A 288,358-nucleotide genomic window follows, 5' to 3' on the forward strand; every position below is an offset into this window, starting at 1 on the left:
AAAGGAGCCAAACAGTACCGACATTTTGAAGAGCAACATGTTGGATACATATTATCCAAATCGAAGCAGTCACCTCGAGAATGTTTGTCTGTATGAGGTTCTGCAAAATTACATATTCAAGAGGAACATCAAAGAAGATACTGAGAAAGGAGTGTATGCTGTAATAGGAAGTGAGGGATGTCTGGTCAAGCAAAGAAAATGCCACTTGATAAACCATCGAAAATTGAGTGGCGAATCTCCTGAAAAAAAGGAGTTTTTCTATTTAGCACTTTTGCAACTTTTTAAGCCTTGGCGTGCAGAAGAGGAACTGCTTGGAGATTTCCTTTGTTACGAAGACTCATTCAATGCTGCCAAGGAGACCATAGAATGTCCTGCTTTTCCCAAATATGTAGAAATGTTGAATGTGGAAATTGAGCAGGAAGCAACGATTGCAGCCGAGATTGCCAGAGACAGTTCTCAGGACAGTCAGAGTTCTGCTTCATTGAGTCAGGATCCACTAGGAGGACCTCTTATCGAAAATGAAGCTGCCACTGCTATGAATGAAGTGGAAAGAGCCATGGCACATGCTCAGGAGGATGCGGTTAACTTACAAGAGTTGGAAAGACAACTCAATGTTGAGCAGAGGAAAATATATGACGAACTTACCATGCAAATTGATCATGGATTAAGTCATGACAAGAAAGAGTGCTCATGTACGTCGTTGAAGCCTGTCCGACTGTACGTGAGTGGAGAAGCGGGAACTGGAAAAAGTTTCCTTATTAAAGCAATTTCATGTTATTTGCAGGAAAGGACAGAGTCATCGCTGTCTTGTGTTGTCACCGCTCCAACTGGACTGGCAGCACATAACATTAAAGGGATTACTTTACATCGTTTACTGATGCTGCCAGTGGAGCATGACAACAAATTAGAATATCACAAGCTATCTGGAGATGCTTGTTTTGAAGTTTCAAGAGTCTTGAGGAAAATGAAACTTCTTATCATTGACGAAGTAAGCATGGTTTCCAATGTCATGCTTGCCTTTGTGCATTTGAGAATGCAAGAAGTTCTCAAAACAGAGTATGATGTGTTATTTGGTGGCAAACACATCATTGTTTTCGGAGATCTTCTGCAGCTGACACCAGTGAAAGGGCAACCTGTGTTCAAAATGCTCACGCATGAAGATACCAGGAAGTGCTTAGGGAGTATTGGCAACGTCAATATATGGTTAAACTTCAATTATGCTGAACTGCATGAAAATATGCGTCAGGCAAAGGATGAAGTTTACAAGACTATTCTACAAGATGTTAGAATTGGAAAAGTGACCGAGCATGGGAAAGAAGCTTTACATGCACGATTACTGACAAATTTATATCCAGACGAAGATGTTGTGCCTGAGAATATTTTTCAGAAAGTTACTGAGAAAAAATCTGGAATATGTTTGATGCCAACTCTTGCAGAATGTGCCAAATTCAACAACAAAATGTTGCATTTAGAAAAGCAAGAGATTGTGAAATTGGAAGCTATTGACAGAGTAGAGCATATGGGATCAACAATTATTTTGTCTGAGAATCTGAAAACAAAATTGGATTCATTAGAGAAGAGTATATCTAAAACTGCGGGTTTTGAAAAGACTCTGAATGTGTGCTTGAACTGCCGTATAATTTTAAGAAGGAATTTACATGTTGAAAGAGGTCTGGTAAATGGATCAATGGGTAATGTTGTTGATTTTGTGAAATACAGAAATAGAGATGGAATTGAATTTTTAAAAATTAAATTTGATGGCATTGAGGAAGTACAGCTAATTGCTCGCTGTTCTGCTAGATTTTTGCTTGTAAAAGACTTATATGTTCGTCGTAAGCAGTTTCCTGTTTGCTTGGCATATGCGGTGACAATCCATAAATCGCAAGGTTTAAGTGTAGACTGTGCATTGGTGAATATTGGCAGTTCTGTGTTCAAGGAGGGTATGGCATATGTGGCATTGTCACGAGTTAGGACTTTATCGGGATTGTACTTGATTGAGTGTGATGTCACAAACATTTGTGCGGATCTAGATTGTGTTAAGGAATACAATAGGTTGAGAAGAGAGTATGCGCCACATTTGCCTCAGTATCCTTTGTTTGAGAAACGTGTGGTAGGCCGGAAACGAAGAAATGTGACCAATACTGGGGAGGTTGTAGCAAAAAGACGAAAAGTCGATGAACCTGAAATTATAAGCAGAAACAAAAAGGATTCTGTTGAAGATGTTGTTGGTTTTCAATTTGAAAACAGTTCTGGTGTCAACTGCTATGCTAATGTAGTGGTTAATGTTTTGTTTTCTCTAGAAAATGTAAAAGAAGAGATTGTGGTCAATTCTGATCAAAGATTTTGCAGTTTGTTAAATTCTGTGTTAGAGAAATGTAGCACTGATAGAACAAACATAGAAAGTGTGTCTGAAATTCGAAATCTGTTAGACAGATGTTCAGGCCAAACACAATTCTCTCAAAATAGTCAGCAAGATTGTCAGGAGTTTTTAATGTATATGCTTGATGTATTGCATGATGAAGGTGTAGATGTAGATCACCTGTTTGGGCTTTCTTATCAATGGCAGCATGACTGCGAGAACTGTAGGGTATCAAGTACTACTAGTGTAGACTCAGAAAGATTTATATATTTAACTTTGCCAGACAGTAAATCAGTCTCTTTTAATAAGCTAGTAAAAGCAGCTGATCACAATATGGAGTGTAGGCAATGTAAATCTGAAATGATGTCCACATTATTTATACGAACATATGGCCAGTATGTCATTTTAATGTTCCAACGATGTAGGCCTGATGGAACAAAATTGACAACTTTAATTAAAAATTTTGTGGCTTCACAGTTGTCAATATCAGGAAGGACTTTTGTAACTGTAGCAATTATATATCATGATGGTCCTTCAATAACATCAGGACATTATACAGCTTATTTAAAGTGTAGAAATGGCTGGTCATTCTGCAATGATTCTGTTTTAATTTTCAAAAAAAAATTGCCATACGACCTTAAAAACTCTTACCTGGTGTTTTTAAAACCAAAATTTTAGGGAAAGAATCTCGGGATGTGCTCTGAGGAATTTCAAGAAGTTCTCATGGCTCCTACACTATTTGGCCTTGAGGATAAGTGTAGTACAGAGACATAACTTTTTACCATAACACTGGACGTCATTGAGAAATACGTGCACTTTGAATGAGTTCAGAAAAACTATTTCTTTTTATAAGCTAATTGAAGCAGCCAATCAAAACATGGAGTAGAGGGAATGTAAGTCTGCAATGCTGTCTACTGTTTTACATTGCTTTGTGATTAAAAGTGATGTAGAGAATTAAATAATTGTACTAGTCATAAAGGTAGTGTAAGTCTGCTTCATAGTAAGCAGTATCAGTGTGATAGGAAATGTAGAACATGATTGAGCAAGAAGGGGAAGATATTACTAGTCCAGGATTGTGTAAATGATCTTCAACATTTTAATTCTGAAAGTTGCGGAAATGCGAAAAGACGGGATTGGCTTACAAGAAATCCAAGAGTTATAAATGGCTTTGACAAGATTTGGCCTTGTGGAAACTTGTGGTAGAGAGCAAGAAGTCATTTATTGTATGTAACATGTTTTTGAAAACGATGGAGGTTTTCTTTCAGAAAGTGGCGGGTTGAAAGTAATAACAGCACAACAGAGTGTAAGCTGTTCATAGGACATCTTTGGCCGTCATGGAAAGTAAGTTAACTTTAAGGAGTTCTGAATTCTGATTTGTTATGTTGTATGGGTTTTTTAAACACAATCATTTTGATTGTGTTTTTTTTTCCCCGCTGTTATATGATGAATACCTTCAAGTCACTGTTTTTAGTGAAATTTGATACATTCTGAGAACAGCAAAAATAAACCATTTAACATGTATAATTAATTCTGTTCTGTTTGCATTTATGATGTACATGTAGAACTGTGTAGGAGGCATGGAGAAGGTGAGGCTTCTGTAAGTGTCAAAGTTGTTGCATACAGTGAACACATTCACACATCGGTCCACTCTTCCTTGGATGTGGTGGAGGTGGTGGGGAAGCACCAGCTGAAGCTACTAAAGAAGCCATTGCTCACTGGTAACAAAGGGTCTTTCTCTCACAATGATGAAAGTCAGAGTGAGGAAAGAAAGAGGGATTTTCATCATTTGGGAAAAACAATAGTTCTCAACCAATGAAAAGTGTTCATTTTAGATTATATGACCTAGTCTTACATCATTAGGAAACCAAAAGTGAAATGAACCAATGAAAAGTGTTATTACCAAATCACATGACCTGCTGTGTTTATGTTACACGCTTTGCAGGGCCTTCCGGTTTGCTTCCAGAAACCTGTGCTTTGCGACTCGGTAAGCGTACCAGTTCGCTAACGTAGTACGTCATATGACGTATCACGCGACAACGCGAAACGTCATGCGGACGGGAGGCGTCACGATGTTGTTTTCTAACACGGCAGTTGCGGTAAAGAAACGTTTACTGGCTCGCGGTCTATTTCGCGGCATCAAGGTCAGCTAACGGGAAGCTTCCCGATTCGCGAAGTGGGAACGAAGAAAAAAAAAAAAAAAAAAAAAGTTATTAATAAACATATAAAATATATTTTGGGATTTAAAGAAGAATACATTTTACAGCTACAGATATTTGCTATTAAAAAACCATTGAAATTCACTGAAAAAACCATAGGTTATAGACCATATATAGTTAGGAATTAGCATTTAAAAAACCTTATTTTACTCACACAAAACCATTGAAATTCCATATATAGTTAGTTGCACTAACTATATATCGCGCACCCGCAATCCACTGCTGATGATGTCACATATTACATCATTCATGACATGGTCAGTGACATCACTGATGACATCACTGATGACATCTCAAATGACATCACTGATGACAACATCCAGTGATTATGTGTTTCTGTAAAGTTTAAATATGTTTTACATATTGAAGAATGAGTGGATGTATAAGTGTCTGAATGAAGGTTTTAGTAGGTGCGTGATTGACTGTATGAGTGAGTGATTAAATGCGTCTTACTAAATGCACGGGTTAGTGACTAAACTGTCTGAAAGTGTGCATCAGTATGTCTGTTGTTGTGCAAGCTGCTGCATGTGTTGATCAGTAGCTATATAAGTAGCTATATGGGTTATTGATTGGTTGCACAAGTATTTGTATGGGAGACTGAGTGTGTGTATGGCTGGCTGGGAGGTGTGTGACTCTGTGCAGATCAATGTGTACTTGTATCAGTGATTCTATAAGAGAGTAAGTATGTGTTAGTATATGTTTGAAAATGTAAGGTACTCTATGTTTAACTGTGTAGATTAGAAAATGGAAGTGTGATTGATTGTTTACAGGACTGACTAGGTGTGTGAGTAACTCCATGGATGAGTGGCAGAGTGTGAGTGTCTGTATAGGTGTATGAGTGCATATGATAGTGTTGTAAAGATGAGTGATTGTATGTATGAATGATTGTATGGGTGAATGAGTGAATGTGTGTGTAGACGTAGGAATCAGTGAGTGCGTATGTAGTAACTAGTATTGGTGTGTCAATGGTTTCAAAAATTATACTCTGTATTTAACACTGGGTTGTAACAGAGGTTATATTAAAGTGTGAGGAGATGCATTGTATTGTCACATTAATGATATCATCATTGATGTGACCATTGATGTCAAATGAGATGTCATCAGTGATGTCATCAGTGATGTCATTTGAGATGTCATCAGTGATGTCATCAGTGATGTCACTGACCATGTCATGAATGATGTAATATGTGACATCATCAGCAGTGGATTGCGGGTGCGCGATATATAGTTAGTGCAACTAACTATATATGGAATTTCAATGGTTTTGTGTGAGTAAAATAAGGTTTTTTAAATGCTAATTCCTAACTATATATGGTCTATAACCTATGGTTTTTTCAGTGAATATATATATATATATACATATATATATATATATATATATATATGCATGCAGTTAGCCGGCTCGACACCGGTATATATATATGTGTGATGCGCATGGCATTAGAACAACAAAACAAAAAGACCCAACCAAAAAGAGGTGCTAGGAGAGGCCGCGGAAGAGGACTACCAAGAGGAAAACAATGAGAGGCCAGAGAGGCCAGAGAGTCAAGGGAGGAACAATAGAAGGTGGATACATGGTCGAAGGATCGTTTGAGGCAACCCAGGAAATAGAACCTGAAGAGGTGTTTTTAATGCAACAGGATTTAAATGTAATCAATATTTCACAGAAAATCCTGATAACAGAGGAGAGTGAGGGCCTTAAAAAAGGGCTACATTTCTGTCCGACATCCCATCTCGATATTGCACAAGCGAGAATTGACCTATACAAATATACAAGAAAATTAAAATTGGCAAAGATCCACGCAGAAAAAGGAAACAAAGTGGTACAAAACACAACTAGACCAAAAATGAGTTCCCTCCAGGTTGAAGACGCCAGAGGCCTTGAAACTTTAATGACAATGGGCACGGTAACAGAAACCCAAGAAATGGCAGCACTCATGGAAGAAGAAGAATATCAGAGGAGAAAAGTTGCAGGAGAAAGTGGTCTAAAATTGAAATCCAAATATTATCCAAATTTACCATCTGGTAATAAAATCGATATATTTCATGGGGCGATAACGGAAGAACTATATAAAATGAAACAAACGAAAGGAAAGAACAATTTATCTACAAGATGATAAAACAATCGAAATAAAATCTGCAGATAAATGCGGTAATATCGTCATCATCGATAAGCAGGATTATATTTTGGAAGCAAAGAAACAGCTAATGGACCCAGAATTCTACCAATGTCTGAATAAAGACCTAACAAAAGAGATACAAGAAAAACTGGAAAAATCTCTCACAAAATGGGCCCATGATGGGCTAATAAATGAAGATAAATGCAGATACATGAATAATAAACATCCCACAATGGCGACTTTTTATTGTCTACCCAAGATTCATAACAGCAAGGTCAATCCACAGGGAAGACCTATAGTATCTGCAAACAACTCTTTATTGGAACCAGTTTCAGACTATGTCGATCAATTCTTGGCACCCTCGGTTAAAGATCTAAGTTCGTATCTCAAACCAGACAGTCAATACACAAACAGGCCCAGGCACACAGAAGGGTCAGACAAGAGAACAGTGCTGTTCTCAAACACAGGATTTAAAAACAACCTTTCCTAAAAGATGTGTTATTAAATTCTGATTTCAGGGATACTAGATACTTATGTCCTATCTTGTTCCTATGGGAAGAAATGCTGTTAACCACTGTAGCCACTGTAGCCAGCGTCCCCCATGTTAATCTATGGAGCAAGATAGCCTTACAATAGTGAAAAACGAAAATGGCTGTAATTCACTACCAGAACATGTTACCTGCACCAGTACATGCTCTACCTTTCACATACACTGCACCCTGCCCAGGGGGGTACCTTGGGCCTTCCCTAGGGGTGGCTGATGTGCACGGAAAGGGAAGGGTTAGGCCTGGTCAGTGGGGACACTGACCAGGAGGCCATGGCAGTTCTAAACTGCCCATAGGCACTGCAGTGGCAGGCCTGAGACACCATTTTAGAGCTACTCCTGTGGGTGGCACAATCAGTGCTGCAGGCTCACTAGTAGCATTTGTCATCACCAGCCCTGGCACACAAAGTGCACTTTACTAGGGACTTCATGGTGATACAAATATGCCAAACATGTATATCCAATCAGAATAACAATTTACACAGAGAGCATATGCACTTTAGCACTGATCAGCAGTGGTAAAGTGCGCAGAGTCCTATTGCCAACAGCCACGGGTCACGAAAAATAAGGGAGCAAGAAGCAAAAAGTTTGAGGATGACCCTGCAAGAAGGGCCAGTTCCAACAGTTCATGAACCAAAACAGTAACAATTGCAAGTCATATAGGATCGTTTGTTACTGGAAAGTATATATGTATTGCACATTGGAAAGTACTCACCTCTGCTGTATCGCTGAAAGTAGCGCGAAGAAAAGTCATAAAAAAAGTGTGCCTTTAACTGGATGAAATGGACTGCAGTCCCTTTTCACTGTCCTTACAAGTTACGTTATTTAAAACCCTAACGAACCCACAGAGATGGCAGCTAATGGCATATGAGGAAGAGTTGTCCTAACTCGAAACGCGTCATGCCTATAATTTTTCTGAATTGAAAGAACATTTTTCAAGCACTGCTGGTGTGGCCTGTATAGCGTGATGAATGATGCACGTTTCTTTTGCTGGATTAAAAGAGATGTCTGACACATCTCAAAACGGACCCCGACCCGCGAGGAAGAGGCACCTTAACCTGTCAGAGCTATGGAACCTGAAGCGGGACGCTTCCTTGAAAAGGTGCCCTCCAGCTGCTAAGAACGACACAAACAGAGTTTGAATTGGAAGGGCCTCCAGGAGGGGCCCGCCCGAACTTGGTGAATGGACATTTGGCGCAGCTAGGGTTTGCCGAGGATTCTCCCTCAGCACAACAGACTTGAGGCTACAATTTGGGGTAAAGAAGAAAAGCTGCATGAAAATCTCCTGGTAGTAAAATTTAATTGGTGCAATGTGACTGAGGTACGGAACTTTTTCCATTTAAATGCATGTTTTGCACTCGGGGCGCATTGTACTTGCATTGTACTTATCTGGATTTTACCAAAATCGGCAGTGGAAACCAGCGTAGAATCGAAGGGCAGTTATGGAGCATTATGGGTAATGCAGTTCTCGAAAAACTAACAGGATGTTTTGAAGAACCAACAACAGAGGGAACTGTTATATTGGCACCACTAGGGGGTTACTTGTTAACCTTGCACATTGGAAAGTACTCACCTCTGCTGTATCACTGAAAGTAGCGCGAAGAAAAGTCATAAATAACTGTGCCTTTAACTGGATGAAATGGACTGCAGTCCCTTTTCACTGTCCTTACAAGTTACGTTATTTAAAACCCTAACGAACCCACGGAGATGGCAGCTAATGGCATATGAGGAAGAGTTGTCCTAACTTGAAACGCGTCATGCCTGTAATTTTTCTGAATTAAAAGAACATTTTTCAAGCACTGCTGGTGTGGCCTGTATAGCATGATGAATGATGCACGTTTCTTTTGTTGGATATATATATAGGTGCGCTCCTTGCTCGATTTGTATACACACGGCTGCCCCTGGCCGTGCAGCAGAGCACCATCCCTGGCTGGAACGAATGGGACATACAGCACAGAGAGGCCTGAGCGCTGCACTTAGCTTCGCTACAAAAGGTTTGACGCTCCGATGAAAATGTCTGTTCCTGAATCCCTACACTCTCCCCCTACTCAAGGGAGAAAAAGACTTTTGAAATTTGCTTCAAATCAGGGAACCCACCTAAGGGTCTGTTGACACTCGCACCTTGGACTACAATAACCATCTTTCCTGGTGGTCTAACATCCTTTAGCCACGCCCACTTAGGGCGGACGTTTCCAAACGAAATAAAGTTGGATTTCAAAGGTGCAAGCGCAGCCTGGTTTTTTGCTTCAGCCCCATGAAGAAGAGGCGTTGGCCTCGAAATGCGTCGGGCGCATGATGGATGTACAATTGTAAGGAGATACAGGGATTCCAGGGCACGAGGTAAACAAAGCTGGAAGGCACGGCGCGTTAAGTGTGCCTGCTGAAGCGCAGGTGCACTCCTTGCTCGATATATATATATATATATATATATATATATATATATATATATATATATATATATATATATATATATATATATATTTATATATATATATATATATATTTATATATATATATATATATATATATATATAGGTAGTTAGGACCTATTATGCATAGGAAAACCGCAACATTCAAACTTTTGACCAGCTCAGTTCCGCTCCTTCCCTGAAAGTTTGGGGGTGATTGGTCAAGTGGGGGTCGAGAAAAGGGGGGTCTCAAAACGTGCTTTCCCCCAGGACCTTTAGCCACAGCTACAGCCCGAACGGCTGAATGGAATTACACCTAATTTGGCAGAGAGGTAGTTCTCAGTTCCGACTTGCGCCTTTTGCTTATATGGTGGTAATCTGTTCAGTAGTTCCTGAGAAAATTACGGTTAAAGTCATTTATATGTCAATGGGCACGGTGGATCCGCGGATTGTGCGAGGATTGGCATTGTAGCATAAGCGCACCGTCCCGATCACGCGCTGAAAACCAGGAACTGTTGGCAGCCATTTTATTCCTCGGTATAAATGAGGCTGAAGAAGTCTGTGAAATATGTGTGCAAAACGTGAAAAGAGGGCAGGGTAGACACGCCCTGACCCCCAAGGCCTGCTCAGGGGGACACAGAAGGACTCCAAGGGCAAAAAAATATATATATTTTTTTCAAATCGCGGTATGTGCGTAGGATCCGCGTATTTCGCCGCTGAAAAAAATTAAGCATATATTTTTGAGATATACATCAAACTTATGTGTTTAGATCTTGGTTAGCTCTAAAAAGAGCCTTTGTGTTTATTGAGAGATTTTAGTACCTACAAGTAAGTACCGATGCAGAGTCTAAAGTTCATGAGGAAGACTCTGTTCCATTCATCTGTAAAATGTACACCATCTCTCCTATAGATTTTACAACAGAGTTGTCAATAATTTACTGAAACACACAAAGAAATATAGAAAGAGAACAGAATTTTATGAAAAGATGAAGCATATCGAATCCATTGTTGAAAAGGCTTTTGAAGTAAAGAGGAAACTCTTCACTTTAGTATTGAAGAGAATTAGATCACTAGATAAACCAATCCATTTAATGAATCCCAAAAGTAAGAGGAAAAGAGTAATTAACAGAAGTAATTTTGGTGATTTTGTTTAGGGCAATGGAAACACAGGTAAAGTTCAGAGCCTTTTTTTAATGAAGAGAGTTATTTACAGAGCAATGATTTGTTGCATGCTGTTGACACCAGTGGTCGAGCTTATGAGGTTAAAAAGGATGTCCAATTGAGAAAGAGCAAATGGTTCCTAGAAATGCAGAAGAAGTGATAGCTGATGAAGTTCTAGGCAGACGTCCTAAAGCCCCTTTGTACACTTGGGATTGTAGTAGTATTTGTAGTGTACGACAAGAATCTATTGATAAATTATGTAATCTCTTACAAGCATATTGTAAAAAAAGTGTTAAACAAAAGATGAAGGTGTTGCAAGGACTAGAACCTTGCAGAGAGAGAAAACGGATGTATGACGTTACAACAGGAACTTTTACATCGCATACCATTACAACGCAAATTTTACAACGCAGGATCATTTACAACGACTACCTTTACAACGCATGTCATTACATAGCAGATGCTATTACAACGCATGCAATTACAACGTAAGTATAGGTAAGTATATCATTTTTAAATATATAATAAGTAATAATAATTTAATTTATTTAATTTTATTAATTTAAGTAATTTTTTTTAAGTTATTTTTTTAAAAATGAACCCTTAAAATACCCCGTACCCCAAAACCCAAACCTAGCCCTGAACCCTTAAAATACCCCTGTACCCCAAAACCCATACCTAACCCTGAAACCTAAAAATACCCCGTACCCCAAAACCCAAACCTAGCCCTGAACCCTTAAAATACCCCTGTAGCCCAAAACCCAAACCTAGCCCTGAAACCTAAAAATACCCTTGTACCCCAAAACCCAAACCTAGCCCTGAACCCTAAAAATACCCCTGTACCCCAAAACCCATACCTAGCCCTGAAACCTAAAAATACCCCTGTACCCCAAAACCCAAACCTAGTCCTGAAAGTTAAAAATACCCCTGTACCCCAAAACCCAAACCTAGCCCTGAAACCTAAAAATACCCCTGTACCCCAAAACCCAAACCTAGCCCTGAAAACCTAAAAATACCCCTGTACCCCAAAACCCATACCTAGCCCTGAAACCTAAAAATTCCCCTGTACCCCAAAACCCATACCTAGCCCTGAAACCTAAAAATACCCCTGTACCCCAAAACCCATACCTAGCCCTGAAACCTAAAAATACCCCTCTACCCCAAAACCCAAACCTAGCCCTGAAACCTAAAAATACCCCTGTACCCCAAAACCCAAACCTAGCCCTGAAACCTAAAAATACTCCTGTACCCCAAAACCCAAACCTAGCCCTGAAACCTAAAAATACCCCTGTACCCCAAAACCCATACCTAGCCCTGAAACCTAAAAATACCCCTGTACCCCAAAACCCATACCTAGCCCTGAAACCTAAAAATACCCCTGTACCCCAAAACCCATACCTAGCCCTGAAACCTAAAAATACCCCTGTACCCCAAAACCCATACCTAGCCCTGAAACCTAAAAATACCCCTGTACCCCAAAGCCCAAACCTAGCCCTGAAACCTAAAAATACCCCTGTACCCCAAAACCCATACCTAGCCCTGAAACCTAAAAATACCCCTGTACCCCAAAACCCATACCTAGCCCTGAAACCTAAAAATACCCCTGTACCCCAAAACCCATACCTAGTCCTGAAACCTAAAAATACCCCTGTACCCCAAAACCCATACCTAGCCCTGAAACCTAAAAATACCCCTGTACCCCATATCCTAAACCTAGCCCTGAACCCTTAAAATACCCCTGTACCCCATATCCTAAACCTAGCCCTGAACCCTTAAAATACCCCTATCCCCCTAAACCCAAATTAAATAAATTATTTAAAAAAGATAAACTTACCTATACTTACGTTGTAATGTCATGCGTTGTAATAGCATCTGCTATGTAATGCCATGCGTTGTAAAGGCAGTCGTAAAAGATCCTGCGTTGTAATAGTAGCGTTGTAAAAGTAGTCTGTTGTAAATGTTGCGTTGTAACTGTTGTTTCCCGAGAAAACACACTGGTTTGCAAGGTCATTCTCTGATTTGTCTTCCTAGGGAAGTATGTCAAAGGGTTTTTCACCATTTCAGGATGTTGTCAGTACATCATACTCAAATGCTGAAGTTAGTGAGAAGATTGTATTATTGCAAAAAGTCTAGCAGTAAAGTTAAATGAGTTGAACAGTGCTCTTTTGCGATGGTCAGTATCAGATGTGAAAAAGGTTTGTGATGATATTGAGTTTTGTTACTTTGGTCCTGAAGAAGAGAGTGAAGAAACTCATACATTAATAGAAGAAAATGTTGTAGAGAATGTTGAACATAGTTGTACAAAATATTTTGAAAATGAAATTACAAAGTTTAAGGTGATTTCAGGTGAAAGGCCACATTTTTCTTGTATTTGTTGTTGCCGAACTCACTACAAAAATCAAACTGGGAGTGTTGATCTGTATTTAAAAAGTGAAAAATAAATAAATGATACGTGGAAGGAATTTGCAACTTATTTATTGGTAGAGAATTGTTTTGATTTGGGTTCTGATCAGCGTATTTGTAAATATTGTTATAACAAATTAGAGAATAGAATGGCTGCTAGTGCTGTCCATAATAACTTAGAGTTAGTTGCTATTCCTCCAGAACTGGCAGATCTCAATACCTAAGAGTCTTTCTCATTCAATGCGTGCACCCGTTTCAGGCTATTGTTCATATGGAGCCTAAAACAGGTAAATTGCCTCCTTCAGGTTTACAAAGAGGATTAAAAGGAAGAGTTGTGTATTTCCGTTAGATTTAAAGAAAAATATTGAAACTATTGATGTAGACAGTGTAGAAAGTGAACCACTAGTTATTCTTGTTAATGGTGTGCCAATGTAGAATAAGAAAATCTGGCAGCAGTTAGTGGATGTTAGGAAAGTGCAAAAGGCAACATTGTATTTGATGAAAAACAATACATACTATAAGAATGTTTATATAGGGGAAGAAGAAATAGTTTTAGCATAAGATACTGAAATGACAAGTGGACAAATTGAAAAAGTGGATATGTTAAGATGTGAAGAAATCGATGAACATTACGGTGTGCATCCACTTCATTCAAAAGAAGTGATGGGAAACACTATTGATTTGTTCCAAATGAAAAAAGCAAAAGGAAGTCCCATGAGTGTATGGAAAGAGAGCTTGGAAGCTCGTTGTTTTCCACAGTTGTTTCCAACTGGAAAAGGAGGATGATATGATGCACGCCCTGTGCAGATTCCTGCATCTGAATATGGGACAACAAGATTATATGCAGAAGATCCAAGATTTCGACAATGTATCCCTTATATATTTCATCTTTTGTTTGACTTGTATGGACTTTCATATGCAGTCAACCATATTCTAAAATCTGGAATACATCTGCAAAATGTATCGGCAAAAGATTTTATGGATAAAGTGCACCAGAGAGATGATCATCTAGAATCTCAGCTCATTAATTTGATGGCATGTCAGCATGGGACTAATGAATATTGGTACCGTCGTCATGGAGAACTGAAATGTATGCTACGGAACGTAGGAGCTCCAACATGGTTCCTTACCCTGAGCTGTGCTGAGTACGCTTGGGATGATTTACTAGAATTTCTTCGAGAGGCAAATTCAAATATAAAAAACATTGAATACAAGACACCTGGAGAATTGTGCTCTTTGGATCCTGTTAATGTATGCAGATATTTCAATCATAGATTTGAGGCTATGATGTCTTTTGTCTGTAATAAAAAAAATCCTCCTTTTGGAGAAGTTGTAGATTTCTTTTGGAGAAAGGATTATCAAGCATGAGGTGCTCCTCATATGCATATGCTGTTATGGATTAAGGACGCTCCCAAATTTGGAACAGATGCGGATGATACTGTTTTGAGTTTTATTCAACAATATGCAACATGTGCTGTACCTAAAAGCACAGAAGAAAACTACCTAAGAGCACAAGTGTTACGATTCCAAAGCCACCGATGTGGAAAATACTGTCGACGAAAGTACAAATCTAAGGACAAGTTCTACACCAAATGTCGTTTTGGAATTCCACGTCCTGTAATATCGAAAGGAAGAGTGAACAGTTTTATGTCATCTTTGCAACATACTATCACAAGAAAGTCTCCAAAAAATACCTACAACTTAAGAAGAAATGAAGAGTCAAAATACATAAATGACTACAACCCAGTTATTTTGTCCTTGTGGAATGCTAACATGGATATTCAATATGTTGCGGACAATTCCATTGCTGTTGCTTGATCTGTAACATCTTATATTACAAAATCAGAAAAGACAGAATTGAAAGAAATGTGGGAAGAGATTTCTCACGAGAAGTCTCCTAGTAAGAAATTATACAGTTTCAGTTTGAAGATGTTATCACTTCAAGAAATCGGAGCATAAGAATGCTCATATCGGTTATCATCTGTAAGTCTATACTCCTAATCTACAAGAATAATTTATATGACTCTAGGTCTTGCAACAATGCGAAATCGAGTACTGAAATCTGTACAAGAAATCGAATGTTTAGCAGCAAAAGATCCAGAAAGTACAGATATTTTGAAAACGAATATGTTGGATACATATTACCCAAACAAAAGTCATCATCTTGAGAACATGTGTCTCTATGAAGTGCTGCAAAACAACAGGTTTAAACAGAATAATACAGAGAACCTCAATGATGGAAAATATGGAGTAATTGGTCCCAAAGGATGTTTGGTGAAACAAATGAAAGGACATTTGATTAATCACAAGAAGCTGAGTTCTGACACTGCTGATAAAGGGAATTTTACTATTTAGCTCTTTTACAACTATTCAAACCATGGCGTTCAGAACTGGAATTACTTGGAGATTTCCAGAGCTAAGAAGATTCCTTTAATGCTTGTAAAGATAGCATACAATGCAGTGCTTTTGCAAATTATGCGAAAATGTTGAACTATGAAATTGATCAAGAAGCTACAATTGCAGCTGAGATTGCTAGAGACAGTTCTCAAGACAGTCAAAGTTCTGTTTTTTTTAAAACAGGGGAAAGAAAGAGAAGTGGGAAAAGAGAACTAAAAACTGGGAGGAGAGGAGAAAAGATATCTAACAATGGTGGTGGTCAACAGCTCAACACACCAGATCCACTGACTGCTCTCCTTATGCTATCAGCCGTCCACATTTTACACAGCTCATTCTAAGTTTCCCAAATTGGGGACGAATATCAGGGTGTGCGGTAGAGGTTGATGGTGTTGCTCCACTCGTACTCGGGCCTTGTGAGGAAGCAGGTGGAGCCTCCCTCAAACTCCTTAACTCCTCCCTTGCAAAGTTGTCCGGATGCTTAGATTGCAAGTTCTTCCGCATACTTCCAGTTCCGCAGGAGAACTTTTTGTTGTTGTCTCCCCTTGAAAGTACTTCCTTGCATATGCGGCAAGTAACTTTTGTTGCATTCAACTTTTTTAAGTCTGGTGGGAAGGTGAAAAATTTCCAGACAATGCTGGTATATTTTTCCTTTGGGGAGATTCAGGAACAAATTCTTGCTCTGATGAGTTCTCTGAATCAAAGGATGATGGTGGATTAGCAGCCATGCTATGTTTAAATTAATCTCTTCTCCTAAAAAGAAAAAAACAGCAGATCTTTTCAGGAGGTCATTCTCTAAGAAAAGTTCTAAGAAGAGTGATTGAAATGGGTGGGGTCCTTCAATAGTTTCAATAGGAAGTGTAAAGAACAAATCAAATCTCTGTTTTTGGAGTCACATGGGGTGCGCGTAGGATGCGCGTAGGATGCGCACACTCAGCACGCACCATGCTCGCACCATGCTCGCGCCCAGCATGACTTCGCAAAATTGCATTAAAAATTGATCTACTTTTTAAGAAAGTTAAAGAAAATTATTTTTATAATAAACTCAGAGAAACTCTTGTCTTAATATTTATATTAAATATATATAAATACGTTTTTCAACATAAAAAACTCACGGAAATCGCGCACCCACCGCGTACGATATGCATATGACGTCATGCGCTACCGCGCGTCCGTCACGCCGCATTATACATACATCTCGTGTATGCGCCAGCCATCGCGCATAAGTCGCATAGCAACCGCGTTGGAATAGTCGTACCCGTCGCACACCGTATGCGGATCCTAGACAGCGACCCTAAAATGGCGGACACGTTTCACGAAATAAACGAGCAGGGTGTTCGGAGGGTGCACAACTCCAACAAAAAAGAAAAAAAATAATAAAAATAATTTAAATATATTATAAACAATATAAAATAATGAAAAAATATATTTTTATGTAAAAATAATAATAAAAAAGTGTAATTTTATGTAAAAAATAACATCTAAAAATAAAAAGATTAAAAAAATGTAGTTAAAAATATTTAAAAAAATATATATTTAAAAATTAGCATTTAAAAACCCTTTGAAATTCACTACAAAAACATAGGTTATGCATATGTTATAGTTAGGAATTAGCATTTAAAATACCTTAGAAATTCACTGGAAAAACCATAGGTTTCACACACGTTATAGTTAGCAATTAGCATTTAAAAAACCTTAGAAATTCACTGAAAAAACCATAGGTTTTAGGGGTGTTATAGTTAGCTACACATTTCACTCGTATAAAACCATTGAAATTCCCCCGTTATAGTTAGTTGTACTAACTATAACTCGCGCGCCCGCAATCCACTGCTGATGATGTCACATATTACATCATTCAGGACATGGTCAGTGACATCACTGATGACATCTCAAATGACCTCACTGATGACATCACTGATCATAACCCACAACACTGAAGAAAGTGCCATAAGATCAGCCATAAACAAACACTGGGGTATTGTAAGATCTGACCCAACACTGGGACCAATAGTGGCGAACCAACCTGACATCACCTACCGGAGGGCCTTTTCAATGCGAGATGCGTTAGTCAGGAACAGTCCTGAAATCACAACCACCCAGAACTGGTTGGCAGATAGGAAAGGTTTTGTAAAATGCAACAGTTGCAGGGCGTGCAAGTTTGGCAAAAATATCACGCAGTGTGACTTCGCTTTCAGGCATGCACCACTTCTAATCAAGTACAGGCTAACATGTAGAACGATATTTGCTGTGTACATCCTTGAATTTAAATGTGGGTTACGCTACATCGGGAGTACTATGTTACAAATATGCATGCGAATCTTCCAGCACCTTAGGGCGGTTGTCAACAGTGACCCAGCGTACCCTGTAGCCAGACATTTCAAGGAGGTGCACAATAACAACTTAGATCACCTCCAATATTCAGTCATAGACTGCGTACCAGCACTCAGGTGTGGTAGTAATAGGTAGAGGCTATTGCAGCAACTTGAGAGTAAATACATCTTACAGTTTAATACCAATACGCCCGCTGGCCTCAACACTAGTGAGGATCTGCACCATTTCTTTTGAGCAGAACCCATGCCTGTAAACAGACATATCATGCCATACAGTTCCATTGGGGAGCTTGGCTTCTATCCTCACTGTACATAGTTTGAGCAGACCACAACCCGGCAGCTACATTACACACATGAGGAGCATTCGAATTAATCATGTCGAGTTATACACACAATCAGTGCAATGAATTATTGTGATCTGGAGTATTTGTACTTTTTGTTTATTTGTAACTTTTTTGATGAAATCACTTGTATGAGCTGTGTTTGCATCATGTCGTGGTTTCAGTTTTGTATATGTATATATCCCTTGCATACGCATGAACTGAGATAGGATTGATCCCATCAATAATGCTTATATTGGCATAATAAGTTTCGATAGACTTTGAGTATACATAATACTAATTTGGTAGCCAGCATGTATTTTCCACAAAATCTATATTGCACTGAATGTCACTTTTTCCACGCCCTTGTGGAGGCAACATCACTGCACAGACACCCACTGTATATTTGTGCACTATGCACGCACGCCTGCCTCAAGTTGTATATAACACCATTTTTATGCTTCACTCACATCCATTTTGGTAATCGATTCAGTGGTGGTTTCATGCATTTTCATTTCATGTGTCATCCAGGCTCTATAATAGTATTACGCGCACAGATCGGCTTCACATGATTTATACTGATACCTCCTGAAAACCCGGTAACTTATGGGAATGTCTGGTGGTCAACACATAGCTGATCCTTACACATATCAAATATGTGATTGCATTTCTACGTCTTTTAAACACACCCTTCACGCAAGCGTAAAGGCATGGCCGTGTCACAGACTAAGACATTGAGCGGAGGTCAATTTACTTGCTTATATATGCGGGCATCTTTTTAGTGTGACTTCCATGACACACGCGATCTGTTTCTAACATTTTACTTTTTCACATATACTGCCACATTGCACATGCAGAAATTCACACGCAGCCAATTACCTTGCAAATCACTCAGTATGAACTAAGTCAGCTCACCATGCTAATGCATATTGAAGTAGCTGTGATGTAATTTTGCCTGTCAGCCGTAAAGCAACGTTTTACCAATAGTTACTACATGTAGTAAAATACCTAGTCACTTTGAGAAACATGCAAAAAACACTGCCACATGTATATAATGCACCATTTCCTATCAGCGCTCTATGTGAACAAGGCCGCATGTCTGGCTGCTGAAACGCGTCATTTGGACCTTTGATGTGTGAATAAACAACACGTATCTTGAACATTGCCCACGGAGTCTGTATCCTGGTGTTGGGCCGTTCCTTTGGATGGTCAAGCTTTGGGATTTCGTTGTGAATATATATATCAGCGAAAATCTTCAAAACCTCCTTCACGGCGAAATGAAGAGACGGACCCCACGGCTTCAGGCAAGGCAATGTTTTTATTCTTTCAACCTTTCAAGGATGACGCGTTTCAAGCATCAAAGTGCTCTTGATCACACACCAAGCACCGCGTCAGCTCTGCTTTTTAAACTTTTCAAAGGCCACCTCCTTTCGTGAGTCACATGACCACTTCCATAGACATTGAGAAAATACTATCAACTGCATTTTCAGGGGCATTTTAATTCTATAGTAATGTTTGTAAAATTTTACAAAATTACATTACATTATGCAAAACAAAGGTCTTATTGCTTGGTCTTAAAATAGCACGACAACAATTAATTATCCACCGCTTGAATGCTGAAGCCCGTATACACAAATTGCATTGAAATATTGCAATGAAATAGCTAGCTTACCCGTCGCGCGTTGCTGCGATCTCCGAAGAAAGGAAATTCAAGGAAACTCGTCATGATAACATTCAATTTACATTGTGTAATTTTTATTGAAACTTATTCATTTTAATATGGAAAACATTTCAAAGTGTCGTTTTAATTCTATTTATCTATTTGAGTGATTGTGAATACACGATTTTTTGTTTTTCTGTCTGGTGCGTACATCAGTATTTGAAAGATTATGAGGGCCCTGGGGGGGCCGATATTTAAAAAAGATTTATGGCAGAAACCTTCGCGGGAGTGTACTCAACAACTTCCCAAAAGTTTCCTGGTGATCGGATGAATGGTGTTTTAATTCTATTTATTTATTCGAGTGCTTGTGGATACACGATTTGTTGTTTTTCCGTCTTGTGCGTACATCGGTATTCGAAAACTTATGAGGGCCCTGGGGGGGGGCCGATATTTAAAAAAATTTTATGGCAGAAACCTTTGCGGGAGTGTACTTAACAACTTCCCAAAGTTTCATGGCGATCGGATGAATGGTGTAGTAATGCATATGCCGCGGGCCAACCTCGACCCTTGTTCACAGGCTATGGCAGGAATCGAGTAAAGCTTCAAAATCACTACAACACTAGCATCCATTTACATTTATGCCCCTCGGTGATCTCTCGCAGGTGAGTCCGTTTTACTAACAGCATGCTGGGATATGTAGTGTAGAAGTGTGTACTTGATTTCCTAGCGATTTAAAGAATTAATTTCAGTGGAAATTCTTGATGCAATGCCCTCCAGTGGCCACCAGACATAATTAGCAAGCTCCTTCCCTGTTGTTGCTGCGGCGGGGCGGTGAGCAGTTCGGTGCCCCTGCAGCTCCATTCAAAAAGTTGATCTGGCGGCTGCGTTCCTCGCGGCGGGACAGCCGTAAAAATACCTCCAAGTTTTCTCCAAAGAATTGAGGATGCGTTCAACAGTAGGCAGCTTGGACAAAAGCTCTTTATTAACGCGTAAATCTTGCCGTCATGTCCGGATTAGTTGCGATGCCTGACGCGTTTTGGGCCAAAACCTACAAGAAGGGCGTCACCCACCAGAGGGCATAACTCACCTGAGAGGTTTAAATGAGCAACTTGTTTCCTGTCTAAACACCTCCAAGCAGACATCCAAGGAGCCCGTGATCAAGGCGCAAGCCGCGCTGAAACGCTTAGGGCATGACATTTCTTCTAAGCACCATGATGTTCGGATTAAAGAAATAAAAGAATCCTGTTGCAATTACAGAATTCCTCTTCCTGCTGGATATGTGCATTCTCACAGGGGGACACCCACTTGTTATATATATATATATATAGTTGTGAGCAAGGCAGTTTTGCCGCCGAAACGCGTCAGACCATCCAAATGGAATAAAGAAAACTTTTCCTTGAGGTTGTGAGCAAGGCGGTTTTGCCGCCGAAATGCGTCAAACTATCCTAATGGAATAAAGAAAACTTTTCCTTGAGAAAGTGATCCCACGGTGTCAGCGCCTGTTTTTGCATGTTTGGATCCAGGATTGGAAACTATATATATATATATATATATATATATATATATATATATATATATATATATATACATACATATATATTACCTACTGGCGGTCGCCAGTAGGTAGTTATAGTTAGGACCTTGTTACATAGGAAATCCGCAACATTCTATTGGGAATAACTTTGGCGCCAGTTGAGGAATTTGCTTGTAACTTTCCAAAATTTTGGCTAGCTCCGCTGCGCTCCTTCCCTGAAAGTCTCGGGTAGATTCATCAAGCGGGGGCTGAGAAAAAAGGGGGGTCCGAAAATGTGTTTTCCCCATGTTAATTTCCATAGGACCTTTAGACACGGCTACAGCCCGAACCGCTGAACGGAATTACACCAAACTTGGCAAAATGGTAGAGTCTGGTACGCAGATCACGCTTTTGGTTAAATAGTGTAAATCCCTCCAGTAGTTCCTGAGAAAATTAAAATTGAAATCAATTATATACCTATAAGCGCGCACCGTGCGCGCACCTTGCCGTGCACGAGCTTCATGCTGCTTGGCTGCCACTGTCTGTCAACACTCCAAAACAGAAATGGATGGCAGCCATCCTGTGCCTCAGTAGACTGAGGCACAAGAAAGCAGAAAATAAAAGTGTAGCATTCAAAAAGGGGGCAGGGTAGAAGCACCCTGACCCCCTAGGCCTGCTCAGGGGGTCCCACAGGGACCCCCAAGGCGAAAAAAATATGAAAAAAAATCGAAAAATCGCGGGGTGCGAGCACGGTGCGCGCACCCCATGATTTCCCCCACCCCAAAATTTTTTTTTTGCCTTGGGGGTCCTTGTGGGAACCCCTGAGCAGGCCAAGGGGGTCAGGGTGCTTCTACCCTGCCCCCTTTTTGAGTTCTAAAACTTCTCGAGCACAAGCTGCATGCTCATTGGCTTTCAACACTTCAAACCAGGAAGTGTTGGCAGCCATCTTGTGCTCGGTAGACCGAGGAAAGCAAAAAAATAAACGTGTAGAACACAAGAAGGGGGCAGGGTAGAAGCACCCTGACCCCCTAGGCCTGCTCATGGGGTCCCACAAGGACCCCCAAGGCCAAAAATGTTTTTTTTAAAAACCCTGGTATGTTTATTTAAAAATTACCCCCCAGGGGGACCAAATTGTGGGGGCATAGTGATAAAGAAGTGTGGGTGGTGCCCAATCCCCCCCACACTGCCCCGGGGACCACCGCCCTCTGGGGCAAAGCAACACAGCCCCCTGGCGCATACTGGAGGCTCCTGGTGGGCTAGTTGCCACCCAGGGAATTAGTTCCCCCTCTGCAAACGCGCCCGTGGGCTGCGCTGTAGAGAGGCGTAAAAAAGGGTGTGGCCTCATTACACCTCTCTGCAATGCAGCCCCCTGGGAAATACTGGAGGTTCCTGGTGGGCTAGTTGGCCCCCAGGGACCCCCAGTATGCAAGGGGAATTAGTTCCTCCTCTGCAAATGTGCCAGGGGGCTGCGTTGGTCACTTTTGTGACACAGCGGCGGTGCAAAAGATGCACCATGGTGCATGTTATTTACAACGTGACGCATCTTGGAGATGCGTCACGTTGTAAAGCCCTGTGCTTTAAGGAGGCATTATGGTGCAGGGGGGGCGTTCCTGCGCAGGAACGCCTGCTAAAAGTGGCTAAGTGAAATCTACAAGATTTCACTCAGTCACTTTTGGACCAATGCTATGTCAAAACCCTGCGTCTGATTGAAGCAGGCGTAAGGCTTGACACAGCAATAGTTGAATGGGCCCCCCAGGGGCATTGCAGGAGCTGCATCGCGCATGCGACGCAACTCTAGCAATGCGACATCTTTACGGTACAGATGCGTCACACATCTGTGCCGTTTTTGTCCCATGGTGTGCCACATTATAAATGTGGAACATCAGTAGTGGCGCTTGGGTGGTTTTGCTTGTCGTAGGTTACTTGGCGCATCGCTGCTGATTTGCAAAGATGCACCATGTAACGTACATCTCCCTCATTGATTCAGTCATTCTTTACTTCACTTTCTTCAGTCACTATACTTCCTTTACCTCACTCATTTGCTCAGTCCCTTAATCCATTTTTGGCATTCATTTCAGCTAGCCATTTATACACTACACATTCATTCAAAAGAAAGATGACACAGTGCATAAGAAATAGAGCTCTTTTTTGAAAAATGAGTTAGTTCTGAAAAGAACTTTTTTTTTTGGTTTTCTTATTTTGTATTTTTTTTATTTTTTTAACAAAGTTTTATTTTTTGGGGGGGGTTTTGAAAGCAAACTGAAATCCTGAACTTCAAAAATGTTCAACAGGAACAACAAAAAACTGAATTTAAAAAAAATTATCTCTTTCTTGTGCACACATGCTCATTGATGCGCTTTTTTACAAGCACAAGACTTTGTTCAGAATATACAAGAATTTCGTTGCACTTGTTGCACCTCTTGTGCACCTTCTTCAAAAAAGGCCTCAGGTCCAGTTCAGCAGTTGAAGGAGATGGAGGTGGTGCCGATGAAGTGCTGGCCACAGCTGGTGGCAGTTGTGTGGCCAGGGCTCTAGTGGATGCCTTCGCAAACTGCGCAGGGTGCACTTGCCTCACATGTCTCATCATTGTGTGAATTGAAAATGAATATTTTTTTGAAGGGTTTCCCCTAGAAAGGACAGTGTCACAAATTGTGCACGTGACTTTAGGTGCATTTACCTTCTTAGTCCTACAGGATATTTAAAAAATTGCCAGATAAAAGATTCTTTTACTTGCCGTTGAGGAGGTCGATACTGTCCATCAGAATCAGATGACGGTGATTCCTGTCTGGCTGCCATTTCAATAATTTCTCTGAGAAGCTAGAGAGGGTCCTTCTTCCATGAGAATGAAACAGATAAAGAGGGAAATGGGTGGGGTTTTTGAAGATTCTAGAACTAAAACTACTATGAACCAATGAAAAGTGTTGTTTTTGAGTCACATGACTTGACGTGCGTGACCGGGTGCGCGCACATGGTGCGCACACCCGGTCGCGCACGTCGCTTTAAAATGGCGTTCTGCCCAATTTTCATAAAAGTTTCAAAACGTAAAAAGGAGGCAAGGTAGAGACACCCTGGCCTCCTAGACCTTCTCAAGGGGTCCCAGAAGAATCTCGACGGGTCAAAAAAACATTTTTTTTGTTGATAAATAGCAGGGTGCACGCACCCGGTCGCGCACCCCGTCTCAAAATGGCGTTCAACTCGATTTACATAAAAGTTTCAAAACATAAGAAGAAGGCATGGTAAACACTCCCTGACCCCCTAGGTATTCTCAGGGGGTCCATTAAGGACCCCCAAGCCCCAAAAAATCTTTAAATATTTTTTCAAAAAAGTTGCGAGGTGCGCGCACCTGGTCGCGCACGTCGGGCGGGGTGCGCGCACCCGGTCGCGCACCTCACAATTGAATAAAAAAAAAAAAGTCAAGTCATGTGACTCAAAAACAACATTTTTCATTGGTTAATATTAGTTACAGATCTAGAATCTTCAAAACCCCCACCCATTTCCCTCACTATTTGCTTTATTCTCTTGGAAGAAGCACCCTTTGTGGAGCTGGAGACAGAAAAAAGAACAGGATGGCAGAAAGACAAGAAACATCATCTTCTTCTTCTGACTCCCACATGGAATATCGTCAGCCAGCTAAGAAAGGGAAATCTTCATTTATTTGGAAGTTTTTTTACTTTTCCTGAGCATCAAAAAAAGGTAAATGCTCCTCAAGTAACGTGTACCCTTTGTGGTACTGTTCTTTCAAGGGGAAACCCTCTTAAAAAATACTCTTTTTCTATACATACGATGTTAAGACATGTGAAAAATGTGCACCCTGTGCAATATGCCCAAGCAGCCACAAGAGCTGTGGCCCAGCAGATTCCACCAGCTGTGGCCACCACATCTACAGCTCCACCTCCATCGCCAGCAACAGCAGAAATGGATGTTAGGCCATATTTGGGACATGTGCAAATGTGGTGCATCAAATGTTTTGATATTATTGTTCATGGAGAACAGAGCCTGAATATATTTGAACGCGTGATTCAGAGTCATAAATTTTCTGAAAGGAGATAATTTTTTTTTTCATTTATTTTGTTCCAGTTGAACAGTTTCCTTGTTACAGTTCTTGAATTTTCTTTAAAAAAAAATCTCAAAATTTAAAAAAAGAAAAAAATATATAAAACAACAAAATAAAAAATACAGTTCTTTTCAGAACTCATTCAATTTTCCAAAAAAGAGTTATATTCTTAAACACTGTGTCGTTCATTTTTTTGAATGAAACTGTAGTACATAAATGAGTGATTGAAATGACTAGGGAAAGGAAGGGACTGAGTATGGTGAGTGACAAAAGAGGAGTTGAAGAGTAACTGAAAAAAGGGGACTAAGAGTAGGGGAGTGAGTTAAAGGATCTAAAGAACTAAGGGAAGGCAATAAAGAAAGGAGTAAAAAACTACTTTCAGTGTTTTGATGTATTTAAATTCATAATGAAAAATAAAGAATTTTACACATATTTTATTTAGGGGTTAGCATTTAAAAAACTTTGCAAAATTAACAAAAAAAACATAGCTTTTACACATGTTATAGTTAGGAATTAGCATTTAAAAAACCTTTGAAATTCACTAAAAAACCATAGGTTTTACACACGTTATAGTTAGGAATTAGCATAAAAAAACCTTGCAAATTCACTGAAAAACCCATAGGTTTTACAAACATTATAGTTAGGAATTAGCATTTAAAAAACCTAGCAAATTCATTGAAAAACTATAGGTTTTATATCAGTTATAGTTAGCTGGACAATTTACTCATACAAAACCATTGAAATTCCCACGTTATAGTTAGTTGTACTCACTATAACTGGCGCGCCCGCAAAGCACTGCTAATGACGTCACATATTACATCACTCATGACATAGTCAGTGACATCACTCATGACATCACTGATGACATCTCAAATGACATCACTGATGACATCATCCTTGTGAAAAAATGTCAGACTCTCTCTCAGTGTAATAAGTTTTGATACACACATTGAAAAATAGAATCAAATAATTACAAAACAATGGACAAACTAATTCCACTTACAACAATCTATTCAGAATTTGCAAAATCTACATACACATTCACTCATTCACCGACATATCTATATAATTACTCATACACATACTCAATCATCATAAATACTCATTCATCTATTCATTTTGTTACACAATGACACTCATCCTTAGAGTTACTCACACACATACTCACACAAGCAAATAAATGATAAAACAACCATACACTTACTTATACAGTTATACATACACCAATACTCTTACTTCTACAGAAACGTAAACATATTTTTTTACTAAAACTATCTCTTATAGGAACAAAAAAGTATTTATACAGAAACTCTTACAATTTCCCTCTCTTACACATACTTACCTCTATGCATCAATTCTTACTTATACTAATTTAAAACATATGTAGTTACTCATAAAGAAATGATTCAGACAGTTATTCACTCACTAACACACCCATACACACACTCATCCATCCATACAGTCGTGCACACATGCTGTCTTCAAAACATATGCAAACAGTAAGGCACTCATTCATTCATATATGCACAAAGTAATACCTCCCACCAAACTTAACAGACACTCATACTGATAGTCAAAAAACTAACTAATAACCCATATAGACAATCATGTAGCTACTCACCAACCTAAGCATCCGTGTATAGATAAAGAGACACAGTGATACAGATATTTACAACTTTAAACAATAATTAGTAATATATATATTTAGTAACATACACTTAATAAGTTAGTTATACAATCAATTAAAAAAAAACATCCATTTAAACTCTAATTTAATCGTTTGTTCTTCCATCGATGTTTAGGTACACATGTATAAAATATATTTTTTTTTTATCAGAAAGATACACATTCACTGAATGATGTCATCAGTGAGGTCATTTGAGATGTCATCAGTGATGTCATGAGTGATGTCACTGACTTTGTCATGAGTGATGTAATATGTGATGTCATTAGCAGTACTTTGCGGGCGCGCCAGTTATAGTGAGTACAACTAACTAACGTGGGAATTTCAATGGTTTTGTATGAGTAAATTGTCCAGCTAACTATAACTGATATAAAACCTATGGTTTTTTCAATGAATTTGCTAGGTTTTTTAAATGCTAATTCCTAACTATAACGTTTGTAAAACCTATGGTTTTTTCAGTGAATTTGCAAGGTTTTTTAAATGCTAATTCCTAACTATAACGTGTGTAAAACCTATTTTTTTTTAGTGAATATATGTATATGTATATATTACCTTCTGGCGGTCACCAGTAGGTAGTTATAGTTAGGACGTGTTAACCATAGGAAATTGGTAACATTCTTTTACTAATAACTTTGGTGCGGTTGACAAATCTTCACGAACTTTTCAAAACTCGTGGGCCCTCCGGTCCGCTCCTATCCTGAAAGTTTAAGGGTGATTTGGCAAGAGGGGGCAGAGAAAAAAGGGGGGCCCAAAACTTGTTTCTCCATGTTAATTTCCATAGGAAATTTTAGACACGGCTACAGCCCGAACTGCTGAACGGAATTACACCAAATTTGGCAAAAAGGTAGCCATTGGTTCAGAAAGAACTCTTTTTGTTAAATGGTGTAAATCTGTTCACTAGTTGCTGAGAAAATCAAAAACATATTGATATATAGAGGCGCGCTGGATCCACGCACCCTAAAGATCACGAACTGCATGCTAAGTGGCTGTCAACACTTCAAACCAGGAAGTATTGGCAGCCATCTTGTGCCTCGGTAGAACCGAGGCACAAGAAAAGAGAAAAAAATACTTGCAAAATACAAAAAGGGGGCAGGGTGGAAACACCCTGACCCCCTAGGCCTGCTCAAGGGGTCCCAAAAAGCATTTTTTTTTAAATCAGCAAAATCCGCGGAGGATCCGTCCCGAACAAATACAAAAAACAAAGTGCGGGCTCCGCGCTTCGTTAAAATTTAGCCCCCGGGTGGGCCAGGTCCTGGGGCAGTCAAAAAAAGAAGTGTGGGGGGTCCCAATCCAATAATGTTACTTTAACCTTTCTTTTTTTAAGTGCATTTTTAGTTTTTGCTTAAAAGTGAAATAATTAATTTTGTTAGTGTTTGTATGGTAGAATGACTGTATAATGTATCCTGTGTGCACACAATATTTTGAAAAGGAATTTTTCTTTTATGTGAATATAACAGGATACAGTTCACAGTTTGCAAAATGTTTCTAAAAATGTGTGAGTATTAAACTGATTAATATAGCAATATTTTGTTGGAGATTGTGTATTTTTGAATTTCTTGTAACTCATATTGAGAAATGTTACCAGCAATCTATTTTTGTTAATACAATTTGCTAAAGCCTTGCGAGAAGCTTGCAGGACACTCGTAAGTTCGTAGTGTTCTAAATTTGATTGTAATCTATTGTATGCAGTTTTTTATCATGGCTCAGCTATTATTTAACGCTACTGTATAATAAAATAGTTGATTGTTTTTAAGTGACTTTTTTTAAAGCGATTGGATCGTGTGAGCTGGATGCATAATCCTCTACATAGAGTCCAAGGGGGCTGTGCTTCCTGTTCAGTTCTCGCTAAGTACCCATGAGATCGTAAATTCAGAGTTAAGTCAATAACAGGGATTTGTTGTAATTCTAAAGAAAGGAAAACATTAGAGTTGTTGATTAAGTCCAGCTCGAAAACAAGCATCCTGAGACCGGTTTCAGGGCATCACCATTCAATAACCAGGCTAGCTTGAATCCAGTGTTGTAGTGAGCACGGGACCAACGTCTGGGCATACCTTTCCCACTTAGGGCGACACATGCAAAAAAAAAAATGATGGACGGAATGTGGACAATACAAACATTCCCCCCCAATCACAAGGATCTGGGTTTAATCCATCATTGTATTGCTCACCACACCACACCAGTTTGGACCCAACCAGAAGCAAATCAGTCTTGACCCTGTTCCTTATGGGAAAAGTCCAGCCCAAACTGCCAAGCCAGGTCCTCCCAGGACCGGAAACAAGCATCCTGGGACCAGTTTCAGGGCATCACTTTTCATCAGCCAGGCTACCTTGAATAAAGTGGTGTCGTGAGCATGGGACCCACATCTGGGCATACCCTTCCCACTTAGGGTACATATGCAAAAAAACAATTGATGGACGGAATGTGGATAATGCAAACATTCACCCCAGTCACAAGGATCTGGGTTTAATCCATCATTGTTTGCTCACCTCACCAATCCAGTTTGGACCCAGCCAGAAGTAAATCAGTCTCTTCCCTGTTCCTTATGGGAAAAGTCCAGTCCAAACTGCCAAGCCAGGTCCTCCCTGGATCGGAAACAAGCATCCTGGGACTGGTTTCGGGGCATCACCCTTCATCAGCTAGGCTAGTTTGAATCCAGTGGTGTAGTGAGCATGAGACCCACGTCTGGGCATACCCGCCCCACTTAGGGCGACATATGCAACAAAACAATTGATGGACGGTATGTGGATAATGCAAACATTCACCCCAGTCACAAGGATATGGGTTTAATCGATCATTGTTTTTTAAATGATTTTTTTTTAAGTGATTGGTTCACGTGAGCAGGATGCATAATCCTCTACATGGAGTCCGAAGGGGCTGTGCTTCCTGTTCAGTTCTCGCTAAGTTCCCATGAGATCGTATTTTCAGAGTTCAGTCAATAACAGGGACTTGTTGTAATTCTAAAGAAAGGAAGACATTAGAGTTGTTAAGTCCAGCCCGAACTGCTAAGCCAGGTCCTCCCTGGACCAGAAACAAGCATCCTGGGACCGGTTTCGGGGCATTGGATCGAAGCAAATCAGTCTTGACCCTGTTCCTTATGGGAAAAGTCCAGTCCGAACTGCCAAGCAAGGTCCTCCCTGGACTGGAAACAAGCATCCTTGGACCGGTTTCAGGGCATCACTCTCTATCAGCTAGGCTAGTTTGAATCCAGTGGGGTAGTGAGCACGAGACCCACATCTGGGCATACCCTTCCCACTTAGGGCGACATATGCAAAAGAAATAATTGATGGACGGAATGCTGGACAAAGAATGATGGATTAAAACCAGATCTTTGTGACTGGGGTGAATGTTTGCATTGTCCAGCATTCCGTCCATCAATTATTTCTTTTGCAGCTTTCTTAAAGGGGCATTTTCAGAACAGTAACTTAAAACCAATATCACCAATAAAGAGATGTTATTTTCAATTCATTTGAGTGTAAACAGAGTATCTCTATCTGCTCCCAATCTGAGGGTAGCACCTATCAAATGTAATAAGGAAAGCCTGTGTTTGTCTATGGCAGAGACTGATTTACAAGAGTCAAAAACTATACTACAGTATTCAGTGGCAGACCAGCGATATATTTTAAAAGGCTACTTTAGTGGGTGGCACAACGAATGATATAACCCACTACTAGCATTACATTTACAGGCCCTGGGTACACAGAGTACCATTTACTAGGGATTTAAAAGTAAATGAAATGTTCTAATTAGGTGTGATTGAACTTTACTATGCTTAGAAGGGACAGCACAAGCACTTTAACACTGGTTACCAGGGAAAAAGTGCATAGAATCCTACAAACGAGTTCAGCTAAGGAAGGAAACAATCTGCTTTGACCCTGCAGAAAGGGCCAAGTCCAACAATTCTACTACTCTAAATCAATTATGCTATGCAGCTTATATTCTCGATTGTGTATACTCATTCTCCCCACTGAAGTGTTTTTCTGACTTAGGGACTGATTAAGAGTTTGCTGTATTACAAGTACATTACAGCCTATGGCACTTGTATATGGCAGAGGGGATATGTGTGACGTTTGTGATGGAGTAAACAGCCCGCCGAAATCTAAATCAGGCACTTTGTCTTATGCCTTTCGTAGTCTCTCTTCCTGTTTCTGTTTTAAACATCTATTACATCAGACTTTTCTGATAATTTGAATTTGAAATTGTTAGACCCTTGGGTGTTGAAGTACTTGTATTATATACCATACTGTTTACAAAATTGACTTTAGTTTCAGAATGTCTTTGCAAAGGGTGCTGAGTGCTGTGACTGCGCCCAGTAGAAGCAAACTCTAAATAAATCATGTCTAATCGCAGAATGAGTTAGGGAATACGATATCTAGTGCTAGAATTGTGTGTTTGTAACATGTTTGCTCAGAATCCTTTATTATTATCTAGGTAGTTATGCTAGTTGCAATTAGGGCAGACAGTCAGTCAAACACAGAAATATTGCGTAGTAATACATGAGAACTGGGTTGCTATAAAGTCGTTTTGCGGCTGTATGTCTGTTTTTAAGGCAAATAATGTTTGCCAATGTAATGGCTGTGTTCCATGATGTTTATGAGAATCAATAAAAACAAAATAGGGGTGGAGTTTAAGAGGCACTGTGAGTGGATCGAAAATGTCAACCAAATTAAATCGCCTAAGAATAGCCTGAAGGTTCCCATAGCGTGCTTGCAAAGTTTCTGGCCTCTATTTTCAGGGTTTGGCACTGAGACCTGACGGCACGCGCTTGCCATGATCTGATTTAGCATTTCCCTTAATTGCAGCTGCTGTACTGAGAAAGCACTATCTGGCATTTTTGCAATTTGGCATTAGTGGTAGATTGCATTAAATTATTTACGTAATACAAAAAAAAGTTTTTGTTTTCCGTTTCTCTATTTTGCTGCACAGGGAAGGCTGGTAAAACTTACTCCATGTTGTTGTTTTTATTAATATATTTATGTGTTGGCACACCATAACGCTCGTAGTATCAATAAACAAAAATATTAAACCTACATGTAATGTACTGCCAAGTGCAAAACATGGTTTTGCATCTGGTACAGAAAATGCGTTGGTTGGCAGATAAAGTAAGAAGAGATCTTTTCACATCAATGCGAAAAGTAAGCAACTCTGAGACTTATGGTGACTGATTCCGATTGTAACAATTTTCTTGGGCACTAGAGACTAGACATACAAATGTATATATTTGTTTTTCTATTTCTACACTAGAATAAAACATGAGTTTATTTTCTTCATTAGTTTCATTGTAACTCATGCTGCTTTGTGCGCAGTTTTCAGTGTCTTCCTAATGTTTGATTTCACGAAGATAAAAAAGGACATGGGTAAAGATCCCAGAAAGGTATAGGAGGCACAGACAACTGACAGCTTGAGGAGAACAGAGCAGTGAAAGCAGGACACCAGCAGCAGATGAGCTGTAGGATTTAAACCCCTCCATATACCAAATCCTGTAGTGAAGCTGAAAAGTCAAACTACAGGAAGGGATATCTGGAAAGCTATATTTTAAACTATCTTAGTTCCCAGAAGCGCAGAGAGCTGTTCATTGTGGCCTAGACTGGAGAGAGTATGCAGACATTAATAATTCATAGAATTCCTTTAGAATCTATGTAAATTTGCTGGGATCGTGTAGTCTCCAACAATCTCTTTGGCAGGAGGAAAGCTGAGGTGATTTAAACAAAAAATTAGCATTTAGTACCAAAAGCAAGGCGGTGAGGACACAAATGTGTGCACTATAGTCACTGGTCAGTACTTTTCTTCAAAGTTTCCAAAGAAGACGCTCAACTCTCCGTAGCCCACCGCTCCTGGCCACAATCCTCAAACATAAATCAGAAAAATGGAAAGGAACGTCTTATAGTAATGTCCATAACAACAATGTATTATTGTATTTCTTCAGCAAACAGGCCAAGTTCAAATAAAATATTCCAATTTGTATTCAAAAATTGTTGCAGATGAATCAATATATTACATATTCATGCCTATGCATTTCGTCCTATACAGGACGTCATCAAGGCTCTTTATTTAAATATTACAACCAGTATTGATAGATTTCAGTCGGTTTCTTCTTGTACTCCATTCAATTAAGTCTAAATTATGAACAATTCTAATCATATATATTAATGTTTAATTATTTGGTCAACCCCTTCTGGCACTCCAGACAATTCTAGCCAGAATAATATTACATTCTTATGAATAGCTGCATTAGCTTTTACTCTATTCCAGCATCCTTGGTTTTCAAGTCCAAAGACCCTTAATATATACACATACATTTTCGGTCTTCGTAAGTGGTTTCCCACAGTATCTACTGCTCCACAGTATCTATTCGTTCCTCGTTTTGCATTATCAGCTAATGCTGCGATAAGCCTCCTCCATGAACAGCCGGTCCGATAATTCCTGCTGACCTACAGCTAACAGGGATAACTTGAGTGTCATGGTGCTCATTTCATAGTCAGGCAATGCCAGTGTTTCAGGAGCATCTCTCAATGCATATGAGTTTTCATAGTAAGCCCTGAATGTTGCAATACTTTTGGCTGGACTATAAACCAAATCTCCTTTATCATTTCAGATCGACTGAATTGGGGAACCTCTTTTTTCTGACTTAGCTTTCCATGTGAGCAATCTCCCAGCCTTGTCCCTTTCATCATATGCTTTATAGAGATATCTAAAAAAATCATACCTTTTGAAGAGATCAATCATAGATATCAAGGTTTCTTTCGCTGCTCTTAGCCTGTGGTTAACAGCTGGGTCACTCAGAGCCTCCCTCTCGAGCTTATTCAAACACTTTTCTTGTTTATGGATCTCATCATTGAGATGTGCCTGAATACCAGCCATAGTGGGAATGCAGCGCCCCTATCTACAGTTTTGAATGCGTCCCGTTCATCCAATTATGAAGATGCAGTACCTTTATTTACAGAAATGTAATTATTATTATTTTCCCCAAACTCAGCCTTGAAGAAAGGTTTTCAAGTACCTCCACATTAAGTTTTCAATTTGGGATAGCAATGGGGAATGGTCTACATGAGTTTTAGTGTGATACTCTGCCTGCATCACCCTTGCTTGCATTTGACTATTACCCAAAACTTTATCCAACATCTAACATATAGGGCATGCATGCAGGAATAGTATGAGCATTCCCTGCTATCTGGGATGTGAGCTCCCCGGGAATTAATCAACTCCTTTTGCTGCATCCAATGCCGAAAGTCTTAGCCGTTTTACATATTATGAATGTAGGCAAGGAAGAGAGAGATCTGTCCCAGGTAACATTCTGTAAACAATAAATATTTTTCCTGATTTCGATTGGGTAAAGTAACAGGGCTGTGATGTGTGGGTCCACCCTGTCTAGGAATTTATGTTGGTCTACATTTAGAGTGTGTATGTTTATAAGAACAAATTCCTTCCTCTCCATCCTGACCCTGACCATGGATTTGAAGGACATGCCTGGGGTTATACAGATCAAAACCCCACAGGCAAACGCTATGTATGAGATGTAATACACGATTCCCTGCCACGTTTTTTGCAGAGGTTGCCCCTCTCCCTTTCTGAGGTTGTGTTTCCTGTAGGAAAGATACCTGTACCCACTGTCTTTTAATGTATCCTTGTACGTTGTATATCTTGTTCAGGGAATTAAGACCTCTCACATGGCATGAGAGCATCTGAATGTGGTTGCTGATAGCACTCCTATGACTGATTATCTGGCCTCCCAATCAACACCCCCAACTCATACCCACTGACTTACACACTTCCTCAGTTGCACTGCCAACCCTCAAATATAGAATATTTATATAAAAGAAACTAGTAGCAAACATCATGAACTCCCGAGCTACCCCTTTGAGAACTGGCTAGCCAAAGCACCTTGTTTAAAATGTGGGTGACCCCAAACTCAAACAAAAGAGAGGGGCCATGTCCATTAGTGCTGTTGGGGAGGAAACTTGGGGCCCGATGTAGGTCGGTCGGTAACGGCCGAACATCGGTATTTTCGGCCGTTACCGACCGGTATTTTAGAAATGGTATGTAGGGCCACATATTCTACAGAATCGGTAAACTTACCGATCGGTAAATTTACCGATTCTGTAAAATACCGAATCGTTATTTCTACCGATTAGGTAAATTTGATATGTAGGTGGGACTCTTCTGAGTCCCACAAGCCTTACCGAATCGGTATTTTAGCATCAAATTCAATTTGATGTTAAAATACCGATTCCGGTGTGCATGCACATGTGTGCATGCACACCTATGCCATATGACAGGCAGACCTGCCCTTAGGGCAGGTATGCCTGCCACATGGCACCCAAGCCTCTTTTGGGGGTGCCAGAGGGTGTCAAAGTGACACCCCCTGCACCCTTGTGTAATTCTGTATTTACCGATTCGGTAAATACCGAATCGGTAATGCCCATTCATTCCTATGGGCTTCAAAGCCCATAGGAATGAATGGGCATTACCGGTCGGTATTTACTGAATCGGTAAATACAGAAATTTTACCGATTCGGTAATAGGAACATCTGGATGCTCCTACATGTCCCCCCTTCTTATTTACAGATTCTTAATTACCGAATCGGTAAAATGCGGTAATTAAGATTCGGTTAACAAGTCCTACCTACATCGGGCCCTCGGAGTGTAAAAAAAAAGAGTAAGAATTAAGGGCCAGATGTAGGTCGGTCGGTAACGGCCAAAAATCTGTATTTTCGGCCGTTACCGACCGGTAAATTTACAGAATCTGTAAAATACCGAATCGGTATTTTTACCGATTCGGTAATTATGAGATGTAGGTGGGACTCTTCAGAGTCCCACAAGCCTAACAGAATCGGTATTTTACCATCAATTCTATTTGATGGTAAAATACCAATTCCGGTGTGCATGCACATGTGTGCATGCACACCTGTGCCATATGACAGGCAGACCTGCCCTTAGGGCAGGTATGCCTGCCACAAGGCACCCGAACATGTTTTGGGGGTGCTAGAGGGTGTCAAAGTGACACCCCCTGCACCCTTGTGGAATTCGGTATTTACCGATTCGGTAAATACCGAATCGGTAATGCCCATTCTTTCCTATGGGCTTCAAAGCCCATAGGAATGAATGGCCATTACCGGTCGGTATTTACCGAATCGGTAAATACAGATTTTTACCGATTCGGTAAAAAAAAAATCTGGATGGACCTACATGTCCACCCTTCATATTTACCGATTCTTAATTACCGAATCGGTAAAATTCGGTAATTAAAAATCGGTAAATGATTCCTACCTACATCTGGCCCCAAGTGGGGGACTTGCAGCCGAACACCCACCATCAGTTGGTACGACATTTTATGCAAAGTATATTAATACACCAGGGTCATAGCCTTATGGATCATAGTTCGTATAATTTTGTCCAACCTGGCAGGGGTTATGTATTTCAATGTGTCACTATTATCCAATACCTCAGCACTGTCTTCTCTGTTGCCAGAGCCTTCATTCTCAGTAGCATTGGTGAAGATATTGCATCTCGCCAATGCTGAAATCACTGCCTTTTCTCTTTAATCTCTAGCTTGCGGAATCATAGGATGAGCTCCTCCTGCCTGCCTTATTATAAGTTGTTTCTGTTGAGTGGTTAAAGAGAGGTTTTCCACAGTAGGTGGTCCCCCTCCTATGTCATATTTTTCCAACCACTACAAACTTTCAAGGGAAATATTAAAGAAATTAAATGATCTGTCCATTTACATTTGATAGTTGGCTAGACTCTCGCATCCTCTTCTTCATCTCTGGGTATAAGGCCCTCTGGTTTAGCACTGCTGCTGCATAATCCAGATATAATGGTATCTTCATATTTTATACAATGAAGGTGCTCATAGAGCTTGTTTCCTGCAGAATAAACTGAGAATGCACTGTCTTCGTAATGTAGGAGGCTGGCCGCCACTGGTTGTTTGGGGCCTTCCAGTTCTGTATGGGCTTGAAGGAGCCCTGTGTTCCGTTTCAAATATGTAGAATTTGGATAAACCTTTTGACCATATCTTGTATACAGTCCTCCAGGAAGAAGATCATGTAGGTGCCTCAATGTTCCTGGGAACGCCAATCGCTCTCAGTCTATTTCATGTGGCCCACAGTACCTGATCCTCGGCTCTGGTTCCAACACATGTATCTGCTCATTTGCTGCAACACATAATTTTTTAAAGGTCTTTAATAGCTGGGGCCAAGTCGGATATAGCTATCGTAACTTTAAGCACTCTCTCTCACATTCTCCAATGATCAGCTTGTAGCAGTCCTAGGTCCACGGCTAAAGTATCTATTTTGTTTCCAACAGGTCCTTTGTTGCTCTGATTGCTGATGGTACGGGGTCTAGTTTGTCCCCTGAGGCAGTGCTCTGCATAAAGCTCGATGTCCAGGCTCCCTAAGTAATTTTCCCCTTCTTTGCTGTGGCCTCACCTACAGTTTCCTCCTCATATTTTTGGCTCCTGCTTATCATATTTATTAAACAACAGAAGAGTGCTGCCTGACAAGAGAAGAGCCTGCAAGAGAAACCACTCTTAAATGTAAAAAGAACCCTCACTCACCAACCTAGTTGGTGACATGCTTCATCATTGAGTTCCCACCAGAGGGGCCGAGTGCCTCTCTGATGTGCTATGACGCCTGTTTACAGCTAAGCGGTTTTTTTTTGTGAATGTGAGTGAAAAAGTGGTTTTAAAAATGCCTCAGGTTTCTCCCAAAAAAAAGGTTTTATTAGTTTGAAAACCTGGCACAACTAAAAGCAAGTGTAGCGGATATTTTCAAACTGGTTCAATTGACCAGAGAAATCCTAGTCTGTAGTGGGTCAACATGTTTCTGCCTTCTATTGCTGTTGGCGAGGCTTTCTTCAGGACCAAGACACCTCAGCGGTTTGCACCCTAACCAACACAAAATTAACTCATGGTTATGACTGTGTCTCCAGGATTTCTGAAAGACATGTAAATCTGAAAAAGACATACAAAAAGACAGAGGAACATGGAGCCTTATTTATGAAGGCCTTGCGCCGCCGGTGCGTCACTTTTTCCCATTTTAAAAGTGGCGCATCGGCGGCGCAAGGCCTTCATAAATAAGGCCATGATCTCTTAAGTGCTTGAATTTGTCTTGAAGTGAAAGTGGTGATAAAGATCATGCCAAAGTTAAGTGCTCTTCATCATGCAGTCATACGCTAATTATTCATAGACTTAGGGTGAATAGGAGTCAATACATAAGCACCAATACTTTAGTGCTTATCAGTGAAACTGGCAAATTTACCAGGCAATCAATAGCATCGTTAAGATTATTCAAAAGAATTTGTTTTTTAGAAAAACATGCATTTTCTTCACTTACCAAATCAAAAATAGTGAGTAAATTAGTGAACATGACTAGAAGTTACAAGGGTATGAGGCAGATGTCAAGCTCCTAATACCCTTAAAAGAATGGCAGACTTAGTATATGTGTAGTAATTGAGACGTAGGCAGTGTATAAATACAACACGTATTAACCTGCATGGTCATGGAGCCAAGGAAAGCAGCTCCACCAGGTTCAGCAGGTAGACCCAACTGTTACAATACAGGTATCTTAGTAACCAAACATCCCAAAGGTGACATCATGGATAAAACAATTCATACATTAACATGAAGGGTATAATAAAGGTATATTAGTAAACTACTATACATTACTACAATATGAAGCAAAAAGGAGCTTAATTCGAAACAGTTGTAAATTCACAACATGGGTCCTGGTGGTGGGCGGAGGCTTATAGTCACAGTCTGCAATACCGAAAAAAAAAATTTCGGACCCATTACATTGTCTGCATAATTGCTATTGTATTATAGGTGCTTATCTGGAATATGTTAGAGCAAAAGGGCATCTACTTACTTCGTCAAAGCGCAGCGCCCCTATGGCACCCACATACACCCATCCAGAGGACCCCGACGATAATGTGGCGTCCGATCCAGGAGTTTAAGAAGGAAGCCAAAACCCAGGAAACTGTCATGCGCGATGACGTATGGGTGTGCACGACTGGCTCGGCTGCCCCGGCGTAGCTTAGCAAGCTAAAACGCTAACTTCAAAACCACTCTGCTTGTCAAAGTCACTGAGACAATCTTTTGTGTTCCTTGTTGCTTTCCAATGAACCCATGGGCTAATATCCCATATCTCTCTGTTGTTACACAAGGTGAGCTTTTCACTTTAAGTGCTCCATGCAATCAACACAATTCAGTCATTGTATGGGCAAGGCACCACCATATGATATGCAACTGTAGGCCATTATGTGCAATGTACTGTGCCTTGTTGATATCAGTAGGCAGCCTGCCTGTGAGCCCACACTTCACAATTTGTATTTCATAATAAAAAAATCTTGATGTATCCCTTCAAGTGGCGGGGGGACAACATGTAGCCTTTAGAGCACCTTATTGCTATATGCTCTCACCACATCTTCTGCATCAGTTATTCCCAGCACCCACTGGCCCTCTGCTACCCAGGGCTTGTCGGATCCGTCCTGTGCCAGAGCTCACAGTCTTCCAGATACTTTTTATTGGGCTTGATGTCCACCAAGAGTGCCTCCCACAGGTTGGGAGGAGACTGGGTCCTTCACACTTAGTGTTAGTGGGGCCCCCCAGCAGTCTGTGGCTACAATTAACCACTGATCAACAGCAATGAAAATACCATGGAATATTCTACAAGTGTCAAACCTTAATTGCCCATAGGGCAAATACTAAAATATATATCATAGAAACCCATCTAGCAGATTGGGACGAAATCTGCACCTTCACAATAGAGATGGGGAGTCATGGAAAGGTGCCCTCCTCTAGGCCCCCTGGAAACGAAGCAAACGTTGTCAACAAACTTACAGAGACTATAGCACCAGATGTTCTGGCCTCTGGCAACTTTCTTCTACTAGGGGACTTTAACAATCACGCTGAAATACTATGAGACCCCCACACAAATGATTTTATCACCAGCATTAACACAATAGGCCTACAGCAGCTAGTGACAGGCCCCACTCACATCGCTGGTCACTCCTTAGATCTCCTATTCACAAATTCGCCTAATGTAGAGATCGACCAGCTACTCCCAATCCTATGGTCAGACCACCATGTAATCAGGTTTCACATCCACGTGAACCCAACTCAACCCCAATCCAGGAAAGAACTGAAACTGAGCAGACCCTGGAACAAGATAAGCTTAGATTCATTTTCTACTCATTGTAACCCCCCCCATTACTGAGTTCACTGAGCCCAACAAGGAATCAATCGATCTGGACCTCGCAATTACCACATCCTTAGATACCATTGCCCCTAGAAAGCTGACTAGATGTCCTAACAAACACTCTCCCTGGTTCACTCCAGACTTAAAAACGACCAAACTCGCTGTCAGGACAGCCGAACGCCAATGGCGACGGACAAAAAATGTAATAGACAGACAACAATGCAAAACATCAAACCGGCTCTATATGGATGCCATTGCTTTAACCAAAAAAGTCTATCTGGCGAACAGAATAAACCAGGCAGGAAATTCACACAGTGAACTACACAAAATAGTTAAGGAATTTATGAATCCCCCAGGATGCCAGCCTCCACTCACCGGGACCCAGAATAGGTCAACTCCCTCTCATTTTTTTTTACCAACAAAATTAACGACATCCATAAACTATTCCCCCAATCAACGGGACACAACCCTAACTGACACACTACCCGAGCAGACAGTCAACGAGTCTTATCCCAGGCACACTGCTGTTCTTAAGGAATTAAACACATTTACAGGGGAAAAAGTAGCCCTTACGATAAACAGAATTAAATCTGGATCCCCAGCCGACCCGGCCCCCTCTCAAACTCTATCCAAAATTGTGCCGGCTCTCCTCCCCAACCTGACCAAAATCCTTAACCTTTCATTATCCCACTCTACCGTACCCTCTCATTGAAAAGAGGCCATAATCAGACCGATCCTAAAAAATAGACACTGCCGGCCCAAAACAGCTTCTCAACTATCGCCCAATCTCCCTCCTGCCACTGACCGGAAAGATCATGGAATCCTTGATAAATAACCCACTATACAAACATCTAGAAAATAACAAGCTGTTAGATCCATCCCAATCGGGACTCAGAGCATTTCACAGCACCGAAACAGCCTTACTTGAGATCGTGGACAATATAAGGCTGGCACTTGATTCAAGACAATCCGCCATCCTGATTTTACTTGACTAGTCGGCTGCCTTCGACACCATCTCACACAGCATTCTCTTAGAACGCCTAGCTGAGGCTGGTGTCAAGGGCTCAGACCTACTTTGGATCAAGAGCTACCTGACTGGACGGCTCTCCAAAGGTCCTAATAGGAACATTCTCTTCAAAAAAACAGGAAATCATCATGGGAGTCTCCCAGGGATCCATACTAAGCCCTACACTCTTCAATTTATATGTGTCCCCGCTAGCAAAGGTAATCAGAGCACATGTTTTTGAAACTGTGTCTTAGGCAGAGGACACACAGCTGCTAATTACCCTAGGATCTAACTACACTTACACCAAATTTAGGTTCCAACAATGTATGCTTGCAATAAAGGATTGGATGACTAACAACTATTTGTTACTCAATGCCGGCAAAACAGAGATACTGCTCTTTGGCAATGCACACAAACACTGGACAGACGAATGGTGGCCGCCGGCCTTAGGTACCTGCCCCCCACCTAAGTCTACAGCCCCGAACCTGGGGATAACATTAGACAACAAACTCTCTACCATATTAACAATGTAGTGCTCACCAGTTTTGGGCTAATGCGCAATCTTAGGAAAATCTTCAAATGGATCCCCCTCCCATCCTGCATGCCCCTAGTACAGGAACTAATAATAAGCCATCTGGACTACGACAATGAATTACTCACCTCCATAAACGAGGGCCTTCTGACAAAACTTCAGGTCCTGCAAAACACTGCAGCCACGATGGTTCTTAACCTCCCTCCCGCACTCCCTCTGCGCCCAGTCTTAGGACATTACATTGGCTTCCCATAAAAAAACGCATCAAGTTCAAACTATGTTGTCTAGTCCACAAGAACCTTAACGGTCAGGGGCCAAAATACCTAGCAAAAAAGCTGATGGACTATCGCCTGGCTAGAACCATCGCGCTCAACCAGCAAGCATCTCCTAACTGTTCCTAAAGTCCGCAAAGTCAGGAATGGCGACTGATCCTTCTCTAAAATAGCCCCAGAAACCTGGAACACTCTGCCTCTATACATCAGGCTGGAACCAAATCACCAGAAGTTCCAAAGAAACATAAAAACCTGGCTTTTCTAGCTCTGCCTGGCCACTCGTCTGTCTCCCCTGAGTATCTGTTGGTGCTATGAGACCCACAGGTGATTTACACTCCTTACAAATACGAAATACATACATACATACATTAATCATAGTCATCACCATGAGATGTAAGTGTAGACAGGGAATTGAGAGTAGCGACCATTTGATACAGTTGGATTTGTGCCTTCAACTATTTGTGATCAATTTCTTGAAAACGAACAAATCAAACACAAAGTAAACAAAAAACACTGCTCGTCTGTCATTATTTATTATTCTGTTGCTGGAGCATTGTTATTAAAATAGCAGTAAAGTGGAGCCTGAATCCAACAGTCATTTCTGTTAGTTTATTGAAATAATGCATATTCAGTGGTTCAAATGCATAAAGAAGTATGGTAACTATGATTCTGAGTGCAATGGGAGCAGCGTCAGAGAGTGTGTGGACAAGGTCATGGATGTGGCTAAAAAGAACAGACATTCTGTAAATATTTTGTTGGTTGTTCACCTTTAGGTACGTGCTTATAAAACAACATATGAAGCTTAAATGATAAATAAATGCAAGTTAAAAGAATCATTTTGAAATGTACTCTTAAGACTGGCTCACGCAAAATGTACAGAAAGTGCTTTAAAATATATGTTTCGGTAATATGCAATCAAACTTACCTAATGCAGATAATTTTATAAGGGTCAATTAAACTAATGCACTCCAGAACTCAGCCGTAACACTCCTTCATTACCACTCAAAAATATTCACATTTTTCATGATGAAGCTTCAAGTGACTCCTTCAATTAAAGCTTTTATTGGCTCTTAATCAGCCTTTATAATTGCTGATCAAACAACTATGGACATTTACATTTCTTTCATGTAACAAGCAGCCTGGTCAGGTGGTGTTGTTTTTTCTTAGCTCTAGCTCTCTCTCCCTCGGCTCTGCAGCACAGTAAACTCCCCTCCATCCCTTCAGGGGTGGTTGTTTTGTTTAACAAAGAAAAGGAACTGTTTTTGTTAAAAATAAATGGGTCTATTATTCCCCATAGATCTCGCCCACTTCAGCCTTTGCACATATTGTAAGAAAACCGGTAATTATTAGTCCAACACACAAGTTCAATAAAAACACCTCGGTTCAATCCCTGAAAAAGCGGACAGGATTAATTTAAGGAAAGTGTTTAAATATTTAGCAGTTGAACTAATAATTATTCACAAGAGTAACATCTCCATCACGCCAATTACCTCTTATTTTTTTTATTTTTTTATTTATAAAGTTTTATATAATGCGCGAACAAGATCCCGAAGGATATCAGAGCGCTTTACAATAAGTTGGTAAAGAGGACAAAATGAAATGGGTGCGGCTGTCTACCAACACTACATCTGTTAATTGACCCTGTGATTGATTCCACTGACGTGCTTAACATTCCTGTAGAGGACGCATGTGTAATCTTGCATGAGGCACTATCGCAGTGTATGAAGCCATCATCCCTATTAGCTGCATAAAAGTCCTGACTGTTAGGTATTGGTTGGTTTGTAATACATGTATTTGCTGTCTTCCAAGATGAGCTACTACTTCTGCTAGACATTTTGTGAACACTCTGGGTGCAGTAGCAACTCCGATTGGGAGTATTTTGAACAGGTAGTGATTTCCTGCTATCACAAATCTAAGATATTTGCGATGTGCCGGATGAACAGGAAGGTGGAAGTATGCGTCCTTTAAGTCTAGAATGAACATAAAGTTGCCTTGTAGAAGTGGAAGCACTTGCTGAAGCATAACCCTATGGAAAGGTTCCGACAGTATGTATAGGTTTAACATTCTGAGGTCTAATATTGGTCTTAGGGACTCAACCTTTTTTGGGATTAGGAAGTACAGTGAGTAAACCCCTGACCCTTGGTGTTGTAATGGAACTGGTTCTGTAATTTTTTGTTAAAAGAGCTTGTACTTCCTGTTTGAGGAGCTATGGTGCTGTAACGAAAGTTTGTGTACGGAGGAATATTGAGAGGATTGCTTTTAAGGTCCAGGCAATAACCATGTTGGATAATGTCTAATACCCATTTGTCTGATGTTATTGATTGCCAAATGTGAAAAAATTGTGAAGTCTTCCCTCGACAGGTATAACACGATTGGTGGGAATTGTAGGCAAGTCACTGCTTATTGGGAGATGGAGAGGTACGTGTTGGTGTGCCTTAACCTCTGCCCTTGAAATTGTTTCCTCTCTACCCGCCTTTATAGCAGCCTCTAAATGTAGAGGGTTGTGTGTTAGATTTATATTAGGACACATTAGAATCTGAGGAATTACCTTTGGATCCTCCTCTATAAAATGAGTGGCGAAAGGAGCCTCTGTTAGATGGGGGACTAAAGTGAACCCATCGATTTTGCCGCCTCTGTCTTTTTTCATTTTTCGAGTGCCTCATCTACTTGAGGTCCAAAAAGGTGTTGTCAAAAGGAGTGTTGAGAATAGATTGCTGAACCTCTGGTTTAAACCCAGAAATTCAGAGCCATGCATTCGTTTAAGGAGAATGCTGGTGTTAATTAAAAGTGTAGGCGCAAAATCCGTTCCGCTCACGGAATTTTCAGATTTTCGGCAATTTTGCGATCCGCGAATCTCGCGAAATTGCCGAAAAATCCGCAAATCCGCTCGCCGGTGGATTTACATTCTGGCAGGATGCTCCTGCAGAGTTAAGGCAGGTAATGGCGCAGGCAAGGTGCCAGAGTTGAAGTTGCTTACTTGCAACTATTCTTCGACCCTGTCCTGACCCTACACAGCCGGGTGCCGGAGGCAGGGTCAGAGAATAGTTACAACTAAGCAGGTGCCCAAGTTGAAGCTCAAATTCAGTAACGCATTCATCAGCCCAAAAACAATCGTGAGCTTTGTCGAGGCTGGGCAGGTGTGCTTTCTCCCCATATCTACCGTCGAAAATTAGCTGTGATGCTGGATAGAGGCCTCTGCACCCTTCACTTTCACGAGCGCAATCCCGGTGCAGTTCCTGTGTCCAGGAGCTTCTTTCTCCTCATCTGCTGCTCTGATCGGTCTCTGATCTTTTTTACACACAAAAGGCATGTGAACTCGCATAGAAGCCCCACTCTTTGGCCCCGCGCACACACTAGTGGTGTGAACCGTTTTCCTGCCCTGACCCACTATGATGGACAGCTCACTCATGGGACCCCGGCGCTGGGCAGGTGTACTTTCTCCCCATATCTACCGTCGAAAATTAGCTGTGATGCTGGATAGAGGCCTCTGCATCCTTCACTTTCACGAGCGCAATCCCCGTGCAATTCCTGTAACCAGGAGCTTCTTTCTCCTCATCTGCTGCTCTGATCAGTCTCTGACATTTTATACACACAAGAGGCATGTGAACTCGCATAGAAGGCCCGCTCTTTGGCCCTGCCCACACACTAGTGGTGTGCACCGTTTTCCCGCCCTGACCCACTATGATGGACAGCTCACTCAAGGGACCCCGGCGCTGGGCAGGTGTGCTTTCTCCCCGTATCTACCGTTGAAAAGTAGCTGTGATGCCTGATGGAGGCCTCTGCATCCTTAACTTTCACGAGTGCAATCCCCGTGCAATTCCTGTAACCAGGAGCTTCTTTCTCCTCATCTGCTGCTCTGATCAGTCTCTGACCTTTTATACACACAAGAGGCATGTGAACTCGCATAGAAGGCCCGCTCTTTTGCCCCGCCCAAACACTAGTGGTGTGCACCGTTTTCCCGCCCTGATGCACTATGATGGACAGCTCACTCAAGGGACCCCGGCGCTGGGCAGGTGTGCTTTCCCCCCGTATCTACAGTTGAAAAGTAGCCGTGATGCCTGATGGAGGCCTCTGCATCCTTGACTTTCATAAGTGCAATCCCGAGCAGTTCCTGTGACCAGGGGCTTCTTTCTCCTCATCTGCTGCTCTGATTGGTCTCTGACCTTTTATACACACAAGAGGCATGTGAACTCGCATAGAAGGCTCGTTCTTTGGCCCTCCCACACACTAGTGGTGTGCACTGTTTTACCGCCATGACCCACTATGATGGACAGCTCATGAAAGGGACCCCGAGTCTGGACAGGTGTGCTGTGCTTCTTCCCCGTATCTATCGTTGAAAAGTAGCTGTGATGCCTGATGGAGGCCACTGCATCCTTGACTTTCACAAGTGCAATCCCAGTGCAGTTCCTGTAACCAGGAGCTTCTTTCTCCTCATCTGCTGCACTGATCGGTCTCTGACCTTTTTATCACACAAGAGGCATGAGAACTCGCATAGAAGGCCCGCCCTTTTGACCCCGCCCACACACTAGCGGTGTGCACCGTCTTCCCGCCATTTACCCATTATGATGGACAGCTCACTCAAGGGACCCCTGCGCCCTTCGGCGCAATGGCATAGTAATACACACATGGTCACTGGAGACAACTCTTCTGGCACTTTACGCAGCGGTAGTGTAGGAAAAGAACTATACATTTACCCAACGAGGTAGCACTTACTGATTAGCCAGTAGAAAGTACTTCAGTAATATATTTCTAAAAATCCGCAAGTTCGTTGATTTTTCTGCGAACTTGCAGATTTTTTTGCGATTTCGCGCGAATTCGCTGACCACAAATCCGCAAAATTCACCCATACATCTAATGGAGGAATTCAATATTAATATCCCTTCTTGCACTAGCTCTTGTGCTCTTTTCGTATGTTCCTCTGGGAGGTATTGGAGTAGGTCCTCCATTTCATACCGGTGGGCCCTATCTTATCTGGCTAATAGAACTTGTGTGTTGGCAATGTGCCATTGGTTAGAGGATTGAGCAGCTATTCTTTTGCCTGATGCATCTATTAATTTAGCTCCTTGTCTGGAAGAGGTGCATCTGCTGAAGTCTGTGAGTTTGCTCTTTTGTAAGCATTAGATACTTTTAAAGAATCTAAAGGCAACTGACCCTTAATAAAAATGGGGTCAGACAGTGAGGGTTTGTATTTTTCATCAACCCTAGGTGTTAATAGACGGGCATGTACAGGGTCTTTCAATGTAATCGGCATGCCTAATCATGCCTTTTAACATAGGCAAACTTTGATTTGTTCTACGTGTAGAACCTAGTGTCTTGAACAAAAATTCTTCTAATGATTCCGTGTATAATGTAACACCATGGTATGATGTTGCCCTGTAATTGTAATTCTGAAGCTTATAAAGCGCATGGTTACACTTACCAGTGTGTCCCCGCGCTGAATAAACCGCTGAGTAACCCGTCCTGGCCTGTTCCTGTGAGGTGCCCAACTCCTGGGCACCCCCCTGGTGAAGCCAGGCATCCTTAGCGATTAGGGCCGGTGTGGAGACTAAGCAAGATATTGCCCAGAGTTGCAGCGTGGGACCCCATGATTAGAGTAGGCACCGTGCCGAGAATTATCGGGTCCGCGGACATTTGAGCTCAAGACCCTGCCACGACGGGAATTGAACCCTGGTCCCAGGCCAGACCTCTGCATCAGGGTCTGCCTCTCTAATCAGTGAGCCACACTCCTCCACATGCTACGTTGTCATCAGGGGGTAATGGTTTTGCAGGATATAAATCAGGGTCATTATCCATTGGTGATCAATATTATAGTCATCCCATGGGTTTGTTGGTAGTGGGCTATTGTCATCCTCATCCCCTATATCAAGCTGTGTGTGTGGAGAACCCTGACGTGTTATGTGCAAAGCTTTGAGCGTGGTAGTGGTAGTGGTAGAAGAGATTGAGGATTAGGGTAGATAGGACTTATAGCGATGTCCTCCTGTTTTAGAGGAATTTTGTAGCTAGTGTTCTCTGAGATAATTTGTCTTTTGGAAGGTGTCACACCTTTAGCTAATATATTTCCAGTATCTGGATCAATGTACACGTTCTTCTGCTCAGGGTCCAGTTTCTACTTCATAATGTCCAGGATAGGTTTCAGGGGCTTTCGAAGGGTATCTTTTGATTTTTGAGCCAAAGGTTTTGGTTCCGAAGAGGTCTTTTCTCGACTCTGTCCCGAACCAGAAGGCTTGACTGCCTGTTTTGGTGCGGAGCCCGAGGACCAGAGCGTTGGAAGCAGTGTCTTAGTGCCGACCCTGGCCAGAAGGCAGTGGTGGCCTGAAGCCTTTTGTTTAATCGAAGAGAGCTTGAGGGGCAAAGGGGCTTTGTTTCTCACAGCACCCTGTCACGCTGGAACATTTTTGGACTCTAACTCGATTTTCAGCTCTGAATCGGATTCTTGGATAGAGATGGCCTCCACCTCTTCTGCCGCCGTCTCCCTTTCTTCATGTTCGGTATCTTCCCCGACGATATCAGGAGTGTGTTCAATGTTTTGTTGCTGCATGTCCCTACGTCAAGCCCGATGATCCTGCAAAGTCTTTATTCAATCGGAACGATTGGCATACGTCAAAATCTTCTTTCCTGTGCTCCGGTGAGAGGCACAAGTTGCAGACTTTATGCAGGTCTGTGCCTGGATACTTGGAGTGTCGCCGAGGACAAAATTGAAACAGAGTTCGTTCCATCGGCAGAAGACTGGCTAATACGGAACGGAAGTCAACCGACACGGCTAGGCACAAAGGCTGCCAACGAAGTCTTCTCGACCGAAGATAGTTCGACACGCGGAGAATATTGAAATGCGTACGAAACAATACCGACAGGATTACAGTGGGTTGCTCATCGAGGAGATCCCGAAGGACGGTTTCAAACCGGAGCGCCGCAAACCACGACTGTAACCAATGGCGGAAAGATAAAATCTAGCAATGGAGTCGATGCGCATTATTACTGAAAGGAGGAGTCACCTTACTGTGGAACTGGAAAAGACTTCTTCAAAGAGAAACAATTTGCAAACATCTATACTAGATAGCAGGAGTATGCAAAGCATGTGTATCTACAGCACAAATGCCTCGAACATAAAGTTTTGCCTGTATAGCTCCTTTGAGTGTCTCTTAGTCAACATCAAAACATGTGCTAACAGACCATTACTCTGTCATCTCCTATACCACCCTCCAGGCAACTCTAACTAATTCGGGGAACACCTCTCTGACCTGATTGTCCACTGCACACTCGGCAACTCTAACAACATAATTCTCGGCGACCTCAATCTAAGATGGAATGAAACAAAAAATCTGCACATTCAAACTCTAAATAGCCTCCTTCCAGAATATAATCTGACCCAACATTGCTCAGAAGAAACTCACCATAGAGGAGCAATCCTTGGCGCAATCATTACCGATAGCAACGCAATCACCGTAGACTGGTCAGACCACCACATCATTCTCTTCCACATCAACCAACCAGTCCAAACTCAACCCCCAAACAGGACCCCCACGAATGGGTCAGGAACACAGCTCAGATCCCCGGGGCTGACCTAGAAGAATGAATAAGCTTGCTCCTCTCTAGCACTACAGATCACCTCTCAACTACTGAACTTACCTCTCTCTACAACTCCAATCTGATACTCACCCTGGACCACCTTGCCCCCCTGAAATTAAAAAAATATAAGATCATCCCTTCCAGATCATGGTTCACCACTGACATTAATGATGAAAGAAGACATCTTAGAGCCTCAGAAAGAATCTGGATGAACAATCCTTCTACCCTACATCCTGATGAACTCAATGCAGCCCGCAGGAATTGCTAAAGGCACATTAAGAATAAAAAGACAGTTTTCCTCTGTTCGCCTCTAAACACCGCAAAAAAACAACCCAAAGAACTCTTCAATATCATCAGGAATCAAACGGCTAAGCCTACAACATCCTCAATATTGGCATCCAAAAAACAATGTGAGAACTTCGCCGTCTTTTTCAACAACAAAATCGCCAAGATCGATCTCTCTCTTGGGCCAAATCTCTCCCCCTCCACGAGATCAAAGCATCTGAAACTAAGCATAGCGCTTCCGTGAACCCCCCAGAGCTCTGGAATCATACCAGACTGCCTCAAAGTAGGCCAAGTCACGCCACTACTGAAAAAAACAGGGCTAGACACTGAGGATATGAACAACTTTAGACCTGTATCAAACTTACCCCTTCTGTCCAAAATCCTGGAAAGATGTGTACTCTCTCAGCTGACCCAACACCTGGATAACATCAATCTCCTAGACCCCCATCAATCGGGCTTCAGAAAAGGCAGCAGCACCGAAACCGCAATCCTCAATGTCTTAGACGATCTACTCAAGTCACTGGACTCGGATCAATGCTACCTTCTCATCATCCTAGACTTATCGACCGCATTTGAAAGGGCTGGTCTTGATGAGACGGTCCTCCAGTGGTTCTCTTCCTTTCTCCACAACCGCTCACATAGAATACAAATTAAAAACTTTGAGTCCGACCACCACCCAGACAATAGAGATGTCCCACAAGGGTCAGTGCTCCCCCTTCAGCTTTTCAATATTTACCTGGAACCCCTTACCACACTACTCAGGAATTCTAACATCCCTTTCCACTTATATGCGGATGATACGCAGCTATATCTGGAAACCACCTCCATTGACGACATCCAGAGACTAAATGTCACGCTTAAAGAGGTTCAATACTGGCTCACAATCAACCACCTAAAATTCAATCCAGAGAAAACGGAAGTACTCCTCATCTCCAACAGAGACGAAAACCTCCAAATTGAAGAATGGCTCAAAGCCATTGACGCCCTCAATGGTACCCTCAACCCGGCGGACTCGGTAAAATCTCTAGGTATCACCCTAGACCCGAAACTGGACTTGAAAAAACACGTTACAAGATCTGCCAAAAGTGCTTTTCTCAACTTGAAACTACTGTACAAAATAAAACCCTTCCTTCCCCTTAAGGATCTTCAACAAGTCATACAAGCACTGGTGCTCTCCAGAATTGACTGGGATCGCAGCCCTGACCGGGACAGCAAAATCTCACCTAGTCCCCTTGAAAACAACCTTCAATGCTGCAGCAAGAATGGTCACAGGAACTAAGAAATGTAACCACATCTCTCCTGCACTCAGGGAACTTAAATGGCTCCCAATTGAATTGCGAGCCAACTTTAGAACAGCCTGCCTCACGCATAAAGCCCTGCACACAGGCAAACCGGAATACTTAGCCGCCAAACTCAAAAGGGCTGGCCAGTCCAGGAACCTCAGGAGCTCCAACACTCTACTACTCATCCTACTGAAAACTTATAAGCCAAAAACTGCAGCTAAATCTTTCACTGGAAACACCCCAAAAATCCAGAACTCCAACCCCCCACATCAGAACGAACCCCTCAGTCCCAAAATTCAAGAACCTGCTCAAAGTCCTCTTCCTAGACCGTTCTCGAGCGAAACGATAAGAGCCAAGGAAGCACCTTAGATGGCTCTCCATCTTACTGTAATCTTATGACTGTGGACGCTGACTCGGACCCTGAAAACCTCTTGATCTCCCGTCCTGTTTAAGCAAAGAATCCTATTGGACGCTCGTCTTGAATGATCAACCCCCAACCCGCTCCTTGCTCATTCGCTCCTGTGTCTGATCTATATCCGGCTCGAACCTGCATGTTCTATCATAATATTTCTATTATATATTTGCACATAACTGTACATGCTGTGAAGCGCTCTCATACCCTCGGGTCCAGCTAGCGCTATATAAAACTTCTAAATATTACTAACACAATAAAAACATCAAAATAAAACATAAAAGGGGCATAGATGTGAACTCAGGTCAAGGGTGATGGAGCAGAGATCGGGTACACCATGTGAGTAGTCCTGGTCAAAGCTTTTTTAAGTTGTGACTTTTATATGAAATATTTTTGGATTATCCTCTAGCGGGACAAGGTTGTAGGCTGTGTCCGGCAAAATCCTCAAGTTGGACAGCAATTGTACGAGATGCGGCTGAAGAGTTTGGCTTTGGCACAAAAACTTCAGAGTGAAAAATTCAAATTTTGTTGCCACTGAAGTCCTCTCCTTGGTTGAATGTTTTTCACGCCTCTGCCTAGTCAAAACTTCTACTTTGAACTTTTCTCTCTTTTTGGAGCTCCAAATCTTGCAGCAGGGCAAGCTGGAAGCTGTGTCCAACAGAGTCCTAAAATTAGACACCTTTCCTGCGCGGTCCTGCTGAATTTCCAAAGGTTTTGGATTCCTCAAAACAATTCCAACTTTTCAGACTTTCGTAAGTCATCCATCTTGTTTATTCTGAGGCTTCTAAGTCCTCACTCACAACACTGGGCTAAAACCCACTCAAGCACAAGCAACCAGCAGGGTCCAATCATCAGCTGGTCAAAACAGGAAAACTCTCAAAGCTTGTTGAGTCGCTATAGCCACACAGAAGGGCAGCTGACTGACCCTTGCAGGCCACTTCTTAGTCCTGAGTACATGTGGCAGAAACTCCAGAGGTCCAGCCTCTCAGGAATCTATACGAGTCACAACCAGGAGGTGCAGTCCTCTTCTGTTCTTCTTTAGGTCCAGAAAGTGCACTGATGAGCTGGGAGTGAGAAGCTACTTTTGCAGGATTCACAAGTCGGTAGGCAGGTGTGACTCCTGTACACCCCCTAATAAGTGAGCAAAGATGTCTCAAGGGGAAACCTTCCCTCTATTGTAGGATATCCCCCAGTGCACCATTCATTGTCTAGGTAAAAAGAGCAGCCCCTCTTTCTCAATCACACTGAACTTGTAGTGGAACCAGTTTCCCCTCTCACATTGTTTGTGGCAAGTTTGTTACAGTTGGTCCAGGGACCATGGGCTTCAATTCCACTGGTCTTCCTTTACATTTAACTATGAATGATAGAGCTAACACTGGTCCTGGTCAAGTTAATAAAGTTCCTGACACCTCCCCAGCTGCCCATCCTGGGCTGAGAGGAGCCATAAACCTTACACTTAGTCTTCCCACAAAAATACCCGAACCATTGTTTATGCTAACAAAGCAGTTTTCACACCTCATTAAAGGGAAGCAACACCAGAGGCCAGTGGTATTAGTCTACTGGAGTTTCAGACAAACAGAATCTACACTTATAAAAGTTATAGTTTCTAAAAAGTTATTAAAAAATTCCACTTTACTGTTGAATCATTTCAGTAGCTTAGCCCAAACCGTTGTTACTAAAACTAGTACTGGAGTGGGGTTGTCCTTATGGGATCAGTTGCAGCCCTATACAGTGAAAATTGCTTTGAGGGATAGACGCTGTAGGAACAAGTCAACACTTTTAAACAATAGGCACCCTACCTTGTGGGCTACAAGGCTTACTTAGGGGTAACTCATTTCATTTTTTTAAATTGAGTCTTTTAATGTCAAAAGGGGTTATTTTGACAGCTTGCGCTGCAGGTTTAAAAGCTCTACTAGTCAGGTACATTTGTAGGCACAAAACCTTGCTTTTCTTTGTGGGCCTATTAGATGGCATAATAAGTGCTGCAGGTTACAGGTCACGTTTAGCTCTCCATGCCTTTGGTGTATTTTCCTGTAAAATACGCATTGGACTTACTGGAAAGTAAACTATGAAAATTTGAACATAATTTAGAGGCAGAAACATATACACTGGGGAATGGACAGTGGTGCAACAATCTACTGATTAATGAAACAATACTTAGCAGAAAATGGGGTGAGCATGCAAAAAAGAGGGATTTTCTCACACATGTCTAAACTGGAGGAGAGGTAGAGCACTTTACAGAGAACATTTCACTTTTACTGCAACAGGAAAACCTCACACAAGAGAATATCCTTACAGAGAACTAAGATATGTTTGAGTGTTTGGTCCATTTCAATCAATATTATAGAACCAGGCTCTGATAGGGTGTGGGAGCATGCACGTGCGACTATTTAAAAAATACTTTATTAAATTAGGTCATATTATTTACCATGAGTCAAAATAAAAAGAATGATTTAAAATCTTGAAAATACAGATCATGTCATAATTGTTAGTCATAGAGGGGGAAAGAAGACATATCCATTCATATGTTTTGATGCCGTATGCCTTCGAAACATTGGAACCAAAATAATATTATGATTCTGGTGGACCAATCATTATAAAAGTAAATCATTCTACATTTTTATTAACAAGTGTTCGAATTACTTTGTTTTTTTCTTGTAAAATGAATTGCATAATTTAAATGAACTTACAAATTCCTAAAATTCATCTGTCATAAGAACACTAAAAGTATATTCATCCAATTTCTACAATGAGTCGATTTGTCCTTCTAAAAACACATAAAGGATAGTCTCCCCCAAAAACTAAATAACCAATAAAATTAATAAATAAATGTTGCCCCAACTAAGAATATACATTATATGCAATATAATATAAAAGGATTCAAGAAATCACCAATGATTATCGCACCAATTAGAGGTTATATATATATGTGTGAATTGGGATATCAGCATTTTTTCAAAATCTAGTTTTGTTATAAATGTATCAAAATGTATCAAGATGTACAATACTAAATGGTAAATACATCAACAATCTAAATTCTACATTAGAAAAATAGAAAAGTCCAGCATGCGTGTTCAAATGATATAATGTTCATGATATTAAATTCAGTTTGAGTAGCTCTCTTTGTGCCAGTCCACTTCTTAGGTAATCCAAAGTAAAAGAGACAATGACTTCTCAATGAAATTGGTAATGTCCTATCACTTACTGGTACTCTTCATTACTCCTGTGGTCCTCGTCCCATTAATAACTAATGGAGATCGAATGTCTGACAAAATATCAACGGATAGAAAATCAACCTACAAAAATATCGACACAAAAATTTCGAAGAAAAAAATATCGCAGTCCAATCTACATAAAGGTAAGTACAAAACTATGATGTTCAAAATATCGTTTTTTTAATGTTTTAATGATAATGTAAAATTAAGTAAATAATACATATAGTTAAAAGTATTAAAACATATTAAAAAATAATTACTAATACAGATAATGTTCAAATTAAACATATACATATAAATTAATATATGTATACTTACTCCACATATTGCAACATTAGGGAAATCGTTGGATAGCGTCAGGGTAAAAATTAATATTCCCACTCCAGAGAGTGTAACAGTAGGGAAAGCGCAGGATAGCGTAGGGGTAATAATTACTATTCCCACTCCAGTGAGTGCAACAGTAGGGAAAGCGCTCAATAGCATAGGGATAAAAATTACTATTCCCACTCCAGTTAGTGCAACAGTAGGGAAAGTGCTGGATAGCGTAGGGGTATAATTTACTATTCCTAGTCCAGTGAGTGCAACAGTAGAGAAAATGTTGGATAGCATAGGGGTAAAATGTACTATTCCCACTCCAGTGAGTGCAACAGTAGGGAAAGGGGTGGTTAGCGTAGCAGTTAAAATTACTATTCCCACTCCAATGAGTGCAACAGTAGGGCAAGTGTTGGATAGCGTAGGGGTAAAAATTACTATTCCCACTCCAGTGAGTGCAACAGTAGGGAAAGTGTTGGATAGCAAAGGGGTAAAAATTACCAATCCCACTCCAGTGAATGCAACAGTAGGGAAAGAGTTTGATAGCAAAGGGGGAAACATTACTATTCCCACTCCAGTGAGTGCAACAGTAGGGAAAGTGTTGGATAGCGAAAGGGTTAAAATTACTATTCCAACTTCAGTCAGTGTAACAGTGTAGAAAATGTAGGATAGTGTAGAGGGTAATTAATATACTTATCAATTATTATTTTTTAAAATAAATAACATATTAATAATTAATAAACAAAAACATTATTCATAAATACCAATAAAATGTAATAATTCATAGCTACTTAAATAACATTAAATTACTCCTACACTATTCCCCCTTTGACACACAACACACCACACATAAAAAACGCAATTAATGTAATTATCAGTTAAAAAAATAATAATACGTTTATTATAATTAATAGAATGATAAATTATCCAATTTATACAAATTGTTTACCGATTAAAAATGAATTACCAATTAATTACTAATCAATAACAATAAATAAAAACATAACTAATGAATTATAAGTAAATTACTTCCCATCCTATTCCCCTATAAACTCACAACCCGCTCCGATACTAAAACACAAAAATTACTTTAACAAAATTACTAATTTCTAAACATGTATTTATAAATTTATGAAAATACATGAAATAAATGTTAAACATATATATAAAATACATAATAAAATACATAACACTCATTTTTTTCTCGATATTATTGGCAACGATATTTGTGCAAACTATATTACTTACTTTGATAATACTTACTTCGATATTTTAAAAAACGATAGCTCTTACCTTAAGGTCGATATTCTGATCAACGATATTCTTGACTTCAACATTCTGTCCCTATGATAATAAAAACTCAATATGAAGGTAGGTTGATATTTAAAAATCGATATTTTGACTGTGCACCATGGAGATCTAGTATCTCCATGGTGGACTCCTAACTTCTGTGAATACCGAAATGAGTAAGTGCCTTCTGTGAATACCAAAATGGTAGTAAGTTTAGGATTTTGTCTTAAGGTAGTTCTGTGAATCGGGCCCAGGGTTACTAGATATGTTGCAGGGAAGAATCTAGGGCAATTGTTTCATAGTTGACTCAGACCTCTGAAAGCAAATCCTCATTTTCATTCAGCTGAGAAGATGACTGTCCAACCAAGAAAACACTGAATAATGTATATTTTATTTGGCTCTTTAACAAAGATTTATTTTATAAACATGTTTTAATGTTTTTCTGGTGATAAAGATCCCATAAACATCAATGGCAGGAAGCATAGTAGGGTCAGTGCGGTACTAGACTGCAGATGTTCCTTAAGGACAGCATTTTATATCCAGTTGAGTTTTACATTCCCAAGTCATAATAAGCCCACCACTAGCCCCAAATCTTGATGTGCTTCTGGGGGCACCTGCTGTCAGTTTAAATTGGATCTTTGCGCATACTATTCTAGGCCAGTGTGTCACGTGGTCAGTAAGAGTGGGTCTCTGTGTTCTCCACACAGGGCAATGTCTCTCTTTGCAACCAATGTGGATATGCCCAGGAGGATACCGTCACCCTGGGTCCCAACTGTATCACCCAAGATTCTCGACATGGCCATTTTAGAGGTCAGGTCTAGTTGGACTCCCAGAATCTGGCTTGGACTCTGCCCAATCTGGTTCCAGTAGCTGGCAATTGCGAGGCATTGCCAGCATATGTAGAAGGAATCCTATCCACAGCAATTGCAGCAGAAGCAAGATTGGTCAAGAGCCCATCAACGGGACCCACAAATCCCTCCCATTTCCATTGGAGGGCTTCTATTCTGTCTAAGGCATTGATAACCAAGGTTTGATATATTTCGGAAATGCCCCTTACCTAGATGTTCCCTCAGGATTTGAGCTTCAAGTGGATTCAATACTGGCCAAATAGCCAAGTCAGCCCTAAGACTGCAGAGGGTGTGATGTACTTATAGTTATCTTTGGTACCTGAAAGTTGGTAGTGAGTCTGCACATCTTGGACTGTAAGGAGGCTGCCCCCGTTGTAGCCGTCCCTCAAAGTAGACAAGCCATATTGTCCCATCTGGCACAGCCCTGGAGTGGTGTGGTGTGATTAAGATAGCTTTTGTGCCAGAGGGGAGTTTGCAGTGTTCCATCCCATAAAGTGTAGGGCTAAACGCCAGTTTGTAGTGACGATCCTAGTGACCTCTGGGAGTGTCTGGGGGACCGGGTTGGCATACAGCAGGCCCAAGACCTTCTCTAATCCAAGGAATGAAAGCTTTACCCGATAAATAGGGTCGCTCCATCTCCCATACAGCTATTAATTGACCACCAGTGCCTGAGCTGCACGATAATAAAGTTGCGAGTTCGCTATGCCAATGCATCTGTCATAGAGTGATTGGGAACACTTGCCGGAAGCAAATAAAGGGGACAGCGTCCGGATATGAAGAAGCGACTCATGGATGCCTTGGTGGTAAACAAATACTGTGTATCTGTGGTGGGAAGTTTTGAAGGACAGACAGGAATCATGGGAGTACCATCATATTGAATAGGTGTTCACATTACTTTTTGCCTCGTCTACAAGACGGGAGAGATTTAGGCTCCTGGAAAGAGTGGTTTTGAGTGCCACATGCTCCTCAGATATTGAAAACTGAGCGGGCTTATAGGAATGGCTGTCTGCCAGGAGTTAGTTTCACTGTCTCCATGGAAAGGAATTAAAAATTATTTGCTTGCATTAACTTTGAGGCCTGAGGCCTCCTCAAAGAGAGCGAGGAGTCGCAGATAATGAAGCCCAGATTGAAGTGGGTTGGGTAGGAACAGGACATTATCATTTGCATAGAGTTCTGTTTTTGATGCCCCTCCTTTCTAGCCGTAAACTTGAGCATCAGACCTCACCAATATAGCAAGGGGTTCAATAAACAGGAGTTCCAAAGGTGGGCAACCCTGTCAGGTGCTTCGTTGTATGGGGAAGTAGTAAGATCGCACTCCATTCAGCAGCACACGTGCAATGGTTTAGAGTAATGAAGTCCCACAAGTCTACAGCCCCATGCATTCCAGAACATTCAGAGAAAGGTCCAGTCAACGGAATCAGACATTTTCGTAAAATCAATGGGAAGGAGGGTGCAGGGGTCGGTTTGTACCTGACAGTGGGCCAGGGCCATGTGGTGTGTTAGATGCAGAGTCGGGTTTCTGGGCCAGGCTTGGCCACCCTTGGTTCTCTGTTGCTACATTAACAACATTGGTCCAGGTGGACCAGGGTGGAAATGGCTTATTGAGCTGACTGGCTAGGATTTTGGTGAATATTTTGTCTTCAGTTTTAATGAGGGTAATTGGTCAGTATGCAGTAAATAGGGAGGCTGGAGGGATTGGACTTGGGGAGCACTACAATTGTAGCCATGTCCAGCTCTTGAGGGAAGCCTCTTTTTTCGTCCATTTCCATTTAGAGTGCAAGCAAGAAGGAAATCAATATGTTTTGAAATTTGTGATACTATTCAAGGGGGGCCCTTTTCGGCCAGCGGTCTTCCCTGAGTGCATCCCACGCATTGCCTCCTCCATTACCTCAATAGAATTGGGAGAGTTGAGAAAGGACTTGGTGGCCTCTGAGAGCGATGATAGAGATATATCAGACAGGTTGGATTTTTGTTGCTATAGCAGTAAGTGTGGCATTGAGTTGTCAATAATAATCTGCAAAGACCATCACAATCTCTACCGGGTGGGGCACCATTTGCGCTAAGAGCTTTGGTTCCCAGAGATAATAATAGAAGTGATGACCCTAGTGGCCAGCCAATGTAGTAGTTCCTGGTTTTGTCCCCATCTTCAGAGACATTCTGGTTTGGTGCTCCCAGTATTAAAGTGCCTCTTCAAAGCTGGTTTGATGCAGAGAGAACTTAGTGATGGTCATTTATGTCTACAATTGATAGTCTTTGCTCTACAAGTAGAATACTCAAAGAAAAAAAGGTTTGTTCGAATATTATTTAAATGTTTAGAAAAATAGTTTTAAGCGGCTGTATATCGCATAGAGTTGTGCACGCTTGAGTCCAGCAGGCAGGTTGGCAGGCTGGCCCCCCATATATGTGTCACTCCTTACGCCTACTCCAAGCAGGCGTACAGTTTTGACGCAGTGGCGTCCTAGAAGTGACGCTGTAAAATCATGTAGACTTCACTACGTCACTTCCACAAGGCTTTCCTGCGTGCGAACACCCACCTGGCATACATTATACCTGACGCAGTTATAATGTGGTGCAGGGCTTTACAACGTGACACATCTCCCTAGAAGCGTCATGTTGTAAATGGGTTGCAACGTGGTGCATTGTTTACGCTGGCACAGCATCACAAAACGTGATGCAACTGCAGTGCATAAGTGATGCAAGGGTCTTGTAAATCTGCCCCAAAGAGTCCTGCAGTGAGTATAACAGCCAGGGCTAAAAGTTTTATGGGCATGCAAAGCTAGTGTGAGTGCATTCCACTGCCAGAGAACAGATACCTATTTTAGCTTTAAAGAACTTAAGGATTTTGATCAGGTGAGCATGGTAGGATCTCAAATCCATGCTGACTGTACCTGGCAAGAAATGATGCCATATAGGAGAGCTGGCCATGATTATATAAAGTGAATTATGACACAGACACCTGTTCAGCAATGGAGCCAGTGCCATTACACCAGTTCTTTAGAAATGGACATAAATTACAAAAGATTCCAAACCAGTCCAGCTGTGGCCTTTTGTAGCAGCTGCAATCTATGCAGAAGATATTGTAGGAAACCCACATATAGCAAGTTTAAATATTCCATTCTAGATAGGATCAGACCCTGACTGGGTCCTTTTTGTATGACATCATAATAAAAGGAAGGTGCATCCTTTTAACAGCATAAGGGCCTGATTACGAGTTTGGAGGTCCATCGGACCTCTGAACCCGTGGTGGAGGTGCAGGGGAAGTCAGGTATTATGAGTACAGCAGTCAGACTGTTTTGGGACGGTTGCAACTGCCAGGGATCTGTGATCCCTGGTGGTGGCATGGAGGTGTGAGTCCACTGCGGCACCACCAACCATATTATGACTTTCCTCTCTGTGACCCTTTCCTTGGCAGTGTGCCTGCCATGGAAAGGGTGGCAGTGAAGTAACTCAGGGGGCCCTTGCAAGGTCCCCTTGAGCCGCTGTGCAGGTGGGTGGGTGCGGGGGGTGCACATGTTTTGCCTCCCTGTATATCTGCATTCCCAGTTCCTGTATGGAACGAAATGCACAACATTGTGCATTTCTGTCAGTGTAGGAACGAGCTTTGGCGCTCTTATTGCGTTGCCTTTTTTAAGGCACCGCCATGGGAATGCCAAAGGACCTCCTGCCCGACCATGAGGAAACTCGCAATCCGGCGAGCGGCTAATGCCCTGTGTGGGAGCAGGGCAGTGTCATGGCAGCCAGCTCACACCGCCAAACTCGTAATCAGTCCCTAAATCCTGGTGTGCAGCTGAATTTAACATGCTCCCTGAAAGAGAAATCCGAGTCCACTCGGATTCCCAAGTTGCATACCTGATTAGATGGAGTTGGCATAGCTCCAAATGACTCCAGTCACCATTCTTGTGACTAGGATGCTTCTGACCTGAAAGCACTATCTATGTTTTTACTCTGTTTGGCATCAGAAAATTTGCATTCATGAAATCCCCAACTTCTTGAAGAAAATTCCTAAAATTATTGTTTAGGAGAATTCCAGATAGACACAACTAAGGGAACCAGGACCAGGGTATGAAGCCTTTATGGTGCATGACCTTTACTACACAGTCTTTACCAAGCAGACAACCAGGTAAGCATAGATTATAGGTTCTTACCTTTACCACACATCCTTTACCACGCGGTACTTTACCACAAAGATACTTATTTTTAAATAACATCATTTAATGTTATTTAAAAAAGGGTTTAGCTACAGGTATATATAAAGGGAGGAATGAGTGATTTTAGGGTTAAGGGGTGGGTAGAAATATTGGTTGAAAGGGTGATTTTAATGGTTGGGGGTGGGAAGGGGTAAGGTTAGGTTAGGGCACGGGTACTCATAGTACGGCCCGCGGGCTGTCAGCGGCCCGGCAAGCCTTCCCTGGCGGCCCGCGGACCTTGCAGACATGTACCCGTGTTTAAAGGCTGCAGGGGGCTAAGAGGTGACAAAGCCTCATTAACATACAAATGGTCTTTTGAAGACCTGTGAAGTGCTCCAGTGAGGCTGTATGTGTGTGTGTGCCCTGAAGCTGTCTCAGCCCGGGCACACACAGGCAAGGTGGAGGGAGGGAGACAGGGAGGGAGGGAGAGAGACAGGGAGGGAGAGGGAGAGGGAGGGAGAGGGAAAGGGAGAGGGAGGGAAAGGGAGGGAGAGGGAGGGTGAGTGAGGGTAAGTGAGAGTGAGGGAAGGAGAGTGAGGGAGAGGGAGGGTGAGGGAGAGTGAGGGCAGGAGAGTGAGGGCAGGAGAGTGAGGACAGGAGAGTGAGGGAAGGAGAGTGAGGGCAGGTGAGTGAGGGTGAGGGAGAGTGAGGGCGAGGGAGAGTGAGGGCAGGAGAGTGAGGGTGAGGGAGAGTGAGGGCGAGGGAGAGTGAGGGCAAGGGAGAGTGAGGGAGAGTGAGGGCAGGAGAGTGAGGGCAGGAGAGTGAGGGCAGGAGAGTGAGGGCAGTAGAGTGAGGGCAGGAGAGTGAGGGCAGGAGAGTGAGGGCAGGAGAGTGAGGGCGAGGGAGAGTGAGGGCAGGAGAGTGAGGGCGAGGGAGAGTGAGGGCAGGAGAGTGAGGGCGAGGGAGAGTGAGGGCGAGGGAGAGTGTGGGTGAGGGAAAATGAGGGCGAGGGAGGGCGAGGGAGAGAGAGTGAGAGCGAGGGAGAGTGAGGGCGAGGGAGAGCGAGGGAGAGTGAGGGCGAGGGAGGGAGAGGGAGAGAGAGTGAGAGCGAGGTAGAGTGAGGGCGAGGGAGAGTGAGGGAGAGGGAGAGAGAGTGAGAGCGAGGGAGAGTGAGGGCGGGGAAGAGTGAGGGAGAGGGAGAGCGACGGAGGGGAGAGCATGGGCGAGGGAGAGTGAGGGCGAGGGATAGTGAGGGCGAGGGCGAGGGAAGGTGAGGGAGGGTGAGGGAGAGTGAGGGCGAGGGCGAGGGAGAGAGGGAAGGAGAGTGAGGGAGGGCATGGGAGAGTGAGTGAGGGTGAGTGAGGGTAAGTGAGAGTGAGGGCAGGAGAGTGAGGGCAGGTGAGTGAGGGCAGGAGAGTGAGGGCGAGGGAGAGTGAGGGCAAGGGAGAGTGAGGGCAGGAGAGTGAGGGCAGGAGAGTGAGGGCAGGAGAGTGAGGGCAAGGGAGAGTGAGGGCAGGAGAGTGAGGGCAGGAGAGTGAGGGCAGGAGAGTGAGGGCAGGAGAGTGAAGGCAGGAGAGTGAGGGCGAGGGAGAGTGAGGGCAGGAGAGTGAAGGTGAGGGAGAGTGAGGGCGAGGGAGAGTGAGTGCAGGAGAGTGAGGGCAGGAGAGTGAAGGTGAGGGAGAGTGAGGGCAGGAGAGTGAGGACGAGGGAGAGTGAGGGCAAGGGAGAGTGAGGGCGAGGGAAGGTGAGGGCAAAGGAAAGTGAGGGCGAGGGAAAGTGATGGAGAGTGAGGCGAGGGAGAGAGAGTGAGAGTGAGGGAGAGGGAGAGCGAGGGAGGGGAGAGCGAGGATGAGGGTGAGTGAGGGTGAGGGAGGGCGAGGGAAGGCGAGGGAGAGGGAGGGTGAGGGAGAGTGAGGGTGAGGGAGAGAGGGGAGGAGAGTGAGGGAGGGAGAGTGAGGGAGAGTGAGGGAAGGAGAGTGAGTGAGGGAAGGAGAGTGAATGAGGGAGGGAGACAGAGTGAGGGAGAGAGAGGGAGACAGAGGGAAGGAGGGAGAGGGAAGCAGAGAGAGAGACAGAGGGAAGGAGAGAGGGAGACAGAGGGAAGGAGGGAGAGGGAAACAGAGTGAGGGAGAGGGAAACATAGTGAGAGAGAGGGAAACTGAGGGAGAGGGAAACAGAGTGAGGGAGAGGGAAACTGAGGGAGAGGGAAACAGAGTGAGGGAGAGGGAAACTGAGGGAGAGGGAAATAGGGTGAGGGAGAGGGAAACTGAAGTAGAGGGAAACAGAGTGAGGGAGAGGGAAACTGAGGGAGAGGGAAACAGAGTGAGGGAGAGGGAAACTTAGGGAGAGGGAAACAGAGTGAGGGAGAGGAAGACAGAGATGGAGAGGGAGACAGAGTGAGACATTCAGAGTGAGTGAGACAGAGGGAGAGAGGGAGTGAGACAGATGGAGTGAGTGAGACAGAGAGAGAGAGGGAGTGAGACAGAGGGAGAAAGGGAGTTAGACAGAGGGAGGGAGGGAGTGAGACAGTCAGAGTGAGTGAGACAGATGGAGACAGAGAAACAGAGGGAGAGAGAGGGAGGGAGACAGAGAGAGGGAGAAAGAACGAGAGAGAGAGATATGTGTGTATGCGGGTCTGGTGGCTCAGTGGACGAAGGCGTCTGCTGCAGGGACCTGTGATCAACCTCATGGTCACAGTTTTTTTTTGTTGCTCTAGCCCCGTTCTTCCCCCACTGATCCCACCCCCACCGGTGCGGCCCTCGGACATAAACCACACTGTAAATTTGGCCCCCGAGAGAAAGTTTGTGAGTACCCATGGGTTAGGGCATTTCTAGGGTTAAAAAGTGGGTGAGCGTAAAGAGAAGTAAGCGTGATTTTAGGGTTTAAGGGATGGGTAAAGGTAAAGGGAGGTGAGGGTGGTTTTAGGCTTAGGAGTGAGTGCAAGTAAAGGGAGTTAAGGTTGATTTTAGGGTTTAAATATAGGTCGAGGTAAAGAGGGAGGTAAGTGCAATTTTAGGATTTAGGGGTGGGTAGAGGTAAAGTTAGGAAAGCGTGATTTTAGGGTTCAAGAACATTAAAAACTAAATTAAAGGACCCGCATGGCACTTTGCATCCGATCATATCTCTGTCATTCCACAATATACTGCCCTAAACGGTCGGGATCAATGGGATTCCTGTAACACAGTAATGTGAGCAATAAATCAGAAACCATCAAAGTATGCAAATACACTGTTTAGAACGGACACAAAAAAATACATGTTCTTGCAGGATGTTAGAATGGAGAGAACTGTAACTAAATTCTGCTCTATGTGCAGTCAGCCCAGAAACCATCCCCTTCTAAAAAGTGCGATTCATATTTTCCAATAAATTGCCAAGTAGGAACACTGAAGTGCTGTAGGAAGGGAATATGTAACCCCCTTCACTGGAATAACTAACCCCTAGAATACTATAGATGAACATAATAACAAAGGTGAAAGTGTAAACTATAAAGCTTGAGAGTGGCCTTCCAACCACTGTTTCCAGGCATGGACCATTGAGAAGTGCCCTGTCTCTGCTACCACTGTCTATGGAACTGCTCCTAATGGTACTCCGGAAGTGCTTGTGCATACTCCCCAATTGGAGGTGTTTCTTCTTTCTAAGTTCTCTACTGAGTTTCCAACCTTACCCTGTGTGCTATAAACAACACTGATCCTGTCATGCAGCAAATCTATGGGATGGCAAGCAGTTAGTATGTTTTCTAACTGTACTCACAGGCAGTGACAGCTCGCAGTGGGAGTGCTGCGGGCAGTGAGGCGGGGCGGGGGATGGGCAGCGTGGGGGGGTAGTGGAGTCGGACATACAACGTCCATGAGTAAAGTAAGAAAATAAATAAATAAAACTATTTACCTTGAACTAGCTACATCACCAACTATTTTGATTGGAGCCAGTTTCCATTATTTTATGTTGGATGTTGATGCACCATTTTCTAAAATATTTCATTTCTCATTACCTTTGTTTTCAAGCATTGAAGTCTTTATGGTTTTCTATTTTTTGCCATTTCTCTATCAATACTTTCCCTAAAAATTGTTGTTGCTACTGAAGTTGTTTATTTGTTGCTCTATTTTTGTAATGAATGGCTTGTGAAGCACAACACTTACACACACTTTCTGTAAAGCCAGTATTGTCACTCAGGCCAAGCTGCCAAAGATGTGTCAAGGTTGCACTCATTGAACTCTCTGTAAGTCTTTAGGTCAGATCACTAAGGATTGATAGAAATGCAATTTTTTTCAGGCAGATACAACAAGAATTTGCAATGCAATCGGTCTCACCTGTAGGACCTTATTAGGATTTAGCCCTGAAGCACATTCTGTGGCCCCAGAGCTTTCAGGGTGCCAAGACACTGAGGAGCAAGATTCACACACCGGTCAGAGCATGGTGAGGCAGAGGGCGCTGTTAAACTAAGAGCATTGTCCAAGTTTCGTTGAGGCTGGATGGAGATGGTGCCCTCCTTCAGACTTCGGGAGGAGGAGGACAGGTTGGGGCCTCCAATTGATCCCTATCCTTCACATCTGAGGAGTGGAGGTGCGGGAGAGTTGGGAGTGGCAGTGCCTGGCTCTATTCGGTGCTACATACATGGAAGGTTGATTGAGTAATTAGGGCCACAGTGGGGCCTATATTATCAAATCGCTGCACTATCCTTTGCTGCACCAGACACTTGTGCCCGGCATTTGTAGTGTGGTTGATGTCCCAGTGTTCTTTGAAGTGAGCTCTTGGCCTTTTCATCGAGGTGTCCTTGAGGAAGGTTAGGCACTGGGGGCAGGGGACAGGAAGTATGGGGTGAACACTGAGGAGATCTCAGGAATAGTTATGAAAGGAAACCGTGTGAAGAGTGCCATACGGAGCAGTGGTGAAGAGAAAGAGAAACAAGCATATACAATGCAATAGGTCTCGCATTTGCAAAAGTTAGAGCTATTGGCATTATAAATGACAAACCTTTTATTTATGTGTTGGTTTTGAAAACAGATAAATAAAAGGCATTGTCATTTACAATGCCAATAGCTTAATCTCTCGCAAATGCGAGACCTATTACATTTGCAATGCAATAGGTCTCGTATTTACGCAAGTTTGAGCTATTGACATTGCTAATCACAATGCGTTTTATTTATGTTTCTAAAACCAAAACATAAATAATAGGCATTGTCATTTACAATGCCAATAGCTCAAACTTGCGTACATGCGAGACCGGTTGCATTGCAAATACTTGTTACAGCAGGGCATAAACAGCAACAAATTGTCGAACCCTAGCCCTTTTGAAAGCTACCAACACAAAGGTGTCTGATTTCTGGCGAGTTATAAAGCAATTACAGCCACATTGCTATGGCCCTTTGATATCCCCAACCTGCCCAGGCTTCAAAGGTTCCTACAGTACAGTTTCTGGAGACTCAGCCTAAACACGGACAAGATTCAGGTACACAAACACACGTATATGGCACAACAGAAAGGAAAGGAATCCCCTGCAGTGGTCTGGTAAGCAATGCCTGGTGCCCAGGCACTTTTCTATTTACAAATTAAGCACTGAATTACCAATACTTTGTAGGTGAAGTGGGATCTGAGAGGAATAAAAACAGTAACTCTAGTGCCTTTTTTAATACAACACTTTGGAGCACTTTTCTGCATATTAAATATCTCTGGGGCTAGATGTAGGTAAATGTTATTTACCGATTCATAAATACCGAATTTTACTGATTCGGTATTTATGAATCGGTAAATATGAAGGGGGGAGATGTAGGTATTTCCAGATGTTGAAATACCGAATCGTTAATATTCAATAGGAAATACCGATTCGGTATTTACCGAATCGGTATTTCCTATTGATTCCTATGGGCTCTGAAGCCCATAGGAATCAATGGGAAATACCGATTCGGTAATTACCGAATCGGTAAATACCGATTCCAGCAAGGGTGCAGGGAGTGTCACTTTGACACCCTCTGGCACTCCATAAATAGGCATGTGCGCCATGTGGCACACAGACATGCCCTATGGGCATGTCTGTCTGTCACATGGCTAGGTGTGCATGCACACATGTGCATGCACACCTGGATTCGGTATTTTAACACCCAATTGGATTGGGTGGTAAAATACCGAATTTGTAGGGCCTTTGGGACTCACCTACATCAGGGATTTACCGAATCGGTAAAAATACCGATTCGGTATTTTACAGAATCGGTAAATTTACCGAATTTACTGATTCTGTTAAATTATGCCCCTACATGCCAATTCTTAAATACCGGTCGGTAACGGCCGAAATCGGCCGCTACCGACCGGTATTTTGGCTCCTACATCTGGCCCCTGGTGTTAGTTAAGCTTAGTAGCTGTAATGGCACTCAATGTACTGACCCCCGTAGGCATAGAAGGCTGAACTGATTTTGAGGCGATGTGAACCTGTAACTTTTAGATGTACATGAATATTAAAATTACTGAGCAATCACGCTGGCCACATTCCTGGAAGTGCAACCATAATAAGTTTGTTCCACCGCTACTAGACACTGACCCCCTTACCTAATGAAGGTAGCCTTCCCTGACCCCCCAACCTCCACCCCAAAAAATCGATAAAAACGTATCTATAAAAATGTTTTTTTCAGATAACACACTAACCATGTGCCTCCATCTGAAAGGATACCTCCCTGCAACCCCTTGCTTTCATTTGGCCACCAATATAATCTATTCACTTTAATCCCGTTTCAGATGAGTACATGCACCAGAAGGATGCCAGAAACCCTGACCTCCAAGTGATAATATGGACAACTATTATAGTCAAATACTGTAAGATGCTGCTTTTTGGTAGGCTGCCTAGAGTAGCTTACACTGCAGAATATAAACAGGAAAGGCATGTGTGCACTAGACAGAGGTATATAATAAAAAATGCTAATTTGGGAATGGGCTACAGAAGTGCACTCCCTTACTTCCGAGTAAGATGGTGACGGTGCATAAACACTGGTATAATGCCGTAATACTTCACAAGTAAATGCAGTTACAAGTTAATTCCCAAAGAATGGGGAATAACTGTGAAGATACCGAGCGGAATTCCACACAGTATTTTATTTTTTATAGGGATTCATTATGGAGGCAAATGTGACAGATGGCCTTGGGGCGGCTCGGTCTTCTGGCAGTACTAGATAAGAAAGGAAAGTAAGCTGCTTTGTGGGTAAGTATTACATACTCCCTGTGTGCTGGTATGGGGTGAGGCAGGGTCCAGTAAACAGAGCAGGGCTGTATTGTATAAAAAAAATACAGAAACTGACACAAGCACACAATGAGGACACATGACAGCGGGTGGGTGGGGGAGCTAGATGAAAGCGGGCTCATGTAGAATATAAGAAAGATATCTATCCCCCACACCTATACACCTGAGGCCCCTGAAGCCCTGCTATGCTTAGGAGGGGGGGGGGTTGTGGGGCTACAATGCCTCATACTTCCTGGGAAAGTACATTTAAATGTAAAGGAGCAGTACAACTCGGGTAGGTGGGGGAATAAATTAAAGCGCAGCGGCAGTAATTAAGGTTTGAGTCCTGGCGTGGGCAAGAAAAATGCTAATTAGGGAAGGGGCTATAGAAGTGCACTCCCTTCTGAGTCTGTTGGGGCAGCAAGTGGGGGCTGGGTGGAGCTGCACTCGTGCAGCCTGCCAAGGCAGAAACCAGGAAAGGCAGAGATTGAGAGAGAGGGGTGGGCAGAGACAGAACAAATATATGGAAAGAGGAAACGAGATAGGAGAAAAGAGAAAGGTATACACACAGAAAGAGAGAGTGTGGCACAGACTGTTCAAACAAAAACCATATACGCATCATGGCAGCTGCCAGGTAGAGAGGCCCTAAAGACAGGGGTGTTGTGATCCTCGGGCGAGTACATGGCAGAGATGTGGCCCCCACGCCAATACAAGTTTCCAATGACCAAATCTCAATTGAAATGTAAATTGAAACAGCACGAGGGGGAGGGGCCGTGAGGATGGCTAAACTTGGCGTCTCGAAATAAGCCCCCACCAAAGGAGGCAAAGCAAGGCACGGCGACTCTGCGCGTCCCCGCCAGCGCACTGACTGGAACAGACGCGCAAATCACAACATACAGTGAAAAATGCGCTTTGCCATTCCTGAGCTAAAATTCATACTAAATGCACATAATCAGGGGCACAGGAGTAGCACGTTCTGGCATGCACAGGGGCACCATCAATGCTCTGAATTATGTGTTTTGGAACAGGCACAAACAGTGACCAATAAAATTGTTATACGTGAAAACAGTCTTCAAAGACTTCTCAGATTCCTCGAAGAGTTTCCAGGCAAAATAAGATGAAATGAAATGTGCTTCATTGATATCATGCGTTAGGCAAGTATAAATAAGCAAACAAGATACTTTAAAAAACTCTTCCGTGCAGGCCATTATGGTCTGGGACTACCGACCACCCCCTCCCAGTCCTGTGCACCACCACAGCAACCCTTAAAGTAATTAGTCATGCAAGGAGTTTTCTTTGGGAGGCAGGGGGTCTCGTGACCCCCAACCGTATTTATTAAAACATGAAAACATATAAAAATTGTTGAAATAAAAAGATTATTTACACAATTATTAATATGCAAAATTCTGACATTAGATTTAAAGCATTGTAGACAGGTATGAAAGGGCTAACCTTAACAAATGTCTAATACAGCGTGTTTCCTAACCAAATCTAACATTCTGCGTATGAATTTTGCATCCTAGCATTTATGGGCCTACGGCAAGGTCGCTAACCGGTGTTAGATCCTTATTATCCAGCTACACCCTCACGTATGAGTGCGCATGCGCAAAAGGGCCCGGTTACCGGGAGAGTACGTCCCTCTCCTGGTTACCCCCTGCGCTCCGTGAACTCCATTCCCAAAAGGAGGGCCCTTTTACTCTGCGCCGTTTGAGGACGTCATAGTGTACGTGCGGGGTGGCTAACAGCCCAAAGAAAGCGTGACTCCCTGCCCCGCACCCTTCCAACCAAGTGGATATCCTGCCCCTGAAGTTCTAGGAGAGACCATTTGCCCCTCCCCCTGGGCGACCCCATTTGAGAATGGTGATGCCCCGTAAGGACCTTAAATTGCTGCTCACCGATCATGACCTTACCGCCACGGGCCAGCATAGTTGACCGACAATCTGGCCCCCCACAACTCCTACACTGAAAGGTCATACCTACCTCACAAAACCCTCCAACCATGCCAAAATATTCTTTGTCAGTAACCCATTGCCTGTCTCAGTCAGGTGGACCCCATCCCGCAAGTAGAAATGGTCCCCCCAGATGCACCCATGTGGAATACTCTGCAATTGAGGTTGTTGATCCTCTTTACCGAGTTATTCAACGCCCTGACAGAGTCCCCCCCTCCACTGCAGCCTAGGTATCAACTGGGACCACACTATGGTGCAGCCTGGGCATGTCTTTGCAAGCCAACCTGCTACCGAGATAATCTCTTCCAAAAGGACCCTCCTGCCCAGTTTTACCAAATAGTTTCCCCCAAGGTGTATGATAACCACTGAAGGTGGCGGGGTGTGTTTGTCGAGCAATTCTGAAAAGAACCCCATAAGCTGGCTGAGGCAGAGCCCCCCCTACCATGGAAGGAAACCTTGAAACCCCCCTGCTCCACCCTCCGTCCACATTCACCTGAAAGAAAAACTGGTTGAGCACATTTAACATACGAATGACCAACAACCCATACTACATGTGTCCTCCTTCTGTCTTCTTGCGTTCGCCGTGATGATGACGGATGCTGTTGATGAAACAGCACCAGTTTCCGCCCTGCGTCACAGGCTCGAGAAACTGCAACATAAACAAAACCACAAGGCAGGTGTCAGGTGTTCTAGTTGTACCTCACAACATGTGCAGCCACACATAATGTTTATAACAGTTGGAAGACCATCTCCCAATCCTCTTTACACTGCCGGCATGCAACCCTCTCGCTGTTGCCTCAGTGGCCACTGCTATTCTAATAGAATGTGTCCCAAAATCCTTAGGGTTTAGACCCGCCTTGCTGGTTGCCATTGACAGAACTCTTTTGAACTGAAACCTGGTCAATGGGGTACCATCAGCAAGTATTAACAATGCTCCCACCGCCGCACTTACCCGTTGCCTGATGAATGCCTCCACATGGGACACAGGGCAGCAAGGATTAGTCCGTGCCCGGCCAAGCCATCCCCCCCGGCCTCCTTATCGGTTTTTGACTTAAGTTTGGTTAACAACATTGTAGCGCCCCTTATTTTTGTGTTGGCGAGACGGAGACCACCTAGCGTGTCCAATTTGTTGTTAGCCACCAGTTTGCTTACTCGTAATGCTCCATAAAAGGCCAACGAAAACGCAGCTTTAAATAAGAGCACCTCACCCGAGGGGCTACAAGTGTCAGACAAGGCCTCTAATAGTGCTGCCAGCCACTCCAAACCTATTGGTTGTCCAGAGTCAGCGGTATTTGCTTGTAGGCGCCGCCACCCCCTCAATGCCTTCCGCACTATGAAACTGTTTGTGGGATCTCTGGTTCCTTTTAGCTGCGCAAAGAAAGAGATGGCCGCCTTGTGTCTGCTAGCTGTCGCCGCTGAGTGCCCCTCCTTGTGTAACGTATCCATGTATGAGGTAAAATTCCCCTCTTGATCCCACTTAACATCCCAGTCATGCCCCAGAAAATAGTAATAAGACATAAACGCCCCTTCGTAAGCCGTCCTGGTCCTGGCAGCTAGGCTGGCTGCCACGAGGTTCTGTAGTTGGGGGCACCAATTTGCCAAAGTGTTGTTGGGAAGTGTGCCGGTGTAGCCTCTGCAGATGGTAGATGTTCCCTGAATACCTGCATCTTAAAGCGAGAGAGTGCGTCAGCTGCGTTATTCAAAACCCCGGGGACATGTTTGGCCCTAAACTGTACATTCAATTTCAAGCATCTCAACACAATCTCCTTCATGAGGCGGAGTATAAACTTACACCGGACTGCCTGTTGATTGATACATTCAACAACGGTCATGTAGTCTGACCAGAAGATCACAGATTGATTGCGCACATTTTCAGGCCAGACCGTTAATGCAACCCATATTGGAAATAGCTCAAAAAATCTGATGTTCGCTGTCAAGCCGGACTCTTCCCACCATGCCAGCCACCGTTGCGCCACCCACTTGTTTCCAAGTATGGCACCAAACCCCACACTGCCTGCAGCGTCGGTCCAAAGACCTAACTCCACCGACGTAGTGGGGGGGCCGCACCACACTACTCTGCCGTTGAAATCCTCCAGGAATGCCATCCATATCCGCATGTCCTGGCGAACTTCAACTGACAGTCTAGTGCGATGGTGTTTTTCCCGCAGGCCCTTCATGGCCTGCGCGATTGAGCGGGAGAAGGAGCGTGCCATCGGCATAACTCTCAGTGCGAAATTCTGCTGACCCATGGTCTGCTGCAGCTGCTGTAGCGTCACTTTCTCTTTAGCCAGACATTGTTGAAGGGCTGCTCTAAATCTAGTGATCTTTTCCTTGGGTAACCTGAAAAAACCCTCAACTGAGTCCAGTTCAATGCCTAAACATTCCAAGCATGTTGCTGGCCACACCGTTTTTCCTGATGCCAGCGGGACCCCAAAAGCCGGCATGAGCACGCAAAATTCCTGCAATGCCCAAGCACACTCTTGTGAGCCCGCTGCGCCCAGCAAAAGAAAGTCATCCAGGTAGTGCATGACATGATGGTGCCCCGTTGTCTGCCTCAAAACCCATTGCAGAAGGAACTGAATGTCTCAAAGTAAGCACATGAAACAGAGCAACCCATGGTCATACACATATCCATATAGAATTTGCCTTGAAAGGAAAAACCTAGCAAGTGTTGATCTAGGGGATGTACTGGCAAAAGCCGAAAAGCAGATTCAATGTCTGATTTAGCCATCAATGCCCCAGGCCCAAGAATCCTCAACATATCCACTGCCTGGTCAAAAGACGCATACTTCACACTACAAATGCCTTCGTCGATAGCGTCATTCAATGATGCGCCCCTAGGTGCTGAGAGGTTGTGGATGAGTCTGTACTCACCCTTTTCTTTCTCTGGGACCACTCCGAGGGGTGAGCAAACAAAATTAGGTACCGGGATCTCATGAAAGGGGCCCGCTATCCTACCTAGGCACAACTCCTTCTCAAGTTTTGTAGCCACCACAACCGGGTTATGCCTCACTGACAGGTGATTCCTCCAGTCGGGCGTCCCGGTATATCCCACCGTTGGGATCCGGAAGCCATGTGAGAAACCTTCCTGCAGCAGTCTTGCCGCGGCATGGTCTGGGTACCTGTTCAGCCAAGGAATCATAGCCAGCACGTCAATGGGTGAGTGAGAGACCCTCAAGCCTCCCTCCTATTCCTGTTTCCTTCTTCCCCTGTTTCCAGAGGTGTTACCTTTTGAGCTGCATGCTGTTTCTGGATGGGAAGAGTGGCCACATATGTAACATGCGTGCTTGAACTTACAAGTGCCCTCTGCCCTGGTGCATGTACGTCTGGTAAAATCCCAACACACCCCTTTTCGATCCCCACTACCTCTGGCCTTCTCGGCCGCGTCACCCCCATGCGCTGGCCGAAAGGGCTGCTGGGGTTTGGAGGGATAGCCTTTGTTCCAGCTTGTGCCCGCTCCCGCTGTCTGCCCGCCTGAGAACTGGCCATACCATGAAATGGAATCAACCTTATCCCAGGATAATGAGTGGTCGAACTCTTTAGCTTTCCTGAAGGCTATGTCATACTCCTTGTAAATGTAAATGTAAATGTACAGGAATTTATATAGCGCAAATGACCAAGCGGTCTCTAAGCGCTTGCTTAGGGAACCCGTCCTGGTATTCCCCTGTGAGATAACCCAGCAGGGTATCCGCAAGGTGAAAGCCAGACATCCCGCCGCGAGGGGCCGTTGTGGAGATTAAGCAAGCTATTGCCCAGAGTCGCAGAGTGTGTGCCTGTGAATCGAGTAGGCACCGGAGCGAGAATTGTCGAGTCCATGGACATTTTAGGACTCAAGACCCCGCCGAGCCGGGAATTGAACCCTGGTCCCGGGCTGACCTCTGCTCCCAGGTCTGCCTCCTCTAACCAGTGAGCCACACTTCTCCTTCCACCCATCTCCTCCATGCTTGTCACTGAACATTGTAATTCTACTCTGGTAACAAGCCATTTCTGCCTGCAAGTTGGGGGAATGTTCGGCCGTGATTGCCATAAATACAGAAAAGGCTCCAATCCAATTAATTAGTGTTTCTTCCACCCTGAATTTAGCCCATTGGGTCTGCCACTCGCTAGGAAACATCCATTCCTTCTGTGACTTGGCATACTCCATTTCCCTGTTATCAACCAGCAATGAAAATATATTCACATATTTGCCCGCCCAAATCAACTCCTTCACCCCTTGTGAAACATGCTGGGCCAGGCTTTCCCTCCTGGAGGGTATTGTCCCTTCCGCTCGTACCGGCAAAGCAACCTCCTTACCATTTTCTGTGACTCGCGTTAGTGCAACACTCTTGTCTGTCCCCACATCGCTGCCCGAACCTATTTGAGGAGAAATCGGTATGCTTGGCACCCCACAGCCACATCTGGCCACCAAGATTTTTTCTACCATTTTGTGTGCTTCTGCGGAGGGGTCCTCCGAGGAGGGTAACATCCCCCCAAACCCCAGCCAGGGGAGTACTGCCGCTCTCTGTGCCGCCAGCTCAGGGGGCACCTGACCGACCAACCCCGGGTGGTGCACTGACCGGGGTAGGTGCCGGGTTCCCCACTGGTACCCCTGTAATCACTGCTGGGACCACCGGTGGCACTAAGTTAGGGGGTGTCGGTGGTGTGGCTGGAGCCGTTGCCACTGGCACACTTGTCGGGGTTGGCGGAGTAGGTATGGGCGCTGCCAGTGGTGCGGGCACTCCGTCGGGGACCATCCCAGGTGACCCCCCTACCACTCGTGACAAGGGGGCCCGACCATAACTCCTCTTGGCTCTGCCCCTTTTTGGGACCGCATCTAGCTCCCCCTGGGTTGAGGGGGCACTATTACCCGCTTGGGTCTCCCCGATGGCCCTGTTTGACTATCTAACCTCTTACTTATCTCTGCCACGTTCTTCCCCAACTAATCCACTTTCCCCAATTTCCTGTCCATAGCTGACATTCTGCGCATCATGCCCTGCAACATGAGCTCCATGCGGGAACGCTTAGCGCCGTCACACTAGACATTTCTCTTCATTTGCGATTGGTAAACAACCTACACTGAACACCAAAGTCACACCTATGGGCACGATGTGCCTTGTACCTGTATCAAAGTTGGAGGCTCTCAGGCTGGCTGTAAGCACCACGCTACTATGACCGCAACACACCAGCTAGCCTGGGTGCTTGGGTGAGCGCACTCTAGCCCGGCGGCCCAACAGAAGCAGTGAAATGCAGGCCTGCCTGAGTCCTCGGAATTGAGTTGTCCGCCGCGCTACTCTCCGTCAGCTCAATCTGCAGTGCCCCTTTGTGAATGTCCTACGATGAAAGGAAAGTTAGCGCACAGTACTATCACTCCAGAGAGAGCTTTTCCCTTAGCTACTGTACACCTTGCCCCCACCTTTCTGTACATCAAAGGTACCATAGGACCACCCTTGAAAACCCACGATGAAAGGCAAGTTAGGACCCAGTACTATCTCCTGTAAACAAAATGTGTACCTCGTAATTGAACCCACGACCTTGCGTTGCCCAATGTTAGAGGGCCAGTGCCGTATGAAAATAGAACTAGTTCGCCTCAATACACTAGTGAGCTTGACTATCTGAGCGTAGTATTACTGAACTATAATTTCCCCGCGTTTTTGCAAATGAAACCCAGGGAGCTTTCAACTTTGGTCTCCCATCCACGTGCTACCCAGGACTGACCCTGCTACGCCTGACTAACAGTACCAGAGCTCAAGTGCTACACAGAGCGTATATTCTTCAGCCGACTGCAATCCTCACAATGCCCGCAGTTGCTACAGTTGCTACGTCCTTAAAAAAATCAATGCTGTGCCCTGAAACTGTGTGCCCGACCTGTCCTGGCACTGCAGTAAACACACCTCTGCACTCCGTGTCTCAAAAGCACCCTGTTGCCGCCTGCACTTGCCAATGCGGGCCTCCCTCAACCAGCTCCTGCCGCCTTACATATAAAAAACGCCAGCTTTTTGTTGACTCTGCCGCGAGCGCGAGGTAGTGATGCCTCGCCCTATGCCTGGTTACCACGAAGGGAAATATTTCCGTCGATCGCCGACCGCGATGTCCGATGCAATCCGATTCCGGGCGATCGGATGTAATCCCTAACGTGTCTGGCGCGAACCTGAGAAAGAAAGCAAAATAACATTATTCGGGGCCACGGAGCGGGTCTGGGGGAGCGTGGGGGCAAGAGGGCACCTCCAGCGCTCTCCCAGCCTTTTATTAGGTGGCATACCTGGGGGGCTGACCAGTTCCAGCTGGACTGCCTCCCCCTGACCCCTCCCCTTGACCCGGAAGCAATCCTATCGCTTCCGGGTCAACGGTGAGCCGGGACCAATCGGTGGTAAGGCGCCCCTGCCACGTCATCAGGATGCGGCAAAGGGGGGGCATGCCCCACCACCGAGGGTATTGGGGAAGGGGGGAAGCCGGCGCCCCGCCTTTCCTTTCAGATTCCAGGCTGTGCCAAAGCCGCCTTGTTTTATACGTGTTGACTCTTTCGAGGCAGCCATAAGAAGCTTTTGCTTCCCGTAGGAATCTTTTGCTTCCCACAGTGTCTAGTGGGGTCTGGGGGGGTGGGTCATAGTAAAAAGATTAACAATGGAAATTTTTGCATGCCTATTGAACGCAGTTTATTGACCTTAAAAGGATGAGTGCCTAAGTCACACACGCCACGTTTAAATGCATAAAGTCTTATTGGTGCGCGAGGCATGGGTTACAGGACGCAGGGATGACAGTGGGGCAGTCAGTGTCCAGCCTGACAGGCTGGGGGCAGAAGGCTGGTCTTCCCGCCGTGACCACCATAAAAAACTAGTCGGTTGAGCACCTGCTAGGGAGGTCTGTACATAAGGCTACGGGATAAAGGTCTGTACCCTAGTAGTACCTCTACTATGTAAATGTGATAACTGTACTTTATACAATGCTTCTTCACTTGATGTAAAAGAACATAGTTTAGTATCGCTATCGCACTTTCAGTCAAGGGGCTGAATCCATGTAATTAAATTACTTAAATGATAAAAGGCAATCTAGTTTGAGGCATTGCATGTAAAAGGTTAATAATATTTAACCCATAACTGATGCCATATATGTCTAGCCAAGGAAGTCACTGCTCTGTCAACCGCTGATAAACTTTAGTTGTATTGCCCTTAAAATGATAACAGTGAGCGTGCATTACAATCAAGTCTCTGATATGCAAATTGAGTAAAGACTGTCACAGCAGACACCTCCTGCTCAAGTATTTTCTGACACTGGTATTTGTGAGCTACCCATACAAATATCATCTCTGCAAAACACACATTAACTCAATGAGCTGACTGGAAAGGACTTAAATCAACATATTACAGATCTTCGCAGCACACATATATTTGATACAGGAACCGAGAATAGCAGAAGTCGATATGTACAAAGCAGGCGCATTAGCCTTACGAACATCCTTTCTAGGATTATAATCTTCACCATCCTCATGACACATACTTTGCAGCCCAAACACCCCTGGTTCCTTACCCTACATTGATTTTGAGCCTGCACTTCAGACAGAATTTCTCTGAATTATGCGCATTAGCCCACTGAGCTACATTACTATACACTGCATTGATGGGTCACGCTCAGGCCACTTGATGACTCACTGAGCAGTTTATGGTAAACTACTACTCGGCAAAGATGCATTCATGCCACTGATTAGTCCATGTATGAACTGATTTGCAATCCGCCACTTTAAGTTAACACATTCAGCTTTGTTCTTCTGAAGAACACGTGTTTAACTATAATCTTCCACAAACTCGGTTAACCAAGATAAAAACAAGAGATTAAAGTATTTTGGCAGAACGTGAAAAGAGCACAGAGCTAAAACAACCGAACATCATCTGAATGAAAACTTGCCGGTTGAATGGGCCTCTTGTTGTTTGGGTTTCTGAAAATGACTTCATCCTTTCCTGGCATTCATTGTTCGCAATTATATCCTTCACCTGTGACAGCAGCTCCTGTTGCTTCACCTGTGACAGCAGCTCCTGTTCTAGAGACTGCCTCCAAATTGTCCAGGATTGCCACTTTAGAGGTGGAAGAATGTTTTTCCGGGTTTCACATGTGCCAGAAAGAGGTAAAACAACTGGCTTTGGAGTTGTGCACAGCAACAATGCTTTGATATTCACTTGTATTTTCAATAAGCGATAGTGATGCGCATAACATGGACCCTCTTGACGGGAGCGTTTACAGTGAAGTGTTTAGAGAGAATTACTTTGTCCTGTTCAAGCTCGGAACTCCTATTTCAAAAACATAGAAATACATTTTTGATCGACAGAAAACCGTGTGCATTGTTTGCGAGTGGCTGCGGGTTGACTTCTGGGGGTGGGGCTGGTGCATATAAATAAAGCTAGATGGCACGCACACTTAAAGTATTTAAGGCATGTCCTATTCACGCTCGGAACTCGTATTAGTGGGTTCAAAGTTATTTCAACATTCATTAGATAAATTACATGTTCACTCGGGGATCATGAAAACAATTAAAGGAAAATAATATAAAAATATTCTCGTGGCTACGTACGTTGGCTATCACTATTATAAAAGCGTGTCAGTAACTTAAGACTTCGTTTCCAAGTGGTCGCATGCCACGGCAATGCCACCACGGCAATGCCACCACGACCGTTTCTAGAATTTACATTTTGACGCTACAAGTCACAGAATGAAACATACGGTTTGGGGGAGAGGTCATGAAAGAGCCTGATGCAAGGTGAAGCACATAACATGGGGCCTCTTGATGGGTGTGTTTACAGTGAAGTGTTAAGAGACAATTGAAAGAGCTCTCCATCGCCAGCCTCAGCCAGACCCACACGGGAGGAGGAATGAGGGGCCATCACACGCCGGAATAGAAAGATGAGTGAACGCCGATATGATAGCCAACAAAAATGTTCAGTGAGTGAAATCGCCTGTGAGGGAACCAAGCACCGAAAGGGGGGTATTTACAAGCTCAGCAGCAAAGCCCCGAAAGTGAAACCATTTGTAACCCGACACAACACAGATGGCAGGCTGCGTGCGCTGCTGACTTTGGAGCTGGAGAACAGATTCCGAGCCTTGGCGTGGACTGCATTATTTACTTATTAAAAAATAAACCGCAATCTCGGAGTGGGGTGGGGAGAGATAAATTAAAAAAAAAAATACACATGGAGCGGGAGACAGATACAATTTTTAAAAAACACGGTTGAGAGGGACAAATGTACCATCTGAAACCACATACAACAAACGGTGCAAGGAGGTGGCTCAACAATAACGCTGCTGACTTTAGAGCAGGAAAACAGGGATCGAGCCCCAGCATGTGCTGCATCATTTAAGCCTGATTTAATTATGAATAAATTAAAGGTACATAAATAAACAGGTGTGGGTAAGTGCAGGAAGCTGCCACATGTGGAAATGCCAGCAGCAAAGAAAAAAAGTAGTCCCTAAATAAAAAGATAACAACCAGCAGCGTAAATTAACTGTAGTTGGTCCATGCTGCTTCCTCCAGAAACCAAAGAAAAAGGAAGTGATGTATCCGACCACAAGCTAACAATGAGCAAGTTAAGAACAGCAATGCCAGATTCCACCAATGGCAAGCGACAAAACAAAGACAAATGCAATGGGTGGAGTTTCAGTAGTTATACTGATTACTTGATGCCTCGCACAGGCAGCGCATGCGCTGCCCTTTACAAGACCTAAAAAGTGGGTGATACATTGAAAGGAAAGCGTAGGAAAGTTGAGATATGTGGATGGGAAAGAAAACTAGCATTTACAGTTGGTATCACTGATGGTAAATACGAAGAGGCAGTGAGAAAACGTGCTGTCAGACAGAACACGTTTGACCTACATCTGTTGAAAAAGGCACTCCCTAAAATAGCAAGTTAAGTCACAGAGTGGCTGAAAGTAGTTTCACTGAACAATGTAATGGATACTTGGTTGTTAACATGTTGCATATTTCTAGGGGGGCTTAGCTTCATGCATACCAGTACCCTTTTTGTCAGGGAACCAGAGGTGAAAATAAAGTTCACATGATTTTTCAAGTAAAGAAGTCGGGATTAGCTCTTGATTCACTGTAAGCATTATACCTCTTCCCCCCCATTTTATCGACCTGGGATAGACGTGTGCCTCAGCGTTATCAAAAACATGTGACATGCACCATGAACTCAGAAATCTATAGCACTTGCTTTGTCCCTCCAAGATATCCTGCTGACTTTCCTCATGTGTCCTTGCTGTGGCTCCCCAAGACTAACAAAAAGTTTTTTCTACCCCAGAGGAAAATAGCAGGCAGTTTACAGCAGAGAGAAATGTGTATTCCAAGTAGTGGCTGCTATGAAATAAAAAACATTAAAGCAAAAAAAAACACAAAACCATGAATTCATATTCTCTCTCTTCAGTCTTCAGGATCAATTAACAGTTCATGCGATATTGTGTCAGTATTTTCGATTACTTTTCCTCTAAACTGTTTGACAATTTTACTGCAGTACTGGGGTTGCCATGAGATGGACCGGGGTGAATGAAGGGGGCGATCCCGCTATTTCTCTTTTTCTTAAAGTTGATATTTGGATAATCCCTCCCTTTATTGTTTCAATTGAGCCTTTTGATTATTTCTTTAAACAAAAAAATGCATTCCGGGAGAAGTAAACTTCAAAAAGTTCCAAAAGTTACAAAAAAAATGTAATGAAGTTGGAGGTGGTAAACTTTTTTAATTAAGTTGGAGGTGGTAAACTTTCATAATTTCGCGGGTTGGCCACGTCTTCTGCTTCCTGGTACAGAAAGTGGTGAAAAGTGGGTAAAATGCACCCCAAAACAGGACACGTGCAGACTGTGTGGTTGTGAAAATATGATTTTTTAAATTCAATTTTGTAAGAAAAATACGTAATACAAGTTCATAGTCTCAAATATGGCCTACCAAGTGACAGCATAGCCATTCACCAACCACATGCAGGTTTTACCCTATTTCTACAAATCTAACTTTTATGAGTATAAGGAATGAAGTAGATAATGTCTGTCCGATGAAAATGGGCACTTCCCTCTCCTCTCCCTCCTCAGCTCTAAATCGAGGTTTTCCCTGAAGCTTTGTGAGAAGTTACTTGTCATAAATTAAGTCATTCATGTATTTACTTATTTATTTATTTAGTGTTTTGTATAGCTTGAATGAGACCTGTTAGGGTTTCAGAGCGCTTTACGGCTTTAGCAAGTTATTTACACGATTCAGTAATAAAAAAGTTAATTACAAGTTTGAAGCAGGCGATCATGAGAAAACAGTGCAGAGATAACAGGCTATTTACAGGGCGTAGGAGTGGCGATCAACAGTACAGTTGGGGGAGATAGCAAGAGGACGTTGGCAGGAGCAGAGGAGGACTGCACAACACCAGCCTTTGCGCCTAATATCACAGTGAACTCCAAAAAGATGCAGAGTGGTAAGCAATGTCAATGAAAAAGGAATCACGTGGTTTACACATATGAGAACAAAGTCGACAACCCTGGTAGAGTTCAAGGACAGAACAATAGCAAATCTCTGGGCTGCTGAAACTGTAGTAGCACTTAGAGAGTTTAAGGTAGGAATTTGCCCATTAGGAATGTCTTTGCTTCCTTTTTGAATCTGATAGAGATGGTATTTTTCTGATGTAGGGCAACAGCGAGTTCCAGATTCTGGGTGCAGCCCTTGAGAAAGCTCTGTTGTATGTTTTCTTCTTCGGGAAGAGGGGTGGTTTCAATACAAAATCCCTGGAACTCCGGGAGTGCCTGCCTCCTCCAGAAACCACGATGTTCTGAAGAAGATACACAGGAGACTAGAGTGTACCGCTTTCTGAATGATACAGGCCAGTTTGAGTTGGATTCTGGATTCATACGGGGGCCAGCTCAGCGCCTTCACGTGCAGTGAATTATGGTAATTTTTTTTTACCCTGTTAGGAGTCTTGTGGCTGTGTTAAGACAGGGGAGCCATTGAGATCTTGGGTAGGCCATGTAAGGTTTAGTTTCCATATTCGATCCTAGGGATAACTAAAACCTGACCTGCCCTTTTTAGGTCCGATGTATCTACGAATGGTTTGAGATTTCTCAGGTAGCTCAAGTGAAATCTGGCATTTTTGGCCAGTGTGTTGAGATAGGCTCGCATATTCAGGTTTTTGTCCAGTGTGATTAATAGTGATTTGGCTGAATCCACTATGGTCGGGGTGCAGTTGAGCGCGGTGATTGAGCTGGTCCATTCTAGTATGTCAGGAGAGCATTTTGGTGGGGAAATTAATAAGAGTTAGTTTTCCTATGCATTAAGTTTGAGCTGGTTGTTAGCAAGCCATTGAACAGTCCGTTTCAGAGCTTCGTTCATTGTTTTGATCTTCTCTAGGGATGAAATTTTGATGTAGATCTGAATGTCATCTGCGTACGTGTGGTAAGAGATCTTGGTGATACATAGAATTTCAGATAGTGGTTCCAAATAGAGGAAAAAGAGTTGGGGAGAGAGTTGAGCCTTGGGGGACACCAATCGTAATCGGGGGAAGGGGAGGATAGAATACGATTAACTAAGAATCTCTGGGAGCAGTTCGGTAGGAAGGATTTGAACCACTCGAGAATGGCACCCCCTAGTCCCATCCTATTTACAAGATGTTCTAGTAGCTTTTCATGGTGAACTGTGTCGAACACCGGTGATAGATCCAAAAGAATTAAGGGACATGTTTTGCCTTGGTCTAAAGCATGGAGGGTGTCATCTACTATATGGAGAATAGTAGTTTCAGTACTGTGATCTGGCCTGAAATCAGATTGGCATTCATCTTGCAGGTTGAAAGGGGTGATGTGGTGGCTAAGTTGTTGTTGCACACATTTCTCAAGTAATTTCACTAGTAGAGGAAAATCAGATATTGGTCTGTAATTGTCAGGTTCAGCAGGATTCAGTGAGTGTTTTTTAGAAAGGGGATGATTTGAACAGCTTTTAGAGAGTCTGGCATGGGCCCTTGCATTAGGCAAGCATTGTTTATTGTGGTCCAGATGGGTATGATAAATTGTTTGGCTGCGGATAAGCAGTTGGATGGGAACAGGTCATTGAAGTGGTAGCTCGGTTTTATGGACGATAGATTTTTCGATGTGCTATGGTCGTCATATAAGTTGAAGGTGGTTTAGTGTGCTTGGTTTTTGGATGCCGCTTGAAGGGAGTGTGTAGTGACGTTTGGAGGTTTCCCATGGAGTTGATTTTAGCCAAGAAGAAGAAGGAGAACTCATCGCAACTTATTAGGAATTTAGTGATTCCTTTTAGAGGTTTTTGACAGTTTGTTTGGTTGTTGTTTTACCAATTGAAAAAGCTTACGAGGTCTGTTCTTAATCTGAAGAATTTGTTATTGATTCAAGAATGCTCTTCTTGTACGCATTTCTGGTCTTTCTAATACGTTTTTGCCAGCGGGAGGACGGGTGTTTTCTCTAATTCCTTTCTGTGAGCCGAAGATGTTTCCTTTCGGTGTTTAGGAACCCATTGAATCAGGGATTTTTGTCTTTGGCCTGAGTTCTTTTTAGTTTTACCAGGGCTAGTGAGTCTATTATATCAGACATTGTTGAGTTGTAGTGGTCTGTAATTTCGCTGACAGTTGATAGGTTGGGGGGAGATCCATCTTGCAATGTGCTGCCAGCTTGTCGTGGTCTAGGCTTGTAGTGTCCTGGAGCCATAGTTTCAGTTTCACTAATTGCAATAATCTTTTCTTAGGTACACCCAGTATTTGGAAGGAAATAGTGTGGTGGTCTGACCAGTCACAAGGAGCAATTGAGGTTAGCCTGATCGCCATTTCCTTTGAGATGATCCAGTCCAGTGCGGCACCTTTCGAGTTTGTATGTAGATTGCAGGCTTGAGTAAGTAATGGGTCCACCAGGAAGTCTTTAAGGATGTTGACCTGAACGTCATTGAGGTCATTCCAATTAAGATTAAAGTCTCCTAGGAATATATAATTAAAGAGCGGGAGGCATTTGCTATAATGATTTCCATGAGGTGGTTGATGTATGGGTCATTCTTACCGGGGGTGGTAGAAGGTGTACAGTTTGCACAATTGGTTAGAATTGTTAGTTATGGAGAGTGCGAGGTATTCACAGGAGTCAAGAGGGTCAGAGCAGAAATGGGTAACAGAGAGGTTGGAGCGATGGATGCAAGCGATACCTCCCCCTTTTTTTATTTGTATGTCAAGCCTTACAATGTTGTAGTTTGGGGGAACCAGTAGATCCCTGCAGGGTGATGAAGCTATGTTGAGCTATGATTCGGCTTAGATTGGCACGTCAATTTCTTGTCTCAGGATGAGTTTGGCAATGTCGGAGGCATGTTTTACTCTTGATCAGCAGTTAAGAAGGAGACCAGAGATTGGAGACGTGGAGTTCCCCGGTGTTAGGTTGTGGGTAGGGGTGGATAAGGGTACTCATTTTAGATTACTGCTGTTTACCCCTCTGTTTCTGCATATGGAAGATCTGTTCGTGTCGATTGAGACTGTATTGATTTTGTTTTCGCCTTCCTTGTCAGGGTGATTTGAGGAGGCAGGTGTCTCCTAGAAGTATAGTAGAAGAGCTAGTGTTTCATCCTCTGATAGATGGTTAGGTTGTTTGCGAGGGCGATAGTGTCTATTAGCCAGCCAGCCAGAATACCGATATTTGACTATGCTTGATTTTAGCGAGAGAGTGTTTGGTAAGTAGAAGGAGGTGCCTCAATTCGAGAGTAGCATTATGAATGCTCTGAGCTAGGCTGGCTGTTCGGAGGTTCAGAGCTTCAAGGTCCGTTAGAGAAGGGCGTACTAGAGGCGAAGTGACAAAGGGATACGGGCTTGGTGTGGCATAATCGGATATCCTGGTAAGGGCATTGGAGTTCGGTCTCCTAGTGGCTGCATTTCTGTGTGGAGAGGTGTGCAGAGGACCAGTTTTGGTTGTGGGGCCTTTATGGGGTTAGGCGACAAGCTCTGAATGGTCCGAGTGCTTTTCGCTAAGGATGTGGGATGAAGACGATGAGTGGATGGTGTGGTTGCAGGCATTGACTTTTTTGATGGATTGAGGTGTTGAGCTAGGTGGTGCTCTATTGGGTTTTTTGAGAGATTGAGGTGGTGTGGTAGGTGGTACTCCATTGGATATGAGGGAGAGGCTGCCCTGAGTCCTGTGCTGTAGGGACATCACAATGGAGAGATTATTACTAGACCAAAGTTTGGTAGAGGGCGTTAAGGAGCGAAGGGAGCGAAAAGAGGTAGCTTGTGTTTTGGTAGTCATGGGAGGGAGACCCTTACCCTCCGGAGCTAACTTTGAGCTTTAGTGGACACTTCTCCGACGTGCGTTAGGTTGAGACAGATGGTGCTGGGGATGGGTTAAAGGGTGAGAGGCAAGCACATGCTCTTTTAGGGTGGGGAAGTGGACATCAGTTTTTTGGAGATCCTTGTGAGGAGCTTGGATCAGAATGGTTCCATTTTTATAGAGTGTAATGTTGAGGTCAGATCTTAGGTATTGTGATTGAGTGATTATAATGTTGATGCTATACAGAATGTTTCTGGTTACAATAATGTTTAGTAAGTTTATTATTGCTGCTCACCATAGTACAGTTTTCCTAGTGTAGAATATTAGATCATTTACAATGATGCCCTTTTCCAGGTTATAGTATGGGGAGGATAACAGAGTCTCAGGGTGCCTTCTCAGGAAATTGTGTTTGAAGGTTTTTGAGGCGGACTTGGATAGGTTAGGGGGTATGAGATAATATAGAAGTTACATCCTGCAGCTTTCAGGCATGTTCATACTATACTCATGAGAGTGATTCAAGGTTGGTTGAAAGAAAATTTCCATCCGCTTTCTCCGTGAATTTTCCTGGACAGAGGAGATTGGGTGGGAGTTTTGCAAAGTAGATGGGTCTATCCGCTATCACCGTGACGTTCCTAGATTACTAGTCAGGATGTCTAAATGCAGTGAAGAAGTGGTGGGTGCGCTCACCGGAGAGTAGAAATAGAAGTAGAGAGGCTGCTATTCTGTTGAATTACCTTCATGTGTTGTAGGATGTTATCAGGAAGTCACTATGTTATGTAGGTATGTAGGGTACATGCATAGATGCAATATTATTATAGATATATGTATGAATATATATATATATATATATATATATATATATATTTATATATATATATATATATATATATATATATTACCTACTGATAGTTATAGTTAGTACCTAGTTACCATAGGAAAATTGCAACATTCTATTCCCAATAACTTTGGCATTGATTGACGAATCTTAGCAAACTTTTCTAAACTTATGGCCCGCTACGGTCCGCTCCTATGTTGAATGTTTTGGGGTGATTTGGCAAGCGGTGGCTGATAAAAAAGGGGGGTCCCAAAACTTTTTTCTCCATGCTATTTTCCATAGGATACTTTTCACAGGGCAATAGCCCGAACTGCTGAACTGAATTACACCAAATTTGGCAAAAGGGCAGCCCTTGGTTCAGAAAGAGCCCTTTTTGTTAAATGGTGTAAATCCGTTCAGTAGTTTTTTAAATATTAATGGAAAAAGAAATATATATATCTGGGCAGAGCCTAACCACACATCTCCTCGTGAGATCTGATTGGCTGTTAGCACTTCATTCAAGAAGTGTTGGTAGCCATCTAGGGACCAATATACATGATATCACCTCATTAAAAAACATTGAAGTTAAAAGAAGGTTTTAAGACTTTAGTTACATTGTAAATCATTTGTTGATGGTACCATTCTCATTTTAGGAATTGTGGTGTGTTCTAAGGTGATTTTGGCGTAGCGCTTCAACAGAAATTCTTTATAAATGACATCACTATCTACTACCACACTTACCAATCAAACCAGGCCCATAAGAAACAACAGAGCAGCTGAAACATGAGGCAATTGGATCTAATATGTTGTTTTTAAACTCTTTTCAATAAACAAGACCAGCTTGTCATTTTAAAGGTTTATTCTAAAATTCTCATAATTACATAAATTCAATTAGCTTTTTATTAATATCAGCATTTATTTTTAATAAGTAAGCTTTATTGCATTAATCATTGGCTCAAAAACTGACAGTTTAACTCAGCATGAAATAATTAATTAAAGAAAACATAGCCCTAGACCCTAAGTTAGCTTTCTGACCTGAAAGGGAAAATAAATGAATAAACAGTTGAATGCTTACAAGTCCATGGGAAATCGAACAGCACTTCGCCCTCAGGAATCAGTCTGCCCCGATCCCTACAAGAGGCCAATTTTTATACCCTATTTGCTCACTAATCTAACTGAAATGTAATTCTTTCTAAAAGTTCAGCACTCTGATTGGTTGCTGTCTGTCAGTCCACCAAAATCACTACGTCCAGGGTGTGAGCGTCACCATGCCATTGTCCATTGACATAGAGTGACATCAGCTTCCGAGTGTCTTTGCAACAAATTAAAAAGTTGCTTTTCCGACTTCCACTAGAGCTCGGCAAAATCATCCCTGCCATTTCCTCGGCCTTGAGAAAAGAACATCCTGAGCAGTCCGTGAACAAGTTCCATTGTCAGAGGAACCACAGTTTTTTTTTCAAATGTCAGAGCCACAGTCTTTTCAACGAAATAAGCAAAAAATAAAACTCTCCATGGAAAGTTTCCAAGATGACTGCACTTGGCTCCAACTCTGCTCACGTACAGGCCGACCAACTTCTCTTCAGATTCAGAACCAAAGCTAGGCCTCAAATCACTTTTAGGCCTATTATTTAAACAAACACAAAAAGAGTGATTAATTCAGGTAAAACAAACCCTTCTGTTACCCACCCTTCCCTGCTAGTAATTAACCCATTAATTAAATGACAACTAACAGAAGCAAACAAATAAAGCAATACATAAAATATCTACCATTCTTCATATAGTCCAGCTTTATGTATCTGAAAGAGTAAAAGATGATTAAATGTTTCACAGACAGACAAATCACAACATAGGACAAACATATAAGCACATATAATGAAGCACATGCCTTGAATGATCAGCCGCATATTAATAGTGACAAAGACAATAGGACAGACATGACAAACAAAACAATATTAATCATGTGTTACAAAACAGACTTGCAAATGCAACAAGAGCACATGTTATTAGTTCCCGCGTGTTCATGTGTGGTGCAAACTTAATCTAGGTTGGATTAATCAAATATATCATGCAACAATTCATTAATTGATTAGTTCATGTTATAGGGAATTGAATCCACAAGTCAGAATAAAATATTTTCTGAAGCCCGCTCCATCAACTCCCTCATCTGGTGATTTTAAAATCACCAAACAACACCAAAAAATTTTAGCAAAATTTTTTATCTAAGATGAACATGATTCAATTTCACCTGTGTCAGTATTTCTAAAGATTTTTCTCATCAGTTTGCCTACAACTCTCATATTCAGTTTTACAAATTCTCTCTAGATCTATTTCTTTCTTTTGTGTAACATGCAATTGATCTTCAACAAAAGTGTTGCAAAAACTATAACTAATAAAATGTCAGTATCTTGCTTGTCATATTAACCTTAAACTTCTCCTTGTTAATTTCTAAAAGAACAATAACCTAAATTAACCAAAGCAGAATTATTAGGAGCATATATATCAGAGACATCTTACAACATTTATTTAAAATTAAGCATCTTGAGCTTGTTGAATGTATTTCCATTAAGCTTGCAAAGAAAAATAAAACAAAAATGTTAAAAAAAATGTGTCCAAATTTTCTAAAAATTTCTAACACCCCCCTTTTTCAAATTTTTTTTTTTTTTTTTTTTTTTATACTTAAACCTTCTAACAGTTTTTCTTCGACCTAATGTCACAAATTAATTTTTCAGCTGACAGAATTTCTTCGACCTTGTGTCATCTAACACATTTTCTTCAGCCTTATGCCAAAAACAGAAACCTAAAATTTTTTAACAGGTATGTACCTCAATCATTGTCACTATTTTCTTCAAGCTTTTCCTGACTGCTACTATTTACCTCCACTACAGGTATCTCTTCCATTTTCTTTCCTACTTCACTTTTCTTTTCAGGATCTCTTTGACTTGATATTTCATCAATCTGTTTCTTTGATCTGAGTACTAATTTGAATTTTAGGCCTTCAATTTCTTCTGGCCAGTCACTTTTTCTTAGTAATTTCTTCTTTTGCTTGGTCATATTACATTCTGTTCTCCAAGCTCCTTTTCTGAATTTTCTCATCTGAGAATCTTCATCACTCTCATCAGTTTCAGTGTCAGAAATTTGAATTCTGGACTCAGGTACTTCTTTACTCGGCAGCTTCACTCCGTTAGGAACGTCATCTTTGTAACTGGTACTTGGCAATTCATCTTCTTTTTCTTCAATTACCTTCAACTTCCCAGTTTCAGAATTCTTGTTCCTGCTTTCAGAGCTACTTTTCTGCTTTTCAATACTCTCCTGGTCTTCAATCACAATCTGATCATTTTCTTCTTCTGCTTCTTTTTCTGACAGATTTCCATCATTTTCTGAGTCTTCAGTCACAACTTTCAAGTCTTCTTCAATCAAGGCTTGTTTTCTTTTCGTGTTCTCCAGATATCGACCAACTTGTCGATCTTCAAGATCTGGATTCTTTTCAGGCTCTTCTCCAGAATCTGAATCATCAATGATGACACTATCCTCATCAGGATTTTCAGGTGTAGTTACACGAAAAGTATGGCCAGTGTCAATCCACCTCTTCAGTCTTTTGCACTTCACTGCATTTGTTGTGACAAGACTGACTGACCTCCTTTTCTGCCACCTTGGCACTAGATAATTTCTCTTTAGACGAACCTTTTTCCTGATCCTTTTACCTGGTAACTGATCAAGTGCTTGCTCTTTTTCTCTTGTTTGCACTTCAGTTTCATCTTCATCAGACACAGAAATCATTTCATCTGATAAATTCCTGCAGTTCTCCAAATTGATGCTATCATTGATAGTCATCATTCTTTTCTCTGGTATGAATGCCTGTCTCATGACCTTGTCCATCATAATATCACGTGGACTTAAATCTGTCTTTTTATCAGTAGTGTTTCTCAGAAACATCAAAACAAGTGGAAGGACATCTGTCCACTTTGTATCTGCAGCTAGGCACATTTTTGCATCTCTGTCTTTTATAGTAACATTCTCATGCTCCTCAACATCTGAAATTTCTATTCTATCTGTACAATGGAGCAGTCTGTTTTCAATATGTCTTTTGCCATCTGATAATTTTTCAGCAGTAATTTCATCATTATGTCGCATCTGAAATGTTTCAACCCATTTTGAAAACAAACAGTAAATCACAAAAATATAGCACAGTTTGTCATGCAGTGCCATCTCACAGAAATCCACTTGTAATCCAGTGAATAAATCACTCTCCTGTCCTTCTGTTCCCAATCTCACAACTGTTCTCTTAATTGTGTTCACTTGCTGACAAGTCAAACACCTCTGGTAAAGAAATTCTACAAATCTATGATACATTCTGTCCATATCAGTAATTATGCTATTTAGCAAAACTACTCTGTCATCTTTGTGTATCCAAATCTCATCCTCATCTCGCTGTCTAAAATCTGTTCTCAACCATGTGTTTCTCAACCATATGTTTTTCTCCTCATTAGTTGCATCATCTTGTAAATCTTTGACTACCTGTCATGTTTCAACTACAGCTGTTAGTATTAGTGAACTCAAAGCATGTTCATCATTCTTTTTGTATGCTATACATATCACGACAGCAAACCTTTCTGCCAATTGAATGTCATCAATCAACCTTTTAATTAAATTTGTATTTCTGATAAGTGAACCTGTAGAAGTCAATGTTTCAATCTGTTGATCAATTGTATCTGTTACTTGGATGTCTTCACTCAAAAGATCATCAATTTTATTCCAAGATTCTGGAAGTGCATCTATTCTTTTTGGACTGTTTTCTTTTTCTTTATTTAATCCTGTATCTGTATTGTCTATCTGTTCATTAACAAAATTTTGCAATGGCAGTGAAGCCATCTCAATCTGCTGAATCATTACCTGTCGCTGTATTTGTAGCTCTTTATTCAGCTCATTTATTTCAATCTCTTTTTCCTTTGACCATAATTTTGACTCATCAGGCTGTGTCAATTCAATCAGATCAGTATCAGACTTCTCACTTGCTAGAACTGAAGTCATTTCTGTTTCTTGCTGAGTTTTGATCCCTACTAGTTCAATTTCAAGTACAATAGAATAAACCTTTTCAGTTAATGGGACCTTTAAAACTGCGGGACTAGTTTCATCTTTTCTAAGCACAGGGACTGTCACTTCTTCCATATATTTCATGGACTCCTTTAAATCATTTGTTAAATTCACATGATCAGGAATATTAATTCCAGATGTTCCAAGCATCTCATCATGTTTTTCTGTTGCATCATTTTTAGAAGAAATCTGAGCTGACATTATGTTAATCTGATCTTGGACTTTTGGCGTTACATCAATCTGCTCTAGGGGTCTTCTTGAATTTCTGTTCTGATCCATATTTACAACATCAATTTTACACTGATCAATATTTTCTACTCTGACACTTTTATTATTCACATTCGCTAATTTTGGAATCTTTAATTTACTCTCGCATTTAGCAACAACCTTTTTCATTTTCTTATACAAGGAAGACATTTTCTTTAATTAATTTGGTAAATATACTCTTTAAATTTGCCTTGCAGCGTTTGCTGATCAATTAATTAATTAATTTAACACTATCAGGTGTAGGAAACCTTATAATTTGGTCAATTTAATATATCTCCTAATTTACCTGTATCACTAATTATAATTAACCTGAAAAGGAAAACATGAATTTGCAAAAACAGTAGCAACACAAAATATTTATTTATAACAATAAATACCAACATATAATCACATGTGTTTTAAATGTACTTATTTTTCACTTACACGCCTTCTGCAACATATACCTGTGGGAAAAGAAAACCTAATCTATTTGCTTTTAAATTTGGGCAGTAAAAATGTAAATTAACTAAAAACACTAATAGAAGTAATCTAATCAATAAATCAAAATTAAGGACAGAATTGAGTAATTTTTAAAATAATTCCATTGCAAGCATAATCACCTTAAACACAGGTAACCTACCTAATACACTCTGTCAAATTTAGTAATTGAAAATTCTTACTCTGCTGCCAATAAGTCAGAAACTGAGAAAATTATAGCCTTAAAGGCTTAGTCTTATCATTATAAACGAGGCACTTGTATTTTAAAATGAACTTCTGGGTACTAGCATTAGGGAAATTAAAGTCTTAATACTCTCTGCAAAAGTAAACAACGCTTCAACTAATTACAGCGTCACAAACTTCTCAACCAATCAGAGCACTGGGCTGCAAAATGCTCCAGCCAATCAGAGCGCTGCTTTCGCGTCGCTCAACTAATCACAGCGCGGCTATTACTGTATTTTACACGCTCCTACTTTCTTTCTGTGTCTTCGCGCTCCAAACAGCAGCCTCTTTCCTTTATAAATTACGCGCAACACCTGTCACACATTAGTTGTGACATTAACAACACAGCCGTAGAAGACTCTTGCAAATATTTTAATTGGTAACCTGCCTCAGCCAATTACAGCGCCATTGGCGATGTTCCGACCAATTACAGGGCGGCTTCGCTGTCATTTGCTGGACCTTCCAGCCAATCAGAGCGCTCCCTCGCCCCGATACTCCAGACACCGCAATCAATCGGAGCACAGCTTTACCTGACACTCCGGTGCTCCAACAAATCAGAGCGCGGTCGCTCTGACAGACACTGCTATTGCTGTTCTAAGTTCCCTGCGCTCTGCCTCTCTTTTAGGAAATCTAATTTGAACACAGCGCGTAGTCGCTTTTAATTTATTTTGTTTATGCAATTTTTAATTTTGTGTTAACTCGCTCAACCACATCAATTATTATACCCTTCTCCCATTAAAACTTTAAAGCGTCGAGAAAAAGGGGGCTAAAGTGGTGTTTTAATTCTATATTAAATTACAAGACACCTACACACAGTCACAAAGCCTCGCCCAATCAGAGCGCAGCTCACGGAGCCTCGCCCAATCAGAGCGCGGCCCTGCCTATGACGCGTCGGCGTTTGGACCAATGGGAGCGCGGCGGCTGACGTAATCAGCCGCTGCAGCTGGCAGCTCTCCCCTTGCGCTTCAAACAGCAGCAGCCCCTCCTTTACAACTGCTCTTAATACAGCGTGCTCGCCAAACGCATCGGCCTTGACACGCTCCTTCCGTTTAAAATAACAGCGCAATTGTAGCAAGACCAAAACGGGGACTTAGTTTTTTTATTGAGTGTGTTCTCTCTATATACCAAGGATCAGCACTAGGACATACTCCTTAACACGGAATTAACTTTGGGACACTTATTTAATTAATAAAAATCTCAGCAGCCAGAGGAGGCTCTAATCGGCCATTATAAAGCTCACTCGAGCCACAACCAATCCGGTCGCGGCTCCCTTATGACGCTGCGCGTCACCAGCCAATGGGTGCACGGCTATTTTATGACGAGTCGGCACCTGAGCCAATAGAAAGACGGCTCCTTCGCTCTCAATTCCGTTTTTAATTTAATCTTTTTTCTTTCGTGTTCAATTGTTTTAACACTGTCAAAAAGAAGGAAAGAACAAATCGGGCACACTTTTAAAATTGGAATAATTTATTTAACTATAATACTGGCATTATTTACTTGGGTAATTGCTTTCAATTTACAATCCTAAAAACGGGGACACTTTAATTTATAAGCAATTTGGATAATTGTGTTAGCACAACCAATCATTGCAAGACCACTTAGATTAATATAATGCTCTCACTTCTTTGTTGTGAGGCTTTAGGCTTTTAACCAATCGGAGCCTAGCTTTACTATGACGCTCCGGATGCCTTACCCAATCAGAGCGCGGCAACTCTGACGCATGCAGCTGCTGCAGCTTCAGTCTCTCCTCACACGCTCTCACTCTTAAAACAGCCCCTCCTTCACAATTTTCGATCGGGGCACTTTTCAATTGTTTAAAATAGCGCGCAATGCTTTTTGAAGATATTTAAATAGCGCAAAACACTTTTCAGTGTCTTTACTTTACCCAGAAGGGTTTTAAACATTTTCCTATTACTTATTAAAAACGCAATTAATAACTACATAAAGGAAACCATTTGTCTGCTTCCCTAACAAAGAGATAGTTTTATGCATACATTCAAGGATACGTGGAATAGACGACGCTATTCTCACAGAATAGTTTCATTTGCCAATAGAGTAATTCTTACCCTACCCTTCTAACAGATTACAAATCATTCACACACTTCCAGACAGAAAACCCTGATCATACACACGCGAATTCTTGGCAGGACTTGAACCAACCACAGAAAACGTCAGGAGTTGATAAAAATAGACGACGCTATCTCACCCTTGTCTCAAGCTTGAATAAATCCTACTACTCTTTTCACAGAAAATTTTAGAACGGGCAACAAGTCCCTATGCTTAATGCTACAATTTCATAGGCAATCCTCACTATACATTCAACCATTCAATCTAATGTCCCTAAACTTGTGTTGTACGTCCACAACACGTGATATTTTCTATACCACAAATTTGAAACAGACAAATGCACTTGTGTAACTTTTCTAGCTACACTACTCTTGCCATGGCAAACCAGGAGTTTTTTTAAAGCTGGAAAAACCCTTTTAAGATTACATACTACACATAACAATCTGACAAAATCAAAAACTCAACATTTGTTAAACATCAATCCTATGACTATACCTACATATATGTAACATGCATGTCAAAAAGAACATATAACCGTCTGAATGCTACCAAATTGGCGTAGCGCTTCAACAGAAATTCTTTATAAATGACATCACTATCTACTACCACACTTACCAATCAAACCAGGCCCATAAGAAACAACAGAGCAGCTGAAACATGAGGCAATTGGATCTAATATGTTGTTTTTAAACTCTTTTCAATAAACAAGACCAGCTTGTCATTTTAAAGGTTTATTCTAAAATTCTCATAATTACATAAATTCAATTAGCTTTTTATTAATATCAGCATTTATTTTTAATAAGTAAGCTTTATTGCATTAATCATTGGCTCAAAAACTGACAGTTTAACTCAGCATGAAATAATGAATTAAAGAAAACATAGCCCTGGACCCTAAGTTAGCTTTCTGACCTGAAAGGGAAAATAAATGAATAAACAGTTGAATGCTTACAAGTCCATGGGAAATCGAACAGCACTTCGCCCTCAGGAATCAGTCTGCCCCGATCCCTACAAGAGGCCAATTTTTATACCCTATTTGCTCACTAATCTAACTGAAATGTAATTCTTTCTAAAAGTTCAGCACTCTGATTGGTTGCTGTCTGTCAGTCCACCAAAATCACTACGTCCAGGGTGTGAGCGTCACCATGCCATTGTCCATTGACATAGAGTAACATCAGCTTCCGAGTGTCTTTGCAACAAATTAAAAAGTTGCTTTTCTGACTTCCACTAGAGCTCGGCAAAATCATCCCTGCCATTTCCTCGGCCTTGAGAAAAGAACATCCTGAGCAGTCCGTGAACAAGTTCCATTGTCAGAGGAACCACAGTTTTTTTTTTCAAATGTCAGAGCCACAGTCTTTTCAACGAAATAAGCAAAAAATAAAACTCTCCATGGAAAGTTTCCAAGATGACTGCACTTGGCTCCAACTCTGCTCACGTACAGGCCGACCAACTTCTCTTCAGATTCAGAACCAAAGCTAGGCCTCAAATCACTTTTAGGCCTATTATTTAAACAAACACAAAAAGAGTGATTAATTCAGGTAAAACAAACCCTTCTGTTACCCACCCTTCCCTGCTAGTAATTAACCCATTAATTAAATGACAACTAACAGAAGCAAACAAATAAAGCAATACATAAAATATCTACCATTCTTCATATAGTCCAGCTTTATGTATCTGAAAGAGTAAAAGATGATTAAATGTTTCACAGACAGACAAATCACAACATAGGACAAACATATAAGCACATATAATGAAGCACATGCCTTGAATGATCAGCCGCATATTAATAGTGACAAAGACAATAGGACAGACATGACAAACAAAACAATATTAATCATCTGTTACAAAACAGACTTGCAAATGCAACAAGAGCACATGTTATTAGTTCCCGCGTGTTCATGTGTGGTGCAAACTTAATCTAGGTTGGATTAATCAAATATATCATGCAACAATTCATTAATTGATTAGTTCATGTTATAGGGAATTGAATCCACAAGTCAGAATAAAATATTTTCTGAAGCCCGCTCCATCAATTTTACCATGTGAAAAAGCCTTTTGCTGGGATATCATGAATCATGTTTGAGAGAAAACTATTTTCTCATACTTTTCCTACAGAGCTTTGTAAGGTGATCTATAAGCTAAACTGAGAGCATATTTTCTATAAATTCACATTATCTTTCTCAGTCATGTGAGAATTAAATTTGACATTCTCAGTAAAAACATGTACATCCAACAAGGGCAGATACTGCCAGTGTTCTAAAGAACAACTAGAGCGGCTAACAGTCCTACATCTGACCAACGCATTGCACACCTGAAGGCATCTTGATTGGAATAACGTGATAACTCTTAAAACATTTAATTCAAAAAGGAACAAAATTTTGCCATAGAACGTATGATTAGTGCTGAGGAAAGAAACATAATGGCAGATTTAGAGTGACTTCTCAAATCCTCTTCTATTTCATTAAAAACCTCTGACATGCAGACTGAAACATGCACTACCAGACCAGCAGCAGACTACCCTGGGGAACAGTAGCTTTACTACAGTGATCTAATAAGCAACTAGAGTGCTGACATTCTTTAAGGCAAATGTGTGACACATCTGCATACCTTCTTGATGGAATCAAAGTAAAAAACTGAAAGCATTTCCTACTGAGGAGACTGCAGTATATGGGAAAATTAGGAAACTTCATAACAAATAAATCTCCCAAGATGGCCACCAGAGACATAAGAGCCCACATGTAGCACAGATATCACCCAGATGTAGCCCACATGTAACCCAATGACAGAAGTGTGCAAAACACTTTTTATTTTTTGTATTTTTGCAGTTTTATATAGTGCAGACTTGTCAGGTATTGGAGTGCTTTACATGAGCATTGGTTACATCACACAAGAACAAATTCATTTTGGTTTTAGACATGGGGAGATTAAGTGATTTGACCAGAATGACAGAATGTCGAACTGAATCAGAAATCCAACCTGGTTCCCCAGTTGTAAAGTCTGCAGCTCTGGAAGTAACACCACATCCTCTCCCCTAAGTGATACATTTAATCAAGTGGTCAACTGGATAAAAAAAACAAAGATAACAAATAATTTAAAAGCGCTTTGTCGCTATTTGAAAACTCAGAAAATATGGCCTTATTTTAGTTTTTTAGAGCACTAACCATAATTTTGATGCAAATAAGACCCTCTCATATAAGTAATTTCTAAACGAAATGCTCTAGGTATTATAGTTTTGATTACATCAAGAAGGTGTCGGGCATTCTACACTTATATAGAATGTTAGCAATCTAGTTGTTCATTAGGATCCTGTTGAGAGGCAGAGGCCAGGGGCACGGACTCTGAAAATTAAAAGCAGGTAGGAGGGTGCAGAGGCAACAATTTGACCACACTGGGCAGGCAGGAAGGGCAGAGGCAGCACAACAGACTATGGAGGGCAGTGGAAAGGGGGGCGGGGTCAACACACCAACAATACAGGAATAGCAAGATAGACTGTGGCAATATAATAGAGCATTGTGGGCAGAAGGAAGAGGCAGTGGCAGTACAACCATACATGCCAACAGACCCCATTCAGCCAGGAAACGTCCAATGTTTTTACGTCCAAATGGGCTTTTATTTGATCTGTCTCCTGTCTACAATCTCCTCTTTTTCAATGTAAATCACAGGGGAAAATCAATACCCCAGTTTTTTTCAACATCTCCCTCTTACCACGTTCAAAATGTTAGCAAGTATGGTACATTGGATCATGGAAGGCAGGAGGAATTGGGGAAGGGACAAGGACTCGGATAACAGAGGACAGGAGGGACATGGAGAGGTTCACCAATCTGACCCTACAGGGCAGGCATCAGGGTTTGCAGCAGCACAATACACCACACAGGACATGCGGGATGAGAGTGCAGCACAACAATCCATAGAAAGCAATAGGGAGGGGACAGGACAATGCACATGGACAACAGAGAACAGAGGGAAAAGAGGCAATGCTAACTAGATGACCATAATGGACAGACAGGAGAGAAAGCTGCAGCATAGCGGACCATAAAGGGCAGGAGGGACAGATCAGGGGCATTATAATGGAAAACGCAAGCCAGGAGGGAGGAAATAGGGGTCTGCACATGAAACCGAGGGCTGGGGGCAAGGGGCCGGGCAGGAGCAGCAAGCTGACCATGGAGGTCAGGCAGGATGGGCACTAGAAGCAAGGCACACCATGGAGAGCAACAGTGAGACTATAATGGCATACACACAGACGATGGAGGGAAGGTGGGAGGGGATCAGGGGCATCTAGCTGACCACACAGGGAAGGTGGGAGGGGCCGTGGCAGCACAGAAGACCATGCATGGCAAGCGTGAGGGTTAGTGGCAGCACAATGGCTATGATGGGCAAGAAGGAGGGTGCAGGGGCATGCGCAATGGACCATGGAGGATTGAAGGGAGGGTCAGGACCTGGGCACAGACTAGAGAGTTCAGGGGAAGGGGCCTCACAACTGACCATGCGGGGCATGCAGATGGAGCAGTTGCAGCACAACAGACCAGGGAGGGCAGAAGGGTGTGGCAGTATAATGGACCAAGGGGGACAATAGGAAGGGGATAGGGGCATGAAATGTGGACAAGCAGGGTAGAGGTGGCAGGGACAGGTTACAGTCATCTGACAATGTTAGGCAAGTAGGAGGGGAGTGGCATCTCAACAGAACACTCTGAGTAGATAGGAGTGGCAGGTCCATGGAACATGGTGGGCAAAAAGGATGTAGCAGGGACATGCACACAGACATCGGAGGGCATGGGGAAGGAGAATAGGGTCAGCAAGCTAAGCACAAAGGCTAAGCAGGAGATCAATGATGGTGCATAGCATTGGGCAATGGAGGGCAGGAGGAGTGGACTGGTACATCATGCTAAATGGAGGGCAGTGGCAGCACATCAGACCATGCATGGCAGGAGGGAGGAGGCTAGTCCATGGATTCTGAGAACAGAGGATAGGGAGGAGGTGGGTGGGGCAGCAAGCTAACTGTCCAGAGAAGGCGTGAAGGCCAGTGGCAGAACAACGGCCACACAGGGCTGTAATAAGCGAGCAGGAACATGGACTTGGACAATGGATGGCTAGGAGGAGGGAAGGCAGGAGCAGCAGGCTTGGGTGAGGGCAGCCAGCAGAATGCCAGGCCGTGCTTCCAACCCCCCACCATCTATTGTGATATGCATCTTACTTAACGTTAAAGAAAACTTTACATTTGCTGAAGAAAAACAAAGATTACTGGGACAGTATGGTTAGACTCAGATTTCACTCATACACAACCAGTGATATTCAGCAGTTATAGTTACCTGAGCTAACTATAACTTATGCCCCTGCAATGTACTGCTAATGACCTCAGACATTACATCATTCATGACATGGTCAGTTACATCACTCATGACATCTCAAATGAGCTGTGAATGGAATGGAACTATAATCGCTAGAACTTTATTTAGGGATAGTGTGTGTATATTAACACCCCTATTTTTTCTTTTCTTTCATGTAAGAACCAATATAATACACAACGTCCCCACATTAATATGGCCGATAGCCTTTCACTTTAAAGTAATGTGTAGTCCATTGTTTATGTTGATGTTTGCAATCTTAAGTATGTTTATTATGAATAAGTCACGTTGACGAACATACAGGTATGGTGGTCACGGGGCAAAATATGCTGAAATGACATTGTGTGCATATTAACACTTGTTTTCTTTTCTTTCTTTTATCAATTCCTGAATTTTTAAAGGGTGACCAGGCCTAAATAGGGCCGCCAGCTTTTTAGGCTAAAGTAATATGTAGTCCTTTGTTAATGTTGGCAACTTTAGGCATTTGTACATTTAAATAAGGATGCTACAATGACGTCTTGTGTTGTTAGCAAGGTTCGGATGAGTTGAAACGCGTGGATCACGTCCTTTGCAGATTAAATACTTCCAAACTACAACCTAAGGCCCACATGCATCACACTAGATTGCATTCGCAATTGGTGTTATTCGCAGAAATCGCCCGATTGCGAATGCAATCTACCAGTTTGAGATGCATGAATTTTTTGTTGTCATTTCGCTATTTAAGGAATCGTATTGACATGTGCGATTTCTAAAAAGGGTCGCAATGGATGCGATTCGCTTTTGCCAAAGAAATTTGCCTATGCATCAAAATTAGCAAATTGCGAATACAATGAAATTTGCAATTTGCATTTCTTAAAATTAGAAGAAGTCAGAGATGGTGGTAACTGTTCGCAGGCATTGGGAAACTTGTGCTGTGGGCCTTAGGGGAGTCGTTGAAGCCTTTCTAAATGACAGATTTCACTTTCAAACAAATAAACTCATCTGACATGTCATGTCATAGGCTGATGATTTCTGACCTCTGACCTTTTGGTAATGTGAAATGAAACAGGAGGGATTTCCTAAACAAATCCTCCCTTGCACACACATTAAACATTTACATTTTGTAATGTATGTTGGTGAAAGTTGCACACATTTATTTATAGTTGTTTGCTGCTTTTTCAAAAAACAATTTTATTTATGAAAGTGTGATTTTAACACTTTCAATGCAGTTGTTTGAGAAAATGAGAGAGTACAATATTTTTGCACTCTCTCATCCACCTGCACTGCTATTTAGGGCAGAACAGATGTTTAAAGGCCTTGCTGATTGGCTGCTTAAGTATATAAGGCAGGGATCTTTTCTTTTTTCACTTTTGATGGGCTTCAGAGAACAACCAGGAGCTTTGCACAATGGCAGCACTTTTCTTCTTGGCTCGCCGGCACAGATTGAGAATAGCCGCAGGTTTGAGGAGAAGGCAGATACAAGAGAGAATTTTTAGAGTAAGGATCACCTTGCTTGGACAAACAGATGATCAGATTTATGATAGGTACCGGCTTACTGGTGACTTAATAATAGATTTAATTAATGATTTAGATCCCATTTTGCAAAGGGAGACTCGCAGGACAAATGCTATCCCTACTCATGTTCAAGTCCTGTGTTGTCTACACCTTCTAGCTTCTGGTTCTTTTCGGGGAGTAGTAGCTATTGCTGGCGGTGTGTCCCAGAGCTCGCTGTCCAGACTTTTTAATTCTTTTTTGGATGCTATGTTGCATAGAATAAGTAATTACATAAAGTTTCCATCTTCACAACAGGATTTGCAGAAAACTAAAGTTGATTTTTATAGTATGGCTCAATTCCCACATGTGATTGGATGTGTGGATGGGACACATGTACCTATTTGTCCTCCCTCAGAAAATGAGTACATATTCCGTAACAGGAAATGTTTTCACTCACTGAATATTCAAGTGATATGTAACTCTAAGACCATTATTACTGACATAGTGGCTAGTTACCCTGGCAGTGCCCATGATTCATACATCTTTAAGCACAGTGCAATACACGCAAGACTTCTTGCTGGACAGTTTGGAGATGGTTATTTGCTAGGTAAATATGGTTTTATTTTTATCAAATTAAATAATACACCTTTTCCATATTTTTACTATTAGTTATCTAATTTCTATATCTATGTTTTTTAAAAGGTGACAGTGCCTATGGTGTTAGGTCTTACATATTGACTCCATACCTAAACCCAGCAAGTAGAAAGGAGCAACATTACAACCAAGCTCACAAATCCACTCGTAATGTCATTGAGAGAACATTTGGTGTTCTTAAATCAAGGTTCCGCATACTGCATAAGACTGGTGGTACTTTGCAGTATAATCCCAAAATATGCTGTAAAATAGTAGCTGCCTGCGCAATGCTACACAACATGGCAACAGAGAGAGGCATACCTTTGGATGAAGAAGATATTTTACCGCCAAATGACAATGATCCACAGCAACCCCCAGCAAGACAACATGGACCAGAGGCAGCAGAAGGAAGGATTAGAAGAGCAGAGATTACACAGAATTATTTCTGAGAAAGGTACCAGGCCTTATTTGTGTTTTTGCCTTTATAATTTTTATTTGTTTTAACCAACATAAAATGATGTGCTTTCAAAAACGTTTTTATTTGAAACTCAAAAAAGATAAATGACATGTTTCAAGGTAGATGATCTTTCAACGTTTAAATTCTGGGTACATGCCACATTTTTCAGGAAGTCCTGCATTGAAAATACCTTGCTATCATGTTATTTTTTACGCCCGCGCACACCCAAAGCCTTTGCACCATGTTTTTCTTTCTCTAACAACATTTGGCAACCTTCTTTCACATTTCTATTACTACGTCTTGACCCAGCAATGGTACCATCAGGTGGGTATGCACTTTGACCACCCACAGCACTGTCTACATTTGAAAAAGTAATCCCACGTGGGTCACTACTGTTTGAAGCATGTCCTAATTCATTCCCTCTCACCATTCCCTTTGAAATTTGAACTAAAACATCATTCATTTTTTCATGCATGATAACATTTTGTTTGCACATTTTTGCTGCACTACTAGAAATACGTGACAACTGTCTGGTCTGACCATGTAAGCTGGTCAGTAGCCTAAGGTGCCTATTCACACTTTGCTTATGTTGCATTTTCATTACAGTGCACATTGATTCTAATGACTTAGCAATCCTGTCAAGCTTCTCAGCATTAGCCTCATGGCTATGTTTAAATGCCTCTACCATCCTATTCATAGTGCTGTGAATGCCAGCAAGATCTTTGCACATATGTACTATTTTGCCTTTAATAATTCTAACATCTTTGCCTTGCAGGCGCTGTATCTTCAATATTTTGTCCTCAACAACACTGCCAGTGCTGGAACCCTCCTCAAATGTGGACAAGGTTGATGTTCTAGGACGCCGCCTACAAAATTGACTTTGCCTCCTTCGCCTACTAGGCCTTGCATTGGTGACTGCTGGTGTTGGATCAGGTCTTGACACTGGATAAGTTTGACTGTTACCCTCCTCTGAATCACTTTGTAGTAATTGGCGTACTCTTTGCCTTTCATTCACTGGCAGATTTGCAGTGGAAGTACTTGGATTATTGACATCTTCATTTACATGAATGTCTAGGGTACTGAAATCTGTTAGGGATTTGCAGTTAGTCCTGTTTCTGTGACCATGGGCCACCATCACATGACCAGGGGCTGAGGTATTTATTTGTGCCCTACCTCCTTGTTCATTGCTCGATATCGCCAATGTTGTGGCCTTGGTATCCAGCTTCTTGGTTCCTGCATTGCTGAGGAGTTCTGTTGCCTTTTGCTTCTTATAGTCTCCCACGGGCTCGTGGGGGATTTCAGTCCGTTTGGGTTTCCTGCTTTTTCCCCGTTTCTAGCTGTTCCTGTTTTTCCCTCCGTGTCAGTTAGTTAGTTAGTCTCCCTCCCCCTGCTCCTATCCCCGCTTCTCCCCCTGCTTCTGTTTTTGGTCCTTTCCCTCGTTATTTTTGCCCTTCCTTGTTTTTTGCCAGCATATTGTCTTCATGTGAACTTAATTCGAGAGCGGGGGGGCTCCCGTTCTCACCTTGGTTTTGCCGGCGGTGTTTGACGCGCTGTTTGTTTTCCACCAGGCAGACGCGCATAACGTCTGTCCACATCGTTGTGCACGCGGAAGTGACGTTTTGGGTCATTCCGCTGTTCTCCTGTGTACACAAGACGCTGGCGCTTAGGAAGGAGAGTCGCTAGTTTTTTCCTTGTACCCCTCCCAAGCCATATACCTTATCCAAGGGGTTTTTTGTGGCTGGTAGTACGTGTCTTTGTCCCCAGCCTTCTTTTTCCCCTTTTGTACGGTGCTAGATTACGCACCTTCAGTGCTTGCAGGACACCCTGTGTTTTTGTGCCCCTGACTGGGTTTATATCTCCCTGGAATACTATTTTATATCGTGGAGAACCCAGTTCCTACACGAAGCTAAGCCTGCACTTACCACTGGTAAGGAGAAGGAGGGGGTATATGTTATTTGGTGTTTTGGTGGAACATGGTCATGAATGCAGAGGCTATATTGTGTATTGCATATTGAGAGACGTTCTCTCCCTTTTACCACAGGTGCGGAGGCGTGAAGGAGGGAGCCGTGTCCTGCTATTCTACAGGGTGGGAGACTTGGTGTCTCGTATCAAACCACCCTCTTTTCGGGTTCACTGGAAGGCTCACTGTAGAATCTAATCAGTGGGTTTTCGGTGGATACAAGAAGGGGACTGGTGCATGCTTCGCTCCTGCAGTGCTTGGGCGGGCTGAGCAGGGTCCAACAGAATATCGAGCCCACGTATTTAGCACTGCCTGAGCGAACATGGACGTGGATGGGAATGCAGTGGGGGATGGTTCAGGAGGTCCCTCAATGCAGGACATTATGGGGGCATTGCAGACTTTACAGACACAGGTTCAGGAGCTACAGCAGGAAAACGCTGGGTTAAAACAAGAATTAGTGGCTGTCAGGGCCAGAGAGCAGTCACATCAAAGGGGGGCCTCTTCCATTCTCCACCCTGCTACCTTCCAGTATAGCGGGGGGACGGGTCAGGGTACAATGGGAGGCAGCAGCTCCAGTAACCCCATTAACGTTACAGTGTCTTCCCCGGTAGCAGTGCCGTTAGCCCCTCCTGAGAGATTTACGGGAGATAGCGAGAAATTCGGGATGTTTATGACCCAGTGCCAGCTACATTTCATGTGCAGTCCGAGTGCCTTCCCTGACGATTCCGCAAAAGTGGCCTTTACAATATCCTATTTGGCTGGTAATGCGGCTCAATGGGCTATACCTTTGGTAGATAGCGATGATCGGGTATTGTACAATTATAGCGCATTTAAAGAACTGATGCGGGGGCTGTTTGCCAAGCATGCGTTTATGCAGGCTAGTGATGCGGAATTGATGAAGCTCCGGCAGGGCAGACAGGATTTGTTGTCCTACATTGCATCCTTTAACAGACTGGTATCTGAGACCCATTGGCCCACTGAAAAGAGAACTTCAATATTCTACCAGGGTCTCTGCGAAGAGCTAAAGGACATTGTGTCACAAGTGGTAGATCCACCGGAGGATTGTGCGGCATTCATAGATCTGGTGGTTAAACTGAACCATAGGGTCTCCGAGAGGCGAGGTGAGCGTAGCAGGTTTCAGGCAACCAGAGGTAGTTACGCAAAGGCGGAGGTAAAGAGTACAGGGGATAACAAGGTGGCCCCTGAGCCCATGGAACTGGGCGGGGTACGGGGTCCTTTGGCGCCAGAGGAGAAGAAGAGAAGGAGGGAGAACAATCTGTGCTTATATTGTGGTCAAGGGGGTCATTTCGCCAGGGAATGTCCGGTGAAGCCCTCTGGTGTGGGATTTGGCAAGAAGGTGGCTTGTGTTCAGGTAGACCATAGGGTAGGTGAATGCGGTGGTCAACAGTATGAGGTGGTCGGATCTGTAGACCAAGCACCTAGACATTTTGTTATTAACGCTCAGTTACTGTTACGAACTCAGGAATGTGTTTCTGTGTCGGTGTTGTTGGATTCAGGTGCCACTGGCAATTTCATGGACATTACTATGGCAGAGAAACTGGGGGTTCCTTGGCAGTTGAAAGAACGACCTGAGCCTGTAAGGGCTATTGATGGTACCGAGCTGACATCGGGGTGTATCACCCGTCGGACTGCACCTTTGGGTTTATCATGTGACAATGGGCATTCCGAGATGGTGGTTTTCGACTTAATTGATGCCCCTTCATTTGGTTTAGTGTTGGGGGTACCATGGCTGCAGAAGCATAATCCCAGGATTGATTGGGTGCAGAGGTTGGTAACGTTAGATTCAGCGCACTGTTTGAAGCATTGTTATGCTGTAGCAGGGGCACAGATCGACCCCTTGGTCTGCGCTGTGACGGATGTGGGATCTGTCCCTCCACAGTACTTGGAGTTTAAGGACGTCTTTGATAAAACGAATGCCCAGGTACTTCCCCCAAACAGGGCTTATGATTGTAAGATCGATCTGGTACCGGGGGTCTCTTTGCCTTGTAGCCGGGTGTACGCATTGTCAGAACCTGAGGAAGAACACTTGAAGGAGTACATCGATGAGATGTTGAGACTCGGGTTCATTCGTCCATCCTCCTCCCCTGTGTCATCTGCTATTTTCTTTATTCCTAAGAAGGAAGGGACCCTCAGGGCATGTGTGGACTATAGGATCTTGAATGCGGCCACAGTGAAGAATAGGTACCCTCTTCCACTCATCTCCGTGTTATTAGATCAGCTCCGCAAGGCTACCATCTTTACAAAGTTGGACTTGCGGGGAGCCTACCATCTAATAAGGATGAGACCCGGAGAAGAGTGGAAGACGGCTTTTAGGACCAAGTACGGTCTATATGAATACACTGTAATGCCGTTCGGCTTGTGTAATGCGCCGGCGGCATTCCAGTTCTTCATTAATGAGGTGCTCAGTGAATACCTGGATCGCACGGTTATCGTCTATTTGGACGATATACTTGTGTTTTCAGAGATAAGGGCAGAGCATTCAGAACATGTCCTTCAGGTGTTACGGACCCTCCGGGAGCACCATCTATATGCCAAGCTAGAGAAATGCCAGTTTGACACTCCAGAGGTAGAGTTTCTTGGGTTCATCATTTCAGCACAGGGAATACGAATGGATCCAGGGAAGATACAGGCCATTGTGACCTGGCCTGTGCCTACCTCTGTGAAACAAATCCAGGTGCTCCTGGGTTTCGCCAATTTTTATCGGCGTTTCATTTCGCATTTTTCTGAGGTGGTGTCACCAATGACTCGCCTGTTACGAAAGGGTGTTCCTTTCGAGTGGACCAGTGAGACGCAGACTGCTTTTCACTCATTATTGGAGCATTTTACATCAGCCCCTGTGTTAGTACATCCTGATCCTGCCCTGCCGTTCTTCGTAGAGACCGATGCATCCATGTGTGCTGTGGGTGGGGTGTTATCCCAGCGCGACGAATCTACCGGCCATATGCATCCAATAGCCTTCTTTTCGAAGACCTTGTTGCCTGCCGAACGGAATTATACAGTGGCCGAACGAGAACTGCTAGCTGTAAAATTGGCATTCGAGGAATGGCGACACTATTTGTGGGGCGCCAGACACGTCATTACCATCTATACGGATCATAAAAACCTCGAATTCTTCCGTTCCGCTAGGGCATTGACACCTCGCCAGATGCGGTGGGTGTTATTCTTCAACGAATACGATTTTGTCATCACCTACAGGCCAGCGGCCCAGCAGGTTAAGTCCGATGCTCTTTCTCGGATACATAATGAACCTAAAGGGGAAGAACCCGTGACAGAGAATAGAGCTATGATAGAGGGTAAACGGATAGTGGGGGCCACAGAGATGGATGAATTTCCTGGTTTGGTAAGGGAGCGATTGAAGCTTCTTGATCTAAGCTCTTTGCTATCTGTGCCCGAGGTAAGAGAGAAGGAGGGGTTGTTGTATCATGGGGACAGGATGGTAATCCCTCCTTCTTTAAGGGATGAGGTTTTGGAGTGGTGCCATTCATCTGCACTGGTGGCTCATCCTGGGATGAGAAAGACGAGAGAGCTGTGTGAGCGGTGGTTTTGGTGGGACTCCATGATCAAGGACATCCAGGGATATGTGAAATCTTGCCCTGTATGTGCCATTAATAAGCCATCGCACTGTAAGCCCTCTGGGCTCCTGTGCCCTTTGGAGGTGCCGCCATCCCCTTGGCATACCATAAGTATGGATTTTGTAACGGAATTACCATTGGTCTCGGGATATACGGCCATATTGGTGGTGGTGGATTTATTCACCAAAATGGCACATTTTATACCACTCCGCAAGATCCCAACGGCGAAAGAAATGTCAGTGGTCTTTATGACTTCTGTAGTACGTTTACATGGGTTGCCAGAGGTGCTTATATCTGACCGGGGGCGCAATTTATATCACATTTTTGGTCCGAACTATGTCTGGTTTTGAAGACAGAAATACGTTTGTCATCGGCATACCATCCTCAGTCTGATGGACAGACTGAGCGAACTAACCAGACAATGGAACAGTATCTGAGATGTTTGATTACCTCCTTGTCATGTGATTGGGTGACAGCTCTGCCCATCGCTGACTTTGCATACAATAACAGCTTGCACTCAGCTTTGGGCATGACCCCGTTCTATTGTTCACTTGGGTACCACCCTAGGGCAGTGGCCATTCAACCCACGGGACGCATGCCAGCCATAGACGGGATCTGTAGGCAATTGAGTGATATCTGGGGTTTGGCCCGGGAAAGTCTGGTGGAGGCCAAGGCTGCCATGAAGGCACAAGCGGATAAACATCGGGTCCCAGCGCCCCCATATCAGGTGGGCGATTTGGTGTGGTTGGCATCCCGTAATCTGAGGTTGCAAGGGTCCCGTAAATTGCAGCCCAGGTACGTAGGCCCCTTTCCGATAATCCAGGTTGCAATGAAGCTGGAGTTACCACAGGACTATGGGGTCCATCCAGTGTTTCATGCCCCACTATTGAAACCTTATACACCTTCTGCACAGGAGTTGCCCCCACCCCCTCCCTTAACTATCAATGGTCAGGAGGAATTTGAGGTGAATGCCATCTGTGACTCCAAGCGGGTTAGGGGTCGTCTCTTTTATTTGATTGACTGGAAGGGATATAAACAGGAAGATAGGACATGGGAGCCAGCTGGAGGGGTTCATGCCCCTCGATTGGTCCGATTGTTTCATAGGCAGCACCCCTTGAAGCCCCGTCCCGTGGGGAGGGTTGTAGGGGGGGGGTACTGTTAGGGATTTGCAGTTAGTCCTGTTTCTGTGACCATGGGCCACCATCACATGACCAGGGGCTGAGGTATTTATTTGTGCCCTACCTCCTTGTTCATTGCTCGATATCGCCAACGTTGAGGCCTTGGTATCCAGCTTCTTGGTTCCTGCATTGCTGAGGAGTTCTGTTGCCTTTTGCTTCTTATAGTCTCCCACGGGCTCGTGGGGGATTTCAGTCCGTTTGGGTTTCCTGCTTTTTCCCCGTTTCTAGCTGTTCCTGTTTTTCCCTCCGTGTCAGTTAGTTAGTTAGTCTCCCTCCCCCTGCTCCTATCCCAGCTTCTCCCCCTGCTTCTGTTTTTGGTCCTTTCCCTCGTTATTTTTGCCCTTCCTTGTTTTTTGCCAGCATATTGTCTTCGTGTGAACTTAATTCGAGAGCGGGGGGGCTCCCGTTCTCACCTTGGTTTTGCCGGCGGTGTTTGACGCGCTGTTTGTTTTCCACCAGGCAGACGCGCATAACGTCTGTCCACATCGTTGTGCACGCGGAAGTGACGTTTTGGGTCATTCCGCTGTTCTCCTGTGTACACAAGACGCTGGCGCTTAGGAAGGAGAGTCGCTAGTTTTTTCCTTGTACCCCTCCCAAGCCATATACCTTATCCAAGGGGTTTTTTGTGGCTGGTAGTACGTGTCTTTGTCCCCAGCCTTCTTTTTCCCCTTTTGTACGGTGCTAGATTACGCACCTTCAGTGCTTGCAGGACACCCTGTGTTTTTGTGCCCCTGACTGGGTTTATATCTCCCTGGAATACTATTTTATATCGTGGAGAACCCAGTTCCTACACGAAGCTAAGCCTGCACTTACCACTGGTAAGGAGAAGGAGGGGGTATATGTTATTTGGTGTTTTGGTGGAACATGGTCATGAATGCAGAGGCTATATTGTGTATTGCATATTGAGAGACGTTCTCTCCCTTTTACCACAGGTGCGGAGGCGTGAAGGAGGGAGCCGTGTCCTGCTATTCTACAGGGTGGGAGACTTGGTGTCTCGTATCAAACCACCCTCTTTTCGGGTTCACTGGAAGGCTCACTGTAGAATCTAATCAGTGGGTTTTCGGTGGATACAAGAAGGGGACTGGTGCATGCTTCGCTCCTGCAGTGCTTGGGCGGGCTGAGCAGGGTCCAACAAAATCACGCAAGTCTTGTTCAATTAATTCTTGAAGCAATTCTGTTTGAGAAAGTGAAAACATATGTTTACTGTGCAGAATGTTTTGTAAATGTTTCAAATAAAATTAAGCAAGTTTATGAGTACTGTCTTCAAAGACATTGCTTCATTTTCAATATATTTACTCTCTGTGTCACCAAAATTTACAAACATGACTTTCACCCTACAAGTCAAAGATAGGAACTACACTACCCAAAATGCATTGCTTAAAGCATGTTTAGTTTACTACTCTGAAGCTGGCAACTTTAGTGGATGTGATGGACTTATTAGTTGGTGTTTTGAAAAACATGCTTCTCCAAAGTACCCTTTCACAAAGTACAGAAGTATTTCTAGCAATTCACTTGTCAATCATCTTACATTTAGCCTTACCTTCAGAAGGGGTAATGAGATCAGACGTGTCTATGTTCATGACACCCACAACTGCCTCAGTCAAAAGTGTCCCTTCAACAAGGTCTTCCAAAGGGGTTGTGGGAATGTCTTTGGGGGACCACCTCCTGTTTTATTTGCAGATTTCACTCTTGACGCAATCTTCTCCTTTGCGCGACTACGCAAGTCATACCACCTCTTCTGTAAATTGCTGATTTCACGGTGCGCCACACCAACTGCATTAACCTTGGATTGTATGTTTAGCCACACATTTCTTTTCACAGCATCAGGCACCTTATGTGACAACTTGCCAAAGAGTTGATCATGCCTGTCAGTCACCTCTTCAATAAGGATTTCAAGTTCCTTCTCTGAAAACTTAACTTTCCTTTTCCTTGAGGGCCCCTCTGCTTCTTGGTTTTCCATCTCTGACTCCTTCCAGTGAAGAACACAGACTGCAGCACCAGCAACCTTCCACAACAGCCTCAGAGACCAACTGCCAGAGCTTCAGTTAAAGGAGTTCTCAGGTGTACCTGATTGCCTTACTGGCTTTCTTGTAATCAGAGTGGTTCAATTCATCATGTGTGGTTTTTTCGCAATTTGCGAATTCGCAAAATGCGAATTCGCAAATTGAGAATTCTTAACTAAGAATTTGTGTGCGATTCGCATGAAAATGAGAATTTTAGCGAATCGCAAATAAAATGCGAAAATATTCATGAATAGACATTTGCGATTTCTTATTTGCGATTCCTTAAAAATCGCAAATAAGAAATCGCAATCACTAACATTGATGCATGTGGGCCAGTGTGCTGATTCCTTCCTTGGAAGAGTGAGAGGAGATTAAATACATATATATATATAATAATCACTGAAAAAAGCACAAGTTTCAAGGACATTATAGTTAGATATTAGCATTTGAAAAACCTCAGAAATTCACTGAAAAAACCACAGGTTTCATGGACATGATAGTTAGTTGGACATTTCACTGGAACAAAACAATAGAAATTTGGCCACTATAGTTAGTTGTGCTCACTATAACTCGTGCCCCCGCAAAGCACTGCTGATGACGTCACGTATTACATCACTCATGACATGGTCGGTGACATTACTGATGACATCACTGATGACTTCTAAAATGACATCACTGATGACTTCATCCACGTGATCATCTCATGCACCTCCCCACACCCTAAAATACCATTCTCGAAACCAAAGGCACACCAATACTTGTACAGCTACAATATTCTGTGCACTATGCATGCAGACCTCTAACCAGCTGCATACTATTGATACGCTCTTCTAAATACCCAGTTAATACCTATGCAGTCTAGGAATCTTTCTGTCTGTTCCATGAACTTCTCAATTCACCCATCCAGCATTATCTATGTGTCCTATCACTCCACTAATACCTAAGCACTTATAAATGTAGCATGCACTTTCTTTGCAACACTAAAATTACTCCAGTTATTAGTCGTATACTTAAGGAATGGCGTAGTCAATAACACAAGTGCAGGTACAATATTTTGTGCACTATGCATGCATACCTCTAACCAGCTACAAACTATTGATACGCTCTTCTAAATACCCAATTAGTACCAATGCAGTGTAGGAATACTCCTGTCCCATGCATTTCTCCAATCACCCATTCAGCACTATCTACTTATCCTATTACTCCACCAATACCTAAGCACTTATACATTCACTATACACTCTGTTTGTAATAATGTAATTATTCTAGTTACTAGTCATGAACTTATGGAATGGCCTAGCTACTAACACAAGTACAGCTATAATATTTTGTGCACTATCCAAGAAGACCTCTAACTAGCTACATACTATTGATACGCTCTTCTAAATACCAAGTTAGTACTCATGCAGTGTAGGAATCTTCCAGTGTGTCCCATGCACTTCTTTAATCACTTATCTACCACTATCTACTTATCCTATCACTCCACCAATACGTAAGCACTTATAAATTAAGTGCAGCACTGTCATCATTCCAGTTACTAGTGGTATTCTTATAAAATAACCTATGCACCAACACAAGTACACATAAAATATTCTGTGCATAATCCCTACAAATCTCTAAGCAGATACATACTATTGGTCCACTCCATTTAATACTGACGTAGTACCCATGCAGCGTAGGATACCTCCTGTCAGTCTCATGCAATTCTTCAATCATGCATCCAGCACTATGTTCTTACTGTATCAGTCAGATAATACCTAAGCACTTATGGGGCAGATTTACAAGCACCCTGCGCTGCCAGCACGTCACTTTTTGTAATGCAGTGATGGTGCCAGGCACCCCTTCATATTTACAAGGAGAGGAAAAGCAACCCTGCATGATTTTTTCCTCTCCTTGTAAATACGATCCCTTCATACACAGAACTTTGCCTTGAAGAGGCGTTCCATAAGTGTTGCTGTGGCTGTTCCCACGCAACTCCCATAGAACAAGAAACATCTCCAGACTTATGAGAAATCGTAAATCAGGAGATGTGTGTGAATGCTGCGCCATTAAACGAGGCAAATGCCTTTACTGATTGTTTTTGTGCAGGAAGGTGCCCTTCCTGCACAAAAACACAAAAACAAAAACAATCTTCGCACCATGGTGCAAGGGTGCCTGTGTCACCGCGTGGCTGCAGTTTGTGCAGCAGTGCAGAGGGAAGCACAGAGATGCAACATATTCATGTACATATGTCCCATCCCTGTGCTTTGGAAGTGCCACAGTGCAATCCAGCTAAAGACCTTGCAGTGTCACGCTGCAGTACTTTGTAGTGTAGTTCCTATATTCCCAATAGGCTCTGCGCATTGGAATAATATAAACAGCAGTGTAGACGTAGGACTGAGGTCGACTAGGTCTCTACTGACTATATTAGACTTAATTAGTTTTGCCAGCTAGATCAGAGGTCACTAGAAACTTTCTCGAGTAAACAATGAGGAGTTTAACTTCCCTGGATAGACAAGAAGGGACAACCATATAACATAACAACTTTGCTCCCTCAGAATAAAGAGTGTATCTCTAGAGTCGTGTGAAAACAATAGACAACTATTTCACTCAGTCAATCGTGCGTACTTAGTTTCACCAGAGTGCAGAGAAATAGAGAGACGGGCGTTTTCAATGAAAGGTGTTATTTATTGAGCAGTCTTCTTTCTCATGCACGAGAAATGAATTGCCACAATTGCAATACTTATCATAAAGTAAAGTGCGTACAGTAAAAGGAGGATTATGAAATAATACTGTAAAAGCATTGATATGGTTTCTTAGCCATATGATACTTTAAAATGGAAAAAATATATACATACATAAAAACATTGACTAACGTCCTCAACTAGTGCTTCTAATCTACGCCTACCCCGGTGTACCTGACCTAAGCCTAATACGTGGGAAGGAGTAAGTAAGTTGTAGTTTAAGTTAAGTTGGTTTTTGCCAAGGATCTGAATCAAGAATTCTCTTAAGGGTTTAGTCAGCTCCGTACCTTGGTTCTTAGAATGAAGGAGGTCTTGTATCTCTCTCTCAGGACTCGATATCACAGCAACCCGCAAGAGTGGCTGGAAACACCAGAGCTGGATTTTCTCGGCTGGAGAAAAAGACAGCGTCTTCCTCAGTGCGTCAAAGGGGAGGGGCGGCTTCCTTCGGCTCCTCGCATCAGCTGGGATTCCGGGCAAGTAGATAGCCGCTCTGCTCCAAACCACCGTGCGTTTGCTTAAGGCAACGTTGGTATATTTATACCTGAAAAGTGCCGGGTTTGACGTAAGGTTGGACATAAGACGTCACCAAGAACTAACAGTTCTTTCTGACTCTAGGAGTTCTTGTGCAAATCAAAACATGAGCAGGGGGATTTCTTGGGCTGCTGGAGGCTTGGTTTGTTTAAAGAACGCGTTGTACTTTCTAGGAGTCTAGGGGAGTAGTAATGCCGTATTTGGACTGCATGGGCTATAACTAAATATGGATATGATTCTTATGCCTTTATAAGGATATTATTTATTATAGCCATATAAGGGCATACATCAGGAATATCGAATTAGGGTCCTAGATAGAAACAAAACACCCACTCCACGAATTAATGTCCATCATTACTAAAAACTAAGCAATATTAAACATAACGATGCATGTGTGTTTTCCAATCCACCCCAAAATACAAAATTCGCATTTGAAATGGTATATGGTAAATACACGAAAATGAGTGTTGGTACTGTACGCTTTTCAAGCAGTGTTATCATTCAGTTAAATGAATATATATCTCAGCTGAATGAATTGCGAAAATTACACATGAAATGGCTCTGAATACAGAAAAGAAGGTCGAGACCATTCCATCACATATTTATACAAATGCTGTACATGTGCTAGAGGCTGAGGTAAAATATTGTCTCTAAAGTTCCTAAAATAGAAGCTCTGTTCTCTAAGAATAGTTCTACTTTAAGCAGAGTACTTTGTGCCAAAAAAAAAAGGTAAATATTTTGAAAGTGTAAAAAAAATAATTTCGCTCTCAAGGGAAAAGTAGTTCCAATTGTTTTCAATAGCTGTGTTTATTAAAACTGAAGGCCGAATTCAGAGTTCAGGGAACGCTGTGTGCTCGTTGTTTTAAAAAGTTATTCTTTTTGTTCCAGGGAGAACATCATTTCAGACAGGCTTGCAAAAAATTGGTCTACAACATCAGGTGAAAGTTCGACCAAGTTCGAAAATGCTGAAATTGTGCACATGTGAGAATGATTGCTATCATCGATGTCAGGATCAGCAATGCTCACAGAAGGTTGTACCTATTTGGTGCTGCTTTCCTCTTGTACTTCACCGCCACCTACTCGTAGTGGTGAAGTCTCAACGAATGCCGTCATCAGAATAGGTAGCCGCTGGGGACAACACGATGCATGAGTCGTTACCGGACCTAGCAAGATATCTGTATCCATTGGTACTGCTGATGGTAGTGTAAGACAGACGTCCAACACGCATTCTTCTCCGCATAGCAGACATCGAAGCACAGGTAAGATGTAATCTTGCCAGATAGGTCTGAATGAAAGAAACCAAGTTGTACTTAGATCTCTTAGCCGGGCAAATCCGAGGACTTTAGTGATGCTGTCCCGGTAGCGTATAGCTAGGATTGTTTCTCCCATCGTTGCTGGAATCTTGTCTGTGGCTTGGTTTGCCATATCGGAGCAGAAGGATCAAAAATAAAATTCCTGCTACGAGTCCCAAAAGTAGAGGCAGACCGCCGAAGACAGAATGGACAAAATTCAGAAAGATGCCCAGAACTGTTTCAAAGGGTGTTAACAGTCCCGAAAAAATTGTCTTAAATACATGTGCGATGCCACTGGTATCAGACATGTTTAAAATTTGGCTTAACATTTCTACGAAATGTACAGGGCAATTTGTTGATAATAGGGAATGTATCTCTGCTGCTGTCCTTGCAACTTGCAGATCATACGTCTCTTTGGACGAGGTTAAAGGCACAGTTGTTTGTAAAAGAATGGATTTCATTCTGCTTACAGTATCAATTCGAAAAGAAAAGATATTCAAAGAAGGCCATATTCCCGCCTCCATGTCTGGATTGCTGTTTGGATACAATACTTGCATACAGCAAGTGACCATGGAACTAACGCTCACGAGATAGGCTTTTCCTGGCACCATGCTACAACAGCTGTGGTCACTTATTAGAACGTAGCTGCCGTTGGAAAGCTGTCTAAAAAATGGCTCTATCTGAGTTGCAGGAGTGCCGTGCAGGTGACATGAAAGGTTATTTGAAGACCCTTCGCAGGCTCCATGCAGGTTAATACCTTGACACAGGAGTGTACCACTTAGTGATTTTTTACAATTATTACCATTAAGAAATACCTATTTTTTCCGTTCACTATAACATTTGTGTGTATCAGATAATTTCCATGTTGACTTGATGTATCCTTTACCCAACCTTTCATACAGGCCTGCTGGTATATATTTTTGGCAATACTTAAACTGGAAAGTTGTTATTGGGATTGTAATCATCCCATGTATTATCCATTCAATGACAGGTCTCTCTGACATTGTCAATGGTAATCTCTCAAGTTTTTCAATGCTCAGAATCGTATAGTCTGCTCCTTTTTGTGCCAAACTTATTTGTTTATCAGTAAGGTTAAAGATAGAGAATAATGACGTTACGTTGATTAAACGCCATGGCACGTAGCCTGAACGCAGATTTTGCAACGTCCAGCCAAGCTGTACAATAGAACGTAATTGGGACTGACCATGTTGTAACATTAGTAAGTCCTGCTCTATTATATCAATAGCAGATGATACAATGCTGTCCAGTGAATATATTCTGGAGGACAGATTCGTTAACCCATTGTCCATTACAGAAAGTGATTTCTCCAAATTAATAAGATCAATTTCTCGTATTTTTTCAGCTGTTTCAATTTATATTACTTTCCAAGCTTCGTTGTAAGCAGCGTATATACCGGCGTATATGAAACGTTTTTGACGCTGTTTGCGAGGTCCCAGTATGAAATCTCGCAAGTCAGCACCGTCTTAAGTAAAGTCAAGTGTTGCTTAATTTCAGCCAGTGTGGATTTCTGTAGCCATTCAAGGCAGAGTTTCCCTACACTGTATGATGTAACTATCCATGGATGTTGTCTCTGGAAGTATCTAGGGTCTGGCCTGGTCTGTTTAAACCCCTGTGTTTTGTTCAGGAATCTATCTTGACAGTTATTTGTGTCTGTGGGCCAGATCAACCATTTTTTCCAATCAGGATGTGTTCTGTTTTGGTGTAAAATATGGGATATGTCTATCTCCACATCTGTAGTGCTATTACTATCAGGTATGGGCTTTGGAATAGACGGTTTATTTAAGTCTTTTATCTTGGCTAGACCAAGACAGGTTGTTTGCTGAATTGTGTCATTCAGGAATATTAATTGTTCTGGGATCATGCAGGCTCTAAATAATGCCATTCTTTTGAACCCCAGATGGTTTTTGTTTCAATGTTGTTTTTCCAGAATTCAAAACCAAATGTAGTCATTTTTTCATAAAATGTTTCAGAATAAATCAATTTAGTATTTGTCAACATTGTTTTCATTCCTGTCTTATTTGACATTCTAAAATAAAACGTTTCTGCATCACTTGTGTTAAAACCTGAGAAGTATGGGAATTTCTCATAAAATGTTTTCGAGCTGCCTTTAGGCGGTATTGCGCAATGTTCCCATTGATTATAATTTAAAACATTTCTAGGTTGAGCAGATTTATGCAAATAGTGATGACCCAAATGATTATAACAATATAACTCTTCATAATTTGATGAACCCTGTAAATAATCATGTTCTGTGAATTTAGCTGACATTACTAAATCTGACATCATATTATTAATATTATCAAAGTCCCAATCATCAGAAAAAGTACTTGGTTTTACAAAGTCACTTAATGAAACCTTAAACTGGTGTGGATATTTCAAGAGCTCAATCGGGCCATAAATTTCATAATCCGTTTTGTCCCATGCTACCCCACCGGGTATTGGATTGGCTGTGATGTTCACTGGTCACAGTTCTCTTTTTGCGATGTGAGAGGATGTGTGAGGCTTTAGGACCAAGTTGATGTTCTGACTTGCTGTGTCCATTGTACTCTATGTTCCATCAATGAATTTTCCCAAACATAGAACCATGATGAGCCAAAGCAGGAGGAAAAGTACACCTAACACAATCCAAAATTCAATCCATGGTGAAATCAGATATGTTTCTTTGAGTTGATGAAAGAGTTCAGTTACTTTGTCTTTTAAAGTTTTTGTTGCTGGCGTTTCTTCATGCTCGGTGGATCTTCAGAAAAGTCATCGAAATTGATGAAGTAGCCAGATGCAGTTCTGTCAATTGTTGGAATTGCTTCCGGATTTTCTTTTGCTGTTGGATTTTTCTTTGTTTCACTAGCATAGTCCGATGCTACATCGTTGTAGACTGGTGTTTCTTGATGAACTGTTGCAATTTGGGATTCAAGAGGCACAAGTTCCATGGCTTTGCTGCATAGTCTTTTTTTATTCACTGCAGGTTTATCAAAAGTGATTAGTCTTTCAGTTTGAACCTCTTGGATTGTAGCAAGATTTGGTCTTCTGCTATTTCTTGGGAGTCCACTGGGCCTAGTACTTATTATTGGCCACATGATTGTGGTTTTACCAGGTCGATGGATACAACTCGGTTCTCCTTTTTACCAGCAAGGGGCGGTAGTACTACTGATCTTGTTCCGCTGACAGCTAAGACAGGTACTGCTTTTTTGTAAGAAGGTCCAAATTCCTTCTTCACCGCAATCTTTTCTCTGACCAGATCCCCAATCTTCGGAATCCAGATAGGTCTTGCTGGGACAGGTGGTTTTTCTTCAGTGGTCGTTGGCTTTAGCTTTAGATTACTCAGACTTTTTCTTGTTTCATTTAAGTCCTGTAAAACAGCCAAACGGTCTTTGATATCAAAGGCTTTTTCTTCTACCACTGAAGTGTGACTATCTAAGTCCTGGATATGCATTCTAGTACCGAACAATAGTTCGTAGGGAGTGAGACCTTTTAGAGAATTTCTTGGCAGATTGTTAAGACTACGTTGGACACTTGGTAAATGTTTGACCCACCCATCACCCGAACCTAATACCCTCGCCGTTATAGATTGCTTTATGTCACGGTTTTTTCTTTCCACTACCGCATTTCCCTCAGGATGGAATGGAGAAGAGTACCGCAATGCAATGCCCATGCTGGTCATGGCCTCTTTGTAAGCCCTTGAGCTAAACGCAGGACCCTGGTCAGAATGTAGCATGCCAATTGCGTATATGCCGATAAAGACTCGCAAATCTTTTATAACAGTTCTGGCGTCAGCCGAGCGCTGGTGTCTGCATTTTAAGTGAATTTAGTCTTAATATTTATGGGATCGCGTTTCTCCTTCTGGATTTTTGCATATAGATAGCCTGATGCTTTCTAATAAAGGGGTCCTGGCAATACTCCGGTCGGTTCATGACTGCGATCTCTGTTGCAGTCCGGGCAATCCTTTGCAAATTTGTAATGTTGCAGGCTCATCCCCGGCCACCAGTATTCTGATTGTAATTCTTTCAGAGATTTCACTATCTCTTGGTGCCTTAGACCTGATCCCATATGTGCGTCTGCTATTAAAAAGACTCTCCTGTTCGTGTTTGGAATTACTCTATCTCCCACTCCAGGGACTTGAGCAAAAGGAGCGGAGTTTGCATCAATTATGTATGTATAACTGAGTGGATAGTTCAGAGGTAATGCTGCATAGTCGCCTTTTAATGAGGCTTTCACCGCTAGCATAGTTTCTCCGTCTATGTGTTTTTTAGAACGCTTTTTTGTGGCTTCGGAAGTCGGTAGGACCGCTTTTGCTGTGGCTTAGTTAGCCAATGAATTCCCTGCAACGTGAACGCCATCACGTTGATGACTCAGTGTATGTATCACGTGAGTCTTTTGTAGTTCTTTCTGCAAAAGAACTACCTGTTCCCAAAGCTTTTTATGCTTTATTGTGGCACCTGTGTCATCTTTGTAACCGTTTTGAATGCAGGTCTGTATGCCATTATTGTAAGACTTGACGCAGTAATGCAAATCGCACACTATTAGTGTGGGGAATTCGCGATCGGCATTTTCAAGCGCCATATTTAAAGATCTTATTTCAGCTCGCTGAGTTGAACAGTTTCTCAGTGATTCAGTTTTGGTGACTATTGGTCTGAATTTACCAAAGCGCCAGCGACCTTTAACAATCGCGCACGCTGCATTGTAGGATTTTTTCTCTACATCGTAGTGTTGTGCAAATCTGTCCATGTAGATTACACATGTGTATTGTTCGAGAGGCAGAATTTCGATTGGCAGAGGATATTCTTCTTCATATTCTAGATTTTCTAGTTTATTCATTTTCGGGTCAAAATAGTATTTCACGTCTTCTGCAGCAAGAGAATTTTTCCATTGTATCCATTTTGGATCTAATGCCACAGCATTCAAATTGCATGGGCTTGTTAATGCCTCAAGGGCTGATTCTGCTGCTAGTCGTGGAGAAGTGTGGCTCACTGGTTAGAGGAGGCAGACCCGGACGCTGAGATCAGACCCGGGACCAGGGTTCAATTCCCGACGCGGCAGGGTCTTGAGCCCAAAATGTCCACGGACTCGGTAATTCTCGCTTCGGTGCCAACTCGAATCACAGGTTCACACTCTGCAACTCTGGGCAATAGCTTGCTTAATCTCCACTACGGCCCCCTGCGGCAGGATGCCTGGCTTTCACCTTGGGGGTACCCAGTAGGGGCTATCTCACAGGGAAAAACCAGGACGGGTTCCCAATGCAAAGCGCTTTGAGACCTGGCGGTGATATTGCGCTATATAAAAACCCATCCATCCATCCATCCATCCAAACAGTTATTCTTCTGCCTTGGGCTTGGGCTCTTTCTTTTGCTACAGCAGTTTGAACCGCAGTTAGAATTTTTTCAGTAGAACTGAATTTCATTTCAGCTTGTGTGTACAAATGTGATTTGTAAGCTATTGGTACAGTTTCTCCCTCATTAGAGGTTAGGTACGTGAATCTGCATCTTCCTGGGATGACTCAAATTACAAGGTTGCGTATTTTTTCGCGAGTTTGCAATTTAGTTTTAGCTAACATGTCTGTTTGCAATGATCTTAAAATTTCTGTGTGTTTCTGAGTCCAATTTATTGGTTTGAAATCAGGTCTTATTAATTCATAGAGAGGTTTCACTCTCTCTGCATAATTTAGAATGTATGTTCTTCCAAAATTCAGGAAACCTAGTATTGATTGTAAGTTCTTCAGCGTTTTAGGTGCTTGGAATACAGCACACGTCTCTAAGAAGTTATCTGCTAGGCTTTTGCCTTCACTTGATAATTCGTATCCTAAAAATAGGACAGTTAGATGGGCAATTCGTGACTTTTTAAAGTTGAATTTGTAACCCTCAGCCGCAAACCCAAGTATTATGGTGTTCACTCTTTTCAAGTGTGTCTCCAGGTCATCATCTGTGAGATAGATGTCATCGACATAAGATAATGCCTCATCATCATATATTTGTAGTAACTCTGTTACTCTTGCTGAGAATAATCCTGGGCTATTCTTGAATGCCTGTGGGAGTCGACAGAAGTGTTTTTGCGACCCCATTATTGAGAAAGCGGTCAAATATCTGCTTTCAGGTGCAATTTTTCACAAAAGAATCCATTACAGATATCTTATGTTGTTTTATATTTTTTGCGCACAATGTTATTCATTAGTGCTGCACTGTGTGAATTTTGTACTGCAAATATTTTGCAGCAGGAGTTTAGGTGTCTGTAGTCCAAAACTAGACAATATGAATTGTCTGGCTTGGAGACAGGAAACAAAGGATTGTTCATTTGTGAGGTGCATGTTTCAATCACCCCCTGATATTCAAGTTGATCTAAGATCTCCCTGACTTGTTTTTAGCTTCTTGGTTAACTTGGTACTGCCTTTGTTCAGTGGTTTGATTTTTTACCTGGATTTTATGGTTAGGAGAATCCTCATCCCATCCTACATGATTTTTATATAATGCAGGAGCTTGGGCCACTGCCCATTTTCTTGCATATATGGATTTTTTATGAGTTGAAATATTATTTGAGAAGGCAGGCATAATCATTTCTTCGCCATGAGGGCACTCCCTGACAAATTCTGGTGGCCAGTCTTTCTCAGCTAACAGGATGCCATAGCCTTTTGAAAGGTTATCCCAAAAGAGACCCCTTACTTTCCTAGTCTTGTCCCCCTCTATACGTAATGTTATTTCGTATATTTTATGGGGTTTGCTAACCCTGGTGTCTGCAGTTTCCACTTGAATGTATTAATTCGTGTCCACTGTCTCCAGAAGATTCATCAAAATCTTGCGAGCTATGGTCACTTCTGCTGCGCTGTCTAGCATTGTCTGGGCCCACTCTCCGTTTTCAGTTGTGTCCTCAGTATCCTCGGCATGTTTTATTATTTTAATACTAGCTACCTTCTTTCTTGGAAATTGTAATTTTTTACTTTGATGAGCAGGTTCCTTGTCTTTGGACTTGACGTGCTCTTCCTTGTGTTTTGACCGTCCTCTTCTTTCCGATTTCTGTGAGGAAGTCTGAAAAGATCGAGAGGGACGTGTATCAATATCTTGATATCTATCAGGTTTTCTCAATTTATCCCTATCTCTAAGGTTGTATCTTTTCTCAGAGGGCTCCCTCTGGGGAGTCCTAGTCCTCGGTCCAGAGATCTTTCTCTCCGTTGAGGAGACCTTCCTCTGGATTGGAAACGTTATTCTCTGGGAGTGGATTGTTTATTTCCATCTCAACTCTTTTTTGGAGTGTTCAGATTATTTTTAATAAATGTTTTTTTCAGGATTTTCAAGTAGTTGGGGTTTTACTGGTTTCCCACCCAAACTATCTCTACCTAGTTCTTCATAGGATTTTTCTATGATTCTGGCAAGTTCAAAAGGTTGTTCTGCTATATCTGTTCCTTTCAATTTCTGGCAGATCGCCACAGATGTTGCTTCTCCTTTTATGTTGGCTAATAATATAGCCGAGACCCAATTGAAGTCTTTCAGTAATTTCATACCCAGAGTTAAAGCAGGTTCTGGACCTTATTCATTTTGAATTTGTCTTAGCACATCTGGTATTACCGCCATGGACGGAACACCATGTGTTTTTGTGTATATCGAAGCAAAGACTGTGCCCCAAGTGTCACTGTCCTCCACATGTGGTGCGATCCCCATCGGAAGACAGATAGTCAGAATTCTGTGTTTCTCAGTAGGCGTAGTATCAGGAAATACTGCCTCTATTTGAGTGATTTTTTGTGCTAACCAGAATGGAATTTGTTCCCGTTTTGCGAGTATTTTGCCAATGGCTGATTGTATATTTTGTGGTGTGATTTTATTTGTGTTCCCCTGGTGAGGGGTGGTCTGTGGAATTTTTATTGCTGGTTGGACTGTTGAAGTCCGCATTACATATTGGACTAATTGTCTATGTATTTTATTTAGCAATTTTAGATGAGCTAAAAGTTCCTGGTTTGACATTGTTTCAATGTCTGGATGTGGTGTGTAGCTGGCTAGAATCGGCCACGTGGCTCCTGGTCTACATAGTGGACCGAGCCTGCTGATGTGATTTTGATGTTTTAGGGCGCCATTAAACCAGAGCAGGTGCTCTTGGTAAGTTAGTGGGATTTCAACGTCCTCGAAAGGAGCGTATTCATCCAGAGGTTCCCCTATTTTGTAATAGTGGAATTCGTGTGTCACAGCGTGTGCTGCTGGAAAATTTATCCATGAATAGAAAACCCCTGTCTGCCAATATTCATGGGCCTCTACCACGAATATTACTGTACCACCTCGTGATGATACTCCATTTTCTATACGTTTTTCAGTTATAGTTCTTCTTACATTTACCGGAATGATTATAGCATTCGGGTCTTCATCTCGGAGACTTGTGTCATCCTCTAGGAGTTGAGTTGTTAATCTAGTTCTCTCCGTTTCTTCTTAACTTTCCGTCATTTTTACTAACAGAAAGTTTTTTGTTGCAGATCAAGTTTCAAGGGAAACAAAGATTAGGGGCACAATATTTTGGAACACTGTATCCTTCAACGTTGACTAAACCAAAAACGAATACATAGGAATCTCTTCCTACTAAGTTCTGGCGGATTTTAACCTTTTACCCACTCCAGACGTCTTTTGGAGTTTTTACGGGAAAAAGGGGTCTGTGTGAAAAAGCACGACTGAGTTACTCTAATGTCTTGCGTTAGATTATCGCCTTACCAAACGTTGGGCGCCATGTAGTGTAGTTCCTATATTCCCAATAGGCTCTGCACATTGGAATAATATAAACAACAGTGTAGACGTAGGACTGAGGTCGACTAGGTCTCTACTGACTATATTAGACTTAATTAGTTTTGCCAGCTAGCTCAGAGGTCACTAGAAACTTTCTCGAGTAAACAAGGAGGAGTTTAACTTCCCTGGATAGACAAGAAGGGATTAGCTTCTGACAACCATATAACATGACAACTTTGCTCCCTCAGAATAAAGAGTGCATCTCTAGAGTCGTGTGAAAACAATAGACAACTATTTCACTCAGTCAATCGTGCGTACTTAGTTTCACCAGAGTGCAGAGAAATAGAGGGACGGGCGTTTTCAATAAAAGGTGTTATTTATTCAGCAGTCTTCTTTCTCATGCAAGAGAAATGAATTGCCACAATTGCAATACTTATCATAAAGTAAAGTGCGTACAGTAAAAGGAGTATTATGAAATAATAGTGTAAAAGCATTGATATGGTTTCTTAGCCATATGATACTTTAAAATGGATAAAATATATACATACATTAAAACATTGACTAACGTCCTCAACTGGTGCTTCTAATCTACGCCTACCCCGGTGTACCTGACCTAAGCCTAATACGTGGGAAGGAGTAAGTAAGTTGCAGTTTAAGTATCAAGAATCAAGAATTCTCTTAAGGGTTTAGTCAGCTCCGTACCTTGGTTCTTAGAATGAAGGAGGTCTTGTATCTCTCTCTCAGGACTCGATATGCCAGCAACCCGCAAGGGTGGCTAGAAACACCGGAGCTGGATTTTCTCGGCTGGAGAAAAAGACAGCGTCTTCCTCAGTGCATCAAAGGGGAGGGGGCGGCTTCCTTCGGCTCCTCGCATCAGCTGGGCTTCCGGGCAAGTAGATAGCCGCTCTGCTCCAAACCACCGTGTGTTTGCTTAAGGCAACGTTGGTATGTTTATACCTGAAAGGTGCCGGGTTTGACGTAAGGTTCTTTCTGACTCTAGGAGTTCTTGTGCAACTCAAAACAAGAGCAGGGGGATTTCCCGGGCTGCTGGAGGCTTGGTTTGTTTAAAGAACGCGTTGTACTTTCTAGGAGTCTAGGGGAGTAGTCATGCCGTATTTGGACTGCATATATAAGGATATTATTTATTATAGCCATATAAGGGCATAAATCGGGAATATCGAATTAGGGTCCTAGATAGAAACACAACAACTTCCTCATAAATCTTCACCTATAAATTCACCATACACTACTAATGCATTCTTTCAGTCAATCATGCTGTATACATATATTCAACCACACTTTCACACATTACCTTGCAATTACAGTTCTTTCTTTTAACAGATAAGGTAGTTTTGAACTTTATTTTCTTCTTTTTTCTTTTGTATTCTTTTTTTAAACTTTTTTTGGGTGTTTTTTTAAAAAAATTAACAAAAGAAGAACAAATAAAACAATAAACTTTTGGAATTACTTATCATTCCAAAAACAACAACAAAAATTTCCACACAATAGATTCCGTCCTCTGTGGAAGTGGTGCCTCCTGCAAGAATTCTTCATCAGAAGATACTTCCACCTGCTGCTGTCCAGATGGCATTTTGTTTGATATTTTTTGAAAAACACTAAGAAAACCAAGCAAAAAGGGTTCTTGTAGGAAAAGAGATGTCTCTCTAAAGATGCTCCAACAAGAATGATTAAAATGGGTGGGGTCCTTCAATAGTTACAGTGGGAAATGTTATGACCAATGAAATTTTTTTTTGAGGTCATATGGGATACGCGCACTCTGCGCTCCTGAAGCACGCACGCGACACAACTTCGCAAAAATATATTTAAAAATAACATACCTAAATTATAAGTACAAATATATTATTTATATGAATATCTTAGATCATCTCTTGCCCAAATATGTATATTAAAGACACATACATACACTTTTAGAACATAACTTTTTTTTGCGCGAGTTGCGCCCCCAGCGCGCCCCAGCACATATATGAGGTCACGCTGGACCCGCCCCTGCACAAGCGTCGCGTACCATGATGCACATGTGTTACAAATGCGCGGGAGCAGGAGTTGCGGACTAGTCGAATGGCAATCGCATAATATCATATAATATTAAATGTATATGATGTAACTGTAAAACACACAGCCGTCGCACACCGTACGCGGATCCTTCACGACTCTTTCAAAATGGCAGCTAGAATCCGCGCACCCAACGTGATGTGTACGCTTTGGGTGTGCGACTCCGCAAAAAATTTGGGAAAAAAAGAAAACAATATAAATATATTAAAATAAAAAAATGAAACAAAAAAAACTATATTTCAGTTTGATTTTTTTTAACATTTCTATTTTGCAATTTTCTGAAAAATATATAATGTTGTTTAATGAATAAAATATTTATCAATAACCAGTTAAAAAACTGTAGAAAATCAGTACAAAAAAATAGGTATAACTACTATTACACTTAAAAATTAGCATTTAAAAAACCTTTCTAATTCACTGAAAAAACCACAAGTTTCAGAGACGTTATAGGTAGAAATTAGCATTTAAAAAACCTTAGAAATTCACAGAAGAAAACCATAGGTTTCAGGGGTGTTATAGTTAGCTGGACATTTTACTCGTACAAAACCATAGATATTCCTCAGTTATAGTTAGTTCTGCTAACTATAACTCACGCACCCTCAATGCACTGCTGATGATGTCACATATTACAACATTCATGACATGGTCAGTGACATCACTGATGACATCACTGATGACATCTCAAATGACATCACTGATGACATCATCCACGTGACAATCTGATACACCTCATCATACACTAGTATAACCTTTTATCACTCACTGTAAAATACAGTGTACCATATTTGAAACCATTTGAAACCATTGACACACCAATACCAGTTACTATATACCCACTCACTGATTCCTAAGTCTATACACACAACTACCCATTCAACATCAGAATCATTTATACATGCAGTCACTAATTAATAGAACACTATCAATTGCACTCATACACATATATAGACATTGACACACCTGCAGTCATCTTAGTCGGTTATGCAGTCATCCTACTCACTCATGAAAAAGATTAATCACACATACATTTACTCACTCAAACAATTATACACACACCTCATTTATTCAAACACATAGTATCTCATAGTTGATATGTTAAAAAATCATCATTACAATTATACACTCATTAATATCATTACTCTCACAATCACTGACTCTTACATATACTTATTTATATACACCAACTCTCACATACAATGCCTTTTTTATTTTTTTACTTTGTTGAAGATGTACAACTAAAACATATATTCGCTCACCAACACAGAAATAAATACACTTAGTCACCCAAACAATTGTTTCCACATGTACTCTTAGACCTATACACCTAGTCAATCAACCATTCACACATCTATGCATAGAGTTACACACACCCCATCCAACCACACACAAACTCAGTGTCCCATACAAATACTCACCCAAATAATCAATAACAATGATACATGTCCAAAAAACTAGAAATATAAAAGGCAGTGTATGTGACAGTTGATGTATATAAATAAATATACATAAGACTCAGTGATTGTATGAGTGACTGTATGGATAACTGTATACTTGTAATAGTGATTTTATATTACACTAAGTATGAGTTACTATCTATATGAATAAATAAAGTGGTGATTGTATAAGTCTGTAGCTTAGTAAATATAAGTATGATCAATTGTTTGCATACGTGAGTAGGATGACTGCATAAGTGAATAGGATGTGTGCTGGTGTGTAATGTCGATGTAGGTGTATAAGTATATTTAATAGTGTTCTATTGATCTTTGTTATCATGTATGAGTGAATCTATAGGTAAGTGTTTGGATGTGTGTGTAGATGTAGGAATCACTGAGTGGGTTTTTAGAAACTTGTATTGGTGTGTCAATCGTTTCAAATATGGTACTCCATATTTTATAATGAGTGTTGATAGGTTATACTAGTGTATGATAAGATGTATCAGATTGTCACGTGGATGATGTCATGAGTGATGTCATTTGAGATGTCATCAGTGATGTCACTGACCATGTCATGAATGATGTAATATGTGACATCATCAGCAGTGGATTGCGGGCTCGCGAGTTATAGTTAGTACAACTAACTGTAACGGAGGAATTTTAATATTTTTTTATGAGTGAACTGTCCAACTAACTATAACACCCCTAAAATCTATGGTTTTTTCAGTGAATTTCTAAGGTTTTTTAAATGCTAATTCCTAACTATAACATGTCTGAAACCTTAATGTTTTTCAGTCAATTTCAAAGGTTTTTTAAATACTAATTCCTAACTATAATATGTCTGACACCTATGGTTTTTGCAGTGAATTTCAAAGGTTTTGTAAATGACAATTTTTAAATGTATTAATTTTTATATTTATTTTTTTGATACTGATTTACTACATGTTTTTAAACTATTTATTTTTAGATATTTTATTTTTTAAATTACATTATAATTACATTATACATTACATTACAAAATATACTTTCTAAGAATGAATTACTTTAGTTTAAATACTTTGCAAATAGGCAATAGACTTTTAAGTACAGTAGTTACAGTTGTTGCAATGGGCAACACAATTTCAAACACAATGCAACATTGAGCTGAATGGGAATTTCTAGTTAAATGCAATTAGTTACTTTATGGATTACTTTTCCAACCACAGGAGTGGACCCTAAATTCAGTCCTGGGACATCTCCTGTAAAGAGTTGAGTAAAAGCATTTTGGTCACAGTAGTGATTTTTAAGGAATAATATTGTATTTTAAAAGTTGACACAGAAACTTTTTCACATAGAATCACCAATATTATCCTATGGGAGGAAATTCACTTAGCAAGTAAGTAGTGTTATCGTTACTTTTACTTACTCAGTGGTGGACCCTGGATCCTGCACTGGTGCATCTCCTGTAAACATTTGAAAGTATGTGTTTAAGTCATAAGGGCGATTTTTAAGGAATATTTGTAGTGTGTGAAAACAGACACAAACTTTTCTGGTGAAAACCAGACAATGGATTCCTATGGAAGGAAATACAAGTTACTTGTAAGTATGGTTAGAATTACTTTTCAGGGTCAGTGCTGGGCTAAAAGATGCAGCACTGAGTTATCTCCTGATAACAGGTGAGTAAATCGGAATTCGTTGTTCGGATGATTTGAGGTGAATTTAAAAGTTCCAAAACTCCACACTTGGAAGAATTTCCAAGTGCAATCAGTCAATGTTAGCCTATGGAAGGAAATTCAAGTAACTGGTAAGTATGGTTAGAATTATTTTTCAGGATCAGTACTGGGCTCAAAGATGCTGCACTGAGGTCTCTCCTGATAACAGGTGAGTAAATCGGAATTCGTAGTACATCCAGTAAGCGCCACAGAGCTGCATAGCAGAATGATGTAAAAAGGGGCATGGCCTGCACCACCTCTCTGCAACGCAGCACAGTGGCACTTCCTGGAAGCACCTGTTGGGCTACTTGGCCCCCATGGTCCCTCAGGTTTAAAGTGGATTTTTTCCACTAGCCCACCAGGTACCTCCAGTAAGCGCCACAGAGCTGCGTTGCAGAGAGGTGTAAAAAGGGCCGTGGCCTCTGAACACCTCACTGTAACACAGCTCCTTGGCGCATACTGGAGGTACCTGGTGGGCTAGTTGGCCCCCAGGGACCCTTAGGATTGAAGAGGAATTAATTCCTCAACTTAAATCGCACCACGGGTTGGCGCCCATCACTTTGCCCGTCAGTTTCTTATCACGAAACGTCTGACTGGCCGCTGCATGAGGAATTTTGTTTCCACCTAATCTCACCCTCGCCCTCTGGTATTGCTCGGGGGGTGATTGGGAAGGACACTGCATACCTACGTTGCTATTTGCATTCACATTATTTTATATCTTCTTCCAACAATTGGGATCCTGAAGAGCCATCATATTTAGTATTTCCTCCACCAACTCGTGGAATCTTCGACTTCTTAACCATCATACTGCCCAAGACTTTTTTAGGACTACGATTGCCCTTCAGGTGTGACGTTTTTCCTGGTACTTGCATACAGATACACATTGTGCTTGGGTCGATTTTGGAAGCCCAGATTATTTCTCAAGCCCTGACGAAGTTCCCATGTCACGGGGGAATGAATCGCGTTGGCTGTGTGCCGCTGTTGTTTTCCAAAGAAACTGAATAATAAAGAAGATTTTTTGATTTTTTAGTGCACCTTCCTTTTTGTCTTTAATACGAGTCTGAAGTAAGGACTACCTCTTTGCCAAATTAGGTGTAATTCCGTTCAGCAGTTCGGGCTGAAGATGCGGCTAAAGGTCCTATGGGAAATTGCACGGGGAAAACATGTTTTGGGACCCCCCTTTTTTCTCAGCCCCGCCTGACGAATCACCATTAAACTTTCAGGATAGAAGCGGACCAGAGATGGCCAAAAGTTTTGAAAATTTTGTGAAGATTCGTCAACCAGCGCCATTGTTATTCTAAGTAGAATGTTGTGGATTTCCTATGGATAATAGGCCCTAACTATAACTACCTATATATATGTTAAATGGCTATTTGTGGAGTGCACAGCTACTTAATTGAGTGTCCCAGTGCTGAAGCAGGATGAAGGTCTAGCTAAGCAGGGTGACCCCCGCACTGGATATTTAATCCACGTTGTCAGTGATTTCCTAAATGCAAGGAGATCCTGTGTCAACCTTAAGTCCACCTGTAGATTGTTCCACAATTTTTCTGCTTGCAATTGGAAGGAGTGACCCCCGATACGTGCCCGGAGGTATCTGGGGGTCAGAGCCAGCTGAAGTGCTGCAGACCTAAGTACACGCTGAGGGTTGTAAAATTGGACTTTCTTCGCAATGTACCTAGCCCCTATGCCGTGGAGAGCCTTAAAAGCCAAAACCATGGCCTTGAAATGGATCCTTTTGCAGACAGGGAGCCAATGCAAGGATTTCAGCTGTGTGGACATACGAGCTCTGGGGCCAAGCATGCGTATTGCTCTTGCTGCAGCGTTCTGGGTCACCTGCAGTCTAGCCAGTAGATACTCAGGCAGCCCCAGGTAGAGTACATTCACGTAGTCCCAATATCTACATATATATATATATATATAGATATATATATATATATATATATATATATCGCAGTTCGCCACATGATACTTGCCATCACCACTTAGGTATACCCTCCTAGTGTTTTATCATCACCAGCCAGTGAACATGTTTATGCACAACACATCAAATAGACAATGCTATCAATTTACACTACTTTGTAGGCAGAAGGTGAGGCACATGAAATGAATATAGTGGGAAATTCTTTTTATAAATCTCTTTATTAACACTCATTTTAAAGGGCTTATTTTACTTTGGTTTCCAATTGTGATTATACAACAAATTGTGATTAGTTCTATATGTTTATTTTAAACAACATATAATTTACTCCAAATGTAATTTTTCAAAACTAGAAGAAATACTACATGTACTCACCATGACCATGCATTTTCTAAGCTGTATGTATCTTTTCCATTGCTGTGGTCGTCAAGTCGCTTTCCATGACAATCAGATTTTTGTTTACACCTTGTTTCTAATTTATACCGCACTGTAGTGAATAACGATGTTGTGAGCAAGACGGACACGTCCGCCGAAACACGTCGTCCATCACGAAGGAATAAACACTTATCCTTGCAATAATACCCACGAAGTCAGTGCCTGTGTTATTCATTGGTTTCAGCAGGATTGGCATCAATATATATATATTGGACACGTGACTTTGCCATTCCCCGCCCTATGATTAAGATGTATGTTTGCATTGAAACGCGTTAGGGGCTTCGTTACAAATTTGGAGGGTGAGCCGGTTCCGAAATAAAAGGTTGTTGACCATCCTACTGCGGAGTCGCGTCTTTGAGCTCTGAGGCAACTTGGAATAATGTTCACGCGGCGGCCTCGGCCGCGGAAGATTGCACCGCCTGGTAAGCTGTTAAACAGGTCTGTGTGGCTGCTAAAAGCAATGGCAACCAGATTCCGGCGCAGAGGATTCGAAATTTTAACCGGAGCACCCGTCCAAGGCTCACTGGAGAGCCAGACACATTGAAATGACATTGGGAGTTTAATTTGGCAGAAAAACGGACCCTATTGAAAGGGAGAAATTAAGGACTACATGACCCAGCATCCCACGAATTGAAAGGTGGAGATAAGAACTATGGACACGTGACTTTGCCATTCCCCGCCCTATGATTAAGATGTATGTTTGCATTGAAACGCGTTAGGGGCTTCGTTACAAATTTGGAGGGTGAGCCGGTTCCGAAATAAAAGGTTGTTGACCATCCTACTGCGGAGTCGCGTCTTTGAGCTCTGAGGCAACTTGGAATAATGTTCACGCGGCGGCCTCAGCCGCGTAGGATTGCACCGCCTGGTAAGCTGTTAAACAGGTCTGTGTGGCTGCTAAAAGCAATGGCAACCAGATTCCGGCGCAGAGGATTCGAAATTTTAACCGGAGCACCCGTCCAAGGCTCACTGGAGAGCCAGACACATTGAAATGACATTGGGAGTTTAATTTGGCAGAAAAACTGACCCTATTGAAAGGGAGAAATTAAGGACTACATGACCCAGCATCCCACGAATTGAAAGGTGGAGATAAGAACTATGGACACGTGACTTTGCCATTCCCCGCCCTATGATTAAGATGTATGTTTGCATTGAAACGCGTTAGGGGCTTCGTTACAAATTTGGAGGGTGAGCCGGTTCCGAAATAAAAGGTTGTTGACCATCCTACTGCGGAGTCGCGTCTTTGAGCTCTGAGGCAACTTGGAATAATGTTCACGCGGCGGCCTCGGCCGCAGAAGATTGCACCGCCTGGTAAGCTGTTAAACAGGTCTGTGTGGCTGCTAAAAGCAATGGCAACCAGATTCCGGCGCAGAGGATTCGAAATTTTAACCGGAGCACCCGTCCAAGGCTCACTGGAGAGCCAGACACATTGAAATGACATTGGGAGTTTAATTTGGCAGAAAAACGGACCCTATTGAAAGGGAGAAATTAAGGACTACATGACCCAGCATCCCACGAATTGAAAGGTGGAGATAAGAACTATGGACACGTGACTTTGCCATTCCCCGCCCTATGATTAAGATGTATGTTTGCATTGAAACGCGTTAGGGGCTTCGTTACAAATTTGGAGGGTGAGCCGGTTCCGAAATAAAAGGTTGTTGACCATCCTACTGCGGAGTCGCGTCTTTGAGCTCTGAGGCAACTTGGAATAATATATATATATATATATATTCTTTTTTTCCTCAAGGATCGAGGTGGGAGGACCTCAATACCAAATCTACTCTCTCTATCCTATAAAATAGGACATTTGAAGACGGCCGCTTCTTTGTAAGGGTGTCCAAATTTCGAGTCCTATTTCAGTTTCTAAGAACATATGTAGCTTAGGCCATTTTCCATTCTTGTTGCTGGCTGACCCTGTGAGAGGGCAGGGGAGTCACTCAGGAACCAATTGACGCCAGCATCCAAAGTCTGATGAACTTCCATTCATTCCATCCATTCCATTCAGCCACATTGAGCTGTTCCAAAGTTAATTCCCAGATGTTCTGAATTACTTATCACTAGGACTCACCATCCTGTGATAGGCCAACTGTTTAAAAAATCAGTTCATCCCCTATAGATTAATAAAGGAAGGGGTTTGGCTTCTAAGGGCAGGAGACCTCCCATTCCTGGAACATGACGGGTTAAAGCAGTATCATTCCCTCAACCTCAGTTCAACGCCCAACTGCTCCTGGTGTCCTGGAGATCTGTTCACAGCAGTAAATAACAAACGAGAAAAAAAAAACTGAGATTGGCAGCCAAGCAATCTGAATGACACTTATGCCTAGCAAGAGACAGGTTGTGAAGTGACCTCTGAGCTGCCGATTTCGGACCTGGAGAAAAGGGTACTAATCTCAGCATCAGTAAAACTTTACTTTTAATGAAAAAGAAATTGAATGCCAATAGGGGAGTCCTACAACCCCAAGGGAATTCAGAGATATCTCACAGAGTGGAATTTGCCCTTTATAACTAAAAACAAAATACCTCGGATTAGCACACATGGTTTGAGAAGGTCTTATGTAGTGTACTGTGCATCCACATTGACTTCGCACAGTGTATGGGAAATGCCACACCGTATGTCTAGACCCTTCTTAGCATGGCTAAACTTTGAGTGTAGGAGGCTCTGGGTTCATGACGAGTGAATGTCCGGTGTAGCCAAGACACACATTCTGCCAATATACCCTGCTGTGCATAAACAAAAATTTGCATAGCACATTTTGGAGCCATGGATAGAGGGAACTTCTGCAGGGCCCATTCTCAATATAGAGCCCACTGTCCATATGCAGCGATCTCTGAGGCCATGTAATTTGGGCAAGGGGTATGTCCTAAGACTGTACCATATGTTCAGAACCTGATGTGAAATCCTCTAGCCAGTGTCTGGTTCAGCTCAGGACAGTTGTACACAACTGGCACGCTCTTTGGCAAATGTCATGCAAGATACTAATTAACCACATATTACTTTACAAGTATAACTTGATGTCATTTGAAAAAATTCTCAACTAGTTTTCTAAAATTTCAACACAAAAAAACAGAAAACTTTGCTGACACTATGCAAAAGGAACAATTGATGGACAGAATACTAAGCAATGCAAACATTCACCACCAGTGACAAAGATTTGGGTTTAATCCATCATTCTTTTGTGCACCACGCCACCCCAGTTTGGACCCAGCCATATGCAAATCAGTCTTGACCCTTTGCCTTATGGGAATAGTCCAGCCTGAACTGCCAAGCCATGTCATTCCTGGACCAGAAACAAGCATCCTGGGACCGGTTTCGGGGCATCACCCCCAGCAGCCAGACTAGCTTAAATACAGTGGCACAGTTTACATGGGACCCACGTCTGTGAATACCCTTCCCACTGAGGGAGACAAATGCAAAAGGAGCAATTGACGGACGGAATGCAAACAATGCAAACATTCACCCCCAGTCAAAAAGATCTGGTTTTAATCCATCGTTCTTTTGCTCACCGCTCTCAGTTTGCACCCAGCCATATCTAAATCAGTCTTGACCCTGTGCCTTATGGGAACTGTCCAGCCAGAACTGCCAAGCCAGGTCCTCCCTGGATCAGAAACAAGCATCCTGGGACTGGTTACAGGGCATCACCCCATATCAGTCAGGCTAGCTTGAATCCAGTGGCGCAGTGAGCACAGGACCCACGTCTGGGCATACCCTTTGCACTTCGGGCGACAAATGCAAAAGGAACAATTGATGGACAGAGTGCTGAATAATGCAAACATCCACCTCCAGTCACACAGATCTTGTGAATGTTTGATTTTCTCTGCATTCCGTCCATCATCTGTGTGTCTTTTGCTTTCTCGCCCTAAGTGCACCGGGTATGCCCAGACATGAGTCTCAGGCTCACTGTGCCACTGGATTCAAACTAGACTGACGGAAGAGGGGTGATGCCCTGAAACGAGTCCCAGGATGATTTTTTCTGGTTCTGGGAGGACCTGGCTTAGCAGTTCAGGCTGGACTGTTTCAATGAGGCACAGGGTCAAGACTAATTTGCATATGGCTGGGTCTAAACTGGGGTGGCATGGTGAGAAAAAGAACAATGGATTTAACCCAGATCTTGTGACTGGGGGGTGAATGTTTGATTTGCTCTGCATTCCGTCCATCATCTGTGTGTTTTTTGCTTTCTCACACTAAGTGCACCAGGTATGCCTAGATATGGGTCACAGGCTCACTGGGCCACTGGATTCAAGGTAGCCTGGCTGAAGAGGGGTGATGCCCCGAACCTGGTCTTAGGATGCTTGTTTCTGGTCTGGGGAGGACCAGGCGTGGCAGTCCGGGTTGAAATGTTCCCATGAGGCACAGGGTCAAGACTGATTTGCATATGGCTGGGTCTAAATTGGGGTGGCATGGTGAGCAAAAGAACAACAGATTTAACCCAGATCTCTTGACTGGGGCTGAATGTTTGATTTGCTCTGAATTCCGTCCATCATCTGTGTGTCACTTGCACGCTCACCCTAAGTGCACCGGGTATGCCCAGACGTGGGTCCCAGGCTCACTTTGCCCCTGGATGCAAGCTAACCTGGCTGAAGAGGGGTGATGCCTCGAAACTGGCCCCAGAATTCCTGTTTCTGGTTCAGGGATGACCTGGCGTGGCAGTTCGGGATGGACTGTTTCAATGAGGCACAGGGTCAAGACTGATTTGCTTATGCCTGGGTCTAAACTGGGGTGGCATGGTAAGCTAAAGAACGAGGGATTTAACCCAGATCTTTTGCCTGGGGCTGAATGTTTGATTTGCTCTGCATTTCTTCCATCATCTCTGTGTCTTTTGCTTTCTCACCCGAAGTGCAGCAGGTATGCCTAGACATGGGTCCTAGGCTCACTGTGCCACTGGATTCAAGCTAGCCTGGTTGAAGAGGGGTGATACACCAAAACTGGTCCCAGGGTGCTTGTTTCTAGTCCAGGGAGGACCTGGCTTGGCATTTCAAGCTGAACGGTTCCCATGAGGCACAGGTTCAAGACTGATTTGCATATGGCTGGGTCTAAACTGGGGTGGCATGGTGCGCAAAAGAACAATAAATTTTACCCAAATCTCTTGACTGGGGGGTGAATGTTTGATTTGCTCTGCATTCCATTCATCATCTGTGTGGCTTTTCTATCTGAGACACAGCTGGTTTTGCAACCGCAGGGGCTCACCATGTCCTAGAGGTCTGTTCATAGCAGTGAATAACAAGTGAGAAAAGAAACCCCTAAAAGTTGCAGCCAAACACAATGAATGAGGTCTATGCCCGGCAGGAGACAAGCTGTGACATACCCTCCAGAGCTGTCGACTTCCGACCTGGGGAATAGGTCTCAAGTCTCGGTGTTGGTTAAACTGTGCCTTTAAAAAAATTGAATGTAAATGTGTGAAGAACTATGGCAGGAATGCTGATGAAACAAAATAAAAATATCCCCAGATGCTACTGTTGGGATGGCGAACAGGAGGAATCCTGAATGCATTGGATAGCTAATCAGAAGGAACAATGAGTAAAATCGAATGGGTGGGAACCAAGCACCCAAAGGAGGGTCAATCGACCAATCAAAAGCCAGCATTTGTGAATAGCACAACAAACAATGAATGGAATTCCATGTGATGCTTGAGGCCCAAAGATGAGATAACGTGTCTTGCAGACAATGCATGCTCTCTACCTAGGTTCAACCTAAAAAGGGCTCTGCTGCTTTATATTTCCTTGCCTGCTCCAATTATTTTCAAAAGGTTAAACATGATTAAAATTTGAGTCTATGTAGGTGTCAGAGGACTCGTTTCTACACAGAAAGCTAAGTATTTTATAGATTAACATCCAAAGAAATTTGCTGGCAAGCAATACAATTGACAAACAATAAATGAATACATTATTTTACGTTAGAGCTTCTGATTGTTACATTCCTCTTTTTGTATAAACCAAGGGTATAAGAAATCATTACATAGTCATCTACTGATAGCAGAAGGCATAAGAGACTCATCACTTGACAAAACATCCGTTCAACTGGAGAGTATTATCAACCCTATATTTTAAACAGGTGTTTTGGCAAGTTAAATATCTACAGTCATGAACTCCATGCCACATGTCATGATTGTTCACACACTTCTCGTTTGTGCAATCATTCAAAATTGGCTGCATAAACATAGCAAGATTTAACTCTGAAGACATTTATATACAGATATCAACGACTCCGTGTTTGTAAATCGTGAGTTGGGAAGCCTTGCTGCACATGACTTTGAAAAGCAAGCATTCACAAGAACTGTCATGTGTATTTAATTGAGGAAGCACATGACTTAGAAAAGCAGTTAGTCACATAGACTGCTATGTGTATTTAAATGAAGATTTAACTATTATGCACACACTCCCTCCAGCATGTGTATTCTAATTAGGTACCTCCTGCACAAGTGATTGCAGCCATCAAGGACCAGCTGGTGGTTAAGCAAATGAGTCTCCAGCACATGTGCCCTAAACCTATTTAAAGCTCAAGCATTCAACTGAACATTGCTTAGCTTTTTTTCAGAAGAGATTCCACTTACCTGAAGTCTCTGGTCCTGCGATCCCGAGCCGTATTGCTTCCTGCTCTGGTTTCCGACTTCAGAGGTGTTTACTGTGGACTTTGGCTCTCAGCGACGTATCTCTGACTCGGTGCATCTCTTTCCAGAGGCGTTCCTTCTTCTCAGCTGCTCTCATTGGCCAGATACCTGCAGAAAAGAAAAATAGGACAACGTTTACGGTAAAGGTGAACTATTGTACTTTGATGAGGTATTATTTAGTTGAACCAAGCTGTTGGCAAACTACTACTATGTGAGAACTGTTTTGGAACATAGAAAAGTTACTGAGACTGAAGAAAGTCACTTGGGTCACTAATGGCCACCTCTCAGCCTTCCGTACCAAATGAAGAGTCGGTTAGACAGTAGTGAATACAAACCAATAACTATTTATTCATATGAACTCAGAGTGGAGCCCTATCTTTACAGTCGCTAAGAGTGCTACAGAGAGGACTGAAGTCAACAAGCATTAAGATACATTATGTACGTTTCATAGCTGGGCAAGAACACATCCACAGTGGAACTTTCCAAGCAGCTGCAGCTAAACAGTGAAATGTAAAAAAAAGGTTTCAACTCTCATATCTTACACAAACTATCATAGTCCAAGGTCATTCCATCCTGGGTCCACACCCAGACAAGTGGGAGAAGGCCTCTATCTAGTAAGAAAGGTATGTGCTAATAAGAACAGTGTACTCATTACTGAAAAAAACCTATTGTTACAGAAACAAAACTCAGGAGGGGGCATTTCTCGCAATTGGATGAGATCAGTTTCGAACAGAATAAAATTGCGTCTAAAAGAAAATAGTGCAGCAAATGCAAACTTACATAGGGCATTGCGTTAGTATAAACATTTTCTATTCTAACAGACCCTCCTTTTAGCATGAGCTAAAACATTTTCAACTGTACTTTAAAAAAATAAATACTGCAATGAGTAATTGCCACATTAAGGTACAGTTATGAGCACTCAATGCCACCAGCCTCAGAAAGTAAAATGGCAAGGAGAGATGAATTCTCAAATATTCCCTCATCAGTATTCATCGGATCCTCAACATCATTTTGCATCATTACAGCGGCATTTGTTTCATGTATTTATATCTTCTCTTTAGGAGCAAGAATAGTGGTACAATAGGAACAGAAAAAAGGAAGACAGTGGACAAGAACACAGCAGAGCACCAATACCACAATAACATAAATCGCTTTCTCAAGAATCCCAACTGCCAAAAAGAGACCAACTCCAATTCCCACCTCAACTCCCTTGAGATTTTCAAGGATATCTGAAATGTGTTTGGTAATATTCTTTTCCATATTCTTCATCCCAACTACACACTAATTGCCTACTACCATGCATACACCACCACTCTTAGCTAGAATACAATCCACTGCATATCTAGTCTGTTCCGAATATATCCACATACTCTCCAACTGGGTGGGGATGTCGCGCAGAGCTGCTTCTGTAGTAATAGATACGATTTGCAGCTTACATCCAAAATATTCTCTAGCCTTTTCACTCCTGGCCAAGGAAGTACCTCCTAATGTGAAAATAGAAGAAAGGATGTATCCAAAAGTGATCCCATTACTATAATTATTGACTTCTATATCGGTCACTCACTCACAGAATTCATTTTTCAAAAAGCAAACCCTAAAGGCAATACCATCCCAAGGGCTACATCGTCTGTACCATTGTGAACATTGGAATACGTCCCATTTGAGAAAAAGGAAAACCTGTATGTGCATAAATCGGTCCCTCATAATCCACTGCTGCATACCTGGAGTTCATTCCGAAAGTACCTGGATCCTTGTCGTTCACTAAGGGGATCATATTTTTGTATAACACTATTCCTGAGCAATTTATATACAGTAAAGTGTCTGTGCTATTCACAATGGGGCAACAAGCAGCATATTAACCAGCCTCTCGGAGGACTATCAGTTCCTTGTAATGCCAACTCACCAATGTGACATTCTGTTTTTCCATATAAATATTGTCCCTCTTGGATTGCAGCCCTGATGAAGTCATTGTGGCATGACAGTAAGGCCTGCCAAAACACGTGTTGGTTGCTGCAATTGAGATTTACAAATAAACTTTGAAGCATTCTCTACGAGTGAACATTCAACCCTGGTGTCTTTCTACTATCAAACCATAATTTACTGGATCTCAACTTCATGTAGATCGATTGGAAGATATGAACTTTATTGACAATTGGAAATTGTTTATTATCTTGTACTTCCTTTACAGTGTAACACGTACTCGTGTTTGAAGGAACAGGAAATATATAATTATAAATGTACTGCCCACACTGGGTAACGGAGGAAATACTGTCTATGTGAGGAACGTAACGATTTTTTCGAATGGTGAGTTATGTTGGTACCGATGGTATTTGATTCAACTACAACCTACAGACAGTATCTAAAGTGATGGTTTCAATAATTGTTGTTTCAGAGAGTGACTCACATAGACTTTGGATATAATATTGACAGTTAGGACTACCGGTGAAGAAAAACTGGACTAATGAATTTTCGAATCCTAAACATTACTTAAAGATTTCTCAGTGAGTATTTATAAGGTGTAGGCTTAATTGTCATGTTAAGCTGAGTTACACATTGATTTCTCGGTAAACGATACTTCCTATTTTTTCAGAATTCTACTTTTATGATTGCTCTGTGCATATATGAGAATATTGATTTAAGGTACTTGGAACTACAGATTAGGTAATATGAATTAGACTTTAACAATGATATCTGTTTGATAACTTTACGGGCGTAAGGTCCCTTTGTTGACACTTGGGGGTGCAAGTTATTCGTATTTACTTTTGACCCTTTTAATTTATAATTACACCTGGGGCTATACCTTTTACCTCCCACTAGGGTGTGTATAAACCTTTCCCAGTTTCTGAGTAAGTTAGATAATCAAATATTTTCATGGTAATATTCTTATTACTTCTTCTTGGGTTGCAGCCCTGATGTAGTCATTGTGGCATCACAGTAATGCCTGACGAAACACATGTTGGTTGCTGCAATTGAGATTTACAAATAAACTTTGAAGCATTCTCTACGAGTGAACATTCAACCCCGGTGTCTTTCTACTATCAAACCATAATTTACTGGATCTCAACTTCATGTAGATCGATTAGAAGATATGAACTTTATTGACAATTGGAAATATTGACTCTTATTTGAATTGCGACAGCAGAAAATTTTGACTTTTGGAGTGCTCAGTGAGAAACCATAATAACTGTTATACCCAAAGTTTTACTCTGGGTTTGTATGAAAGTGTGGTAACCTTTCTTTCTTGCTTGGTAGCACCTTATTGTACTTACGTTATTTACTTGCCTTTATACATGCTGTGCGCCTGAATTTATATCTGGTTACCATCGACAATTTCTTTGTAATTGCAATGTAGTTGGCTTTCATAAAATGAGTGTAAGTGCGATTTTCTTTTAAATTAGATGTTGAGACTGCTGCTTTATAGGCACTGTTATTGGTGATACATTTATTGTGATTTCTAGTTGACAATCGGCTCACACTGTAAGAGAGGTCACTTGTACTATCTCAAAGATGGGGCTACGAGTAAACAAATAGACAGTCCGTCATTAGTGTTTACTAAAACCCAGAAGTGTGGTTCATCAGCAGCTGCATTGGCAGTCTAGTTGTTTTTGGCTGTTGTAATTATAATGAGAGGATAGCAGCCTGCTCTTTATGTTCATGAAACCATCAGGTGTAGCAGGTTTCATTTTGCGTGTGGGGCTTTTTTCCTGCTGACGCCGTGTATATATTCGGCTTGTGGGGCTGTAAGTTTTTGCATTTGTCTGCGGAGCACTGTGACACGCGACTCTGGGGGACTGACAAGTCACTTGTATAAGGTGAGTGTTGAGAGTTGGGATTTTCGCCATCTATGAAGATTAAGCATATATTTACTTAATGACGCTCAATATTTTCTGAGTGTTAGTAACAGGTAGAGTGTGTCTTGAGCTTAAAATAACTAGAAAGCTGATATTAGTGCATAATTGGTCACACTCAGGTATTGCACTCAGTAGGGGGAAGATAAGTGACATCAGTTCTGAATCACCGCATTTTTGATTAAAGTGGTATTGTATGTAGTGAAGATCAATTTTAGGAACTTAAGAATTTTATCTAGTGCAACGACCGATGTGGTGTGCCAGTACCGATTGCATGCGTTTGACATAATTAGTTTAACATTTTAGCCACTGCGTAGGCTATTTTAATGGAGAGATCTTGATGGTAGGCATTGGGTCAGGATACGTTTGTACCATAGGAGTGGCAGATACACACGAACAGCCATAGGGTAGTCACTAGCCACTGTCCAAAGGGAGAATAAGGTTGGTCTGACTCTCACCCTTTTTGTTATAGCCATGACCTTTACATGCAATTGGGTTTTATGTACAGGATGTAAGATGGCATCTCCTCTTCACTCCTCTTTGGCAGCGTTAAAACGAAGCTAGAAAAGGAGGACAAGTCCTGGGTCTATGGCTATTTGTGCAAATAGTGCCGCTATCTATGTTTGAAAAATGAGAAGACCACTGTGAAGCAAATATTTCAACAGAGTTAAGGCATTTGGTTCTCCTCCCTGCTGTCAATTAGACTAAGTGGACCTTTTTTCATAAGGGCTAATTGAACACCTGAAATTTTCTATGCAGATATCCTGAGGTGCAGCAGTGGGTTCTCCTAGTATCAAACTCTTGAATTAAAGGAACATTGAAGATATACTATTTATTGGTAAGAAAACTGCCTGTGTGAGGTTGAGATGGGCTGAAGGGTTTTTACTCCACAAATAGTCAATAGTAATAGATAATCTCCCTTCCCTTACTTTGGTAGGAATCAGGCAGACTTTTTGAAACTTTACATAGTATGGTTGTTCCCACCTATGAGTGATGATTATTGTGTTCCGCTTAGAATATTCAACTACAGTCAGTATCCAAGGAAAATATTAGGGTATATGTTTGGATAATATTCTCGAGTCACTTTGGGCTTTCATCACTATACTGTGTTCTGGACAAATCATGGTGGCACTTACTAACAGATTCTGACTCATCTTGTGCCTTAGTAGGCTTGGACAGGATAAGTACAGAAAGACTGTTTGCATATATGTTGACATTTGTTTGTGGGACAAGGTGGCACGTGTGTATTACATCACACTTTGTATGCTTATATTGTAGTGTTTTGATGGGTTGGTCCAGTCAATGTCCGTATATAAAGATATTGGGTTGTCATGGGCTATAAACCAATGGATTATTCCACATGTTTTTCCAGTTCATCCCAGGGTGTTGAGAACTCTTGGTGTGATAATTGGTGGGTCCTGATGAAGGTGGCCTCAGTGTCTTCTTATTTTTCAAACCTACTAATTAGCAGTAGCCTAATATAGGGCCATTGAAACTATAACCAGCTAAACGTGTAATTTGGGATAAACTTGTGTAGTTTTGGATGGGTTATGAATTCAATGTATATATATGTGTAAGTGGTTTGAGTGAGTTGCTCCCTTCCTGGGGATGAATAGATTATGACTGTAGAAAATGTGTTTGTATCTGAGAATTTTTTGTAAATAATATGAATATGTATGTTTTATATAAATATTACAAATCAACTTAGACAAATGAATTAAGACATAGAAAAAATAAATAAAAAAGTTGAAATGATCATGTTATAATATGTTATTTTCTTGCTGGTTCAATAGCCCATAATGAAATGTATTTTGAAATAGAAAGTAATGTTATTTAGGTCGTGAGGGAGGTATATTTTTTGTATTGCTTGTTATTTCCCTCTTCTCCCTGGCCTTGGTGAAGTGATCTGTGCAGAGGGGATCCCAGTATTTGATGCATATGTTATCATAATGCCATACAGGGACTAACAAGTTACAAATGCCTTTCACACTGATATGAGATAGACCATGTACCATAGTAACAACAGGAAGGACATATGGATTTGGCATTATTCATTTCTGTTCTCTAGATTTATCAATCCAACACCCTTCCTTGTTCAACTGTACTGTACTCGCCTGCCATTTCACTAATTCCTCTATCGTGACTTCAATTTGTATCTCCTTTACACACTAAAGGGTATTTTCAAACATAACAACCTCAGGAACCCACCTAGCTGGACCTGCAACAAACATGTGTTTCATTTTACTTTCGGTCGTTTCCTTAGCTACCTGATCTGCAAATGCATTTCTTCTACCCACATCATCAGTTACCTTTCTATGGGCACTGCACTTAATTATTGCCAATTTCTTGGGAAGCATTAAAGCAGACAAAAGCCGCAATATAAGGTACCCATGTTGAATCTTAGTACCATGCGAAGTAAGAAACCTTCCCTCTGCCCAGAGTCTCCCAAAATCATGCGCGACCCTGAATGCGTTCTGCCTGTTAGTATAAATATTGAGAACCAACCCTTCACTCAACTCACAAGCTCGAATAAGGGCAGCTAGCTAAGCAGCTTGAGCTGACTGATAGGGGACCAATGATGTCTCTACCACTCTATGCAACATAGTGATAGCAGAACCTGCAGTGGTGGTGCCATCTGGTAATTTAAAACAGGAGCCATCAACATATAGTTCCCCTTGAGGGTCAGGTAAGGGGACATCAATCAGGTCTACCTGTCCTTTCGTCTCGTCCTGCATCTGGAAAATACAGTCATGTTTGTCAACTGCATCATTCTCAGAAGGGAGGGGTAGTAACGTGACTGGATTCAGAGTGGCACATATTTTATTTGTAATATGCTTAGCAAACAATGTCAATTCATAACCAGTAAGATGTGCACTGGTGAGGTGCTGTATCTTCAACTTATTCAAAAGAGTATCCACACCATTGGGTACCATACTGTGAGGACTGTACCAAGTACGAGTCTACCAGATGGCATGATTGAAGTGGCCACAGCCGCGAACTCTCGCAGACAGCTCAGGAGGACTCTTGCGACAGGGTCAAGCACAGCAGAAAAGTAAGCGCAAGGCCTCTGTTTGTCCCCAAACGTTTGTGTTAAAATAGAAAGTGAGCAACCAGCCATTTAATGAACGTAGAGCACAAACGTTTTATTATAATTAGGTGTGCCAAGCACCGGAGCTGAACAAAGCGTCGTTTTTAATTGCTTAAAAGACTGCTGACATTCAGGTGTCCAAGGCAAAGGCTTATGCACTGCTTTTGTTGTTAATGCAAGCAAAGGTTTGATTAGTAACGAGTAGTTTGGGATCCACTGGCGGCAATAGAAAGTAATACCTATAAAAGCACATGCATCTTTTTGAGTTTGTGGAATGGGCATTTTGGCAATAGTACTGATACACTCAGTTATTTGTTTAAAACCATGGTAAGAAAAGATAAACTGCAGTTGTATATAAATGTGTAAATAGTTTTTGAATAGTTCTGCTTAATTAGGTCACATGATTCAGTCGCCCAAAAATTGTCTCGTTGGTTTATGGGCCTTATTAGTGATTTATGATTAATGGTGAGTATTGTGGTGTTGGGTAGCGTTGGTGAGACAGTTTTTCCTTAGGGGCGCTGGATCAGTAGCAATTCCAAAGTTCAGTCTGGATAAGACCTGGACATGCACTGTATTCTTGAAATCTGGTAGAGGCATGAATGGATTAAACTTCCTGAGAAGCCTAAGTTGGAACAGAGACTGCATGTGGATGTGCTGATGTGGGCTTACATGTTTACGTTTTTGTCCAGGGTAATCCATTGGGTTTGAGTAGATTTGATCATGACATGTTTGCTTTTGAGTCCATCCAAGTGGTTGGGCCACACCTGTATGGGAAAACTGTGAGGGAGAGAGATGAAAAGGTATTCAGTCTCCAGGGAATTCAGTTCAATGGAGTTCAGAGCTAACCACTCATGTACCATTACTAGAACATTGTTGAGATGGACAATGTCATTAAGGAGGGTTTTTTTAAATTAAGCCCCGTTTCATCCACATACATGGTGATTGAAGTGCAGAGTAATGAGGCACCACAGTGGGTGGATGCATTTTTCTCTTTTGGGCCACATTTTGGTTTAGTATTAAATATCTGTGGGACAGGGTGCATATTACTTAAAAAGCAACACTTGTGCTAACTTGAAAATAAACATATTTGAGTGTTTGTGATGCAATCTGCTTACTCAAATGAGCAAATCAAATTTGTAGTGCAGTATAAGAGTGAAGCTGAAATATACCATATTGAGCAAAACAATATCTTCATACACACATATCACAAAAGAATATTGAAAACGTAAGGATCATGACTCTATACTTAAAGAGTAAAAACATAAATATCAATAAAAAATCGCAGAATTTGTTTTTAAAGGACAACAATATCATTAAAAAATCAAGAGATATATATTGCCTACACATTAAAAATGAGGAAGCATAACAACAATCACAAAAAAATTGATAAGTGGAAAATCAACATAAATCTGAATGAAACATATGAGGTTACATTAAATGTATAGACACATAGAAAAAAACTAAATAAAATTAAAGTACATTATATAAATAATAAAACACTAATTAATGTTTACCATAAATGGTAGAAAGAGTAAAAAAATAAAACTATTCTGCAACCAACCTATCAAATTAAAATAAAACCACAAAACAAAAAGCATCCTAAAAAGAATTACCGCAGTACAGTTTCACTCTGTCAGATTAGAACCATACAAAAGAACACTGCAACACTTCACTAAACCACTCAATACTTCACAGACAGTACGTTTGATCATAATGATAGGTAAAGAAAATTATATATAATTAAGGGTGTGTTGAGAGATAACAAATAATTAAAAGTGTGCCCTATATTTATTTCGCTAAATTACAAATACATTCGCTACAGGAAAGAAAAAATGCTAAAAGTATAAGAACATAAAGACACAGACTCCAAATTACTCAAAATATCAAAATATCAAAATACCACCTCAAAAGTAAATATGGTGACTAAAGCACAAAAGTACACTAAATCAAACTAAAATATCACATTAACACATTTCACAAATACAAAACAACAAACAGACCCCTATTTACATTACGCATTGAAAAATATACCAACACAACTACCAAAATATTTCTCTCAACAGAAGTCAAAAAAAGTAAACTGCAAAAACAACATCATCCAGAACAACAAAGCAAACATCTACAACTGAAACTAAGTAAAGTTAAAACTTGCATCAGTGATGCAAACTATTCAAATAAATATAACATAATATATTGCTTGTTGTTTTTTTAAACCATCAATGTATATTTTCATTACTCTAAAATACACAGATAACATATTGGAATAAACACAATCAATCAAATTCCAAAAAGAGAAGCCAGTACCACATTATAGTGGCCATACTAGTGAAAACACTTTGGAAATGCTCCAAATATTATTCAAATGCATGCTATGACAAGGCTACCACAACAAATGAAATAGCTGTAAGCATTAAGGAACATAACCAGCCTCTTAATATTACTGAAATAGAAGTCAGAAATATTTTACAGGAGCTAAAAGAGGGCAGCATGAGCTCAGAAGAACCGACAGTGAGGAAAATTATATACCAAACATTCCTGAACGACCAACAGACAAACTCCCTAGCATACCCACACTAAAAATATAAATTGTCGGAGCACTGAGAACAGCCATAGAAACAATAGTAGGTTTTAAACAATATCCAAATATAGGCGTACCCTAACACTTACTAATCACACATAAAACAACTATATATACTACTAGCAGCCCGTCCCGACGTTGTCCGGGTATGAAATAGAATGTGTGTGATGTGTGTATTTGGCAAGGGCAAATTATTTTAAAATCTCGCGGTAGACACATTTTTTTGTTTCATTAGAATAGGGACGGAGAAGGCCCAGCTGCACCCTGGTTGATGTTAGCAGGCGCGTGTAATTGGTGTAGTGATTAAGCATGGGCGGATTTTGCGGATCCACGATTCCCGAATTTGCGTATTCACGGATCGTGGATCCGCAAAATCCGCGTATTTGCGGATTTTCGTAATTACGGATTTGGGGCGGGGCTTCCATGCGAGTGCACATGCCTCTTGTGTGCATAAAAGGTCAGATACCGATGAGAGACAGCTGCCCAGCCTTGACAACGCTCCCGATTGTTTTTGGGGCCGATAAATGAGTCACTGAATTTAAGCTTCAACTAGGGCACATGCTTACATGATATCTGTAAGTGCTTCCGGTTGAGGTTTAATTTTGTGCCAGGAATGTTTACAGGGCGACCGCACGGGAGACCATGCTTTGGATACATCCCCTGGGGAAACTTCTAACCGGAAGATACTAGCGCTGAAGGGCTATACTTATATGGTGACCTACGCAGTAAAGAAACAAAATTGGGCACTTTGAAAATTGCTACATTGCAGTAAATAATTTAAATGATGTACGTATCATTGTCATATATTCGTAGTTTAATATAATAAGGGTGTAGCCTGGGGTATAATTTGTAGAGACTCCCTTGGGATACACATTGCGTGAACACCAGGTGCTTGTCACATTGCGGAAATATAAAGCGGCGTTTTGGGCGTCGGCTGCAAACTTTCAAACGAGCACTTTCTTTCGGAAGAGCACGCCACTTTTCTCAGTGAGTATGGGCTTACAGACATAGATCTAGGAATGGGGGAGCTGGGGGATATACAACAACAAATATAGATTTTTTGGTGTTGGCCAATATTTTGGTAACGCGGTAGTTTACAGACGCACATAATGTGTCTTCTTGCATCAGAAGTTAAATTCGCCGTGTATTTTATAACTTCGGTAGAATGCCGTGTATGTTGAAATTCTGGATCAATGCCGCAGTTCCAGGATGCGGAGAATATGTCTGTTACAAACATAAGGGCTAAGGGGACCTCTCATGTCGTGATAATTAAAAAATGTCTTCGTTATTCTCGAAGGCTCGCAGACTTAAAAGAGGGTATAGGGCACCTCTCATGCAGCGTATATTAAAATGTCTCCGCTAATATTGGAGGTTCATGGACTTGGAAGAGAGTCCAAAAAATAGTTGTTTATATTTGGGGACAGGAAGCTCGAATAGATAAAATAAAGCAGATGCACGAGCGCCTGCTTGATTTTATCTATTAGTGCTTCCTGTTGAAGCTAATTTAGTAACTATTTTACGATGGCGCAGGCAGCTTGCCGGCGCCATCGTAAAATAGTTACAACAACAGGCCAGCAAGGCTTGAACTTTTGACCTAGGAATCCGCCGCTCGCGGATTGCGAATTTTCAGTAAATTCGCGAGAGTTCGCGGATCGCGAATTTACAGAAAATCCGCAAAATCCGCGAGCGGAGCGGATTTAGCGCTCATGCTTAGTAGTGATCCACGCCTTAGCCCGGCTACAGCCCTGGTTGATGTTAGCAGGCGCGTGTAATGTCGTTGAATGAGAGAGTTATCAGCCGCTGGTAAATCCGTTTAATGAGAGAGTTGAGTGACAGCGAGTAGGAGAGGCTGCAGTAATTGTCCACGCAGACACGCTCATTTGCGTGTTCCCCCGCTTGAGGCCCAGATGCAGGCCTGTTTGATGTTAGCAGGCGCGTGTTCCCCCGCTTGAGGCCCAGCTGCAGCCCTGGTTGATGTTATCAGGCGTGTGTAATTAGTGTACTGATCCGTCGCCTGAGCCCGGCTAGAACCCTGGTTGATGGTAGCAGGCGCGTGTAATGTCGTTGAATGAGACACTTCAGTAACAGCGCGCAGGAGAGGCTGCAGTAACATTACTTACCAGGCCTACAGGTGAACGCATTTGTCACGCCCCAGCACACAGCCACAGCAGACGATCTTCTGATTAATGTACGACCCACATGGCATGAAGGGCGGAACGTAGCACACGTCCCCAGCGTTTCTCACGCCCCCAGCGTGCCCCTTGATGCGGTGCAATTGCGTTCACATGGCATGAAGGCCGGACACACTCCCCCAGCGTTTCTCACGCCCCCAGCGTGTCACACCCCCAGTGTGTCACGCCCCCAGCGTGCCCCTTGATGCTGCGCAGCAACGTAATTGGCGCTTGTATGTACGACTCACATGGCATGAAGGGCGGACACATGCCCCCAGCGTGTGTCACGCCCCCAGCATTTGTCACGCCCCCAGCACACACCCACAGCCCACGATGTGATGGCCGTACCACACGCCCCCAGCCCACACCCACAGCACAACACAGACACACCCACAAGGGACTACTTTGCTGGCACGGTTCTTTTACCTTTTAAATGTATAGAGGAGTTGGCCTAACGGCTAAGGCGCTCGACCTCGGACCTGGGGATCTGGGTTCGAGTCTTGGTAATGACGCCAAACATCCTGTGATTCTGGGCAAATCACTTAATCTCCCCATGCCTAACAAAAATGAATGTGTGTCCTCATGTAACGTAACTGGTGCTATGTAAAGCGCTCTGATACCTGATTCAGTTTGGGTCAAATTTGCGCTCTATAAAACTCTGCAAAAAACTAAATATATATATATATATGGTGGCCATCTGCATAGCCTATGTCCTTCTGCTGCAACTGCCCTTTCCAACGCTGCATTGGGTGTTGTGATTGGTGCTGTGGTTACTGAGATTACCCGCCTCAAAGGTTTGGGCTCTCTCTTTATAATATTAGTATGGATATGAAGGATCAACAGGATTCGGTAAAGGAAAAGCAGATTTTGCCATTGGAACAGGCTGGTTTTCAACCAAACTGCTCCACCCTAGATACTATTTCCATGTTGCACCTTATATTGGAAGTGTATGTCCAGGCTATGCAAGTGGTATTTATTGACTTTTCTAATGCCTTCCATTGGGTGAACAGGCATAACTTGTAGAAGAAACTTTTGGATTTGGGTATTCCAGGTGGTGTCTTAAAACTGATAATAGCCCTACATATGGCCACATGGTTTTAATTAATGTTGGGGGGCAACTGTGGCCTTATGCCCAAGATTAGAAACAAAAATGGCTTAAACAAGGTTGTTTACTATGGTTTCTCCTTTTTTCACTATACATGTCTGACTTGCCACAGCAGATGGTCAGCAAGGAAGCATGGAAGGAGGTTCACCAGCGGTTTTGTCCTACCTGGTAGGGACCCTCCTATATGCAGATGATATAATATTACTGGACTTGAACCTCAAAGGTTTGCAGAAGTGTCTTAATTGTCTAGCAGTCTATGCGGATAGACATTACTTGAAAGTTAATGCGAATAACAGAAAAGTAATGAAAGGATGATGAGTTACAGATGGCTATTGGGTACTGTTCCTATTGAAAGATTTCAATCTTATCCGTATCTAGTAAAAATTGTTACAGATAATCTCAGCGAGAAAGAACACATTGTTCATTTGACAAATAAGGCTTCATCTAATTCAAAGCAACTCTTTGCATTCTGTGGTACCACAGGCTAAAAGCATTTAATTCACTTGTTAACTGTTTACAAGATGAAAATTCCTCCTACACTATTACAAAGAGTGGAATCCATCCATACCAAGCAGTGGAACTTTATAAATCAAACAGAAGGGAAAATGTTGCAATCAATTTGTAATTGGATCCCCAGACACCAATAAAGGCACTGCGTATTGAAATGGGGTTGGAGAGCACTTTTATAAGGGGGCTGTCATCTCTAGGACGGTCAGGCCATCATCTTATGCATTAAAGGGAGAATTCTATGAGGAAATGTATAAGTATCGAATGTTTCACCTCAACAAAGGGAGAATATACATTGATGTCGAACCTTATTCAAGCACTTGAGCTCTTTAGCTTGAAATTGGTTATGGAAATTAGCTATGGTTGCCTTAGAGGCTACCTAAAATCCTCCATGAAACTTAAATCGATGGATCAGGATATTCGTCATTGTGGGAGACTAAAAAGACTGATGGAAGTAACAAGATCAGGAAGTGTGCTGACCCCTTTATCCTATTTAAGATTGAACATGGGACATGGGGTTTACCGCTTCATGCTTATGCTTAGATTAAATTGCCTCCACTGAAGCTGTGTTGTGGATGCGTGGTGACGAATAAGCTGGGCTGTTAGGACATGTAATTTGTGCACTGGGGGAGGGCAGACGGTGGATCATGTATTATGTGTTTGCCCTGTTTTAAAACCTGCTAGATAATGTTTTTAAGATATGGTATTAAAGCAGCTGGAGCAGCAGCTAAGTGTATATATATTCTGGCTAATGAAATGAAATGCAATCAAATTTTCAAATGTATAAAGTGTTTTTTAAACATGTATTAACAGCTGTATTATGTAGTTTAATATGGAAATGTTAGAATATGTAAAAGCAATTTTATTGTATCAAGTTTCTTCTGTTGGTATTTTACTGTTGATCTCTTCGTAGATCTAAAAATTTAATACAAATCTTGAATCTTATGTAACAACTGAATAATGATAAAAGAATAAGCATTTATGCTGCAAATATCTTTTTTACTACTCTAACGTGATTTTGGATGGCACTTTTAAGTCGTGCCCTCCACCCTCAGTCAAATATACACAATACACGGCCAGTCAGTCAGTCAAATCACATCACTTTATTATGTTAAATAAAACCATAAAAGTACAGAACATACAAATATAGACCCTTACAAAATACATTTGGCCAGAGTATTTCATTAAATTCATATTATAATACAGAAATATACACTACAGGATTTAAAACATAAATAAATATGTAATAACAATCCTATAAAAGACAATCAATTAGGTAGATTCCTAAGTCTCACAGCTGCTACAAAAAAACTTGCTATATAAAAAATTTTGCAAGGCTCATTCAAGAGTTGGAGGTACATTAGAGCCGGTTTAACCTGGGTAAGTACCTTTCTCTTTAGAACAGGAAGTAAAATCTTCTTTCTGATATCATTATAATGTTCACAGAACATGGTGAAATGCATGGTATCTTGAGCTGAAAAATTGTCACAGGTACAAGGCCCGAGCTCATTTTGTTTACACCACCCTTGTGGATTACCTAGAAAGAAGTGTATAAGATTAAACCGAAACCTAGTTAAAAGCAAACGATGAAATGGCCTATTTACAATTTCCAAATATGGTTACATCGTAGATACAGTCTTCAAAAGGTAATGTGCTCTAACGGACGGTTTCCTTAACTCCAACTCTTCTCGCCACTTGACCACACATTCAGGAGCTGTGTTCTGACCCGCACCAGATCAGCATGCACAATCTAATCCAGGTGGTCAAAAAGATCTTGGCAACCCACATCGGCTAATACATTCTTGATGTAATACAGCCAAGTAATTTTATTAGCTCCATCCAAAGAGATACAATTCCTTATGATTCTGTGATTTAGGGCAAGTTGTGCATTAAGCCACGTTTTTAACCAGCAAATCACTGGGGCTAGCTTCAATTTATCCATTATATAACTCATCCCTAATTCTTGAAGTACAGCAAAAGTTGAAGTAGATTGGGGGACAGACAAAAAATTGCGGAGAAACTTGTTCTCCACTCTCTGTAACCCCTTTATCGGCCGATAGCCCCAAATGGGTGAACCATACATAGCTATTGCTATACACTTGGATTTGTATATATTTAAAATAGCCTCTACCGGTTTTGCCCCTAGCCTCTGTGCGAAGCCATTTACTGCCGCAATTGCTCTAGTCATCGCATTGATCTTGACCTTAAGTTGTGCAGCCCAAGTCCCTCTTTCATCGAACAAAACCCCTAAATATAAAAACACGGGCACCCTGGTTAATTCCGTGCCTTCGCAAAAAAAGGTTCCAAGATTGCTCTTTTTTTTCCTACCTAAGATCATTACATGGGATTTAGCAGTATTTACCATAAGGTCCAATGAATTCATAAAAAGCCCAAATGCATCAAGAAGCTTCTGTAAGCCGACCCATGTACGTGCTAGTAAAACAGCATCGTCAGCGTACAGGAGTACTGGGCACCGATCATGACCTATTAGCGGAACATCCAAACTAGCCAAATCTAAAACTTTACCTAAATTAATAATATAAAGAGTAAAAAGCAATGGGGCTAAAATACAGCCTTGCCTTACTCCCTGGCCTGAATTAAAGTGCCTAGTACAATTGCCTTGTTGGTCAATCCTTATCCTGGCAGTAAGATCCTGATGCAAATCTGCAAGAAAGGAGACCAAGCTGGTTTCTATCCCCATCTCTATTAATATTTGCCACAATTTTGACCTATTGACCAGGTCAAAAGCTGACGATAGATCCATAAATGCCAGCTGTAATAACCCTTCTTTTGCTAAGGTATATTTCCCTGCAGCTAAGGATAAATTGAGGCACTGATCTTGGGTCCCCTTACCACTTCTAAAACCATACTGGATGTTAGACACAACCTGGTTTTCGTCTAACTAATCCGTTAGTTGACCCAAAATCACTCTCCCTAGAACTTTAACAACCGAATTGATTAGGGAGATGGGTCTATAACATTTAGGGTCCCCTCTCTGGCCTGTTTTAAAAATGGGCACAATAATAGACAAAGCCCACGAGAAAGGAAAACCTTGTCTGGCACAAACATTAAAAACATTGGTCAGAATTTTGGCCCAGAATGAGGGATACAACTTATACAAGTCTGCCGGAACTCCATCAGGGCCTGAAGCCTTATTACTCGTCATGTTACTGATAGCCAGTTCTACATTCTCCTCACAAAATGTCAAGACTGTAGCAGCCCCTCTAGTAACATGTACAATCTCCTGTTCCACACATTCAGGTGTCTCATAAATGGCCTCAAAGTGGGCAAGCCATTCTCCCTCTGTAATGTTGCATTCAATTGGAGTGTTGTCTTCCCAAGCCTCTTTTTTAATTTCAGTTTTCCTGGTATAAAGTGCTGACTTGTGCACCTTTCTAAGTGTAGCTATTTGTTTTTTGTCTTGGGGAAACCTTTTTAATGGGGTCATCAAATTACGATGTGCGCTGGAACAATTACTATCGAACCACCTCTCTCCCATAAAGTGCCTGGTCTGACAGAATAGGTCAGGTCCGTATATACCTGAGCGCTAATACTTTCAAAGGCCCCCAAAACTGCAGAACTCTCATTCGACCCATTCAGGCATATTGCCATCTTGTCTTATACCTTTGTGGCTAGTTCTTGAAAAAAATGATCAGGTAAGACTTTTGCCCATTTTAACCGTCTGCCTTGATCTGTGGGTTTCACACTAAGTTCCTCGCCTGAGTACCTGTAATCATTTTCAACCGACAGCTTCTATCTAGTTCAAGGATAACTGGTTTGTGATCACTATGGTAAGACCGTCTAGTGTTATAAGAAACAACCTTCGATAAAAAGGAAAAAGACATAAACATAAAATCAATAACAGTGTTACACCCTCTGGCTATAAAAGTGGGGGGCCTTTCTGATAATACAGTATCACTTGGTTCATGGAGGTCCATTTCTGGCAGGAGCTCTTCCAGACAGCCCCCAGAACGTGTATGCTCGAAGTGTAACGGAACATACCTTGCTAAACCAATGGGATCATTACCCCCCTGGCAGCTCTGGTTACAGAGATGAATAATAAAATCTCCCATGGTAATAATAGGGATATATGACGTTACAACGCATGCTTTTACCAGGCATGCTGTTAAAATGCAGTTTTTACAACGCATACCATTACAACGCATAGCGCTTTGGGGTGCTAGATAGTGAATAGTTTAATTTACTATTCCAACTCCAGTCCCCGTGGACACTAGGGAAGGTGTTGGATAGTAAATTAAATCTATTCCCTATCCTAGAGCGCCCCCCAGCGCAATGCGTTGTAATGGTTTTCGTTGTAAAACCTGCGTTGTAATAGCACTGCATGGTAAAAGTTGCATTGTAAAGGATGTTTCCCTAATAATAGGGTGATGAGTGGTTTGACTCTCACGATAATGTTCTAAAAACTGTCTTAAATTAAACAAATGTTCATTTTCCATACGACAATCTGGTAAATTATAAAAATTGACCACCAGCAGTTTAAATGAATAATGGGCCACATATTCAATTGCTAAATAATTCGGGGTCCCCACCCTAACCTCCTTATGCGTTCCCATAAGGGCAAGCGAAAACAACAATAAGAGACCACCTTTGGCTCTGCCAGAGGGAGAATGCTGGTCGGGCATACAATAATATTTAAACCCATCCACCCAAAAGTCCCCATCTGTGTCCCACGTTTCTTGAAAACCCAGTAACGTAGGTTTTAATCAGATCTAAACATCTAGGATCTGCCTTTTTTGCTCGTAATCCTGCTAAATTCGAACTTAAGATGTTACAATTCATAGTAGTAGGTCCAGCTACGCCAAACAAGCCTGTTTCCTCTACATTCCCTACAGCCCTTACTGTGTCTTGGGGGGTGATACACATCATTGGTTGTGAATCACAAACTTCGCCACCCTGTGGGCTCTGCAACTCGTTGACATGTTCAGGACTAGCACTAGATCCCTGTTTGAGAATAAGGGTACTAGCCCCCTCCTGTCCAGACATGATAAAGCTATCATCCTGCACTTCCCCAACAATCATCCCGAGGGATTCCCCACCCCCTCCTCTTTATAAAAATCCACAATACCACCAAAAAGGTGGGAAGTCTCATGGTCAGTCCATGGTCCTAATAAACAGGCCCTTCGGTTGGAGTTATATCCCTGAGTGAGTCAATCAAACTGATCTAAAACACTGAACCTGTTACTAACAGGGAGAGGGGCTGGTATTGAGCTATTGAAGGTGTTGAAGGAGTTAAGCCTAGAGTTTACGCTAACCATCTGGGTTGGGGTAGACCATCTTTCCCATGATGTGGCTCTTCTCACTTGTTGCTGGCGGATTTGTTGGTAAGAGTAAAAGAAGGCTAGAGGTAGTGACTGAATACCAATGGCCCCCCTCCCAGAGTGCCAATTATATATATGGTCAACCACCCTCCTATCCCTAAAATTAATTACAATGCAATCACCCTCAAAACATTTCCAGCCTTGACCCACCCAGCTAACTCTTCGGGCCAATACTCAAATATAATCATCCCATTAGTGTATTAGTTTACATAAAAAACAACAAACTAACAACGATTACCATAAAAATAATCATACATTTTGAACAGGCATTGATTTTGACCATTTTAAAAATCTAACTACACCCTGCAGCACAGCGGTGCTACTATCACTTTAATCAGAGCATATGGTAGCACCTACAGAAATACACTTTGCTCAGACAATATGCAACTAACTTAACGTGCAATACAAAACTAATAGCTATAGCTTACGTACATCCAACAGAGGTAACTGAATATTATGACATAATAATTGCATTTCTTTTGCCAACTACATTAAACAAAACTAACTCCACTAATGGATTATTATGAGGAAACTTGGGTTGGTCACTTGCACTGATGAGGCCAGAGGGGCCAGCCCAAGTATCACATTCTATGGGAGAATATCTATGACCACACGATGTCTGTAAGAAATTGAGTTGTTGGTTGTCTAGGGTGGAAGTCCTGGTCAAGCAGCAACCACAATCCTTATCAGTGTAAGTCACAACCAAACATTTAAATTAGGCCTGGGTGATAAATTTAGTTCCGCTCGCAGAATTTGCGATATTTTGACCTTTTCGCATTCTGCGGAGAGCGCGAAAATGTCAAAACTTTTGCAATCTGCCGCAAAACTGAAGTATTTTCCTGTTTGCGCTTTATAAATGCACTCTCGCGTATGCGGTAGCTACTTACCGGGTCCCTGCATTCGCCGACGAATTTTCGTATCCGTTTGCATGTGCCACGAGATATTGGATTGTTGGTAGCCAGTCGAGCTACGCAGTGCGAGTTTGCGATTGTGAACACATCATTCGGCCTGGAACAGGAAATAAGCATCACGAGCAAGATAGCTGCGCCCATTAGCAACCGCATGGGCAAGTTGGAGATACATTTCCCCACGAGCTAGCAAAAACACATCACAAACGGGCCAGAAAAGCAATCCCTGCATCTTTGCGAAAGTTTTGCGTGCTCGCAGAGATTTTGAGCAATTTCGCGATAATTTGTGAAAGTCAATTTCGCAAATTCCGCCCACCCCTAATTAAAATAACCTGTGCTCACCCTCTTGGTAGTTTGGCGCAAAGCAGTCAGGCTTAACTTAGAGGCAATTTGTAAAGTATTTGTGCAACACTTCAAACTGTAGAACAGTGAAAACACACTACAAAAGGAGCCCACAATAGATTTATTAAACAGTGTAGCTTTTAATAAATAAAACAAAACCTAAATGACAAATATGAAAATAGTAGAACCAGTAGAGATATTGAAGTGTAAGGTTTTTAGTGAAAATAGCGCCAAAAAGCTGAAATCACTACTGGGAATATCTGGTTGTGCCAGACTTGGACAAAGTCACAAGTTCAAGCTGACTGCGATGGAGCACAGACTGGCTACAAAGTACCTTAAATCCTGGCTGAAGATCGTTGCAGGGATCTGAGTCGAAGATGACCCCACAATGATGCATTTGTCCTAGGATGCAGCAAAGTTGCAGTGTGAGGTCCAGTTGCATCGTCGTCAAGGATTCTACAGTTGTGGCTCGCAAAATGAAGTCAGGTTTCCAGGGTGCGGTGCGCAGCTGGCGATGTGTTTGTTTCAAGGAGCTGTGACGCACAGTCCTTCGTCGTCGTGATGGCTGCCATCGGTGAGAGATGCGAGAACCTGGGCTGTGAATGCGCCATGCTGCCTGGGATATGCGTTGGTTCCTAGAACTGTGGTGGGCATTTTGGGTTTTTGTGAAAGGCCCAATCCATGCAGCAGCACAGATGCTCGGGCATGTGCTGCTCAGCCAAAGAGATGCATCAGGTTCTGCTCTCGAATGGGCTGCTCAGTACAGAAGATGCATCACCTTAGGCTCACTCCAAATATCTGGGACTGGGGTAGTACCACTTGGCAGGGCAGACTCAGAGATTGAAGAGACCAGATGCAGGGGCAAGATGGTTGGAAGCCTGTTATGCCCCAGCGGCTTCAGATCAGGAGGCCAACCAAATGGCCATTGGGGTCACTCTGAGTTCGGGGTTCAAAATGCAGGTTCAGTCCTTCTCACCCAGACAAGAAAGCAGCAGGCAGCATCTTAGCACAGCAAAGCAAGAGTCCAAGAAAGTGCAGTCCAGCAAAGTGGCAGTCCTTCAGCAGCACATCAGTTTTTTTTGCGGGCAGAGTATCTACAGGTCAAGAAGTGCACTGAAGTGGTGGTGTCCGATGTCCTTCTTTTATACACAGTTGTGCCTTTGAAGTGGGGAGAAGCTTTTAGAGGCATGCCTTTGAAGTGCTCAAATTCCCTGACTTCCCTGTCCTCTTTCTGGACTAACTACAGGTGGTATGCAGTCCTTTGTGTGGAGACAAGACTCCTCCCTCCCATACTGCCAGTGATGGCCAACTCAGTCACACCTAAGCTCCCATTGTGTGTGGCTATCTAGGAGGAATACACAAAGGCAAACTGCCAATTACACTCAATTATGTGACCAGGGACAGGCACCAAATGACTAAGGCAAGAGAAATACCAACTTTCTTAAAGTATACAAAAAGGGACAAATGAAATGCTTGAATTAATCTTAGCCACTGGTAATTACTTGTACCACATCCCAATCTATTGTTATTTTGTACACTGTGTCACCTCAGTTTGGACCCAGCTATATGAAAATCAGTCTTGACACTGCTCCAATTGGAACTGTCCATCCTGAACTGCCAAGCAAGGTCCTCCCTAAACTGGTACACAAGCAACCCAGAACTAATCCTGGGCTTAGTGAGCGTAGGTGGGCGCAAAGTGGGCGAGAAACTACGCCCACCTGCGCACTTCGCGTAGCCCCACTACGCGCCACATGCCCCCCTCCCGAACATACCTAATTTTTAATAAATGGGCACATAAAAATAAACAAAATACACTTACCTTCTCTGCGGCGTCCCGGGGCTCCCTCTGCTCGTTCACGCCGCCGTCTGCTAACCAATGCTAGCCTCACGAGAAATGCGCATGTGCGGCCGCCCGCGCATGCGCATTGGTTAGAAGACGGCGGCGTGAACGAGCAGAGGGAGCCCCGGGACGCCGCGGACAAGGTAAGTGTATTTTATTTATTTTTATGTGCCCATTTTTTAAAAATTAGGTATGTTCGGGAGGGCGGGAGGGAGGCGGGTCGCGTGCAACTTCGCTACGCCCAAGGAGTGGGCGTAGTGTTGCCTGCTTCGCCTACTTTGCAAAGGGCGAAGTAGGCAACACTACGCCCACTTTGTCCTTCGCCCAGGGTTACCCAGAACCGGTTTTGCCCTAGTTATGAGCTCTTCCAGGTACAGCTTTGTTCCAGTGACATAGTGTGCATGGTCCTAGTTTGCTTGTGTTCCAGTGACTACATCATTCCATCCATCACTTTTTGTAAACTTTCTGAAGTGGCATTTTCATTATTGCATTGTAAAATTTGACTTCATCTTTAGTTAGGACTTTAAACTGTGATTTCAGAGACACCCAACTTGAAGGGTTATCTCTTCCCATTTGGAAATTACACATATTAAATTTAATAATTCAACTCCAGTGTTATCCTATGGGAGAGACAGGCCATTCAGTAGTTTTACACTGCCAGAACATGTACAATTTAAAGTAAATGTCCTGCTTTTTAAACACATTGCACCCTGTCCTCTAGACAGCCCAGGGCCTACCCTAGGGGTGAATTATATGCATTGAGATAGAATTGGGCCTGCAAAAAGTTTATTCTGCCAGGTCAAAATGGCAGTTTAAACTGCATGCACAGGCTCTGCAATGGTAGGCCAGAGTCATGTTAACAGGGCTACTTAAGTAGGTGGCACAATCAGTGCTCCAGGCCCACTAGTAGCATTTAATATACAGGCCCTGCACACTTATACTACCACTTTACTAGGAACTTATAAGTAAATCAAATGCTGAGGAAAGAAGGCACAACTTCTTCCAAAGAACTCTTGGAAGAAGCCATCTTACACTCTACCAACTCCTAGAAATACTTTAAAAAGAACAAAGCTACCAGCAGCAAAGAATGAACCCCATACCCAACTCAAGATAAACATCTCCAAACAACTAAGAAAAAATCATAGTATTCAGACTAAGTAACTTAACTAACAACCCAGGACTCCTTCTTGAAGAGCTAACAACTTGCGCTTCTGAGAACGCCATCATCCCGTTAAACCATATGGGCTTCTTCAAGCTAACAGGTACTACAACTAACATAATAGCCTTATCTCTACTGATGGATGGAGCAAAGGTAACGAAGCTGCCACTACAATTATGATTCATTGATTACAAACCAGCATTCGCCCATCTTAACTGGGGAAATCTATGGCAGAACTGGAACATCGAACTGGCTCTCCTGCATACTGCATACATGGGTGCAGATCAAGCTGGGTACTGGCTCTCAGCTCTCTAGGCAAATCCCAACTGCCAAAGGCTTGAAGCAGGGGTTTGTGCTCACACCCACCCTGTTCAATCTCTTCTTGGTTGAACCTAACATCCAAGCTAAATATCAGGGACTCCCATGCCCCCTAACTAGGCGGCATGGTCCTTTCTAGTCTCCGGTACATAGAAAACCTAGTCCTAATAAGCCGCACTCAGGTAGGGATATAGCTGTTACTTAACACTATAATGTTATGCTACATTGAAAACAGCAAGGCTATTAAATTAGATAAAACTATATGATGTCAATTAACAATGTAAAGAGAATGACCCCAATCTGCTACCTGGGCAGGATGAGGCTTGGCTCGATAGGCGAATACAAATATCTCAAAGTTATTTTTGATAAAGATGGGTCATTCACCCCTCAGAAAGAAGCCAGAAAAAAAGGGAACGCACTGGCCATAACTTTCAACTTTCTTTAGAGGAAAGTATCTTGACGCCACTTCTCTAAATAGTCCAAACAAAGCTACTGCCTACCTTAGCTTACAGAGAACCTTTAAGAGGGAGAGATGCTACTATCCTGGACAATACCACAACCAGAATTTACAGGATGATTTTTAATCTCCCCAAATATACCTCCCCAGCACGGATACAGTTGGAATTTGGTCTCGAGGGGTAAACTCTAGCAAGGAGTGGTGCCTATATTAACTTCTGAAATAAAATCAAGCAGGCTGTCTCCAATACCCTACATTTTCTTCTTTAGGAGGAGGTACAGAATAGGGACACCTTGGCTGCCAGACCATGCCTTCAACTCGTTACTAACCATAACTGGGACAACAGACCTCTGGGAACTCCCCACAAGCCATCTGTGCTTTTAAAAACTGATTGGTAAAAATATAAGATCACTCTCTGTGCTTAAAGACAAGGCAACTATAGCCAGAAGAGCTCATGCTTGGCTAGGTTTGAACTATTACAGACCTGTTACCTCCCAACTTTACTTGTGCATCAGGTATAGTAACAATCTTACAGAGAAGTTTCTGAAATATCATCTTGGGCTACTTCCATTGTTGCTACACTTACCCCTCTGGCAATGACATCCAGGCTCGAGCAGCTACCGATTGTGTGGTCAAGGCACAGAAAATCTTCTAAGAGCTAATGGCCAATTACAAATTGCTCTTAAAAAGTCTCTCAAGCAAAGAGGCATTCACAGACAAAGGTAGGCTGATTTGGCTTGCTTTGCCCCAGATGATCCGCAGTTGAACTTCTGTCTAGGGAAATTTCTCAAAAAGGTGGAAGGGAAGATGGCGGTACTTAACAAGCTGATGGGACCCTCCAGTTTTTCACGATTTTGTTACATCTACTTCTACTCATTCACTTCATTGGCTTCACTGGCTTGCTCCACATGGACTACTTTCCATTCTTACTGGCCTTGTATATTCTACTATTTGTCTAACCCAGGGGCTTGCAAAATTCAAACAAGCACTGGAAAAGATGGAAAGAAAATGGCCCATTTTGACCAATCTCCAGGGCTTGCTAGTACTGAGGACTTGTACTTGCTTAATTCCTGCAGTTATTTTTTGCACTTTTATTTTTGCAACATTGCACAGCTTCCTATCTAATTTCCAATATGATTATGTATATCCTGGCAGTTGAACTTACTTATGCATGGGGAAGCCAAGCACTGAGGATCCGTACTATGTCTGAACTGTACATGCTTATAATCGCTTCTACCTTTTACCATGTGACTTTGCACATCCTTCAACCTGACTACCTTTGCGATTTTGCACATTCTGGTTAGTGATCTTACCCTTGCCATGGTGCAGTCAAGCACTGTTGACCTGCTATAAGTATGCACTTTACCTACATGTGTTTTTACTTGCCCCCTACCTGAGTGTCCCTGTGATCCTGCTCCCTCCGGCACATTGAACTTACTTATGCCAGGCGCTACAAATAAATTGATGCAGCTTACAATCTGCTCCCGGGATGAGGGTGGAGCTATCCACCAGAGTTCAATCAAACATCATAGGCTGCAATTGTTGTCATGCCCCTGACTTTTTTGTGCAATACAATCTGCCATCAGCCCTTTAACAGCACATTAATATGCCAATTCTTTGTTATAGCTGGCACTGAACCATTGTGTAATTGTGACATCCTGTTCTTTTGATTCATATCGCATTTCTGGGTTGTTGATAATGTTTTTAATTGTTTGTAATGGTTTTAATTAGCTGAGCAATAGTGATAAACATACTTGATTACATCTAGACTCAATAACAATAACCCTACTTAAAAAAAAACCTACCAAACAATATCCCCTAAAGCACTTTCATACTTTATTCACATTTATTTCTAAATATTTCTAAATATTATGCAAATCAAATTTGAAATACTATAATTCAAAAGACAAAAAATCCAAATGTACTGCAATAATTAATCAAAATTAAATACACAATGCAAAATAACCAACATTATTTTAAATAAACAAATACTTTTCTACCACCTAGCAAAATATGCTAACACCATACAAATAATGCACTTAGACAATAAAAAACATACATAAGATAATAATGACATTGTCCACCCATTCATATGAATAAATACAATAAAATGAACATTAAAAAACAAGATAATAATTACGCTGTTGTAGCTGAAGTCTTGATCAGTGAAGTGATGATCCAAAAAGTACAATCCTAAAGCAATATCGACAATAAAGACCCTTAAAAAAGTACAAATAAACAAAATATTCAATAATTCCAACAATCCAAGAAATCCATCCAAAAGCTGACATGTTTTTCAAAAAAATCTCAAGGAAAACCAAAAACATCAAGGAAAAAATAAAGAATTGTTTTTGTTAAAAGATAACCAACCCTTTTTCCTAAAACACGAATGCTGTCAGATTAAAATGCCCGAAAATAGAAACCCACAAAGGAAAAAATATACAAAACTCACTCAAAACACTTATATAGTATAAAATAAAGAATCAAAAATCAATTGTAAAACACATAGAAAAATTATATAAAATACAAATTAGTTTTAAATTTCACAATAAGGCCTACCACAATATCAATATCGTAAATTAAAATCTACTACACTAAAACAGCATACAATTGCAAACACTAGCCTAACTAAGTCTAAACAACTCCCTCTACCACTAGGCTCTTAGAAAATTAGTTTAAAATAGTCGTACCTAAAAAGGAGATCAGCAATGGGAAACCATGAGTGCAAACTCAAAATTACAAACAAACACTACAAAATCAAAAAAGCTGAAAAATGAAAAACGATTTTGATAACGTTTATAGACTGATAAACAACATGTCAAAAATGTTTTAAAAATCTGTGTTTAAAATATGTACAAAATATTTTATGTATAAATAAATATTACAAAATAATAAAAAAATAACACCAGTTTTTTCAGTCCTTTTCACTTTTTTATAATGTTTAAAACAGGTATGTAATGTAAAAAATACATATTTGTTAAAAGTACCATAAACATATTTGCAAAGTATGCAAAACTACCAACAAAATGTATGTACAATACAAATATATCCTAATTGTAACTGTAATTCCTCTAAATTTAAAAAAACATTTTCTTGGAAATAAAAAAGAAAAAGTGGTATGTATGAAAAGAGATGTTTACAAGATGCATATGACAATAATATATAAAAGAATAATACGTTATAAGAACTATCTCAATTTTAACAAACAAAAATGTATACTATAAATAACTTTAACTTTAAAAAGTACAAAATTAATTTACAAACAAATGCTACACTTAATGGATATGCCATTTATTATTCCAAATAAAAACTTAGCCAAATTGGAGAACGTGCTAACCCTTGGAGAAAGTTCACTTTGCTACTTCCATTCCAAGCATAACCAAGTTAGAGAAAGTGTTGGACTTTGGTGTGGAAGGGCAGGGGTCACATTTACTATTTAAACTGCACGCTTATGTTATGTTAAATTATTTTTTCAGCACTCGATTACCCAATGGTGTTCTCGTGCTGGAAACAGGGCGACTAGTAACCCCGGAAAGTAAATTAACACCATTATGGGTAATTAAAGGGCCAGGTCTTAAGAGATTTTTTGAACATCAGGAGATTGGGGGACGCTTTGATATAAAGAGGAAGCTCATTCCATGCTAGAGAAGCACTTTGTAGAAAGCTGTGGCTGCCCCAGGTCACGCGTTTGAATCTGGGAACAATGACTGTTTTAACAGAATGGAATCTTAGTGGCCTATTAGGCAGATACAAGATAAAGCTGTTTTTAAGAAATAGGGGGGCTTGATCATGTAGGGCTTTATGGACAATACATAAAGCCTTGAAAGTGACTCTCTGCCTGATGGGCAGCCAGTGTAGCTCCCTCAGGGGTTCCGTCATTGATTGGTATTTAGGGATTTTAAGGAGGAGCCTTGTGCCTGTGTTTTGCAGGGTTTGTAGGCTATTTAGCACGTGTTAGTGAGCAGTTAGAAACAGACTATTGCAATAGTCTTGTCGGGACAGAGCAAGGGCAGTCACTACTACCTTTTGAAACTGAGGAGGGATGAACAGGAGTATCTTCTTCATGAACCTGTGGGTATGGAAGACCTTGGAAGAGACTGCATTGACTTGGTCTGTAAAGGACAGCTTGTTGTTAATCGAAACACCTAATTTACAGGTTTTGCTGTCAGGGGACTGGAGTGCACCCATGTCCTGGTGCCACCAGGCGGGCGTGTAGAACATGGACTGCACACCGAAGAGCAGGTCCTCAGTGTTTCCCGAATTCAGATGGAGGTTGTTCTCTGCCATCCATTGGTTGACGGTTGCATCCAGTTGCAGAAATTGGGTCCTGATGTATCATTGGCAAGAGTGACAACAATTTGTGAGTCATCAGCGTAGGAGGTAAGGGCCCAGCAGAATGACTTTGATGAGTTACGCTAGAGGGGATGACATAGGTGTTAAACTGGAAGGGAAAAAGAGTGAGAAAAAAATTGGTCCAATCGGACCATTTGTTCTGGACCATGAAGGACAGACCTAAGAAGTTTCTAGGTAGTGCCAGTGACATGATACTTGCAAGATGATCCAACAGCCTGCCATAATGCACGGTATCAAATGTCACTGATAGGTTTAGAAGTATCAAGGGATTGCCTTAATTAGTGCAGTTTCCGTACTATGCCCAGAGCGGAAACCAAATGAAGAAGCATCCAGCAGATTATTATCAGAAAAAAAGTGTAACAAGTTGAGAATTAATTTCCTTCTCGATAAGCTCGGAGAGCAAAGGGAGGCATGATATAGGGTGATAACTGTTTGGCTTGGCAGGGTCTAAATAGGGTTTCTTTGGTTTTTTTTCTTTATTCAAGTTTGCAGTTACACAGAGTACTACATTTAACAGCACTTATAATGTCAGCGAGCAACCTTCTCTCATTGCCCTAGAATACAATCTTATGTTTTTTCACCACACATGTGCTGTTTTTGTGTCACAGCTGAATCAGTCCTTCTGATGTTCCACTGCAGATAGTAGTATTCAATCACCAGATACTTTCTGTGATCACAAGATTAAAACAAAGGAACATACCATTACATTCAACCTGAAGGGAGGGAGGAGAGTCAAAGGGGAAGAGTACAGGAGGGGGAAGTCATTCACATTTTCAAGTCAGGGGGTCAAGAGTCAGTCTCATAGGTGTATGTGTCAGGTGTGTCCTGTGATATCCCTAATCTTCTGGGACCTTGGGAGTGACACCTGCTCGTCTGATGCGTGCGATCTCATGTATAGCAGGAACGGGACCGATACATCTTTCGGTCGGGATTAAGTCCCAGTATACAGACAACTGTTCTTGGCAAAATTCTGCATCACCAAGGCATGCCTCTTTTTGTGGTGTCCGTGCCCTACCCCATGTCATTGCAGTTTGTCGCTTAGCGAGGAGCAGGTACAATGCTGTGAGCTTTCTGCTATCTGCTGTGAGGTCCTTCACGTAAGCAAGCAACGCAGTCAATGGGGACCTTTCTATGGTGGCGCCCGTCACTTCATCTATTGCGTCAAAGACAGTCACCCAATAGTGATGAACTTGGGGGCATTCTGATGCCAGATGTAGGAAGATTGCTTCAGGTGAACTACATCGCTGGCAGCGTGCTTCATTGATTAGGCCTACTTTTTGGAGCTATGCTGATGTCCTGTAGAGTCTATGAAGAAATTTGAAGTGGATGAGGCGCAGTCTGTAGTTCGGGGAGAGGGCATGCAATTGCGTGCAGTAAAATGTCCTTTGGTCTTGCGTGATTGGGATGCAGAGCGCTGCCTCCCATTCTTGATGGGTAAGTGGTGTTCTCACTAGTGCTGTGTGTTACATATCTGTGTATAGACACGTGATTAGCTTGCGCAGGGAGGGGTTTTTCAAGGACTGCTCCACAGATTGGAATGTGGGGGTGCAGCTGGAAAGGAGGAGAGGTAGGCCAGCAGCGCAGCATGCAGCTGGTAGTATGTCATCTGTTCGAGCGTGGTTAGTCCTCCTCCCTCCCTGATTTGATGTGGTGCAATGAAGGTGGCCTATGAGAATACATCTCAAATTTTAGTGAGCTTCATGGATCGCAGTCTAGCACAGGGGCAGGCCTCCATCAGAAATGGCATCGCCGCATGCTTCATCAGGGGTGCCTACATTGCTTTTTGTCACTCCCTCAAACACATGTCATGCTAGGCCTTCTCACCGCACATACCACTGTGTCAATCTCGGTCCTAGGCTGGGGTCTTGTCTGGCATAGAGCTACTGGAAAGGGAAGCAGGGACACCTGGTCGTGCTTGGGAGCAGTGTGCACCATGAATGGTGTGGGATATATCCAGTGATGTGCAAATTGTGCTTGGGCACACCAGTAGTATAGGTCAAAGTCAGGTGACCCTAGTCTGCCCTGCTCAAATGGAAGGGTGAGAAACTCCCATGCAATTCTGGGCTGTTTGCCTGCCCATGCCACAGTGGCCATGTTTGAGCGAAGTCACTTCCTGAAACTGTTAGTGAGAAAGAGCAGGATGTTTGTGAAGAGGTAGATGAGCTTGGGTAAAAGGACCAACTTAGTGATGGCCAGCCATCTGGTCTTGGACAGAGGCAGCACGATCCAACTCTTTTTGCATTGCTCCAGCCAGTCCATCAGCCTACCATGGTTGGAGCACCATATTTCTTCAGGTCAAGGCTAATCCATATGCCCAAGTATTTCATGGGGTCACATGTCCACTGCAGGGGGAACTCCGCGTGGACCTGTGTGGGGACCTCCCTTAGTGGGAAGTTCGTTGATTTAGCCCAATTAATTACTATACCTGAGAGTCTGTTAAATCGGAGGAACTCTCTGATTAGGGGGTCAAGGTTAGTGGCAGGGTGTTTGACATAAAGCGTGACGTCGTCTGCATACAGCGAGACCAGTACTAACCAGGGGGTAAACACCAGTCCTCTATGAGCATGGTGCTGTCGCAGCCGGGCTGCCAGGGGCTCCGTTGCCACTGAGAATAGCAGAGGCGATAGAAGACACCCCTGAAGGGTGCCGCAGGAGACCGGGAGCACAGAATTAATCTAATGAACTTGGGGCTGAGACCTATGCGTCTGAGTAGAGCAAATAAATATGGCCATTCAAGTGAAACAAAAGCCTCAGTAGCATCAAGAAAAATAGCAGCTGCTTGCAGTTGTGGGTCCACCTCTAGCATCTAGATCAAGGCGCAACACCATAGGCATCAGTGGAAGGAGATGTGCCACAATTAACTTGGCTAGGATCCTCATACATGTTTATTAAATGTGGGGCGAGGAGGCTTGCATATTCTTTATAGAATGCGGCTGATAAGCCATCTAGGCCAGGAGTTCTTTCGCAAGGGAGGACCTGAATAGTTCTGATGACTTCCTCCTCTGTGAAGGGTTCATCCAGGTAGGCCCTATGGCGTGCCTCCAACCACACCAGCTCCAGTGTGCCAAAAAACTCTTCCAATTCAGGTGGAGTATTGTCTATTTGGGCCCGGTAGAGGGATGAATAGAAAGAGAAAATTTCAGCCTGTACAGCTGATTGTGTGCGTGCATAGCTCTGGTATGTAATTGCTGGCTGTTGGACTTGGCCCTTTTTGTAGGGTCATCCCTTAACTTTTTGCCTTCCTCCTGTATTTTGTCTGACCTGTTTTTGTTGGTTTTATGACTCTGGGCACTTTACCACTGCTGATCAGTGCTAAAAGGCATAAGCTCTCCCTATTATAAGTTACTGTATGGATTGGTGATACCATGATTGTCCGGTTTGGGTTACCTGTCAGACACTAGTACAGTGCACCAGGAGTGCCCAGGGCTTTTAACCCAAATGCTGATGGTGGGCTTGCAGCACTGGTTGTGCCACCCACAGAAGTGGCCTGTAAAAGTGTGTCTAAGGTCTGCCATTGCAGAGCATATGTGCAGTCTTGTACTGCCATGTTGACTGGGCAAGTACACCCACTCGCCAGTCCCTAAACCTTCCCTTTTTTTCATATCAGACACCCTTATGGTAGGCCCATGGGCAGAGTACATTGTAAGTATAAGGTAGGACAAGCCCTGGTACGTGTGGCATGTCCTAATAGTGAATTACAATCATTTTCGTTTTTCACTACTGCAAGGCTACCTGTTCTCCATAGGCCAGAATGGGCAGTTAGATTATTACATCTTATAATCCTAACTGACTCAGAGAACATGGTAGAAATTCGATTTTAGAATGCCTGAACTCAGAATGATAAAATACATCGTTTAGTGAAGTTGATTTTAACATTCTGTGTTTGAAAATACCACTTTTAGAAAGTAGGTATTTTCTTGTTTATCCAAAGCCTGCCTCTGCTAGGTTGTGTATTCCTTGTCTGGAGTTTGAGTGACAGGGCTGGGGGATTCCAGGTGACAGAATGAGTCAGCCCAGTGGTGTATAGAGAGATATGCATCTAGATGGGAGGGAGGAGTTGCACCTGGGACCTGAATAGGACTGTGCCTGCCCCCCACAGTGCTGGCTCCACCCCCTGTGGTGCGTCTGATGTCTCTGCCCTGCACTGTGAAAGAAGAGAAGGAATCATGTCAACAAAGTCCTCCAGGGCTGTGCCTTTCCTTCACAATGCTGGCGCCACCTCCTGTGGGGTGTCTGATGTTTCTGCTCTGCACTGTAAAAGGAAAGAAAGGAGTTATGTAAACAGATTGCTCCAGAACTGATTTGGGCTGAGCAAAGGCCCCTCTGCCCTCAGAGGACAAAGGATTTTGGGGTATAAATATTGGGACCCTGATTCCAAGAAATTAGATCACTTTTGGAATACAAGAAGAAACCTTTACTGAGGAGAGGAACCTGAAGAAACTGAGGAGAGACTATCCCTGAGCTGAAGTGCTGCTTGGGGGATTGGTCTGCAGTGGTTGCCTGACTGCCAAAGGAAGGAGAAAGGAACTTTATGTACTTTGCTTTCAACTTGTGAAGGATCTCTAAGGGTTTGGAAAAGAGCTTGCCTTCTGCTGAAGTCTCAGGGACAAAAGAATTCAACCCCCCCCAGCTCCCCAGAGTTCTTTGGAAGTGCCTGCTGCTGTTTTGGGCCTTCTGAGGGACTGCGTGTAGCAAAGGCGCTGGAAGCGTGATTCAAAGAGGAAGAAGGGTGTCGCCACTGGAGCTGTCGTATTGCACCGCATCGAGGGAAGCATCTTGCAACGAAGAGGAAGCGTGTCACCGTCGCTGCTGTCGCATTTCTGAACAAGGGTGTCGCCGCTGTAGCTGTAGTATTGCACCGCATCGAAAGAAGTGTCTCACAACAAGGAAGAAGCGTACTGCCGTCACTGCTACTGCCATCGCATTTTGAACAAGGGTGTTGCTGCTGTAGCTTTCATATTGCACCTCATCGGGGAAGGCGCCTTGCATCCCCGGAGAAGAACGCCACAGTTGGAGCTGCTGCCATCGCATTTCTGAACAGGGATGTCGCCGTTGTAGTTGTCGCATTGTGCGGAAGTTTCTCGCAAACTTCGGAGAAGAGTGTCGCAGCTGAAGCTGTTGCCGTCGCATCGCTGAACAAGGGTGTCGCCTCTGCACTTGATACCTCGAATCGAGACTTCTCGCATCATCGGAGAAGCGTGCCGAATCTGGAAGATCTTCACGTCTTTATTTCTTTGCACTGGAACTTTGCCGCATTTTCCATCGCTGCAACATTGCTTGTTGTGGAAGCACAACGCATCGTAAGGTACATTGACACAAAGTGTTGCATCTTAAGAACTGAACTGAACTAAGCTAAAACTACCAACTAAAGTATAGTATTGTGCATTTTTGTTGTTTATGGTCTTGTGGTAACTCTATATAAAGAATACTTATTTTTTATATAATCCTTGTGTGGTGTCCATCTGTAGTGTTGTCACTGGGTTATTGTATGTGTTTACAACAGGGGGTGGTGATGGACAGAGTCTCTGAATTAAGCAGAGTACTCTCACCCAGTCAAGAGATCAGGGCTAGATCCAACACGGTTTTTTAGCTCATTGCACCATCCCAGTTTCAGAACCTGGCTGTATGCAAATTAGTCTGTCCCTGGCCCAGTGCATCATGGGAACAGGGCAGACCAGACTACAAAAGCCAATTCTTACACTGGGAAGGAAACAAGCTTCCGGGGACCGGTTTCTGCCATTTCAGGCGTCTTCGGCCCGGCTTGCTTGAATCCTGATGGTGCAATGAGCAAGGGACTCACATCTGAGTATACCCTTCCACGCTTAGGGTGGACAAAATTATTTACAACAAGGGGTGGTGATGGACAGTGTCTCTGAATTAAGCAGAGTACTCTCACCCAGTCAAGAGATCAGGGCTAGATCCAACACCGTTGTTTAAGCTCATTGCACCATCCCAGTTTCAGAACCTGGCTGTATGCAAATTAGTCTGTCCCTGGCCCAGTGCATCATGGGAACAGGGCAGACCAGACTACAAAAGCCAATTCTTACACTGGGAAGGAAACAAGCTTCCGGGGACCGGTTTCTGCCATTTCAGGCGTCTTCGGCCCGGCTTGCTTGAATCCTGATGGTGCAATGAGCAAGGGACTCACATCTGAGTATACCCTTCCACGCTTAGGGTGGACAAAATTATTTACAACAAGGGGTGGTGATGGACAGAGTCTCTGAATTAAGCAGAGTACTCTCACCCAGTCAAGAGATCAGGGCTAGATCCAACACCGTTTTTTAGCTCATTGCACCATCCCAGTTTCAGAACCTGGCTGTATGCAAATTAGTCTGTCCCTGGCCCAGTGCATCATGGAAACAGGGCAGACCAGACTACAAAAGCCAATTCTTACACTGGGAAGGAAACAAGCTTCCGGGGACCGGTTTCTGCCATTTCAGGCGTCTTCGGCCCGGCTTGCTTGAATCCTGATGGTGCAATGAGCAAGGGACTCACATCTGAGTATACCCTTCCACGCTTAGGGTGGACAAAATTATTTACAACAAGGGGTGGTGATGGACAGAGTCTCTGAATTAAGCAGAGTACTCTCACCCAGTCAAGAGATCAGGGCTAGATCCAACACCGTTTTTTAGCTCATTGCACCATCCCAGTTTCAGAACCTGGCTGTATGCAAATTAGTCTGTCCCTGGCCCAGTGCATCATGGGAACAGGGCAGACCAGACTACAAAAGCCAATTCTTACACTGGGAAGGAAACAAGCTTCCGGGGACCGGTTTCTGCCATTTCAGGCGTCTTCGGCCCGGCTTGCTTGAATCCTGATGGTGCAATGAGCAAGGGACTCACATCTGAGTATACCCTTCCACGTTTAGGGTGGACAAAATTATTTACAACAAGGGGTGGTGATGGACAGAGTCTCTGAATTAAGCAGAGTACTCTCACCCAGTCAAGAGATCAGGGCTAGATCCAACACCGTTGTTTAAGCTCATTGCACCATCCCAGTTTCAGAACCTGGCTGTATGCAAATTAGTCTGTCCCTGGCCCAGTGCATCATGGGAACAGGGCAGACCAGACTACAAAAGCCAATTCTTACACTGGGAAGGAAACAAGCTTCCGGGGACCGGTTTCTGCCATTTCAGGCGTCTTCGGCCCGGCTTGCTTGAATCCTGATGGTGCAATGAGCAAGGGACTCACATCTGAGTATACCCTTCCACGCTTAGGGTGGACAAAATTATTTACAACAAGGGGTGGTGATGGACAGAGTCTCTGAATTAAGCAGAGTACTCTCACCCAGTCAAGAGATCAGGGCTAGATCCAACACCGTTTTTTAGCTCATTGCACCATCCCAGTTTCAGAACCTGGCTGTATGCAAATTAGTCTGTCCCTGGCCCAGTGCATCATGGGAACAGGGCAGACCAGACTACAAAAGCCAATTCTTACACTGGGAAGGAAACAAGCTTCCGGGGACCGGTTTCTGCCATTTCAGGCGTCTTCGGCCCGGCTTGCTTGAATCCTGATGGTGCAATGAGCAAGGGACTCACATCTGAGTATACCCTTCCACGCTTAGGGTGGACAAAATTATTTACAACAAGGGGTGGTGATGGACAGAGTCTCTGAATTAAGCAGAGTACTCTCACCCAGTCAAGAGATCAGGGCTAGATCCAACACCGTTTTTTAGCTCATTGCACCATCCCAGTTTCAGAACCTGGCTGTATGCAAATTAGTCTGTCCCTGGCCCAGTGCATCATGGGAACAGGGCAGACCAGACTACAAAAGCCAATTCTTACACTGGGAAGGAAACAAGCTTCCGGGGACCGGTTTCTGCCATTTCAGGCGTCTTCGGCCCGGCTTGCTTGAATCCTGATGGTGCAATGAGCAAGGGACTCATGTCTGAGTATACCCTTCCACGCTTAGGGTGGACAAAATTATTTACAACAAGGGGTGGTGATGGACAGAGTCTCTGAATTAAGCAGAGTACTCTCACCCAGTCAAGAGATCAGGGCTAGATCCAACACCGTTTTTTAGCTCATTGCACCATCCCAGTTTCAGAACCTGGCTGTATGCAAATTAGTCTGTCCCTGGCCCAGTGCATCATGGGAACAGGGCAGACCAGACTACAAAAGCCAATTCTTACACTGGGAAGGAAACAAGCTTCCGGGGACCGGTTTCTGCCATTTCAGGCGTCTTCGGCCCGGCTTGCTTGAATCCTGATGGTGCAATGAGCAAGGGACTCACATCTGAGTATACCCTTCCACGCTTAGGGTGGACAAAATTATTTACAACAAGGGGTGGTGATGGACAGAGTCTCTGAATTAAGCAGAGTACTCTCACCCAGTCAAGAGATCAGGGCTAGATCCAACACCGTTTTTTAGCTCATTGCACCATCCCAGTTTCAGAACCTGGCTGTATGCAAATTAGTCTGTCCTTGGCGTTTGTAGTTTGGTTTGCCCTGTTCCCATCATGCACTGGGACAGGAGCAGACTAATTTGCATACAGCCAGGTTCTGAAACTGGGATGGTGCAGTGAGCTAAAAAACGGTGTTGGATCTAGCCCTGATCTCTTGACAGGGTGAGAGTATTCTGCTTAATTCAGAGACTCTGTCCCTCACCACCCCTTGTTGTAAATATTTTTGTCCACCCTAAGCGTGGAAGGGTATACTCAGACATGAGTCCCTTGCTCATTGCACCATCAGGATTCAAGCAAGCCGGGCCGAAGACAGCTGTAATGCCAGAAACCGGTCCCCGGAAGCTTGTTTCCTTCCCAGTGTAAGAATTGGCTTTTGTAGTTTGGTTTGCCCTGTTCCCATCATGCACTGGGACAGGAGCAGACTAATTTGCATACAGCCAGGTTCTGAAACTGGGATGGTGCAGTGAGCTAAAAAACAGTGTTGGATCTAGCCCTGATCTCTTGACAGGGTGAGAGTATTCTGCTTAATTCAGAGACTCTGTCCCTCACCACCCCTTGTTGTAAATATTTTTGTCCACCCTAAGCGTGGAAGGGTATACTCAGACATGAGTCCCTTGCTCATTGCACCATCAGGATTCAAGCAAGCCGGGCCGAAGACGGCTGTAATGCCAGAAACCGGTCCCCGGAAGCTTGTTTCCTTCCCAGTGTAAGAATTGGCTTTTGTAGTTTGGTTTGCCCTGTTCCCATCATGCACTGGGACAGGATCAGACTAATTTGCATACAGCCAGGTTCTGAAACTGGGATGGTGCAGTGAGCTAAAAAACGGTGTTGGATCTAGCCCTGATCTCTTGACAGGGTGAGAGTATTCTGCTTAATTCAGAGACTCTGTCCCTCACCACCCCTTGTTGTAAATATTTTTGTCCACCCTAAGCGTGGAAGGGTATACTCAGACATGAGTCCCTTGCTCATTGCACCATCAGGATTCAAGCAAGCCGGGCCGAAGACGGCTGTAATGCCAGAAACCGGTCCCCGGAAGCTTGTTTCCTTCCCAGTGTAAGAATTGGCTTTTGTAGTTTGGTTTGCCCTGTTCCCATCATGCACTGGGACAGGAGCAGACTAATTTGCATACAGCCAGGTTCTGAAACTGGGATGGTGCAGTGAGCTAAAAAACGGTGTTGGATCTAGCCCTGATCTCTTGACAGGGTGAGAGTATTCTGCTTAATTCAGAGACTCTGTCCCTCACCACCCCTTGTTGTAAATATTTTTGTCCACCCTAAGCGTGGAAGGGTATACTCAGACATGAGTCCCTTGCTCATTGCACCATCAGGATTCAAGCAAGCCGGGCCGAAGACGGCTGTAATGCCAGAAACCGGTCCCCGGAAGCTTGTTTCCTTCCCAGTGTAAGAATTGGCTTTTGTAGTTTCTCTTGACAGGGTGAGAGTATTCTGCTTAATTCAGAGACTCTGTCCCTCACCACCCCTTGTTGTAAATATTTTTGTCCACCCTAAGCGTGGAAGGGTATACTCAGACATGAGTCCCTTGCTCATTGCACCATCAGGATTCAAGCAAGCCGGGCCGAAGACGGCTGTAATGCCAGAAACCGGTCCCCGGAAGCTTGTTTCCTTCCCAGTGTAAGAATTGGCTTTTGTAGTTTGGTTTGCCCTGTTCCCATCATGCACTGGGACAGGAGCAGACTAATTTGCATACAGCCAGGTTCTGAAACTGGGATGGTGCAGTGAGCTAAAAAACGGTGTTGGATCTAGCCCTGATCTCTTGACAGGGTGAGAGTATTCTGCTTAATTCAGAGACTCTGTCCCTCACCACCCCTTGTTGTAAATATTTTTGTCCACCCTAAGCGTGGAAGGGTATACTCAGACATGAGTCCCTTGCTCATTGCACCATCAGGATTCAAGCAAGCCGGGCCGAAGACGGCTGTAATGCCAGAAACCGGTCCCCGGAAGCTTGTTTCCTTCCCAGTGTAAGAATTGGCTTTTGTAGTTTGGTTTGCCCTGTTCCCATCATGCACTGGGACAGGAGCAGCCTAATTTGCATACAGCCAGGTTCTGAAACTGGGATGGTGCAGTGAGCTAAAAAACGGTGTTGGATCTAGCCCTGATCTCTTGACAGGGTGAGAGTATTCTGCTTAATTCAGAGACTCTGTCCCTCACCACCCCTTGTTGTAAATATTTTTGTCCACCCTAAGCGTGGAAGGGTATACTCAGACATGAGTCCCTTGCTCATTGCACCATCAGGATTCAAGCAAGCCGGGCCGAAGACGGCTGTAATGCCAGAAACCGGTCCCCGGAAGCTTGTTTCCTTCCCAGTGTAAGAATTGACTTTTGTAGTTTGGTTTGCCCTGTTCCCATCATGCACTGGGACAGGAGCAGACTAATTTGCATGCAGCCAGGTTCTGAAACTGGGATGGTGCAGTGAGCTAAAAAACGGTGTTGGATCTAGCCCTGATCTCTTGACAGGGTGAGAGTATTCTGCTTAATTCAGAGACTCTGTCCCTCACCACCCCTTGTTGTAAATATTTTTGTCCACCCTAAGCGTGGAAGGGTATACTCAGACATGAGTCCCTTGCTCATTGCACCATCAGGATTCAAGCAAGCCGGGCCGAAGACGGCTGTAATGCCAGAAACCGGTCCCCGGAAGCTTGTTTCCTTCCCAGTGTAAGAATTGGCTTTTGTAGTTTGGTTTGCCCTGTTCCCATCATGCACTGGGACAGGAGCAGACTAATTTGCATACAGCCAGGTTCTGAAACTGGGATGGTGCAGTGAGCTAAAAAACGGTGTTGGATCTAGCCCTAATCTCTTGACAGGGTGAGAGTATTCTGCTTAATTCAGAGACTCTGTCCCTCACCACCCCTTGTTGTAAATATTTTTGTCCACCCTAAGCGTGGAAGGGTATACTCAGACATGAGTCCCTTGCTCATTGCACCATCAGGATTCAAGCAAGCCGGGCCGAAGACGGCTGTAATGCCAGAAACCGGGCCCCGGAAGCTTGTTTCCTTCCCAGTGTAAGAATTGGCTTTTGTAGTTTGGTTTGCCCTGTTCCCATCATGCACTGGGACAGGAGCAGACTAATTTGCATACAGCCAGGTTCTGAAACTGGGATGGTGCAGTGAGCTAAAAAACGGTGTTGGATCTAGCCCTGATCTCTTGACAGGGTGAGAGTATTCTGCTTAATTCAGAGACTCTGTCCCTCACCACCCCTTGTTGTAAATATTATTGTATGTGTTCACAAATGCTTTACACACTGCCTCTGAGATAAGCCTGTCTGCTCGTGCCAAGCTACCAAGGGGTTGAGCAGGGGTTATTTTAGGAGTGTATCCCCTTACCCTGACTAGAGGAACCGGGACCTATTTGTCACAAGTACCTGCCTGTGCGAACTAGAGTCCCCCAAATCTAACACTGGCCAAGGGCTTGCAAAGTAAACCCGCCAGCATCCTACCGGCGAAGCATCCCTCCCCATATCGACTGGCTCTAGTTTCTTTTCCAAGGAAGTGCATTTCAATGATGGCCACTTCCTGGAATTCATCTAGTTTGGCTTGGATTGTACTCAACAATTTGCTACTTTTGCTGATATAGAACCCCTGCACCAATGCCTGTATTTCCCCATCTAATCTCTTTAGGTTCCCCCGCACTGACCAAAGGACGCCCGCCTGTTTGGCGATACATTTGCCCGTTATGATGATTTTAAAAGCTTCCCATAGGGTTGAAGGGGAGTCTACCGTTCCCTCATTGAGACGGAAGTATTAGAATATAGCCTGTCTAATAGCTTCACGAAATGCTTGGTCTCGGAGCGCTCTCATAGGGAGCCTCCAGGTGAAAGCTCTGGTGGGTTAGTCCGAGAGGTCCAGCGTCAACTCTACTGGGGAGTAGTCGGACAGGGTCCGGGGCAGGTGCTATACCTGCCGCGACCCATGTCACTGTATCCCGGGAGACCATCCAATAGTCTATTCATGAATAAGAAGGTCCGGTAGATGTCACACATGGTCCGCGCAACTCTTCGGGGTATCTATGTTGCCACACATCTATCACGTCACCCTCCGAGAATATGGCTTGCAGCTGAATTGCCGCACAGGGTGGGGATGGTGGGAGTCACCTGACCTGTCTTTTTGGGCATTGAGTATTACATTGTAGTCGCCCCCGCCCCAGATTATAGCTCCGGGGCCAAGCGTGTTTGCCACTCTCCAGACCTCCGTAAAGAAATCAGGATCCTCAGTATTGGGGCCGTATATTGAGATGAGTCTGATCGGGTATCCTCCCAGTGTGCCTGCTATCATGATACATCTACGCAACTTATCACTGATTGTTAGAAATGTGCGCCAGTGCAGCCCCTTTCTAATGAGGATGGCTACACAACGAGCATAGTATGAGTAGCAAGTCGTGTGTTTTTTCCCCACCCACCTGGCTCGCAGCTGCCTGCATGTGCTCTCAGTGAGGTGTAGTTCCTGCAGGAGGCAGATGTCTGCCTTATTGTGCGGCTACTATTCTTATCTTCTGTGCATCGTTTAGACCACGTACATTCCATGTAATACATTTAAGGCTGGTCATGTTACCTTATATGACAGAAAGCCTGTATGCGCACATTGTCATAGGTCGAGTCAGGAGCGGCAGTCGAGGGACAAAGTAGGTAAAAAAGGAAGGGAATGGCACATCAAACAATTACATTCTAAGAACATCCCCAAAAGGGCCCACCGACTCCAGCAGGCTGAGCATGATACCCAATTAACCCCCATCCCCAACATAAGTTTGTCTTTATGTGTTGCAAGGGGAACATCCCTGGGGGAAGTCTAGGAGCTCAACGTGTCCGCCCACAGGGCTGTGCAGCGGGGCACAGAATCGGAGGTAAGTTTACAGTCTAGTTGTATAACAAATGAGTGAGATCATCAGCAGTCAAAATCACTGATTACTGGGAAAGGATACATGTTTGGACAGTTGCAGTCTCTTTGTGCCGGATCTGCCCTCTTTCCTGGTAATCGCTACTAGTACAGACATACTGTGTATGTCTGATCATTATCACTGGTGCGATTGTCATCTTCTGTGTCTTTCCTGGGCCGGTCAGTTTTCTTTTCAAGATGCAGGTCCTGAATGAAGAGCGCCGCAATCTTAGGGTCCGTGAAGTAGGTGGTCTTACTCACGTGGATTACTCAAAGTTTTACCGGGTATAGTCAGGAATAGTTGACTTCTAGCTGTTGCAGGGAGCATTTGATAGGTAGAAAGGCTGCTTGTACTGCCAAGGTGAAGTCCAGGTAGAAGGAGATCAGAGTTCCTTGATACACAACTTTTTGCATTTCTCTGGCAAGGCCTAGCACAGTGTTTCAGTCCCAATTCAGGAGGTGTGCAATTGTAGGCCTTTCCTGCACGCCAGGGGGAGGACGAGGGCCAAGGGAGCGATGGATGCGCTCTACAACGCACACAGGTGAGAGCGACTCTCTAAAGAGAGTTTGCAGCAATTCTTTGACGTAGTCTTTTACTCGTGTCACAGCAGTAGACTCTGGCACCCCTACTATGTGAAGATTATTTCGGCATGCACTGATTTCCTAGTGTTTGTTTTTGTTTCGAGTCACCTCAAGGACTTTCTCCATTCTGAGGAGTTTTTCACGAGTGTACGCGCTTTCATCTTCTAGCACGGAAGTGCGCTGTCCCACCTGTTCCAGGAGCTCCCCATGTTTTGTCACCTTTAATTTTAGGCGATCAAACCTATCTGATAGAGAGTCAATTTTGTTATCTATGGCTGTAAGGGACTGTTTCTAGTCTCTGAACATCTTCTGTATGTCCGGTTCAGTTGAGGTCCCGCCAGTTGCTTCTGTTTCCAAATGGGTTTCCTTCACAGTTGGGGACCCTCAAGTGGGTCTCCTCTGCCCAAAGACCAGCTTTTGTTGCTTAGTGTCAGTTTTCCCCATTTCTTTCCAGGTGTGATGCGTGCAATCCCTGGGTCATGTGCTTGTCGCCCGCAGCCGTGTGTTGCTGAGTGAGCCAGTGGCAACACCTCCTGTGCCTGATTACCTTTTGTGCGGCCGATCAACTGTCTATTGGGTGAAGTGCATCTGTTGTAGGTACTTGCTAGGCCTTCCTCGCTCCAGGACAGGCTGCCTCTGAGCAACACCCCCTTCACTATGTCGCAGGTATGTGATCCACAACTGTTCCACACATCAGGGCATTGTTACACACATGAAGTGCGTAGGTGACTCTTTTGATTGCACCAGGTCAGGGTCGGATCTCTTTCAGGCAGGGGCGCAGAGTGCTGGGTAATCTGCAGTGGTCAGCTAAAATTGACCACATTTTAAAAACGTAACATACAGAAAAAAAATGTGTCAGCAGTGTATCCTCCATGTTTCATATTTCCATCAGTCTTAATTCTGTCCATGGAAATTACATGACATTTCAATCAAACCTTTAGACACACATCTAATATCCGAAAACAGTAACTTTGCATGGAGAAATCAAGGGGTTTCACCCTGAGACAGAAACATCTCAAAGCAGTAAGCCATGATAGCCTTGCACATTGAGTTGTATATTTATCACGTCTTCCCCAAGAAAGACAACACTATCGGGTCAATTACGGTGTCGGTCGGAAAGCATTCGGACCAAATCGGTCTTGGAATGGTTTCTGACCGAATCCGATCCGGGGAGTCCGACCGACCAATTATGATGCTATTGGATGCTTCTGGATATGATTTGGTCGGACTCCTATTGTCTTCAATGGGAGCCTGTGTTATGACCGAATACACAGCTTCCCATTGAAGATAGGGGTGGGTGGGGAAAATTGAGCACCCTGTGGTAGGCACACCTTGGTGCCTGCCACACTGTGCAAGGTCTGGAATGGGGTCCCTTGGGTACTCCCACAGGGCCTATTCGGAAGTGCCCGGGTAAAGGGGGCCTGCTACGGGCTCCCAAATTCATATTATGACTGCCGATCTGAGGCGGAACAACCGATTCGGAAAGGCTGTCCGAATCTGCCATCGTAATCGCTCAGTCAGAAATGCGGTCCGTAGACCTGTACGAGTCAGCTCCGAATGACTCGGACTTTCTGAATGCCGTCTGGTTCAGATTCGGAACCGACACGTTTTCCGAAATCGTAAATGGTCATTCGGAAAGCTTTCCGAATCGGTCGAAAAGACAGGTTCTGAATTGGATTCGGCAGACCTGAATCCGAATAGGAGCCTTTCCGAACGGCATCATAATCGTCCCTCATGTTGCAGAACAAGAACTCTTGCCAGAGATTTAATAAGAAACAGAAGTACATCAAGTAACTCTGCCCTAGGAGTAAAACATTGTGCAGAGCGACAAATGTCCTAGGTCAGAGATTCAAATAAAGAACTTTAGCAAATCGTAATGGCTTGAATCTTAAGGGGAACTCTTTTAGTTGATGTACAGCCATGCAATTAGACCCCATCAAGGTTGAACGACGACTCCAAATTGGCAATAAGATATTGGTTTGAGAAACCAGTCCTCAGTTATATAGCGTGAAACTAAGACAAGTAGGAGCGGTCTGCCTACCTTCATCTGAGCTGAAGAGCTTCAGGGCCCAACCAAAAGGTATACAAGTGGCGGAATGTTTGAATAGTAGATACATAGTAAGTGATCTGTTAACATTTGCTGTTCTATCTTTTCATCCTTCTCTTCACTGTCAGTTTTTGGCTTATTGGAAGGATGCTTCTTGCAGTGGATTTGTTGTTTATTGTCACTCCCAAAAAGATCTTTCTTTTGAAAAAATAGAATGAAATACAGCACTGTGGCAGACATAAACCGCTTTTAAGATTCTTAGTAACGCCAGCAAAACTAGGTTGCAACTCATGAGGTTATAGATCTAACAAGTATATGAGAAGAGACCCAAAGCCCACAGGTACCACTAACATATCCTCCTCATTTGATGAAGAAGATACAACTTTGAGCAACAGCATCTTAGTTCTCTCAGTATTGTGTTTGGGAAAATATGAAAGTCGGAGCACTGACGTATCGCCTGTTTCTAAGCACTTTGGTGGCAGAAAAGCCTATAGAACACTATGTGGTCCATCACTGATGAGCAAGAAAGCGTATTAATGAGTTAATGTGTGAGTGAGTGGTAGTTTTGTGTTGCACCAAACGATCGGTGAAGCAACACAGCGGTGCTTCTGTAATCAAATTAGCCTGCATAGTAGTCAGACTCGAGGACCACCCGCAGACAGACTCTTGGCAGTTCCCCATGATAACTTGTAATTGATTCCATAGTTTGGTAGTGCATAATTTCTACAGCACGGCATGTGCTACAACAGACATGACAAAGTTGTTGAAAAAAATCACAAAAATGTGCAGTGAATAGCCTTACATCAAGTACTTACATTTTTTCTCCCTGAAAGTCAAACGCAGAAATCCCCGTGACCATATTCGAAATTCTCAATTTTCTTTAAGAGTTGTTAATCTCATCCATATGTTTTTATATCACTATCCGTCTTACATGTTAAAAATATATGGCAAGCACACACAGAGTCACAAACCTATAAAATGATTTGTGTGATAAGACATCCTGCCAGACTGCAATGGGATTATATGACATCTAAAAGTAATAATGTACTCCAAATCTTTGGAATCGGGAACATTTGTGCTCTTAATGAATTCATTTCCTTATTTTCGCACACCTGTATTTGGTGAGTATTTCTCCCAAAATATAATGTTTTTTACTTAACATTGCTCCCCTAGTTCTGCATTCGATTTCTGTATAACTACAAAACTTTGTTGTGTCTTTTGTGCTCTAAACACATAAAGGTAGGGTGCGATAGGAAAATGTTTATCTGTTACAAATACAAATGCTACTTGATCAGAACCCTTATTACTGGTTTTTACAAACTAAATTCTGAGAGAATGTCTAGAGCGGGCGCGCGCACCGTTGAAATACATTTACAAATGTGAAAAAATACCTTTACATTAAAGGACGTAAAACTGGTATAGATTAATACCGTAACAAAAGTAGAAGTAGTCCCTTACCAACCCCAAAGACACCCCACTGAGAAAACCATTTATAACAAGACGGAGAAAATGCGGTCAGTATGAGCGATGAATTGCTCTGCGCCATCTGCTGAGTGCTCAGGCAGCCATATGTGCTACGGTCAATGACAATTATACTATGTTAAAAAGGATAAGCGAAGTGTTTGTTTAACATTTACACCTCTTTGATAACAACCAACAAATTGAGACATGTATCTGGGCCCATCTTTTAAATCTAGAATTAAGTCGTTAGTTTGTAAATATGCCCTGGCACTTGGCTGAAGGGCCTCTAAAACGTCTAAGTCGCTCGCCGTGCGCTCTGAATTGCGGGGATGAATATTCAGACATTCCGATTGTTTTTCGGTGTCAGACTGAGACTCTTAAAGGCAAGTCAGTACAGACCTGTTACCACTCGGGTCTCTTTTTGCAGCTGTAGCAGAAATAGCATGAACCAGCACGGCCTTAACAGATGTTGCTGGATGGAGATAATATGGTGGAAGAGAGAGCAATGCAAGGGGAAAATGGCTAGCATACAATAAGAAATTAAATCAAAATGAATGACCTCTCAGACACGAGGGGGCAGATTTACAAGCCCCTTGCGCCTCTTTTGCGCCGCCGTTGCGTCACTTTTGTGACGCAGTGGTGGCGCAAAAGATGCGCCATGGTGCGGGGTATTTACAACGTGGCGCATCTGGGAGATGGGTCACGTTGTAAAGCCCTGCGCCAGAAGGAGGTGTTCCTGCGCAGGGGGGCGGGGCGTTCCGGCGCAGGAACGCCTCCTAAAAGTGGCTGAGTGAAATCTACAAGATTTCACTCAGTCACTTCGGGGACCATGCTGCGCCAAAACCCTGTGCCTGCTTGTTGCAGGCGTAAGGATTGACGCAGCATGAACAAGATAGGGCCCCCCAGAGGGGAAACATCCTTTACGACGCAACTATAACCCCTCACTACCATTACAAACCGGGGATTACAATGAAAGTTGTTACAACGACTTTCACTGGAGGGCGCTGTCGGATAGGGAATAGTTTAATTTTCTATCCAACACCTTCCCTACTATCCACGGGGACTGGAGTTGGAATAGAAAATTAAACTATTCCACTATCTAGCGCCCCCCAACGCAAGCCGTTGTAATGACTTGCGTTGTAATCCCTGCGTTGTAATGGCATGCGGGGTAAAAGCATGCATTGTACTGACATGCAACCCCCCCAGATCATTCCTGGAGCTGCGTCGCGCTTGCGACGCAACTCCAGCAATGCGCCACTTTTACGGCACAGATGGGTGACGCATCTCTGCCGTATTTGCCCCATGGTGCTCCGCATTGTAAATGCGGTACAAAAGGGGGTGGTGATGGATGGAGCATCTGAACCAATCAAACACTCACACCCAGTCAAAAGATCTGGGTATAATCCATCACTGTTCTTTAGCCCACTCTGCCACCCCAGTTCAGACATGGCTATATGCAAATCAGTCTGACCCTGTGCCTCATGGGAACAGTCCAGCCCGAACTGTCAAGCCATGTCTTCCCTGGACCGGAACCAAGCTTCCGAGGACCGGTTTCTGGCATTACAGCCGTCTTCAGCCCGGCTTGCTTGAATCCAGTGGCAAAGTGAGCAAGGGACTCACATCTGAGCATACCCTGCCACACTTATGGCGACCAAAAGCAGTACAAAAGGGGGTGGTGATGGACGGAGCATCTGAACCAATCAAACACTCACACCCAGTCAGAAGATCTGGGTTTAATCCATCACCGTTCTTTAGCCCACTCTGCCACCCCAGTTCAGACATGGCTATATGCAAATCAGTCTGACAGTGTGCCTCATGGGAACAGTCCAGCCCGAACTGCCAAGCCATGTCTTCCCTGGACCGGAAACAAGCTTCCAAAGACGGGATTCTGGCATTACAGCCGTCTTCAGCCCGGCTTGCTTGAATCCAGTGGCAAAGTGAGCAAGGGACTCACGTCTGAGCATACCCTGCCACACTTATGGCGGCCAAAAGCGGTACAAAAGGGGGTGGTGATGATCCCCACCCCCTTTTGTACCGCTTTTGGCCGCCATAAGTGTGGCAGGGTATGCTCAGACGTGAGTCCCTTGCTCACTTTGCCTCTGGATTCAAGCAAGCCGGGCTGAAGACGGCTGGAATGCCAGAAACCGGTCCTCGGAAGCTTGTTTCCGGTCCAGGGAAGACATGGCTTGGCAGTTCGGGCTGGACTGTTCCCATGAGGCACAGGGTCAGACTGATTTGCATATAGCCATGCCTGAACTGGGGTGGCAGAGTGGGCTAAAGAACGGTGATGGATTAAACCCAGATCTTTTGACTGGGTGTGACTGTTTGATTTGTTCAGATGCTCCGTCCATCACCACCCCCTTTTGTACCGCTTTTGGCTGCCATAAGTGTGGCAGGGTATGCTTAGACGTGAGTCCCTTCCTCACTTTGCCACTGGATTCAAGCAAGCCGGGCTGAAGACGGCTGGAATGCCAGAAACCGGTCCACGGAAGCTTGTTTCCGAGCCAGGGAAGACATGGCTTGGCAGTTCGGGCTGGACTGTTCCCATGAGGCACAGGGTCAGACTGATTTGCATATAGCCATGTCTGAACTGGGGTGGCAGAGTGGGCTAAAGAACGGTGATGGATTAAACCCAGATATTTTGACTGGGTGTGAGTGTTTGATTGATTTAGATGCTCCGTCCATCACCATCCCTTTTGTTCTGCTTTTGGCCGCCATAAGTGTGGCAGGGTATGCTCAGACGTGAGTCCCTTGCTCACTTTGCCACTGGATTCAGGCAAGCCGGGCTGAAGACGGCTGGAATGCCAGAAACTGGTCCTCGGAAGCTAGTTTCCGGTCCAGGGAAGACATGGCTTGGCAGTTCGGGCTGGACTGTCCCATGAGGCACAGGGTCAGACTGATTTGCATATAGCCATGTCTGAACTGGAGTGGCAGAGTGGGCTAAAGAACGGTGATGGATTAAACCCAGATCTTTTGACTGGGTGTGAGTGTTTGATTGATTCAGCAGCTCCGTCCATCACCACCCCCTTTTGTACAGCATTTGGCCACCATAAGTGTGGCAGGGTATGCTCAGACGTGAGTCCCTTGCTCACTTTGCCACTGGATTCAAGCAAGCCGGGCTGAAGACGGCTGGAATGCCAGAAACCGGTCCACGGAAGCTTGTTTCCGATCCAGGGAAGACATGGCTTGGCAGTTCGGGCTGGACTGTTCCCATGAGGCACAGGGTCAGACTGATTTGCATATAGCCATGTCTGAACTGGGGTGGCAGAGTGGGCTAAAGAACGGCGATGGATTAAACCCAGATCTTTTGACTGGGTGTGAGTGTTTAATTGATTTAGATGCTCCGTCCATCACCACCCCCTTTTGTACCGCTTTTGGCCGCCATAAGTGTGGCAGGGTATGCTCAGACGTGAGTCCCTTGCTCACTTTGCCACTGGATTCAAGCAAGCCGCGCTGAAGACGGCTGGAATGCCAGAAACCGGTCCTCGGAAGCTAGTTTCCGGTCCAGGGAAGACATGGCTTGGCAGTTCGGGCTGGACTGTCCCATTAGGCACAGGGTCAGACTGATTGGCATATAGCCATGTCTGAACTGGGGTGGCAGAGTGGGCTAAAGAACAGTGATGGATTAAACCCAGATCTTTTGACTGGGTGTGAGTGTTTGATTGATTCAGATGCTCCGTCCATCACCACCCCCTTTTGTACTGCTTTTGGCCACCATAAGTGTGGCAGGGTAAGCTCAGACGTGAGTCCCTTGCTCACTTTACCACTGGATTCAAGCAAGCCGGGCTGAAGACGGCTGGAATGCCGGAAACCGGTCCTCTGAAGCTTGTTTCCAGTCCAGGGAAGACATGGCTTGGCAGTTCGGGCTGGACTGTTCCCATGAGGCACAGGGTCAGACTGATTTGCATATAGCCATGTCTAAACTGGGGTGGCAGAGTGGGCTAAAGAACGGTGATGGATTAAACCCAGATCTTTTGACTGGGTGTGAGTGTTTGATTGATTCAGATGCTCCGTCCATCACCACCCCCTTTTGTACCGCTTTTGGCCGCCATAAGTGTGGCAGGGTATGCTCAGACGTGAGTCCCTTGCTCACTTTGCCACTGGATTCAAACAAGCTGGGCTGAAGACGGCTGGAATGCCAGAAACCGGTCCTCGGAAGCTAGTTTCCGGTCCAGGGAAGACATGGCTTGGCAGTTCGGGCTGGACTGTCCCATGAGGCACAGGGTCAGACTGATTTGCATATAGCCATGTCTGAACTGGGGTGGCATTGTGGGCTAAAGAACAGTGATGGATTAAACCCAGATCTTTTGACTGGGTGTGAGTGTTTGATTGATTCAGATGCTCTGTCCATCACCACCCCCTTTTGTACCGCTTTTGGCTGCTATAAGTGTGGCAGGGTATGCTCAGACGTGAGTCCCTTGCTCACTTTGCCACTGGATTCAAGCAAGCCGGGCTGAAGATGGCTGGAATGCCAGAAACTGGTCCTCGGAAGCTTGTTTCCAGTCCAGGGAAGACATGGCTTGGCAGTTCGGGCTGGACTGTTCCCATGAGGTACAGGATCAGACTGATTTGCATATAGCCATGTCTGAACTGGGGTGGCAGAGTGGGCTAAAGAACGGTGATGGATTAAACCCAGATCTTTTGACTGGGTGTGAGTGTTTGATTGATTCAGATGCTCCATCCATCACCACCCCCTTTTGTACCGCTTTTGGCCACCATAAGTGTGGCAGGGTAAGCTCAGACGTGAGTCCCTTGCTCACTTTGCCACTGGATTCAAGCCAGCCGGGCTGAAGACGGTTGGAATGCCAGAAACCGGTCCACGGAAGCTTGTTTTCGTTCCAGGGAAGACATGGCTTGGCAGTTCGGGCTGGACTGTTCCCATGAGGCACAGGGTCAGACTGATTTGCATATAGCCATGTCTGAACTGGGGTGGCAGAGTGGGCTAAAGAACGGCGATGGATTAAACCCAGATCTTTTGACTGGGTGTGAGTGTTTGATTGATTTAGATGCTCCGTCCATCACCACCCCCTTTTGTACCGCTTTTGGCCGCCATAAGTGTGGCAGGGTATGCTCAGACGCGAGTCCCTTGCTCACTTTGCCACTGGATTCAAGCAAGCCGGGTTGAAGACGGCTGGAATGCCAGAAACCGGTCCTCGGAAGCTAGTTTCCGGTCCACGGAAGACATGGCTTGGCAGTTCGGGCTGGACTGTCCCATGAGGAACAGGGTCAGACTGATTTGCATATAGCCATGTCTGAACTGGGGTGGCAGAGTGGGCTAAAGAACAGTGATGGATTAAACCCAGATCTTTTGACTGGGTGTGAGTGTTTGATTGATTCAGATCCTCCGTCCATCACCACCCCCTTTTGTACCGCTTTTGGCCACCATAAGTGTGGCAGGGTATGCTCAGACGTGAGTCCCTTGCTCACTTTGCCACTGGATTCGAGCAAGCCGGACTGAAGACGGCTGGAATGCCAGAAACCGGTCCTCGGAAGCTTGTTTCCAGTCCAGGGAAGACATGGCTTGGCAGTTCGGGCTGGACTGTTCCCATGAGGCACAGGGTCAGACTGATTTGCATATAGCCATATCTGAACTGGGGTGGCAGAGTGGGCTAAAGAACGGTGATGGATTAAACCCAGATCTTTTGACTGGGTGTGAGTGTTTGATTGATTCAGATGCTCCGTCCATCACCACCCCCTTTTGTACCGCTTTTGGCTGCTATAAGTGTGGCAGGGTATGCTCAGACGTGAGTCCCTTGCTCACTTTGCCACTGGATTCAAGCAAGCCGGCCTGAAGACAGCTGGAATGCCAGAAACCGGTCCTCTGAAGCTTGTTTCCAGTCCAGGGAAGACATGGCTTGGCAGTTCGGGCTGGACTGTTCCCATGAGGCACAGGGTCAGACTGATTTGCATATAGCCATGTCTGAACTGGGGTGGCAGATTGGGCTAAAGAACGTGATGGATTAAACCCAGATCTTTTGACTGGGTGTGAGTGTTTGATTGATTCAGATGCTCCGTCCATCACCACCCCCTTTTGTACCGCTTTTGGCCGCCATAAGTGTGGCAGGGTATGCTCAGACGTGAGTCCCTTGCTCACTTTGCCACTGGATTCAAGCAAGCCGGGCTGAAGACGGCTGGAATGCCAGAAACCGGTCCTCGGAAGCTAGTTTCCTGTCCAGGGAAGACATGGCTTGGCAGTTCGGGCTGGACTGTCCCATGAGGCACAGGGTCAGACTGATTTGCATATAGCCATGTCTGAACTGGGGTGGCATTGTGGGCTAAAGAACAGTGATGGATTAAACCCAGATCGTTTGACTGGGTGTGAGTGTTTGATTGATTCAGATGCTCCGTCCATCACCACCCCCTTTTGTACCGCTTTTGGCCGCCATAAGTGTGGCAGGGTATGCTCAGACGTGAGTCCCTTGCTCACTTTGCCACTGGATTCAAGCAAGCCGGGCTGAAGACGGCTGGAATGCCAGAAACCGGTCCTCGGAAGCTTGTTTCCAGTCCAGGGAAGACATGGCTTGGCAGCTCGGGCTGGACTGTTCCCATGAGGCACAGGGTCAGACTGATTTGCATATAGCCATGTCTGAACTGGGGTGGCAGAGTGGGCTAAAGAACGGTGATGGATTAAACCCAGATCTTTTGACTGGGTGTGAGTGTTTGATTGATTCAGATGCTCCGTCCATCACCACCCCCTTTTGTACCGCTTTTGGCCACCATAAGTGTGGCAGGGTAAGCTCAGACGTGAGTCCGTTGCTCACTTTGCCACAGGATTCAAGCAAGCCGGGCTGAAGACGGCTGGAATGCCAGAAACCGGTTCTCTGAAGCTTGTTTCCAGTCCAGGGAAGACATGACTTGGCAGTTCGGGCTGGACTGTTCCCATGAGGCACAGGGTCAGACTGATTTGCATATAGCCATGTCTGAACTGGGGTGGCAGAGTGGGCTAAAGAACGGTGATGGATTAAACCCAGATCTTTTGACTGGGTGTGAGTGTTTGATTGATTCAGATGCTCCGTCCATTACCACCCCCTTTTGTACCGCTTTTGGCCACCATAAGTGTGGCAGGGTAAGCTCAGACGTGAGTCCCTTGCTCACTTTGCCACAGGATTCAAGCAAGCCGGGCTGAAGACGGCTGGAATGACAGAAACCGGTCCTCTGAAGCTTGTTTCCAGTCCAGGGAAGACATGGCTTGGCAGTTCGGGCTGGACTGTTCCCATGAGGCACAGGGTCAGACTGATTTGCATATAGCCATGTCTGAACTGGGGTGGCAGAGTGGGCTAAAGAACGGTGATGGATTAAACCCAGATCTTTTGACTGGGTGTGAGTGTTTGATTGATTTAGATGCTCCGTCCATCACCACCCCCTTTTGTACCGCTTTTGGCCACCATAAGTGTGGCAGGGTAAGCTCAGACGTGAGTCCCTTGCTCACTTTGCCACTGGATTCAAGCCAGCCGGGCTGAAGACGGTTGGAATGCCAGAAACCGGTCCACGGAAGCTTGTTTCCGTTCCAGGGAAGACATGGCTTGGCAGTTCGGGCTGGACTGTTCCTATGAGGCACAGGGTCAGACTGATTTGCATATAGCCATGTCTGAACTGGGGTGGCAGAGTGGGCTAAAGAACGGCGATGGATTAAACCCAGATCTTTTGACTGGGTGTGAGTGTTTGATTGATTTAGATGCTCCGTCCATCACCACCCCCTTTTGTACCGCTTTTGGCCGCCATAAGTGTGGCAGGGTATGCTCAGACGCGAGTCCCTTGCTCACTTTGCCACTGGATTCAAGCAAGCCGGGCTGAAGACGGCTGGAATGCCAGAAACCGGTCCTCGGAAGCTAGTTTCCGGTCCAGGGAAGACATGGCTTGGCAGTTCGGGCTGGACTGTCCCATGAGGAACAGGGTCAGACTGATTTGCATATAGCCATGTCTGAACTGGGGTGGCAGAGTGGGCTAAAGAACAGTGATGGATTAAACCCAGATCTTTTGACTGGGTGTGAGTGTTTGATTGATTCAGATCCTCCGTCCATCACCACCCCCTTTTGTACCGCTTTTGGCCACCATAAGTGTGGCAGGGTATGCTCAGACGTGAGTCCCTTGCTCACTTTGCCACTGGATTCGAGCAAGCCGGACTGAAGACGGCTGGAATGCCAGAAACCGGTCCTCGGAAGCTTGTTTCCAGTCCAGGGAAGACATGGCTTGGCAGTTCGGGCTGGACTGTTCCCATGAGGCACAGGGTCAGACTGATTTGCATATAGCCATATCTGAACTGGGGTGGCAGAGTGGGCTAAAGAACGGTGATGGATTAAACCCAGATCTTTTGACTGGGTGTGAGTGTTTGATTGATTCAGATGCTCCGTCCATCACCACCCCCTTTTGTACCGCTTTTGGCTGCTATAAGTGTGGCAGGGTATGCTCAGACGTGAGTCCCTTGCTCACTTTGCCACTGGATTCAAGCAAGCCAGGCTGAAGATGGCTGGAATGCCAAAAACCGGTCCTCGGAAGCTTGTTTCCAGTCCAGGGAAGACATGGCTTGGCAGTTCGGGCTGGACTGTTCCCATGAGGCACAGGGTCAGACTGATTTGCATATAGCCATGTCTGAACTGGGGTGGCAGAGTGGGCTAAAGAACGGTGATGGATTAAACCCAGATCTTTTGACTGGGTGTGAGTGTTTGATTGATTCAGATGCTCCGTCCATCACCACCCCCTCTTGTACCGCTTTTGGCCACCATAAGTGTGGCAGGGTAAGCTCAGACGTGAGTCCCTTGCTCACTTTGCCACTGGATTCAAGCAAGCCGGGCTGAAGACGGCTGGAATGCCAGAAACCGGTCCTCTGAAGCTTGTTTCCAGTCCAGGGAAGACATGGCTTGGCAGTTCGGGCTGGACTGTTCCCATGAGGCACAGGGTCAGACTGATTTGCATATAGCCATGTCTGAACTGGGGTGGCAGATTGGGCTAAAGAACGGTGATGGATTAAACCCAGATCTTTTGACTGGGTGTGAGTGTTTGATTGATTCAGATGCTCCGTCCATCACCACCCCCTTTTGTATCGCTTTTGGCTGCCATAAGTGTGGCAGGGTATACTCAGATGTGAGTCCCTTGCTCACTTTGCCACTGGATTCAAGCAAGCCGGGCTGAAGACGGCTGGAATGCCAGAAACCGGTCCTCGGAAGCTAGTTTCCTGTCCAGGGAAGACATGGCTTGGCAGTTCGGGCTGGACTGTCCCATGAGGCACAGGGTCAGACTGATTTGCATATAGCCATGTCTGAACTGGGGTGGCATTGTGGGCTAAAGAACAGTGATGGATTAAACCCAGATCTTTTGACTGGGTGTGAGTGTTTGATTGATTCAGATGCTCCGTCCATCACCACCCCCTTTTGTACCGCTTTTGGCCGCCATAAGTGTGGCAGGGTATGCTCAGACGTGAGTCCCTTGCTCACTTTGCCACTGGATTCAAGCAAGCCGGGCTGAAGACGGCTGGAATGCCAGAAACCGGTCCTCGGAAGCTTGTTTCCAGTCCAGGGAAGACATGGCTTGGCAGCTCGGGCTGGACTGTTCCCATGAGGCACAGGGTCAGACTGATTTGCATATAGCCATGTCTGAACTGGGGTGGCAGAGTGGGCTAAAGAACGGTGATGGATTAAACCCAGATCTTTTGACTGGGTGTGAGTGTTTGATTGATTCAGATGCTCCGTCCATCACCACCCCCTTTTGTACCGCTTTTGGCCACCATAAGTGTGGCAGGGTAAGCTCAGACGTGAGTCCGTTGCTCACTTTGCCACAGGATTCAAGCAAGCCGGGCTGAAGACGGCTGGAATGCCAGAAACCGGTTCTCTGAAGCTTGTTTCCAGTCCAGGGAAGACATGGCTTGGCAGTTCGGGCTGGACTGTTCTCATGAGGCACAGGGTCAGACTGATTTGCATATAGCCATGTCTGAACTGGGGTGGCAGAGTGGGCTAAAGAACGGTGATGGATTAAACCCAGATCTTTTGACTGGGTGTGAGTGTTTGATTGATTCAGATGCTCCGTCCATCACCACCCCCTTTTGTACCACTTTTGGCCACCATAAGTGTGGCAGGGTAAGCTCAGACGTGAGTCCCTTGCTCACTTTGCCACAGGATTCAAGCAAGCCGGGCTGAAGACGGCTGGAATGACAGAAACCGGTCCTCTGAAGCTTGTTTCCAGTCCAGGGAAGACATGGCTTGGTAGTTCGGGCTGGACTGTTCCCATGAGGCACAGGGTCAGACTGATTTGCATATAGCCATGTCTGAACTGGGGTGGCAGAGTGGGCTAAAGAACGGTGATGGATTAAACCCAGATCTTTTGACTGGGTGTGAGTGTTTGATTGATTTAGATGCTCCGTCCATCACCACCCCCTTTTGTACCGCTTTTGGCCACCATAAGTGTGGCAGGGTAAGCTCAGACGTGAGTCCCTTGCTCACTTTGCCACTGGATTCAAGCAAGCCGGGCTGAAGACGGCTGGAATGCCAGAAACCGGTCCTCGGAAGCTTTTTTCCGGCCCAGGGAAGACATGGCTTGGCAGTTCGGGCTGGACTGTTCCCATGAGGCACAGGGTCAGACTGATTTGCATATAGTCATGTCTGAACTGGGGTGGCAGAGTGGGCTAAAGAACGGTGATGGATTAAACCCAGATCTTTTGACTGGGTGTGAGTGTTTGATTGATTCAGATGCTCCGTCCATCACCACCCCCTTTTGTACCGCTTTTGGCCGCCATAAGTGTGGCAGGGTATGCTCAGACGTGAGTCTCTTGCTCACTTTGCCACTGGATTCAACCAAGCCGGGCTGAAGACGGTTGGAATGCCAGAAACCGGTCCTTGGAAGCTTGTTTCCTGTCCAGGGAAATCATGGCTTGGCAGTTCGGGCTGGACTATTCCAATGAGGCACAGGGTCAGACTGATTTGCATATAGCCATGTCTGAACTGGGGTGGCAGAGTGGGCTAAAGAACGGTGATGGATTAAACCCAGATCTTTTGACTGGGTGTGAGTGTTTGATTGATTCAGATGCTCCGTCCATCACCACCCCCTTTCGTACCGATTTTGGCCGCCATAAGTGTGGCAGGGTATGCTCAGACGTGAGTCCCTTGCTCACTTTGCCACTGGATTCGAGCAAGCCGGACTGAAGACGGCTGGAATGCCAGAAACCGGTCCTCGGAAGCTTGTTTCCAGTCCAGGGAAGACATGGCTTGGCAGTTCGGGCTGGACTGTTCCCATGAGGCACAGGGTCAGACTGATTTGCATATAGCCATATCTGAACTGGGGTGGCAGAGTGGGCTAAAGAACGGTGATGGATTAAACCCAGATCTTTTGACTGGGTGTGAGTGTTTGATTGATTCAGATGCTCCGTCCATCACCACCCCCTTTTGTACCGCTTTTGGCCGCCATAAGTGTGGCAGGGTAAGCTCAGACGTGAGTCCCTTGCTCACTTTGCCACTGGATTCAAGCCAGCCGGGCTGAAGACGGTTGGAATGCCAGAAACCGGTCCACGGAAGCTTGTTTCCGTTCCAGGGAAGACATGGCTTGGCAGTTCGGGCTGGACTGTTCCCATGAGGCACAGGGTCAGACTGATTTGCATATAGCCATGTCTGAACTGGGGTGGCAGAGTGGGCTAAAGAACGGCGATGGATTAAACCCAGATCTTTTGACTGGGTGTGAGTGTTTGATTGATTTAGATGCTCCGTCCATCACCACCCCCTTTTGTACCGCTTTTGGCCGCCATAAGTGTGGCAGGGTATGCTCAGACGCGAGTCCCTTGCTCACTTTGCCACTGGATTCAAGCAAGCCGGGCTGAAGACGGCTGGAATGCCAGAAACCGGTCCTCGGAAGCTAGTTTCCGGTCCAGGGAAGACATGGCTTGGCAGTTCGGGCTGGACTGTCCCATGAGGAACAGGGTCAGACTGATTTGCATATAGCCATGTCTGAACTGGGGTGGCAGAGTGGGCTAAAGAACAGTGATGGATTAAACCCAGATCTTTTGACTGGGTGTGAGTGTTTGATTGATTCAGATCCTCCGTCCATCACCACCCCCTTTTGTACCGCTTTTGGCCACCATAAGTGTGGCAGGGTATGCTCAGACGTGAGTCCCTTGCTCACTTTGCCACTGGATTCGAGCAAGCCGGACTGAAGACGGCTGGAATGCCAGAAACCGGTCCTCGGAAGCTTGTTTCCAGTCCAGGGAAGACATGGCTTGGCAGTTCGGGCTGGACTGTTCCCATGAGGCACAGGGTCAGACTGATTTGCATATAGCCATATCTGAACTGGGGTGGCAGAGTGGGCTAAAGAACGGTGATGGATTAAACCCAGATCTTTTGACTGGGTATGAGTGTTTGATTGATTCAGATGCTCCGTCCATCACCACCCCCTTTTGTACCGCTTTTGGCTGCTATAAGTGTGGCAGGGTATGCTCAGACGTGAGTCCCTTGCTCACTTTGCCACTGGATTCAAGCAAGCCAGGCTGAAGATGGCTGGAATGCCAAAAACCGGTCCTCGGAAGCTTGTTTCCAGTCCAGGGAAGACATGGCTTGGCAGTTCGGGCTGGACTGTTCCCATGAGGCACAGGGTCAGACTGATTTGCATATAGCCATGTCTGAACTGGGGTGGCAGAGTGGGATAAAGAACGGTGATGGATTAAACCCAGATCTTTTGACTGGGTGTGAGTGTTTGATTGATTCAGATGCTCCGTCCATCACCACCCCCTCTTGTACCGCTTTTGGCCACCATAAGTGTGGCAGGGTAAGCTCAGACGTGAGTCCCTTGCTCACTTTGCCACTGGATTCAAGCAAGCCGGGCTGAAGACGGCTGGAATGCCAGAAACCGGTCCTCTGAAGCTTGTTTCCAGTCCAGGGAAGACATGGCTTGGCAGTTCGGGCTGGACTGTTCCCATGAGGCACAGGGTCAGACTGATTTGCATATAGCCATGTCTGAACTGGGGTGGCAGATTGGGCTAAAGAACGGTGATGGATTAAACCCAGATCTTTTGACTGGGTGTGAGTGTTTGATTGATTCAGATGCTCCGTCCATCACCACCCCCTTTTGTATCGCTTTTGGCTGCCATAAGTGTGGCAGGGTATGCTCAGACGTGAGTCCCTTGCTCACTTTGCCACTGGATTCAAGCAAGCCGGGCTGAAGACGGCTGGAATGCCAGAAACCGGTCCTCGGAAGCTTGTTTCCTGTCCAGGGAAGACATGGCTTGGCAGTTCGGGCTGGACTGTCCCATGAGGCACAGGGTCAGACTGATTTGCATATAGCCATGTCTGAACTGGGGTGGCATTGTGGGCTAAAGAACAGTGATGGATTAAACCCAGATATTTTGACTGGGTGTGAGTGTTTGATTGATTCAGATGCTCCGTCCATCACCACCCCCTTTTGTACCGCTTTTGGCCGCCATAAGTGTGGCAGGGTATGCTCAGACGTGAGTCCCTTGCTCACTTTGCCACTGGATTCAAGCAAGCCGGGCTGAAGACGGCTGGAATGCCAGAAACCGGTCCTCGGAAGCTTGTTTCCAGTCCAGGGAAGACATGGCTTGGCAGCTCGGGCTGGACTGTTCCCATGAGGCACAGGGTCAGACTGATTTGCATATAGCCATGTCTGAACTGGGGTGGCAGAGTGGGCTAAAGAACGGTGATGGATTAAACCCAGATCTTTTGACTGGGTGTGAGTGTTTGATTGATTCAGATGCTCCGTCCATCACCACCCCCTTTTGTACCGCTTTTGGCCACCATAAGTGTGGCAGGGTAAGCTCAGACGTGAGTCCGTTGCTCACTTTGCCACAGGATTCAAGCAAGCCGGGCTGAAGACGGCTGGAATGCCAGAAACCGGTTCTCTGAAGCTTGTTTCCAGTCCAGGGAAGACATGGCTTGGCAGTTCGGGCTGGACTGTTCTCATGAGGCACAGGGTCAGACTGATTTGCATATAGCCATGTCTGAACTGGGGTGGCAGAGTGGGCTAAAGAACGGTGATGGATTAAACCCAGATCTTTTGACTGGGTGTGAGTGTTTGATTGATTTAGATGCTCCGTCCATCACCACCCCCTTTTGTACCGCTTTTGGCCACCATAAGTGTGGCAGGGTAAGCTCAGACGTGAGTCCCTTGCTCACTTTGCCACTGGATTCAAGCAAGCCGGGCTGAAGACGGCTGGAATGCCAGAAACCGGTCCTCGGAAGCTTTTTTCCGGCCCAGGGAAGACATGGCTTGGCAGTTCGGGCTGGACTGTTCCCATGAGGCACAGGGTCAGACTGATTTGCATATAGTCATGTCTGAACTGGGGTGGCAGAGTGGGCTAAAGAACGGTGATGGATTAAACCCAGATCTTTTGACTGGGTGTGAGTGTTTGATTGATTCAGATGCTCCGTCCATCACCACCCCCTTTTGTACCGCTTTTGGCCGCCATAAGTGTGGCAGGGTATGCTCAGACGTGAGTCCCTTGCTCACTTTGCCACTGGATTCAAGCAAGCCGGGCTGAAGACGGCTGGAATGCCAGAAACCGGTCCTTGGAAGCTAGTTTCCTGTCCAGGGAAGACATGGCTTGGCAGTTCGGGCTGGACTGTCCCATAAGGCACAGGGTCAGACTGATTTGCATATAGCCATGTCTGAACTGGGGTGGCATTGTGGGCTAAAGAACAGTGATGGATTAAACCCAGATCTTTTGACTGGGTGTGAGTGTTTGATTGATTCAGATGCTCCGTCCATCACCACCCCCTTTTGTACCGCTTTTGGCCGCCATAAGTGTGGCAGGGTATGCTCAGACGTGAGTCCCTTGCTCACTTTGCCACTGGATTCAAGCAAGCCGGGCTGAAGACGGCTGGAATGCCAGAAACCGGTCCTCGGAAGCTTGTTTCCAGTCCAGGGAAGACATGGCTTGGCAGCTCGGGCTGGACTGTTCCCATGAGGCACAGGGTCAGACTGATTTGCATATAGCCATGTCTGAACTGGGGTGGCAGAGTGGGCTAAAGAACGGTGATGGATTAAACCCAGATCTTTTGACTGGGTGTGAGTGTTTGATTGATTCAGATGCTCCGTCCATCACCACCCCCTTTTGTACCGCTTTTGGCCACCATAAGTGTGGCAGGGTAAGCTCAGACGTGAGTCCGTTGCTCACTTTGCCACAGGATTCAAGCAAGCCGGGCTGAAGACGGCTGGAATGCCAGAAACCGGTTCTCTGAAGCTTGTTTCCAGTCCAGGGAAGACATGGCTTGGCAGTTCGGGCTGGACTGTTCCCATGAGGCACAGGGTCAGACTGATTTGCATATAGCCATGTCTGAACTGGGGTGGCAGAGTGGGCTAAAGAACGGTGATGGATTAAACCCAGATCTTTTGACTGGGTGTGAGTGTTTGATTGATTTAGATGCTCCGTCCATCACCACCCCCTTTTGTACCGCTTTTGGCCACCATAAGTGTGGCAGGGTAAGCTCAGACGTGAGTCCCTTGCTCACTTTGCCACTGGATTCAAGCCAGCCGGGCTGAAGACGGTTGGAATGCCAGAAACTGGTCCACGGAAGCTTGTTTCCGTTCCAGGGAAGACATGGCTTGGCAGTTCGGGCTGGACTGTTCCCATGAGGCACAGGGTCAGACTGATTTGCATATAGCCATATCTGAACTGGGGTGGCAGAGTGGGCTAAAGAACGGTGATGGATTAAACCCAGATCTTTTGACTGGGTGTGAGTGTTTGATTGATTCAGATGCTCCGTCCATCACCACCCCCTTTTGTACCGCTTTTGGCTGCTATAAGTGTGGCAGGGTATGCTCAGACGTGAGTCCCTTGCTCACTTTGCCACTGGATTCAAGCAAGCCAGGCTGAAGATGGCTGGAATGCCAAAAACCGGTCCTCGGAAGCTTGTTTCCAGTCCAGGGAAGACATGGCTTGGCAGTTCGGGCTGGACTGTTCCCATGAGGCACAGGGTCAGACTGATTTGCATATAGCCATGTCTGAACTGGGGTGGCAGAGTGGGCTAAAGAACGGTGATGGATTAAACCCAGATCTTTTGACTGGGTGTGAGTGTTTGATTGATTCAGATGCTCCGTCCATCACCACCCCCTCTTGTACCGCTTTTGGCCACCATAAGTGTGGCAGGGTAAGCTCAGACGTGAGTCCCTTGCTCACTTTGCCACTGGATTCAAGCAAGCCGGGCTGAAGACGGCTGGAATGCCAGAAACCGGTCCTCTGAAGCTTGTTTCCAGTCCAGGGAAGACATGGCTTGGCAGTTCGGGCTGGACTGTTCCCATGAGGCACAGGGTCAGACTGATTTGCATATAGCCATGTCTGAACTGGGGTGGCAGATTGGGCTAAAGAACGGTGATGGATTAAACCCAGATCTTTTGACTGGGTGTGAGTGTTTGATTGATTCAGATGCTCCGTCCATGCTCCGTCCATCACCACCCCCTTTTGTACCGCTTTTGGCCGCCATAAGTGTGGCAGGGTATGCTCAGACGTGAGTCCCTTGTTCACTTTGCCACTGGATTCAAGCAAGCCGGGCTGAAGACGGCTGGAATGCCAGAAACCGGTCCTCGGAAGCTTGTTTCCAGTCCAGGGAAGACATGGCTTGGCAGCTCGGGCTGGACTGTTCCCATGAGGCACAGGGTCAGACTGATTTGCATATAGCCATGTCTGAACTGGGGTGGCAGAGTGGGCTAAAGAACGGTGATGGATTAAACCCAGATCTTTTGACTGGGTGTGAGTGTTTGATTGATTCAGATGCTCCGTCCATCACCACCCCCTTTTGTACCGCTTTTGGCCACCATAAGTGTGGCAGGGTAAGCTCAGACGTGAGTCCGTTGCTCACTTTGCCACAGGATTCAAGCAAGCCGGGCTGAAGACGGCTGGAATGCCAGAAACCGGTTCTCTGAAGCTTGTTTCCAGTCCAGGGAAGACATGGCTTGGCAGTTCGGGCTGGACTGTTCCCATGAGGCACAGGGTCAGACTGATTTGCATATAGCCATGTCTGAACTGGGGTGGCAGAGTGGGCTAAAGAACGGTGATGGATTAAACCCAGATCTTTTGACTGGGTGTGAGTGTTTGATTGATTCAGATGCTCCGTCCATCACCACCCCCTTTTGTACCGCTTTTGGCCACCATAAGTGTGGCAGGGTAAGCTCAGACGTGAGTCCCTTGCTCACTTTGCCACAGGATTCAAGCAAGCCGGGCTGAAGACGGCTGGAATGACAGAAACCGGTCCTCTGAAGCTTGTTTCCAGTCCAGGGAAGACATGGCTTGGCAGTTCGGGCTGGACTGTTCCCATGAGGCACAGGGTCAGACTGATTTGCATATAGCCATGTCTGAACTGGGGTGGCAGAGTGGGCTAAAGAACGGTGATGGATTAAACCCAGATCTTTTGACTGGGTGTGAGTGTTTGATTGATTTAGATGCTCCGTCCATCACCACCCCCTTTTGTACCGCTTTTGGCCACCATAAGTGTGGCAGGGTAAGCTCAGACGTGAGTCCCTTGCTCACTTTGCCACTGGATTCAAGCAAGCCGGGCTGAAGACGGCTGGAATGCCAGAAACCGGTCCTCGGAAGCTTTTTTCCGGCCCAGGGAAGACATGGCTTGGCAGTTCGGGCTGGACTGTTCCCATGAGGCACAGGGTCAGACTGATTTGCATATAGTCATGTCTGAACTGGGGTGGCAGAGTGGGCTAAAGAACGGTGATGGATTAAACCCAGATCTTTTGACTGGGTGTGAGTGTTTGATTGATTCAGATGCTCCGTCCATCACCACCCCCTTTTGTACCGCTTTTGGCCGCCATAAGTGTGGCAGGGTATGCTCAGACGTGAGTCTCTTGCTCACTTTGCCACTGGATTCAACCAAGCCGGGCTGAAGACGGTTGGAATGCCAGAAACCGGTCCTTGGAAGCTTGTTTCCGGTCCAGGGAAATCATGGCTTGGCAGTTCGGGCTGGACTATTTCAATGAGGCACAGGGTCAGACTGATTTGCATATAGCCATGTCTGAACTGGGGTGGCAGAGTGGGCTAAAGAACGGTGATGGATTAAACCCAGATCTTTTGACTGGGTGTGAGTGTTTGATTGATTCAGATGCTCCGTCCATCACCACCCCCTTTCGTACCGATTTTGGCCGCCATAAGTGTGGCAGGGTATGCTCAGACGTGAGTCCCTTGCTCACTTTGCCACTGGATTCGAGCAAGCCGGACTGAAGACGGCTGGAATGCCAGAAACCGGTCCTCGGAAGCTTGTTTCCAGTCCAGGGAAGACATGGCTTGGCAGTTCGGGCTGGACTGTTCCCATGAGGCACAGGGTCAGACTGATTTGCATATAGCCATATCTGAACTGGGGTGGCAGAGTGGGCTAAAGAACGGTGATGGATTAAACCCAGATCTTTTGACTGGGTGTGAGTGTTTGATTGATTCAGATGCTCCGTCCATCACCACCCCCTTTTGTACCGCTTTTGGCTGCTATAAGTGTGGCAGGGTATGCTCAGACGTGAGTCCCTTGCTCACTTTGCCACTGGATTCAAGCAAGCCAGGCTGAAGATGGCTGGAATGCCAAAAACCGGTCCTCTGAAGCTTGTTTCCAGTCCAGGGAAGACATGGCTTGGCAGTTCGGGCTGGACTGTTCCCATGAGGCACAGGGTCAGACTGATTTGCATATAGCCATGTCTGAACTGGGGTGGCATTGTGGGCTAAAGAACAGTGATGGATTAAACCCAGATCTTTTGACTGGGTGTGAGTGTTTGATTGATTCAGATGCTCCGTCCATCACCACCCCCTTTTGTACCGCTTTTGGCCGCCATAAGTGTGGCAGGGTATGCTCAGACGTGAGTCCCTTGCTCACTTTGCCACTGGATTCAAGCAAGCCGGGCTGAAGACGGCTGGAATGCCAGAAACCGGTCCTCGGAAGCTTGTTTCCAGTCCAGGGAAGACATGGCTTGGCAGCTCGGGCTGGACTGTTCCCATGAGGCACAGGGTCAGACTGATTTGCATATAGCCATGTCTGAACTGGGGTGGCAGAGTGGGCTAAAGAACGGTGATGGATTAAACCCAGATCTTTTGACTGGGTGTGAGTGTTTGATTGATTCAGATGCTCCGTCCATCACCACCCCCTTTTGTACCGCTTTTGGCCACCATAAGTGTGGCAGGGTAAGCTCAGACGTGAGTCCGTTGCTCACTTTGCCACAGGATTCAAGCAAGCCGGGCTGAAGACGGCTGGAATGCCAGAAACCGGTTCTCTGAAGCTTGTTTCCAGTCCAGGGAAGACATGGCTTGGCAGTTCGGGCTGGACTGTTCCCATGAGGCACAGGGTCAGACTGATTTGCATATAGCTATGTCTGAACTGGGGTGGAAGAGTGGGCTAAAGAACGGTGATGGATTAAACCCAGATCTTTTGACTGGGTGTGAGTGTTTGATTGATTCAGATGCTCCGTCCATTACCACCCCCTTTTGTACCGCTTTTGGCCACCATAAGTGTGGCAGGGTAAGCTCAGACGTGAGTCCCTTGCTCACTTTGCCACAGGATTCAAGCAAGCCGGGCTGAAGACGGCTGGAATGCCAGAAACCGGTCCTCTGAAGCTTGTTTCCAGTCCAGGGAAGACATGGCTTGGCAGTTCGGGCTGGACTGTTCCCATGAGGCACAGGGTCAGACTGATTTGCATATAGCCATGTCTGAACTGGGGTGGCAGAGTGGGCTAAAGAACGGTGATGGATTAAACCCAGATCTTTTGACTGGGTGTGAGTGTTTGATTGATTTAGATGCTCCGTCCATCACCACCCCCTTTTGTACCGCTTTTGGCCACCATAAGTGTGGCAGGGTAAGCTCAGACGTGAGTCCCTTGCTCACTTTGCCACTGGATTCAAGCCAGCCGGGCTGAAGACGGTTGGAATGCCAGAAACCGGTCCACGGAAGCTTGTTTCGGTTCCAGGGAAGACATGGCTTGGCAGTTCGGGCTGGACTATTCCCATGAGGCACAGGGTCAGACTGATTTGCATATAGCCATGTCTGAACTGGGGTGGCAGAGTGGGCTAAAGAACGGCGATGGATTAAACCCAGATCTTTTGACTGGGTGTGAGTGTTTGATTGATTTAGATGCTCCGTCCATCACCACCCCCTTTTGTACCGCTTTTGGCCGCCATAAGTGTGGCAGGGTATGCTCAGACGCGAGTCCCTTGCTCACTTTGCCACTGGATTCAAGCAAGCCGGGCTGAAGACGGCTGGAATGCCAGAAACCGGTCCTCGGAAGCTAGTTTCCGGTCCAGGGAAGACATGGCTTGGCAGTTCGGGCTGGACTGTCCCATGAGGAACAGGGTCAGACTGATTTGCATATAGCCATGTCTGAACTGGGGTGGCAGAGTGGGCTAAAGAACAGTGATGGATTAAACCCAGATCTTTTGACTGGGTGTGAGTGTTTGATTGATTCAGATCCTCCGTCCATCACCACCCCCTTTTGTACCGCTTTTGGCCACCCTAAGTGTGGCAGGGTATGCTCAGACGTGAGTCCCTTGCTCACTTTGCCACTGGATTCGAGCAAGCCGGACTGAAGACGGCTGGAATGCCAGAAACCGGTCCTCGGAAGCTTGTTTCCAGTCCAGGGAAGACATGGCTTGGCAGTTCGGGCTGGACTGTTCCCATGAGGCACAGGGTCAGACTGATTTGCATATAGCCATATCTGAACTGGGGTGGCAGAGTGGGCTAAAGAACGGTGATGGATTAAACCCAGATCTTTTGACTGGGTGTGAGTGTTTGATTGATTCAGATGCTCCTCCATCACCACCCCCTTTTTTACCGCTTTTGGCTGCTATAAGTGTGGCAGGGTATGCTCAGACGTGAGTCCCTTGCTCACTTTGCCACTGGATTCAAGCAAGCCAGGCTGAAGATGGCTGGAATGCCAAAAACCGGTCCTCGGAAGCTTGTTTCCAGTCCAGGGAAGACATGGCTTGGCAGTTCGGGCTGGACTGTTCCCATGAGGCACAGGGTCAGACTGATTTGCATATAGCCATGTCTGAACTGGGGTGGCAGAGTGGGCTAAAGAACGGTGATGGATTAAACCCAGATCTTTTGACTGGGTGTGAGTGTTTGATTGATTCAGATGCTCCGTCCATCACCACCCCCTCTTGTACCGCTTTTGGCCACCATAAGTGTGGCAGGGTAAGCTCAGATGTGAGTCCCTTGCTCACTTTGCCACTGGATTCAAGCAAGACGGGCTGAAGACGGCTGGAATGCCAGAAACCGGTCCTCTGAAGCTTGTTTCCAGTCCAGGGAAGACATGGCTTGGCAGTTCGGGCTGGACTGTTCCCATGAGGCACAGGGTCAGACTGATTTGCATATAGCCATGTCTGAACTGGGGTGGCAGATTGGGCTAAAGAACGGTGATGGATTAAACCCAGATCTTTTGACTGGGTGTGAGTGTTTGATTGATTCAGATGCTCCGTCCATCACCACCCCCTTTTGTACCGCTTTTGGCTGCCATAAGTGTGGCAGGGTATGCTCAGACGTGAGTCCCTTGCTCACTTTGCCACTGGATTCAAGCAAGCCGGGCTGAAGACGGCTGGAATGCCAGAAACCGGTCCTCGGAAGCTAGTTTCCTGTCCAGGGAAGACATGGCTTGGCAGCTCGGGCTGGACTGTTCCCATGAGGCACAGGGTCAGACTGATTTGCATATAGCCATGTCTGAACTGGGGTGGCAGAGTGGGCTAAAGAACGGTGATGGATTAAACCCAGATCTTTTGACTGGGTGTGAGTGTTTGATTGATTCAGATGCTCCGTCCATCACCACCCCCTTTTGTACCGCTTTTGGCCACCATAAGTGTGGCAGGGTAAGCTCAGACGTGAGTCCGTTGCTCACTTTGCCACAGGATTCAAGCAAGCCGGGCTGAAGACGGCTGGAATGCCAGAAACCGGTTCTCTGAAGCTTGTTTCCAGTCCAGGGAAGACATGGCTTGGCAGTTCGGGCTGGACTGTTCCCATGAGGCACAGGGTCAGACTGATTTGCATATAGCCATGTCTGAACTGGGGTGGCAGAGTGGGCTAAAGAACGGTGATGGATTAAACCCAGATCTTTTGACTGGGTGTGAGTGTTTGATTGATTCAGATGCTCCGTCCATCACCACCCCCTTTTGTACCGCTTTTGGCCACCATAAGTGTGGCAGGGTAAGCTCAGACGTGAGTCCCTTGCTCACTTTGCCACAGGATTCAAGCAAGCCGGGCTGAAGACGGCTGGAATGACAGAAACCGGTCCTCTGAAGCTTGTTTCCAGTCCAGGGAAGACATGGCTTGGCAGTTCGGGCTGGACTGTTCCCATGAGGCACAGGGTCAGACTGATTTGCATATAGCCATGTCTGAACTGGGGTGGCAGAGTGGGCTAAAGAACGGTGATGGATTAAACCCAGATCTTTTGACTGGGTGTGAGTGTTTGATTGATTTAGATGCTCCGTCCATCACCACCCCCTTTTGTACCGCTTTTGGCCACCATAAGTGTGGCAGGGTAAGCTCAGACGTGAGTCCCTTGCTCACTTTGCCACTGGATTCAAGCAAGCCGGGCTGAAGACGGCTGGAATGCCAGAAACCGGTCCTCGGAAGCTTTTTTCCGGCCCAGGGAAGACATGGCTTGGCAGTTCGGGCTGGACTGTTCCCATGAGGCACAGGGTCAGACTGATTTGCATATAGTCATGTCTGAACTGGGGTGGCAGAGTGGGCTAAAGAACGGTGATGGATTAAACCCAGATCTTTTGACTGGGTGTGAGTGTTTGATTGATTTAGATGCTCCGTCCATCACCACCCCCTTTTGTACCGCTTTTGGCCACCATAAGTGTGGCAGGGTAAGCTCAGACGTGAGTCCGTTGCTCACTTTGCCACAGGATTCAAGCAAGCCGGGCTGAAGACGGCTGGAATGCCAGAAACCGGTTCTCTGAAGCTTGTTTCCAGTCCAGGGAAGACATGGCTTGGCAGTTCGGGCTGGACTGTTCCCATGAGGCACAGGGTCAGACTGATTTGCATATAGCTATGTCTGAACTGGGGTGGAAGAGTGGGCTAAAGAACGGTGATGGATTAAACCCAGATCTTTTGACTGGGTGTGAGTGTTTGATTGATTCAGATGCTCCGTCCATTACCACCCCCTTTTGTACCGCTTTTGGCCACCATAAGTGTGGCAGGGTAAGCTCAGACGTGAGTCCCTTGCTCACTTTGCCACAGGATTCAAGCAAGCCGGGCTGAAGACGGCTGGAATGCCAGAAACCGGTCCTCTGAAGCTTGTTTCCAGTCCAGGGAAGACATGGCTTGGCAGTTCGGGCTGGACTGTTCCCATGAGGCACAGGGTCAGACTGATTTGCATATAGCCATGTCTGAACTGGGGTGGCAGAGTGGGCTAAAGAACGGTGATGGATTAAACCCAGATCTTTTGACTGGGTGTGAGTGTTTGATTGATTTAGATGCTCCGTCCATCACCACCCCCTTTTGTACCGCTTTTGGCCACCATAAGTGTGGCAGGGTAAGCTCAGACGTGAGTCCCTTGCTCACTTTGCCACTGGATTCAAGCCAGCCGGGCTGAAGACGGTTGGAATGCCAGAAACCGGTCCACGGAAGCTTGTTTCCGTTCCAGGGAAGACATGGCTTGGCAGTTCGGGCTGGACTATTCCCATGAGGCACAGGGTCAGACTGATTTGCATATAGCCATGTCTGAACTGGGGTGGCAGAGTGGGCTAAAGAACGGCGATGGATTAAACCCAGATCTTTTGACTGGGTGTGAGTGTTTGATTGATTTAGATGCTCCGTCCATCACCACCCCCTTTTGTACCGCTTTTGGCCGCCATAAGTGTGGCAGGGTATGCTCAGACGCGAGTCCCTTGCTCACTTTGCCACTGGATTCAAGCAAGCCAGGCTGAAGATGGCTGGAATGCCAAAAACCGGTCCTCTGAAGCTTGTTTCCAGTCCAGGGAAGACATGGCTTGGCAGTTCGGGCTGGACTGTTCCCATGAGGCACAGGGTCAGACTGATTTGCATATAGCCATGTCTGAACTGGGGTGGCATTGTGGGCTAAAGAACAGTGATGGATTAAACCCAGATCTTTTGACTGGGTGTGAGTGTTTGATTGATTCAGATGCTCCGTCCATCACCACCCCCTTTTGTACCGCTTTTGGCCGCCATAAGTGTGGCAGGGTATGCTCAGACGTGAGTCCCTTGCTCACTTTGCCACTGGATTCAAGCAAGCCGGGCTGAAGACGGCTGGAATGCCAGAAACCGGTCCTCGGAAGCTTGTTTCCAGTCCAGGGAAGACATGGCTTGGCAGCTCGGGCTGGACTGTTCCCATGAGGCACAGGGTCAGACTGATTTGCATATAGCCATGTCTGAACTGGGGTGGCAGAGTGGGCTAAAGAACGGTGATGGATTAAACCCAGATCTTTTGACTGGGTGTGAGTGTTTGATTGATTCAGATGCTCCGTCCATCACCACCCCCTTTTGTACCGCTTTTGGCCACCATAAGTGTGGCAGGGTAAGCTCAGACGTGAGTCCGTTGCTCACTTTGCCACAGGATTCAAGCAAGCCGGGCTGAAGACGGCTGGAATGCCAGAAACCGGTTCTCTGAAGCTTGTTTCCAGTCCAGGGAAGACATGGCTTGGCAGTTCGGGCTGGACTGTTCCCATGAGGCACAGGGTCAGACTGATTTGCATATAGCTATGTCTGAACTGGGGTGGAAGAGTGGGCTAAAGAACGGTGATGGATTAAACCCAGATCTTTTGACTGGGTGTGAGTGTTTGATTGATTCAGATGCTCCGTCCATTACCACCCCCTTTTGTACCGCTTTTGGCCACCATAAGTGTGGCAGGGTAAGCTCAGACGTGAGTCCCTTGCTCACTTTGCCACAGGATTCAAGCAAGCCGGGCTGAAGACGGCTGGAATGCCAGAAACCGGTCCTCTGAAGCTTGTTTCCAGTCCAGGGAAGACATGGCTTGGCAGTTCGGGCTGGACTGTTCCCATGAGGCACAGGGTCAGACTGATTTGCATATAGCCATGTCTGAACTGGGGTGGCAGAGTGGGCTAAAGAACGGTGATGGATTAAACCCAGATCTTTTGACTGGGTGTGAGTGTTTGATTGATTTAGATGCTCCGTCCATCACCACCCCCTTTTGTACCGCTTTTGGCCACCATAAGTGTGGCAGGGTAAGCTCAGACGTGAGTCCCTTGCTCACTTTGCCACTGGATTCAAGCCAGCCGGGCTGAAGACGGTTGGAATGCCAGAAACCGGTCCACGGAAGCTTGTTTCGGTTCCAGGGAAGACATGGCTTGGCAGTTCGGGCTGGACTATTCCCATGAGGCACAGGGTCAGACTGATTTGCATATAGCCATGTCTGAACTGGGGTGGCAGAGTGGGCTAAAGAACGGCGATGGATTAAACCCAGATCTTTTGACTGGGTGTGAGTGTTTGATTGATTTAGATGCTCCGTCCATCACCACCCCCTTTTGTACCGCTTTTGGCCGCCATAAGTGTGGCAGGGTATGCTCAGACGCGAGTCCCTTGCTCACTTTGCCACTGGATTCAAGCAAGCCGGGCTGAAGACGGCTGGAATGCCAGAAACCGGTCCTCGGAAGCTAGTTTCCGGTCCAGGGAAGACATGGCTTGGCAGTTCGGGCTGGACTGTCCCATGAGGAACAGGGTCAGACTGATTTGCATATAGCCATGTCTGAACTGGGGTGGCAGAGTGGGCTAAAGAACAGTGATGGATTAAACCCAGATCTTTTGACTGGGTGTGAGTGTTTGATTGATTCAGATCCTCCGTCCATCACCACCCCCTTTTGTACCGCTTTTGGCCACCCTAAGTGTGGCAGGGTATGCTCAGACGTGAGTCCCTTGCTCACTTTGCCACTGGATTCGAGCAAGCCGGACTGAAGACGGCTGGAATGCCAGAAACCGGTCCTCGGAAGCTTGTTTCCAGTCCAGGGAAGACATGGCTTGGCAGTTCGGGCTGGACTGTTCCCATGAGGCACAGGGTCAGACTGATTTGCATATAGCCATATCTGAACTGGGGTGGCAGAGTGGGCTAAAGAACGGTGATGGATTAAACCCAGATCTTTTGACTGGGTGTGAGTGTTTGATTGATTCAGATGCTCCGTCCATCACCACCCCCTTTTTTACCGCTTTTGGCTGCTATAAGTGTGGCAGGGTATGCTCAGACGTGAGTCCCTTGCTCACTTTGCCACTGGATTCAAGCAAGCCAGGCTGAAGATGGCTGGAATGCCAAAAACCGGTCCTCGGAAGCTTGTTTCCAGTCCAGGGAAGACATGGCTTGGCAGTTCGGGCTGGACTGTTCCCATGAGGCACAGGGTCAGACTGATTTGCATATAGCCATGTCTGAACTGGGGTGGCAGAGTGGGCTAAAGAACGGTGATGGATTAAACCCAGATCTTTTGACTGGGTGTGAGTGTTTGATTGATTCAGATGCTCCGTCCATCACCACCCCCTCTTGTACCGCTTTTGGCCACCATAAGTGTGGCAGGGTAAGCTCAGATGTGAGTCCCTTGCTCACTTTGCCACTGGATTCAAGCAAGCCGGGCTGAAGACGGCTGGAATGCCAGAAACCGGTCCTCTGAAGCTTGTTTCCAGTCCAGGGAAGACATGGCTTGGCAGTTCGGGCTGGACTGTTCCCATGAGGCACAGGGTCAGACTGATTTGCATATAGCCATGTCTGAACTGGGGTGGCAGATTGGGCTAAAGAACGGTGATGGATTAAACCCAGATCTTTTGACTGGGTGTGAGTGTTTGATTGATTCAGATGCTCCGTCCATCACCACCCCCTTTTGTACCGCTTTTGGCTGCCATAAGTGTGGCAGGGTATGCTCAGACGTGAGTCCCTTGCTCACTTTGCCACTGGATTCAAGCAAGCCGGGCTGAAGACGGCTGGAATGCCAGAAACCGGTCCTCGGAAGCTAGTTTCCTGTCCAGGGAAGACATGGCTTGGCAGCTCGGGCTGGACTGTTCCCATGAGGCACAGGGTCAGACTGATTTGCATATAGCCATGTCTGAACTGGGGTGGCAGAGTGGGCTAAAGAACGGTGATGGATTAAACCCAGATCTTTTGACTGGGTGTGAGTGTTTGATTGATTCAGATGCTCCGTCCATCACCACCCCCTTTTGTACCGCTTTTGGCCACCATAAGTGTGGCAGGGTAAGCTCAGACGTGAGTCCGTTGCTCACTTTGCCACAGGATTCAAGCAAGCCGGGCTGAAGACGGCTGGAATGCCAGAAACCGGTTCTCTGAAGCTTGTTTCCAGTCCAGGGAAGACATGGCTTGGCAGTTCGGGCTGGACTGTTCCCATGAGGCACAGGGTCAGACTGATTTGCATATAGCCATGTCTGAACTGGGGTGGCAGAGTGGGCTAAAGAACGGTGATGGATTAAACCCAGATCTTTTGACTGGGTGTGAGTGTTTGATTGATTCAGATGCTCCGTCCATCACCACCCCCTTTTGTACCGCTTTTGGCCACCATAAGTGTGGCAGGGTAAGCTCAGACGTGAGTCCCTTGCTCACTTTGCCACAGGATTCAAGCAAGCCGGGCTGAAGACGGCTGGAATGACAGAAACCGGTCCTCTGAAGCTTGTTTCCAGTCCAGGGAAGACATGGCTTGGCAGTTCGGGCTGGACTGTTCCCATGAGGCACAGGGTCAGACTGATTTGCATATAGCCATGTCTGAACTGGGGTGGCAGAGTGGGCTAAAGAACGGTGATGGATTAAACCCAGATCTTTTGACTGGGTGTGAGTGTTTGATTGATTTAGATGCTCCGTCCATCACCACCCCCTTTTGTACCGCTTTTGGCCACCATAAGTGTGGCAGGGTAAGCTCAGACGTGAGTCCCTTGCTCACTTTGCCACTGGATTCAAGCAAGCCGGGCTGAAGACGGCTGGAATGCCAGAAACCGGTCCTCGGAAGCTTTTTTCCGGCCCAGGGAAGACATGGCTTGGCAGTTCGGGCTGGACTGTTCCCATGAGGCACAGGGTCAGACTGATTTGCATATAGTCATGTCTGAACTGGGGTGGCAGAGTGGGCTAAAGAACGGTGATGGATTAAACCCAGATCTTTTGACTGGGTGTGAGTGTTTGATTGATTTAGATGCTCCGTCCATCACCACCCCCTTTTGTACCGCTTTTGGCCACCATAAGTGTGGCAGGGTAAGCTCAGACGTGAGTCCGTTGCTCACTTTGCCACAGGATTCAAGCAAGCCGGGCTGAAGACGGCTGGAATGCCAGAAACCGGTTCTCTGAAGCTTGTTTCCAGTCCAGGGAAGACATGGCTTGGCAGTTCGGGCTGGACTGTTCCCATGAGGCACAGGGTCAGACTGATTTGCATATAGCTATGTCTGAACTGGGGTGGAAGAGTGGGCTAAAGAACGGTGATGGATTAAACCCAGATCTTTTGACTGGGTGTGAGTGTTTGATTGATTCAGATGCTCCGTCCATTACCACCCCCTTTTGTACCGCTTTTGGCCACCATAAGTGTGGCAGGGTAAGCTCAGACGTGAGTCCCTTGCTCACTTTGCCACAGGATTCAAGCAAGCCGGGCTGAAGACGGCTGGAATGCCAGAAACCGGTCCTCTGAAGCTTGTTTCCAGTCCAGGGAAGACATGGCTTGGCAGTTCGGGCTGGACTGTTCCCATGAGGCACAGGGTCAGACTGATTTGCATATAGCCATGTCTGAACTGGGGTGGCAGAGTGGGCTAAAGAACGGTGATGGATTAAACCCAGATCTTTTGACTGGGTGTGAGTGTTTGATTGATTTAGATGCTCCGTCCATCACCACCCCCTTTTGTACCGCTTTTGGCCACCATAAGTGTGGCAGGGTAAGCTCAGACGTGAGTCCCTTGCTCACTTTGCCACTGGATTCAAGCCAGCCGGGCTGAAGACGGTTGGAATGCCAGAAACCGGTCCACGGAAGCTTGTTTCCGTTCCAGGGAAGACATGGCTTGGCAGTTCGGGCTGGACTATTCCCATGAGGCACAGGGTCAGACTGATTTGCATATAGCCATGTCTGAACTGGGGTGGCAGAGTGGGCTAAAGAACGGCGATGGATTAAACCCAGATCTTTTGACTGGGTGTGAGTGTTTGATTGATTTAGATGCTCCGTCCATCACCACCCCCTTTTGTACCGCTTTTGGCCGCCATAAGTGTGGCAGGGTATGCTCAGACGCGAGTCCCTTGCTCACTTTGCCACTGGATTCAAGCAAGCCGGGCTGAAGACGGCTGGAATGCCAGAAACCGGTCCTCGGAAGCTAGTTTCCGGTCCAGGGAAGACATGGCTTGGCAGTTCGGGCTGGACTGTCCCATGAGGAACAGGGTCAGACTGATTTGCATATAGCCATGTCTGAACTGGGGTGGCAGAGTGGGCTAAAGAACAGTGATGGATTAAACCCAGATCTTTTGACTGGGTGTGAGTGTTTGATTGATTCAGATCCTCCGTCCATCACCACCCCCTTTTGTACCGCTTTTGGCCACCCTAAGTGTGGCAGGGTATGCTCAGACGTGAGTCCCTTGCTCACTTTGCCACTGGATTCGAGCAAGCCGGACTGAAGACGGCTGGAATGCCAGAAACCGGTCCTCGGAAGCTTGTTTCCAGTCCAGGGAAGACATGGCTTGGCAGTTCGGGCTGGACTGTTCCCATGAGGCACAGGGTCAGACTGATTTGCATATAGCCATATCTGAACTGGGGTGGCAGAGTGGGCTAAAGAACGGTGATGGATTAAACCCAGATCTTTTGACTGGGTGTGAGTGTTTGATTGATTCAGATGCTCCGTCCATCACCACCCCCTTTTTTACCGCTTTTGGCTGCTATAAGTGTGGCAGGGTATGCTCAGACGTGAGTCCCTTGCTCACTTTGCCACTGGATTCAAGCAAGCCAGGCTGAAGATGGCTGGAATGCCAAAAACCGGTCCTCGGAAGCTTGTTTCCAGTCCAGGGAAGACATGGCTTGGCAGTTCGGGCTGGACTGTTCCCATGAGGCACAGGGTCAGACTGATTTGCATATAGCCATGTCTGAACTGGGGTGGCAGAGTGGGCTAAAGAACGGTGATGGATTAAACCCAGATCTTTTGACTGGGTGTGAGTGTTTGATTGATTCAGATGCTCCGTCCATCACCACCCCCTCTTGTACCGCTTTTGGCCACCATAAGTGTGGCAGGGTAAGCTCAGACGTGAGTCCCTTGCTCACTTTGCCACTGGATTCAAGCAAGCCGGGCTGAAGACGGCTGGAATGCCAGAAACCGGTCCTCTGAAGCTTGTTTCCAGTCCAGCGAAGACATGGCTTGGCAGTTCGGGCTGGACTGTTCCCATGAGGCACAGGGTCAGACTGATTTGCATATAGCCATGTCTGAACTGGGGTGGCAGATTGGGCTAAAGAACGGTGATGGATTAAACCCAGATCTTTTGACTGGGTGTGAGTGTTTGATTGATTCAGATGCTCCGTCCATCACCACCCCCTTTTGTACCGCTTTTGGCTGCCATAAGTGTGGCAGGGTATGCTCAGACGTGAGTCCCTTGCTCACTTTGCCACTGGATTCAAGCAAGCCGGGCTGAAGACGGCTGGAATGCCAGAAACCGGTCCTCGGAAGCTAGTTTCCTGTCCAGGGAAGACATGGCTTGGCAGCTCGGGCTGGACTGTTCCCATGAGGCACAGGGTCAGACTGATTTGCATATAGCCATGTCTGAACTGGGGTGGCAGAGTGGGCTAAAGAACGGTGATGGATTAAACCCAGATCTTTTGACTGGGTGTGAGTGTTTGATTGATTCAGATGCTCCGTCCATCACCACCCCCTTTTGTACCGCTTTTGGCCACCATAAGTGTGGCAGGGTAAGCTCAGACGTGAGTCCGTTGCTCACTTTGCCACAGGATTCAAGCAAGCCGGGCTGAAGACGGCTGGAATGCCAGAAACCGGTTCTCTGAAGCTTGTTTCCAGTCCAGGGAAGACATGGCTTGGCAGTTCGGGCTGGACTGTTCCCATGAGGCACAGGGTCAGACTGATTTGCATATAGCCATGTCTGAACTGGGGTGGCAGAGTGGGCTAAAGAACGGTGATGGATTAAACCCAGATCTTTTGACTGGGTGTGAGTGTTTGATTGATTCAGATGCTCCGTCCATCACCACCCCCTTTTGTACCGCTTTTGGCCACCATAAGTGTGGCAGGGTAAGCTCAGACGTGAGTCCCTTGCTCACTTTGCCACAGGATTCAAGCAAGCCGGGCTGAAGACGGCTGGAATGACAGAAACCGGTCCTCTGAAGCTTGTTTCCAGTCCAGGGAAGACATGGCTTGGCAGTTCGGGCTGGACTGTTCCCATGAGGCACAGGGTCAGACTGATTTGCATATAGCCATGTCTGAACTGGGGTGGCAGAGTGGGCTAAAGAACGGTGATGGATTAAACCCAGATCTTTTGACTGGGTGTGAGTGTTTGATTGATTTAGATGCTCCGTCCATCACCACCCCCTTTTGTACCGCTTTTGGCCACCATAAGTGTGGCAGGGTAAGCTCAGACGTGAGTCCCTTGCTCACTTTGCCACTGGATTCAAGCAAGCCGGGCTGAAGACGGCTGGAATGCCAGAAACCGGTCCTCGGAAGCTTTTTTCCGGCCCAGGGAAGACATGGCTTGGCAGTTCGGGCTGGACTGTTCCCATGAGGCACAGGGTCAGACTGATTTGCATATAGTCATGTCTGAACTGGGGTGGCAGAGTGGGCTAAAGAACGGTGATGGATTAAACCCAGATCTTTTGACTGGGTGTGAGTGTTTGATTGATTCAGATGCTCCGTCCATCACCACCCCCTTTTGTACCGCTTTTGGCCGCCATAAGTGTGGCAGGGTATGCTCAGACGTGAGTCTCTTGCTCACTTTGCCACTGGATTCAACCAAGCCGGGCTGAAGACGGTTGGAATGCCAGAAACCGGTCCTTGGAAGCTTGTTTCCGGTCCAGGGAAATCATGGCTTGGCAGTTCGGGCTGGACTATTCCAATGAGGCACAGGGTCAGACTGATTTGCATATAGCCATGTCTGAACTGGGGTGGCAGAGTGGGCTAAAGAACGGTGATGGATTAAACCCAGATCTTTTGACTGGGTGTGAGTGTTTGATTGATTCAGATGCTCCGTCCATCACCACCCCCTTTCGTACCGATTTTGGCCGCCATAAGTGTGGCAGGGTATGCTCAGACGTGAGTCCCTTGCTCACTTTGCCACTGGATTCAAGCAAGCCGGGCTGAAGATGGCTGGAATGCCAGAAACCGGTCCTCGGAAGCTTGTTTCCGGTCCAGGGAAGATATGGCTTAGCAGTTCGGGCTGGACTAATCCCACGATGCACAGGGTCAGACTGATTTGCATATAGCCATGTCTGAACTGGGGGGGCAGAGTGGGCTAAAGAACGGTGATGGATTACACCCAGATCTTTTGACTGGATGTGAGTGTTTGATTGATTCAACTGCTCCGTCCATCACCACCCTCTTTTGTACCGCTTTTGGCCGCCATAAGTGTGGCAGGGTATGCTCAGACGTCAGTCCCTTGCTCACTTTGCCACGGGATTCAAGCAAGCCGGGCTGAAGACAGCTGGAATGCCAGAAACCTGTCCTCGGAAGCTTGTTTCCGGTCCAGGGAAGACATGGCTTGGCAGTTCGGGCTGGACTGTTCCCATGAGGCACAGGGTCAGACTGATTTGCATATAGCCATGTCTGAACTGGGGTGGCAGAGTGGGCTAAAGAACGGTGATGGATTAAACCCAGATCTTTTGACTGGGTGTGAGTGTTTGATTGATTCATATGCTCCGTCCATCACCACCCCCTTTTGTACCGCATTGTAAATGCGGCGCATCCATGGTGGCGGAGGGATGGCGCACAATATGTGGCGCATCCCTGCTGATATGCAGGGATGCGCCACTTATTGTAAATATGCCCCCACGTACTCTTGGCCTAGTGAGAAAAAGACAATCATAAGTTGGTGAAGACGATTTCCTGAATACATTCTCAAAAGAGCCCCAAAAACCCTCAATGTTTTGCAAACCTTCTGACTGGGCATCAACTGGCTGAGCTTGACCTGGCTGAATCTGTAAACACGGGAGTATTATAAGCAGATAGACTCAAAGTACCTTTGTGTCCTTTCTCCTCACATAATACATACGTGTGGTGTCACTGTCATGCAAACTAGTCCTTTGCAATGTCTTGGTTTTATTCATGATTCTACACAAAGGAATATCTAGGAGTCTAAAAGTGAAATCAAATCACAAACAACTGTTGACGTGACAACTAAGAGAAGGGTGGCAGCTATATTAACCAATTGCACCACGTGATATTAGGACACCACATTCACGTGAAGCACATACTCAAGGTCAGAATTTTCCCATCAGTTGTCTAACTGTACCGCCACATTTACATAATTTGGGTTCTCCTTACCCAGGAGTCAATGCAGTCACAGTCACACAAAACGAAAAAGAGGACTGTGAGAGTAAGAAGACCCACCGTTCTTGTCTGGTGAGCGGAAGCAGTGAAATAGGACAACTGAAAAAGCAGTGCAAGTGAGTGTTTTAGTGAGAATATAAAATTAGGTGAGACTGAGTAGAAGAACGGCTTTTAATGTTTTCTCTCAGCTCCCTAAATCTAAAAAAGTGTGAAAACAGATTTAACAGAATATCTGCTCAGCGAGTGGCCAACATGGTTCTGCATAAAAGGAAGTGCCTATGCATTCATCAGGACCTAGTTCGTGCTACTGCTGTAAAATTAGTGACAGAAATAAAAAGGAATCATATCACCTGATTGTCAGGCACAGATGCTCCACCACAATCTACAAAGTAAAATCACATCAACAGGAGGGGGGAGTGAAAATATACACGTAGTATTATAAACATTAGGAGACAATACACTCATAAGTAGTGTTATTGAAGCGACTTGTCAAAACATATTTTCATGACATATTCGCACTCACCCAATTAGTGTGGGGATCGCGCCTCACCTCACCTGGATGCAGCTCAGGTAAATGAGGAGCACCGCTCTGTTTAGAAAAAACACATATACACATAAGTATTCACTGTTAATCCCATCAGGTACCGAAAATGACAACATTGGCCAGAGTTGTAAACGCCATAAAAATACATGGTATCCTATTATGCCGCGCGATAGTATAAACAACTCAGGACACACTTATGCCCTGGCCCTTATTTCAAGTTAAAAATAATATATGTATTACATGCGCCCATTGATGGTAATCAGTAGTTGTGCCGCATGCTTGTATCGGTAGTTCTGAAAACACTATTCAAAATCCCTAACTTCATGTTGCACACGATCTTTACATCGAGTCCCCACGATAGCGCTAGTGATGTTGAGAAAACCGCATTTCGGAGTCGTTAAATGAATAGTACACACCCCCCGGCGTATCGCCAGCTAGGGACTCGATGCACGTAACTCCGCTGAATTTAGTGGCTCAGAGGGAAGGAAGCTTCTAAGCTGGATGATATGCTAGGCGTCCCCCACAGACGTACAGAAATAAGGCACTCTGCCTTCGCTTAAGTGTGGCCGATCTTAGTGTTAAACTTCGCGCGTGAGTGTGCGGAGCAGGAAAACCTTACCTCTCCGTCGGTGTCTCCAGGCGTTCCTCTGCGCTGGACTTGGGGAGGCACCGAGCAGAAGAGGCGCCGGCTATTTGATGACTCATGTTCTTAATGCGCTCATGTGATCGCGCAAGGGATGATGGATATTGTAGTACATGAAGCGTACTCACTATTGATCTTAACAAAATACTCTCTTTTAGACCTTGGCTGGGGTGGAATATACATGTGCACCTTGTTGGAAGTGCCTACTTTATGTAAACCCGTGTTAGAAGTCGTTTAAGCAATAATATAGTAATAATATTCAGGCAGTAGTATTTGCAACGACCCTCAGAGTTATTCACACGAGACTATCGTTGTAAAATACTAGGGTAGATCTTAGCCTCCCATAACTCAGATGTTGACTACAGTGAGATGTATGGATCTAATCAGTCCAAATATGTACAAGATGTATTCCCGCACTATATAAAATATGCATCGGATCGCTATATCAACACCAAGCGTGTATATTTCAGAGGTTGACAATTTTGGTAACAATATGTCATATGTTTTACGCAAAAGCATGATCAGTATCTATGATGATAACCCACTGTTTGTTAATCAGATCATAGCGACATCCAGGGAATAGGCTCGTTTAGGCCCTCCTTGTCGCTATTAAGTTTATATACCCATTTCTGTTATTTTCTGAACAGAAATTTGCTTACATCAGGGCAATGGTCAGGAATGGTTGGCTGTTCTAGTATCGTCCACATGAAGTCATTGGGGCCATGTCCCACTTCAAGGAAGTGGGCTGTAAGGCGCGTCGCTTGTTTACGGCAACGAACTGTGCTTTTGTGTTCACAGATGCGAGTTCTTGTTTTTCTAGTGGTCATGCCCACATATCTTTTAGAGCATGGACAAGTAATGAGATAGATGGTGTTCTCACTGTTGCAATTTGTAAATTGTATCTGTTGCCACGGCCGGCCTGTGCCTATCTCAACTGTGGTAGATTTAGTTGTCTGCGGACAGACAGAACAGTTTCCGCAGGGATGATGTCCTTGTACAGGTGGGAGATCGCATAGGGTCCCCACCTGTCGGGTCATCCTGTTTTTTGGCCGGGTATGCACCAGCTGATCTTTTATATTTTGCCCTCTCTTGAAAGCAAAGAGTGGTAGAGGCAGTGTGTCCCCGCCGGTATTCAGAATTGACCAGTGTTTTTTTATGATCTTTTGAACCTGATTAGATCTGGTGTGGAAAGTGTTCACAAATGTCATCCTGTCCGACTTCTCTTTCGGGACCGCTAAATCTAGGAGGGCTTCACGGTTATTGTTTGAAGGCCTTTTCTTAGATTGTTGTATAATTGTGGATGGATAGTTCTTCTCACGCAGTTGTTCTGACAATTTGGCCGAATGAGTCTCAAAAGCCTCTTTGGTTGAGCAGTTTCTTTTGAGCCTAAGAAACTGTCCAAAGGGCAAGTTGTTTCTCAGTGCTCTAGGGTGGCAGCTCTCATAGTTGAGGAGCGCATTCCTGGCCATGGGTTTTCTGTACAGTTCTGAGATTAGGCCAGCTGGGGTGGCCAATATCAAGAGATCCAAAAAAGGCAAGTGGGTTCTGCTGAATTCAATTGTGAATTTCAAATACATGTTGCAGGAATTTAACCAGCGATGAAAATCCATGAGATCTGATTCTGAACCTCTCCACACTACGAAGATGTCATCTATGTATCGCTTCCAGACTCGGAGCGATACATAGTATGGATTGTAATGATTGAGCACCTTCGTCTGTTTAAATACATGAACGTAAAGATTAGCTAAACTAGGAGCGAAGACACTACCCATGCTCGTGCCAGATGTTTGGAGATAGGTAGTGTCTTCAAATTTGAAATAATTCTCTTTCATTGCTAGTTAAGCCAAGTTCATGATGAATGGGACAGGTGTTCGAGATTGTAAGTCCCTCCCTTGTAGGATGGTATCGATGACCTCTAGGGTCTCTGTCTGGGGGATAGAAGTATAGAGCGACTCGACATCAAAAGGGACAAGAAGGTCTCTTGAGATGTCGAAATCTATGTCAGGAAGGAGCCGCAAGACATCCTTTGTGTCCTTTAAATACGTAGGCATCTCTCTTACTATAGGGTTCAAGAAATGGTCTACAAATGTAGATAAAGGTTCAAGAATTGAACCAACTCCGGAGATTATAGGTCTCCCTGGAGGTGGTCTCTGTGGTTTATGGACCTTTGGGAGACAGTAGAAGTATGGAATGGATGGATGGGAAGTACACAGATATTGGCCCTCCTGAGGAGTAATCCATCCTTCCGAGATGGCCTCTTCTACTAGGTGACTGATCTTAGTTTTTAATTTCTCCGTTGGATCTTCCTTCAGTGGAATGTAAGATTTCCGATCCTGAAGTTGTCTTAAGCATTCTGTTCTGTAGGTTTCTGTGTCCAACAACACTATCGCACCGCCTTTATCTGCGGGCTTGATTATGATTGCTTCATTGGATGTTAAAGAACGTATCGCTAATTTTTCTTTTTTGGGTAGATTCATATAAGGCCTGGGCCTTTCAGTCTTAAAGAGCGTGCTGATATCATTTTCCACAGCCTCTTCAAAAGTCTGGACTCTAGTTGGTAAGCCAATAGCCGTAGGGTTGAAAGTCGATGTTTTTTTTAACCCAGTGTTGGCGTCTGATTGTATTGAATTGGTCGAATCATGTCTAGCAAAAAAGTTATGTAGCCTGATCTTTCTGAACAGCTTGGCTAGTTCAACTTGTGCTGTAAAATGGTCACCTTCATTAGTGGCCACAAAACCTAACCCTCGGTTGAGGAGACTCTCTTCATCATCCGATAAAGAGTGGGAGCTAAGATTGATCACGATACTGGCTGGTTTGTCGCGCTGCTCGTTCCTGCATTCTCCCTGGGTATGCTCTTGCCGTTTCTCAGATCCATAGTCGGTTGTTGTGTGTGTACTGGTGTTGACCAGCGGACCTGAGGTCCATTCCCTTGTCTTCTCCTGCCTCTGTTCGTCCTGGGGCCAAACCCTAAAAATGCGGGACTCCTGGGGCTTGTTGCATCTGATTAGGGAAGAAAGGAGGACACATTTGGGGAGGGAAATTTGGGCCATACATCCACGGACCTGGCTGCCAAAAAGGTTTAAACTGATTTTGGTTATGGTTCGAATAGTTGCCTCTCCGTCCCCTTGTATTTGAAATTCACAATTGAATTCAGCAGAACCCACTTGCCTTTTTTGGATCTCTTGATATTGGCCACCCCAGCTGGCCTAATCTCAGAACTGTACAGAAAACCCATGGCCAGGAATGCGCTCCTCAACTATGAGAGCTACCACCCTAGAGCACTGAGAAACAACTTGCCCTTTGGACCGTTCCTTAGGCTTAAAAGAAACTGCTCAACCAAAGAGGCTTTTGAGACTCATTCGGCCAAATTGTCAGAACAACTGCGTGAGAAGAACTATCCATCCACAATTATACGTAAATCTAAGAAAAGGGCTTCAAACAATAACCGTGAAGCCCTCCTAGATTTAGCGGTCACGAAAGAGAAGTCGGACAGGATGGCTTTTGTGAACACTTTCCACACCAGATCTAATCAGGTTCAAAAGATCATAAAAAAACACTGGTCAATTCTGAATACCGGCGGGGACACACTGTCTCTACCACTCTTTGCTTTCAAGAGAGGGCAAAATATAAAATATCAGCTGGTGCATACCCGGACAACAAACAGGATGACCCGACAGGTGGGGACCCTATGGGATCTCCCACCTGTACAAGGACATCATCCCTGCGGAAACTGTTCTGTCTGTCCGGAGACAACTAAATCTACCACAGCTGAGATAGGCACAGGCCGGCCGTGGCAACAGATAAAATTTACAAATTGCAACAGTGAGAACACCATCTATCTCATTACTTGCCCATGCTCTAAAATATATGTGGGCATGACCACTAGAAAAACAAGAACTCGCATCTGTGAACACAAAAGCACCGTTCGTTGCCGTAAACAAGCGACGCGCCTTACAGCCCACTTCCTTGAAGTGGGACATGGCCCCAATGACTTCATGTGGACGATACTAGAACAGCCAATCATTCCTGACCATTGCCCTGATGTAAGCAAATTTCTGTTCAGAAAAGAACAGAAATGGGTATATAAACTTAATAGCGACAAAGAGGGCCTAAACAAACCTATTCCCTGGATGTCGCTATGATCTGGGTTATCATCATAGATACTGATCATGCTTTTGCGTAAAACATATGACATATTGTTACCAAAATTGGCAACCTCTGAAATATACACGCTTGGTGTTTATATAGCGATCCGCTGCATATTTTATATAGAGCGGGAATACATCTTGTACATATTTGGACTGATTAGATCCATACATCTCACTGTAGTCAACATCTGAGTTATGGGAGGCTAAGATCTACCCTAGTATTTTACAACGATAGTCTCGTGTGAATAACTCTGAGGGTCGTTGCAAATACTACTGCCTGAATATTATTACTATATTATTGCTTAAACGACTTCTAACACAGGTTTACATAAAGTAGGCACTTCCAACAAGGTGCACATGTATATTCCACCACAGTCAAGGTCTAAAAGAGAGTATTTTGTTAAGATCAATAGTGAGTACACTTCATGTACTACAATATCCATCATCCCTTGCGCGATCACGTGAGCGCATTAAGAACATGAGTCATCAAATAGCCGGCGCCTCTTCCGCTCGGTGCCTCCCCAAGTCCAGCGCAGAGGAATGCCTGGAGACACCGACGGAGAGGTAAGGTTTTCCTGCTCCGCACACTCACGCGCGAAGTTTAACACTAAGATCGGCCACACTTAAGCGAAGGCAGAGTGCCTTATTTCTGAACATCTGTGGGGGACGCCTAGCATATCATCCAGCTTAGAAGCTTCCTTCCCTCTGAGCCACTAAATTCAGCGGAGTTACGTGCATCGAGTCCCTAGCTGGCGATACGCCGGGGGGTGTGTACTATTCATTTAACGACTCCGAAATGCGGTTTTCTCAACATCACTGGCTCTATCGCGGGGACTCGATGTAAAGATCGTGTGCTACATGAAGTTAGGGATTTTGAATAGTGTTTTCAGAACTACCGATACAAGCATGCGGCACAACTACTGATTACCATTAATGGGCGCATGTAATACATATATTATTTTTAACTTGATATAAGGGCCAGGGCATAAGTGTGTCCTGAGTTGTTTATACTATCACGAGGCATAATAGGATACCATGTATTTTTATGGCGTTTACAACTCTGGCCAATGTTGTAATTTTCGGTACCTGATGGGATTAACAGTGAATACTTATGAGTATATGTGTTTTTTCTAAACAGAGGGGTGCTCCTCATTTACCTGAGCTGCATCCAGGTGAGGTGAGGCGCGATCCCCACACTAATTGGGTGAGTGCGAATATGTCATGAAAATATGTTTTGACAAGTCGCTTCAATAACACTACTTATGAGTGTATTGTCTCCTAATGTTTATAATACTATGTGTATCTTTTCACTCCCCCCTCCTGTTGATGTGATTTTATTTTGTAGATTGTGGTGGAGCATCTGTATCTGATAATCAGGTGATATGATTCCTCAGCAAGACAACTAATGTTACCCGTATTTGGGAATGTGGACACGAGAGGGTGCACGAGCGCAGATTTGCTCAGATTTGACCTCGTGAGCGCGCACGGTGCCTTGCCCCTCTCGTGCCTTACATTCCCGTGCGCACACAGCCAGCCCCCACACCCCTGCACACAGGCACACGTACACACAGGCAGGCACACACACAGGTACAACACACGCAGGCACATACAAGCGTACCCGCCCCCCCCCGCCGCCGCCGCCCGCCGCCCCCGCTTACATACACACACAAACATGCACACACACACTCCCAACCCCGCTCACCGGGCACACGCCCGGCTTCCATCACTGGGGAGGGGCGGGCACCGTCAATGTGCCCCGAGGCCCCCCCTCACCGGGTCTGCTATACTCTTCCCCGTCCCACAGCCTCACAGCACTCCTCAAGTACAGTGGGCGAAGACTGCAGGCGCCGCCACTGTCACGAGCCGCAGGGAACGCCAAACGTGCACGCTCACGGCGTCACGCTCCTGCCCTCTCGCGTCTCTTCTGCGCTCCAGGCCGACGTGCGCCAAATACAGGAAAACAACAGAACCTCAACTGCGTGCTCCACAGTTTTATTTATTTCATTTACGTACTTGTTTAGTGTATTATGCCTACTTTTAATGATTCCCTTTTCCGATTGCTAGTAACAGGCATTCATAGACAGTGCGTCATTTAGAAGGAGCAATCACTTCGTAGTGTCTTATCGGCAGACCTGTAAGGAGAGGACGCAGACAAGGGATTCTTAAGTGTATGTTACTGTGCGCTGCTAAAGCCTGACGGTGCACACCCTGTGCAACACATTCTTGTCCACCCTGCCAACTCTAGCAGCAGAAGTGTCCATCCCGCTTCTTCCCTGAACTTTGCACTTCTGCTTGGGCGCACCCTTCTGTTAAACCCAAGATAATAAGGCTCGTCTCAGTTTAGTGTTCGTGCATATGTTTTTATAGACGTTTCGCACGCATGCTCGCCACACTCCTGTACCAGATGAGCTATTGCTCTGTATTTCTTTAGAAACATCTTACTCATTGAGGTATGATCGGCACGATGAGATGTGTGTAGTACTTCACAACATTTATCGTAGAGAAATTTGTTGGTAACCGTCTTGATTACAAAGTCACCGTAGTTTGAATTTTAAATGTATTTATTATTTTGTAAATATATTTATTGGTCCAACAACAACGAAACAGGTTGCCGTATATTCACTGCAGTGGCCAGAGTGGGTGAGTTTGGAGCACGCAAATCAGGCCAGGTGTCTGTGTAACATGCCGATTATTACACCTGGCAGAAACAATGTATAACTAAATCCTACAACATCGAAAGCACAGCCTCCGAAGTACGTCCAATAACCGTTTTAAAATAGCAAGATCGTGGATCGGTACAATGAGGTGTGGGACAGTATATACCATTCATTCAAACCTTATTTATTTACTTATTTATTTATATCGCAAGCACCTGGCAGCATGGACAGTGGGGTGCTTTACAGAATACCTGGTAACCATATTTTGAACGAAGAAGATAGATTAACGGGGAAAACATGGTCAGCATGGGTTTAGAGAGAAAAGAGTACAAAGAGCAAGAAAGTATAGATGATCTCTGTATAGGTGGTTTTCCACCTGAAGTGGATAAGGTCCTCCGGTCTTCAAACAGGTTGTTCCAAATTCTAGGGGCCAACATGAGAGGGCCTTGTTCATAGTCTTGGATTTTTGTTTTGTTTCAGAATTTCTACTATTATTTGAACTTGGTTCCTGGTATTTCTCCTACCTCTGGAGGCCTGTGTTTGTTATTCATGTAGGTGTGTGCCTTTTGGTGCAGGACCTTATGGGTGGTGCAGGCACTTTTAAAGTGAATTCCAGCATCTAAGGACCACCAATGGCAGTCTTTCAGAATTTAATTGATGTGTCTAGATTTGTTTGCACCTTTAACGAGGCAAGCAGCGATGTATAGGATGTTCCAGGGAGGGGTGAGAATAGCCTTTCAGGTGTCTGCAAGTAGATCACTGCCATTATCAAGATGAGATGATACTGGGGCATGAGCCATGACTCTGAGCTATTCGGAGGGATGGGGTGCTTAATTTGCCTGAGGTGGTGAAGTTGGATTGGATATGTGTTTTGCAATGAAACTGCTATTGTTAAGGGTGAATCCTAAAGATTTAGCACAGAGTACTGGTGTTGGTGTGAAGCGATCTCAGTTTGGTTCTGAAACCAGTGTTCCATGTGTAGCAGAAGGAATTAGGTTGAAGAGGTGGTTAGGTAGAAGTGACAAAGTGCTCATCCATTTTGTTAGGTTTTCCATGAGCAGTTTGAGAGTGGAGATGTCTGAAGGGTTCGATAATCTAGTTACAAAGTATATTTGGGAGTTGTTGGTGTATTGAATAGAAATTCTCTGCGTGTGAAGCATAGTACCAAGGCTTTCCATGCAGAGGTCAAATAGAAGTGATCACAGGATATATCCTTGATGTACACTGGAAAAAACTGGAAGAGAACGGGATCTGAATGTGTCAATTTTCAGCAGCTATGATACGGAAGTGATTAAGGATTGGATCTATTTCAGCACTGTGCCCTTTACTTCCGTTCTTGAAAGGAGTATTTGCAGGGGGTTCTGTGGTTTATTGCATTGAATGCTGCTGACAATTAGAGCAGCACTAATACATGGGCTAAGCCATTTGAGATAAAGATGTAAGACCAGTAAGATTGTCAGACATTTCAGCATGCTCTTCTAGGATGTCTCCCTGATTTGAAGGTTGCATCATCTTCCTGGAAATGCCTATTCAGTCTTTTTCCTTGTCCGGTTGACAGAAAGAATGTTCATTTCATTTGGGTGATGAACATTGTGAATACAAATATCTTGTGTGAAGCACAACAGCACAGGGGCAGTCTTACTGATATTTGCATCATATTCCGTGCATGGGGGGACTTTTTTTCTTTATATTGTGGAAATGTTTACCTGTGCTGGTCTTTCCGTTTTAGCTCCAAAATGAATGCGGTATACCTAAAACCAGTTTTTACTTGTCAGCCGTCTGTTGAGAAGTGTTAGACCTGGCATCATTGGCATGAGTCTCTCCTCCATTTTTTCTGTTTGCCTCCTCTGTTTACGATGTTTTTGCTGGTATAATGCTTTGGGCACTGTGCCACTGCTGATCAGTGCCACAGTGCAAGTGCTCCCTATGTGAAATTACTGTATTGATTGACTTCCATGTTTGGCTTATTTGGTTTACTATTAGTCCCTAGTAGAGTGCACCAAGGGTGCCAGGGCTTGTAAATACAAATGCTGCTCGTGGGCTTGCAGCACGTGTTGTGCCACCCACAAGAGCGGCCTAGTAAAAGTATGTCTGAAGGTCTACCATTGCTAGACCACGTGCAGTCTGACTGTCACGAGGACTGCGCAAGTACACCTACTTGCCAGTCCCTAAACCTTCCCTTAACTTCATGTTAGTCACCCCTATGGTAGGCCCACGGGCAGGGTGCATTGTAAGCATAAGGTAGGACAAGCCTGACAAGGTTGGCATGTCCTAATAGTGAATTACAGCCATATTCGTTTTTCACTATTGTAAGGTAACCTGCTCTCCATAAGTTAGAATGGGCTGCCAGGATTATTAATGCTATAATCCTAGCGGGCTCGGGGAGCATGGTGCAATGTCGAGTTTGGTATCCCTGAACTCAGGGTTTAATAACGCATCCGTTTGGGTGGATGGTTTTTAGACTCTGTGTTTGAAAATAGCACTTTTAGCAAGTAGCTATTTTCTTGTCTAACTGTCTACCGGTCTCTGCTGGTTCTGGTGTGCGTGTGACAGGAGCTGGGTGGCTCCAGAGGTCTGAATGAGTCAGTGTGGGATGAGTGGGGCATTTGCATTGAGAGTAGGGGAAGAGTAGCTCCTGATAGCCTGCCCTGCCTGATACAATGCTGGCTCCGCCCCCCTGCCAGGCGACTGATGACTCTGTGCCTGCCAGGGACTTTCCTGACCCCACCTCCTGCCGGGCAGCTGATGGCCTTCACCCTGCCAGTGACAATGCTGGCTCCGCTCCTGCTGGGCGGCTGAAGACTCTGCCCTGCACAGTGAATAGGCCAGGTGCCTCGGCCTGGCAACACCCACAGCAAACCCGAGATGGGGGGAAATTCCCCTGCATGGACAAAGGGATCAAAGCCAAAAAGGGGTATAAGAGAAGGACCCCTGATCCAAGATTTTAGATCACTTCTGACAAGGAAACCTGAACCAAGGACAAGAAGCCTGCTGATCTAAGGACTGTGTACCCCTTCTGCCAGAGTGCTGTTTGTTGGGGGAATCCTGCAGTTGCTTCTTTATTTTTGCCAAGGAACCAGGAGAGAGGAACTGAGTGTGTACTCTCAAACTTGCTAAAGAAAATCTCCAAGGGTTGGAAGAGTGCCAGCCTCCTGTTGAAGTCACAGGGCCAAAGGACTTCATTTATTTTCTGAAAGTGCTTGTTGCTGGAACCTGAAATCCAGCACCTCTGAAGAATCCAGCAATCTCGACGCCGACGGACGCCGCCGAATCCAGCTCGACATCGTGAGTAACGGCTTCAGTGTCCCGCACCTTCGACGCCGGCCGCCGGGCCCGATCGACGCCAGTAGCGACGCCAGTGAGTAGCGAGTTCGGCTCCAGCTCCAAGTGACCCTGTATCGACGCCGCCGCTGATCGCATCAACATCGAGCCCTCTCGACGCCGTGAGCGCTGCTCACTCTTGCAACATCATCATCGACATCGACGACGACGCCGTATCCTGCTTCATCTCGTGAGCGCTGCTCCTGCCTGACTTCGGTCGACGCCGCTGCAGATCGCCCCGACTCCGAGGCCCGATCGACGCCGAAGACGCGACGCCGGAAATCTCGACGCCGCTGATCATCGAGTGCTTCACTTTTCCAAGGTACTGTGTTGTTGGGGTCTGTGCGACTCCGGGCTCGACGTAGCGCTCCTTGCGGTCGACACCGAACCTTTGGATTAACTTTGCCTCGACGTCGTGTGACTCCCGTGTGGGTTACATTGTTGCCAAGAACTGTGTTTTAAAGAAGAAACCGTGCTTGAACTATTATTTTTCCTTCCAAGAGTATTTATTAAGCCTGTGGTATATTTTTGTCGTTATTTGGTCTTGTGCTAAGCCTTATATAAAAATCCTTATTTTTATAATACTACTGTGTCGTGTCCATTTGTAGTGTATTCACTTTATTACTGTATGTGGTCATAAATGCTTAACGCACTGCCTTTGAGATAAGCCTGTCTGCTTTGCCAAGCTACCAAGGGGGTGAGCAGGGGTTATCTAAGTGTGTGATCCCCTTGCCCTGACTAGAAAAGGTGTGTCCCTATTTGTCAGAAGTGTATACCTCTGCCAACTAGAGACAGCCGCTTCTTACATTGGTGGGTCAGCGGTGAGGATTTGAACTTTGCATTTATGACCCATGTGCAGTGATTAGTGTGCGCTACATAGTGAAAGCAGACCATAGCGCAGCCACAATCTGTTTTGGTTGGATATCCTATTTTTGTTCTCCGTTTTCCTGAAGCTTGATTTTTGAAACTGCCAGTTTTGACCATGAGTGATGCCGGAGTCACTACCCCTGTTGTTGTTGTGGAGGAATTTGATAGGAGTAAGATAAACGACTATCCGTTAAAGCAGCTGAAATCCTTTTGCAAGCAGTTTAAAGTTCCTACCCCAGGCATCTCAAGGAAAGAAGATTATCTCAAAGCATTTCAGGCCTCGTTAGAGGCCAGAGATCCCTCTGATCCGGTGGTGGTACCGACAGAGGAAGAGGAAGGGGAAGAGAGGGTGCCAGTGAATAGGCCCCCATCCCCTCCTGGCAGCAGTGTTTCCTCCAAAGGTCTTTCTCCTGAAGAAAGAGAAGAAAGGGCGAAGGAGCGAGCATACAACATGGAAATGGCAAAACTTAAGATAGATGGGCAGTTGGAGATAGAGAATGCAAGAGGCAGGAGAGAAGCTGATCTGGAGATCAAAAGGTTGGAGTTTGAAAGAGAGAAGTTAGCTTTGGAGCGTGATACCAGGTTGAGGGAGTTGTAGCTCAAAGCTAAAGAGTTAGAATTGAATCCCTCTGGTGGCAGCATCCCATCTGTGCCTGCAGAAAGTAGGTTTTATTTTCCTAAAGATGTGATTAAAGATTTTCAGAAGAATGAAGATATTGGTCAATGGTTTAAAGCATATGAGTTAGCATTGTTGGCCCACCGGGTCCCTGAGAAGGATTGGGGAGCGGGGTTGTGGGGTCGCTTTGTGAATGAGGGAAGAGATACCTTAGACATGCCTGTTGAGGATAGGATGTCTTATACTCATATAAAGGATGCTTTAATGTTAAGGTATGGCCTAACCCCAGAAAAGTACAGACAGGCCTTTAGAGAATGTAAGAAATTGCCTGGTACGACGTGGGTTGAATATGTGTCATTTTTTTGCAGAGCCATGGATGGTTGGGTAAAGGGCAGCAAAGTGGAAAGTTATGATGCTCTTTATGATTTGTTTGCTTGGGAGCACTTGTCTAATAACTGTTTTCCAGAGCTGCGCCAACACCTTATTGATAGCAAGATATCTAACCCTAGAAAACTTGCTGAGGAGGCGGACCGCTGGGTCAGTACCAGGGTCCACAAGGGTCCAGTGGGAGACTCAGCCAAAGGTGGGCAGGGTCCCCAGCAGAAGAGTAGGGGGGACAAGGGTAAACAGAGGGAGTTCCAGAAAGGGCCCCAAAGTAATCCCCAAGGGAACCAAGGGAAGGGTTCCCAGCCTCCCCCAGATAAGAAATCAGAGGCCCCGACAGGTAAACCTGTTCGTAGGGGCCCAATGACCTGCTTCGCTTGTAAGCACTTGGGACACCATTTTTATGATCCTCAGTGTCCCTTGAAGAACTCTAGTGCACCACCACGTGCCGCCCCCCGTCAGTTGGCGAGTGTAGCCCTGGGAGGGGAGGAGATGGTTGCCCATGGTGGGGAGGGTTCCGCAGAGATGTCCCTGGTCTCTTTAGGAGACATGGAAATGGTCCCTCCACCCCCTCTGCCTAGTAACACTAAGAAATATAGGCAGTGGGTGACCATTAATGGCCATAGAGTGGAAGCTCTCAGAGACACCGGAGCGAGTGTGACAGCTGTCAAGTGTCACTTGGTGTCCAGAGAGCAGGTTGTTCCCCACGCATTCTACCCTGTGATAGCTGCTGACAACTCCCAGAGAGCTTGTGAGGTAGCTCAGGTTCCCTTTGAATGGGGGGGAGTTTCAGGTACTCTTCAGGTTGCTGTAAGGCCCGCCATGCCTGTTGATTGTCTCCTGGGCAATGATTTGGAAGACTCCCCTTGGGCTAAGGTGGAGAGGGAGACACATTTGAAAATGTTGGGTGTGCCAGAGTGGGTGTGTGCAACCACTCGATCCATGACAGCAAGTAAGGGTGTTGATGGGGTTCTGGAGCCTGAAAGTATGGCCCAGGACCCAGCTGTGAAGAGAAGAGGCAGGAGGCGCGGGAAACCGTCCTCCATAGTTCCCGTGGTCCAGGAGGAGGCAGACCTTGAGGGGTATGCCCTGGAACCCACAGGTGAACAAGTTGCTGAACTGGGAGACTTGCCCGAGCTGACCCACTGGCGGCAGGATGGTGGTCCCTCCAGGGAAGAATTTTGTGCAGAACAGAAAGTGTGCCCTTCTCTTGTGGGTATGAGGCAGCAGGCCTCAGCCCAGACAACAGGTGATCAGTCAGGGTCACATTTGGTCTACTGGGAGAACGATGTCCTGTATAGCGAGCCTAAGGCTGCTGAGCCTGGGTCAGCCCGTGTGCTGGTGGTACCCCAGCGCTTCAGAGCCTTCCTACTGGGTTTGGCTCATGACGTTCCGTTAGCTGGACATCTGGGGCAGGACAAGACCTATGACAGGCTTGTCACCCATTTTTATTGGCCTCAGATGAGAAGGGATACAGATATCCATTGCAAGACCTGTCAAACTTGCCAGGCAAGTGGGAAAAGCGGGCGGAAGCAGAAGGCTCCCCTCCAACCTTTTCCCGTGGTCAGTACCCCCTTTGACCGGGTGGGGATTGACATTGTTGGGCCCCTGGACCCCAAGACAGCCATGGGCAACAGGTTCATCCTGGTCTTGGTGGACCATGCCACACGGTACCCGGAAGCCATCCCTCTCAGAACAGTGACGGCCCCCGTGGTGGGACGGGCACTGATGGGTGTTTTCTCCCGCATGGGGTTCCCCAGAGAGGTGGTGTCAGACCGGGGCACCAACTTCATTTCCAACTATATGAAGTCTCTGTGGAAGGAATGTGGGGTAACCTACAAGTTCACCACTCCTTACCACCCTCAAGGTAATGGGTTGGTTGAAAGATTCAACCGTACCCTTAAAGGCATGATTATGGGTCTTGAGGAACCAATGAGGCGTAAATGGGACGTCCTCTTGCCATGCCTGCTGTTTGCTTACCGTGAGGTGCCACAGAAGTCTCTAGGGTTCAGCCCCTTTGAGCTTTTGTATGGACACCCGGTAAGAGGACCTTTGAGTCTGGTCAAAGAAGGCTGGGAGCAATCTCCCAGGAAACCTCCCCAGGATGTATACAGTTACATGCTGGCCTTTAGGAACCAGACTAGGCGCTTCAGAGATCTTGCTCAGGCAAATCTGGAGGCCAGCCAGGAAGAGATGAAGCGGTGGTACGACCAGAAGGCCACTCTGGTGGAGCTTCAGCCTGGACAGAAAGTTTGGGTCATGTCCCCTGTGGAACCTTGTGCGCTCAAGGACAGATGGACTGGACCATTTAAGGTTGTGGAGAAAAAGAGCGATGTCACCTACATGGTGGACTTGGAGTCTCCCAGGAACCCCTTGCGGGTCCTGCATGTCAACCGTTTAAAGCCCCACTTAGAAAGGTCCGAAGTGGGCATGCTCCTAGCTACAGATGCTGGAATGGAGGAGGAGAGTGAGCCTCTTCCTGACCTCCTGTATGCAAAGGAGCAAGATGGGTCAGTGGATGGTGTTGTCCTCTCTGACACACTGACCCCTGAACAGCAGCAGGATTGTCGCCAACTGTTGGGACAATTCCCTGATCTGTTTTCCTTGATTCCTGGTGTCACTCAGTGGTGTGTCCATGATGTGGACACCGGGGACAGCACTCCTGTGAAGCACAAGGCTTACAGAGTGACTGACAAGGTCAGAGCATACATCAAGGAGGAGGTCTCCAAAATGTTTGCCTTAGGGGTGGTTGAGTCCTCTAGCAGTCCTTGGGCCAGCCCAGTGGTCTTGGTCCCAAAGGCTGCAGCGCCTGGTGCTTCACCGGAACTTCGGTTCTGTGTGGATTACCGAGGACTCAATTCAGTCAATAAGACTGACGCGCACCCCATCCCCAGAGCTGATGAGCTCATAGATCGGTTAGGGGGCTGCACGGTACCTTAGTACGTTTGATCTAACGTCTGGGTACTGGCAGATCGCCTTGACTGATGGGGCAAAAGATAGGTCAGCATTCTCCACACCAGATGGGCACTACCAGTTCCGGGTTATGCCCTTTGGGATGAAGAATGCCCCTGCCACCTTCCAGAGGTTGGTCAACCAGGTCTTGGCTGGACTGGAGGATTTCAGTGCCGCCTACCTGGACGACATCGCAGTGTTCAGCGCCAGCTGGGAGGAACACTTGCGCCACCTCCAGGAAGTGTTGTTGGCCCTGCGCAGAGCAGGCCTCACAATCAAAGCCAGTAAGTGCCAGATTGGGCAGGGTTCAGTGGTGTACTTGGGGCACCAAGTAGGGAGTGGCAAGGTGGCCCCCCTGCAACCCAAGATTGATACCATCCTGGCATGGGCACCGCCCAAAACCCAGACTCAGGTGAGAGCCTTCTTGGGTCTCACGGGTTACTACAGGAGGTTCGTCAAGGATTATGGTAACATTGTGCACCCCTTGACTTCGCTGACTTCCAGGAAGCAGCCACGACTTGTGATCTGGACTGACGCCTGTCAGACGGCCTTTGACACCTTGAAAACTCCAATGTGCACAGCACCCATACTCCAGGCACCCGACTTTTGTAAAGAATTTGTTATCCAGACGGACGCTTCAGAGCATGGCGTGGTGGCTGTTCTAGCTCAGGTGAATGGAGAGGGCCGAGACTTACCTGTAGCCTTCATCAGTAGGAGGTTACTTCCCAGGGAACAGAGGTGGAGTGCAATAGAGAGAGAAGCATTTGCTGTGGTCTGGGCGCTGAAGAAGCTAAGACCCTACCTGTTTGCGACTCACTTCCGGGTTCAGACAGACCACAGGCCCCTCAGATGGTTGATGCAGATGAGGGGTGAGAATCCAAAGCTGTTGAGGTGGTCCATTTCCCTATAGGGGATGGACTTCACGGTGGAACACCGCCCTGGCACAGATCACGCCAATGCTGATGGTCTGTCCAGATTTTTCTGCCTTAGTGATGAGGACTCCCTAGGGTAAGGGTACTTCTCCCCACATTTCAGCTGGAGGGGACACGTGTTAGACCTGGCATCATTGGCATGAGTCTCTCCTCCATTTTTTCTGTTTGCCTCCTCTGTTTACGATGTTTTTGCTGGTATAATGCTTTGGGCACTGTGCCACTGCTGATTAGTGCCACAGTGCAAGTGCTCCCTATGTGAAATTACTGTATTGATTGACTTCCATGTTTGGCTTATTTGGTTTAATATTAGTCCCTAGTAGAGTGCACCAAGGGTGCCAGGGCTTGTAAATACAAATGCTGCTCGTGGGCTTGCAGCACGTGTTGTGTCACCCACAAGAGCGGCCTAGTAAAAGTATGTCTGAAGGTCTACCATTGCTAGACCACGTGCAGTCTGACTGTCACGAGGACTGCGCAAGTACACCTACTTGCCAGTCCCTAAACCTTCCCTTAACTTCATGTTAGTCACCCCTATGGTAGGCCCACGGGCAGGGTGCATTGTAAGCATAAGGTAGGACAAGCCTGACAAGGTTGGCATGTCCTAATAGTGAATTACAGCCATATTCGTTTTTCACTATTGTAAGGTAACCTGCTCTCCATAAGTTAGAATGGGCTGCCAGGATTATTAATGCTATAATCCTAGCGGGCTCGGGGAGCATGGTGCAATGTCGAGTTTGGTATCCCTGAACTCAGGGTTTAATAACGCATCCGTTTGGGTGGATGGTTTTTAGACTCTGTGTTTGAAAATAGCACTTTTAGCAAGTAGCTATTTTCTTGTCTAACTGTCTACCGGTCTCTGCTGGTTCTGGTGTGCGTGTGACAGGAGCTGGGTGGCTCCAGAGGTCTGAATGAGTCAGTGTGGGATGAGTGGGGCATTTGCATTGGGAGTAGGGGAAGAGTAGCTCCTGATAGCCTGCCCTGCCTGATACAATGCTGGCTCCGCCCCCCTGCCAGGCGACTGATGACTCTGTGCCTGCCAGGGACTTTCCTGGCCCCACCTCCTGCCGGGCAGCTGATGGCCCTGCCCCTGCCAGTGACAATGCTGGCTCCGCTCCAGCTGGGCGGCTGAAGACTCTGCCCTGCACAGTGAATAGGCCAGGTGCCTCGGCCTGGCAACACCCAAAACAAACCCGAGATGGGGGAAATTCCCCTGCATGGACAAAGGGATCAAAGCCAAAAAGGGGTATAAGAGAAGGACCCCTGATCCAAGATTTTAGATCACTTCTGACAAGGAAACCTGAACCAAGGACAAGAAGCCTGCTGATCCAAAGACTGTCTACCCCTTCTGCCAGAGTGCTGTTTGTTGGGGGAATCCTGCAGTTGCTTCTTTATTTTTGCCAAGGAACCAGGAGAGAGGAACTGAGTGTGTACTCTCAAACTTGCTAAAGAAAATCTCCAAGGGTTGGAAGAGTGCCAGCCTCCTGTTGAATAGAAACAAGGGTTCCTAGCTTATTTAAAATAATCACAATACAGTATAGCACACAATGGACTACTATACGTTGACTTTCCAATGCCCAGCCGGGCAAGGAATTTATTTATCATTCAATGTCAATTTTATCACAATATTTTTCAGACAGGTAGTATGACACAAGCCTGTGCCGTACTTTGAAAAAGAGAAGATAGAGAAAAGTGAAAGGGGTGTTTTCAGGCAAGGAAAAAAGAGCAAATCAGGGCACTTATAATTGAAAAGAAATAGTGACAGTGTCGCCTGGAGTGAAACAAACAATATCAAATTTTAAAATGCTACATGTATGTACACTCATAGGTGTCGACGTTTCGATCCCTTCGCTCAATTAGTTAATTGGGATCATCATCAGGACTTAAAAAATTAGAGTTTGCCTGAATGTAACAAAGCCTGTTGAGAAAATAAGGAAACAAGCACAAAGAAAAATCTTTAGAAAAAACAGTTATTGAGGAGAGCGGTCAACGCATGCCTTAAACTTTCCATCATACATCTGAAATCACAGTTTGTGACATGTGCAGGGTGACAGTGCCATTTGTGAAGTACATAGTCACGTTGCATTTATACATTAACACTGAGCCTCGGAATCGCAGTGACTCATGTGCAGAAGATATCGGGAGTTTGTGCACAACGAGTGACTGAGGGGATTGTGCAGCAGTGTGTTTAGTGAATGGGGGATGCCCGTCACTCAGTGAGCTGGTGTTTGAGCCGGGCCACATGCATCTCTGGTTTTTCAATGGTTTACTGGTCAACACAGGACGTACCTCTTTGTTGCGAGGTATTGAGTAAGGCGTCAAGCGTTCTTCAGGCACCCACGGGTAGCGTCCGGTGGCAGCCAGGGGTACAGTACTGGTCCTGGTTGAAGGGTTTAGATATATCCCATCGCGGCTTTAAGCCGAGCTGTGGGAAAGATGCACTTTAGTATGCGTGGTAGGGGCGGGCCAAGGAACGAGTGATTTGTTTAGATTACATACCCATTGTGAGCTCGTTTTAATTCGTATGCGTTTCCAAATGATTCTTGGGATGAAATGGTTCGACTTCTTAGAGCGCCGATTTGTTTAACGGGCTGAAATAAATTATGTTCAAAATTATATCATGATTTTCAGGAATTCAGTCCGGAGGGTCTAAACGGACAATTGTTAAGGAGGTTTACCTTATTAAGCGTTCTTGAGTGGTACACTGAAGGCTCGATGGCCGGGGTAAGTTGTACACTCTATAATCGATCAATGTCGTCAATGTTGCGCTGAAAAATAGGGATGAAGTTTACTTGGCGCCCAATCTCTGAGACATGGTCAGGATCGGACTCAATGTCCGTTCGGGCGCCAGCGGGGAAGAGCCACTTACCGATTCAGGTTGGAGCTCGCGTCTGGCCGGGATGCTTCGTTTCAATGCCGGTAACCGCTGGTATTCCTAGGAATGCTAGTCATAGTTTAGCGGTCCGGTCACGTGGAGGCAACTTCAGGCGCCATCTTGGAACAGTGTCCCCGTCTTGAATGGCTACAGTAATGGAAGTGGTTCTTGGGCGCTTGCATGGGCGCCATCTTGAAATGTCCCGGAGTACAAGGGTACTATGATGTTAAGAAGTATGAGAACCCATAGCTTGTGATTGCATGAGGTCCCAGTGGGGGGGTTAGGTTAGCGCAAATTGCTCTTCATGTGTTGCCCACTAGAATTACGGGACAAAAATCCACCTGATTGGTTAAACAAAGGGTCGGCTGCAGGGGTAGTATAACGCAGGCTGTCGCTTGGCAAGACGCATAGGGGGTGGTGGGAGTGCATGCGTACCAGTGAAGTCGGTGTGAGTGAAACAATTGTGACACATATATGTTCATTATTAACTTAACACCAGATAGATGAGACCCATAAGTCTTTCTGCTTTGCAGTTCCTAAATTCGATATAGTTTATTCACAAGAGAGTGGTCCAGTCCTCACTCCGGTTCAATCCCGTGTGGATGGTATTAAACTGTATGATTGATTTAAATTCCTCGCGATTCAGGATTTGTTGCAGATTACCGCCTCTTTGTGGTAATTTCACCGATTTCAGGACTGTCCATCTCAGGTCGTCAGCCGTGTGTTTCAGGGATGAAAAATGTTCCACTAGCGGGGCATTGAGAGTCCCGCATCTTATGCGGCTCCGGTGTTGGCTTATGCGCGTCTTCACCTTCTGTGTGGTTTGCCCCACATACATTTTTGGACAAGGGCATAAGACCGCATAAATTACATTACAACTATTGCAGTTTGTTAAGACTTTCATCTCATTTGTGACATTATTGTGACTGAAAGTGCGCCCCTCCAGTGTCAAATCACACACAATACATTGTCCACATTTTACATGCCCTGTCACAGGTGGTAAGCCCCAGTTGGATTCAATTGTGTTATTTGTGGGCGTTGTGGGTAGGGCCGCCCGGACAAGATGGTCTTTTATATTTTTGCTTTTTTTAACGCAAACAGTGGCTTCTCAAAATTTAGTTGGCCTGCGTTCAGGATTGACCAATGCTGCAGGATTGTTTTTCGAATTTTATTCGAGACTGGGGAAAAAGTGGTGACACAAGCAATTCTTTCAGTCCTCTCCCTACTTTTTGGTTCAAGTAAGACGTCTCGGGGGCAGTACCATGCTCTTTTAGAGGCATGGTACTGCCCCCGAGACGTCTTACTTGAACCAATCCTGAACGCAGGCCAACTACGGCTGACGACCTGAGATGGACAGTCCTGAAATCGGTGAAATTACCACAAAGAGGCGGTAATCTGCAACAAATCCTGAATCGCGAGGAATTGAAATCAATCATACAGTTTAATACCATCCACACGGGATTGAACCGGAGTGAGGACTGGACCACTCTCTTGTGAATAAACTATATCGAATTTAGGAACTGCAAAGCAGAAAGACTTATGGGTCTCATCTATCTGGTGTTAAGTTATTAATGAACATATATGTGTCACAATTGACGACATTGATCGATTATAGAGTGTACAACTTACCCCGGCCATCGAGCCTTCAGTGTATCACTCAAGAACGCTTAATAAGGTAAACCTCCTTAACAATTGTCCGTTTAGACCCTCCGGACTGAATTCCTCAAAAACATGATATAATTTTGAACATAATTTATTTCAGCCCGTTAAACAAATCGGCGCTCTAAGAAGTCGAACCATTTCATCCCAAGAATCATTTGGAAACGCATACGAATTAAAACGAGCTCACAATGGGTATGTAATCTAAACAAATCACTCGTTCCTTGGCCCGCCCCTACCACGCATACTAAAGTGCATCTTTCCCACAGCTCGGCTTAAAGCCGCGATGGGATATATCTAAACCCTTCAACCAGGACCAGTACTGCACCCCTGGCTGCCACCGGACGCTACCCGTGGGTGCCTGAAGAACGCTTGACGCCTTACTCAATACCTCGCAACAAAGAGGTACGTCCTGTGTTGACCAGTAAACCATTGAAAAACCAGAGATGCATGTGGCCCGGCTCAAACACCAGCTCACTGAGTGACGGGCATCCCCCATTCACTAAACACACTGCTGCACAATCCCCTCAGTCACTCGTTGTGCACAAACTCCCAATATCTTCTGCACATGAGTCACTGCGATTCCGAGGCTCAGTGTTAATGTATAAATGCAACGTGACTATGTACTTCACAAATGGCACTGTCACCCTGCACATGTCACAAACTGTGATTTCAGATGTATGATGGAAAGTTTAAGGCATGCGTTGACCGCTCTCCTCAATAACTGTTTTTTCTAAAGATTTTTCTTTGTGCTTGTTTCCTTATTTTCTCAACAGGCATTGTTACATTCAGGCAAACTCTAATTTTTTAAGTCCTGATGATGATCCCAATTAACTAATTGAGCGAAGGGATCGAAACGTCGACACCTATGAGTGTACATACATGTAGCATTTTAAAATTTGATATTGTTTGTTTCACTCCAGGCGACACTGTCACTATTTCTTTTCAATTATAAGTGCCCTGATTTGCTCTTTTTTCCTTGCCTGAAAACACCCCTTTCACTTTTCTCTATCTTCTCTTTTTCAAAGTACGGCACAGGCTTGTGTCATACTACCTGTCTGAAAAATATTGTGATAAAATTGACATTGAATGATAAATAAATTCCTTGCCCGGCTGGGCATTGGAAAGTCAACGTATAGTAGTCCATTGTGTGCTATACTGTATTGTGATTATTTTAAATAAGCTAGGAACCCTTGTTTCTATAACGCAGTTATACCCATGGTTCTTGGCTACCCGCTGGGTTTCCCTTGTCTTTCAAAAGCCTCCTGTTGAAGTCACAGGGCCAAAGGACTTCATTTATCTTCTGAAAGTGCTTGTTGCTGGAACCTGAAATCCAGCACCTCTGAAGAATCCAGCAATCTCGACGCCGACGGACGCCGCCGAATCCAGCTCGGCATCGTGAGTAACGGCTCCAGTGTCCCGCACCTTCGACATCGGCCGCCGGGCCTGATCGACGCCAGTAGCGACGCCAGTGAGTAGCGAGTTCGGCTCCAGCTCCAAGTGACCCTGTGTCGACGCCGCCGCTGATCGCATCAACATCGAGCCCTCTCGACGCCGTAAGCGCTGCTCACTCTTGCAACATCATCATCGACATCGACGACGACGCCGTATCCTGCTTCATCTCGTGAGCGCTGCTCCTGCCTGACTTCGGTCGACGCCGCTGCAGATCGCCCCGACTCCGAGGCCCGATCGACGCCGAAGACGCGACGCCGGACATCTCGACGCCGCTGATCATCGAGTGCTTCACTTTTCCAAGGTACTGTGTTGTTGGGGTCTGTGCGACTCCGGGCTCGACGTAGCGCTCCTCGCAATCGACGCCGAACCTTTGGATTAACTTTGCCTCGACGTCGTGTGACTCCCGTGTGGGTTACATTGTTGCCAAGAACTGTGTTTTAAAGAAAAAACCGTGCTTGAACTATTATTTTTCCTTCCAAGAGTATTTATTAAGACTGTGGTATATTTTTGTCATCATTTGGTCTTGTGCTAAGCCTTATATAAAAATCCTTATTTTTATAATACTACTGTGTCGTGTCCATTTGTAGTGTATTCACTTTATTACTGTGTGTGGTCATAAATGCTTAACGCACTGCCTCTGAGATAAGCCTGTCTGCTTTGCCAAGCTACCAAGGGGGTGAGCAGGGGTTATCTAAGTGTGTGATCCCCTTGCCCTGACTAGAAAAGGTGTGTCCCTATTTGTCAGAAGTGTATACCTCTGCCAACTAGAGACAGCCGCTTCTAACAAGAAGGTTGCACATACGTATCGGGTTAATCGGGTGTGCCAAATTTTCTCTGTCTTGCTGGTAATGTTAACGCATAACTCCATGTCACCAAGGAAGCAGTGCTACAATACTGGGTATCTGTTTAACATCTTAAAGCATTCGAGGAGATTTAGTCCTTTTTCACTTCAGTTGATCCAATTGAATTAACACATTTGAAATCAATTGTTAAGTATAAGCCCAGTATTCTAGCATTGCTTGCTTGTTGATTTGGATCCATCAAATACCCTACCTGCGGAGGAGCTTGGCGGGCATCCGTGATGGCCGCGTGAGCACAGCGCTCTCCGGACCCCCGCCACTCCCGGCTTGATATCCTGAACTTATCCTGATTTCTTACAAGGGTTAATGTAGAGGAACCTGAGCTGATCCTAATATTGTTTTTGGATTTCGAATCGGACCAGGGGCACCGAAGCTACATCGACGCAAACTTTCGGGGCCCGCCTTGCTGGCGCGCCCGGGTCTTGGTGAGGCTCTGTGGCCGTGTCTGAGTTGAACAACAGCGGCAGGGGGACTCGACCCATGGGCCCCCCCTCCTAACTTTCGGTTTCGATTCTGACTCGGGCTACGTCTTCCAGCGGAGGTGTCTGGCCGGTGCTGAGTCCAGCGGCGCGGGGTTACAGTTGCACCCTTTGCCTGCTTCGTATCCTTCTGGGCCGGTTCGCACCTCGATTTGCCCTCGCTGCTGACTTTTTTGGCTACGACACCCTGTCTTCCTGCGGCCATTTTCACCAGGTCTCGTGGGTCCTTTGGGGACGCGGTCTCCGCTATGACTGGCAGAGGGGACCAAGAGAGGCGAAAGACTAAGACGCCCCTTCGCGGGGGCCCGGTCCAGTCTAATGTCATGGACCGGTACACACAATCGAAGGTGTCCCCCGGTGCCGCCTTGCCCAGCCCGAGTGCGGTGGGGCACCCTTTGGAGGCTTCAGCGGAACCGTCCCTGCAGGACATCATGGGCGCCATCTCTGGCATGAGAGAAACCATCGGCCAACAATATTAAGCTCTGGCCCACAAAATCGATACTGTGGCTATCGATGTGAATTTGATTCGGGCCGACTTATCTAAAACCAATGAGAAGGTGAAGTCATTGGACCTCAAGTCATCGAGTCTCACGGCCGACGTCTCGGAGATATAGACGGAGATCGGCAACCTCAGAAAGGTGAACGATTTCATGACTCAGCGCCTGAAGGATTTTGAAAACATGGCACGGCGTTGTAACGTGCGTGTGATCGGTGTTCCGGAAAATCCTGAGCTGCATTCTGTTGATCTCCTGGTTGAGGACTTGATACAAAACTACCTTTCTCCATCCGGATTGACCAAATTGTTTGCGGTGGAACGTGCCCATCGTATTCCGGGTGGCCAGGGCAAGCCGGGCGCCCCGCCGAGGCCCATTGTCGCAAAACTTTTTCATTATAGGGACCGAGGCGCTATCCTGCAAGCCTCGAGAGTTAAGGGCCCGGTGGCCTTCGAAAATGCCACGGTAAACTTCTACCCGGACTTCTCACAGCTTGTGCAGAGACAGCGAATGGGCTTCCGTGGAGCTAAGAAGCGTCTTCGAGACCTGGGTCTGAGATACGCCATGCTTTTTCCTACCAGGTTACGAGTGGAGTACAATGAACGGACCCTTTTCTTTGATCGACCTGACTCGGTGAATGACTGGCTGGACTCTCTGCCGGACAGGCATAATTTGACTGATCCCACCGAGCACCCGGGTGGTGCCGAGGGTGGCGTGGAGAGCTGAACTCGTTATCTGGACCCCTGTTTCCGTATCATGTTAGTTCTTCCTGGGATCTGTACTTGAGCGTATCCTCTTTCTATGTTTTCTCTTCTCCCTTTCTTTCTGTCGGGGTGGCGGTGGGACAGAGCCTTTTCCTCCTCCGGGGTCTTTTTGTAGAACGGGGTTTTTTGGGCGACAGGCACACTGCATGTTGGGGTGGCTTCTTTGTCTACTGCAGGGGTGCAGGGTGGGGGTGTTTTCTTGAGTGTTGGGGGTGGATTGTTGGGGAGTTTGTAGTTTGTCTTTTGTTCTTTCAAGGCGATTCTAATTTGATAATTGTACTTTCAGTGTCATGCTCATTGGGGGAGGGTTCCTGCATTACTTCGTGGGATGGGGGTAGCGGGTTGAGGTTTATTTCATGGAATGTCAATGGCCTAGGGGATCGCATAAAGCGGGGGGTGGTGTTGCGATACCTGCGACGTTTGTCTCCCGATGTTGTCTTTCTGCAGGAGACGCACCTAGTGGGTAATACTTGTCACGCGATGAATAGGTGGGGCTATCGTCTTGTTGCGCACTCAGGGTTTACAACGGGTTCCAGGGGGGTGGGCATCCTGGTCCGGGCTTCCCTTCCCCTTGCGATTGATGATGTGATCCTTGATGATCGGGGGCGCTATGCCGTCCTCGTGGGACGATATGAGGGCAGAACCCTTTCCCTGTTTACCGTCTATGTGCCCCCCGGCTTACAGGCCTCTACCTTCTCTGATTTGGGCCGAGTTCTGTTGGGCCTTCCTGATGGTGCTCTCTTTATGGCTGGTGACTTTAATTCTGTTCTCTCGGGTCTGAGTGATCGTTTCCCCCCTAGGGATACTCCTTCGACCCAATTGTGGCTGGGTGGCTTTTTGGATACTTTTGGTTTGGTGGACTGCTGGAGAATCATGCACCCCACTCAACTTCAATATACTTTCCACTCTGGGGCCCATGGGAGTTTGTCTAGGCTAGATTACTTCCTCATGCCGGCTGAACAGTCATCGGCTGTCCGCGAAATTAGGCACCTCCCCCGGGGCATCTCGGACCATTCTCCGCTCTGGCTCTGGTTTGATGTGGGGGTGGAGGCGGCTGGCCGGGTGGCTCCTATCAACCCTTGGTACCTGACCTCCCCTGAGACCCGTAGTCAATTGGTTAAGTCCTTGGACAACTACTTTCTGGAGAACGAGGGGTCTGTCCCTATGGGAGGCTTTTAAGACTGTGATTCGTGGGCAGGCCCTGTCTCTTATTGCTGAAACCAAAAAGGCAAGGAATCGGGAAGTGGTGGAGCTTGAGATGGAAATCCTTGAGATGGAGGCCGACCTGGAATCAAGTGTCACTCGTGACAAACTCCATGCCCTGGGTCTGAAGCAGTTGGCCTATAAGTCTCTGGTCACTGATGCGGCCAAAATGATGTTTAGAGAGCAACAGGGTCGTCTGTATGATGTTGGAGACAAAGCGGGGAAATTGCTTGCCTGGTTGGACAAGAAGGAGAGGGCGGATCGAGTAGTGCCTGTGATTCAGACTTTGAATGGTGTGAGCGTGACGGACCCGGTTGAAATAGTGGAATGTTTTGCGGACTATTTTCGTACGGTTTACTCCCCAGTGTCGGAAAGGGATGTGGACGACTCTCGCCTCTTGCTGCGCGACATAGCTTTGCCATGTCTCTCTGATTTGGAGCGGTCCTTCATGGAGGCCCCGTTCTCTACGGATGAAATCGCGACTGCAATTCGTTCTCTCCATTCGGGCAAGGCTTTGGGCCCGAACGGTTTGCCGATTGAGTTATACAAACTGCGTCCCGATAAGATTGCGCCTTATCTTCGAACAATGTTTTCGGAGTCCCGGGAGCGGGGTGTCCTCCCTTATGACCAGCGCCTGGCTACGTTTGTGGTGCTTCCTAAGGATGGTAAGCCCTGGGATCTTTGTTCGTCTTATAGACCCATCTCCCTGTTAAATGTCGAGCCTAAGGTTCTTGCCAAGCTCTTGGCTACTCGCCTCCTTACGGTCATTAGTGACTTGATTCATCCGGATCAATCCGGATTTATCCCGCACCGTAACACAGCCCTTAATCTACGTCACCTTCATGGAGCCATCGCGAGGGCGGGGCTACTGACGGAGCCGGCCATTTTGGCCTCGTTGGACGCTTCGATGGCTTTCGACACGATAGAGTGGCCCTACCTTTGGGCGGCTCTTGAGAAGTTTGGTTTTGGCCCGGGGTTCATCGGATGGGTGAAGCTACTGTATACCGACCCCCTGGCACAGGTCGTGGTTAATGGTCGAGTGTCGGCTCCCTTTCCCCTTGGAAGGGGGACCAGACAGGGGTGCCCCTTGTCTCCGCTACTTTTTGCCCTCGCATTAGAACCACTAGCTGCGTGGATTCGCTGGGAGCCTTCCCTTAAGGGTATACGTTGGTCCCCAGAATTTGAGGACCGCGTTTCGCTTTACGCGGACGACATTCTTCTTTATCTTACTTCCCCGCGTAAATCTTTGAATGTCTTATTTGACGTTCTCGCCTCGTTTGGTAAGAATTCTGGTTTGATTATAAACTGGGCTAAATCCTGTGTCTATGTTATTTCGGGTGACCTGCCCCCACTGCCGAATAGATTTCCCATCCAGGTGGTTCAGTCCGGTTTCAAATATTTGGGGGTTTTTATTACATTGGATTCGTCGCTCCGGTTTGAACGTAATCTTCTTCCCCCGCTTCATAGATTGCGGCTGGACGTGGCTCGCTGGCGTAAATTACCCTTGTCGCCGCTGGGCAGGGCTGCCCTTTTCAAGATGATGTCCTTACCGAGATTCCTTTACGCACTCCAGAATTCCTATGATGATATCCCCGCTACTTATTTCCGAGAGGTCGAGAGTCTACAAAGGCAACTGATTTGGGACGGGCGCCCACGTATCGCACTTGCGAAACTCACCATCCCTTGGTATGACCGGGGCATAGCACTTCCTGATATCAAGAGATATTATTGGGCTACTCAATTGTCTGCCATTAACCACTCGCTGTACTCCCCGGGTCCGAATCCGGCCTTTGCAACGGACAGACTCCAACTGCCGGGTGGTAACTTTAATAGAGCGCTTTACTCTAGATCGGCTAGGCTCCACCTTACGGGACCTACTAGGATTGCGGTTAGTGTGTGGCGCACGGCGAATGTGAGCTTGGGGTGGGATGAACGAGTGACGCTGGCAACTCCGCTTTTTGCATCTGAGCGTCTGGGATGTCTTTGGACGACGAAAGGGTTTGACCGTTGGGACATGATTGGAATCTGTAGAGTGGGTGACGTGTGGGCGAATGGGGCGGTGAAGTCCTTCGAGGCCCTTCGAAATGATTATGCCCTGAGCGATAGGGAATTTTTTAGATATTTGCAGGTCCGTCATGCCCTCACTTCTGTTCTGACTTCCGGCGCCTCCATCCCTGTGTCCTCCCCCCTCGAGGATCGTATCCTGGATGGCTATCTCCCTGATAGCACTATCTCCTTGATTTATAAGAAGCTGATCCACAACCGCGCTGACTTACTCGTTCGGCTCAGAGAAGCGTGGGTCGGCGACGGGCTGGAATTAGATGATGAGGATTGGCAATCGGCATTATCTTCTCCGAAAGAGGTTGCCATTCCAGCCCGTCTCTGTCTGGTTCAACTCAAGATCCTCCACCGGGTGTATGTTACTGGTCCTCGTTTGGTTGCGATGGGTTTTTCCCCGGATGGCCTATGCAAGCGTGGATGTGGGATGAGTGCTACGTTCCTTCACATTCTTTGGGAGTGTCCGAAGGTGGCTGCCTATTGGACTGCGGTGCTTGCGGTGATGGCTGACGTGATTGGAATTGCACTGGTGCCGGAGGCCCGGAGATGCTTGTTGAACGTGTGGGAACCTACCGACTGTTCGGTGGCCCAAACTAGATGGGCGACCCTGGGGTATATGGTTGCGAAGCGGGACATAGCGCAACTCTGGGGCTCTCACAGGCCCCCCACTGTCTCTGTGTGGGAAGAAAACATGGACTGGTCTATGTTCCGCGAAAAGACCGTCTACACAGCTAGGGGCAGACCTAGGGCATGGACGAAGATCTGGTGTCAATGGAACGCCTATCGCGGAGATATTTGTGCTCCCCCCCAGGTGGAGGCCCCTGATGTTCCCTTATCACCCTAGGTTGATGTTCCTGAAATTTCATGTACTGTTCCTTGGCTTGATTGACCTCCCCGCTGTCCCCCCGCCTTAACAGGTCCTACTGATTATGACTTCGCGTTCCTGATTAGTGGGTTTCCCTCCCCTCCAGGGCTGACTCTCAGTGTATTGCTCCTCCGCCTTGTTTTTATGTTTATCGTTTTGGTGTGCTTTAACATAAAAACTGTCGTATCCTGTTCCATACTGTGGGCGACATTTTGTGTCCAGATTGTGCCTGACCGCCGGAGTGGCGACCACTGTTTTATATCACATTATGCTTCGATCTTAGCGGCCAGCCCGTGCGGTTGTGGGCCCATCTCTGTACAATTGATTTTGTTGCTCAATAAAAGTTTTTAACCAAAAAAAATAAAAATACCCTACCTGCAATTAGCTTGGAGGCATACATCTTCCTGGGTTGAAGTAAAAGATTACAGAATAGGCACAATAGACAAGTGAGTTAAGCAATTTGTGTTGAGGGGTAGGTGGGTCAGGGCAGGTGCTAGAGACCCTCACTCTATCTATTTATCTTTTGCCCTCACTCTATCTATCTATCTTTCGCCCTCACTCTATCTATCTATCGCCCTCACTCTAGCTATCTTTCACCCTCCCTCTTGCTATCTTTCGCCCTCCCTCTAGCTATCTTTCGCCCTCCCTCTAGCTATCTATCGCCCTACCTCTAGCTATCTATCGCCCTCCCTCTAGCTATCTTTCGCCCTCCCTCTAGCTATCTTTCGCCCTCCCTCTAGCTATCTTTCGCCATCCCTCTAGCTATCTTTCGCCCTCCCTCTAGCTATCTTTCGCCCTCCCTCTAGCTATCTTTCGCCCTCCCTCTAGCTATCTTTCGCCCTCCCTCTAGCTATCTTTCGCCCTTCCTCTAGCTATCTTTCGCCCTCACTCTATCTATCTATCTTACGCCCTCACTCTATCTATCTATCTTTTGCCCTCACTCTATCTATCGCCCTCCCTCGAGCTATCTTTCGCCCTCCCTCTAGCTATCTATCGCCCTCCCTCTAGCTATCTATCGCCCTCCCTCTAGCTATCTATCGCCCTCCCTCTAGCTATCTTTCGCCCTCCCTCTAGCTATCTTTTGCCCTCCCTCTAGCTATCTTTCGCCCTCCCTCTAGCTATCTTTCGCCCTCCCTCTAGCTGTCTTTCGCCCTCCCTCTAGCTATCTTTCGCCCTCCCTCTAGCTATCTTTCGCCCTCACTCTATCTATCTATCTTTCGCCCTCACTCTATCTATCTATCTTTCGCCCTCACTCTATCTATCTTTCGTCCTCACTCTATCTATCTTTCGCCCTCACTCTATCTATCTTTTGCCCTCACTCTATCTATCTATCTTTTGCCCTCACTCTATCTATCTATCTTTCGCCCTCACTCTATCTATCTATCTTTCGCCCTCACTCTAGCTATCTTTCGCCCTCACTCTATCTATCTATCGGCCTCACTCTAGCTATCTATCGCCCTCACTCTAGCTATCTTTCGCCCTCCCTCTAGCTATCTTTCGCCCTCCCTCTATCTATCTATCTCTCGCCCTCACTCTATCTATCTATCTTTCGCCCTCACTCTATCTATCTTTTGCCCTCCCTCTAGCTATCTTTCGCCCTCCCTCTAGCTATCTTTCGCCCTCTCTCTAGCTGTCTTTCGCCCTCCCTCTAGCTATCTTTCGCCCTCCCTCTAGCTATCTTTCGCCCTCACTCTATCTATCTATCTTTCGCCCTCACTCTATCTATCTATCTTTCGCCCTCACTCTATCTATCTTTCGTCCTCACTCTATCTATCTTTCGCCCTCACTCTATCTATCTTTTGCCCTCACTCTATCTATCTATCTTTTGCCCTCACTCTATCTATCTATCTTTCGCCCTCACTCTATCTATCTATCTTTCGCCCTCACTCTAGCTATCTTTCGCCCTCACTCTATCTATCTATCGGCCTCACTCTAGCTATCTATCGCCCTCACTCTAGCTATCTTTCGCCCTCCCTCTAGCTATCTTTCGCCCTCCCTCTATCTATCTATCTCTCGCCCTCACTCTATCTATCTATCTTTCGCCCTCACTCTATCTATCTTTCGCCCTCACTCTATCTATCTATCGCCCTCACTCTAGCTATCTTTCGCCCTCCCTCTAGCTATCTATCGCACCACCACAGCATCACTCAGGGGTACCACAGCATCACTCAGGGGCACCTCAGCATCACTCAGGGGCACCTCAGCATCACTCAGGGGCACCACAACATCACTATGCGCTACCACAGCATCACTGAACGCCACAGCATCACTCGTCGCCACCACAACATCACTCAGCGCCACCACAGTATCAATCTGTGCAACCATTCAACAATATCTGGTTCAAATATTTTCTCTCAATGTTTCAAGCTTTATTACAAATGTCACAAAAAGATGTTATTATTTCACTTCTGTTCTTGGATTTTCATCACAATAAAATACACTGAACATAATCTTCACAAAAGTTATTTACAAAAGTTTAAGCTATTGCCATTATAAATTACAATAACTTTTATTTAAGTATTAATTATTTAAAAAAATTAAAAGCCATTGTTATTTGTAATATCAATACATCTAAGTCACGTAAATACAAAACATGTTGCATTACAAATGCTATAGGTGTCACATTTGCAAAAGATAAACGTATTAGCATTGTAAATGACAAAGCTATTAATTTCGCTATTTTCCAAACCAACACATAAATAAAAAATGTGTAATTTACAAGACCAATAGCTCAAACTTTCCTAATGCGAGACCTATTGCATTGCAAATGCTTGTTTTTTCTGTCACTAATTTTACAGCAGTAGCACGAACTAGGTCCTGATGAATGCATAGGCACTTCCTTTTATGCAGAAACATGTTGACCACTCGCTGAGCAGATATTCTGTTAAATCTGTTTTCACACTTTTTTAGATTTAGGGAGCTGAGAGAAAACATTAAAAGCCTTTCTTCTACTCAGTCTCACCTAATTTTATATTCTCACTAAAACACTCACTTGCACTGCTTTTTCAGTTGTCCTATTTCACCGCTTCCGCTCACCAGACAAGAACGGTGGGTCTTCTTACTCTCACAGTCCTCTTTTTCGTTTTGTGTGACTGTGACTGCATTGACTCCTGGGTAAGGAGATCCCAAATGATGTAAATGTGGCGGTACAGTTAGACAACTGATGGGAAAATTCTCACCTTGAGTATGTGCTTCACGTGAATGTGGTGTCCGTGGTGCAATTGGTTAATATAGCTGCCACCCCTCTCTTCTCTTAGTTGTCACGTCAACAGTTGTTTGTGATTTGATTTCACTTTTAGACTCCTAGATATTCCTTTGTGTAGAACCAGGTTATTGTTAGGGGCATGTATCTAGTATGAGTCGGTAAACTAGCCCTTAGACCCCCTTCCATGTAGTTTGTGTATTGGTTTTATTCATGCCTTTAGGTGCTGCAGTTCTGCTGAAATGAGTTTTTCTTGTGCCTAACGCAAACCACAATTGAGAAACAACCCAAAATCAAGCAATATAGCAGCATGAAACTGTCTGAAATCTTATGCCCGAACATTATGCTCCAAATCAGATATACTATGCATATTCGCTGATTGAATTGAATGGAGGGAATTTGACTGTGAATGCCCAGTCTCTGGTTGTGTAACTAGGACTGACTGCTATGCTCAAACCGGTTCTCCTCTATGGTGGAACAAGAGTCACCTTAGCTTTGACCGGTGATGTTCATGAGAGCAGGCTCATTAGGTGGGTGCTCCAAGCATAGCTGTGTCCTGATAAAAGAAGCTATTTCCTTGCTGGGCAAACTTTTGCTATGGGCTGCAGGGCGCTAACACATTCCAGTAAAGAGTGCGGATTTTATAGGACTGAAGAAGACTCTCGGAGTCATTTCATTCAAAATTAAAAATCTTTATTCGATCTATTTCCATAAAGATCATAAAACCACGAATTTATCATGTCAGACAATTAAAACCATAAGGACAATTTACAATAATATTTGCTTTTGGGTATTCTTTACAGTAATTCAAGACAGTGTGCCCGTCAGCATTCTTTTTCTTGTGCAAGCCCACAAAAAGGATGCTACCGAGAAGAAAACGTACGGATTAGGTATAGACTTTAAAAAGTACAATGTCGCCCTACATTGTTTAAAGTTTTGACATCTTAAAATAGGTAAAATAAAAGCTTCTCTTTCACTGTGATAAAATTTACAAAACAATAACGGATGTAGATCAGTTTGGGGGAAACGTTGTCGCAGGGAGACAGGGTGAGGTCAGCATGCTTAAAATTCCTCTCTGGGAACCCAAGCATCAGGGGGATACATTAAAATGACAACGCACCAGGATGAATCTGTGTTGAGCCATAGTGATACGTGAAAGATAAAAATAATAATGATCTCCCGCAGGTCTAGGCGGAACAAGGGCATAAGCGATAAGCGCTTTTTGGTGGCAGTTCTTTCCCCTGCGGATGAAACCAGCCCTCTGCATGTATAAATCAATCAATTTCTGTTAAGAGACATTCCTATAGGAAGCTGGGACCCTAAACAACTCCTCCTGCCCAATGGCACTTAGCTCTGCTTCCACGTAGCTGAGTCAACCAATCCTACTGAGAAACTGTAGTGAGCAGCAAGTACTCACAAGATGCGCGCAAATTATTACATGGAACAGTGTGTTCCTACACATTTTTATCGAGTTCAAATCCACATGATTCTAGAACATCATTGTATGGTTTCCAAAAACTTCATTTATTTATTTGTTCCAGTTTATAGTTGTACTGATGTCATCTCAGTAAACAATTTATATTCAATCCTCTCAAAACACCCAATGCATTTCGGGTCATGAAAACAGAACGACCCTTCCTCAGGGGTCTGTAAGGAAAACATACAGGACCACGTTAATTACCAGTCAGGTTAAATCAAGCATTATATGTGCACAACACGTTCAAAACATACTGCATTTCAAAATTCAACTAGATGGCTCTGCAACATCAATATACGTCAAATGCTTTTAAGCTGCTCATTGCACGACAAGAAAAACATAATAAACATAGACAAGGTAAATGAAAACATAATAGAATGTAAAACATCCACTCCTACACCGTATAGCGGATACCAATGGTAATAGCAGATACATTCTCAAAATATTATGTCACGGACACTATAACTACTTACTAGAGAGTCGAACAGGCTAGAAACGCTCTCACGGCTTCAACAAGCGGGCGGACGCGCTGCACTGTTTTTTAAGCAAAAAGCCGGTAAGCATTAGTGACGCGCGGTCACATGATCAAGGTCAAGAATACACTGATCACTCGCAGCCGCGCCAAGGCGGGGAGTCACCACTCACGTGACATGTATCTGCAATGGCTTCAATATGGCGTACCAAGTTACACGTCTATAATGTTGACAGCATCAATTTTAGAATGCATTCAATCAATCATAGCAAACAAAAGACTTTGAACGGAATGGCTCAATATGCGCAGCAATCAGTTAGTGTTTCATGTTGTATCAACAAGTACATAACAATGTCAATCAATTATGCGTGTACGAATATCACATTTATATTGTGATTTAAACACATTCAATCAAAAAAATACATGCAAAATACATTGAAAATAACAAAGCGGAGGAAAGACCTGTTACCAATGTCTGTCAGGATCATCAACTTGTTCATAAAAAGCACGTATACTCAATCCTGTCATTCATCCCGGATGGCTGCAAAGAATTCAATTTTTTTATCCAAAAGAATTCAGCTTGTAATCGCTGTTTTTGAGGGTCGATGTCTTGGCGCTGTTTTATCACCTGCAGAATCGTGCATCTCAACTGTGAAATTTGGTGACGAGCCTCGATCCAATGATTAGCCACAGTAGATTTTTTTGTTAGAGAGTCTGATGTTGCTCTTATGTTCTGTAATGCGTACTTTTAATTTTCGTTCAGACTGTCCTACATATACTTTGCCACATGGACACTTGATGGCGTAGATAATGTTTTTACTGTCACATGTTGCAGAATGTTGTAACTCAATTTTATATCCTTTTGAGGGATGAGTAAATTGATTGCCTACAATTACATTACTACAATGCACACAGTTCAAGCACCTGGACATGCCTTTATATGTTTTCCTTTCTTTTGTGGGACTACTCAAAATCTCTTTCAAATTTCGTGATCTTTGATGAGCAAACATTATTTTATCACTGTAAAGTTCTTTAAGATCAGGTTCCTCAGAGATCAAAGACCAATGTTTGTTCAAAATCCGTTTGATGCGTGTGACTTCTGTCGAATATTTGAGTACACAAACTGTTCTTTTTTCTTGACTTAAGATAGATGGTTCAAGCAACGTCTCTCTAGATTTAGTTGTTGTTCTTTCAAGTGACTCTTTCAAAATAGCCTCAGGATAGCCTCTCTTTCGGTATTTTTGAGTTTGAATCTCGAGAGATGTGGATAGCTCTTGTTCATCAGAGGTGATACGTTTCAGTCTTAAGAATTGTGAAGTAGGCAGGTGCTTTTTTAGCACCTCAGGGTGAAAACTCTGAAACAGTAAACAGGAATTGCGATCTGTGGGTTTAGTATGCACCTTCGTGCTCAACTGCTGATTGTGAAGTGTAATCCTCACATCCAGGAAAGAAATCGATGACTCCTCAATCATATGCGTAAACTTGATTCTGGCATTATGGGTATTCAAGATTTCAATGTTTTTTACCAGAGCCTCTTTGTTCCCTCTCCAGATTACGAATATATCATCGATATAACGTTTGAATAGAATCAGACCATTTGTCCAATCTGGATTATTCAATACATGGTCAACTTCAAATTTATGCATATAAATATTGGCGTATGAGGGAGCCCCCCCAAAACCCATGGATGTTCCATTACACTGGTTATAAAATTTTCCACTCCATTCAAAATAACTATAGAACAATGCAAACTGCATTAATTCTAAGATGAACATTTGTTGTGATTGTTCGAGCTCACTATGTAGTAAGCTCCATTCCAATGCTTCAATACCCTCATTATGAGGTATTGACGTATACAAAGATACTACGTCAATAGTACATAGAAAGTATGTGCATCCTTCCTCAAACCGAATGTTGTTCAACATTTTTAAAAAGGCTGTAGTGTCCTTGATGTAGGTAGAACAGTTCTGGACTATGGGCTGTAAGAATCTATCTGCAAATTTTCCTATCGGTTCTGAGATGGAGCCACAGGAAAGAGTCACTTGAAAGAACAACAACTAAATCTAGAGAGACGTTGCTTGAACCATCTATCTTAAGTCAAGAAAAAAGAACAGTTTGTGTACTCAAATATTCGACAGAAGTCACACGCATCAAACGGATTTTGAACAAACATTGGTCTTTGATCTCTGAGGAACCTGATCTTAAAGAACTTTACAGTGATAAAATAATGTTTGCTCATCAAAGATCACGAAATTTGAAAGAGATTTTGAGTAGTCCCACAAAAGAAAGGAAAACATATAAAGGCATGTCCAGGTGCTTGAACTGTGTGCATTGTAGTAATGTAATTGTAGGCAATCAATTTACTCATCCCTCAAAAGGATATAAAATTGAGTTACAACATTCTGCAACATGTGACAGTAAAAACATTATCTACGCCATCAAGTGTCCATGTGGCAAAGTATATGTAGGACAGTCTGAACGAAAATTAAAAGTACGCATTACAGAACATAAGAGCAACATCAGACTCTCTAACAAAAAATCTACTGTGGCTAATCATTGGATCGAGGCTCGTCACCAAATTTCACAGTTGAGATGCACGATTCTGCAGGTGATAAAACAGCGCCAAGACATCGACCCTCAAAAACAGCGATTACAAGCTGAATTCTTTTGGATAAAAAAATTGAATTCTTTGCAGCCATCCGGGATGAATGACAGGATTGAGTATACGTGCTTTTTATGAACAAGTTGATGATCCTGACAGACATTGGTAACAGGTCTTTCCTCCGCTTTGTTATTTTCAATGTATTTTGCATGTATTTTTTTGATTGAATGTGTTTAAATCACAATATAAATGTGATATTCGTACACGCATAATTGATTGACATTGTTATGTACTTGTTGATACAACATGAAACACTAACTGATTGCTGCGCATATTGAGCCATTCCGTTCAAAGTCTTTTGTTTGTTATGATTGATTGAATGCATTCTAAAATTGATGCTGTCAACATTATAGACGTGTAACTAGGTACGCCATATTGAAGCCATTGCAGATACATGTCACGTGAGTGGTGACTCCCCGCCTTGGCGCGGCTGCGAGTGATCAGTGTATTCTTGACCTTGATCATGTGACCGCGCGTCACTAATGCTTACCGGCTTTTTGCTTAAAAAACAGTGCAGCGCGTCCGCCCGCTTGTTGAAGCCGTGAGAGCGTTTCTAGCCTGTTCGACTCTCTAGTAAGTAGTTATAGTGTCCGTGACATAATATTTTGAGAATGTATCTGCTATTACCATTGGTATCCGCTATACGGTGTAGGAGTGGATGTTTTACATTCTATTATGTTTTCATTTACCTTGTCTATGTTTATTATGTTTTTCTTGTCGTGCAATGAGCAGCTTAAAAGCATTTGACGTATATTGATGTTGCAGAGCCATCTAGTTGAATTTTGAAATGCAGTATGTTTTGAATGTGTTGTGCACATATAATGCTTGATTTAACCTGACTGGTAATTAACGTGGTCCTGTATGTTTTCCTTACAGACCCCTGAGGAAGGGTCGTTCTGTTTTCATGACCCGAAATGCATTGGGTGTTTTGAGAGGATTGAATATAAATTGTTTACTGAGATGACATCAGTACAACTATAAACTGGAACAAATAAATAAATGAAGTTTTTGGAAACCATACAATGATGTTCTAGAATCATGTGGATTTGAACTCGATAAAAATGTGTAGGAACACACTGTTCCATGTAATAATTTGCGCGCATCTTGTGAGTACTTGCTGCTCACTACAGTTTCTCAGTTCTTAAGGCACGAGTGACGACGTGCGACAGATGTACGCGCAACCCCTAATTGCAAAAACATCACTTAGCATAAGTGGAAACTTTGAGTGCACAGGGATACTACAGATCAACCAATCCTACTGCCACACTCCAACCTGAGGCAGTCACCAATTATATGTTGGGTTAAATTAACCGTCAACCTTTGCCAGATAGAGAGCCACAGTAGGATCGGTGCCAGTCTAATACAATCAGACAAGTAGGGAAGCCCTAATTCGAAGTGTAAGATAGAGTTATATGCTGTAGGTGGTAGTGAGACCCTAGACTTGAAAAAGGTGTCTTCCATTCTCTGCAATTGCTCAATATGGGCCATCCCCCAGACTCCTGCCCCATAGGTTGCCACTGCCTTTCTTTTGGCTAAATAAATGGTTTTAACCATATCCACAGGACTGGCCCCCAGCTTCTTAGTGAAACCTTTTATAGTTAGTAAGCTTTTTTCTATGCCCAGGGCTCTGGCAGCTACCAGTTTCGACCAGGTATGTTTACTGTCAAATAGAACACCCAGGTATGCAAAGGAGTCAACCACTTCAATTTTCTTGAAAGCCAGATGGAAGTGAGGCACTTTTGCACCTCGGGCGGCACCAGCTATGATAATAAAGGATTTGGCTTCATTGATGCGAAGGTCTAGAGAGACCTTGAATGAAGCATGTGTTGTTAAAAGGCTCTGGAGAGCTACCCTTGTCCTAGCTAGTAGCACTGCATCATCAGCTTAGGCCTATAATGGTAAAGAGGAGTCATTGAATCTGAGCGTGTGGGGAGTTGAGCCAGACAGGGCTGCCTACACCATGTTAGTATAGATGGAAAAATGAGGGACGAGGACACAACCCTGCCTGACCCCCTTCTCGATTTTGAACATGCAAGTGCATTCCCCATTTCGGCAGTACCTCACACAGTCCGTAGCATTGGCATATAGCTGATAGATGAAGTGGATAATTAGTGGGTCGATCCCCATTTCCGTCATCAAGGGCCACAACTTCTGGGGGGACACGCAGTCAAACGCAGCTGACAAGTCCATAAAGGCTATGTATAGATTCCGCCTTTGGCCTTTGTGTACTTGTCTATGCAAAGAGAGAGATTAAGACATTGGTCTTCTTTCCCATTCCCTTTCCGGAAACCATATTGTGCCTGCATTCAAATGTTTAATTCCAGTGCCCATTCCTCCAGCCTGGCTAATAATAGCCGACCCATTAAGTTTGCTGTTGTGACCAAAAGGGAGATGGGTCTATTGTTTTTTGGACAGGCCCTATCTCCCTTCTTGAAAATGGGGACTAGAATACTGTGTTTCTAGGATGGGGGGACCTCTATGACCATGCTATTAAATACATTTGTTATAAGTGGGACCTACATGTCTTCGTTGGCCGGAAAGAGATCAATGGGGACCCCGTCCGGTCCTAAGGCCTTTCCCTGAACACAGGCTTCCAACCCCATTCTTACTTCGTGGAGCGAAAAGGTCAAGAAACTGCTGGGGTGGGTTACTGGGACGGGTTGCGTGGCTCTGTGGTAGATTTTAAACTAAAAATATCCTTGAAGTGCTTTATCCACGCCTTTTCCTCTACATGCGTTTCCAGGGACGGATCTTTTATATCTTTAAAGTAGGGAATACTTATGAGAACTCCCTGCTGTTTTCAAACCTGGCAGCTTGTTCAAGGTCCTCCCATGCCTTCTCCCTTATGTCCTTTAATTGCTTGGATCTCACCTGCTTGTACTCACTTCTCAATATTCTTACCAGTGCCAAGTCTCTAGGGTTAGATTTTAGAGCACTTACTAGGGATCTCTTAGCTTTAGAGCATACTGTATCCAACCAGCTGCTCAAATGGAGATCACTGGCTGGTTTCGGACGAGAGGTGGGCTCTCGCGCTCTTTGTGACAACAGCGGCGAGTTAGGCTGCTTTATACTCACTATGCGCTAAGCCTTCTCTGTGTGTATGATTATTTGTAAACCTTGCTTTGGTGTGATTTTCGACACTTTATGTTTTTTAAAAACTGTTTTAACCAACTTACTTGCGGCCTCCTTGCTCCTGACCCCGGTCCGCCGCGGCTGTGTGCCGATCGAGCGGAGGGTCATTCAGCGAGCAACACGCCCTACACCACTTCCTGCCTGCCATGCTGCGACGCAGGTCAGCGCGCTAGTTGTTGCTACGCTCCTGGCTATTTTTAGAGGTGGGCTCTCGCGCTCTTTGTGACAACAGCGGCGAGTTAGGCTGCTTTATACTCACTATGCGCTAAGACTCCTCCGTGTGTAGGATTATTTGTAAACCTTGCTTTGGTGTGATTTTCGACACTTTGTGTTTTTAAAAAACTGTTTTAACCAACTTACTTGCTGCCGCCTTGCTCCTGACCCCGGTCCGCCGCGGCTGTGTGACGATCGAGCGGAGGGTCATTCAGCGAGCAACACGCCCTACACCACTTCCTGCCTGCCACGCTGCGACGCAGGTCAGCGCGCTAGTTGCTGCTACGCTCCTGGCTATTTTTAGAGGTGGGCTCTTGCGCTCTTAGTGACAACAGCGGCGAGTTAGACTGCTTTATACTCACTATGCGCTAAGCCTCCTCCGTGTGTATGATTATTTGTAAACCTTGCTTTGGTGTGATTTTCGACACTTTGTTTTTTAAAAACTGTTTTAACCAATTTACTTGCTGCCTCCTTGCTCCTGACCCCGGTCCGCCGCGGCTGTGTGCCGATCGAGCGGAGGGTCATTCAGCGAGCAACACGCCCTACACCACTTCCTGCCTGCCACGCTGCGACGCAGGTCAGCACGCTAGTTGTTCCCTCCCCCAGACTATTTTAGATGGTGCCCTGGCGGAAGCGCAGCGGACGAGCGCAGCGGGCGCGCCGACTTCGCGCCGAAGTTGCGCCAAAGTTAAGCCCGTCTGCGCCCGTCCGCGGCCGATCGCGTCCATCGGCCACCCACTATGCCCATCGCATCACTTATTCTTCCAAGGATCTCATCGCCCTCCAACACTCAGGCCCACTCCAATCCTGTGTTATTAGTGTTGCCCGGGATTGTGGTATTTTAACCCCTCTGGGTTCCTGTCCTGGCTCACATAATCTTCTGTTTCCCATTAATTGTAGCGATCCCTCAATTACTCTACCAGTTGCTCGCCCACTTCAATCACACTCCCTGGTTATAGTTTACCTTAACACTCGCTAGCTGGTGAAGCATCAGCTTGAAATATTCCAGATGTTGGTTGACAACAACATAGATATTCTCCTCCTCTCGGAGACTTGGTTAACCAATGACTCTACCCCCGACATCCTTGCCGCAATTCCTACTGGTTATTATATTTTACAGTCCAATAGAGCAGTCGGTAGAGCGGGTGGGGGGATTGCGGCTATTATCCGCTCCCAACATAAGTTCACAATCCTTGAACCCACCGCTCTTCCTAAAACTGACATTCTCACCTTGAAATTCTCTTCTCCTAGGTTTTCCTTTATTTGTGTCCTTGTTTATAGACCCCCTGAAACTATGTCCTTTTTCTCCCAACAGTTTGGGGATATTATTTCCCGGCTAGTCATTAACTCCGCCAAAATTCTCAACATTGGTGACTTTAATTACTGGCCGTCAGAACCCTGTGAAAGTGGCCTCTCCGAAGACTTCACGGATCTGTTACTTGGTCTGAACTGCAATCAACACATTACAGTGGCCACTCACAACAGGGGTCATATCCTCGATCAAGTCTGGACAGCCAATCTTGATATTTCCCCTCCCTCAGTATATCCCTGTTCTTGGTCAGATCACTTTTTTATTTCTTTCTCTTTGAAATTTATTTCGCCCTGCCACCCTCCTCCCACCTCTAACTTCTCTGCACGCAACTGGAAACGAGCCAATCTCACAGAATTTCACTCCATTCTAGCCACGTCAGCCCCCAGCGACATGACCTCGACATCTGCCCAGGCTGATGCTCTTGATCAGTGGCTGGGAAATGTGAGCAATGCAGTGGCCCCGTTAAGATCCATCAAAATTAAGCGCCCTCATGACGCTCAGCGGTGGTTCACGGAGCAACTGAAATTGGACAAATTGGCCCTCCGACAAGAAGAGCGCCGCTGGAGGCGCTACTATGACCCACTATTAAAAATTGCTTATGTTAATTCTTTAAACCTTTATAAGAAATCTATTCTACAGGCAAAAACTTCCTATTTTTCGCAGAAGATTCTTAACTCCGCTTCTAAAACCAAAGATATTTTTTCAATTGTGGAGGAACTTTCTTTGCCAGACCATGTCACTGTTCAACCTCAGCCTACACAAGCTCTCTGTGATTCCCTCAACTCCTTTTTTATTGACAAAATTATCACCATTAAAAATAATATCCCCCTCCCTTCTTCGTCTTCTGTTTCTCTTCTACCCCCACCCAACCATTGTTGCTTTGTGATGCGTTTCCTCCTATCTCCTTGACCGAGTCTATTTCTTTATTAAATGCTGTCAGCTCTGGTACCCCTAATGACTGTTGTCCCCCCCAAATCCTGAAAGCCGCCTTCTTGGCATGTCCTGATCCTCCATTGGCACTTCTCAACAGCTCGCTCGCCACAGGCTTTGTCCCTGATGCCTTCAAACAAGCGGTTGTAGTTCCCATACTTAAAAAACCCGGTGCTGATCCATCTGTCCTTAGCAACTATCGGCCGATCTCCCTCCTCCCCTATCTGGGAAACATTTTGGAGACTTATGTGCTTTCATTGAGGGGTCTTCTTTTTTAGATGATCAGCAAGCCGGTTTTAGACCCGCTCACTCCACCGAAGCTGTCATCGTGGCCGTAATGGATGCACTGAGGCAAGACGCCGACAAAAACTTGGCCCAGGCTCTTGTTTTATTAGACCTGTCGGCTGCCTTTGACACGGTCGATCACGCTATTCTGATCGACCGTGTCAACAACGCGGGCATCCAGGGCATGGCTCTTACTTGGATCAGATCTTTTTTGCACCAACTCTCTCAATCAGTTCACCTGTCCAACTTTTCAGCCCCTTACTTTGCACTTTTCTGTGGTGTTCCTCAAGGCTCTGCTCTTCCCCCCTTTTGTTTAATCTTTACATGCATCCCCTCATAGTTTCTCTTCGCCACACCCCCGTCACTATCTTCAATTATGCGGATGATTTATAGTTGATTTTTCCTGTTGATTCATCCCCCTCTTCCTGTGCCAATTTCCAATCCACCATGCTTACTATCTCTGAGTGGATGCATTTCAGCCAGCTGAAGCTGAATCCCAACAAAACAGAGCTAGTATTAACAGGAGGGTCAACCAATCCTTGGAGTTCCAGTTTTTGGCCCTCCGCTCTCGGCACTCCGCCTAGCCCTGTCAATTCGGTGAAAAGCCTTGGTGTAATCATATCTTGTGACCTATCTATGAGACCTCAAATCAATGCAGTTACATCTTCCTGCTTTTTCCATCTACGTAGGATCTGCAAAATCCGCAGATTTCTTACAACTGAGGCTCTCATATTGGTCATCATGGCTCTTTTCACCTCCCGTATTGACTATGCTAACACTCTCTACGTTGGGATCCCTGCTTACCATCTCCATCGGCTACAGCTGGTTCAAAATCAGTCGGCGAGAATGGTCTTTCAACAGCCCAAACATCAACATGTCTCGCACCTGTTGAGGAAATTGCACTGGCTCCCAGTGGCCTCCCGTTGTATTTTTAAGTTGGGCTGTACTGTTTTCAAGGCCCTCCTTGCTTCTACCCCGGCTTTCACTTCCTCCAGCCTCAAACGTCACATTCCCCTAAGAAATCTTCGGTCTACTGCCCACAATCTCCTTATCATCCCCAGGTATAAACGTAAAAAGCCTGGTGGCTCGTGCTTTTCGTTCCTTGTCCCCTCACTGTGGAATTCCTTTCCTATTTCCCTTCGACTCTGCTCCAACTATCTTTGTTTTCGCAAATCACTCAAGACTTACCTCTTTCAATTAGCTTTTGAGTAAATATGTTGTCCTGCCCCCCGTTGTTGTTTATGAGCGCCATGAAACCAATCGGTGACCGTGCGCGGTAGAAATGATTTTAACATAACATAACATAACAACGAGTAAGTGCAGCTTTTACTATTATTAGTAGTGCTCTAAACTGTGTAACTATTTGAGAGGGAGACAAGTCCTCCACCAGACAATGTATGATATTGTCTCTTGCTTGATCTATTATGCGATCGATCAGATTCAATTTTACAACTTGTGTCCATTTTAGTTGGTAACCATTTTTTCTTGCTACTGTGATATCGTCCTCTACCTGCAGATCTCTTTTCATTTTATAAGGGAAGATTAAATGGATCGTATAAAATAGCGTGATCACCGTGAAATGTGAACAAGGTAGCTGAGTGGTCTACTCTATCTCGTGTGGCCAAGGAAACTAAAACAAAGTCAATTATTGACTCTGTGTTGTTTCTCCTGAAAGTGCTCTGTATCTGACCAGTCCTTAAGCAATTGATTATGGTCAGATGCCTCGAGTAAAGTAATCGGTTAAGAGTATCACCGTATTCGCTATGTGAGAAGTGACAAAGGGGATTACCCTGATGATCGTCCAGCCCACACACAAATATATATGAGAGTCACTGATCCAGATTAAACTGCAGGGGGCTTGTTAGTGCGTGGATTGAGGCGGTTCAGCTCTTTATCCAAATTAACTACTATTCTCTTCATATTACCCCCAAATTTGTTATTATAAAAATAGATTAAAATCCAATAATCATCCTTTGTAGGCTCTAATCAAAATATCTGGAAATGATTATTCGGTGTGCCTATCTGCTTTAGTTGGATCGGTAAGGTATGAGAGATAAGGGTTAATAGACCCCTTTTTGCTCTACCTGATGCAGAGGGCACAGCTGATGTATGAAAAGTATGGTACCCGTCAAAATACACTGGGTCTTTAGCCCAAGTCTTTTGAAAGCAAATCATATCCAGCTTTGACCAATGATTTTGCCACTCAACATTGCCTACCTTAGAGGCAATCCCTGCCACATTCCAAGATGCCAAATTTCCATCCACCAGCCCATGTATTAAAGGAGACGTGTGAGTAGCCTGTAGGGCAAGGAATAGGGGCTCTGATATAAGGGCTTTGCGATCACAACATGGTAATAGTCAGTTGCACGCTTCCAAGTCTGAGAGGGGGGAATATCTATTTGAAAGCCTGACCCTGAGACGAAGCGTGCGTGGTCATGGTCGAAGTCCCGTGGAATATTTATAGCTGATCTTGTCTCATCCCACTGAACAATTCCTGGCAAAGGACCCTGCTTACCACCGTGCCTGTAAAAGTACTCCAATTCCAGAGGAATTATCTGCGTGCTCCTAAGAGATGTTTTGTGTAGATTTTTAAGAAGCGCACTATCAAAGTGCGCTTTATTAAAATGTATTACCACGCAGTCTCCTGCAAAGAATTTGTTCGAATTGTTGACCCACTCCACTCTTCTTGCCATAATGATCTTATTGGTTACCTGATGACAGCCCATGCCCTGGTCCATAAGATGATTAGATAACGAATGCAAGCATTTGTCAATTAGCTGCTTGGTTGATTTGCGTTCCGGGTCCCGAAGAGGAGGAACATTTGCCAGGACCGACACAAGGGGTGAGGGTGTCGGAGGAAGGTGAAAAGGTTGGTATTAGTAGGTGTCCCCAACTTCCTGGGAGGGGGCTTGGGTTGCTGTTGGAATAGGTCTCAGACTTGTTTCGCACGGTCCTTTTAGTACCCGTTGATCATTTCTGCCTGTACCCAAAGAAGTTGGGGCACATGCCTCCAATTGATTGATAGGATGTGCCCAGGCTGGGGGAACAAGTCCCCCCTGCGCACGTGGCCATGTTGGGATACCCAAAGGTGATAGAGAACTTGGGCTACAACTAGGGGGCAGAATAGATTTATACTTGTCCGTTACTGCTGAAGAGTAGTCAACATTGTGGGTCACCATTATTGGATGGGTTCTTGAATTTTGGACCTCTAAACCGGTTAGTCTCGCCTCGATTTGGCTCAACTTTAGCATAATAGGATCAAGTAAAGTGGACATAAGCTTGATTTCTTCCAACTAAAAAAATGTTATCCAAGGCTGTATCACAATGTGGGGCATTAATCGGAAGGGGCAGGACTGTTGTAGAAGTATTTGCCATAATCGTCTTAGCAAGAGCTATCCTGGGTTTTTTGGCTCGGGTCCCTTTGGATACTTTGGACTTCTCACCTCCGCGTCTCATGGGTCGGCTTGTAGGCAGTTTGGCAGCAAGGTTAGCGGGGGATGATGATATAGCAGTCCTCCCGTTAAGAACAGGGGACGGTTGGGTGGAAGGTGAATGCAATCATTGGCCAGGCTGAAGATCATCGGATGGAGCCGATACAGTTGGTGAGGACTGCAAGATGTTTTCTGAAGTGCTCAGTAAGGGTGACCTGTTAGGGTGTAGTAAAGGTTCCATCGATAAGCGTCTCTCTGTCATTTCAATCTAATGAGAGAGAACGCTTGCAGCTCTTGACAGGAATGCATCACGAGTTGTAACTACCTTCCCGCCCCGTTCCTTCTCCACTGGGGCCTTCTGTCTCCCCATCGTGTCAGGATACGATGTTGGTATAGATGTTAAACGGTAGTGATTACCTTCGATCCGGAAGGGAGATGTTGGGGGGAGGCCCAGCCCAGCCTCCTCCTGGCTCCGTCGGGCGTGCACGGGCCTGCCCTTGACCCTAGCTTTGCCCGGGTACGTCCCACGATACGGGTGCCCAGAGCGATTTTAAAGCATCGCCATGCGCGGTGATGATGCTGCGTGCGGCTCCTGCCGAAGGGCGCTCTGGACCTTGAAGTCCTCCAGGCAGGGAAAAGTGCGGCGTGCAGGGTTCAACAAAGTCTGTGGCTTACAAGGGCTACAACACAGCTGGTGCCTGGAGCGATTTTAAAGCATGGCCAGGCGTGGTGATGACGCTGCATGCGGCTCCTGCTGCAGGACGATCTGGACCTTGACGTTTTCCAGGCAGGGAAAAGTGTGGCATTCAGGGTTCAACAAAGTCTGTGGCTTATAAGAGCTATCTTGTAAGAGTCATTTACAGGTTGATGGTTGAAAAACATTCGTAACAAAATCAGTGGGTGTCCTCACCCCCAGTCCTGTGGCACCCCTACCTCATTTACAGGGAGTGGAACAGTGTTATGTAAGGCGGAAGAGCTTCAACTGCACTGTCGCCAGAAGCCTTTAGTTAGCTGGCCATTTGTGTCAGTGCCTCTGCCATGTTGCCTAAAAAGTTGCGCCCATTTTAGTGTGATCCTTCCAATGCATACATTTCATGTTCGTGACAACATATAAACCATTCCAGTCCCTAACATGACAAAATTGTTGAATGCTATCCCCCTCTCGGGAGTAAACTCCCAAAATGCCATATAAAGATTGATTGCTGTTTCCATATTGCCCGAGTATGGCACATTTTGATAATTTTTCACAATGCCACAGTTAAGTGTACTTTTTCAGTGTTCACAGTTCTGCCTTAAACACACAGTGCCATGTTCACGAAGGTAAGTTTTGATTTTCTACGTACGTGTATATTTACTCCTACACCTAGGTGTATACTTTTTTGTTCTATTCCATTTCTGTGTGGAGTCTGACAACTAGATGTAGACTTAAAAGTCTTCATCCATCAAATGACCTGGTGGAGCCCCCAATAGGAATGTGCTGGGGATTTTAATAAAGTTTATAATAAAAATTAACTGAATTCAATAGGAAAAACCAATGTAAGATAATTTTAAACAATTAATATCAACCAAGGACTGTATAAAGAAAGAGAAGCAGTTGAGAATGGCTCAGGAATACTATTAACTTGAAAGGGACCAGACAAAGGCCTGTCCATTCATAGTTTAGTGTAATGGGAGACCTGGGGAAGAAAAGCTTTTGTTCACAGGATGCATTGTAGCAAGCTTAGCACCAGCCCAGTGGGATGAGGAGCTGGTCATAGAACCAGTTTAGTGTAGTTGATAAGAAGGGGACTTCTCCTCCCCCTAAACATACCCTGACAGGCATATCATCCACCTTCAAGGGCAACAAGGTAATTCATCTTAGATTCAAATTAAATTCAAAGTACACTGTTGGAATAGTTAGCAGTAAGACAAATAGTATGTGCTGCACAACTGGGAAGGTTTGTCAATGGGAACATTTTCCACATTGTTTAGGAAGTGTCCAAGAGTAGCCTCCACCCACTGGCTAGTGAATACTACATAAGTGGCACCTCCCCCCTATATGGAGCTGAGGATAAGCAAATGAGGACTGGAATTGCTGTTTGAGTCCTGCGTGGAGACCTGAAGTGCTGAACCTGCTCCCACTTATATCAAGGACAAAGAAGTGGCCTCCAAGGATTAGTTGCTGACCTCATATGTGGCTCCAGGGACACAAACTGCAGACGGACATTTTTCTGATGTGCTCAGCAGACCAGAAGTGACTGGAGCGTGCATCAATGTTTCAGTGTCTTATGGCCAAAATGGTCCATGAGACCGTCAACAGGACTCAGTGTTGTGAGAGGCTAGTATGGGACTTAGCCGAAGGATAGGGCGAGCGCTCTGTCTGACTTGTGTTATGTGGCAGTACAGCGGTGTTCTAATTGGTTTATCTGTTGGTACTATTAGTCTCGGAGACAGATTTGTGTCTTTGACCTGCTAGTAGGTATCCTTTGGTTATGTCCCATACCTGCCTCTCACAACACTGAGTCCTGATGATGGTCTCATGGTCTGTTTTGGCCATATGAGACCGAAAAGTCGATGGCACTTTCCTTATAACTCCATTTACCACACTAATTGGTGCATATCAGTCTACTCCATGACTGAAACAAAAGAGAATAACCTCATAGGTCTGCAGAACCGAAAAATTTGCCTGGTTGAGGGAATGTCGCATTTCCTTAAGATCCTCAGACTGGATGTATTCAGCTAATTTTGCAATCCTGTTGGGGGCGTCAGTGTTGTTGTATCGATTTGCTCATATATTTGTTTATTATGTACAAGATATATGTGTCCCTGAATTTGATGTGCTTACACTAAATACCCTAAATCTATTAATATATAAAATTCATTTTGTAAAAACAGTATGCCTTTTTGGTTTGATATGTGCTAGTTGCAGCTGGATCATTTTAGGACAAAAATATAGTTCAATACTGTATAGATAATTCTTCTGGGAACACTTTCTCTGTACCCTAAATTACGCTGTTCCCATGGGAAAGATTCGGTTTCCCTGTTGCATAAGAAGATATTTAGAAACTTGTCATGTTCTTGTCCCAACCATTTGACGCCTGCAGCTCATATCGTGGGTCACATGACAAGATGTAGCTGCCAATTGGTCTTTGTATATTTCTCCCAGACAGTGAGACAAAAGGGGAGTAGGTGTTGGCAGAATGGGCTATCTCCAACTTGATGAGGAGAAAAAGCTGTCGCCTACCACACTTGATCCAAATCAACAAAAGAGTGACAGAAAAAATTCAAAGAAAGGTAGTCAAAAAGTTCAGTTACTACCACCATAGTACAAAGACAGAGAAAGCCAGTGAGGTTAGCCTACCACACTTGCACATCACAAAGGCTCTGCCCGAGCACACTTGTAAAGGGTTTCACACTAGTCTTTTGTGACCCCAGTCTAGCTGGGGCCAGGGCAGGGAGGCAGGAAATTACCAAGCACCTCTTGGGGTTGACACATCCAGAACCTTCTCCTTCTTCAAAGTGGGCACCAGGTATAAATAATATACCTCAGACCCAACTCTTTAGTGTACCTCTGGACCTGTGGAAGAGTCAGGAGGACTGATGTGCAATAAGTATTGCTACTCTGTTGTCCTGCTACCCTGCTGCCTTAGTGAAAAGAAGTAGCCCTGCATCTTGATCCCAGGACCACGAAAGTGAATACAAGTGCTAGTTGGTTGGCCTCCTGATCAGAGTCTGCAGGACAGACAAGGCTCCAACCATATTTAGCCCAGCACCTGAACACTACCTGCTGTGAGGCTTGCCCTTCAAGTGGTGCCACCTCAGTCCTAAACTCTTAGATGTGGGCCTGAAGGGACTCTGGCAGCCCTGCCGTGGTCCTATAAGTGGAACTCACAAAGAGAAAAGCATCTCCTTGCAACATATTGGAACCATCACTGCACAATGCATCCCCAATACAGGACCTTGCATCCCAGCCCTCAGCTTCCTCGGAACCACCACTGCGCAAGACATCCTTGATGCACAATTTTGCATTACAAGTCCCCCATCAACAGCATCCTTGACGATGATGCAGGACTTTGCACTGCCATACACCTGCTTCGTTGGAACCGCCACTACACGATGTATCCTCGATGCAGGACTTTGCATCGCAAGCCCCTGGTCAAGGCCTCCTTGATGATGACAGAGGACTTTGAACCGCAGCCCCACAACTTCCTCAGAGACGCCTCTTCTTCAAGCACACTCGACATGGGGTTTTCCCAATACTCTGCAACCCGAATGTAAGGGTCTTTGTTCAGCGGACCTAATGTGGTCCCTGTATCCAGCAAGCACTCCATCTTGGTTGGCCTGAATTGAGACTTTGTACCGGTCCGGCGCAACCAGATAACCATAGTTGGTGCTTTGTGCTTCTAGGCTCTATTTTCACTTAAATATTTTAAAATGCATATTTCTGGTTCTTCTTCTTGATTTGTTGTTGTTTTGGTCTAAAATAATTTATTGCATTTTATTCTATATTTCTAAATTGGTGAGGGATTTTTCTTGTGGTGTGTTTTCCCTTTATTTTACTGATTGAAGGGTTACATAAATACTTTACATATTGCCTCTAAGTTAAGCCTGACTGTTTTGTGCTAAGCTACCAGAGGGTTACGCATAGATTAATTTGGGGATTCCTCATGACTTCACTCTGACAGGAATTGTGGTTGTTTTTTGAGAAGGGTCTCACCCCCCTCAACCAGTAACCCAATTTTCTATTGTTCAGCAGAAGGTCTGGACTTGTGTGTTTGTGCAGTGCCATACTACAATATAGAATAATAAAAAATAAATCCTAGATAAATAATTTGATATCAATTTGAGTTTTTTAAAATTCTCCTTGATTGACTCTTTTGCTTTTGTCAAATTTACTCTCCTTCTCCCCCTCTCTCTGTGGTCACATCTGCAATGATGGACTTTGAGCTTGCCAGCATGGATGTCTATATTGTGGTTGAGCTCAACCAGTTCTGTAAGGAAAGGGGACTTCCATCCAAGAAAGGCACCAAGAAGTTGAGGATTCAGAAATCTCAGAGGGCCTGGACGGGGATTGGTGTCACTACAACGCGGTTTTTTACAACGCATTCCGTTACATCGGAATTTTTACAACGCAGGATCCATTACATCGGATGCCATTAAAACGCATGGCATTACATAGCAGATGCTATTACAACGCATGGCATTACATCGTAAGTATAGGCAAGTATATCTTTTTAAAAAAAATGTAATTAAGTTAATTTAATTAATTTAATTTAATTAATTTAATTAAAATACATTTTAAAATAGTAATTAATTTAATTTAATAAATTTAAATCTATTTATTTATTTTAATTTTAATAAAAATTGTAATTAATTTTAATTAATTAATATAATGAAATTAATTTAATTTAAATATTTTTAAACATTATAATTAAAATAAATTAATTAAAATATTCAATTTAATTTAATTAATTTAATTAAAAAATTTAATTAATATAATATAATTAATTTAATTTAATAAATATATTTTAATTAATTTATAAATGGTAAATATAATTTAATTAGCCCTAAGCACAAACCCAACCCTGAACCCTAAAACACCCCTGTACCCCAAAACCCAAACCCTACCCTGAAACCTAAAAACACCCCTGTACCCCAAAACCCAAACCCTACCCTGAAACCTAAAAACACCCCTGTACCCCAAAACCCAAACCCTACCCTGAAACCTAAAAACACCCCTGTATTCCAAAACCCAAACCCTACCCTGAAACCTAAAAACACCCCTGTACCCCAAAACCCAAACCCTACCCTGAAACCTAAAAACACCCCTGTATCCCAAAACCCAAACCCTACCCTGAAACCTAAAAACACCCCTGTATCCCAAAACCCAAACCCTACCCTGAAACCTAAAAACACCCCTGTACCCCAAAACCCAAACCCTACCCTGAAACCTAAAAACACCCCTGTACCCCAAAACCCAAACCCTACCCTGAAACCTAAAAACACCCCTGTACACCTGTACTTATTTTATAAATTACTTTAATTAATATAATAAATAATAAATTAATAATATTAAAAAACATAAATAAATATATTTAATTATAATTAATATTAATAAAATTAAAAAAAATTAAATACTTACCTATACTTACGATGTAATGCCATGCGTTGTAATAGCATCTGCTATGTAATGCCATGCGTTGTAATGGCATCCGATGTAATGGATCCTGCGTTGTAAAAGTTCCGTTGTAAAAGCCTCCCGTTGTAAAAGTTGCGATGTAACGGTGCATTACCCTGGACGGAGGCTCACCAGTTACTGACATCAGCAGAGGATAGGGATGAGGAGGATGATATGGAGGAGCAGGATCAGGGACTGGATGCAAACCCTGAGATGCAGCACTCAGGGGAGGGAGATGACTTGTCCCTTGAGTTGGAACTCCCTGCCTGGGCTGACAGCAATGCGACCACAAAGGAGCTGGTGGACAGGAAGGCCGAAAGGGAGTTTATACTGCAGATGGCTAAACGTAAAATGGGGGAAAGGAAACTGGCTATGGAGGCTGATCAAAAGAGGCTGAGAGTGGCTATAGAGACAGAGTAGATGAAAATGGCTCATGAAAGGACCCTCAGAGAGCTGGACATAAAAGCTAGGAAAGTAGGGTCCAGTAATCTGGAGACAAGAGACTCCACATCCCAAATGACCTGGGGCCTAATTTGTTGTGGAAGATTTAGGGGAAAATTGAAGACATGGCTGTTCTCCAGCTATTAGTACCCATGATCTCTACCGCTGCTGTCCTCAGCGCGGGACACCTCCGTTGGGGGTAGCGGTGCGCTCTACAAAATTCATAAATAAATAAATAAAGAACCACAGGAGCCAGCCTGACAACCACCAGGAGTCATTTGGTTTCCTCAGAGTAGGTAGCCCCTAATGTAGCCAACCAGGTCCCGTATAACAGATAGGGCACACTTTCTGTGCTTGTGCAATGGTGCACCTTAAAACAGGTGCACAGGGTGCAAACATGGAAAGTGCACCTCATCAGGAGGAATGCGCTGCCGGGACAGGCGCAAACTCACACTGCCGCAAGGGCAGCACGTTCAAGAGAAATATAGAACAGCTTTTAAAGCTGCTCCATGTTTTGATGTGCAAGCAGTAACATGCCTGCACTTTCAAAAGGGATTAGAGATCCCCTTGCAGGTGGGTGTGACTGCACCCATTTGCAAGGGGTTTTCTGGGGAGTCCATGGGACCCCCTTTCAACCCTTTAGATGGCTGCACTTAGAAGACACACTGATAGCTGATTTCTTCTTGGCAAAGATAGTGAAATTATATGCTACCTTCCCTGATAGTAGCAGGAATTATATCTTTGCTCCAAGTAAAAAGAATTCTCGGGTCGAGGATAAGTTATTTTTCACCTTCCTTAAGAACGTGACTCTCTAAACCTTATTTATTTTTTTATTTTTTTATTTTATAGTTTTATAGACCGCAAACCAGAGCCGTGAGGGTATCAGAGCACTTTACAGTATTAAGGGTGGAGTACAAAGCGTTGGGAAGGGAGGGATCACTTGGATAAAATAGGGGATACATAGTTCAAGAAAACATGCAGTCTAAAGTCCAGACTACATATGGGAAAGAAATTAAAACAGGTAGATACATTGTACAAGAAGGCACATAGTCTCAACTCATGGGAGAATGCCCAGGAGTGCAGGAATAGGTATCGTCCATAGAAAGATAATGTAACGTGTTCATTAGTAGTTAATTCTGGGTCTCCCCTGGAACTGATCCCCCAAGATTATTACTGTGAGGGAAAGAAGCTATTGCACTGGCTCTTACCAAACTGCTGAAGATGTCCTTTAGCTCAGGGCAGGTTCTTATCAATTGGAAACATGCTATGGTGGTGGCACTGCTAAAGAAACCATCTTTAGATCCAGTGCATCCAGAAAGTCTGAGACCTGTATTCCTGCTTCCCTATTTTTCAAAAATTGCGGAGAAATATCTGAATATTCAACTGACTACGATCATGGAAGAGAAACAGGTTCTCCATGAAATCCAGTCTGGTGTCAGGCCACTTCACAGCACTGAATTGTCCTTACTTCTGGCTCCTTGAAAATTGCACCTGACGAGGGGAGGACAACAGCATTGATTTGACTGGATCTGAGTGCAGCGTTTGATATGGTCTCTCAGGGCCTTCTGTTGAAACGTCTGTGGGAGGCTGGGGTAAGAGGCAACACATGGGAATGGATCAAGCACTTCTTGCAGAATGCATCCTTCCAGGTCTTACAACATCCTTTCAAGTCCTAGGTATGCCCTTTGCCTCAAGGGGTTCCACAGGGCTTGCCCTCAGCCCTACTTTATTTAATGTTTACATGCGCCCTCTGGCAGACATTGTGCTGAAACATGGGGGGAAATTGGTGTCCTAAGCATATGAAACTCAGTTGATTGAGTAACATTGGAGCAAAAAGAGTCAGAAGTGGCAACTAATTACAAGGCCTGCCTGAGTGATCTTGCAAACTGGATGAAGTTCAGCTGCTTGCTATTTAATACTGGAAAGACGGAGGTGATGGTAGTGGGTAAACAGCCCTCCATTTGGTCACATTTGTGGTGGCCGGAGGAAATGGGACCAACACAGACTCCCAAAGCTAAGGTTAAAAATGTGGGAGTCTGGATCGACAACACCCTAACATTTACAGACCATATATCAGCTGTGGCCAGTACATGCTTTGGCATTCTGAGAATGTTGCACAGAATCTTGGATATCCTGCCATTAGATGCCAAAAGGACGATTGTGCAAGCCCTTGTCACGTCCCATCTGGATTACTGCAACATCCTCTATCTGGGGGTTACCAAAAGAAATCTGAACATTTTACAGAAGGTCCAAAATGCAGCTGCCCGGGTGATATTGAATATCCCTAGGCGGGCATCGGTGGCAGCCTTGAGGAAACTACATTGACTCCCTGCATAGGTTAGAGTCACCTTTAAGGTTTTGTATTTCTGCCATGGGATCCTCAACGAGAGAGGGTCGAGGTACCTGCACCCATTACTCACTTACTTTAGACCTACCTGAAATTTGAGGTCTTTGGGCACTGCTAAGTTGATAGTGTCTAAGGTTCATAAGGTACGGTCAGGAGGTACATCCTTTGGATATCTTGTGGCTTAAGCCTGGAATAGCCTGCCTATAGAACAGACCTATCCATCGGAGACAATGTTTCGTAAAAAACTGAAAACCCAAATCTTTCAATCTCCCCTCTGGGGATTGGTGTTAGCTTTCTGGTAGTAGGCCTTCACGCGTTTTAGGGCCTATGGGTCCGGGGGGTAGGGCTTTTGGTCTAGGTCTTTGATGTCCTAGCGCAGGAACCTTCAGTTGGAGTAACCAGGTGCTTTATAAACTTAATATTAACAATATTAATGATAAAGTGTGCTACACTTTTGTGGCACATTTCAAAACACCTTGCAAAGGCATGTTTGCCTCTGTAATGGGTACAAAGGTAAAGAGATTACCTCATTTGCATGGGGCCATGCCACCATGCAAATGAGGGAATGTCCTCTAATGATAGCAGTGGCACTATATGTGAACTAGCGCTATCTGTATTACAAAGGGGGCCACACAAGTATTTGCTGCCCTATAAGTAATGACAAAGTGCCCGGGGCGCACAAAGCCGTATTAAACACGTTACCAAAGCTGTATTACACAAGTGCCTGTTGAGCCCCTGGGGCCCTTGTGTAATACGGCCTCAGGTTGTAGTAACTGACAAACATGAGAGTCACTATCCAGTGGCTCTGGTTCCCCTTTGAATGAGGGGGGAGTCAGCTTCCTTGAGGGTAGCTGTGAGTCCATCTAGGCATGTGGATTTGCCTGTTCGGTAATGACCTGGAGAACGCCATCTGGAAAGAGGAGGAGTTTCTGTCTCCCCTGGAGATTTTGAGATTACCTGAGTGGGTGTGCAAATTTTGCAGGTACCTGCCAAAAATAGACTGGGCAAGAGGTGTGGGACACCAGGTTCTGAAACTGCTACGGTCCAGGTGGAGCTGGAGCCTGAGGACGAAGCCCCTGAACTTACAGGGGAGGACATTGCTGCCCTGGAAAACCTACCTGAACTGACCAATTGGCACACCGAAGGGGGTACCAGTAGGGAACAGTTTTGCATAACACAGAAGTAGGGTCATATTCTGGAGGGCCTATTGTGGCAGGCTGAAGCTCAGGCAGCCGATGACACCTATGGTGATGACCTGATTTACTCTCCTATACAGCACGCCTAAGATTCCTGAGCCTTTTGCATCCAATGTTTTGGTCATACCCCAGTGCTACACAACCTTCCAACAAGAGCTGGCTCATGAGGCTCCCCTAGCAGGACCTCTAGAGCAGGACAAAACATTTAGCACACTTATCACCCACTTTTATTAGCCCCGGATGACAATGGCCTCAGATGCCTGTTGCAGGTCATGTCCCAATTGCCAGGCCAAAGGGAAGTCAGACATCAAGCACAAGGCTCCCCTAGTTCCCTTCCAGTCATTGGCACCCTATTTGAATAGGATGGATATTGACATTGTTAGACCTCTGGACCCCAAGACACCCCTAGGCAACAGGTTCATCCTAGTCTTGGTAGAACATGCTACCTGGTACCTGGTACCAGGATGCTATACCTCTGAGGACAATGAATGTGCCAGCAGTGGCCAGGGCACTGATGGGGATATTCACCGGCGTGGAGTTCCCCAAGGAGGCCGTATGTGACCATTGTGCCAACTTCATGTCTGTGTACATGAAGTTCATGTGGGGCGAGTGTGGGATAACATAATACATGTTCTCCGCACCTTATCAAACCGAAACCAATGTTCTTTTTGAGTGGTTCAACAAGACACTTAAAGGCATTATCTTGGGCCTGTCAGAGTCCTCGAGGGAGAAGTGAGGTAAACTTTTATCAGGGGAGTCTTGGATTTAGTCTCTTTGAACTACTGTATGAGCCAGAGAGCCTTTAATCCTGGTGAATTAGAGTTGAGAGCAAGTGCCCAAGTAAGCCTCTGAGGATGCGGTCAGCTACATGATGGTCCTCAGCATCCAGGTGAAGCACTTCTGTAAGAAGATGAAGGAGACTCGGGAAGCCAGCCAGAAGGGTATGAAACAATGGCATGTCTAGAAGGCCACCCTGGTGCAGTTTCAGCCTAGCCAAAAAAGTATGGGCCCAGGGCCCCAAAAGACCAATGGTCTGGGCCTCATTAGGTACAAGAGTATAAGGGCATGTCAAGTACCTGGTGGAACTCAAGACAACCAGGAACCCTTTATTGTTCCTGCATGTCAGTTGCCTTAAAACCCACTTTGAGAGGTCTGAGGTTTCCAGATCACAGATGTTGGCGTGGAGGAGGAGAGTGAGCCTCTCCCCAACACCTATCTTCCAAAGAGTTGGATGGGTCAGTGGAGGGTGTCAACCACTCCGCTTTCCTGACCCTAGAGAAACAGAGGGGCTGTTGCCAAATGTTGGAGCAGTTTGCCTCTTGCTCTTCACCAACCAGAGGGCTCACTAAATGTTGTACTCACGGTTTTGACACTAGGGACAATATGCCTGTGAAGAATTAGATCTACATGCTATCTGACAAGATGAGAGACAGGAAGTCTCCAAATTGTTGGTACTAGGGATAGTTGAGCCCTCAAGCAGCCCTTAGTTTATCCAGTGGTGCTGGACCCCAAATCGGCCCCTCCAGGTACCACCTTCAACCTCAAGTTCTGTCTGGATTATTAGGTGCTAAATGCAGTCACTAAGGCTGATGCTCACCCCATCCCCCGAACTGATGAGTTCATTGGAAGCTACAGGAATGTGGGTGCCTTGAATCGTGAGTTTAGCAAAAACATACCTGAGGGGGGTTTATAGTAATATTGTGCCCATAAACAGTTTTTTTTTTCAATGATAGATAAAACCTTTAATAAATATTAAGGTTCAGTATTTAAATTTGCTTACAATGTATAATTATTAAAGGTATTGATGTACCAGTGGTATTCTATCAATATATATGTGCTCAACGTATAAAATGTACACTTATAAAAAAAATTGTAATGACGTGATCTATGGGAATCATTTTTAAAATTAAATGGTAAATGTAAAATCATTTCAATATTAACACTTAAAAAGTATTTTCTTAAATGCAGTTTGAAATATGTTTATATTATTATATTTGTTGTTACTCATATATGCATTTTTACTAATGATTTAGGGGCTAAAGTTAGAACAATAAACCAAGCCCACTAGTATTTATAATTTCCCCAATGATTCAGGGAATGGATTTGTAATGGTAAATGAGACCTTCACCATATATGCTTTTTCCTCAGTGTTTGTGGATCTGAAGTTTCTAAAGTAAATCTTTCTCCCCGATTAAAATAGAACTTGCACAGGGTTTGTGGTATTGCAGTTGGTAAATATAGCTCACCCATCATCCAGTGAATACAGTTTCCCATGTTCTCCAATGTTAATATGTTTTATAGAGAATGCAATTAACAGAAAAGGGTGTCCTGGAGCTAACACTGTCATATATATATGTTGCAATTTTAGAACTGCACTACTTTCTGTTTTATCTAATCAGTGAGTTCTGTGTTTATTTGGAAGAATCTCTATCAGTTTTATGAATATTAAATGATTGCTGGCAATCCTTAGATGGATAGTTAGTGTGCTCAAAAACTAGGCTCCACATGAGAAGGAGCTTCCTTCCTGCCTCGCTTTCTGTATTTTGGAGAGCATGAGAAGATCTATTTCAGAGGGACACAGTTTACGGGAGGGAACATAAGCCTCAATCATGGTTTGCACAAAATTGGTGACCAGTCCATACATGGCATTGTGACAGATTGTAAAAGCTTTGAACTTGACTCTGCTATCAATACAAAAGAAGTGAAGAATGTCAAGAGATGGGCAAAGGGGAATTGCCTTGATATATCACCCTCACAGCCATTTGAATTTTTTGTAGATCTCATTTAGGAAGTGCAAGGTATAATGAGGTGCAGCGGTCTTGAACGCTGTGGTCTGGAGTGGTATTTTGCCCAGCTGGGGTCACTCAATTATAGTCCAATTTTTTTTAAAAACTGAAAAGGCAGTATCCCAGTTGCTATATAGACCCATTTCTATAATAGATTTCATGCTAAAGATCATGGGGAGAATATTATTGTTCCATTTATTAGATTGGGTCAAGGAGCATAATATAATTTGTGGCATACAATATGGTTTCTAGCAAGGGATTATCACTACATAACAATGCTTAAATCTATCCCTTTTGATTAATAAATACCTAATACATACAGAGGAAGGCCACTACTGATGAGCCCATAACGATGGCGAGGCACCTATTATCAGGACATTTCAAAATTTAATTTAAGACAGTTACTTGTCATCAATCTGGCCACGGATGACATGCATGTACTAAAGTTTTCTTGGGACAGGGAGACATTTCCGTCCATCCTCAAGATAATATGATTATCATCCACATAAGTCATTACATCCAATATGTGGGATTTGATAAGGCATACTAATGAAGCCACATACACAGATAAACTGGGGCTCAGTGATTTAGCTTGCAAAATCCCAATTTAAAACCAGTTGAGGTAAAAGAGGGCAGAAAAACCAAGTGCCTATAGTCTTGGAGAAAAGATATTTAACCAGTCAAGCACTTAGGGCCTGATTTAGATCTCGGCAGGACTCCCATCATCCCTCTGTGGCAGCGTTTACAATTGCTCTGTGAAGCTGACAGATTCCCACCCGCTTTATTTAGATGTGGGCTGGCTTATCCTCTGTCTGCATTGACAGACTGTTTTCTGTCATATGAACAGCTCACCTCTGATGACATGGACAATTCTTCTGCTGTCTAACATTACTCCATTGCTGTCAGGGTGGCAGGATTGCGCTCAGTCCATTCAGATTTCACAGTTGTGCTGGCCTTGTCCTAGCAGTGGATTCCAGACAGAGGGATTCAGTCGCCAGACATGTTCAACATTGTACTATTCCTGTTGCTTTTGGATGGATACTAGCATCACACACCTGATATGTTTTGGCTAATTGTTTTTACCTCCACACTACACTATAAAACACACTCCATTTCAGACAATGATCCTTTGACATTCCACTGCAGATAACATTGTTAATGAGAACCTTTTCAGTGAAATCAGTTTTTTTTTGCTGATGCTTCTTGTTAATTTTTTCTTTTCTTTTTCCTTTTTCTTATATTTAAGTAACTTATTTTGTAATGGCAGGGATGAGAAATCCCCATTTTACAAAAGGAGAATTGTTATTCATGGTTTGGAGCCCAAGTACAAAATACAACTGTAGCTCAGAAAAGGCAGATGGAATGCAGTAGCAAGCAACCTGCGCACACAGGAAGAAATTAGGAAGAGGTGGAATAACCTGCGGGGGAGAGTGCGTTCTCTGGCCTCCAAGCGTCACTGGAGGTCCAGAGTACTGATGGCGGTTCTCCAAGCCCCCACCTCTTTTATCTATATACCTGGGGCATGAAGGTCTTGCAGATCCTATATTCTGAAGGCTTGACAGGAATCCCTGGTGGAGTGGAGACTGGTAAGTTATACTTTTGAATGTGTCACTAAACCTAAATGTCATTTTTGCTTTTAATTTAGCTGTTACCAATGTGTTTTGCAACTTTTTCAAACATGTAAACCTATATATAATTTTGCATTTGTTTTTGTTTGGAAATTTTCTAGCATTATTGTTGTTTCTCTCGTTTTACTAATTGTTAATATGTAGTTGTCAATGACTGAAAATTCATTACAAAGATTATGTTTATACTCCTGTAAGTAAGAGACTTTACCAAGGGACATAGATCATGGTTAAGAGTAGTCATTTTGAGATATTGAAAGTTGTCAGGGTGGGCTAGGACCTGTGTATGAGAAGGATTTAGGCACAGCTCATGAGACCATCAGGTAGATTCATGTTTGACAGCAAGCGTCTTTTTGGGAACACATTTCCCAAGTGAAATACCTTGGTGAAAACACTACAAGTACAGGCACTAAAACCATCCTTCTCAAGAACAGTCTGAGATTGAAATAAAAGCAGAATATCATATGATATAAGGTTGCAATAAAAAGGTAAATGTAATAAAGAATCCATCACTTATACTTTTAATAGACAGTATGGTGCTTTCAGGCAAATATGGTGCTTCCAGGCAGGGAAAATCACTTAGAAAATGTATTGGAACTCTTTTTAATTTTAAGGAACATCATAGGAAAATATGATTTCTATTGGCACAAAGAAAAGCTACCAGTACATTAGAGTAACTGTAAGTCGAATACAGAGTTTAAGCACGCATGAATGACTGAAACAACATTAAGAATGGAAAGAAAGAAATAACTGGGAAAGTAAAGTATTCCCTGAACAGCACTGGTACTGTCGCCAAAGTGCACTTCTTTTTTTAATGGAGGTGCATATGTGATCCAAGTGGCACCAAGACCTGGAAGGATCGCCCCTCCAGGAAGGAACAAAGCCAAGCCAAGGCAGATTCCCTGATTCCTATCTCCTGTAGGCGCTTTAAAAGTATCACGTGGGAGACAGTGTCAAAGGCAGAACTTAGGTCCAGAAGAACTAAGGCCGCAGAGTCACCGACATCAAGACTGCCATGGATTTCTTCCGTCACTGCCAACAGAGCTGATTCTGTACCATGGCGAGATCGGAAACCGTTCTGCGAAGGATCCAAGTTGGCATTATTGTCGATAAACTCAGTAAGAATGGTATTTACAGGAGAATCTACCAACTTTGCCAAGAAAGGCAGCTGGGATACAGGGCGATAATTGCCCAGCTCAGAAGGATCCAGAGACAGTTTCTTTAGAAGAGGTATAACTTTAGCGTGCTACCACGCCGATGGAACAGACGCTAAATTCAGAGATTGGTTGACCAAAACCTTGCTCACTGGTGAAAGCAAGGCATGAAACTGCCGGAAATGGGCAGGTGTCAAGGGGTCGACTGGCGAGCCAGATTTAATTTTCAGACAAAGGGACTCAAAATCAGTGGAGGACAATAAGGGAAAAGGTGACAGTTTGTTGACCGCCAAGGGTCCTATGTTCCCTAGCCAATCCACAAAATCCGTGATGCCAATGGCCGGTGGTAGGCTCTTATATATATTCTCCACCTTATTCAAAGGTCAAAAAGCTTTTATTTCGGTTAAAAACCATAAAAAGACATGTGTTACATACATTAGTACAATTTAAATAAATAGTTATACACAGTAAAAATGGTAAAAGACCTCAAGGAATCCATTTACATAAGTAAATATAAAGGAGTTTACAGGAAAAGTGCATGGGTGGAAAAATGTCTCAAAAACACTACAAGGATTCATGCCAAGTTACCCAGTCTTCTATGGTAATGGGGAAATTCCCCCGTTGTCACCTCAGTGAGCCACCTAAAGGAAAGTTAGTGGGGATTGTTCTCTTTTTTGTTTTTTAGAATTGCACAACTACTGAACCACATTGACAGAAGAAATTTAGAGGTTACATATACTGTCAAAAAGGCAGTGTCGGATTTGAGGATTCTGTAGGTCTCCTTGAAGTCCCTGATGCCCCTGGACTTGCAAAATGAGACTATCCATTTAGCTCTTGCCCGGGAGTACGAGGGGCAGAAGAGCAGAACTTGCAGATATGTCTCTCTGCCTCCCAAGCAACCCGGGCAAGTACTCTCCGGTAATACAGCTTTAGACCACTTTGCTGTGACGTCCCTGAGAGGGAGTGAGCCATGCCTGAACTGGATGTAAAGTTTCCTGGCCAGGGGGGGCTAAATGTCATCCAGAAATCTCTCGAAATTGGTGTAGGTCTTGATCTCTAAAAAAGTATCGGTCAGCCTACCCAGGGAGGAACTAGATAGTAAAACAGCAGAGCAATGCTCTCTCACTTCCACACTCAAGATTTTTCTAGGGAGCAAGGCACAGGACTCCTCCGGGGAAGACCACAGAGCCCCTCTCCCTATAGCCGGGGCGAGGTGCTGGATGTACTTTAACCATGGTATGTTCCCCGCACCCTTGCTGACTAGCAAGTCCCGTAGATCTTCCCTATAACTCTCGAGTTCCGGGGTGGCCCAGAGTCGTCTCCAATATAACAATGGATGGGTCGATACGACATCTGAATGGAGACCAAGCCCAGATCTAGCCTTAGTGGAGTGAGAGGTGTGCTCTTGGGTAGTCTGAGGAGGTGTCTCATGAAGCTATTCTCAGTGAGCGAGAGAGGAGCCGCACTTACGTGTCCTCAGAGGTCCGCACCATATAGTGCACAACCTCGCGCCTGGGCTCTGTATATTTCTACAGGAGGCCCCACCAATTTGAGCGAGGATTCATTGAAGACTTTTAAGATGCCGCCCGTGGATTGGGCAAGCTTCAGATTGGCCCTGGTAACCTGCGAGCCCCAGTCCATTTTATCGTTTATAGTGACCCCCAAGTACTCAAACATGGACACCCTATCCAGGGTCGTTCCGTCCAGGTGCGGGTGGGGACAGTGAGGGCATTTCAGATTAAATACCATATACTTGGTTTTCGTGAAATTGATTTCTAGGTTCCTCTCCTTACAGAACCTAGAAAAGGCCTCCAATGTGCGCTTGATACCTCCCGATGATTTAGACAATAGGAGGGTATCATCGGCGAACATTAGTGCCGGGATTTTCCGATTCGCTAGGCTGGGGGAATCCAGGTCTTTTGCTCCCATTAGAAAGAGAATCAAGCCATTGAGAAAGAGGGAGAAAGGTGTGGGGGCTAAAACGCACCCCTGCCTCACCCCCCTTTCCACCGGGAACGGGGAAGACAGCTCACCTCCCCTCCCGTACCTCACCCTAGCGAATGTGCCCTGATGCAATTGTTTAAAAAGTTCACACAGGTAGGCCGGGGCACCCATCTCCTTTAGGACAGCCCAAAGCTTATCCCTCCGAACCAGGTTGAATGCCCTCCCCTAGGGTGACTGTCCTCCAGTATACCAGCTGGAGCCTAAACAGCTGGTCGATCGTAGAAATCTCCGCCCGGAAGCTGGCATGCAGGGAGCTTAGGATGTGGTGTTCATCCATCCAGGACTGCAACCTGGTTAGGAGGACTCTGGCGAAGAGCTTCTGGAGGACGTCAATCGAACTTATGGGGTGATAGTTGGCCGGGTCGAGGGGAGAAGCCTTCTTGTGGATGGGTATGATCTCGGCTCCCAGCCAGGTCGGGGGATGTCAAGGCCCAGGATAATGGCATTAAAGAAAGTGCAGATGTAAGGAGCCCACACCCTTTGCTCGGTCCGATATAAGTCCCCAGGTATCCTATCAAGGCCCGTGGACTTCCCCGGGATCAGGCTCCTAATTGCAGCCCTAACTTCCAAGATCGTGCAGGGGTAGCTATCGTAGGCAATGCCTGTTAAGGGGGCAGAGTCGAGGGGGCTTACGGATTCGGGTGTGGTTACTGAGGGGATCACGCAATCTAGTAAGTAGCGGGGTTTAAAATGAGAAAGCCACACCTCTTCGCTGAGGTTGGAAACTAGGGCAGGTCGCTCTGTAGCCGAGCCTCCACACACCAGGTTCCAGAAAACCCTGGACTCGCAGGCATCGAGTGCTAATCTAATTTTCTCCCATCTGTCGGCTTCCCACTCAGCCTTAGCCGCTTCGGTCAAACTTTTGTAAGTTTGCCGTGCTTCTCTAATGGACGGCTGGGTACCCATTTTAACTCCCTTTATCAGGGATGATTTTGCCTCCCTGCAGCTTTTATTGAACCAGTGCTCTCTCGAGAGAGTTCTCCCCCTACCAGTTTCGGGAGCTGTAAAGAAGTCAGCCAGTGCCTTAAATAGCGTATTGTGTGTGGCCTGGAGGTTCGATGGATATAGGGACTCAGAGTTACAACTTCTCAGGGCTCTCACCTTGACTAAGGCCCCTACTACCTGGGCATACAGCTCTGCCAGCTTGTCCGGTACCTGGATCACCCTCTCCCACCTGACGCGCCTACCTCCAATGTTAGGAAAAGGTTCTGTCTAGTGGGGGACCTTGTTGCATCCTGTGTAATTTGTTCCCCCAGGGGATTAACTAATTTAAGCGACAGTAAATTGTGGTCGCTATCCACTCTAGGGATTACAACAAAAGCTTTTAATTGGGCCCAAAATTCCACATTGGTCAATATGTAGTCAATTGTCGTACTTTTCCCTAGTCTATTGTAAGTGAGAGCCCCCGGTATGTCTGAGGGGAGCCGGCCATTGCAGGCCCTTAGGGTAAAGGCTATGGTCAATTTGTTAATCGCTAGTGCCAAAGGCATCAAGCGTTTTTCCGGATAAATGGAACATTCCGGAATTATCCAGGTCTCGTCCTCCTCAATGGTGACAGGGGGAATCCCCGAAAGATGCTCATAGTGGCAATTGAGGTCTGCCTCAATGATTTTGTGATACGAAGGGGGAAAGGAGGATAAGAGTGCCTCCAGGGCCTCCAGGATGGATATACCTTTTTGCCGGGGGAAAGGACGTAAATAGATGTTAATTACTGCTAGTACTAACCCCCCTTTGAAAGTCAATGTAATGCACAGGATATCCAAGCAGTTGGTGTCAATTACCTTAACTATGCATCCTATATGGACTGCCACCCACTGAACAGTCCTCCTGAAGGCCTCCCCCTTGGTCCCTGGACTGCCGCTCGGTGATATGACGCAAACCCTACCCTCACAGGATCAGACGGGAGCCAAGTTTCTTGAAATAAACAAAGATCGTACCCATCCACCAGCTCCCCCCACTCGGGATTATGTAACTTTTGCCCCAGTCCGGCAACGTTCCAGGAGGCAATCAGGGTGGGTCGAGGGGCCGGTAAACCAGGGGGAGCTCGTAAGGGGAGCCATGTCAGAGAGGGTGGGTATTACCCGTGGGTCAGTGACAGGTTCGCGACCGTCTATGGTGTGTGGGCAGGTATCCATTAGGGGGGTGGACCATACAATACTGGGATGATAGTCTGGGTAGTAATCCCTGGTCCCTCGCATTGGCCTCTTACCTCCAAAAGTGCACGTGTAGATAGAACTTCGATGGGACCACCCAATGGTAGTCAATCCACGCTGCTCAGAGTCCTAAATCTGTTGGCCACTGGGATGCTGTACTCAGAAAAGGTGTAACCATGTGAGGGTAAAAGATGTTCTATCAAGGCCGGGGCCCGATTCTGGGAGTAAAAATACCCCAAGTGGCTGGTGTTTATCGAGCCTGGAGAAGCTGGTCCGCCACACCCCAGCAAATGATTTACAGCCACTGGGTCCCTAAAGTTGACAATGATGCAGTCTCCCTCGATATCTTTTGGTCTAGTCCCCAACCAATTAACCCTACGTGCGAAGATGATCTCACCCTGGCCAGGACCCATGAGGGGTCGGTATCTGTTTAGCCAATAAATGACCTTGTTTTTTAGCTCGGGGAAAGTTTCATCACGGGCACTGGTCAATGGAGGGACACCTGTGAGCACCACCACATACGGTGCAGCCTCAGAGGGTAGCTGGGGGTGTGATGGAGTCTTCTTGTGGCTAGTTGCTTGGGGTTTGGTGACGGGGCAGGATTTGGGATTAGTCTCAATTGGTTGCTGGTTCCCTGGATATGACAGAGAGGTGTGCGTTCCTACATTTGTCCTGTCTAAAGTGGTGGAGGGCACAGTTGTACTCCTATGAGGGCCAGAGGCAGCTACTGATGAGTGGGAATTCCCTATGCCTACTGATAGCAGGGTTTGTGAAGGGATCCCAGTAAGGGAGGTGTCAACCCCACCAACATCCAGGGTGGTGGGCGCTGAGGGGCTAGAGCCTACTCCTGGGACCGGGTTCCCCAGTACGCTGGTAGCCTGATCTCTCCCCAAACTTTTGTTGTTAATAAGGGATGCTAGTCGGTCTATCCTGGAAGACAATGTTTTAAAGTGGGAAGTTATAGATTGTTCAATGTGAGCTTGCAGATCAATCAGTAAGTGGGTGGCCCAGAGTGGAGGACCGGTGTGTAATGGGTGGGGGGCGGGCTCCGGCTGAGGTGGAGCGAGCGTTGAGGATCTTTTGTTCGCTAATTTGCGTATGGATTTCAACTTCCTTCGGTTGGGGTGGGGTTTAGGGACCTTGCTCCCTACAGATGGAAGAAGCGGAGGAGGGTCAATTCTGGGGACAAGAACATCCGGGGCCTGTTGAGCACATGGTAAGTCTGAGAAGGAGGTGAGAAATGAGTTGTAATCACATGGATTGACTGTAGTGTCTAGGAATTTCCCTGCAGAGTAAGCTGGAATGGACAATGGGGGAAGGGAAAATCGTCTCTCAGTATTTTCAATGGCGTTCGAGACGACACCAATCGTTTTTTGGAGCATCTTGTCGATTGCTGTGAGAGTTGGCAAAGGTTGGATAGTGGCTGCAAGCTGTCTGGTCATGGGACTTGAGGAAGCAGCCTTAGTGCTTTTACCCATGGTGCTCATACTCAAGTTATAATAGAAGGAAAAGACCCAACAAAACCACTATGCCTTGGGTTAAGCATAGGGAAGCTTAGAGTTGTCAATGTGGAGAATCACACTACTTAGTAGCATATAAAAGGAAATAGAGAAAAAAGGCATAACCTCTATGCCTAAATATAAAAAACTGCTTGACTGGTAGATGATAAGAAAAAACAATTAAAAATGGTTAATAAGTTCTGAGCCTGAAATATGGAGCTAATCGATGAAGCAAGCAGATGCAGTGGGTGCTGGTAGAAGTAAGGGGGGGGTGGCCCAGCCCAGCCTCGTGCAGCCCCGGACGGCCACAGATGGTCCCACCCTTGTCCCGGGCTTCTCCCGGGACGCTCCCGTGCAGCGTGTTCCTGCGCGTATTAAGTATCCCATGCGGCGTCCTGTGGGAGGGGCTGGCAGGCGAATGCGGGACCAGGTGTTTCCGATCAAGCAGGGACTCCTGGCACTTGAAGTCCCTGCGGGCGTTCACCGCAAGTTCACTTTCTCGCCAGGAGCACCCCCCGGCAGCAGCAGAAGCCCAGATAAGGTCACAAGCCCTGCTCCTGGGCTGTGACGGCGACGCGGCACCCGCAAAGCGGGTGCGGCTAGTTGTGAGGGCAAACCTCCCCTAGCAGCAAAGCAGGTCACCTGGATCCTTATCAGTGAAGCGTCCACCTTATTCAAAAAGTAACTGGCCAAGTCATTACACTGATGATTCAATGTAATCGGTGAGTCCACCATTGAACCAGAGCTCTCCATGCCCTTGAGCAGGGTGAATATTGTTTTAGAGGGGTTATTAATCCCTGAGATTTTTACGGCAATAAACTCCACTCGTGCTCTCCGGATTAATTTATGGTAGTGCTTAATAGGTGCTCGATTTTTGCTTTTTACTCCTAGATCATACAAGCGTCTCCAAGCGCGCTCAAGTTGTTTACAGTATTATTTGGCTTTAGTTAGCAAGTCATTAAACCAGGGATTAGACTTCCCTCGATTTTTTCCACTCAATTTAGCAGGGATACAAATGTCCAAGACTAGCATCAGCCAGTCATGAAAACATGTGTTTCCAACCTCCATATTGGGTGGAAGCAGAGGTCTATGGCTCGACAAAAGATCTGAAAAATGACTAATGTCTAGCTTGTTCCAGGGACGCTCCAGAACTGGCTTTCCGTGTCACCGCAAGGAAAAAGAAACAAGAAAGTGATCTGTCTAGACCTGAGGGACCGGTTTCAAAACCTTTAAAGAGATTAAGGTAGAGAATATAGCATTCAGTAGGTCCCCTGCAACATGTGTGCACTCAGGGACACACTGAGCCAGCTCATAAGCCTCTAAATCTGCCCAAAAGCTGGCACTCTCCACTTTCCCAATGTTCTCAAGATGTAGATTTAGGTCACCTAAGATAGTAAAGTTTGCTGCTCCACTCGCATATAACGTGACTTTTTTCAATAGACCTTCCCTGAACACATTAGATATTCCTGGGGGCGATGAATAAGAAGGCCCGTAACAGTGAGATTATGATTTAACCTGATTTTAAAGAGGGCAATTTCGCAGTCAGCTATATTCTCCTTGATAAAGCTGCTAAGGTATAATTCCTTACAAATTACTGCAATGCCTCCCCCTCTATTTCCCACTCTATTGACTCTCTTCATAATAAAACCTTGTGGAAGAGCCAGCCAGGACTCCACAACAGAGTCTTGTGTGAGCCATGTCTCCGTTAAAATAGTACATCTCTGAACTCATCAACTAATAGGTCCTAGACCTCAGCGTGATGTTTGACCGGCAGTTCAAATTCGGTATGATCAAGAGGGAGTGGAACAAACTCTTCCGATTGAAGTTGGAATGAACATAGCTTACATTTAAAAGGGCCCTCCAGGGGAACCCAGACTGAGGTGGGGCACTTACTCTCCGGCGCCAAAAGTTCAGCGCTTGATTACCTGAGTGGAACAGCCAAGAATTGGGCAGTGGTTCTGGTGTCTGGCGACGGCCTGGCGCAGACGGGTACTGCTGGCTTGCCTTTGGCGTGCCTTTGGCGTCTGCTGCATGTGGCCAGTGCCTCCATTTGTAGTGTCAGGGGTATAACAACTATCCTGTGCAACAACTTGATTTCCATGAGAGAGGAGCTGGAGTCTGGCAGCACGCTGCTGCAGTGACTGCTGGGGGAATACCAGCTTGGGGACTCCCCTGTGCCGTGGAGAGACGGAGTGGGACGGGAGCCCACCCCGCTTCTATACCTTTCAAGTGGCGTGAGCCCACACCGCATTGTGAGGGGAGCGGGAGCCCACTCCTCACTGTTGTGTATCCTAAGGCGGGAGCCCACCCACACTTTCAAAATAGCCAAAGGGGCCGCCATCATCGAGGTTGTGACCCGGAAGACAAGCAAGAGCTGCCTGACTGTGGGCCGAGTATGCACATGCCGAGCGGGGCTCCCATGAGCTGGGGAGAGCCCTGCGGCACTGGCCTGGCAGAGACGAGAACCTGAATTTTGCCAAACAAAAAGAGGGAGTGAG

Source organism: Lissotriton helveticus, chromosome 1_1, assembly GCF_964261635.1.
Source record: "Lissotriton helveticus chromosome 1_1, aLisHel1.1, whole genome shotgun sequence".
Classification (NCBI taxonomy): Eukaryota; Metazoa; Chordata; class Amphibia; order Caudata; family Salamandridae; genus Lissotriton; species Lissotriton helveticus.